Genomic DNA, 219,702 nt, shown 5'->3' with positions numbered 1-219,702 from the left:
GCGCGCGGAGCATCATCAATAGATGATTCCGAAAGTGAATTGTCTCATAATGGTGTAAAGCGCAGCGCGTGAGCACATTTCCTTGGTGATTTTGCGGTGTCCCTGAGGTCTTTTTGCTTGACATAGTTCCAAATATCATTCACACGGTGGTATCCTGTTAACAAGGTATCATGTTTTGATTCAGTTACCTGCAAGTCTCCACCTATTATTTCCTCGTTATATTCCTTGATTCGACCTGTCACATTTATATTTATCTCTGACTCGGTGTTAAACATATTTCTTAGTGACTGACATATCCATGTCAAACCGAGAAAATATTTCGACATGATGAGACTGCGGCCCAACAACAACATGCCATCAGTTATCGCATCGGTGTCAGCAATTCAGCGACTCTTGTAACAATGTAACAAACCTGTAGACAATGTATCCCCATCAGCACCCATCGACAAGCACCGAAGATCTCTAATCGCGATCTCCATGAGGACCAAGATGTTAATGTAAATCATCTTCGATCCGCCACCCTTCAACGTGTCCCATGATGAGCCACTTCCGCACGCACATCCACCAACACGAGGCGAACATTCAAGGTTTAAAACGTTTAAGTTGTGTCATTTGTAGATGTATTCATCTCCGCAGCGATCGCTCGCAGCACCTTATAATAAGGGCAAGATAGGGCAGGGTTGGAAATTTGGTGTCGGATATGAATGTGTATGATATGCGTAGTTCTCTTTTCTGTGAGTAGGAAGCTTCGGGAACGTTCAACGAATCACGAAGAAACATGGGTATCAAAGGCACTGCGATGTTTTGTTGTATTGATCATTATTCCTGTCGAGATGTTCCGAATCCGCAAACTCCGTCAAGGCACAGGAGGGAGATTGTCACCGGGGCGGTACTGGCAACATGTCATTTTAAGTGAAAACAATGAATTATTTTAAGATCGGCATTCTAGTTATATTACCGCTAGCGCTAGAAGGCGCCAGACCATTGAAATTGGTTTTGATGTCGGGCGTATAAAATCATTGAGCGCGTAAAGAAGCTTCAACCGGGTGTCGGGCAAGACTAGGGCGGAGGAACTGATGGAAAAAAGATTGGAATTGCAAAGTGGAGTATCACAGCCTGAGGAAGGAAGCGTGAAATTGTAAAGTGGGGCACCACAGCCCGAAGACAAGAGCGTGCCTCTCCAAGGTCCCAGGTCCATGCCGATGAATCAGCATGGAACACTTTGGGTTCAAGGAATAAATCATTTGAAGGATGTCAAATATTGTTGCTGCAGGGGCGAGGTATTACGGCGGGATAACACCTACAAACTGTTAATCATAGACACTAGGAAGCACATGCATACATTTCAAAACAATCAACTGCGGCGCAAGCCGAGACCCAAGGAGTCGCTTTCAGGACAAAGAACCTAGGAAAGCGACGGCATGATAAATTAGTAAGAGTTGAAGAACAGGGGTGAATAATACTAGGAAGTCAATGAAATATGCCCGAATGTGGAGAGGCGAGCTATCAAAACCCACAGCTCTGGCGCACTACGAACTGGTGCGCTTTCCTATAACGTCAATGATGCGTTAAATGGGAAATAATGAAAAGATAAACAGAGAACGTGCCCAGGTGGAGATTGTTTTGTCCCGTAGAACTATTTTCCACGCCCCGTTGCAATGTGCTTGAAGCGCGTACGGTACCTTTCGGTGCGTAGCCGTCCCCGACTCATTAAGACTCAGGGTTCGTAGAATGGTTCCATTCGAAAATAGGCAGTGTGATAACAGTGAAAAAGCTTCTTGACTGACATAACATACGCAGTGCCACGTAGCCTGTGTCGTGGAGCCCGGACGAGGCCGTACGAGGCCGGTGCTTACAGAAGCGAACAGACTTACGTGATGTGGAGCGGGACAAGCGCTGTTCCCAAATTGACAAGTTTAATGCAGATAGAACCTCAATTGAGCCGACGGAGTATAGTTGTTTTCATGAGACAATCTGAAGTGAAAAGAGATGGGGCCCCACCAGTTCCGATGGGAACAGGTATTCTCCTCGGGCAAGGGGGTTATGCCACCGTTATGGTGAAAGTGGAAGACCCCGCATGCATTTTTAGCACTTACCATTACATTCCCCCGACCGACGGGCAGTGGGACGCCGATGATATGTCCTTATCAGTGATTTGCTAGTAAATTTTTTGGCTCATGATCAGATCAATTACGGAATTTTCCTAGTGAGGCGCCTACGATGTTGAGCGCTATACTGCGGATGAAGAGGCGGAGCACAATAGTGCCACGTCGACTGGTTGCCGTCTTGAATGCTGTGGAACAAAAGTAAGCTGAGTACCATTGAATTTATTTTGGTCGATGGTGATTGAGATTCCCCAAGTGCCTTGGACTGCCTCATCGCGGGGGATCTGCTTGGAACGATTGGCAACGCTGGCGAAAGCTGTGCGATTATATCCTGACGTCAATCGTGATGAGTGTATACAACAATTGACTCGACTCAAGGACACTTACCGCGGTGGCCAAGAGAAGGTTACGGTCACGGTTGCAAAAGGCAATGACTCGGGCTACGACGGAATAGGAAAGTTAACCTTGTCACAGGATTATTCATGCGTGAGTTAACTATCGATGGGAGTTTACTGATCTAAAACATGACTTGTTGTAGATAACCTCAATCATTCAGCCGATGCGGTCGGGACGAAAGCAATAGATTCAGAGCAGACAAGCGCTCCAAATAGATTGGGAAAGGACTTCGGCTGCCGTAAGAACGCGAACCGTAGGCTGTAAGCGGGCAACGAGCACATGACCCGCTTGGAAACGGCTGTGTTGTTTGAACCAGTCCATTTCCCAAGTGCTTAGTGCCTGGTTCGTTGTCTTTTTTCCCTCGAAATTCAAGTAACGCTTCAAGTCATCATTTCTGTCTCCTGTTGGTAGCGGGCTATGCGTTAACCCTTTCCGAACTGCGCCAAGGAACTATAACTATAAAAGTCGCGACATGAATATGGATGCATTCGTTTTATCACCCATCTACAGTCCTACAGTCCTCTTCACGGGCAACTACAGTCCGCATCCAGCTATAATAGAACTGACAAGCGTCAGACCTCAATCACCTACCCCCACTACCACAGAAATCATCACTATGCCGGGCAGACACGTCCACTTCAACGAGGAGAACATCTTCTACTCTCCTGCTCCTTCAGAATCGAGCACCTCGCCGACTCTCTCAGAGTCGTCACTACCATCCTCAACTGGGCCAACTACGCCCCCTCAGCTGAGGGAGTTCATCCCCTTGGGCCCCGTTACTATTAACCCAATTCTTGCCTACCACCCCTTCGTTTTCCCCATCAACTATGATGTCTCATATCCACCCAATACCGCCTCCGCTAACATTCGCGCCTCACCTTTCAACCTTGATTCCTACCGCCTCGCAGAGGCTGCCACCAGCCCACCCATTCCCGTTCTCTCGCTCCAAAACGACCTCCTCCCATGGCGCTGCGAAATCCGCGCGTCGACATGCTTCTATGTCACCGTCGGGGACGTTCTCACTCAACTCTACAGCTTCCTCCGTACTCCGGGGACGCGTGAGGAGTTCAAAGCGACTCCCAGTCAGAGCATCCGGGACACCATATCAGCAGTATACCGCAAACGGTGTTCGCGTGCCTCCTCGGCTGAGGCGTACGCCGAAGAGCAGCGGAAGGGCTTGAAGCGGGTAGACTTCTTAATGGGGCGCACTACGTTCATGGGGCTATCCAGCACAAAATTGGGTCCAGAAGCGTGGGTGCTAAACCTACAATGAGCAATCGCCGCTATACTAGCAGGGAAGCGAGAACGGGAGGAGTCAGCAGCAGAATCATTCATTATCCACATCCACATCCACATCCACATCCAACCACCACGCATATGACACGGACACATTCCAAAAACAGATATCGACGACGATTGGAGCTCAACTATAACTTTATCATATATAACAAACTCTACTCGTCACCGTTTTTCTTATTCTTACACTTATATCCCATATACATTACGCACACACTTCGTCTTCGCAGTTTTTTTTCCAGCTGGTTTTTATTGTTGTTGTAGAATTAGTGTACCCCGGCTTGGAGGCTCAATTTCTTGGTCGTCGCTCGTCGATATCCCTACGTTTGTTGTAATGTAGAGCCTCATCCATACTTGTCATAATATTGACGTATCAGGATTTTTTCACAAGATATCCTTGGATACCTTTTCTTGTTAAGTCTCGGTGAATGCCTTGATTCGGACAAGACCTTCGCTTAATCAAACGGACCTCATGGAGCAAGACATTGTGAGAGAGAAAACAATCAAAATCGTGGGAGTTCCTAGGGTCGGCACCGTCACCTCCATGACAATCACCCCACTGGATTGTTACGTCCGGATTCACTTGGCACTGACGTCGCAGCAATTGATCATGACATCTGCTGCGGTATTACAACATAAATTTGCATAGTATCCAAACAGCGATCTCCAAGAAGATAGTCTCTATGCTCTGCCCATCAGCGCGCATCCCTCTCGAGCTTGGATCTGATGCCCAGGAGACGACCTAACAGAGCCTAACAGTAACTTTCCCATCGCACATATGATCGGCACGTGCCACTCGATCATACATTAGAACCTAAATCGGGATTCATCTCTTCATTATGTCCGATCCTTTGCGTCCTCCGCGATATAGCTGTGGTGACCGCATACTTGCGTCATAGATTCTGGGAGACAATATAAGAAGGGTTGGAGATGTGTTTCTTTTCTTTTATGAACTATGACCACGGACAACACAAACACTACTACTAGTACTACGAAGAGTGAAAGTGGGAGTGGAGGGGGGTTTGGGAGTAAGCTCAAGTACGTTCCGTGTCTTGATTTCATTGTTCGAGTCGGGTCGTTGAATAAATCCGCAGAGGAGCCGCTCAAGTCATCCACGGTCATTCATACTCGCTTCAGAACCAATAACGATTATAACCCTCTGATTTATTTAGGATTTGGCGATAATATTCGAGGCTCAGCACTTGGAGCTGCCGATCGTGCTACGAGCTCTACAGCTGGCGTGCAGAAGAACGTGGACCTTGCTACGAAGGGCCGGGCTGAGATTGCCGAGGGTATGGCAATGATGAAAGGTCATGCGCCCGCGGCTCAAGGTGCCTCTACCGAAACGACACCGGCTGGAACGGCACCCCCTGCAACGGCGCCTGCTGGTCAAGGTACGACTGCGGAATCTGGGACTGGAGCAGGTACTGGCACCACAACTGGGACTGGCGCAGGTACTGGCGCCGCAGTCGGCGGTGCTGCTGCAGGGGTGACGGATCAAGATCGACAACGGGGAACAGGTGACGAAAAATCAAGTGCAGTTGGGAGAAAGACTGGCCCTGAGCCAACAGGTTAGTGCTTTTCCACTTTACTTCCACGATTGACAGGATAATTATTTTTAATCAAGGTTCGGGTGCTGCTCAGACTGGTCGTGAGGCTGCTGTAGGCGCAGGGGCAGTACAGGGCCAAGCTGGGACTGGAGCAGGTACTGGGGCCACAACGGGGACTGGCGCAGGTACTGGGGCCGTAACTGGGGCCGCAACTGGGGGTGCTGCTGCAGGGGTGACGGATCAAGGTCGGCAACAGGGAACGGGTGATGAAAAATCAAGTGCAACGGTTGCCGGAAAGACTGTACCTGAGTCAACAGGTTAGTGTTCTTCACCTTTACTTACCCGGTCAACGGGATAATTATTTCCATCAAGGTCCGGGTGCTACTCAGACTGGTCGTGAGGCTGCTGTAGGCGCAGGGGCATTGCAGGGCCCTGGTGAGGCTGCTGCAGGTACAGGCGCAGCGCCCGAGCAGAAACAGCAATACCCGAGTGCTGTAAGTCAAGAAGAAGAGAAACACGACGAGCGGAATGTCCCAGAGCGTTCACAGAGCGGCGATACCGGCCAGACTCCTGCACAAGGGACCACAGAGGACCGCCCTCAGCAGAAGGCAGAAGTTTCACAGAAGGGTGTCCAGCAGGAAGGTGAACCGTCCAGATGGGTGGACCACGGAAAAGAGAAGATTCATTTCCTGGGCATCTCGACGGACGACGAAGGAGGTGAACAACCGTCTCAACAAACGACAGAAAAAACGCGTGAGGTCTCCCACGAAGGTACACAACAGGAAGACGGACAACAGTGAGCGCACGTGCCGCTCAAGAGGGAGGAAAGATACGTTTTTAGGATCTGCAGGGTTGCGGTATCTAATTGACAGTGAAATAAATCTGCGGCTTCCAAGCTTGGTTCCGGCTCAGTGACCCTGACGGTAGGAGTCATGAGAGTCTAGGTACCGCGATGTAAAAATGTAGTCTGTTAGGCTGTTCTTTAAACCATAATGCACTCGGGAATTCGGAACGTTGCTTATTCCGATTTCAAAATTAGAAACTCATTTGGATCAGTCTGATAGCCTACTTGCCTTTTGTACTTGTGCGCTCACCACGCATCACGGTATTCCCAACATGTGGACATATTGCGCCATTATCAGGCGCCCTTCTTATATGATTTCCTGTTCCCTTCATTCCAGTAGCGGCATTACGCCATTATCAGGCGCCCACCATATACCCTGATATCCTGTGTCCACATCTCCCACCTCATCTACAGGAATGTCTACTCGTTGGTGGTCGCGATCGAGCAAGAAGCAGGAAGAGGACCATACTTCTGAGCTCAGCGAAAATGATCAGAGAATTCAGAAGAAACCAAACGATGATACTGACCTCAATCCTGGAGAACTGACTTTTGAAGAAGGTGTGGTTGCTCACTTCCTTCAACTTGCTCGTCTGACGCCATCCAGATACCGCTGGAGGCCTCGGTCGTCACCTTGGTGTAACATCTTGCACTCTCCTTATCGTTGGACGGATCATCGGCACCGGTATATTCTCAACGCCATCCTCCATCCTCTCCAGCGTGGGGTCAGTTGGCGCCTCTCTCATGCTCTGGGTCCTTGGTTTCTTGCTTAGCTTCTGTGGCCTCTTCATATGGCTCGAGTTCGGCACTATGTTCCCTCGTAGTGGTGGAGAAAAAGTATACCTTGAAGCTGTCTACAGAAAGCCCAAATACCTCGCCACCGTAGTCTTCGCTGCCAACGCTATATTGCTTGGATTCACTGCGAGTGGCTGTATCGTGAGTCATCTCTTGTTTTGGATGGATATTCGGTGTTGAAACTTAACTGCTTCATCAAGGTCTTTGCCAGCAAGTGCGTGCTTCGGATCTCAATGAAACGACTCGGCTGATATGATGTAGCATTTTGGTTGCTGCTAACCAAATCGCAGGTCAATGGAATGAGCGTGGAATTGCACTTGGAGGTATGGTCTCCTACCTAACTGATATGTTACGGTCGTTTCATGGACTTTAGTCATCTTCTTCGTAACCCTTCTACACGGATTGACCCCAAAGACCGGCGTATTTATCATGAACGTATGCAAGCTTCCATCTTTACACCATCATCATATTCAACATCTTCCTTCCAGTTGCTCTCGATATTCAAGATTGTGATTCTGGTGTTCGTCGTGGTTACAGGCTGGGTAGTCCTCTCGGGCAAGACCCGCGTCACGGATCCGCACTATAATTTTAGAAACGCGTTCGCGGGGAGCTCCACGAGCAGTTACGAGGTGCGTTTAGTGATATCCCAAGATGTCCATATGTTGAGTGTAGTCTTCACAGTATGCTACCGCCACCTTCAAAGTCCTGAACGCATATGCGGGATGGTCTAACGTGAATTACGTGATGAACAACGTCCGTAATCCAGTGAGGACGCTCAAGATCGCAGGCCCGCTCGGTCTTGGTATATGCGCCGTTTTGTATTTGCTTGCAAATGTGGCTTATTTCGCGGCTGCAACCAAGGTAAGAACTTGTTTTGTGTGTGTACCACGAATGAAATACTGAATGGTATCGACAGACGGAGATCGACAAGTCTGGCGTTACTGTCGCTGCTTTGTTTTTCGGGAATGTCTTTGGTTCCACTGCGGAGCGTGCGCTATCGGTTTTCATTGCTCTCAGGTGAGTTCGACATCCTGGGTTTGAGGGTTTCCTGACTTATTGTCTTCGTATCAGTGCTCTCGGAGTGAGTCCTATATATTTTATATCATGATCTCTGTCTGATGATGGCCCATAGAACGTTATTACTGTGGTAAGTTGAGGGATACTATTGAAATGTATTGGCACAAGAACTTTTCATCTAGACTTTTGCTGCGTCGCGAGTAAATCAAGGTCCGTCATACCGAACATCGTAGTCCTACATAACTTATGCTTCAATCACAGAGCTCGCAAAGGAAGGGATACCCTTACCATTCGGGAACAAATTCTGGGCTTCAAATTGGCCCACAGGAAAGTCCCCACTTCCGGGATTGATTATCCACTTGATACCATCGGTAAGTACTACAGTAGAGTCTACATGATATCAATCTGAGATTGGTTTTCTAGGTCATCATCATCGTCGCTCCTCCCCCAAACATTGTTTACCCTTTCATTTTGGACGTCGAAGGATACCCACAGCAGATTATTAATCTCTTTATTGTCATTGTACGTCTTTCGACTCTTTCTCGAGCAATTCTTACCTCTTGATGCTGCCAGGGTCTGTTCTATCTGAGATGGAAGAAGCCAGATGCTGTTCGGCCATTCAAAGGTGAGCAAATATGTCACTCTTCCTGTGTGGTACCTTCATGCGTATGATGTAGTATGGTGGCCTCTCGCTGTATTCTTTTTGGCTGCTGCCGTCTTCCGTGAGTCACCCATCTACAGCTTCGACGTTTCTTTCCCTAACCAAACCTCTACACAGTCCTCGTCGCTCCGTTCCTGAGACCACCGGGCGGCGTTGGCGACACCCCACCATTACCATATTACCTGTACGCCTCTTCCACTAATGCATCTATTATCCTCATTCATCGCTTGTTCTATAGGTACTGCCTCGTTGGAATCGCGATCATGCTCGCAGGCGTGCTGTACTGGGCCGTATGGCGAATCCTCCTGCCCAAGGTATTTGGGTATAAGCTTGTACCGAGGAAGGAGAAGTTAGACGATGGGACTATCGTCGCCGTAGTGAGTGTTTGCGTTTTGATTCTATGTTTGGTAGTTTTGCTCACGGAACCTATTTTCAAGCTTTCGAATCAGAAGATCCAGCGATCTGAGGACTAATTGGAAGTGCTGATAAGTCGGTCTGTTGTTGTTGTAGTGCTCGTTTGATACACAATTTATTTATGCGGTATCATACTACGGTGTACTAGTCGAAGTCTAGATCGGATCCTCGGACAGCTGTGCTTTCTACCCAGTGCCGTGACTTTTCCTAAGCTTCTGCCGACAGCACAGTCACCAATCCCGTTGAAAGTCTTGTTCCTCATGATATCTTCTGCCTGAATTGATGAATGCGATATATAATGCTGGTGGTACTGACATGTCATGTGTAAGTTTGACGGTCTTGAGATGCCGGCTTGCTGCACACCCGAACCTCTGCTAAATGCAGCCCATAATGCTATATTAATACATCTGAGATGGACAGTCATCCATAAACACCGATACATGGGAGACTCGGATGCATTGACATACACCGACACCATCAAGTTCTAAAACAGTTTCTGCATCTGGAGTGACAGTAATCACACGAGCATTGATGAAATCCTCAGGGTAGTATGTTTTTGCCGCCCAAGATGAAGATGCGAGACAGGAGGATCTCCGGCGCTGTCTTCTGGATCAAGATGTACTAGCACAAACCCTCAGGCAGAGCGATATAGCTGTCGTTTTTCCAGTAGCTTTTATTACTGTATTAATACTATCCAGATGCATTTTAAATACCAACCAATCTATGAAGGAACAGGTTGTCGCCATATAATAGTGCTAGAAGTCCAGCTTCATCTGGTTCTAGAGTCAATGCTACAATCTGTGAGGTTGGGCTGGACCGAGCGTTAGTTCGGGGTGGGACGCAAGCAGGTGGGAGGGCGGGAACGAGTTTAATCGTGTGCTGACTTATGAACACTCATATGCGACAATTGAATATATTCTAGTTGGCAAATAACCAATGACGCTCGAGATAATCCGCGAAAGAAACGAATTACGACTAGTACTAAGGGAGTGGTGGGTGGGGTCAAAGAACGAAAGTAACGACCAGTGAGTGTGCGAGAGCTATACCGAGCTCGTTGTTGACGATGGGTGGAAGAAAAACGAATGTGGGAGACTGCGCTGCCGGGAAGTCATGATACCCGGCACCTGGAATGAAAGGATGAAAAGCAAGAATGAGAGGTAGCGCTCGGATCAGAACGTGTGTCAGTGCTAGACGGCATGACGGGTTCACGGTGGCACCGAGCAGCTTGGTTATATATATCAGGAGTGTGCATTCTCTTGAGCCTGCAAAGAACATCAGCTTCAATATCGCTACAAGAAATAAGCACTGCATAGCAGGTGCAGGCCTTACCAACATGAGAAGAAATCAACGACAGATTTGGCCATTTAAACCTGTCTACTCGACTCTAGTATATCTTTCAAGGAGATGTTGCTCCTCTCGCACATTTGGCGGAAAAGTCCACCCTCTGTTTTGAAAAGATTGGATGGAGTATCAAATTCCTTTGATAGAGTGTGAGTTTCGACCGACAAAAGGTGTTCAAATCATCCTACAGCAACAAGGCCGGCATCAAGGACCAGAATCCGGTCATATGAAATGATAGTACGAAGTCGGTCTGAAGTATCATTGCGTCTCAGCATTTGACTGAGAGGACAACAGATAAAACGCACGGGCAATACAAAGTAGCGTCCGATCCTGGAATTCCGTTTGGATAGTGTGCTGGATCTTACTGTCAGTATCAAGATCGACAGAGGCTCTGGAAAAAATTCAACATCAGGCATCCAGGAGAAGAACACATGACTAACGTGGCCTCATCAAGCACAACAACTTTGCAGTCTTTCACAAGCGCACGAGCTAGACTGAGCAGAGATCTCTCCCCAACACTGAGGTTCGCTCCCTCGCTCTCAATGGTACTGTCAAGGTGGTGGCGGCTGGTGGGAGCTTGCTCGATTCCGGCGCCATCACTGGAAAATGACTGTTTCGAAGTGGTGCTGGAATCAAGCAGACAAGATCGACGCAGTGCATCCCATAGCTCCGTGTCACTGTATTGCGAGAATGGATCTAGGTTGGAGCGTATGGTCCCTGGTAATGATTCAGCGCTTCACACAAGAGCACGTAGAACGATGCTCACCGCTAAATAGAATGGGCTATCGGGTTCATACATCAGTCCTGTGTTACATGGTATATGGAGACTTTACAGACGTCTTGTGGGATAATAGAAATCTTGGAGCGGAGATCTTGAAGACCAATTGTAGATATATCGATACTAGAAGGGGTGAACCAACCAATATTAGTCACGAGCGATGATCCACGCACCCATCAATAGTGATTGAACCACCAGACATCTCAACAATCCGAAACAGTGCAAGCATCAATGAAGATTTTCCAGCACCAGTCCTGAGAAGACACCGCATTAGCATACGGGTGTAGATCCAACAAAGCGGCTGACCTTCCAACAACGCCTATCTTTTCGCCTCCCCTAACCTTGATGGAGATACCTCTCAATACGTTGGGAAGGCCCGGCCTATATGCCATTTTAACGTGGCTGAATTCGATGGTGCCATGTTCAGGCCATTGGGCCGGGGGCTTTTGTTCTTGAAGTTCATACGGAGCCTCTTGAGGTATCGTGTCGCCTGCGACGTACTGTGCCACTGCGAGATGTAAGCGAGAGTTAAGGTAAGATAGATTTGGTAGCTCACCTCGCTCCACTGCATTCATGTGATTCTGAGACAAATAAACGATTCAATAGCCTGTAATGTGGGATACTAAGGGAAGCCTTACCTCGACATCTGCTGTTTGTCTGGTTAACAGACCACACATTTGTGACAGCGAGGCTGTGACACAGAGGTTAGTCGCATGTACTTCGGTAGCGGCATTGGGAAACTTACTGGTATACGACAGTACCAACCCTATCTGGGCGGCGTTTATCCCGGAGACGTCGATCACCACGAGAAGAGTGACCTATTGAGATCGTAGCATTGCGTAAGTATGAGGTGTCAGTCGTTAAGTAGACGCCTACAATGAAGACTAATATGGCTCCTATGAAGTCCAACCTTATTGCAAGCCATCTGAGGGAAGATAATAAACCAATAACTGCCAAGACATGTAAAAGGTTACTTGCCTCTGGTTCGCAACCACGAGGAATAGTGCTCTATCTTCCAGATCAACGTAGTATCTATTGGCAGCAATAAATCGCTTCGTTTCTCCGTAGCTTCGGATTGTGGGAAGTCCTGTCAAGGTCTCCGAAAAGTGGGCATACAGAAGAGAGCGAAGCATTGAGTCTGATGACCAATTTCAACGGAGGCTTTCCAAGTCAAAAATACAAGAACAAACCCAGACGTTTGACTTCGCGAGCACCAGCTCGATACAAGGCAGTAAAGTAGCTGTAACTGAGAACGATGAAAAACATAGCAATAACTAGACAAGCATGAGCCGTATGACGGTAGATGATATCTATATACTGACCAAAGTACGGTTCAAGGACAGAAATGATGATAATAGAGCCCATCACGCTGGACAGCGTAATGATAACTGGATTTCCAGTCAGTTTCCGTAAAACGAAGCATGCGGCTAACGTACCCAATGTCAACGATTCTTGACGATGGATCAGCAACGTTTCATCATGCAGTGACAGATGACTCACGTGGTAGTTGATTGTCAATACCTGAGTGAGAGGTTTCAGCAAGCATAGCATAGCATACATCATCGAGATACTGACTGTCGATATCTTTCCCAAAAATACTCAGGATTCGGCCCATAGGCTACAGGTACACAATAAGCATCAGTTTTAATGCTTTCATACACGATCACTTACTGTAGTGTCGAAAAAGGACATGGATGCATGAACGACGTTGCGTACGGACTTGTGGTGCAGGCTTTGAGACACATAATAGGACATGAAATCCATTCCAGCACCACTGCAGCAAGTTATGTTGAGTGAGCGTGCCGCCATCTGCGAAAGGAACTGACTTACAGCAAGAATGTGAAAATTGCTTGACCAGCCCCTAGGCAGCCGTACAGTGTCTGATAGAACGAGTTTGGTCGGTTGAATTTGCTGCGCCAAAATTTAGAAGAGAAATAAAAAAAGTCAATAAAAAGATACTGACTTGGTCTCCCACCAAACTAGCGTGTACGAGTTGAAGATCAGGCACCCCTGCATCGCAAGCATGATGAGAAGAAGTAAGGGACCTGTTATTGAACCGCGGCCCGCAACAAGGTAGGTCCAGTACACTTCAATACTGTTTCAATCAAGGGAAACATCTCAGACGAACATGATCGCACCTTTCCAGGACACGGAGCCTGTCGACCGCTTCTCTTTGACGATCAAGCGACCTTCAAGTTTACCACTGCCAGTAGCCTGCTTTTGGGCTCTTTTTGACTTCAACTTCACATCCTCGATGGTAATGCATGTCTGCGGAGTGACTTCCTCTTCCTGGTTTTCATCTCCCCCCTCCGGCGCATGGCCACCGAACTCTAGGTCGAAACGTGCAAAATCACCACCGCGAGAGACCAGATCCTCATAGGTCCCACTCTCCGTGATGATGCCGTTGTTCATGGTATAGATGTAATCTACTTGAGAGAGGAAATGGATCGCATGCGTGACCAGAATGACAGTAACGCCACGATTTCGCAGCGCACCCACGATGGCATCTTGGAATAAGGACTTTCCAACATTAGCATCCACTGAAGGCATTCTTCAGTATGATAGACATAATATAAATGACATAGCTCACCTGCCGAGAGCGGGTCATCAAATATAACAATTTCAGGTTCGAAGTACAGAGCACGAGCAATGTTGACCTGGGTGGAAGATAAACATCGATCCTTAACAGATACAAGCCACGAACTCACTCTCTGCTTTTGGCCTCCGCTGAGGTTGATTCCCTTTTCTCCAATCTGAAATATAATATAAGCGGCGATATCAAGTTGGCTTCACCCACGTACCTCAGTTAAATCCCCATCTGGGAGCAGTTGGAGGTCTGGAAGTAGACAAGCGGTTTCGATAATGCGCCAATACCTATCCTCCTCGAATGGTTGGCCAAAAGTGATATTATCACGCTATGGTAAGATGTTAGATGTACTTGCCCTTGAAGTTAGGGCAGAAACCATGCTGACCAACGTAGCATTCTGAATCCACGCGGTCTGTGGACAATAACCAACGCGACCGCCAAATGAGACATGCCCGGAGACCTTCCTCATCTCACCTAACAGTCCTTGCAATAAACTGGACTGTTCATGGGTCAGTGGTCGCTTCGAGAATTTCATTCGACAAAATTACCTTGCCGCTCCCGACGGGCCCAACTACAGCGACAAGTTGACCTCGTGGAATGGTCATGGTCACATTCTTTACCTGAAAGATAGGTGTATCCTTTCCAGGAACGGGCTTTTCCTTTTCCTTTGCCATGTCTTCCTTCACATCTCTGTTCTTGCCCCTCGGTGGACCGCCGCCGCGTGCACCCTTCGAGCTGAAAGCCTCACCAGAATCTTTTGCATACGACTCCCACTCAAATGTCGCGTCCTTGGTCAGAAGCGCGGGTTCTTGGTCCTTATCAATCACGAGTGTATCTTCAGAAATAAGTTCCGCGCGGAACACGTGCGTAAGCCGCTGAATTGCGTTGGATGCATCGGGGATAGCCGATAGAGCGCGAGGCATGAACGTCATTGGTTGCCGGAGAAGCTAAAATTTATCTCTCGGGTAAGTGCGTGTCTATGTCCGCCGTAATAAACAATTTCACTTGGAATAAACTGAACGAACTGAATATGACAGCAACGTTGAAGTTGTGTGCTGTCAGGGTGTATGTGACGAAAGCTAGTGTGGCAGCGAGGACTGGCATCGAAGCCGCGAGGGCCAAGCTGTGTGAATTGAATTAGGAGGCGTTGCTATGCTATACACATTTGGACTTACTTCCCCGAAGTTACATGAAGAATCCTTCGAATACCATGCAGTTCCTTCTTTCGAAGGTCGAAGATTCCTAAGTAACATTCGTGAGTGTGTTGTTGATATTCCTCGATATCGTGCTTACTTTGAAGGAAAGGAACTTCGTATGTGAAGTATTTGACAACTCGTATAGCTCCTGCGTACTCTTTAGTATCATTGCATGTCCAAGCAGCTCCAAGGTTACGTACCGAGTACCTCTAGCAGAATTTTAGCTCTTTGATCAGTCCATTTCATCGATACTGAGCGAATACGGCGCTGCACTGCCATTAACCGCTGTTGAATCGGAATCATGAGGACAAATAGCGAGAAACCAGCGAGTGCAGACGGCCCGAGCTAGTTTCCAAGTTAGAGCAAATCGAACTCTTTACAGTGTACGACCAACCTCAGTTAAAAGAATGATTAAACAAACTGTGACCTGAATAGGCGCGGTCCAGGCTTGAGGACAGTAAGTCATCTCTAAATCTGAATGTCAGAGATCCCATATACTGACCTGCATGCTAGTAGCGAGGGACAGGCAACAAGTCAGTCGACAGGATGAGTGCAACGCTTAAGTTTGCAACTCACAAACCACTGCGCACACGCGTCAATCCTGCTCACGTCGGTAGAAATATGGTTAACAAGTGTGGCATTGTTAAGTTTAATGCGCGCTTTGCCCGTGAGATTCACTCCACGCTCGTAGATGCATGTTATCAGCGCGGCTCTAGCCAGTACGCCTGTAGCCATTGAATGCCAAAAGAACTTGAAAACATTAGGTGAGCCGAGTGTAATTCATAAGGTCTTACAAACCTGGTGGGAGCAGACTCTGCACACCATAGTTATCGCAAAGAGCCCAAGAGCCATGGCAATACCGCGGCCGACATTAGGGGCAGGTGTTCCTGCAATGGTCGCAGCGGAACGCTCCTGCGCAAAGATAATGATGTGCTGCGGGGGACATCAGAGGTTACTACAACCCAACACAAGTTGTTATTTACCCGAAGGACGATAGGAACCATGAGCTGTGCCATGTCAGCGACGACCTGCCAAGTGATGTTGTACATTGAATATGAAAGCGACAATCTATGAAGAAAACCCATGCCTTGAATACACCTCCAATCCAGAACATACCACAAAAGACATCGTTCAAAGCCCAAGCAAGGCTGGCCTCTTTCCGCCCTCCGCATTCTCGCCAATGGTTGTGAAACGCTGCATATCGCTCAGACAAAGTCGCGCCTTGTTTTTGATTAATCCTTGAAATTGCACGCATGGTCCAGCCGATACGTTTGAAGAGAGACGGCCTGAGCTCTCCACTCTCAAGTCGTGCATTCCAGTCGGCTGCTGCCTTGATACGTTGTTGCCATGCAGCTTCAAGTTTAGCGGCAAGGACGGTCGACTCTCGGGATGGGTCCATTTTGTATAGATCAGATGCTTGTAATGTGCGTTGATATCCGAGAATCTGGGTGTATGCGTTATAACAGTATACGCTTGATCAGGATTCAATGACTGACTATTATATCAGTGACCCAGGAGTAGGTGAGCCGAGAGAAAATAGAAGCATTGACCAAAGGCGTCAACTGTAGGATACCATGTTATTAGAAGGGCTCTTCAGAAAAGGAGCGTAGGTGGTTTACGCACCACTGCATCCTCCAGAGACGAGGGCGCTGGAGGTGGTGGGTCCCTAGGTAACCTGCTCGCAGCTCGATGAACTTCGAAGGACATTGTTTATAAAATAGCTTCACTTACCACAACTGCCAGCATTTATGACGAAAGTTGGTATACTCATTACCGGTATCGAGCTGAAGGTTTAAAGGTTGAAGGTTAGTTGCGCTGACCTCCTCGACCTTTTCCTTGTCCCCCTTCACAGATTCTTCTGACCGTTGGGAGTTCATAGTACGAAAGAAAGCGGGGACAGAAAATGCTGCGCCAGGTGGATAGCAGCTCTGAGGAAGAATTGGAGCGCGACATCGGCCTTCAAGTTATTATATTATAAATACACAATAAGTATGAAGATAAGCGTGAGTCAATTGCTTCAAGAAGCAACGTTTAGATGAGTGTGTAGTGAAGTGACCTGTTACAATTTCAAAATAGATCGCTTTCAGAATGACGTGACAGTGGGACCCGGTGAACTCCTTCACAAGCTGAGAATTTGTTCCTTCTCTACGCAGAACTTTGGGTCTGACTTGGGTAGAAGAAAAGATATCCGAGTCCGCAACCTGGGTGAAAAACGTGAGCTGTGAAGCATGTGAAGGGTGGGTGGGCCCGAACGGGTTACGTATCACGAGTGTACAGTATACGAGTATGAGCTTCCTTTGACTACCTGAGAGAGGGAGTGGTGGTGGGTGGTGGTGCTCGTCTACGAAGTTCGAGCAGCATACGTAAATTAGCGCCCATATAAAAAGTCAACGGATACATACAGACTAGAAGTTCCAAATTCCGTTCTCACGGTGCGGCACCCTCAATAAGTATTTCCAATTTGCAAGTGTTACCAATCTAAATCAAATGTTGTGTCTGTCGTCGAGACAGGAATCTCAACGTTGCAACTATCTGAGCAGGTTGGGATGCAAGCCAGCAGTGCGCTCGCTGCGAAATGCAGCGAACGTCTGCCAGCAGGCTGGCAGCATCTTAGCTAGACTCTTCAGTAAGCTATCATATTCACGCTATTTCAAACTTTTTCAACAGATTGCGGCGCCACCACGTCAGAGTCTCGAAATTCAATATTCAGCTGCAGATTTTCCCATGATTCAGACGTCCGTAGGACCGTACTTGATGATCGTGACAATGGCAACCACTACTTAACGACTACCCATCTATCGACGGCTTTCCACTTTGACTGAACACACAGTGTACCCAGTGACAAAGCTGGGTGGATACAATTGTACATTGCTCGATCTCTGCGCTGGATGGACTGCGTAGCGAAGGAGCATGCAAACGCAGATGTTAATTATGAGCAGGTGCGTTCGTTCGTTTCATACTTTGTCCAAGTATGTTTAATCCGATGAACTCATCATACTCGTGAGTCCTGCACCCATACATCTAGACATCTCATTTAACGCCCACAGCGGCCGATCAAGCATCCGCAACCGCCTCTCCAGCATGCTCCAACCAGGCAACCCCATCTAGGTTCATGACTACCATCTCCTCTTACTAGTCCCGTGCATGGTCAGAAGTGCAATGTATGCCAGTACTGTGAGTAGCGTAGGTTGGGAGAGTAGTGAGGATGTGCAAATGCTTTTTGAACAATGACGGCAAGAGTACTGGTACGAACGACACTTGGTCAAGTGCTCCGTCACCCGGAGTACGCAAGACCCGGTGTGAATATTTTGAATTGTGGTTGAACCTGGTTTGAACGCGAACTAGACTTCGGCCGCACTACTCATTTTCATCGACATTCTCAGTAGTACTGCTATAACTGTCCTCACTCCTGTTGCTGTCACTTTCGTCATCTGGACGATCAGAGTCGAGAATGAAACACCACCCTCAAGCCCGCACCTCAGTGATGCAATTTGCATGGACCCACCCACGTAATGAGATCTGATTTGGCATCAACTCGACACCCCCCTCTGTTCGTAGACTTACTCGGTTCCCACCCGCTCCATTCCTCCATCGGATCTCAAAGCAAATGAGGTATAACTCCCTCGGCAGAGGTCAAGACCTCAGTCACTGCTCGTCAAGCACATCTTCTAGTCATTGATAAGTAAGGATCCGATTTTGAATTTATTTATAACCCACTGTCACTCATTAACGCTACTTCGTTCAGGTTTTTCAACAAGTCGCCGTACGGAAAGTCACGCTGTACCATATGGTTCGGCAACAAGATATACCTCGTTGTGGTCTAGTTTATGTCTAAGTCTTTGACAAACTGGTTTTTGGCAATATGGGTGAACTCGGTCTAGGCTAGACCGCCAAACTCGGTCTTATACCGCCGAGCTCGATCAAATACCGCTGCAATCCATGATGCGGAGCGCAAATCTCTGCATATGGAAATCTAGTGCCAAGCCACTGCTACACCTTGCTCTCGTTGGCAAGCTCACACTGGCAGTATCCGTCATGGCCACCATCTGTTATTATTCTTGCAGACGGTGTTGACAATGGGATTGGGGTAGAGAATTCAATTGTATCGTACCGAGCGTTTCTGCATAACTACCCAATGTGATTTCCTGGCCAATCAGGTATGTCGCATGATGTCGATGAAGCAATTGTCTGTATGATGGACGCGAGAATTTGTATTTCTTTTGGGGAGAGCCTCTGCGCTACTAATCACACGAGTCATTTTATAAGGTAACTTGTATAAGGACACGCCTTCGGTCTTCTCTTCGACGACAAAATGTGTTTACAGTAGCAAGTGAAGAAACACGATATAGGTCAAATGCTGTGCACGCCAGCGTGAGTTCTTGGCAACCATTGAATGTGGTTGCATACGCAGCGCGCAGCGGAAATTGCCTTCGGTTTACTGTCCACAATGAACGGTGTGAGAAGTTGATGCGTAGGGTGTGGCAGCTTCGCGTGTATAGAGAAGTCCGATATGTTCCGTTAAATGGCGCAAACGCAATTTGGTTTCAGATCTAGGCGATTCGGAGGAGGTACTCCAGGGTGAGTCGACATCGCGAGCATCACTTACTAGCCTTCTCACCCAAAGTCTAGTCTGCAAGTCTTCCACATTCCTTTCATCATCCTGCAAGCGTGCTCGTCACGTCATCCTCTTCTCTGACTAAGTTCACTTGGTTCGGCAAATTTGAAACATCTACAAAGCCATCATTTATGTAAAGCAGCTTTTTAGGAAACCATGTCCTTAGTGCGCCGATTCAAAAGTTACAAACTCAATTAGAAATCATTACAACAGCCTAATCCATTCGACTTGTCTTCTGTACGGTATAGTGCCTCAAGGCCTCACCACTGGTCCACGGTGTCATAGTGTTCACCACATGTGAACCTATTGCGCAATTTTCGAGCACCTTAACTCAGGATGGTGATAGTATCTACTCAAATTTCGTGGAGACGCCGATGGCGAGGATTTAGCCAGCAAAAAAGGACCCTGTTGCGAGAACACATTATCACATTAGGACGCGTTATGTGCTGCTATGTACGTAGTAAGATTTATTTATTTCCTATTCTTTCTCTTCCTCCCGATTTTGAAATTAGGAATTCAATTGGAGATCACCACTGGTCCACATCATGGTGTTTACAACATGTGCACTTATTGCGCACATATCGAGCACCCTTAAAGTATCTGCCTTCAAGGTGCTGATATCTCGTGTTCACTATTTCCCTCCTTCATCTACAGGAATGTCTACTACCTGGTGGTCGCGGTTAAGCAAGAAACAGGAACAGGACTGTGCTTTTGAGTCACAGTCCAGCGAAAAGGATCAGAGGATTCAAAAGGAACCAGACGACGATCCTGAGCTTAGTCCTGGAGAACTGACCTTTGAAGAATGTGAGGTTGCTAGCTATCTTTTCAACTTGCTCATCTGACGTCATTCAGATACCGCTGGAGGCCTCGGTCGTCACCTTGGTGTAACATCTTGCACTCTCCTTATCGTTGGACGGATCATCGGCACCGGTATATTCTCAACACCATCCTCTATCCTCTCCAGCGTGGGGTCAGTTGGCGCCTCCCTCGTGCTCTGGGTCCTTGGGTTCTTGCTTAGCTTCTGTGGCCTCTTCATATGGCTCGAGTTCGGCACCATGTTCCCTCGCAGTGGTGGAGAGAAAGTATACCTTGAGGCCGTCTACAAAAAGCCCAAGTACCTCGCCACCGCAGTATTTGCTGTCAACTCTATATTACTTGGATTCACTCCAAGCAGTTGTATTGTCAGTGATTTCTTGTTTCGCATAGATATTCGGTGTTAAAACTTAACTGCTTATTTAAGGTTTTTGCCAGCCAGTGCGCATTTTGGATCTTAATGAAAAGGCTCGGCTGATATGATGTAGCATCTTGGTTGCCGCTGATCAAACCGTGGATCGCTGGAATGAACGTGCTATTGCACTTGGGGGTATGATCTCCTACACAACCGGCATGTTGCGGTCATTTACATGGCCTTTAGTCATATTCTTCGTAATTCTTATACACGGATTGGCTCCAAAGACCGGCGTGCTGATAATGGACGTATGAAACTTTCATTTTTACACCATCATATTCAACTTGATCTTCATTTTAGCTGCTTTCGATATTCAAGATCGCAATTCTGATGTTCGTCGTGATCACAGGCTGGGTAGTCTTCTCTGGAAAAACCAGCGTCGCGGACCCGCACTATAATTTCAGAAACGCGTTCGTGGGGAGCTCCACGAGCAGCAACAACGTGCATTTAACGATATTCCTAGATGTCCATCTACTGACTATGGTCTTCACAGTATGCTACCGCCACCTTCAAAGTCCTGATCGCATACGGGGGATGGTCTAGCGTGAACTACGTGATGAACAACGTCCGTGATCCGGTGAGGACGCTCAAGATCGCAGGCCCACTCGGTCTTGGTATATGCGCCGTTTTGTACTTGCTTGCAAATGTAGCTTACTTCGCGGCTGCAACCAAGGTAAGAACTTGTTTTGTGTGCGCATCACGAATGACATACTGAATGGTATCAATAGACGGAGATCGACGAGTCTGGTGTTGCTGTTACCTCTTTGTTTTTCGGAAATGTCTTTGGTCCTGCTGCGGAGCGTGCGCTGGCAGTTTTCATTGCTCTCAGGTGAGTTCGACATCCTGGCTTCGAGGGTTTCCTGATTTATTGTTATTATGACAGTGCTCTTGGAGTGAGTCTTATTTATTTTATATCATGATCTCTGTCTGATGGTGGGCCATAGAACGTTGTTACTGTGGTAAGTTGAGGGATGCTATTGAAATGTATTGGCACAAGAACTTTTCATTTAGACTTTTGCTGCGGCACGAGTAAACCAGGGTCCGTCATACCAAATATCGTAGTCCTACATAGCTTATACTTCGATCACAGAGCTTGCAAAGGAAGGGATACCCATACCATTCGGAAATAAATTCTGGGCTTCAAATTGGCCCACGGGGAAGTCCCCGCTTCCGGGATTGATCATCCACTTGATACCTTCTGTAAGTGCTACCATGGAACTGCACGGTATCCATGATATTGATTTGAGAATGATTTTCTAGGCAATTACTATCATCGCGCCTCCCCCAAACATTGCTTTCCCCTTCATTTTGGATATCGAAGGATACCCACAGCAGATTATCAATTTATTTATTGTCATCGTAAGTCTTTCGACTCTTGATTGCTTCTTACTTCTTGATGTCGCCAGGGTCTGTTCTATCTGAGATGGAAGAAGCCAGATGCTGTTCGGCCATTCAAAGGTGAGCAAATATGTCACTCTTTCTGTTTGGTACATTAATGCATATGATGCAGTATGGTGGCCTCTCGCCGTATTCTTCTTGGCTGCTTCTGCCTTCCGTGAGTCGCCCATCTGCGGCTTCAACACTTTCTTTCTCTAACCAAACCTGTGCATAGTCCTCATCGCTCCCTTCCTGAGACCAGCCAACGGCGTTGGCGACACCCCACCATTACCATATTACCTGTACGCTTCCTTCAGCAGCGCTTCCCTTATTCTTATTCCTCACTTATTCTCTAGGTACTGCCTGGTCGGGATCTCCATCATATTAGCAGGCGGGCTGTACTGGGTTGTATGGCGAATCGTTCTGCCCAAGGTATTTGGGTATGCTCTCGTACCGCGGAAGGAGACGTTGGACGATGGGACTGTTGTCACTGTGGTGAGTGTTTGTGTTTTTGATTCTATGTTTGGTGGTTTTGCTCACGGAACTTACTTCAAAGTTTTCGAATAAAAAAATCGACTGATTTGAGGATTGATTGAAAGTGCTGATAAGTTGAAGTCGGTCTGTTGTTGGTGTGGTGTTCATGTAATGCACGGTTTAAGTATGCGGTATCATACTACCGTATACTAGTACAAGACGCAGATAGGTCGCTCAAATGTCGAAGCACGTATGATTCCAGGAGCCATTGCGGCCTACCAGCTCAACAATCACAAGCGGCAAGAGAGGGCTTGATGCCATCATGATGACCATGCCTTGCATCACCATAGTTGGGACGCGCCCCACCTTCTACTTGGTGCCCGTCACCAAAGCGTTGAGCGATGCAGTCATTTCCTGTCAATATCCGTCAATTAGGACTGAGGTGTTGAAATGCGAGGTCGCCAGTGACTACAAAGGTGGCATGGAGGCACCGAAATACAGGGTCGTCGCCTTGCAGTGTTATGTGGCATTCAAATCCCTTGCGAGAAGCCACTGGGAGAAGTGTATTCGTTAACAGAGCCTTTGGAAAAACTGCTTTTTAGTAATTATGGTGGTTTCAAATTTGGGCATGATAAAATTCAAGTTTGCAGTTTATTCAAAAGTCTATCATGATCGTGCAGTTGCACGTGCGCACTGCGCACAGCTTGATCGACGCAACAAACATTACTATATCGCATAAAGACCGAGTCCAACTTAGCCACGATCCATCACCATCATGTTAGTAAGTAAGGGAGACTAGTCGCGACTGGTAGCGCTCACAAGCACTCTCGGCGTCAACGCTCGTGGCAAGCACGTGTTCATCATGGTCGTAGCCGCCCAACCGACTTGCGCGGCTGTGCACCACACTGCTCTGTCTGTGCACTTCAGACCCTTCCCAATTCCGCTAGCTTTACTTGGGATCTAATATAGGTATAACTTCATGTCACAAGCATCAGGCATCGACGACACCGAGGATCAGCTCACTCACAACGATGAGCAGCCTCCCCCGCAAATTGACGCTGTAGGACCCATCGAAGAGTAAGTTGCAGCTTCATGGACATTGTCTTGATCTTCGTAAGTTTAGCGTTCTTATCTTCGGCGCATTGAGACTGATGTTTGATCAGTCTGGTCTTTTCTCGGCTGTCAGCACGGGTTTCATCGTCGCGATGGAGTCCAATCTCAGTCCCGACCCCAGCGACACTACGAATTATCTTTTGAAGCAACTCGTGCAGATCGGACTCGGCAACCTCGCTGAGGCAGGCACCGCTCCCGCAGACCCAGCATCTACGTGGTCGCCATCTGCGTCTGCTGTGAGGATCCAGTTGGTCGCATACGCAAGCTTGTCCATGAGCTTGCTCGCTGCATTCGGGGCCGTACTAGGCAAGCAGTGGCTCGTGTACTATAAGTCGAACAGGTATGGCCGCGGCTCGGAGGAGGAACGAGGCAAGCGCAGGCAAGAGAAGTTCGACGGTCTCGTCACATGGTATTTTGATGCTGTCGTGCAATCCTTTCCGGTCTTGCTTCAGATCTCCCTTCTTTTATTTGGAATTGCCCTTGGTGCCAATATGTGGCACAACCAGCTGAGCATCGCTTGGGTCATCATCGCAACGACAGTCTTTGGATTTCTGTTCTATTCCCTGACGGTGATGGCATGTTTGATATCTCCTGCTTGTCCCGTTTCAGACACCAACATCGACGATGTTGCGCATGTTGCGCATTGACAGTAAGATCAATTTTACTAAATTCTAGTGGTCGTTCCCCGTCTGAATCAACATGGTAGGGGTTCTATGCCTGGTATTCAAACGAACCTCCAGTTATTTCCAGCAGCTCACAAAGTCGCTGCACGGTGAGTTGAGTGTTCTTCCATGTGGACAGGTTTTGACCGTTCCATATTAGGCGTGCTGGAACGATTGCTTGACATTTTCAGGCCAGGATGGACCCGATTGTCTGCGGTATTTAGAGGTGACGATCCATCTACTATCACAAAGATACCCAATGCTCATTTCACTCCTCAGGCCCTGTATGTGTGATCGGCGCATTCGCACAGCGATCTCTCCAGCAGTTAATCACTAGTCTTCATAGCTGGCTGCATTTTGTCCTGCGCTTTTCCACAAAGGTCGTGGACTCAGAAGCACAATTGCTTGGAGCGACATTAGATGTTTCGTCGGGCAAAGACCACACCTTCGCCGTTCCTGACATACCTACCAGCAATCTGGAAGCACCTAGCGTCAAGTGGCTGCTCGAGACATCTACGGATCCTGAAGTATTTCTTGCCGCCGCCAGCCTTGTTCCGCAGGTCGAATGGCCCCTAGATCTCGACGTCTCAGGCATACTGCATCAGCTGTATGATATTTATATGAGCTGCGTCGGCTTCCATGGACAAATTATGCCGTCGTTGGAGGAAAAGGCCTCAGCTTGTTTAATGGCTATGAGTCATTTATACTGTGGCCGCGTTCTTCAGTCACATCCTGCCCGTGGCGAACTTCTTGGTTTCAGGGAAAGAGATTATGACACGTTTGACCGGATGACTCTGAGGGACATGGATCGAACCGACATGATGGTGCTTAACACGACTAAGAATCTTTGTCCTCTGCAAGATGAAGATAGCATATTTCTGTGGTTTCCGTTGTATGATTGTCCTGACTCTGTGGCGGAGTGGCTGTCACATGCTCTTCCTTACCACTTTGTCACTGGGCGAGCGAATGAAGAAGTGGAAATATTCGCCATAGAGGTGATATCAAAACTGCTATCATCTCCATCCTCTCCATCGAATCAAATCATAGCCAATTGCGCTCTTCTTGCTTGCGTCATGGCTGGGGTTCAGTTTGACAAGAAGGACTTAATTCGGATTGATAAAAGGTGCCATCGACTCATTTGGTGCTTCTGCTATGGCTAACGAAGATATTGTGTAGTTCTGCCCTGCCTCGATTTGCGAATACCCTTTTGGAGCAGTTCCAAATTACTCTCTGGACACGTTATGGAGGTGATCTCAGTGACGATAGCACAGGTACAACATATAGGGAATTCAACCTCATTAAAGCCATTTGTCTTGTGCTCGAGTCTGCCAAACATTACTATAATTCTTCATTCCTCGCCATGCGGAACCTGGACATGTGCAGGAAGATTTACTCACGAGTGAGATCATTCGAAAAAAATCCTCCCTGGGAACTGTTGGGCGTCCTGAAAAATGTACTGCGCTTCACGCTCACTGCTGCCAGAGTATCTCGAGACCCTGCCAACTTGTGGAATCCCAGTATGTTTGGACAGGGGATTCCCATTCGCCAGAAGACTTCGACTGGCTGGTCAACTACCTCGAGTACTTGGATCTCGACGACCAGGAAGCAGTATTCGACATCCTTTTACTCCTGGTTGTCATAAAAGTACGCTGCAGCCCTGCTAAACGGCATCAGTTCTTCAAGAGCCTCATCGCCTGCATGGGTAGTCACATGCCTGCACACTTACGTCATGCTGCTCTTCGCCTTGCCCACCATGCCCGAGAAGAAATGGTCTCGATCGATGCCATTGATAATGCAGGACTGCGGGACATGATCTTGACAGAGTTCTCCCCCGCTATCCTGACTGCAGTTTGTCCACAACCAGGCGTAACACTCTCCGATGATGATCCTGACCGCTTCTTCCATGATAAGCGCGACTTGTGCTATCTCAAACTGCTCTTTGCCCTCGCGAGGAATTCTACTGGCACCCCCATTTGGTTGAGGATCACCATATAGATCGATGCATTAGCATTGCTGCACAGCGCTACAGTCTCAGTCTACATGCATTTTACCTCGCTGGCATCCTCCTCCGGATCGCACCTGAACAGTCGTCGGTTGAAATCCTCAATTCTATTACAGGGCAGCAGTGGTGGGACACGATCAGCAATGCATGGTTCTATGCCCCCCATATCGTCGACGACATACACTGTTTCGAGTTCCTTCCCGTCCTTGTGGAAGGCACGAAGAGGTACATGCACACTGCTAAGGAATTGGATCTCAGGCCCTTCATCGTATATGTGGATCATGTTCTTAATGCACTAGAGATGCGAGATTCACAGCAGGGAGAGGGTGAGAGTGTCGCCGTTGTTGTGAAAGAGCTGAGGACTGCTGCCAGCGATATGCTTGAGAAGTTGGTTAGCAGTCAAGGAGTTGTCGGTCCTTGATTATCACAGTATTTGCGTGTTGTGCTAGCGTCCTGGGACCAGAGGAAGGGATGGAGCAATACAACTGGAAGGGAATAAGTATCGCAACTGAAACAATATTGATATCCAATACAAGGCCTCAAGGACTCGCCTTCTATCGTTGATCATATTCCTCTCACGATCGAACATGCTGCTCTAGCGGGACAACTTTCGCAGATCTGAGCCTTCTCACGAGCTTATTGAGTGACCTTGCGTCTGGGCCTGACTTTTCTGAGCGTACTATGAACGAGTTGGTCAGCGAAGATTCGTCTATCACTCAGAAACGCATATGGACATTCGCCGGAGACCCGTGACCTTCAGCAAAAGTACTTGATCCCAGGATCTGGAGGAAGTCACGATGTTATATTTGTTTGCTGGACTTTCCAAATTTCTACAGCCACATGACGTTCTATTCAATGACCTCTTTTGTCGTATAAAGTGCTATTTTTGTTTGTGCAATTGTTGATGCAGATGTACTGTTCAGTTACGTGCTCGCCTATTCCGCGAATGCAGGAATCTGATTGTTTATTCGTATTGGTACATTGCTGCCTAAACATCGTGATGACAAGGAGGCATCTCTAAGATGGTTTGTCCACTGCCACATCAACTGGATTCCAGGTGACTGTGTCCTCCTTCCCATGGTTTAGCGCATCGAGCTTCAGTACAGTGCCATGCCCGTAGGTTCGATATTCCGACCAAATGGTAGGTTGTTGAATATGATGCGGCGGGGCTACGAGAATTTGGGTCAAGGAACAAACCTGAGCGGAGTCATGTAAGAACATAAGTGAAGGTAGGCCACGTCTGTCGCGTCACCTTCATCCTTACCGCACTGAAAGACCACTTGATATGAATTGGAGCAGGATATTGGAAGTCCTGTGATATATTAGCGTTATGACGCAAGTATATACAACATACAGTCACCTTTGCAACTAGCTCCTGCATGGCTGGGTCGTCAAAAGCACCGCGCACAAGACTGATACGTACAGATGCGATGTGCTCACCTTGAACCATTAGGGGATGAACGGAAGGTCGTCAAATGCGCCACCGTGCGTGCGCGTTGATAAGGCCAAGCGATTCGATCCAGAAGAGATGTCGTTCATTGTCAAAAAACAATTTTACTTCCTTCTGCGAGCTTCGCGTCAAAAATTATTGTTCGTATGTGCGCAGGCCAAAATCGACAGGAGCAGGATGAATTCTGTCAGAATGAGGTTATACATATCGCATAGCAGCATGCTGCGATCGACAGGATCGCGGGGCACTACAAGGTCAAAGTAATACACCAGGAAGCGATCTATGACGAATTCACAAGCAAGATGGGCTCATTGGAACAGGCCATCAGCTTCATTAGCTAGGGCTGCAAATTCCCTGTCCCCCAAATGCGATAGCCCCTCCAGTCCCCTCAATATGTAATCTCCCCAACTTCTGATGAAATGTCTTCCATAGACATCCGTCGATATGCCGAGTTCGTCATTGATGTTGCGAAGCGGGCAAGAAGTAACAATGGTACAATTGTTTTTGGAAGGTCCGTAATTTGAGAAACAGCCAGGTTACCAGCAAGAATACGGAGAAGGTGTCTGGTCCAATGCATCTATCACGACCATGACGGACCCTGAATTTGACGCTGAAAGCTTCCCTCCGTCAGAAGGCTCCGCCACTGCCGGGTAACATCCACTGTGCTCTTAAGTATACGGTCGTTCTGAACTGCACCCGCCAATGCTCTCCTCATCTCCGGAGGATGGAAATCAGCCAGGTCGTGCGCGATGGTGGAAAAAACCTTTTCATGACAGCAGTGGGCTTCTCGATGAGGGTCGAAACAATAAATGAACCAACCCTCTCTCTCACGTCGTGGAACCATTTAGCAATAGTGTAAGTGATGCTGATATCCCTTGCCTGCAGGGCCACTGGGCCAGATAGCTACGAGCCTTGACTAGCAATTGCTTCTTGGGATGTGCGAATTGCTGCAAGAGGAAATGGCCTCGAATATGTCAATGAATTGTGAGTGCTTATGGAGGGGAGTCTCGGTGAGAAGTGGGTGGACCCCATGTCGTTTAAATAACAGGCCACCCACCCTTGACCCAAGCCTCGAGGCAATATTTGCTTCAACGCACGCAGCCTGAGTACTAGTGCCAGTGAGCGCCCTGGAAACCCTGCTGATCGTAGCATGCGAGATATTAAATCATATAGGTGGAATTTGGCCCTGGAACGTTGGGCCCTTGGACACGAACAGATGTGAGGCGGATATAGTGCTTTGTGAGGCTTTGTGTCAATCGGACGGTTTGAGCTGAATGTACGAACTGTCTTCACGTGACCACGCCTGTGCACGCAGTGGCTGTGTCTTTGCGCGCATAACTTAGTTTCTTTGCAGTCTCAGCGTTTGCTCTAGTATCTCTGTACATGGCTGGTAAGTCCATATTTCCCCCCGAAAATGTGTATCCATGCCAACTGAGGACATATGTAGATCAAGTGGAACTCTCATCACCTCCGTTCGACAGCGTATCCCAGGTACGCTTCTCCCCGACAAACCCTGATCATCTCCTGGTATCTGCTTGGGACACTGTGAGCTTTCATCTGTCTTTTTCGTCTGCCAAGATTTAACCACACATTATCAGACTGTACGGTTTTATGATGTAGCCACGAACGAACAAAAAGCCAAATTTGACCATCGCGCAGCCGTCCTTTCCTGCCTGTTCGGCGACTCGACCCATGCCTACAGCGGATGCTTGGATACTGGAGTGCGGGAGTGTGTATCCCCATCTTATTTCCTTGAGAAAGATGTTGACGTTTCTTACAGGCTTGATCTCACAACAGAAAGGGTGACTTCTCTGGGTCAACATTCCAACTCGGTCTCTGCGCTCTCCTACGCACGTGAAATCAGTGCGTCTATCCCTATATTTCTCTGATTCTTTTCTAACTATTACCTAAAAGATACGCTCATCTCGGGCTCATGGGACCAATCCCTTCGTTTCTGGGATCCCCGCGCACCAAAAGCAGAAGTATCGAATCATACGCTTCCCGAACGCGTTTACCACATGGACGTAGTGAACAATACGCTCGTCGTCTCCATGGCCTCGCGCTTGTTCCACATATATGACGTACGGCGAATGTCCGAGCCCGCGCAGACAAGAGAGAGCAGTTTGAAATTCATGACGAGAAGTTTAGCATGCATGGCTGATGGACAGGGTGAGTCTATATTTATTGCTTTCGTGTTCAGGGGTAACGTGCTTTATGTTAGGTTATGCGATCGGCTCCGTGGAAGGCCGTATCGGCGTGGAGTACTTTGACCCAAGTCCAGAAATCCAGGATAAGAAATATGCGTTCAAGTGTCACAGACAAAATATCGAAGATGTGGATCACGTCTGGCCGGTCAATGCACTCGCATTTCATCCAGTGTATGTGTCTTCTCGTTCATTTGCCGTAATTAATCAACTTACCCTGATGACTCATACCATGCGATCAGACATAATACATTCGCATCTGCAGGGTCAGACGGCACCGTCTCCATCTGGGACCATAAGGTCAAAAAACGCCTTAGACAGTACCCGAAATATGCCTCTGCGATCCCCAGCATCGCGTTCAACTGCGACGGCACACGTCTAGCAGTGGGTGTCAGTTATACATGGGATGAGGGGGAGGAAGGTTTGAAAAAAGAAGGCGGTACGGTCAGAGCAGTCTGGGTGCGCAAGGTTGGCGATGAGGTCAAGGTGCGTGATTTCTTTCTTGCTTGATTTTTTCGTCCGTATACGAATTGATGATCTCTTTTCTTGTACAGCCTAGGGCAGCTGGCTAATGGAGAGAACACTATTGAACGCCATGATGTATTACATTTTTGTGCTAATGAAATTTGCCCCACACAACTTCAGCCCGCCAGCATGGTTCAACCACGTGAACGTAAGTTAGCAAGCCTGATACCTGCAATGTACACAGCGCAGTGCAAAGCAGGCCATCGACGAGCTGGATGCTTATTTGATCAGATTTCCTTCTCGAGCTTAGTTGTAAGTGGTTAGACTGCCACCTGCGCATAACTTTACACCAAAAGGTAGAGCTTAGCGGTGTCAGCGACAGTATATGTACTGATTATGGGAAACTCGGGTAAGCTGGCGTTCTTACATTAGTGCTACCTGATGCCTTCTAGTTCGAGGAAACCTCAACTTGCCAGAATGCACTGTTCAGTTTGTTCTAGGCCCTCGGCTGTCAACCATCTAATGTGTTGCTCAGACCGAGAACAGCTGACTATTACAGGAGACATACTCGCATCATGATACTGCAGATCCGTCATCTTAGAATGCAAGGATCATGATATACCCTAGCAACCAAACACCGAGCACCGCCGTCTCTCTCGAAGATCATAACAAACTGACAATACGGCTTGGCTGGTCTTGGGCGCTAATCATGTGCCCCTCGGTCTCCGTTTCAAGTTATTGTGACCCGACATTGTGGTACCCATCAATGAAGGATCGGACTCTCAAAATCAAACCTTATCGATCTCTTCCCTTCCCTTCTTCCAGGTGGTTCCGTTGATCTAGATTTCTCCACCCCTGGCGGGTTGTCGTGATACTTGGACATATGGAACGACTCGTGAAATAACTAGCCATTTGTGAACTGCGTCCAAGAATTCGATATCTGCCTTGTGATTCAGGCAAAAATCCAAATAGCAGACGGAAATTTACGTTGGTCAAATATCTCGTTTGCAAACCACTATCAGCCCGATTCTTGAAACATTGTCAGCCACCTGAATACAATTAAAACAGATGAGCAAGTAATCCGCGGCAACCATCGTTTGTCTATTTTAATATTTATGACACCATATGAGAGTTGCGGACTGTCGCGGCCAATAGTATTCCAGCTTGCGGGTGATCACATTTCGCCTGGTGAAAGCGACTATCATCAGTAAGAAGTCGATACGAGCCGTCCGAATTCCCCTGGATCGCGTCAGAAAGATAGCGCGCATGCCACTGCATGTGTCATATTCGACCTGTAGACGCCTACAAAGCCATTCGGAACCGTAAACGACAGCCCGGGAAACACCTAGTCACCGCGATCCTCGGTGAGGGATAGTGAGAAGAGGCCGCCATCCTCATAACATAAAGAAGGCGGCGATGTTACACGTGTTTTCGCGACCGGCTAGAACTTCGCCGCGCTAACTCGTTATGGTGCTCCCTTTGAATGTCCATTAATGGACGTTTATGAAAACGAAATAGGCCTCGGCTGCTCCATCAACCAACTTGCTGGGCTCTGTCTGGTTTCGAGATGGTCGCTCTTGGTGATAACAGTTATCATTTGCTTCAGTACCGATGAAAGCCGGACGCATCGCAGGTTGCGTTGGGAATATGTAGATCGGACAGCAGTAAAGTTGAGCCCGATGTCGTGTTTTGATGTTCTGATGAGGTGTTCGTCGTGGAAAAAAACGCGTAGCCCACCACGGTTGTCAATCTCGTATATGTGCACTGCCGATGCCGATTGAATCAAGTACAGAATATCGAGACGCGTAAGAGGGTGAGTCGTACGCTATACATAGAACTGTTCGCATCCTATGACCGGCGAGTTACGTTATGCTTCGAGAAGTGGTCGGCCAGGCTCCAAAGCGTCCATAGTGTTTTCTCGACCAATGAGCGATCGCTGGAATTGTTCGGCCAATAGAAAATGCAGTGATTGATTTCAGAACAAGTTCTGGTCTGAAGAAGCCTCCGTGGACACCGTAATCATTGGGTAGCTTTGAGTCTGGACGCATGATCGTAGTAATCAGGCCTGTCTTGGAAGATATATAGGAACATTTCACAGGTCTAGTGGCGAGAATGCAAGAAATAGGTTCATGAATGGTTAGGCTAGCAGACAAACAGCAAATATTTAATCTCAGCATACGTGTGCCAGTCGGCTTAGTCATCTAATGGAGTTCCGTTCAGCTCGTAATCCCAAGCTAATAACCCTCAGAATGCCATCATTCTCATTCACAGCGCTGATTGGAACAGATCGGGCACTGATGAGCGCTTGAGCCTTTGAAGCAGCCGCTTTTGCGAGTATTACACCTCCGCAGACGTCTTCCATTGGTCGGCAATGTATTGGGTGCAACTTTACGGAGTCACGGATCGGATCACGTCGGCCTTACCTGACCTTGTGATGATTCCGAGCCGAGTCCACCTGGCCGCCTTGTTAGGATGTGGCGTCATGATCTGTTAACGTTCTGTCCCCCTTTGATTATGTGGCGAATTTTCAAAATGCGTAGCACTAGCGAGCATGTTCCAGCCGGTCACAACGTAGGTCTTCTGACTCATACCACTTTCATATTCATTATCCTCTGTCAGACAAGCCTCCTTCTAGCTTGTCTAAATTTGACCGCCTCTGATCCCTGTGGACGCGGTACGTTGTGCCATATCACTCTGAGTTGTATCTTCAATTGAAACACTGACACGTCGTACCATGTTGCACCCAATCGATCTTTGAAAGATCTGACATTATTCACTGCAATTGGCATATCTGCCTCGAGTGCGACACTGCCTGCTCCGTCACACATCAATACTCGGTGATGGTTGCCCACATATGTCCGCCATTCGGTGATTAATCCTCATTCTTTACCGGCGGCATGAATGATTGAGGAGTTTATGCCCCTAGACTGACCACTTTCTGTGATGTCATAACAGGTGACTCGGACTAGCTTCCTATTGCGCCCCTCTCTGGATACGAACGTGTGCTGGATCCATTGTCATATCCAAAGGGGGAGTATGCTCACCCCGGCAATAATCTACCCAGTCTCCGTGGAATAGCGAAACGGGAACAAAGGAAAACCCCTCTTTGATATCGAGTCACAATACGCGCCCCCGAAAGAGAAGGTGCTAATCCTCATTAATCTCATCTCACTCCTCAGAGTCAAAATTCGATGTTGCCATCAGCAGCCACTGCCATCTCTCCTAGCTATCGCCGACTCATGGCCCTTCTAAGCCCCGGATGCACGTATTTCCAACTTCCAGCATTGAATCGCTCATTGTCCTGCGCTTCTCTCTCACTTTGCTCAGAATGTGTGATGAAGAGATAATGTGCCATTGTTCGCTGGATATGACTCGTGAGTCTTGCGGTTATCTTGGTAAAGATAACAAATCAGAATTAATTGAGGACATTTGTAGCAGGATTAGGTTGTGGAGTGCTGTGGCGTGATCATGATCAAATGTTGAAATGGCTCATTGACTGAGGTATTGTTCACGGTCATACGCTAATTATTCACACGGTGTCTGCGCTTTGACTCGACGTCCTCGACTGCACAAACATTTGTCCTGGCCTTCTCAGGTACCTCCAGGGGTTACCACGATCAGCCGGGGAGATTCCATTGCACGTACCAATATTTCCCCGATATGCCCGTCACCGGGCACGAGGCGGGCGAAGGCACGCATGGTCCCTTTATATCCGCATACATGCATGCATGATCTACGCCCGTGATTAGCTTGCTTCGTTGGCACCAGTCGTCAGATCAATCGATTGCGTGCGTCTTTGCCATTGTCCCCTTTTTTTGGTCTGCAAAGAGAGCTGGCAATGAGAGGGGGCTCCACTGAAGAACAGGAAATGGATGCTGGATGCACACGCTATTGGTATCTTCTGATCAGACTTTGCCTCATGGCTGCCTCGTGTTGGTATCTACGTCGGCTACAAGCGTAGCTGCTAGCGCGGGTGGCCTTCGCTGCTACGTCGAGGATTAGTATGTAATCAGATACGCCACAAACTTTTGCAGTTCGAATGCTGTCGATATCGGGCTAGGGCCTCAGACCTTTTCGTCGCCCGCGGGTCATCTCTTCGCCTTGTCCTTGACCGTGATTTAGATTGCTTGATATGACCGCTTTGTCGTCGTCCCATCCCCGACTGAATAATAAATCCCATCTTGGTGTATTGGATGAAAAGTCTAGATAATCATTCCTTATCGAAAAAGGCGTGAAAGTTCATCCTCAGCCTCACGGCTGGCACATGCTTCGTTCATTGTTTATACGAAGAGTAATTTAGACTTGACTCCGCTGCGCAAGACATTTGATTCCGCGACCGTCACGTCAGTGCCAACATTTGTATTTTCTCCGGGTTTCGTCCCGACACTGAATTGAAGCGGGAGGATGACATGAGGGTTTTCTGATATGATATATGTTCTCAGACCGCCCTAACCGATATTCCGAAAGACTGGCATAACCGGTAATGGGATGAGCCGCACTTTTGCCGACGATGGTTCAGCGACCCTCCAAGTCCGAGGATGGTTAACAAGGATTTGGAGGGTGGATATGCTCCGAAGAGGTACGTCAACTGTACATTTCCAAGTTGTGATCCGTGTTACAAGTCTCCGACCCCACTGAGCACAGCAAGTGCCTGCAGTGGGCGGTGTAACCCTAGGAACAGTACGTACGGCATTCTAAACCGATCGAGTAATATGACGCACTTGAGATTGCGGGGAAACTGGGATCTTCTGCCTGGTGCGCGGTGCAGGGTCCAACTCGCAACTTGGTAGAACAACACGTTTTCACTATGGGATGACTTTGTCCCGCCGAGTACTGACTCACTGACAATATGTGTGATTATATCCGCGGTGAAGAGTGCACAAAGAAGCATTGGTGTATACACGTGGTCGGTCTTAAGGGGCCAAAAGCGGAATTGGGCTGCGTTGGGCGGGAGGGGTTCCCTCGCACATCCACCTACAAGTTGAAAATATTCCCAGAATATTCGATACATTGTAACCGAGTCATTGGCGAAGCGGACTACACGTGTTACGGGAGGGTACATGTATTCCCTTTCTGAAGGCCGTCATAAATGATAGTTGTACGACCGCGCGGGGCTCTAAAGCGAGTAGTACTGGGATACCGTAACGTACATCAACATGGGGTAAATGACATGATCCTTACTGTTCGGCGGTGAACAAGTTGGAGGTTAAAGCCCTTGCTGTGCAAACTCAGGTGAGCGGGAGGACGTGGTGCGGTATGTTCGGTGGAGCGGAAATAACGAATAGGATCTAATGTTCGCTCTAGTATAGCGCCTACGCCAAAGCGAGATGTGACGAATGTATCGCCACCACGCAGGTCTCCGTAGAATCCAGCTGCACCTTCCTTTCCCTCGAAATATGAAGTCGAGTCAATCTTCATAACTTGCCCAATCGAGCATGGCACGGGTCACATATACTTAAAATGGAATCTTTAACGTCGAGGAAGACGACGGTCCGAGAATAGCTCTGGAACATGTGAAAATGACAAGGGTCATACTCGCGATCAGTCAGACGTAGCCTCAGAACACCTTTGAGTGGTCTGTGCATAGTGCGACGAGATCCAATGGGACGGAACCGTCGGCGGAGGGTGAGGTGATTGGAAGGAATTCTTCGTGGGTATACGACCGAGTCAGTACGATAAGGGGGAGGGAAAAAAAACGGGGTCAATAATCTGTGATTAGATAACCTGTGGGGGGATATCGCCGGCCGAGGAAGCCAGCACATTCGGCGAAAAGACAATAAGAAATCTGTTTATGCGGTGTTTGGCTATGAAATGGATGTGATTCTGTCTCAGCCTGAGGGTCGATTGCATAAGCGGAGAGATGCTTCCCTCTCATTGTTTCCCCCAAATTCGGAGTACCGCGAAATGAAAGTATCCCAATCCAGTCAAAGCGTCCTCCTTCAAACGGATGGACGATTTAAGTTCATACGGAACTTTTCGATGGATGATTTGATCATGGTATATAACGGGCGGTCCGTATTGTATTCGCTTTGTGTGCCCCACTCGCCCAATTGTTTGCTCGATAGCGCGCTGTGTGACAAAGAAATCAGTTCAGTAGCCGCGTGCCCCGCCTCAGCGAAACCTATTATTCAAGCATCAATAACCCATCCTCCTTCTTCCTTCCCATTATTTCCCCCCATCCACTCACCGTGGCAGCCATTGTTCGACACAGAACAATCATGCCTGCCTTCCGCACACACGATACCCCTTCTCAATGTAAGCCCTTCTATCCAACATTTCAATCCTAACCACTCACCTCTATCAGCACTTGAGGTGATTACAGACGCCATTCAACCGCCTACCCTGGCTATTATTTCTCCGACGCCGCGCGCCTTCACTTTCCCTATTGATAAAAGCGAAACCTGTCCTTACTCGTCGCCTGCTAATTCTCCATTTGAGCCAGATCTCCGGAAGCTCACGCTCACCCCTTCACACCCCACGCTCGTTCGCACTCTTTCTCCTCTTTCCCCTTCATCGTCCACTTCACAAGGATCGACGTCGGTCTTCTCCTCGACATCATCATTCACCTTATCTTCTGGCCCTGGATCTCCATCATCGCACAAACGCCGCAAGTCGTCGATATGCAGCGACATCGAGCGTAGACCAAGAAAGGGTGATGAGGACTACATCAAGCGCCCTGAAAATGCTTTCATCCTCTTCCGCAGGAAGTGCTGTGAGGAGCGACAACAAGCTCAAGAAGAGGCAGTATCAGCAGCATACGCTGATGCCCCAACCAAGAAGCAGAGACAGGCGGATCTGTCAAAAACAATCAGCCAGCAGTGGAAAGCGCTTTCTGCAGAGGAGCGTCTCTACTGGGAGGAGCAGGCGAAGGAAAAGAAGAAGGAGCACGAGCAGATGTACCCAAATTACGTATATCGCCCCCAGCGGTCGAAGGATAAGAAGGGGAAGAAGAGCAAGCGAGGCGAGTTTGAACACGAGACGGATTGTGAGAGCAGCATCTCGTTTGTGCTTCCATTGTCACCCCCGACGGTGATGAAGCATGGCCGTTCTGCGTCCGCTCCTACTCCCCCACCTGCTCGGCAGACAATCCAAGTCCCGACGGTCTACATGCCTTCGTGTCCGACATCGCCGTCACTGTTGCCAATGATCAGCCGCCGCGCGTCGCATCCAGACCATGGAATGAACTCATCAGCGTCGCAGTTTGATTTCTTACCCCAACAGCAATTTTCGCACCCTAACGCCTATATGTCGGGCGTTGATGTGAGTACCCGATTAACGTCCGAGTTCGAGTTCGGGCTGACAACCGCTCCCAAGGCCAATGGATTCTACCATGGGATGTTCGAGAACCCCTCTGCGCCTCATCCTCTGTCGATTTCCACCGACATGTCCATGCTGCAAGCCAGTCAACAAATGGTTTCTCCAGTATCGTCAATAGCGTCCGCTTCATCCGGCCCGCATTCCGGCCCATATACGCCCATAAACTGCATGCCTCCCTCATTCTCGTACCATGAGGATCTAGCGTCCTGCATGAATGATGGAGAACTAGACTCGCCCATGTCTGGATCCCCTCTGGATAACGTGCACTTCGGGTATCCCGAGTATTCTTGGGAAGGACAGGGCGCATGGGAAAGTCACAGTGACCTTCTTGCTGGAGACGAGTTTGACTTGAGTGCTATTCCTCCAATTCAGCTCGGTATGCCAGGATGCGGAGGAGAGTTGGCGTCCATGAGCCAGCACCCGTCGGCATTCAACATTGACTTTGCGCCTGGCTCCTTTGACGCATCGTCGATGGAGGTGCACCAATATCCACTCGAGGCGCAAGGGCACGACACGTTTGAGCAGCTGTTCAACTTTGAAAACATGCTTGTGGCACCTGCCGGATTCTGATCTCTTAACCGATGTATGCGGGCGTCATCGGTCTTGGACTTTTATTTCATAGGACACCTGTAAAATCATCCCTTCATCACATCCACATCCACCGCGCTCACCTTTTCCTCCGTGCTAGATCTTGGTTTTTGTGGATACAATGTTGTTGAATTAGCTGTAATTATACATAGGTTTTATGTGCATACTCACATCGTTCCACGCACAATACCCTTCGTGCGCTACCACATCCCCCTCACTCAGTATGCCCCACTTTTGACGATTTACGTACCCCCATTCACACTGCCTCGCACTTCACGAAGATACCCCGTTGTTGTAACTTTAAAGATTATTACGGTTGTACCTACCGAGTTGCACAGCAGATTTCATGCAGTCTTTGGAGACCAGTACCGTTGACGTGTGGTGAATGAAAGCTTTTAGAATGCGATGTCGTTACTGTGGTAGGAAGGAAGAGTAGACGAGTGAATCTCATGAACGTTTCACTCTGGAGCTTTTGCGGAGAGGTCAAGGTAGTGCATGGTGCATACATGAGGTGTCCACGGAGACGGTTTCCTCCGAGTCAGAAACGTTTTGACCCTAACCCTAAAATATACAAAGGGTCGGTGAAATACCAAACACTAAGATCTACATGGCAGACTCCATTCACTGTCCACTTAGTTGAGGAGCGTCGATACGGCGCTGCTATAGCAAGAACATTTGAATAAGAATCGAATATATGATGCGCGTTTCCAACACTGATCGAATATGTGTGTCCTACAAGTGATTTCCCACGCATCCGATGACCGCCTGTGACCAGCAGGCAGCGCAACAGCAAACTTGTCCCCATCACCCCATGATGTCTCTCCCTCGCTCAGACTATGACCCCCGCAGGGTGTGTCTAAACCCATTTCCAGACCTCAACTTGAACTTGGGAAAGCATCGCCGGACTATTGGCATTTACCTCGCGGGCGCTTTGGTCCGTGCGCTTCTTGTATCTCCCTTGCTGACGCTAACTGCATGTCCTTTCCGCAGTTCGCGCTTGCAAACTGGACTTTCCTCGATGCTGCCATCTTGTCTGCGCATGCTCACCCGCCTTATGATGAACCCCAAATCCCGCCTCCCGTGCATGTGCAGTTCGCTGATTGGGTGCCGGGTATCTGCTCGCTCCTTGGCATGGTCATCATCAACTTGATCGACAAGGATAGGATTAGAGGGGATGATTATGGAGACTCTAACGCTGTATGGAGGGCACGCCTTTTCCTTTTCATCGGATTTGCTTTCATGGCTGGCGGACTGGCGGGGAGCGTGGTAAGCCTCGATGTCTTTTTTTTTGTTATCCGATGTTCAATATCCCTTCTAGTCTCTTCTCGTGCTGAAATACATCATGATGGACTACCCAGAGCAGTATACTTACTACGGCTATGCGAACGTTTCGCAGAACGTGGCGTTGATGCTGTCGGCGGTTGTGCTTTGGATTGCACAGAGTGCGCAGACCGAATATGACTATAGCCTTACGCTTTAGTGACAGATACAGTTTCGTTGATGTCATTGGATTTCTTCAGCCTAGCTGTGAATATGTATCTTTTTTTTGCGACTTTCTCGCGGGGGGTGCACGGATGGACTACAAGTCAAAGCTGCCATCCAGGATGGACGAAGCAACCGACTTCAACGGGTGCGCATGTTTGTACGGACATTGCCTTGTAAGTCTCCTATACGCTGTGCTCTGTTGCTGCCCGATCAGCAGCAGCTCTGTCGGTAACGGTTGCAGAACTCTAGGCGGCATTAGAAACTCACCCAAATAATTGTCCGCCAGTTTCGGATTGGCTGACTCGAAGTCTTCGACTAGAGTCTTGAGCCGAGAGGCTAGCGACCACTGCCCTGTTCTATGAACTCGACTGCCTGTCGTAGATTTCCATGACATGTGGCACATGACGCTACATCTACTGGCGGTGAGCATGCACCGCCAAAAACAGTCGCAGCCTCGCGCCGTGAAATGATTGACGATCGCGTCACCACATGGTCGTCGAAAAGTTCCGAGCATACTCAAGGGCAGAGTCATGTTGATGACTCTCAGCTTCAGCAACCCAGTTCAAAGTGATTTCCATGCGATATGGAAAGCCTTGAGTGGGATGCCACGATGCCAGCCTAAAATTCTCTACAGCAAGAGGGTCGAGCTACACTCGGTAACGAGACAAATTTATAGGCCTCCTGCAGACACATGTAACTGCATTCGCACAGAGTAATGGTCTCGTCGACACCTTCATCGCAACTCAACTATCACCAATGAAATCAGTGGACACAGGAAGGGGGATTTCAGCTAATTCGGTGTAGAATGTCGACAAACCAGTATATTGCAGTGACATGGGTTGGGTACTGAGTACTGAGTCATGGCCATATGGTGTAGTTATTCGCTTCTATTTCCATAGTAGAGGCCTGTATACTTGTTAGGTTTCTCAAGATGATATGGACTTCATGATACGGCACGGCTTGGCTAGATTAAATTTGTTCTTGAGTATACTATAACAAGCTACTAAATTCAATATGAGTTGCACGCCCGATCTTGTTAGTGGGTAGCTCAGTTCTGAATAGGATGTAAGGGGAAGCCTCCCTGGGGCCTGTGGAGGCGAGCTTTCAGGCAGGTTACTACCTACAACGAAACCTGCTCTGAAAGGCCTTTGGTACTTCTTCCAAGTGGTGCCAAGGATGGACAAAACAGTATTGCGTTTAAAAATATTAGCGCAAGTCGAGATAGGCTGTGGAGCAGAATGGTACATAGAACGTACCCGAACCCGATGTATTTGGATCGGACCAAAAAGACTCTGGAGATACATCAAACCCAGTAAATCTCACCACCATCTCAGCTGAGGGTGACCCACATGCTTCAAACACGCACACCATGCCGTAAAAAGCACCATATTGTCTGATCATACAAGCATTTCATACAGTTCCACCTCCTGAAACTACCTCAATGGACCACTCAAGAAACGTACATCGACTGCTAGACACGTCACTGAGCTCCACTTCGGAGCACCATCCACATCGCGTGGCATTGCCTAGCGTCAAGGTCTTGCTGAAGACGAGCAGATCAGCGGGATCACTGCCACAACATGACGGTGAAACATACACAGGCGATGATCTAAAGCAATTTTAAGAACGTCCTCGATCAACTCCACTTCTGCATTCTCCTTCAGAGCAGTAGCCACAGCCTTTTTATAAGCCTGGACAGCATCGCTCGCACATTTCCTGACAGCAGCTGCATGCAGAGATAGTATGTACTGCTCCAGAGCGACATGAAAAGAGGGACCAGACTGCCGCTTGTCCTGAAGATTGCGCCGCTCGTCGTATATGTAGAAAGAGCGTTCGAAAATAATGACAACAGCTAAGTGGTCAATCATAAGCAGGTTAACCCCGGCGTAGCCTCAAAGTTCACCTGAAATGAGCTGAACAAAGTTGTCCAGGGATGATAAGCCAGGGGCCTGGCAAATTCGCCACATGAAAATATGTGCAATCTGTGAGCAACTGGACATACCACAGGGAGTAACTTGGACTGTATCTCTACACAGTCATGGTCGTTAAATGTTTCCTATTGATGTATCAGCGCGGCTGCTGCTCGAACGAGGATCGACACACTCACCAACTGCGAACGGCGGGCAACGACTTGGATCAGCACGGCTGTTGCTCGAACGAGGATCGACACACTCACTTCCTGCGAACGGCGGGCAACGACTTGGATCAGCACGGCTGTTGCTCGAACGAGGATCGACACACTCACGAACTGCGAACGGCGGGCAACGACTTGGATCAGCACGGCTGTTGCTCGAACGAGGATCGACACACTCACTCTCTGCGAACGGCGGGCAACGACTTGGATCAGCACGGCTGTTGCTCGAACGAGGATCGACACACTCACTTCCTGCGAACGGCGGGCAACGACTTGGATCAGCACGGCTGTTGCTCGAACGAGGATCGACACACTCACTTCCTGCGAACGGCGGGCAACGACTTGGATCAGCACGGCTGTTGCTCGAACGAGGATCGACACACTCACTCTCTGCGAACGGCGGGCAACGACTTGGATCAGCACGGCTGTTGCTCGAACGAGGATCGACACACTCACGTACTGCGAACGGCGGGCAACGACTTGGATCAGCACGGCTGTTGCTCGAACGAGGATCGACACACTCACTTCCTGCGAACGGCGGGCAACGACTTGGATCAGCACGGCTGTTGCTCGAACGAGGATCGACACACTCACTTCCTGCGAACGGCGGGCAACGACTTGGATCAGCACGGCTTTTGAATAAGGATTGACAGACGTACTGGCTGTAAGTCAACGCCCAATGTAAATTAGAGCAACTTTTGAATTTTCCAATAATCTTACCCAAATATGCGGAAACCAGCAGCTTAACATCATTATCATCTTCTGATGACTCTCGGATGTTGTTGTTTCTGTGGACTTGAGATGTTTTGGGAGTGTTCTGGACAATATCAGTCGCTATCGCTTGTGACATGTAAATGAAACCATGGATAGTTACCTCTGAATCGCATATTTCATGCAGATCTCTAGATTGGTCTGCTGGGTGGAGACGAATAATTGCTCGAGTGCTTCGTCATCCAAAGCTGCAGCCGTCTGTTTGATCAGTGCGCTGCAATCTGCATCATCTTTGTTCATATCTGATGGAACAATGATCATCGTGTATCGCAACTAGGCCATAAACCGGCTTACTTGGAAGGCATACGTGGCATTTTGGAGGCCACCGGACACCCTGGAGAAACCTCAACTGTGGACCAAGTGCGAATGTTTCCTCGGCGCATTTCGGGGCCTGTTGTTTAGCGTCTTTCCGCGAAGTTCCTGTATTCATCAGCTTTCGAAATTCGACGCCATATAGCGCATCAAACTTTGTAAATAATACGATCACTGGTACTGAGGATTGTGATTCTGCGCATCAGTCGAACGTCGATGAGGGTGGGATGCAAAGCTTACTGCTTGCAGTGTCGCATTCGGTGAAAAACTTTTCTTCGCCTGCAGTGAACGACCTGCAAGCCTCGTCCATTGGGATACAAAACCTAAGTTGAAACCGTGAGATAGCGCTTGTCTTGATTGATCAGTTGCAATTACCAGATAACATGGAGTCGTTTTGCGATTTTGGCTTGTGTCAAACGGTCAGTGATGAAAGCTTTGACCTTGTCGAATTCGTCTTTGCCGCCGGCCTCGAAACCGCGTGAATCGTGAAACACAAAGCCCGGGTTACTTTCAAACACCATTTCGTTTTCAATTTCGTGCTCTCCACGCTGAGAACACATCAGTTCATGTCATCAAGTAAGAGGACACCTTAATACCTCTTTGGATGCCGTTAGAACTGTGAGATCGATCTGATGTCGATGGGTCACTGCCATCCTCCCACTAACAATGTGATGGGCCTACCTCTTCCCCAGCGCTGTCGTATATTTTTGGTTTGTCTTGTGTGTTGCAAATTCTCTGCAGGATGGTGGTTTTTCCTGCGTTCGCTCTTCCTATGACGAGGATTCGAAAGCGACCGATTTTCTCTCTTATCTTTGAAGAATCCATTGGGGAAGGTAAATGTGACTGAAGGAGAAGCGTTTGTGTAGCCTTATAATCATTGCAGTGTGTGAACCCGGCAAATGCGCAACCCGAAGCCTATCTAGAATAGTAGAATCAGTGGGGCAATGGGCAATGGGCTTGCTGTGTACCATGAGGCATCCCTATTTGAAATTAGTCACATCTCGTACACTCACTAGGCCAAAATCGTACCCTTCCGAAGTACTTTGGCTCCCTCAAGCTCCTGAAAACAGCAAACGGGCGTCACCTCACTTACAGCAGAGGTCAAGACCTCTAGCACCATAAGGTCAAGTAGTGGCACCCATCGCGCGTCTATTACTGCCCACCACGCCCAGCCTGCAGTCTCCCGCTACCCTACCAGGTTACCACAACTAAGTTGAACTAACCCCCGACCCAATTTCATGAAGCCTTGAAACGTCGCGCTGTTTTCGACCCCCACGCCAAAGCCGAGGCCCTCCTGCCACTTCCTGCTTTTGCCCAGTCGCACCAGGAAAATGACGGAAAGTTTATTCAAAGCAGAATGTGATTTAGCAATACAAAGAAATTCGTCACTCTAACCACTTAAGAAGGATTGCCGCAAAAAGATGGGAAATGAAGAACGTTGAGTTTAGGTGACGCCTTTCGTGTAGACGAATGATCGTTGGCGTTATTGAGCAGCAGAAACAAGTTGCTGGCACATCGGGGTGAACGATATTTAAAAGAGGTTTATATGTTGTACAAAATGTGAAGACAATATTTAATATTTAAACTGACATAAAGATGGGTGCACGACTTCAAATTTTGGTGGTGTTTTGTGTGTCATCCAAAATATCAAATATTCACAAGCATATTCCCACAGACAATATGTCAACAAATATAATAAATATAATCAGATTTTCCATGTCTGCTTCAATTTAAAGTTTGATTCTTACATAAAACTTTGGAGAAAACTTGAAGTTTTGCCAAAGCTTGACATTTAAATCGAGTTTTAATGTCATGTCATCTGTAAAACTTCAAGTTTTCTCCAAAGTTTTACATGGAAATTGAACTTTAAGTTGAAGCAGACATGAAAAATCTGACTATATTTCTTATGTTTGTTGACATATTGTCTGTGGGAATATGGTTGTGAATATTTGATATTTTGGATTACACACAAAACACCACCAAAATTTGAAGTCGTGCACCCATCTTTATGTTAGTTTAAATATTAAATATTGTCTTCACATTTTGTACAACATATAAACCTCTTTTAAATATCGTTCACCCCGATGTGTGGTGCGACCAAGTTTAAGTTTTCGAGGTCTCGTCATTATGTTATGCTCCACATGGGCATTGGGAACCGAAGGCCCCAGGACAGCTCGTAACTTGCGGTATTCTCTTATCGCTTATCGCAAGGTTATACCGTGTTTTCTATCTTATAATCAACGAGGTGCTCAGAGCCGAACTCTTCCCGGTAGATCACATCAGCATGGCTAATGCTACAACTTCCCTTTCGTGCCGCATTTTTGGTCACTCAATTCTTGTCATCATGTAGCCCCGCTGAATATATCCAACAGGTATCAACATCGATTTCAGCGAGTCGAGAACGGATATAGAATTTGCTGAAATATGCATTGGCAATGATTTCCGTTCACCAATTAGACGCCGAGCAGGAAGGAGTTGGCGAGAGACATTTTCTGAGACCATGTAACTTTCAAGTACTCGACCCTAACACATGTTCAACTCACTTGAGTTGCTTCTGTGTCTTTTTCCCTCAGAATGCTTTCTTATCCGGATGCGTTTCTCTTACGCATATGGTACAAGGAACATTTTAAAACCGAACTCAAGCCTGAAGTCATTCGTATCGACCTAGATGACATATTCCGTGCGTATAGCGCAAGCGAAGGACAAGGTGAAACAATAATTGCACTCTCGCCTAAATCACTCACTCACACAACCTCACATCTGTAGCATACGTAAAGTGGCACGGAAAAATTAGAATCATCGTCGACCTTTCCGAGAATACTTCAACTGAAGTAAGGATCCACGTTTGGCACCGAAACTGTCTAACTCGTAGATGAAGCTCCTCCCCCTCCCTACCACTTCCGGAATGTTTGAGCGCTGTCCTCGGTGAGTCAGGATGATCATAACGTGCCATTCTTGAGGTTGACGCTCCCAAGATTCCGGATTCTGGTGATAGGAAAGGTATCTGGTTTATCCGATCTCAGGCCAGTGCTGACGACGTGACTTTAATAGGGTGGCGTTGGAAAGTCATCACTGATTGACCACGTTTTTGGAGTAGGCACAGACACGGTGGGTTGAATGTAACGCTTCAACGAGCACAGGTACTCATATTGTCAATAGACCGTTGCGCACGATCAGCGAGGCAAGGCCAACATCGACACACAGTTTACCTCACCGCACAACGACAGGTTCGTTCTCCACGACAGCAAAGGTTTCGAACCAGGGGAAGAAGACAACCTCGAACTTGTCCTAGATTTTATTCGCCGTCGGAAAGCAATGCCTGATAAAGATCAGCTGCACGCTATTTGGTGGGGATTCTATCTCGACCATTCCGTTATGGTGGACTGACAAAATACACGCAAGGCTTTGTTTTCAGACACCTTTTGCAGGCGGACGTTTCCTAGAGACGGGGGCCGAGAAATTCTTGACATGTAAACGTGATGGAAGACTGGGAGACAGTAAGTGAATCGATGAATATACCTTTGCTACATTGGATCTCACACTTTGTCGAAGTTCCCGTTATCGTGGTTCTTACTAAATACGATATGCTCGTCGATGACATAGAGCTAAATCTAGATGACTCTACCGATGGATTGAGCGACGAAGCCATCAAGGAACTTGTCAAGGACAAAGCAGATGTCGAGATTCGCGATAATTGCATTATACCTCTAGAGCGATTTGCAGGGTCTGATATTCCCCATGCTACGATATCCAGTGTGTACCAATACCCCGACAGGCTCATACGTGCCTCTGAAGTCTAATATTGCACCCAAAGTTGACTACAAGGAGACGCTCGCCGGCCTAATCCAACTAACTGAAAAGCGCGTCAGCAAGCATTCTACGCCTGAGGCTGGGGTGATGACCTCCATTGCTCAGCGGGTGGATTCTGGACTCAAAATAAAGGCGTTGATTGAGTGAGTCTTGCTTGCTTTATTCTTATCTGGCGATTTACGCAGCGTCAGGGTTGGCAAAAGAAGTTTGTTTCAGTTTCGCGTTGATGATTAGTGAGTACGATCTAATTTTTTATGTCTTGCAGGATATTGGAAGGCGCTTCGATCATGCCCATCATTCAAGGACCGCAAGATGTGGGATTGTCTGGATGTGCTTCATACTGACATAGTCGAGGTGTGGAACTTCCGTGACCCTCAAATGGTAATAAGTATCTTATTTGTCGTCGTCGCATCCGCCCTAACGTGATTTATGCGTAGTACTTGCGCAGTCAAGAGTTCAAGAAATTGATAATAGACATGGTCGACGGGACACAAGTTGGACCGACAGCTGATCCCGACAAGACCGTGTAGGCTGGTTTTTCACGTCACAGATGATTTTTTATCTCACTGGATGTTCACAGAGCTACTGGATTCTCCATGGTTGGCACTGTCGCAAGCATCGCGTCCGCCCTGGTGGTACCTGCGGCTCCCGTCATGGTACCACTCGCAGCAAGTGCCGTCCTTGGTGTATTGGGTTATGATATGTACCAAACATCGTGCGCACCACTATTTTTTCATGTGCGGAAGGATATTGACACTTCTTTGTCAGCGACGTGGTGCTTCAGCGCTTCATGACCTACATCGCCCACCTAACGCTTGTATTGCGGACACTTTTTATCGTGTCAGAAAGCCGAGAACTCACTCGTAGGGCCATCAAACTTGCAGCCAGCTTCTACCGCGCCTCTCCAATGAGCGGAGAAGTTGTTATTCGGATTCAGGATCATATTCGGCAATTGACCTTCCTGGACCACGCGGATAGCGATACCTTGAACAAGATTGAAGAGGTGATACAATTTTATAAGATCGATGCGGCAGATATGTCCAAACTTCGAGAAAAGCACCCTGTAGATGTGGCGGATGAACCATGGTAAATCGAGAAGTGGTAGCACCCAATTGTTTCTTTCGCGAATGATCTTGCGCATGGGCAGTGTCAGCGCTGACACGATTACAGACAGTGCTCGCTTGTACTATACAACTGGATTTATGGCCGATCATAACAATGTAATCTATGTCATACTGTGTTTTATTAATGTTGTATACTTACTGCTAGACTCGGGCCCTCCAACGTGCCAAGGTAAATATTGTAACAGTTCATAAAAACTTGACAACCATGTGCAGACAATCGTTTCCGACCAGGCCTTGGTGGACTGGATTTGGATAGATGATCATCATATGATTCTTCCCCGACTCGCCGAGGTTCTAGATGAGTCTGGTGCAAGGAGTACGTGCTTGCAAGTTGTGCTTGAGCTTTGAACTTAAGTTGCGCCCACGTTCGTGTATATTTGGCGAGCGTGATGAGAATTTTATACGGAACTTTTTTTTATTCTGGCCCAACGATGCAGTGTGCTAACAATTTGTGTATCGGCAGTTTGTTCAAGGCTTTGAGTAAGTTGCAATTGCAAACTGGAGCCAAATCGCCTGCTTACGTAGTCAAGTACTCACTGATCCAATTGGCACATTAATCACCTTTTGTACGACAGCTTCCACTCCAGCCCTAGTATCGGTCTCCAGTGCCCTAACGTGCAGGCTTTCAGCTCAAAGGACTGTATGGGCGCCGCACAGATAAATTTGCGGAAGAAACGTGGTGAGGGGTGGAGAAGACAATGCTACAGTTGCTAATTGCTGCTTCATGTTCAGTGCTCTTCGTATTGGCACAAGATTGATCAGGCCCGCCTATCCCTTATATAGATATCTTTCAAGCTTTATCGCTGGTCTCGCAAAAAATCCATGTACACACCTCGCATCATGCTGCCGAGCTGCCGTCGTCCTCGGGCTGTCGTCGGTCGGTCGATCCCGTCCTCGAACGCCGGACCCTCGAAAAACCAGACTTTTTGGTCGTAGCTGGGATAGTCTGATGCTACTATTTGATTTCAATATGGTTTTGAATCCGAAATCTCACGATCTCTCAACTCACGAAGTTGTACACATGCGATGGACTGCGAGCATGGAAAAAAAATTGTCGATGGGCATGCCCAACGCACCATGAATGTGCCAGTAACTAAACTAACACCTCCCGTGAGTCAAAGTTTCGGGGATAGGTTATTCTACAGATCTGACTTTTGATAGTATTATATCGATACACATACGGCATGGTGACTTCAGCCAGCAATGCGAGGAGTTTCCAGTGGACCAGTGCTTCGCCCCGTTGTCTGTCATTGCGCGCAGGGTGTCTGAGGTGCGAGAAGAGCTTCACACACGAAAATGCATTGATGCCACGCATGTTATCATGACAAACGGCGAAAGGAACCCGGAATGGTGGTCAGATTTTAGGGCGTTGGGGTTGACGCGGGTCGTTCATGCAGCGGAGCGGACAGAGGAGATCTATGGACAATGGTGAGCCGACCAGGTATCAAATTTTCATTCTGACGTTGTGGCTGTTCCCAGGCATCCAGCGTTCCTCGACGCTATCATTCAGTCGAATGGAGCTGGCTTCGTTAGTACTCGTGGTTCTACGATATCCACACTAGCTAGTCGCAGAGTACAGTCGTGGCATGACGGAGCGACTCGGCTCGTTAGATGGGGGTGGCGGAGCGCGGACGACCACTGATGCTGATTGAAATGGTAGAATCGAGACTACTTTGCGGTTTACTACATTTTTTTTTTCATTCATGATGCGCGTAATGGTTGCTCTCAGGCTTGAATTAACTGCAGGCGAAAGTAACAAAAGCTTGCTCTTCTTGGTGCACAGTATTGGACACGTTGCCTTCCTGACGGTATCAACAATCAAGACGCACCATGAACATGCAGATACTTTATACTAGTCTACAGTGAGCTGTAAGGTGAGCGGTCATGAGATCTTGAGACATAAGACTTGAGCTTGAAAGTTTGTTGCAGAGGTGTGATGCTAGCTTGATGTCTCGGCAGGGCTTGAAACTGTGAAGACAAATGTCGGACGCATGTAGCCAGTGCAGTCCGTTATGACTGATAGTGAAACAACTCGTTAATCACAAAGGTGTCTTCAGGTTTGGTGTCTACAATATTGTGAAGTACTTGATCTATGTAAGTTAGCGAACTCGAGGGACAAACCCCTGTAGCGGAGTTTGATTCAGAATTCGGATTCAACCGTCATGCGTTGAAGAAACACTATAGGCTGCCGCCGATTGTACAGTTTTGTTTGACTGGGTGTGTAACGTCCCATAATCTCCTATGCAGGAACACGATCGATTGATTGTTCGAAAGTTGAAAGTTCCTGCTTGGTTGGTTCCGGTTGACGTTGACGTTGACGTTGATCGATCGATCATCTTGCCTTGACTTACGTATACCTAGTGTTCTGCAGACTTGACCTAGGCTAGTAACCCAAAGGGTTGGTAAATACCAAACGCTAAAATCTACACGGTAGGCCCCTATATGATGCGTTGTTCATCACCAGCACAGCAGAAGAGCAGCGCAACTGCCAGCTTGTCCCCATCACCCATGTCACTCCCTCGCTCAGACTATGACCCCCGCATGGTGTATTTACAGATCTCAACTTGAACTTCGGAAAGCCCTATTGCCATTTACCACGCAGGCGCTTTGGTCCGTACGCTTCTTCTACCAAGCGCGCTGACCCTAACTGCATGTCCTTTCCGTAGTTCGCACTTGCAAACTCGACTTTCCTCGATGCTGCCATCTTGTCTGCGCATGCTCGCCCGCCTTATGAGGATCCCCAAAGCCCGCCTCCCGTCCATGTGCTGTTCGTTGATTGGGTGCCGGGTATCTGTTCGCTCCCTGGCATGCTCATTACAAACTTGATCGACAAGGATAGGATTAGAGGGGATGATTGTGGAGATTCTAATGCTGTGTGGAGGGCACGCCTTTTCCTGTTCATTGGATTTGCTTTCATGGCTGGCGGCCTGGCGGGGAGCGTGGTAAGCCTAGATGTTTTTCTAACGCTACCCGATATTCAATATATCTTCTAGTCTCTTCTCATGGTGATATACATCATGATGGACTACCCCGAGCAGTGTACTTACTACGGCTATGCGAATGTATCGCAGAACGTAGCCTTGATGCTGTCGGCGGTTGTGCTTTGGATTGCACAAAGTGCGCAGACCGAATATGACTATAGCCTTGCGCTTTAGTAACAGATGCAGTTTCGTTGATATCATTAGATTTCTTCAGCGTAGCTGTGAATATGTATCTTTCTTTTGCGACTTTCTCGCGGGGGCGGCAACTTGAGAATCAACATTTCGACAGACCACAAATATCCAACCGTGTTTGAGGTACCTCCGAAGGTAAGCGGTTTTGGAACAATTTACTTGAGGTGGATTTTTTATGCTCAGCTGGCGCCTGAGCGCTAGCGTCAAACCGAACCAAGCTCGAATGTTCTGTTCAAAGTATAGGAGATCAAACGGACGACCGACGGGAACGTCCAAGTGTCCTAGTACTTACAATTAGAACCTCTCATTGGCAGAAGGTTGGCACTAATGCAAGCAGACGTAAGCAATGCACAAAGGATGGACAAAACAACCCACTTCGACGGGTGCGCATGTTTGTACGGATGTTGCTTTGTATGTCTCCTATACTCTGCCCGATCAGAGATCAAATGAAATGGCTGGAGGAGCGGGAAAATTCTGCTCCTCTTAGCTATTTACATAAAACATGAGAGAAGCAACGGAAACGCACCTGAATAATGATTTAACAAATAAAAACAGGAGGAGCGGAATCAAGATATGTACCTGAATCGCCGATGAAATGAACCCCTCGCTCCTCCTCGCCGGAGACTCTATGAAACACAGTCCTGAACAGGATGTGAGGGGAGGCTTCCCTGTGGAGGTGAGCTTTCAGGCAGGTTACTACCTACAACGAAACCTGCTCTGAGAGGCCTTCGCTACCTTTTCAAAGTGGTGCCAAGGGTGGACAAAACTATACTGCGTTTAAAATAATCAGCGCAAGCCGAGATAGGCTGTGGGTACATAGAACATGACTGACCCCAATGCACTGGAATCAGAAGAATACTTTGGGGATACATCAAGCCCAGTAGTAGATTTCACCACCATCTCATCTGACCCACATGCTTCAAACGTCCGCACACCATGCCGAGAAAAGTGCCATATCGTGTGATCATACAACCATTTCACACAGTTCCACCTCCTAAATCTATCTCAATGGACCATTCAAGAAATGTACATTGACTGCTAAGACACATCACTGAGCTCCACTTCGGGACACCATCTACGGCGTGTTGCATTGGCTAGCATTAAGGTCTTGCTGAAGACAAGTAGGTCAGCGGGATCACTGCCACAACATGACGGTGAAACATACGCAGGCGATGATTTAAAGCAATTTGAAGAACGGCCTCGACTAATTCCACCTTTGCAATACTCTTCGGAACGGTAGCCACAGCTTTTCGATAAGCGCGGACAGCATTGCGCGCATCTTTCCTAACAGCAGCTGCATGCGGAGATAGTATGTACTGCTCCAGAGCGACATAAAAAGAGGGACGAGACCGCTGCTTGTCCTGAAGATTGCGCCGCTCGTCGTAGATGTAGAAAGAGCGTTCGAAGATAATGACAACAGCTAAATGGTCAATTATAAGCAGGTCAATTACAGGGTAGCCTCATAATTCACCAGAAATGAGCTGAACAACGTCGACCAAGGGCGATAAGCTAGGGGCCTGGCAAATTCGCAACATGAGAATGTGTGCAATCTGCGAGCAACTGGACGTACCACAGGAAGCAACTTGGACTGTATCTCTATACAGTGAGTATCGCAAAGCTGGTCCTATTGATGCATCAACATGGCTCTAGCTCGAACGAGGATCGACAGACTCACTCTCTGCGAACGGCGGGCAGCGACTTGGATCAGGATAGCTCTTGCTCGAACGAGGACAGACACACTCACGAACTGCGAACAGTGGGCAACGACGTGGATCAGCATGGCTCTCGCTCGAACGAGGATCGACACACTCACGAACTGCGAACGGTGGGTAACGGCTTGGATCAGCATGGCTCTTGCTCGAACAAGGATCGACACACTCACTCTCTGCAAACGGTGTGCAACGACTTGAATCAGCATGCTCGAGCGCGAACGAGAATCGACACACTCACTGTCTGCGAACGGCGGGTAACGACTTGGATCAGCATGGCTCTTGCTCGAACGAGTATCGGCACTCACGAACTGCGCACAGTGGGTAACGCCCTGGATCAGCATGGCTGTTGCTCGAACGAGGATCGACACACTCACTCTCTACGAACGGCAGGAAACGACTTGGATCAGGATAGCTCTTGCTCGAACGAGGATAGACACACTCACGAACTGCGAACGGTAGGCAACGACTTGGATCAACATGGCTCTTGCTCGAACGAGGATCGACACACTCACTTCCTGCGAACGGGGGCAACGACTTGGATCAGCATGACTCGCGCGCATATGAGAATCGACACACTCACTTCCTGCGAACGGGGGGCAACAGCTTGGATCAGTATGGCTCTTGCTCGAACGAGGATCGACACACTCACTTCCTGCGAACGGTGGGCAACGACTTGGATCAGCATGGCTCTTGCTCAAACGAGGATCGACACTCACATACTGCGAACGACGGGCAACGACTTGGATCAGCATGGCTGTTGCTCGAACGAGGATAGACACACTCACTTCCTGCGGACGGGGAGCAACGACTTGGATCAGCATGGCCCTTTCTCGGACGAGGATCGACACACTCACTTCCTGCGAACGGGAAGCAACGGCTTGGATCAGCATGGCTCTTGCTCGAACGAGGATCGACACACTCACTTCCTGTGAATGGGGGGCAACGACTTGGATCAGGATAGCTCTTGCTCGAACGAGGATAGACACACTCACTTTCTGCGAACGGTGGGCAACGACTTGGATCAGCATGACTCTTGCACGAACGAGAATCAACACACTCACATCCTGCGAATGGTGGGCAACGACTTGGATCAGCATGACTCTTGCTCGAACGAGGATCGACACACTCACTTCCTGCGAATGGGGGGCAACGACTTGGATCAGCATGGCTCTTGCACGAACGAGAATCGACACACTCACCAACTGCGAACGGTGGACAACGACTTGGATCAGCATGGCTCATGCTAGAACGAGGATCGACACACTCACTTCCTGTGAACGGGGGGCAACGACTGGGATCAGCATGGCTCTTGCTCGAACCAGGATCGACACACTCACGTCCTGCGAACGGGGGGTAACGACTTGGATCAGCATGGCTGTTCGAACGAGGATCGACACACTCACCAACTGCGAACGGGGGCAACGAGTTGGATCAGGATGGCTCTTGCTCGAACGAGGATCGACAGACTCACTCTCTGCGAACGGTGGGCAACGACTTGGATCAGTATGGCTCGAGCGCGAACGAGGATCGATACACTCACGTCCTGCGAACGGTGGGTAACGAGTTGGATCAGGATGGCTCTTGCTCGAACGAGGATCGACAGACTCACTCTCTGCGAACGGTGGGCAACGGCTTGGATCAGCATGACTCTTGCTCGAACGAGGATCAACACACTTTCTGCGAACGGTGGGCAACGACTTGGATCAGCATGGCTCTTGCTCGAACGAGGATCGACACACTCACTTCCTGCGAACGGGGGGTAACGACTTGGATCAGGATAGCTCTTGCTCGAACGAGGATCGACACACTCACGTCCTGCGAACGGCGGGCAAAGAGTTGGATCAGCATGGCTCTTGCTCGAACGAGGATAGACACACTCACAGACTGCGGACGGGGAGTAACGACTTGGATCAGCATGGCTCTTGCTCGAACGAGGATCGACACACTCACATACTGCGAACGGCGGGAAACGACTTGGATCAGCATGGCTCTTGCTCGAATGAGGATAGACACACTCACCCACTGCGAACGGGGGGCAAAGACTTGGATCAGCATGGCTCTTGCTCGAACGAGGATCGACACACTCACGTCCTGCGAACGGTGGGCAACGACTTGGATCAGCATGGCTCTTGCACGAACGAGGGTCGACACTCACATACTGCGAACGACGGGCAACGACTTGGATCAGCATGGCTGTTGCTCGAACGAGGATCGACACACTCACGTCCTGCGAACGGTGGGCAACGACTTGGATCAGCATGGCTCAAGTTTCAATGAGGATTGACAGACGTACTGCCTGCAAGTCAACGCCCATGTAAATCAGAACAACCTTGAACTTGCCAATAATCTTACCCAAATATGCGGAAACCAGCAGCTTGAGATTATCATCATCTTCTCATGACTCTCAGATGCTGTTGGTTTTGTAGAGTCAAGATGTTTTGGGAGTGTTCTGAACAATATCAGTCGCTATCGCTTGTGAACAGGTAAATGAAACCATAGATAGTTACCTCTGAATCGCATATTTCATGCAGATCTCCAAATTGGTCTGCTGGGTGGAGACGAATAATTTCTTGAGTACTTCGTCATCCAAAGCTCCAGCCGTCTGTTCGATCAATGCGCCGCAATCTGCATCATCCTTGTTCATATCTAATAGAACAACGGTCATCGTGTATCGCAACTCGACTACAAATCGGCTTACTGGCAAGGCATACGTGGCAATTTGGAGGCCGCCGGACATCCTCAAAAAACTTCAATTGTGGACCATGTGCAAATGTTTTCTTGGCGCATTCCGGAGCCTGTCGTTTAGCGTCTTTCAGGGAAGTTCCTGCCTCTTTCAGCTTTCCATATTCGATGACATATAGCGCATCAAACTTTGTGAACAATACGATCACTGGAACTGAGGATTGTGATTCTGCATATCAGTCGAACATCGATGAGGGTGGGATGCAAAAGCTTACTGCTTCCTGTGTCGCACTCAGAGAAAAACCTTTTCTCGCCTGCAGTGAACGACCTGCTCGCCTCGTCCATTGGGATACAAAACCTATGTTGAAACCGTGAGATAGCGCATGTCTTGATTGATCGGTTGTAATTACCAGATAACATGAAGTCGTTTTGCGATTCTGCCACGTTTAGAATGGTCAGTGATGAACGCCTTGACCTCCTCAAACTCGGATTCGCCGCCTGCCTCAAAACCGCGTGAATCGTGAAACACGAAGCCCGGGTTACTTTGAAACACCATTTCGTTCTCAATGTCATGCTCTCCGCGCTGACAACACATTAGTTCATGCCCTCAAGTCAGAGCACACCTTGATACCTCTTTGGATGCCGTTAAAACTGTCAGATCGATCTGATGTCGATAGGTCACCACCATCCTCCTACTAGCAATGTGATGGGCCCACCTCTTTCCCGGCGCTGTTGTATATTTTTGGCTTGTCTTGTGTGTTGCAAATTCTCTGCAGGATGGTGGTTTTTCCTGCGTTCGCTCTTCCTATGACGAGGATTCGAAACCGATCGATTCTCTTTCTTATCTTTGAAGGATTCATTGGGGAAGGTAAATGTGACTCGAGGAGAAGCGTTTGTGTATCCTTATAATCATTGCAGTGTGTGAACCCGGCAAATACTACCCAACCCGAAGCCAGCCTATCTAGAATCAGTAGCAATGGGCCTGATCATTTATAGCTGTGTCACATACCATGAGGCAACCAACCATGTGTGTGAACCCGGCCAATACTACCCCACCCGAAGCCAGCCTATCTAGAATCAGTGGGCAATGGGCCTGATCATTTATAGCTGTGTACCATGAGGCAACCATGTACGACCATCCCTGTTTGCTGATCTCGTACACTCACTAGGCCAAAATCGTAACAAACACACCCTTCCGAAGTACTTTGGCTCCCTAAAGCTCTTGAAAACAGTGAACGGGCGTTACCTCACTTACAGCAGAGGTCACTATTGCACCCATCGCGCGTCTATTACTACCCACCAGGGCCGCCGAACCGTGACCTGTCAGCCCCAGGACAGCTCGTAACATGCGGTATTTCTCTTATCGCTTATCGCAAGGTTATAACGTGTTTTCTATGATCTTATAATCAACGAGGTGCTTTTGATGCTCAGAGCAGAACTCTTCCCTAGATCAAACCAGCATGGCTAGTAATGCTACAACCGTTTGGTGCCCCATCTCTGGTCACTCAATTCTTGTCATCAAGTAGTAGCTCCGCTGAATATATCTAATAGGTATCACCGTCGATTTCAGCGAGTCGAGAACGGATATAGAGTTTGCTGAAGTATTGATTGGCAATGATTTCCGTTTGCCGATTAGACGCCGAGCAGGAAGGAGTTGGCGAGAGACATTTTCTGAGACCATGTAACTTTCAAGTACTCGACCCTAACACATGTTCAACTCACTTAAGTTGCTTCTGTATCTTTTCCCCTCAGAGTGCTTTCTCGTTCGGATGCGTTTTTCTTACGCATATCGTACAAGGAACATTTTAAAACCGAATTGAAGCATGAAGACATTCATTTCGACCTGGATGACACGTTCCGCGCGTATAGCGCAGGCGAAGGACAAGGTGAAACAATAATTGCACCCTCACCTCAATCACTCACGAACCCAACCTCACCTCTGTAGCATACATAAAGTGGCACGGAAAAATTAGGATCGTCGTCGACCTTTCCGAGAATACTTCAACTGAAGTGAGGATCCACGTTTGGCATCGAAACCGTCTAACTCGTAGATTAAGCTCCTGCCTACCACTTCCCGAATGTTTGAGCGCTGTCCTCGGTGAGTCAGGATGATCATAACGTGCCGTTCTTGAGGTTGACGCTCCCAAGATTCCGAATTCTGGTGATAGGAAAGGTATTTGGTTTATCCGATCTCAGGCCAGTGTTGACGACGTGATTTTAATAGACTGGCGTTGGCAAGTCGTCACTGATCGAGCACGTTTTTGGAGTAGGTGCAAAAACGGTGGGTTTAATGTAACGCTTCAACGAGCACAGGTATTCATATTGTCAATAGACCGTTGCGCACGATGAGCCAGGCGAGGCGATCATCGACCATGAGTTTATCTCACCGCAGAACGACAAGTTTATTGTCCATGATAGCAAAGGTTTCGAACCAGGGAAAGAAGACAACCTCAATCTTGTCCGAGATTTTATTCAACGTCGGAGAGCAATGCCTGATTTGAAAGATCAGTTGCACGCTGTTTGGTAGGATTCTATCTTGACCATTCCGTCATGGTGGACTGACAAAATACACGCAAGGCTTTGTTTTCAGATACCTTTTGCAGGCGGACGTTTCCTAGAGACGGGGACCGAGAAATTCCTGACATGGAAACGTGATGGAACCCTGGGAGACAGTAAGTGAATCGATGAATATACCTTTGCTACGTTGGAGCTCACACTTTGTCAAAGTTCCCGTTATCGTGGTTCTTACTAAATATGATGTGCTCGTTAATCAGATGGAGCTAGAACTAGATGAAACCTCCATCGATGGATTGAGCGACGAAGAGATAAAGGAACTCGCCAAGACAGAAGCAGATATCGAGATTCGCGTTAATTGCATTAAACCTCTGAAGCGATTTGCGGGGTCTGATATTCCCCATGCTATAATCTCTAGTGTGTACCATTACCCTGACAGGTTCATACGTGCCTCTGAAGTCTAGCTAATATTGTAGCCAAAGCTGACTACAAGGAGACCCTCGCCAGCCTGATCCAAACAACTGAAAAATATGTCGGCCAGCATTCTACGCCCGAGGCTGCGGTGATGACCTCCATTGCTCAGCGGGTCCATTCTGGACTCAAAATAGAGGCATTGATTAAGTGAGTCTTGCTTGCTTTATTCTTATCTGGCGATTTACGCAGCGTCAGGGTTGGAAAAAAAAGTTTGTTCCAGTTTCGCGTTGATGATTAGTGAGTACGACCTAGATTTTTATGTCTTACAGGATATTGGAAGGTGCTTGGATCATGCCCATTATTCAAGAACCGCAAGATGCGGGATTGTCTGGATGTGCTTCACACTGACATAGTCGATGTCTGGAACTTCCGTGACCCTCAAAAGGTGATGGGTATCTTATTTATCGTCGTCATATCCGCCCTAACGTGATTTATGCGTAGTACTTGCGCAGTCCAGACTTCAAGGCAATGATAATAAACATGGTCGATGGGATACAAGTTGAACTGACAGCTGATCCCACCAAGACCATGTAGGCTGGTTTTTTACGTCACAGATGAATTTTTATCTCACTGAATGTTTACAGAGTTACTGGGCTCACCGTGCTTGGCACTCTCACAACCATCGTGTCCGCCCTGGCGGCACATGCGGTTCCCATCGTGGTACCAATCGTAGCAAGTGGCGTACTTGCTGCATGGGCTCAAGATGTATACCAAACATCGTGCGCACCACTATTTTTTCATGTGCGAAAGGATATCAACACTTCTTTGTCAGCGACGTGGTGCTTCGGCGCTTCATGACCTACATCATCCATCTAACGCTTGTGTTGCAGACACTGTTTATCGTGTCAGAAAGCCAAGGACTTACTCGTAGGGCCATCAAACTCGCAGTCAAATCCTACTCCGACTCTGGAATGGGCGAAGAAGTTGTTATTCGGATTCAGGATCATATTCGGCAATTGACTTTTCTGGACCACGCGGATAGGGATACCGTGAACAAGATCGAAGAGGTGATACAGTTTTATAAGATCGATGAGGCAGAAATGTCCAAGCTTCGGGTAAAGCGCCCTGTAGGTTCGGTGCACGAACCATGGTGAATCGAGAAGTAGTAGCACCCCATTGTTTCTTTCGTGGATGATTTTGCGCGTGGGTAGTGTCACGATTGCAGACAGTGCTCGCTTGTACTATACAACTGGATTTATGGCCAATCATAACAATGTAACCTACGACATACTGTGTTCTATTAACGTCGTATGCTTACTGCTAGACTGGAGCCCTCCAACGTGCCAAGGTAAATATTGTACACAACAGTTCTCAGAAACTTGGCACCATGCACAGACAATCGTTTGACAACTTCTGACCAGGCCTTGGTGGACTGGATTTAGATTGGAAGCATTGCTGGATGTCCACGGGTATTTCAGTTTTATCGTTCATCTTGTCATGATATCCACTCAAGCACGAATACATTGCCATCCGATTTGTCCCTCAAGCGGCATATGAGCGCGCCACTTCTTTGAACATTTCTCCGCAGTCTGATGTCGTGACTCGCGTATGCATGTTGTTCGAAAGTATCTGTCAGGAGCACCTAGCAAATTGACCTAATGCACAAATGCAAGCAGAGAACGACGTTGCTTGGTGGGCGGATGTAGTCGGAGTTGATCCTACAAGAGCTGGTGATGTGACTTTGTTCAGGGTGTACATTGGAATCCGGGGGCGGGGTGGAGGTTCTCATTTGATATTCTACCGGACAAATTTGTGTAAGCGTCACCGCGTTTTATCTTGATCAGTTTTTGCATCCCACGAGAACAATTGAATGGTTAGGTGCAAATTTAGTGTCGCGTGTTGTTTTAAATATTCGATCGACCTGTAGTGGGAATAAGTTATGCAAGGTCCCCCCATTGACTGACTGCAACTGTGTATTACGATGTGCGGGAAGTCTCCAAACACAAGCTGCTACTAAACCTATGCATGAAAATGACTACAGTAGTAAGCTGGTTATAGCCACAAATCAAAATTGCACCCCAACCATAAACGATCACGTCTGTCCGTGCCGCCCAACCCCTTCTCGACATACTCGGTCAAAAACTGCACCTGTTCCAACGTCTCAATGGCCTTGACGCTTCGCCGTCTCCGCACAACAGTGATCGCGCGCTCGACGAGTTGTAAAGTATCCCTCCTCGCATAGTTCTCCAGGCCATTGGCGTCTTCTGCTGGGTTCGGTGATAAGTCCACATTGATCCATCCACACAAGCCGATTTTTAGTACCCAACAGCAGGCTACGAGGCCTGCACTACCCAAGCCCACGACAGTGCACCACGCATGGTGTAATTGTCGATGAGTTTTGTCAGGGACTCGTCTAATGACTGGGGCGATAGTGGAGCAAGGCCTTCAGGTAGTGGTATTCTGCAAGCATAATGAAAGTGAGCAGCGGAATCACTCAACAGACGCAGTACTTACCGAAGGATGTCGTTCCTGCCCGGTGCGCAGAGCTCATGTAGTCTGACCAGCATATTCCAAGAAAATCGAGCTCTTCGTCATCGAGTCAACTACAAAACAGTCAACTAAGCACATGACACGCCAATACATGAACTAACCAGACAATACAGCGTGCCCCGACTTGACTTATGCGCCGTAGATCAGTGTCGAGATCTCGACAAACGGCGCTACACCCTCTGACCGGACCTGCGAAGCGCACTAGTAACCGTTTTGACGCTAGTCAGCGAATGCACTCGAGCCTTGAGTAAAATGTACCCTTCTTTCCTGGACACGAGGACAGCATCAAGTTACCCGGCTTGAAACAGCGCTTGGTGCCATGAATATTTGATGTTAGATGGAGCAACGTGCTGGACGCTCTCGTCTTGGCATTCTGCGATGCAGCCGAAAATGCTAGTCTACATCATCAGCCTTACACACAAGGAACAATGGCAACACAGACTCACTGTTCACGTTCGCTGGAATTAAGGAAATCAAGCATAGAAGGAAAGGCAACCTTGCGCAGAGCAGAAGACCCTCTTTGCGCAGATGAAGACTGGTTGCTCGCCAAATCATCAGATACTACGCGAACTTTGGTACTATGTTTGAGAGTAGGAGAAAGCTCGGAAGCGAAAGGGTCGTTAAGCGCGTGTCAATGGCAACCTGAAGAGCCTCAATTATGGACTGCGGTGGCTGGTTCATGAGCGCCGGAGGTATTGGGAGGGGAGGAGTATGAAGAATAGGTTCTGATGAGGAAGAATGGGCGGGTATTCAGGGTAGTAATGGAATTCGACTTGACCGACGCGAGTGAGCCTTGCGTGAGATCGCTAGAGAGGTAGGGCTAGTTGTTGATGGGATGTGTTGGGCATAGTGTGTGATGCGATGCAGGGTATAGAAGTCAGGTATATGAGAAGTGAAGGCTCAGGGTTGGTTATGAGATGCGATGGCATTGCGGGTAATAATTCCGAAGGCACGATAGTAGATATACTGCATTTGGAACAAAATTATGAATTACAGTTCTTCAAAGGTGTATTAAAACGAACTTTAACGGATGCGTTGTAGACGTCTTGACGGGGATGCTGGGATGCGAGGAGGCAAGGACAAGCGTTCCCGCTAGGGAGTGCATTGCGTTGTTCGGAAGCGGGTATGACCTGTGCAGGGGGGCAGGACGCCTCTGGACATGGCCACCACAGTACACCATTCATATTTGCTGCCTGCCGTGCGCGAAGGTCACGACAGGTGTCTGGTGCGTTCAGTAATAGTGGCACACATGGTATGGGACAGCCTGCAGCAGCAGTTAGTGAAAATGGTTTGAATGATGGCAACAAATGATGCATTGATGCACCTCGGTGGCCATGCGTTATACGGTTGTACTCGCTCAGGTGGTACTGTGAGGCAAGGTGTGTAAGCTGGCGTGTGCGAAAGTGAGCTACATGTTGGTGGAATAGTACATATGGCCGACTCACCATACGGTTGACCATCAGACAAATCCAAAGCTGGACTATCATACTTTTGTCTTCACGGTATGTGTAGCGCAGTTGAGTGCCCAGGCCGCCTTCGTACAGTCCATGACAACGCCCTCCTTTGGATTGAATATCATGTATTTGTAGAAAGCTTCGACGATGTGTTCTGCGACAGCATCGTTGACCTTCCACAGTGTGCCAGTCACGCTTTTCAATTTTGAACCCCGAAAACTGGAGATCAGCTGCGAGGTGAATGACTTCATCGGGTGTCTTCTCATCGCCAACAGCAGTATGACACGCTGATAAGAACGCGAATCTCTCCAGTGCGGATCCATGGCCGTGCTGCTCTGAAAATCACGTGATTATGTAATAGTTTAATTTCTTTCTCTGCGAGTCATCTAATCGATCAAAACTTTTAAGCAGCCGTGGCGTTCCTAACTAGATTCATCCCTACCACCACCAACATCCTCCCCAGGATCGTAAAGTACTCCTACGTGAGAACTCTTGCAACCATGGTTTCCTCGCTCCCATCTTTACCTTCTGTTCTAGGCACGGACCCATCGTCCTGCATTCTAGACGCGTTCCGCACTGCTATTGCAAAACGTGTATCGGACGCGCTCCCTCCCCTTACCATCGACCAGGCCTACACCGGTGTCGACTATGGAAAGAAGGGCGTCGATTTCACAGTCGCCCTTCCGCGATTCCGCCTGCCGGGCAAGCCTGACGAATTAGCAAAAAAAGTCATATCAGATGTGAGTTGGTTCCTTCTTTTACTCCTCCCCGTCAGTTCTCATGCTTTTTGCTACTAGTTCCAACCTGACGACTTCGTCTCGTCAATTACCCACGATAAACAATTCCTCCATTTCCAACTCAACACCACCTCCCTCATTCGCGAAGTCCTCAACCAAATACACACTCTCACATACGACAGCCCCACAGGGAAGCCGTCGTACGGTACCAACACCTCTGGCGCAGGCAAAAAACTCGTGATCGAGTACTCTTCGCCCAACATCGCCAAGTCATTTCACGTCGGACATCTTCGGAGCACTATCATAGGCGCATTTCTCGACAATTTATATAAGGCATGCGGATGGGAGGTAGTATCTCTAAATTATCTAGGTGATTGGGGCACTCAAGTAAGCAATTTCCTTTTCTCCTTTCTGAATATTGATTTTGGTTCGTCAGTTCGGCATGATCGCCACTGGATTCGAAAAGTACGGCTCACAAGAGGACCTCGAAACCGACGCCATCAAACATCTATATGACGTTTACGTCAAAGTGTCCAAGGATGCCGACTCGGATCCAAACGTTAAAGTCGAGGCCGCCAAGTGGTTCAAGCGGATGGAGGACGGCGACGAATCGGCGCTTGCGAACTGGCGAGTGTGGCGGGAAATGAGCGTCAAGAAGTATATCGAGGAATATGAACGACTTAACGTGTCGTTCAAAGTCTACACGGGGGAGAGCGAGGTTGGTAAGGAGTGGCAGGATCGGGCTCTCGAGCGCCTTCAAGAGATGGGTCTCATCAGTGATGTCGAGGGTGCCAAACTCGTCGATCTTGAAAAATGGAAACTCGGGAAGGCGGTACTCCGCAAAGCTAGTATGTCTCAAACCAATCACTTCATACGTGTTACTGATCTCCATCCGTAGATGGTACTTCCATTTACCTCACTCGCGACCTCGGCGGTGCGATAGAGCGATGGGAGAGGTATAAATTTGACAAAATGATATATGTCGTCGCGTCGCAGCAAGACCTGCACCTGTCGCAGTTCTTCAAGATGCTGTCCTTGATGGAATTCCCCTGGGCAGACCGCCTTGAACATGTCAACTACGGCTTAGTGCTCGGCATGAGCACTCGCAAGGGAACCGCAGTCTTCTTGGATCAGATCATCCGCGAAGCTTCGTCTGTCATGCACGAGCAGATGAAGCGGAACGAGGTGAAGTACAGCAACATTGAAGACCCTGAGATGGTCGCTCGAGAAGTGGGAATCACGGGAATCAAGATCCAGGACATGGCTGCAAAGCGGTGAGTGTCATCATTTCATTCGGCTACTGCAGCTCATCCAACGCCAGGATCAATAACTACACCTTCAACTGGGATCGCATGCTTTCCTTCGAAGGCGATACCGGACCATATTTGCAATACGCACATGTCCGACTCACCTCTATGGAACGGAAAAATCCAGAGCTCATCCCCCTGCCGCCTCCATCTCAGATCGACACTTCTTCTCTTACTTCCTCCCAACATGCACGCGACATCGCGATCCTTTTAGGCTCTTACCCCGATGTCGTGAAGACTGCATTGAAGACGCACGAACCGAGTGGTGTAGTGACTTTCGCATTCCGCCTTGCTCACGCGATTTCAAGTGCCTGGGAGACGCTCATTGTCAAAGGGGAAGAAGATGCAGCTAAAGCTCGCGCGAGACTGTGGCTCTACCTTTGCGCGAGGGATGTGTTGGGTGCTGCGATGCGGCTTTTGAGTATCAGGCCTCTGGAGAGGATGTAGCGGGTGTTTCTCGTCCGCAGTCAAATTGATTGATATAGAATACTTATACATGGAAGGTTGGGCATACTGGCTTCGACAATTCTTTTTTGTACTTGTATATGTAACGCCCTGCACATAACTAACGTTCCAAGTGAAACAACTCATTAATCACAAAGGTGTCTGAAGTACTTGATCTTTGTAAGTTAGCGAACTCGAGGAACGAACCCCTGTAGCGGAGTTTGATTCAGAATTCTGATTCAATCATCGCCGCCGCGCTTTGAAGAAACACTATAGGCTGCCGCCGTGAAATCAAGATACTGGGTATGTAACGTCCCGTAAGTTACGTCCTATGCGGGAACGCGATCGATTGATTGTTCGGAAGTTGAAAGTTCCCAGGACCTGGTCAAACTTCTTGCCTGTGTTCTCTTTTTACATCAGCAAAAGTGGCGCAAGCTGACAAGGCCTCGGCAAATGCCGTAAGCCTTGCGTAGAGTTCCAAACATGGCTACAGGCCTTACGGGCGTCGTGCCAGGCATTGTAAGGCTCCCAGGTGTCACAAAGTAATGTTATAACCACGTCACTCGCACATGTATGTATGCAAGAATTATCAATACAATAGTAATGTAATATGATATTTCTTCCCTCACACGGCTGAAAGACAAGTCCTTCCAATGCATTCTAATACTCGGCATAGTCACCATAATCCTCTTCGGTATCCGCGGCACCCTCTCCGTCCTCAGCACCAAGAACGGCATCATCTAGTTCATCCTGCGAGCCTTCCTCTTCTGAGCTGTCATCTGATAACAACTGCTCCTCTAGGTTACCATAACCAAACTCACTGCGCTCGTCATCCAACACTGAACCATCCTTGTCATCATCAGCCTCTTCATCCGATTCCTCGTCTCCATCAATCAAATCTGTGTCGAACTCGTAAGTAGCACTCTGTAAGTTCTCTGCTTCTTCAAGCTCATCTTCCGACTCAGACCGGCTTCCTGTACAATCCATATGCTCCTCACTGGAACTGCTGATGCTGCGCATGTCTGCATCTGCCGGTGTGTCTCCACGATCATTGCTGGACTCTGAGTCGATGTCCTCATTCATCGGCGAACCTGGTATGTAAAACATACCAGTGCGCTCGCTTTCCTTCGTAAACGGCACTGAGTCAAGTGCATCTCGGTCCTTGTAGAAGCTTTCTGTCGCCTCTCGTGTGGTCTTATGTCCGACACCACCACCACGGAACCGCATGAACATGTCGCGGTCTACAAATCTAAAAAAAATGTAAGTCAGCCATTTGTTTTGCAAGTAAAAAAAACCACCGACTGGTTGACGTAGTACCAGCTATAATCTGTGTCACCTTCACAAGCCTGTCGAGCGATTGATGGAGGAAGAAGGTTTGCGGTGGACCCATGTGCGAATCCTGGGATCACATGGACACCACGAATCACTTGTGCAGGGTTGACAAATCCAAAAGCATCTGCTCCGACCTCGTTGGCATCATAAAACCCAATCCGGTGCAGCCGACGTGCAGCCCAGCCTGATTTATGATTAGAGTCTCGACAGAACCAGCGCACCCATAGGAAATCGACACGTCGTGAAGCCCGGTCATCAGAATCTGGACCAAGATACCTGGCATATACGTGAAAAATGCCGATAATGCGCGCATACCAATATGGGTGAGGAGTGAGTTCACCAGGTTCACTTTCCTCATTGCCTAGGAGCATGATGTCTGCATGTGTACGTGGATTGAGCGAATCTTGAGCTCTTCGAAGATCGTATGTCGTGTAGTTGACACGGAGTACTTTGTGTTTATAGATCTTATTGTCGAGGATGATGAGTGAGTTCCGCTGCGCAACAGTAAATGTGCGTTCCTCAGAATCATCATTACCAAGAAAACGAGTAAGAATATGGTCCTTGAGCCGCGGTAAAAAATCCTATGCAAAATCAGATAGACCAAAACCCACAGTGACTGATAGTTACCTTCACTGCAAGGTCCTCGTGGTTCCTGTGCAGCCATGAAGTGATGTCCCAGTGTTGGCGGCGTGAGTTGGAGATCTGATACTGGGTCTCCGGAGAACACTGCGGCAATGACTCTGTTTCGGCAAAGCCAACTGAGGGAGAAGAATCTTCTGCATGGTTCAAGCGACCTTCAGCTCGTTGTGCGGCAGCCTTCTGTCGAATCTTGTGAAGGAGTCGTTCCCGGCGCTGCTGTTTTGCGATACCCCGTGCAATTTTGATCTTGTTAGTGCGTGCATAAAAGCGTTTCACACGGCGATGCTCCAGTTCACCCTGCAATCAAAACTAGAACCATGAATCAAGAGCGGAGATGTGTGTATTAGCGCACCACTTGTGTCGAAAAATTGTCAGTTGTCCCAAACAACCAGATTGACTTCACATAGTCACCAAGCGCATGCAACTTGTAGGTAGACATGTTGAAATATCGTTGTCGAGTGCCCTCAGTGGTTCTCTTGTTACCTTTGTTTGTCGGCATGGCTTTTGACTTCCCCTTGGCCGAATATGCAGGTTTTCGGCGCCCCCGAGCAGCAGCTTCTTTGGGTAGCTCTTGTGTTATGAACGAATCGCATGTAGACTGCTTGAAGCGGCGGAGAGCTCGTCCTAGCCTGGTAGTCGAATTGTCGAGGAAATTGAGTGTTGTTTCAGTGTGCATCCGAAGCTTTCCAAGTGCATGCCAGGTCGCAAGCTCAAAAAGTAAGTCGAGAATGACGTCGTCATGATCAGGTAGCAAGCCCTCCATTACTGGAATACAACACTATATATGAATCGAGTCATTAGACAGCTAACAGTATACTAAAGGGTGGACAGACCTGCAACAAGTCTTCATAATCTCTCGCAGCGAGTTTGGCGAGATTTGATACATTCCGACTGAACTTTCGAATAGTGTCCCTCCCGAACGTTGGCACACAGCGAAATCTTCAAAATATTAGTCTTTGGATGCATTAGATCACAGAACTCACCTAGCATCGAACCGTGTAATAGTATCTCCACCAAACGCATGCAGAATCCGTAGTAGATGGGTGAGAGTCCCTTTCCAAACACCGAGTTCAAATTCGTGCATAAAGTCGGGCACGAACATCGAATGAAAGTCAAATCCAAACCTAGATAGTCGTTCAGAAAATGCATTCTTTGATTCTATCAGTCAAAGTTATCTTAATGAAGTTTGAAACTTACACGTGTCGGTACCAGTGACATTGGCCCAAGCAACTTGTCGATCACAGTGCTGCCAATGTTGCGTCCTTTTGTAAAGATCCAATCACGCACTCTCTCGATGGTACTCCTGCGTGCGTGATTATCCAATCGCACGTCCCTTTTACGCCACAGTCTATCCAGCTTCGTCCCAAGGTCAGCAATCTTCTCCTTAGGAATGAGGCAGCGCGGACAGGGAAATTTTCCCAGAAATTTGATGCATGCGAGAAGAATCCTGTCAGCGTTTGATTAGTTTCATGGCATAGTAGTGCAGGCAGAGTACTTACTTTTCAGGATAGTCAGCGGCATATGTAAAAAATCGAGGAAATACTCTGCGCTTCACATTATCAGCAAACCGCACCACAATACCATGTTCATATGCGTGCATGAATTCTTCGTCAAGGAGAAACAGCCAAATGGCTTGCATAAGTTCTCGCTTGAGATGTGTGAGCACTGCGCTCGTCGCTGCTTGCCCATACAATTTATGGTAATATTCATGGACGATGTCTGGTAACTTGAAGGCAAGTCAGCAAACTTTGCAAACTCGATCAAGAAACAAATGCAAACCTTTGGGATATACGCCAGATGATGAGCAGCGAATGCAGAGGGACAATTCCTGATATACTTTGACTGATTTCCGATGAACATGTAGATTGGCCATAGCGCAGCATGTCCAAATGAAGCAAGGTGCGTCGAGTCTGACCAAAGCATGATGGAAGTGACGACAGTCTCCAGCTGACAACCAGGCTCACGGGGCTGCGCCTTTATCTTCTCATGCTCATCAAGCATAGCATTGGCTGTGTAGACCTCTGTAATGATACGTTCTGGAAATTCACCCTCGTCAGGCTGCCAGAAGAGTTTGTACGGGACATTGTGAAATGATTTCGAAGCGACTTCCTCGTAGGCTGACCTGATAACCTCTAGAGGCTTGCGGTAATAGAGTCCATCCACGGCACAGTCAGGTGCATCAGCTTCAGATGTGTACCTGTGTTTCTCAGCAGGCAGCTTGATATTGACAGACGCCTCGTGCCACTTGTCAGAGGTGCTAAACAGCTTTGAATCAGGGTCCTCGTCGGCCTGGTCCATTCTTTTTGCCTCCCGAAACGCAGAGAAATCCCTGAGGTCCTCACGCTCAAAGTCATCCGCCAATATGACTCCCTGCACAAGGCGGTCAACATTAGCCAGAGAGTTACCACTGGATGACTCGTAAAACCAGTTCATGAGACGAAACGTGGTAGCATTGAGAAAAGGTGCAAAAAATGTGCAATTGACTGCTTCAATAGCAGTACCAAAGCCTGCATACCAAGGCCGCTTGTTTGAACTGTCGGCCTGTTGGAAAGTACGAGAGTCACATACATCATCAAACGATGAAGTGTTCTCGGGGTCGTAGGAAGGGAAAGTTCCTCGGTATGAACGGAAGGTGCCAAAAGCATCCTGTTCGGTGTGTACCCACACTTCTCCTTCTGATTCGGTAATACCTGAGTCAGAATGAACAGGAGATTGTGGAACGGCGTGGGCTACATCATCTACTGGAGGTGGAATCGGAACGGGGATGGGAAGGGCAGGAAGTTCATCTCGGTAACGTGAAGGTAGTTGTCGCCTGCGATTCGGAAGACCTGATGCTCGTGCCAGTGGTGGGGGCGAGGGCGAATGATGTACTGGCAATTCCTAGACAGCAGCATGAATACCCTGTATCAGTCTGACAAAAGAAACATTCACTTACATATGGCTCAGGATTCTCAAACTCTGGCTGGTTCGTCTCGTTGAGTGAGGGCTCATCGACTAAGGGAGCTTCTGACTGAGCATGTGGAGCAGGAGGGGGCTGTGGGGCTTGGCGCTCGCGACGGGCATTCATGACATTGTTTGAGGCGTCTCTAAGGCCTTTGCACCATTGGTTCTGGTGTGTTGACAGACCGCGTGCTGGTTTGGCAGTATAATTGCAAGCAGGGCATACGAACGACATGACGAGGATGAAAGTGAGTAACGCAAGGATGGTACACTTTGCAGGCATCGCCTGCGTGTATCTGCCTGAGTCACTGCAGGCATGCACTGCGATGGGGAGGCAAGGAGTCAGAACAAAGGACACATTTTATATGAAATCGGACCTGCCACCTGATGAAAACCTGCCTGCAAAACTCTACGCTCCCAAAGAGCATCCTGGCAGTGCTGCGCACCATATGGTGATGTATCCTTCTCTCCTGCTATAGGTCCAACATTGCCATTCTCTCCCTCTGGCTGACGTGCTCGACCAAGCCTCTGCGGATCATGACTGAAGCCGATAGACTATGTTTGAAGAAAGTAACTGCCCTTGTGAGCTGAAGGAGGATCGTGAAATGTGTTGTAGAGCGCAATTGTAGAGCAACTCACTTGAACGGGAGGGCAATGCTCGACGTATATACTCAATATCTCTGGTCGTTCGTCGATAACTGGATGTGAAGAGGTCTTCATGTATTTACCTATAGTCAGTATCTTTGGTAGTTCATTGATAACCAGATTTGAACAGTCTTGGATGTAGAATCATCACTGCGCCGCCATAGATAAATAGGTGGATTTGGCAATCGAACTCTTGAAAGACGAGTACAGAGTGAGAGCTGAACCTCATTATGGAGATGATATTTGCAATAAAGGTCAAGTTACATGGGTGTCGGCTCAACACAAGAAACAACGATATTCATGCGACATCAAATAAGGATCAAAAGCAGGTCCAATAGCAAGCACGATTCGTGCAGAGGGTCTTCTTGCTTGTAGCGTACGAGCTTGAGAGATGCGAGGGCGGGTAGGTGCGAGGTTGGGTGAAGATGCGAGGGCAGGCGAGGGCGAGAATGTGCAGAGTCGACCGGTTCAGATTTAGGTTGATTAATGGATGGCAGGGTGTAAGACGCGTAAGTAGTAGAGGGAGGGTGTTGTGATACTGGAGGTGGGAATGCAGATTGCGTAGCTTGGCGAGGGTATGCATGCTGAGCTTGGTATTGATATGATGTTGTAGTTGTCGGAGGAGTGGTTCAGGGTGAGAAAAGGGCGGGTGATAATGGGAGGCGGGTGATAATGGGAGGCGGGTGAGAATCCAAGGGCGGGTGAGCATGCGAGGGTGGGGTAGCTCCACTACTCAGTCTCGGGGCGGGGACGGGCCATACCGGACTTCATAGGGAGGGGAGTTGAAGCAAACTAAAAAGAAACGTGGTTGATTGGCGTGGTTCGGGCCACCGGGGCATTGAAGCTATACACCCTCTGGATCGGTGACCATGTCGCATGTTTTCGGATGGGCGTAATTGAGAGTGTCGTGGTTGATTGGCATGGTTCGGGCCACCCACCAGCCATCAACTTCTTACCCTCCAGTACAGAACCAGAGTCACTTTATAAATAAGAGGTTTCAAATGTGATAACTTGAGAACTGAATCAACGAGGAAGAAGCAAATTTTTAGATATCCGTCATGAGATCATAACTTTGGGACCCATCGAAAAATTCCAGAATCCCGCATAAACGATCTCCATCGCTCATCCATACCTGATGGATCTGCAGCCGACAGGGGAACAGACGATGGTACTTTCTTGCGGTTCTGCTGCGAAAGGATCTTGGTGACGAGGACACGAGTCTGCCCACCAAACATGGTAAGTTCGTCAACACCCCCCACCTCCGGAAGGAGGGAGGATAGACTGCCTTGGTTGTTAAATGTCGCTCCACTGCGATATTTTTCAAGCGCTTGATAGGCTTTCAGTTTGAGTTTGTTTAGGATAGCCTGAGAAATCGCATGAATAAGATCCATTAGTGCAGTAAATTTTGAATGATACGCACCAAACCATGACGAGCGCGACTTGATGTCTTTGATCCCCGTGAAAATATTTCTACTGCAAGGTTCAATTCCTGCCATGCAGCAGGAGCCATAGTCGTCGATGGTGCTCGAGTAACAATGGATCCCACAATTACCTGTGCCTACTTGAGTATCACGCCATATACTAAGTCAACTACGTACCGCTGCAGACAACAGATGGCTCCAGATAGTCCACCAACGCATAAAGAGGTCCGGCAACATTTGGAAGTTAAGGACAGTAGTTTTGATCGTTGCAGAGGCACAACGGTATGCAGCAAGGAATGATGGAGCATAGGGACTGCGGAGAGGATTTGTGGGAAAGTCAAGCAAGGCTTGTGCAAAAAAACTGCGATGAATGAACAACATCGCTGTAAAGACGTCAGATAGGACCGAAGGTCGTTGCGTCTAGGGGGCTCACTCGTCGTTCTAAACTGGAAAAGGATGCGGCCACGAATATACGCTGATGGAGTAGTGTAGTTGTCTTGAACGCTAGAAAGATAAAGGTTTAAAGGGGGAGGTAAGACTTTCTCGCGAACTTTACTGGCGTGAGATGGAAAGTGCTAGACATGGCGAGGAAGTAGGGAAGTCCTGGAGCGAACATAATCCGTCGAATCGTTCTGCGCGAGCCAGTCCGGTCAGATGACGAGAAGGATGATAAGAGCGAGTTACCATCACCGGTAGATGTCTCATGGCTACCATGGCATCGAATACGGTAATTTTGCCCTCACCGGCAGAATTTGAGTAAGGATGAGATTGAAGTGAAAGGGTTGAATATATTCCCTAGTTGAGGGATGCGGATAATACTAGGACTTCCCAACCAGGTTGAACCGTTCTACACCGAGTTGAAAAAAAGGGAGACGAAAGAAGTTACAAGTTCGAACTGTCTGTTTCGAAAGTCACGTGACTTTTCAAAGTCAGTCGGCACTTTCCGGATATACACAATGTCTCAATAACGCGTCGATCTTTGCTTATCTGTTATATACCAACACCATTAATTGTACTCTTACGCTACTATTTATTATCCTCAATGCCTTCAACGTCTACCATCAACATGTTCGAGGACAACATACTCATTGAGATCGATGGTGTTGCCTCTACGTGGGATACCTATTGTCTTGGCCTAAATATAGTCACTCCTGGCTCCAAGGTATGCAATAACCGTTTTATTTACAAGTACTACTAAACCCATCGTGATTTTGTCTATTTAGCGAGTGATTTTCCGGTTCAAAGATATCGGAAAGGCCATTCGAGAGGGCTCATCTGACTCCGGCCATATGTGAGTTGATTTGTTCAATACAGTGCGCCAATTATTCACTTTGAAGCCAGCACTAATGAGGTGTCGAGCACACTCAAGGCTGACAACGTCAAGACAGAACCTGACTTAGTCGAGACTTGTGTAAAGTTCGAGGAGGACGACAAGGATTCTATAAATTCTGTGTATGCAACCTTCCGTCTAATTACCATGCTTGGATTCTGACTAACAGATTTTCAAAGGAACGTGTCTCCATGCAACCTACTCTCTCGACGCTGTGGTAATCCAAATGCAAGACCAACCGACCCATTTGCACCATGGCGCTACTCAGTACGGCCATTTGATCGGTCAAACATTCCATCGGAGGCTGCTAAAAGGAAGGCACTGCATCAAGACATCAAGGACTATGCATGCAAGCGTCGTAAATTATGATCTGTCCACTATCACTTCAAATTGTTCGCTCATTTTCCCGTAGTCACTCATTCCTTTTGCAGTCATTTGTATCAACCACCGTTTGCTATCACCTGCTCTCGTACTACAGATACCTTTCATGTTGCTCACAGTACCTCTTTCTTCTTGCACTGTACCACTATTTTACAATGCTCTTTTGCTAATTATCATATGTCATGTACTGCTCAATTCAAAGTGTATCTGCTTGTCACAGTTGTCTGATGATCTTAAAACTCCGGCCATCAATATTTTTAAATTCCGATATCTGTGAACAACTGCCTGATTTTCCCCTGAGCCCTTTACCTCACCCTACCATGTCTTCATCAGACTCTGACGCATCGTCGTCAGCCTACAACTCCAATAAATGCGCGTCTTCATCAAACTCTGACACGACATTGCCAACTTCCAACTCTGAGAAGCGTACATCTTCATCAAGCTCTAACGCGTCGAAAAAACGCGTCTCAACTGATGATATCCTCAATAATCTTACTACCACTGGCAGGCAGAAGAAAATAAAGTGAGTTTTACATTCATGGGCTGACCCCTATCAGGCAACTCACATAACTTAAGGTTGAGCGACGCGTTATCGGAATATCGCACGGCCGGGCGCAAAGCGGTCCTTACATTAAATCCATTTGCCAGCGTGTCACTTGCATTTCATTATGGGATGATGCTTGACAAGGGGGGCGTCTCCAATTCAAACATGTAAGTTGGTAATCACATCTTGTAGTATCAACCTAATCTGCTCGCAAGATCTGATGAGCAACAAACTCGTTACCTTGTTGTATGACGAACTTAAACCATATATCACAGCGGTACGTTTCTGCATATATGCGCATATATTCATTGATTGGCACCAAACTAATGATTACAAATAACCAGATTAACAGTGCCATGAGCTCACAACGATCCGACGACTTCGCATCCCTCAAACATCCAATGCTCGAGTATATTTTGACGAACCGTAACAGCGATACCCTGCAGCCTCCCATACCAAAGTCATCCTGTAAGTCCAACCGAGGCACCAATCATCCACGATTGGCGCGTGAGCTCTGCCCTCGGAAGTGGCTGGACAAATTTGATATTGATGTCGACTTGTAAGTTTTTGTTTTTATTTCAAGTTCTGGTCACTGACTGTGATATACTCAGAGGAATTCAGCGTCTTCAAGATGGGACTTGGCCTTTACTCTCAACTAATTGGCCGTCATTCCTATATGCAGCTGATGCCATCTACGACAGCGAGGACCCGAACATTGGCCTCTTTCGCGGGCATGCCGGTATCAGGGTATGTAGTGTATTGTCACCTTTCATGTGCTCACAATTATCCTAGGCATTCCAGCACTTGTACCTAGGTCCTGCTGCTGCAGGATCAGAGGAACATAACGACGACGACAGCAAGCACGGTAGAAGCAAGTCCAAGGCTACCATGTATGGGCTTACAAAGGTGACGCCACAAGCATGGGCTTGGGCCATGTGTGCAGTGCGTGTCTGCTTTTATGTTTGACTAGTGTACTGATTTTCGTACAGGCGTGGTTTTCGCTCTCGGCCTGCAACTCGTACAAAGTGTGCATCGGGTCATTCAACCTAGAAGATTTCTTTTTCGCTATCCTCGAAACTCTCGATGATCCCGAGGACCCATGGGCAGTAGAGACAATGGCATGGATTAATGAGTATGTGTCTAGGCTAATATCAACGTCTACTAACACAGATTACAGACAGGTTTTCGGGAAACATGCAGCCAAGGCCATGACGGCTGCCGCAGATGACACTGATTCTGACCTTGCGAAAATGCGAGCAAAGCGTGCTGCTCGTAAACAAGGTAACACTACTTCGACATCAGCAACAAACAACGTTGTGCGCAGTACCACTACTTCTCCACCCTCAGTATCAGCAGCAGAACGCCCATCATCACCTGCACCACCACTATCTCCACCCAGACTCCCTCCACAGGTTACACCTTCCACATCATCACCACCACGCGCCTTGACACCACTATCTGACTCAGAATCATTCCCACCCTCCCCGGCAAAACAGCCACCTGCTATACCCACAGCCATTCTTCCCAAGCCAGTGCCTGTTGCACACAAAAAGGCCAAGCCTGTGCCCAGACCAAAGGCCAAACCAGCACCCAAGCCACGATCCAACACTCGCGGTTCTGCGCGTCTCTCTGCTGGTGCTATTCAGGTTGAAGAACCCACTAACGAGGCGGGTGATACTGGTATTCCGGATGTGAATGCTCCCGCGCCTCCAAAGAAAAAGCCTGTGCCCCGTCGTGGTAAAAAGGCTGCCTAGGTATTTTGAATCCTGGCTGGTTTGCATATTCTGACTCTTGCTTTAATCACACAGGTTTGAACGCGGTCGCTTGTTGCATTCCACTTGGTCATCTCGCGCCCATCATGCTGTACATCATACTCGCACTCACAATTGCTCCCACACTTACAATATTTCGTTTCTCGCACCATCATTTTGCTCTCGTCGGACCCTTGCTCCTGCTTTCGGACGGCGTCGGACTCGCATAGACACCTGTGTAGTTTTACTACTTGCACTGCTTTGTATTGTATGATCATGAAATTCACTGGATTCCGTTTATTGCATTGCAGTGTGCTATCTGTCTGGTACGAGTCATGTAAGCTATGAACAGCCTGCTTGGAACTGGCAAGGCTGGATCAACATTGCAAGGCATCTCAAGACTTTTTAAAATACACGATTCTGATGGCTTTTGACCAGCCTGGTGCCCATCTGGCACGACGGAGAGGTTGTCTGCAAGCCGTGTTCAGTCTTGGCGAAGTTCGTCAGACTGGGGGTATCTTGCCATGCCTGGGAAGGTCTTACCGGGCTGCGCCACTTTTGCTGATGTAGGACTTGCCTAGTGTTCTACAGAGTTCAAACGGCTGGAACTTGGGCGTCAACTTTCGACATGGGCAGAAAATAGACGGGTAAGTACAATGAACATTCGACAACTTAGATTACTGATCTATCATATAGCCATGTGTTGTCCCATCATTCATGATTTCTGTTCAAACACATCACGATGGCCGTCGGACTAGAACTCGCGTGTGGCCAGATGATCGAGTCCGTTCCTCCTTTGCTCATTGATGCTGAACTACCTTACTTGACCGTGGTGCGTAAAATTAACGACAGTCGTGTCTAGGCGTACGTTACGGTCGTTAGGATCATCAGCAATAATGGCCGACTCACAATCATGTTGGCGCTGCCGGAACGTGTGGTAGTCGCCGTGGTTACATTCGCGGTGCGAAAGCTGTCTGATCTTACTCTGGTACAAAAGGGTCGGTCTCGTTGATATGGTCTTCCAACCCCCACTGGATTTCTTGGCCAAAGGGAGAAGAATGACTCCCCCTCACACTCGCTTTAAACTCTTATCTCACAATCATTTATCACACCGTTCGTTCAACCGTGCTGAGCCTCAGCACTCCTCTATACAGACTGTAATTCCCGTACAGGAGGATGGTCTCGACTCATTAGATCAAACACGGGATACCAGCGTGGATGGGCGTAAATCCCAAATTTCTTCTTGGAATTTCTTCTTGAGTATCTGTTTTCCATTAGTCAACCAAGGTCTTAAGCCTTCTGAAGAGCCCGAGATCGAACCAGTGGACTGCACTCCGTCTGGCTGTGAACATCTCTCCGATGAGCAGGCTACTTCAACGATGCCATCTTTTGAAGCTGGTGATCTTTCGATTGGATCGCCACGACACGTCAAGGAAGGTTACATTATACGACGGAGTGTGACCTCTTCCACAAGCGTCAGTAAGGAGCCAGCCATGACTGTTAACCAGGCAGTCACCGTTCTACCACTATCTACCCTTGCATCTTCTATTCTTACATCTCCTACACTCACATCTCCTACACTCGCATCTTCTACCCTTACATATTCTCACTCTACTACGCCATCTGCCAACAGTGTTTATCAATGCGATGGGGTCCTTTGTTCCCTGTCCACGACCACTCTTCAGACATCTGGTCAGCAGTCCCCTTCTATGCCAAACTCCAACACTATATACCCTGCATCCTCGACCCCCAATGACGCTACAGTCTCCCCGAATTCTGATACATCCGCAACAACAGCAGCAATAACAACGATGTCGCTCCAGCCTGTCCTTGCATCTGGCACAGCTTCATTGAGCAGCACTGTTGTGGCTTCGAGCGCATCAGCCCAATCAACATCAGTGTCTGACACCAATTCAGACCCTCAATCACCTCCGCACACAGCTGCCATCGTAGGAGGGGCTATTGGAGCGGTCGCGCTTCTAGTTCTTCTAATTTTTATTGCGATATGGTATCGCAGAAGAAGGCAACTTTCTGTGACACCTTTCATCCTGCCCTCAACTGCAACAGCAGCGCAGACCGTGTCACCGGTCTCGCTCAGAGCCCAGAGTATAGGCGATGCCGTCCGTCCAGATAACAGAAGCCTATCGTCTGTTTATTCAGACCCATACCGTATGGAGTATCCCGGCAACAAACACTCGTCCTTTCTCATAGATTCCGTATCAAATCACTTGCCCGACAACGATGACGATTTTCCATCCGTCATTGTCCTGCATAAACAATCCAACGGGCTAGAAAGACTGGACCTATCTCCATCTCGCACCTGCACCTCCGATCATTATCGTCATTCCAGTGTAGAAAACTGGGTCCAGCAAGTTGTTATGGAGGATTGTTCGCGAGAATCAAGCGAAGTGTTGCCGGCATATTGGTCAACGAAATCTTTGAAGAATGGGAAAACAAAATCTTGGAAGAACGAGAAAATAGGTCATGATGATTATGATGTCCCATCCAGTCCTTCCCCTCTCCTCCCATGATCATCGATCGCCAGGACCATGCGCGATACGGCGTACTTTTAACGCTTTACGCACTACTCCCTCCGCTTCTCGAACATCTGTACATACGTGTGGCATGTAATGGGCGTATTGGCTGCCAATGCAAGCGAACATATTACGTCCGCTGCCTCACCGTCGGGCCTTCCTCATGCATGATAGGCGCCTCTATCGGCGCTTTTAGAAGTACGCATGGACCTAGCTGTCAATGAGTTCGGGTCTGGAAACACTTGACGGCATGATAGTGCCTCAAACGCAGGAAACATGACGTCGAATAAGCAACTGCGATCTACGCTGTCACAGTATTGTCCGCGTTGAGTAAGCAACCCGTTGAATGTTAACGTTCAGCGCACGAACGTTCAAACGTTCAAGCCGTATCAGACACATGATTATATTTGTCTTTTATGAAATTCATCAAGGGCTATCAGATTTAGAAGCACGATCTTCATTTTCCTCGACCTTGTTTGTGTTCTTGCTCTTAACCAGTGTCAACCTATTCAAAACTTTCCTAGCTTCTTTCTGCCAGTCAGCTGTGACACATAGGTAGATACTCCAAAGAGAGCAATCAATGGGCAAGTGTGGGTCCTAGCCTTTACGTTCACAGTACGTGCCAGTGAAAACAGGTCGGTTTCAATATCACTGATCTAACTTTTTGCAGTTGTTTTCGTGCTGCAATAGCCTGAGAGCCTGTAGCAAACCAATGTGACTACAACGCATTCTTTATTATTTACCCTGCATATCTCACCCTTTCGACTAGAATTCAATCGGAAAATAAACGGACCATCGTACCACGGGTGATTAGCGGTAGCTAGTCCTGGGTGATATCTCCGCCACATGGATACACGATGATCACTCAATTTAACTGTTATAGGACAACTTGAACGTGTACACGTGCGACTCACTTGAGAACGTCGTAACAGTGGTATAATTATGACGTTCGGAACCTTAGACCACCATCTGATCATCTGTCAACGTTGCATGCAGTGTTTAGTCGCATCATTCACGATTTCTCTGTGAGGCACATCATAATGGCTGTTGTACTAGAACCATGGCCAAATGACTAACTAGTAAGCACCGAACTTTCATCGGTTATAGACACGCTGAACTACAATGCTCGAATCAAAGGACCAATGCTTAGTACTTCAGCGGTTGTCTATCACGGCCACGGAGTTACTATCAATTATCATGTCTCACGATCGATTCATGATCACTTTGGCACTGCTGAAACGTCTGGTCGTCACTCAGGGTGTGAAATCAGGTTGATCTCACTCTTATGGTACAAAAAAAGTCGATCTCATTGTTATGGTTCTCCCAACCCCCCACTGGGTCTCTTGGCTGAAATGACTCCCCTTCACACTCGCTTCAATGTTTTAGTTCGCAATCATCTTGTATATCATTCACGTTCGTTAAATGGCGACGAGCCTCATCACCCTTCGTTGAAAACTATATCTGAGGATGGTCCTGTCTCGTTGGACCGGCCACGAGATACCAATGTGGACGGGCGTAGGCATCAATTTTCTTCATATTTTTTCTTTCTTTCTGATAGTCAACTAAGGTGGTCTACAGCTATTAGACGAGCCCGAGGCAAACTGCATAGGCTGCACTTTGTCCGACAGCGATCATTTGTCAAATGAGCAGGCTAGCCCAATCACAGCCGCATCCTTTATTGAACGCAGAATGTCGGAACCAAGTGAAGCTGGGAACTTGGCGGTTGGAGCACCGCGACTTTCGGCGGAAGCTCACATTTCCCAACGTCAGGCGGACACCTCGTACACCCAGTCTTGCATTATGTTCGATTCTTTCTGTGAGCCAGACGTTCCCGAATATTCTACTACCGGTGTTTTATCTCCCCTCAATACCATTTCTTCCACACATCCCCAATCGATTCCCGCTATAACTACTTCTACATCATCAGCCTACAGTACCCACCTGTCGTCAAAGCCATATGGCACCTCAGTAGATAATACCTCTAGCGGTTCAGCAATTTCCCACACACCCTCAGGCTCTTCTAGTATTTACAGCCCATCGCAGTCGACAAATCGATACGCTGGAAGCCCGTCATTATCATCGCCGAGTGGGGACCCTTCTAGTGGTGGCAATACCGCTGTCGGTACTACTTACACCACAGTCGCCTCAACTTACCAAACAATCGGAGCCACCATCACATTGCTTCAGCCTTTCTCATCCACAGTTACATCGACCAGAATTGAGATGGTCTCGAGCTCGCTGCCCCAAACATCATCAGTGCCTCACACCACTTCAAACACTCAATTATCTCCGACCATAGGTGCCATCATAGGAGGCACTGTGGGAGCGGTCGTACTTTTATCCCTCCTAACTTTTATCTTGCTGCGCCGTCGCAGGATAAAACAACTTTCTATAACACCTTTCCCTCTCCTCTCAACTGCAGGGCCAACGCAGGTTGAGTCACGGGCGTGGCTCAAGTTCCAGAGTGCCAGCGGTGCTATCCGTCCAAACAGCGGAGGCTCATCGTTCATTCAATACTCCGATCCTGTGAATAGATCATCATCATGTGCTTCAGATCACATATCATCTCACTTGGCCGATGAGAAGATCTTTGCGTCTAGTGTTGCTAGGCGCTATAGGTCCCATGGGCTAGAGAAGCTGTACCCATATCAGTCTCATGTCCCCACCTCGGATCATCACGATCCAGAAAGCTGGGTTGAACACATTGTTACGGATGGTTATTCGCAACGACCGAGTGAAGAGCCGCCGGCTTATCCTCGTTCGGTGGATTCTTTGAGTAGAAAAGTAGACCTTGATGATCCTCATGTTCTTACCGGCTCTCTTGAACTTCCCTCCGATAGATAATCTCCTGATAACCAGGACCATGAATGATGTAAAGTACTATGTATTTTTGTGGAGGTTTAACTAGCGATGCGCACCTACCCCGACATTTTCTGTTGCCACGCAATTGGCATTGCCTTTGAGCTATGTCGTTTGGCCAATGAGGCCGTTGCGTGAGAAAGTTGCACTCACTTGAATTAATCTAAAGCACAGGGAAGTTGAAGAGCCGGGTCATCGAGACCTGAATTTTGGAGCCTCAGGCTACTAGTGCATCCACAAAATGGCAGGTCTCGACTTTCCTGGCAGGGGGTTGCTATTGAAGGAGATTAAGCAGTAGTATTTCGAGTGGAGTCCTCTAACACGTTTGGATCAATCTGTATGGAAACCGCGAACTTGTTTCAAGTGCGAGAAGCACTGGTGCAAACGTGAGACCCCTATGATAAAGATATCGGAAAATGCGTCACCGCAACAGGCGAAGTGTTCATACATGAGACTTCCACACGCCCCTGCCCGGAGAGTACTAGTCTGCGAAAGACAAGCAAGCTAGCGACCGTTTCGACCAAGTTCAGCGGGTGATGGGCCGGAGGATTGCGGCTGCCAGGCATTCAAATATTCGCAGTGGGAGACGGGATGGTGATGAGCGCTTCATGGTCTGATCACAAACGTAATCATGGACATAGCGTCGATGCACAACATCCTAAGAAAAACTCCGCTCAAGCCAGCTGCCGACTCGAACTGGCCCTAGAATTTGTCGTAGAAGTCAGCTAGATCTACGTAAAATATTGATATTGACCTTTCACAATATCCAGATCTCTGTGCTTCACTACATGCATTGTAGATCAGCCTAGATCAATCATATAAATCAACAGATGCTGAGTTGCTGTACAAGTCGACTTTCGCTTACTACCTTCCGGGTCAAACGTAGTTACCATATCAGGAAACTCCGTCTCGATATGCTTTTGTTTTCGCCAGTCTCGACTGGACTGAAATTCAAAATTCTTGCCTGTCTAGACTCTAGACACCTATTGTCTTTCGCGCCTATACTGTACATTAAACACCAGCGGAGCTCATGATCGACCCATGATTACTTTGGCACTGCCCAAAGTTCTGAAACGTTTGGCCGTCTCTGGTGCGATAGTTGTTTGAACTCTAGCACAAAAAGGTCGGCCAAAGGATGGTCTTCCCGTGTCTCATCGACTACACAATCCCAGCATGGACGTAGATCGTCCCTCAGGAGAACCTCAAACGCCTACGCCAAATATCTCATTGTCATGGCAGACACTCGCGCCAACATCCTACTCGCTCACACCCGCGATGAGCACCTCAGTTCTCATAGTGCCAGTCACATTGACAAAAATTGACGTGTTCCCGAGTCCGTCGGTTGAACCAATCTTTGTTGAAATTGAGCATGCATCCCCAATAACCATGGCCGCCGTCATTGGAGGAACGGTCGTAGGAGTCGCGCTTCTAGCTCTCCTATTAGCTTGTATCGTAGTGCGATCACGTCGCACAGGACAAATATTATCCATGACCCCTTTCAACCTTTCCTCAACTGCACAGCGCAACATTGCCGTTCCGAGTCTTCTGAGCGGTAGAGGCACATTCATCATCCAACGTCCCGCACAGGATTCTAGGGATGGATCTCCATCTACCCCGTCCCGTGTCGATCCCATATCATATCAGTTACCCAACAATTGTGACACCTCTCCGTCCACTGTTGCAAGGCGCCGACGGTTCTACGAGCTAGAAAAGCTGTATCCGTCATGTGCCCATTCCCCAGATGATTATCGCCATGATAATGTAGATAACCGGGCTGAACATATAGTTGCAAGTGACTATTCCCGAGAGCCAAGCGAAGAGCTACCAGCTTACCCTCGTTCGATGGAATCTTCGAGAAGCAGAGAAGCAGATCATGATGATCATGATGTCCTTCCTTCCTTATAAACATTAGACACTCATGGACACTTCCCCAATACATTGGTAGCCAGGATCATGAACGATGTCATCTTGTACCCTTCTTGCCGTCGGATTAGTCTTCCCCCTCGTAGTAAATCACTGGTGTGTGTTTATTAGCATGTCTATTTATACGCCCATCGGTATCCCCTCCCGATCCCAAGGAATTTACTGACGTATGTATGTGCGTCATGCACGGATATCGACTAGTGGTCATGTTCGCATTGCCTTGGCTAGACTGCGCCTAGTAGATGATGCGTGGCGCCCGCACATATCTTTGCGAGATGATCATGCGCTACCTATCAAAAACCTGTGCTGAAAATCTCCCAGATCGCTGAAACGTTAAGTTAAGCACCGCCCAGCCTTCCTCACCACGTGTAGCCAATTGTCATGCTCCGAAGAACCACTGAAATGACATGCGAAGGTACAACCCTGCGGCACAGCAAGACTGATATAGACCGGCGCCATAGATAAAACTTGCTAGTCGGCTCAGTTCAGATCACGTTTTGACGTTTTCCGCCCCAGAACGAGGCGGAACAGGGTATCATAATATTGCTCGTTTACAAGCATACAAGACAATAGAGACGATATGGATACAAGGGTGGATGCGCAATCCAATCTGACACAGCAAGTGATAAAGCTACAAGTCAACGATACCGTGCAAACCAAGGATATATATAGAAACAGGGAAGGAAGGAGAGGAAACTCCGAGGCTAATAAAAGAAATAGCTATACATACAATGATAGATCGTGTAGGTGGAGACGAGGATAGAGATACGCGCCGAGCTAAGACAAGCAGTACGAGTTATAGTCGAAACCCATCATGTGAGGTCCATGGGTATCAACGACGCCGAGCGGTGGGAACAAACCCTCGATGCCAGTTGAGTAACCGGAGAACTGTGGCTCCATGATCTGCTGCTCACCGGACCCCTGCAAGCAGTCCAGACCCTTGACAGGAATAGTGTACTGCTGCGACATGTCTGGCCAGTGATCGAATTGGGCGACTGCATGCTGTGGCTGGGGTGCAGCAACGGGCAGCGACATGTCAGAATGTGCAGGGGAGCCGGAGTATGGGGATGAAGTCTGAGAGTTGCTGTACTCTGCCGACATCCAGGCGGAGGGGTCATTCGGGTTGAAATTCAAGGCATTGATATCTAATGACAGATCATGAAGCGGGTCCAAGGGAGCAATGCCGAAGTCCTGAGGAGCATGAGGAGGGAAAGTGGAGATCATCTCATTAAAGCTCTGAATTATCATGTCAGCATCGATCTGCAAGATAAAAAATGGCAATACGCACGAATGCACAGTCTGACTGCGTGGTTTGGCTGGAAAAGTTCGAGTTGAAGAACGATGGCTCAAACAAGCTCGTGTTTGCCTCCGGAAGGGGAGACTCGTCGCGCTGCCAAGAGGCAGGTGGGGCGACGCCCCAATGACGGGGAATAGTCGGTTGGGCACTCGAAGCTCTGCGCTGACCCAGGATATAGCGAGCAGAGCGAGAGATTTTTCCAACAGGAGACCCGGGACGCGAGCCTGCAAAGAAAGGTAGCGTTGGGATGGTAATGCCTGCAGCACCAAACCGCGAATCCGGAAGGGGCACGGAAGAGGGTCGCCTCAGAAGATAGGCAGGCGTAGGCACATGTACCTTATTTTCATCGAGCTTGCGGATAGCAGCAGCGAGCTGGTCGCCCTTCATTCCGTCAAGGAGGAGCTGAGCAACCTCTTCGCAGCGGCGTTCATCTTCAGCTGTGGGTGTGGCCTTTTCTTTTTTCTTTTCCTTATTCTTGTTGTGGACTGGGCGGAAACGGTATTCAGGATACCGCGCCTTGTGTTCAGCTTTGGCGTGCTTGGCCTTGATCTCCCATACACGCTTCTCCTCGAGAGGAAGCGCTCTCCAGCAATTGCCTAGGTACAGCATGAGAATTACATGAAACTATCTGGGTAATTAAAACCTACCGATAATCTTGGACAGCGAACCGTGATTAGTCTCGATGGACCCTGGAACGTGCTTCTGACGGACAAAGTCCGCACGGAACAACATAAACGCGTTCGGGGGACGTGGTATGTAACCTAGCGACCGGCGCTTGCCAGGAGGTACACGTCTCCTGGTGGTCGTTGGGGGAAGCTCTGAAGGAGGGAAGAGCTGCGTCGTGGGCGACGAAGATTCTGGTGTTGGTGAGGACAAGCACTCGTCAGTCTCGTTAAACGTGACTGGAGTGACATTAGGCGCAAATGTAACTGATCGTGGCGAAGGAGTCGTGTTGATACCATAGATGCCTGCCTTTATTGGGTGGAGAGCCGCTATTCATCGTTATCATGAGCATAGAACCAAACCGAAAGCGATCAAGAAACGTACCAATGGCCAAGGATGAACGTCGACGGTGTGAAAGACGGACGGCTGGCATGTCTATAGTGATATGGATACAGTAGCACGGTAGTAGTTGGGAAGCTCCCTAAAGCAGGATACAAAAGAGAGACGGAGGGGGGAACAAAAAGCGCTATTGTGTTGGGCGTTCCTTATAGCTTTTCAGGTAGGGAGTCCGCCCGAAGATTGGTTCTTGTCAAGCGAGCCCAGAGTGTGGGTGCAAAGATTTAATTATATGCACAGGACCAAGAACACCGCCTCTTGTTATTTTAGATTCTAGTGGATGATAATCACGAAATGGGCTGAGAACAGAGAGCTACTGTCAGCGCCTTTCAATGAATAAACATGCGTACCACGGTTCTTCGAGTGTTCAAGGTCCTCGTCCTAGAAGCATCCCTGGATTTAGCTTGTCACTTCCTTTTTGGGTTTCTGTGGTCCGACTCGGTTCCTATAGCGTTCTTCGTTCGTCCTCTCACTTTCAGAATCTCGGATCCGACTGACTCATGGGCGACCTCACTGTCTGCAATTTTATCAACAGAGGACGAGGGAGTGCTTGGCTCGAACCGTGTCTGCTCAGCCCATCACGTCTTGGAACACGTCATTTCATCACTGTAACGTGAATGCTGAAACTTTGCATCTAACGCCCGAGGCATGAGATGCGGCTCTGGCCCGCTCGAGAACCTTGGCGCTTCTCCATCGCCGTTCTGGCGTGCCTCGAGGCCGCACGTTCGCCGAAAATTCCCATTGACCAAGTTCTCGGTGACAAGAAAATTAACAACTCCCACGAAACGATTACGTTCCGACATCCCAAACCTTTGTACTGCATTTGGACGAAAGTTCCTCCCACATCGGGGTGAACGATATTTAAAAGAGGTTTATATGTTGTACAAAATGTGAAGACAATATTTAATATTTAAACTAACATAAAGATGGGTGCACGACTTCAAATTTTGGTGGTGTTTTGTGTGTAATCCAAAATATCAAATATTCACAACCATATTCCCACAGACAATATGTCAACAAACATAAGAAATATAGTCAGATTTTTCATGTCTGCTTCAACTTAAAGTTCAATTTCCATGTAAAACTTTGGAGAAAACTTGAAGTTTTACAGATGACATGACATTAAAACTCGATTTAAATGTCAAGCTTTGGCAAAACTTCAAGTTTTCTCCAAAGTTTTATGTAAGAATCAAACTTTAAATTGAAGCAGACATGGAAAATCTGATTATATTTATTATATTTGTTGACATATTGTCTGTGGGAATATGGTTGTGAATATTTGATATTTTGGATGACACACAAAACACCACCAAAATTTGAAGTCGTGCACCCATCTTTATGTCAGTTTAAATATTAAATATTGTCTTCACATTTTGTACAACATATAAACCTCTTTTAAATATCGTTCACCCCGGTGTGTCCCTGCCAGCGACATGGCGAGTTTATTACCCCCATTTCGCACCGAGTACACAAAGCCTAGCCTTTGCCTCTGAAAAAACAACCGATACAGTTGACATAAAGAAGAATGGTAGGCTACGATTATAGTACCGTACGATAAACTAGAGATGCGCCTATGCATCACGATTTAACTTACAAAGATAAGTCATCAATAAACAATGTGGAACAAACAGGATCATCCGAAGGCGTGATCCGGATCTGAACATGATGGAGAAACCCAAAAAAAGCGAGGGGATGAAACATGATGCATGATGATCTAGAAGAATCAAACATAGTACCCCAGGAACCACAAGAACCAAACAAGGGTGGCAAAGCCAATGCATGGTGGCGAGATGTACCGCGAGCTGGCACTATCGATTAACGGAGCGGCCTGTCCAATGGTGTAATTCAAGCAGTTTAAAAGAGTCGTGTCGACCCCAGAAGGCAACGGCGAGTCCGTGACATTCGGATTACTGTTGAATGTAGCGGAGTTATTGTAGCCATCCAAAGCCAGCACGATGCTGGAAGAGCGGTAGTACTGTATAGCTTCTTCTGGCTGAGGGCCTCCTAGAACGGATGAATTATACGGCGATGGAGATTTCGAACTCGAGGATGACAGATGCGACGAGCAATTGGTGTTGATAGAGTTGATCAAGGAACCAATCGTGCTGTTGTCGGAAAGTAGATGGAAAGTAGAACCGGTGCTATTTGAAATAAAGTCGGCCTGTGCCATCGGTCCGCCGAACCTACTGGTATTGGAAGAATTGCCATACTTTAAAAGGGGAACATCAGTTGACTTCTGGTGCGAGGAGTAAAAATGTTACTTCAGAATCATGGAAATACTGATTTGAAGATCCTCCCCAAACAACCGGCCAGTACCAAAACGGAAATCCTCGGCCTGCGACACCATAGCTAGAGTATCCGGGATATCCGCTACCATACCCTCTGAATAACACCTCAGTGACTTTCGTTCGCAATCAAAAAATCTGTTGACGAACCTTGTACCATATATCTGTGGTCTTATCGCCCCTCCAGCAGTGCGTCCACCAAATAACTGCCCAGCGGGAATTGTTTTAGGTTTCCCACCTCCATATCCGTACGCCGTTGCAGTGCTTTTGCCGCTGGCAGAGCCACCCGTGATTGGTACCTTCAATGTTTTGCCTGAAAAGTCTAATCAGATTTACCACGGGTTTAGCAGTTAGATTAGACGTACCCCCACTCCCTGTACTGCCGCCCTTTCCGCTGCTGCCGCTGCCCTTTCCGCCGCCACCACCTTTTCCGCCGCCACCACCACCTTTTCGGCGACCAACATCTTGGTATCGATGACTCGCGATAAGTGGAATGCGCATTTTGTATGGAAGGAAGAAAATGGAGTGAGGAGAAAGATGAGAAATAGGAGACGCTTTTTATACAACTCTACTGGCCCACGGCGTTTTGGCTGTGGCAAGTATTCTCTAAGAACAATGTAGGCTTATTGGCAGGTTATGGTTGGTTTAGGCCAGCTGGCCATGGTCAAAGTCGGAACTGTGTATTGGAGAAGTAGATGTCAAGATGTCACGCGTCCGTCAGCTGTCACGCTCGCGGACCGCCGCACAGTGGAAGAACAAGACGCGGTCCGACCGCGTCTTGCTCTTCCACCGTGCACCTTCGTGATGGTAGCAGCACTTGAAAGACAAACTATGCTCCGGAGAAACATATGAGAAAACATATGAGAAAACACAGGCGATTCTCCGACTTGCAAAAGCCAAGACAGGACCTGACTCTGCGTTTCTCGTCGCTCATCCAAGTGCACTTCCAGGCATCCGAGTCTGCGCGTACCTCGCGTCAGACTCGGAAGGGTGCACTGTTTTCCGATTACCATTGTTTGGCATCTGATAATTGTTCATAGACCGAATAATAACGAAGTGTCACAAAGCCGTTGTCGCAAGCCCTTGCATCAGTCAAAATGATTTTACAAAGGCTTCGAATGTTATGCGGAAAGCACTCGGCCCTACAGGGAAACAGCACACGAGGGGTACTAATGACAAGTCGCTTATTGGAACCTACCATGCTGCGCCAGCCGAAGAGACCTCGGAATGAATGTGCGAAGCAGAAGGCAGTATCCCCGGGGTTGGTATGTTTCGTGCCCGTCATCAAGCTAGTACGGTTACTTGTGCCGTATTTTACTGGATATGTCAGATCATGGAGGTCTGCATGATATATCTTTCTAATATCCCCTTGCTCGCGTCACTTTGTCAAAACTATGGCGTCCTGCGTTCAAATCTGTCGTAAAGGCCCTCGACAAGGAATGTGATATAGTCGCCGGCCGCATCAAATCTCAGCTACAAGAAATGAATTCTCCTGGGACGCCTTCGAAACACCGTACTCACCCTTCTACCCCGCCACAGAAGTCTCCATCTAAGTCCGCCATGAAAGCCAAAACACAGGATGTTACGCCAGCAAAGCCAACCTTTTAGATTGGTTGAAGATAGTCAGCCGCAGTGGCAGTCGACGGACAGCCATTGGAGCCTCCTAGGCCTCCTGTACGCAAACTTGTCCGAACAATGTTCCTGGATCAGCAGCAGTGGTGCAGCCGAGACCCAAAACTTGCCAAGATCTGCGACGCTACCATAGACCATAGGACGCTGATGATGGGATTGTATCTGCATCCGCTTGAGCAGTATCGCCCTGTTGTTACCCCCTGAGTCGTGTGTGAGCCAAAGTCAGGCTCGTTGCTGATATCATCACAGTTCTAGATCATAATTGCTGTATTCCACTATCCGTTTTCGAGCAACTGGCTCGGGCGTCCATGACATTATGGCGCTGATTGATCGGTCCGAGCTCGAATATATCAGGTGGTGCTGGTATGTCCTCGGTGTTCTTATCAAACCCGACAGCCACATTTGTTATCCAATCTCCCGTAGTGCCACATGGCACGTACGAGCAAAGCTAGAGGTGGCAGGACTGCCGTCATGCAAATGATGTGTTACCTGATCGCCTGCTAAATGTGCCACTAAAGGAATAGATCTTGCCAATACTATTGCAAACAAGATCCATATGATCACGCTTGACAATGCCTTGCAGTGTCTTTGATGTATCCTTGGGTTTGCACCTGCGGGTGATACCGGTACGAGACATGTCTGAATGGCCTGCAATAATAGTTTTGAGCTTTGAGTCTAGCAAAGGAAGGAACGAAAGCGTAAGCGCAAGCGTGATCCTTGATTGGTGGAGCAGGCCGGTCACACGAGGGTGATTCCATGTGGAGCCTTATGTTAGCGTCGAAAAACTCCGCACTTCTGTTACACAGTAAAGGAAATCATTCAAGCTCAGTTGACGGAGAAGAAACCTAATGGGAGCAGGAAGTGACTGGGCCTGCAAACAGGCTTGTCAAGTGCATGAGAGACGCAGGAAGTATCTGGTCAGAGTCATCAAGCAACTAGTCTCCGAAATATGTTCGACGCGGCGGCAGCGCTGGTATTTGTATGTCTGTTGGCGGGACTTTTTCCTCCCGTGAAATTGACGACCCCGATCAAGTTGGGGGGCTATCCGGGACACCAGATTCAAAGAAGTGCGGCACTGCTGGCGAGGTGGTGGTGGCTGTTTGAATACCTTGTCTTGCTGGTGGCATTCGCACGATGACGCTACGGAGCAACATTAAACAAAGAATGAATATTGAACCTGGAAAAGCATGCATATCCTCATGTTTTGCAGGCGTCTATAATGAGCTCCAGGAATGGGGTGCGTGGCCTTGGGGAGAGAAGATCCTGTTACGGGAGCTTTCCTCGCCACACGGTGAGGTGGTACGAGCGAGTTACTGGAATAGTTAGGTCTCCACATCCGAATATTCGCGCTGGACGAGAAATCGCCTAGGAGACGCTACCGGGAATGACCGCAACGTTGGTCCACATTGATGCTGCTTTGTTCATGACCATTGAGCGTCCCTGCGGCGCAATGACGCTTTGGCGCTATCAATGTGGCGGAACAAGATAAACTTACCTGAGAACCATTGAATCGACAATGCCTGTATTTCGAACACGCATACTTGGGTACTACCATCAAGGTGTGCTGTCAGGGTGATATTCAATATCACCATCACATCTGCCAGTGGAGCTTCTCACCCGTAGTGGTAGCGCGTGGCTTAGTCAACAACTGAGTTTCCTGAACAATCCACAATGTAGCAATTTAATTGCCTTTTACGACAATATGTAATTTTGTGGATATTTTTATGCTCAGACATAAATGCAAAACCCGACTGACTTGCCAGTTGTGGCTCCTCGCACTTAAAGTCCAACCGCCATGGAGGTCATTGACATCCCTTCTTCCCCTGAACTACTTCCTACGACATCCAGAGTAACTCGTGTTCAAAGTCAGCAGCCTCGGTCGCAAAAGCGAAGGACACTACCGCCACCAGCACCAAGTCTATGGGCAGAAGAAATCATCGAAATAACAGACTCTGATAGTGAACCCGAGCATAAACCGATGTCCCTGGAAAAGAGGCGCTCAGTCGAAACACATGCAGTAGCAGGTCCTTCGAACTTGCCGGTTATCGGGGCGCCTCTTGATGGCTTGCTTGAGGGTGCGGCTATGCCGGCTGCCGGATCATCTCAGAAACATCTTCGCAAAGACAGAGTCGCTTCCGCTCCGCTGTTTTATTCAGATGATGAGGATGCAGAGTTACAACAGATACCGATGCTGATGCAACAACTAGATATCCCTCCAGTACCAGTGCTTCCACTCGCGCCACTTCCTCAACCCTCCCAACCCTCTGAAACACCGGTGGAGGCCCAGGTTTCAACTGACACGTGTGTTGCTCGTGTCGTTGAGATTGTCCCAGATGTAGAACCCGCACATGTTCTCGGGCTTGCGGAGCAATTCATCCATAACCCAGTCAATGCCGGACAGAACGTCCTAGAGCTTGTTCTCCATTCTCTTTTCGAGGACCCAAATTACCCTAAAGTCGATAGGAAGGGGAAACGGAAAAAGCTCGAAGATGACGAGGAAGGCGCTGCTCGTGGGCAACCTGTTCCTAAGATTGATTTTGGCATGACAGACAGAGAATTTAAGGGGGGCATACATTACTTCGAGCTGGCTTTGGTATGTAACTTTTCTCTTTGTATGATACATTATCCTGATCCCTTAGTAGGAACAGCTTATGGTCGACTTTCCATACGCGCCGAAGCCGTATCTCCGAACGCTCCTACTAAAACGTCGATTTTATGCTCCAACTCATTTGTTTTTGGCTGAGAAGCGGGATCCTCCACCTTATGTTCCGAAATCTATTCCGTCAAGAGTTAGTGGAAAGGGGAGAGAGAAGCACGACCCCGAATTCGAGGCAGAGCGACGATGGCTTCTGCAGCGACAGGATGCACCTGTGTCAGCTGATGTACAGCCGCTTCCTGATCAAACAAATGACAATGATGCATGTGAAGAATGTGAAGACGGTATTGAATGCGGTTGCTGCTTCTCCTCGTACCCATTTGTTTGTTGCTTTCCTCGTTCTCCTCGCAACCATCATCTAACTTCGTGAGTAGGACAAAATGGTCCAGTGTCCGGAAGCACATCTATTCTGCAAAGGTTGCATGTCTTCCTACGCATCCAACCTTTTGGGCGAGCACAATCCCAATATCGTTTGTATGGATCAGTCCGGATGCAAACTTCTCTTTCCGCAGTCCGAGCTGGAACGTTTCCTCACACCGAAGCTGCTTGAGCTGTATCATCGCGTAAGGCAGCGCAAGGACATTGAGGCCGCCGGCCTTGAGAACTTGGAAGAATGCCCTTTTTGCGATTATAAATGCGTGATCGAGAACGAGATGGAGAAGCTTTTTCGGTGTGAGAATGCGGACTGCGGTGCGGTGAGCTGTCGAGAATGTAAGAAGCCTGTACGTATCCAAACCTTCATGCAGAAGAGGGTCTAATTTTCATCATTTGAATAGGACCATTTACCGAAGAGCTGCAAGGGTAACTTCGATTCTGTATCCATTGACTGTTTCACTTATAATGTCCTCCAGAAGTAGAATCAGACAAACACCTTGACGTGCAGCACGTTATTGAGGAAGCAATGAGTACGTTCGCATGATGATCATTAGTGACTTGTTTTGACAATATTTTTCAGCTCGTGCACTGATGCGAAACTGTCCGAAGTGCCAGAAAGGTACGTTCTTACAAACTATTTCAATCGGTAGCTCTAATCACAGTTACACACAGCATTCATAAAAGAACATGGTGTAAGCCTTTTTTTCCCCTTCGACGTGAGACCACATGCTCACCGTGCACCTCAGTGTAACAAAATGACCTGTCCAAATTGTCGAACTGTATCATGCTATATATGCCGGGAGATCATTAATGGATACGAACATTTTAATAAGAACAAATGCCTGCTATGGGATCCGGTAGAACAGCGGCATGCGACTGAGGTATCAGGTTCGGCTGATTATCATGGAACAATTTTGTTGACGGCACCCTATCTGTCCAGGTTCAAGAAGCAGCTAAGAAGGCGATGGAAGAGGTCAAGCGCGATCACCCTGACGTTGATGAGAGTAACATCAAGATAGATTTACCAATTGCCGGTCCGGCTCAGCCAGTGCCCGATATGCATCCACTTCAGCCCATGAACGCTGCATGGGCCTTGCCGCCATTACCGGCCTTACCGAATGCGCATGGTCCAGTACCGAACGCGTATGCGGTACCCGCTTATGGCTTACACTATGCAGGCTACCCAGGAAATATGTTAAATGCCCAAGCTCAGCAACAGATGTTAGAGGCCCAAGCCCGCCAGCGAGTGGCGCTCGCTCAACGTGCCCAGGCTCAAGCACAGTTTCAGGAGCGAATGCTGCGGGCACGACTCGCCCACGCTGAGTTGAGGCGTCAAGCAGACATCAGGGAGGCGCAACGCATTCAGGCCGTTCAAGCCAGACATCACGCGGCGGCGATGGAGGAACTTCGTTTGATGGCTGACGCCGAGAGGGGCAGACACGCTATGTACATACCCCCCCAATTCCCACCAGCTCCTCAACCCGTTGCCGCGCCCAGAAGGTCTCAGAGACACTAAGGAGGGAAACAGTGATTTCTTGTACATTATCTCATGTTATGATAATGTTGCTGCTACCATACATTATACTTAGTCGTATATACCTATAAATTCCTACGTACGCTTTACCAGCGTTCAGCTACGTAGTATACTACTACACGGTGTTCAAGATCAGATTATGTATTTGTATCATCATGGAACTCGTGCGTCCAAAGTTTTTTGCAGTTTGTACAATCTCAGCAAATTTTCCCGCACGATATTACTACTAGTACACTTGAGATCAAATAAGTCCACAGTGGGGACTCCTGATTGTCTGCGGAAAGAATTCATGATGAAAAGAACTCATCATTCGTGCCAATGTAGATCATACAGGTCTGGACTGCTGCGCGTGGTAAGGATGGTAAATTAAAGTCTCGAAACGTGGCGGCGACGTTGATGAGACGCTGAATTTGATCCTTAGATCTTACATCCACTAGTATTTGATCATAGTGTCATAAGTATTCAGAAGCGGCGAATTTTCTGGCCTAACTGTTCGTGTAGAAAAGGGATTGCGCGGAACAGTCGAATTTTCTGGCCTAACTGTTCGTGTAGAAAAGGGATTGCGCGGAACAGTCGAATTGGAGGAATATGTACTTCTCGCGGACATCTGTGAAGCACCTGACAGTCAGGCAAAAGTGGGAGCACTGTCAAGGTTCAAACGTTCAAGAATCAAGATGCTTCAAGTGCCCGGGCTGGTCAATGTAGCATCCGAGTCGTTCATGATTTTCTTAGTGGCTCAAACACATCATAATTATTAATCATGACAGCTATTTTACTACTGCCCTCGAACTTTCTTGAAGCGATACTATTAGTAAGTAGCATATAGTACTTAGTACAAACAGTTTGAAAGCTACAGCCCAAATTTCTTATAGCATATTACATAGTTATGTTCGCTGATGCGGCTACACGCGGGTGTGTGAATAAACATATCTACCTTTGACGTTTGCACGAGGAAGGCGCCGATTTCTAATCAAACAGGAATAAAGCCAACGCTGCGCCAGTACCCGATCCATTTAGCTACATCCTTAGTTCCCAGTGGGTTTGAGGCCATGGATCGTAGTGTCGGAGACTCCTGCAATGCCTTGGCGCACGAGAGCTGCGGCTCTAAGAAGTTCTCGGTGTTCGTATTCCTTCTCCGCATGGTATACTTGAAAAAGTCAAGCAACCTCAGCGCAGGATTTTTTTGCAAATATTCGCCTGTTTGTGATGACGCCTGTTTCTCCAAAGAAGCGAGCCATTGCGTATAGGGGACCAATGGAACGTTCATGATGCGAGCAGCTTCCTGCATCGGAATAGTCCATGAAACAGGACTTGGATGTGCCAAGTGATACACGCCAGGGGGTGAATCAAGCATTTCCACCATAGATGTTGCCGCCACATCAACTGGAAGCCAAATTACAGGCTACATAGGTCACCAATCAGTGATAGTCGGATGATAATGCAGAAAACTAAACTCACATTGGCACGGTTAGGTAAGACACCGAGAGAGAGGCCTGATTTGATCATGGATGGTATCCATTCCGTTACTTTCCAGTAACCCTTGCGCCCCCCAGTTAGTTGCCCCAGGCGAACAATCGTTGGCTTCAGTCGTGTAGCATCAGCTGCCGCCGCCAATACGTGCTCTGCGACCCATTTGCTTTCGATGTATCCCGCGCCCACAGATATACTAGGGTCATTTATAAGAGCCTCTTCTACAGTGCTCGACGATGTGAGACCTGCCAAAACGTCAGGGATATGGTACATGTTAAATTACGTAAAGTACTTCACCAGTTAATACACCGACTGTGCTTGTGAAAAGCAATTGAGGCGGAACTTGCCAGGGCGAGGAAATGGCGAAGTCCACCAAGTTCCGCAGACCGTGAATAGCGTGATCAAATGCAGCGAGGGGAATGATGAAGTCCATTGGCCATGCTACAAGTTTCTCAGTACGAAAGCAACAGGAAGTAAGGAGTTCCTTACCAACGTGAACAATGTGGGTGACGCTTCGAGCCATCTAGAACAAGATGAATCTCACTAATTCGTCTTAAAAAGCCAGTGCTTACTTCATTGAACATGTCAGTTGACAGCCCAAAGTAATCGTTGTCTAGAGTGCCCTCCAAATATACGACCTTTTCTGTTTCCAGTCCCGTCAAGTCCAGGGACTGTGCCTGGAAAATATCTTGGTGACGTTCCAACATAGTCGGAGCTCCGGGCTTGGTACGATTGAGAAGAAATATGCGAGTGATTTGTGGTGCATGGAGTAAGCATTCAAGAAGGTGTGCGCCCACAACTCCTGTGGTACCGGTTATGAGAACAACGCAGTCCCGTGAACTGAGAGAGGAAGGTAGCAGTGTCTTGGGGCTTTTGAATCCAGACGTGTACTTTGCAACCAATGACCTCATCTCAGATACCTGGTAAAGCTCAGATGCGCTCCTCTGCTCCACTTCGGTGAGTGCAGACAGCCGCTGGTCATCTAATCGCGCTTCTAGGCTCCGAAGGGTCACGTTCGCAAGGAGCTGGGTTTGGCTGATAGAAAAAAAGGGATTCAAGGCGAATGATAGCCTTGCAGCAGATAAGGAATCCAGACCATACACCGTTAAAGGGACATCGGGAGATAAATCTTCGCGCGCAATGTCCAGGGTGGCGCACAATATGTCGCCTATCGAAACACTGTCTTTTGAAGTTGATGCTCCGTCTTCCATAATCGTTCGCTCGGGTAACAAGTGACTATACATAGGAGAGTTTCCAAGGTTCACGCAGACCGCTTCCCAGTCGAAATCCGGAATGTAAAATGAGGAAGGACCATCAGCAAGTTTTTGAATGCCTTCCTCGATGAATTGGAAGATCCCTAATAGAATATGATGTCATTTTTCGCGGTCTGGACAGAGGGCAACTCACTCTGAGATGACATCCCCCAATCCGTCAAGTGTTTGAACTTTGTCGTGCCCGATGTAGCGACGAATGAGTCTGTGACTGCAGGAGTTACGATAGAGAATGCGTGTGACATTGTGCGCAGTCTGCCGTCCAACATAGTGTTTGCCCTGAGGAACGTGAGCAGTCAATTTACGCGCACAGCTCAAGAGACGTACGCAGCATAATTAGTTTGACCTGCATTCCCGAATAGTGCCGACACTGAGGAGAATGAAATCAAGAAATCCAGCTTGTTCATGTTAATTGTGTGACATAGCACCTCCAAGGCTCTAATCTTAGGATCGAAGGGCGCATCGAAGTTCTCAGCGGATAGCCCAGAAAAGAGACCATCCGCCAAGACCACGGAGAGTAACATGCATCCCCCGAGTGGACTCTGAAGTTGTTCCACCAACGCTTTCATGCCAGGCTCGCAGAGGGCATTGATTGCCTCGATGCGCAGATTTAAATCAGGCAGGCTCTCGAGATATGCGATGATGCGCAGAGATGCAATGTCACCCCTGCGCTGAATTCCGGCGCGCCCGGATCGCGAGGTTAGAACGATTTGCCGAGCCCCATTCTAATTGGTCGAGTTAGCACGATCAAGGTGAAAAGGAATATCCTAACCTTGTACATCCACTGTGCAATCTGAAGTCCAAGGCTGCCGAGACCTCCCACCAGTAGATATGTCTTCTTGTCGCTGAAGATATCTTTCTTCACATGGACAGAATCACCAGGCGTAACAGTTATGATCTCGCTGAGGTTGCACATAGGAATCTTGAGTTCGTTGCCGGCTATATTTGATCCAAGACGAATAGCGTGGCCAATCAACCATGGGTCGCAGGCGAGCAGAGACTGCAAGCCTTTTTTAGGATGCTTCCATGGAAACATCCTCCCGTTAGCCGTCAAGAGGTGTGATAAGAGGTGAAGTGTTGCCGTGTCTTTGTATTCAGAGACGATGATACTGAAATGACCATCAGGAAGGCAGCTAATTTCGGAGTCCGTTGCATGTTGCGTTAGAGTAGTGACGCGAAAGCCTTGGAGAACGTAGAGTTGAACAACCAGCATGCTAGTCTGAGTATCTGCATGTGTCACAAGGATCTCTCCACGGAATCTTCCCGGGTTCTCAAAATATGCAGAACCAACGGCAAGGACTGATACGGCAAAGGCGAGAACAGGAGGTCCCATAGATGCGTCAGCATCCAGCGCCACAGGAGCATCCACCATGCTATCCAGTGGTGATACGATGACATTTCCAACAGGTGAAGCCGATATCCCCATGACACCTTTGTGCGAGCTGCCCAAGGAGCCAACGAAAGTCCATATCTGATCGTCTGATCGGTCAACACTTTGCACATGCACGACGGCCGAATGACAATCCGAAGGGGGAGGGGATACATGAACAACTGCAGAATTATCGAGCTGCCATGGTTGGTGGAAGTTGAAAGGAGAGACCTTTGTCGGACCCTCGCAAGGTGTTATTCTTGGGACATGTACCAATCCGGATGCGTCCACCACAAGCTCGGTCTCCACCTGAGACATCTTAGATATAAACTGAACTGCCCGCCTTATGCTTTCATCGTCCCAAACCGAGTCGAACACTACAACCCAAATTGTCCACAAAAGATATTCCTTCCGTAAGGATCGCACGAATCCGACAGCCCCATCCCCGTCACGACCAGCGTGTGCCGTAAAATAGATGGAGTACGGAACGGTGGCGTCCCGTGCAGATAATAACGGCTGAAGTTCCATCTCTTTTCCATGCTCGTAAGTAATAACGTTAAGCAATGACAACGAGGAGGAAGTTCCAGCATCTGTGGCCACTAGGTCCATTGAGCTATTTCTGGTTTGGTCATCTGCTGTAAGTTCTTCCGGGGTCGGGTAACGGCATGAAGACAGGTCGAGTGTGATGGGCTCATGCACTAAATCGAATCGACATCTCGGCTCGTATAGAGAGGACTCCCCATGGAGGGTGACTTCGAATGATTGCATCGTGCACAGATGATTTCCGTCTTCATTCAGAAGGGCGACATCATATACCAGGGACTCTGCTTTACAATAAGTCACCGATAGAAATTTCGATGATAAACAGACTCACGAGGTGTCCACTGGCGAAAAACAACATGAGCATAGAGAGACCGCGGGAATGGGGACGTAGTAAGTGTTTCGTAGATTATCAGTTTTTGCAGACGAGAAGGAAGATAATACAAGGTTTTGTCGGTGAGATGGGTAAAAATCGGATGGACCAGGATATGTATCGCGGAGTCGAAGATGACGGGATGGATCTTGAACATCTCCAGCCTATTATTTTTGTCGCATAAACATCTCGCCAAAACAAAAGGAATCATCATACCTGGGGAGGTCCCCGACGTCACCACGAATTTGTACTAAAGCTTCGTCGTGCCCTTTGTTAGTCCCCCGGTAGCAATCCAATACCCTTTGGTAATCTGGTCCATATTGAGCGAAGTGCTCGAGCCCATCATAGAAGCCTGTGATAGTGCGGTGAGTGACAAAGCCCACAGCAATTTTTATAACGGACCTTCTACGCTAACTTGCGTGCAGCGTTCCTTTACTGCCTGAATGTCCACGGCGGGTAAGGCTGGAGTTGGAGAATCAAGAGATAGGTAGCCCTCAGCATGCAAACGATCATACTAATCGTTCGTGAGTTATAGGGCGAAGAATGGGAAAGTTTCACGTACTTGGAGCGGTGGACCGGACGATTGTGATGGATTTACTAGAGCAGAACGTACTGACCAACGAGGACCTTCAGTGCATATATCAACTGGCACAGGTTGATCTCCAGATAAAGATAGCATGAATAAGAATTTGACATCCCACAATTGGCTTGCGCCAAATTCCAATGCCTGGAAAACATAGGCTGAGTACATTATCCTCAGAATTCGCAAGTGAGCACTTACCATTTCAAGAAAACCTGCAGCGGGCATGATGGGCTCGCGTTGAATCACATGTTGAGCCAGGTAAGGGTGTGTCTGGGCGTTAATACGAAGCTGGGAATAATTTAACGGTCCGTTACGAGGCTGACAAATTCTCTTGATGGAAGGAGAAATTGGGTACAAGGGGAGCTTCTTGCGGGAAAAGGGGTAGGCAGGCAGTTTTGGGGCATCTGCTACGACGCATCCATTGAGAATGTCGAAGTCGATACAGCAATGTCCAGCAACTGTAAGCTTGCCCAAAGCCTCAAGAAAAGCGATCACGTCTCCTTGATTGGCCTTGGGCCTGCGCAAAGGACAGACGACAGTCGTTGTCTCGCCGCCGAGAGCTACGAGATAATTAGCGAGAGCTGGGTGAGGTCCTATTTCTAAGAAGTCCGGAGAACCTATTTCGCGAATTATATGATGGATTGCTCCCGTAAATTGCACTGGGCCACGTGTACCAGACCAATAGTATTCCGCACTGAACCGGTCGTGCTTCAGCATACCGCATTCAGTGGAATATGTTGGGATTTGAGGTGGCTGCGAAGGATAGCGATCGAAGATTTCTGTTACCAACCGCATAAATTCGTCACGACAGGCGTCCATCAGTCTGGAATGCACGGGAACAGCGGTATTTAATCGCTTTGCGAGAAATCCTGCAGCCTTTGCGTGTTTGACTGCGAGGTCGATATCAGTAGATGATCCCGATAGGGTGATGGCGTCAGGAGTGTTGTAGCAGCCAACATCTAAATCAGCCTTGCCCTGTTCTGTGTATATCTGAGATATAATTTTCTGAGCCTGTTCAGGGGAGCATGAAACTGCCGACATTGCGCCTTGAGAGCCTTCGACGATTGTCATGGCCCGTGCACGTGCAATTGCAAGCTCCACAGCCATGGCTTTAGAACCTGCACCAGATGCATATAATAGGGCAGTCTCTCCTGCAGAGTGGCCCACGATCACGGTAGGTTTCATCCCAAGACTCACAAGAGAGTCGAAAGTAGCAATTTGAAGCATGGTTAGAGCAGGAAGAGTCACAGAAATAGGCCAGATATTGCCGAGGACTTCTGTGGAACCAGTTTGTTGAGCGAAAAGACCAGTCTGTGCGATGAGTGAAAATCCAGTTGCAAGCTCGTGTATCTTGTCCATGTCAAGTATACTCCTCTGGAAGACAGTGCAGGAGCTAAATAATTCTCTCCCCACTGACGAAAATCAACATTAAATTATGGAATACTTGGAAAGTCTCACTTTCAAAGTGTTGGGGACCCTGTCCCGAAAATACAAAGACGAGTGGAGGAGGAGTGCGGGGAGCGAGGACCGGCTCAGTGAACCGAGGGGAATTCGATGAAGTAACCGCATTTTTTTTTTTTTTTTTTGGTTCATCGTTTATTGTCCGTTGGGGCATAGCCCTATGGTAGACAAAACTTGTGAGTATTTACTGTAATATACTATTTGTATGCGGTTTTGGTGGTGTACAATCATTGGACCAGGTGAAACACGAGGTCGGATAAGGCCAGCTAAAGGCGATATATGGGGGGAAGGATTGTTCAGTCTTCTTCGTCATCTTCGTCTACGGGTGGGGTGACATCGCCGAATATCTGTTCCATCCTGCGCGTGCTCGCTATGAAGCGGAATAGTGGTTTAATGCACTTTGGGTTGTTCAGCAGGTTCTTAAGATGGTTGGTCTGCGGGCCGAGTTCGATCTGAAGGGTGTGTCGTTGTCTTGTGTACTGTGGGCAGGTGATGATGAAGTGATGGACCGTTTCCTCACGTTGTCGGCACTGTTGACAGATCGGACTGGGTGCTTTGGCAATGCGGTGAAGGTGTTTGTTCAGGGGGGCGTGTCCTGTTCGGAGCTGAAAGAGAAGGGAGGAGTGTCGTCGCGGGAGTTTTGCAATCAGTTGCGAGAAGTGTTTCGAGGGAGCTGTTGCATCGATTTCATGGAGGCGCTTGTATCGCGGTGAGTCCTTCATGATCTGTGACGATTCTTCTTTGATGATGGTTCCGAATTGCTGTTTCAGTGCCGATTTGCTGATTGGGAGGGGCATCAGGGTGTTCGTTCTCGGGGTGAGGAGAGATTTTGGGAGTTCGTTCGGTGCGCTGTTATCTCCTCGTGCTGCCATCTTGGCGTGTTCATCTGCCGCTTCGTTGCCCGGTATACCATGATGTCCTGGGGTCCACCGCACTATTAGCTTGCGTTCGTCGTGCGCGGGTATGAGTTTGCGCAGGTCATCGTGAAATTTGTCCATGAGGTAGTGGCCAGGTTTCGAGACGAAGGCTTTGGTGGCCCATATGGCCGCTTGGTTGTCTACTCCGAGGGCCATGGATCCCGATCCTCCTTCCTCTTTCAACAGCTCTATGGCCAGTATCATCCCCACCATCTCTCCCTCGTAGACCGTGTGTTCCTGGTCGCTTCCCAGGTACACTCTCTTCGTCCTTTCTACCTCGCCGTTCCTTAGCAGTACTGCTGCTCCTCCTACTCCTCCGTCCACTGCTGAGCCATCCGAGTATACTCGGAGATCTTCTTCTGCGTATTCGTCGTCTTTGACTGCCGTGGCTATATCCTCTGCGATTTCCTGTGTGACGTCCGGGGCCCACTTGGGGTAGTGTCGTATCGGCTCGATGGTTTCCACCGTGTGCGGGTTGAGGCGGAATTCGTTGAGTAGGCGGTGTAGAGGTGATGGGTGCCTTTTGCAGCTTGCGAAGTCTCTTCTGGTACACGAATTGTACGCTGTGCGGATACCCTTATGAAGGGGGTGCGACTTGGGCATGGTGATCATGCACAGGGTGGCTCTGTGGCACACTTTGCGGAGTAGCTGTTGAAAGGGGAGTATGTTAGCATGTGCGTCTAAGAGGTCAGTGGCGGTGGTTCTCATTCCCCCTGTTATCATGGTGGTGGCCATTCGTTGAACTCTGGCCATTTTCGAGGCGAAGCCTCTCGCTCCCCTTCCTGCATTCTTCTTTCCTCTGCCTTTCGAGACGAGTCCGGAGCACCAGATATCTGCGGCGTAGAGCATCTTGGGGATGACAACTCCTTCGTATAGCTTTTTAAGTAGTCGGCCGTGGATTCCTTTCGTTGCGCGTGTCATGCGTTGACACGCCATTGTGTACTGAGTCCCTTTCGCTAAGGCATAGGTAGCGTGTTCCTTGAATGTTAGCTCGTCGTCAACGATGATACCTAAGAATTTGTGTGATCTTGAGGGCTGAATGGTGTGATTGCGAATGGTGATGGGTGGCTTAGGGATTGGGATGGTCTTTCCGCGTCGGGTGGGGTCTGCTATGCGTCGTCTCGATAAGCACAGTAGGGCCGTTTTATCTAGTTCGAAGTCAGCATTGTGGTCTCTACTCCAGTCTAAAGCACCCCCTGGTTTCTCCATCATGTTCTTGAGTTTGCAGTTGGCATCTTCGTAGCTTGCTCCTCGTGCTGCTAAGGCAATATCATCTATGAAACCTAGACTAAGTTCTCCTCGTCGCGGGTTAGGGTCAGCTACTCGAAGGACAGGCGAGTTGTAGAAAAGAAATCCTATCACAGATAGTGGGCAACCTTGGTCAACTCCGTTTGATACATTGAATAGATCAGAGCGATAGTCATCGAAATGGAGGGTTGTTGATCTGTTGTTGAGTCGTTTGCGGTACCAGTCAATGTATTCTAGCGGGATTCCGGCGTGTCGCATATTGTGAAGCATACGGTTGACAACCACACTCGGAAAGGCCGCCTTAACGTCTAGGAAGAGTATCGAAACGAAAGGATCTGATGAGGCCCATGCGTCCGTCGTGAATTTGGTGAGTAAGTGTAGCGAGTCAGTGGTGGATTTGCCTGGCCGTCCTCCGAAGTGGGTTGGGGGGAGGAGGTTATGGTGTTCTGCAATATAAACCAGGTCGTCAGCTACGCAGGATGAGAGGATCTTACCCATGGTGTCGAGTAGCGTGATAGGACGGTATGCCTTTGGCAGGCTGTAGTCTGGTCTGCCGGGTTTTCGGAGTACCACTGTCGAAGATAGTTTCCAGTCTTCTGGGTAGTGTCCGAGTTCAAACGTTGCGCGGAATATGGGGCCCATGTATGGTACAAGTAGGTCAGCACAGTTCTTATAAACACAGTTACATACGCCATTTGGTCCTGGCGCCTTATAGGGGGAGAGTTTGGCTATGGCTCGGTGAATTTGTTCGTTAGTTATGGGTGCGAACTCGCAGATGGGGGGGTTGTAGATAAAGTCGGGCTCAACGTGCTCGTCCTCGGGAGGTTGCCTGAAGAAGACATCATACAGTAGCTTGCTCTTCTTATCGTTGTCTTGAGTTGCGTTGGTGCCTCTTGGGTCGGTAGGGTCCTTCAGTGTCTTGATCCGCGTGTGCATTTGATCCTGTGGGTTACTAGCCGTGTAGCGGTGAAAGTCCCAGATGTTTGCTGGCGTGATGGCTTCGAGCCACTCTTCCCAGTGTTCCTTCTTGGCTTTCTTGATATTTTCGGAGAAGCGGTTGCGGGCTGTACGAAACTCCTCATGGATAGGGTCCTGGCGCTGGGCTAGCTGGTCTCTGGCCTTCTTGCCGAGCTTGTGTACCTGTTTGCGTTCCGTGCTTAGTTCGTTCGTCCACCACCTCTTCACGTAGGGTGATGGTTTGGACTTAGGGACGTGTTCTTCGATAGATCTTGCAATGGATTGGGTTAAGTGGCTGAAGAGAGTTTGGAAATCATCTATTGACTGAATGTTAGTGGGAGCGGGAATCATTTCTAGTTCGGATGCGAGAGCTTCTCTGAATTTGTCCCACTCTACATCTCTGAAGTTCGGTCGTTGTTCGATATTGATGCGTTCTGGTTTGAGATCTAAGGTGCTGATAATTGGGAAATGGTCGGTTTTTACAGGGCGAAGTTGGTATTCTACGGCGCATTTGGTAAACATATGTTCAATGCCTGCGGAACAGAAGACGTTGTCCGGGCGTGTGTGATTTTTCGTGTTTGAGGCTTCGAGGGTGGCGATACCGTGAGGGAGGGTCTGTATGAGTGCATATTCGGCTAGGAGATTAATAAGTATGTCCGCAGCGTCTAGATTCGCTGCGGTAAATAGGTGGGAGTTGCATGTTGGTTCCCACATGGGATGGTGACGGTTAAAGTCTCCCATCCAGACCATGTGGGTGTTGTCCGTTCTGATGTCGCCGTGAGCGACGTTTTCGGCTATCATGTGCCGTTCGAGGAATTGGAGGGTGCGGGAATGGTCACAAGCGTTGTAGATATTGTAAATGCGTACCTTTCCAAAATTCCCGTTCAATTCAATTGCGGTGATGTTGGACGAGTCGAGCGGGATGATGTGCCAATTGTTTTTGGACAGTTTCTTGTTGACGAGTAAGATAGATTGCGATCGTTCGGGGTTCGAGTGATGATTGGTGGGGTATATGACGTCCCAGTAGCGTCTGAGATTGGAGGCGTTAGCGAGGCCTACCTGGTTGAGAAAAGGTTCCTGGATGCACGCGAGGTCGTAGGTGTTGGGGTTGAGGTTTTGTAGCATATGTTCCCATGCGGATGAGGATTTGCGTAGATTTTGTTGCCAGATTTTGAAGTCGGTGTGGGGTTGTGGTTCGGTGTGGTTGTCCTGCATTATTCAAAGCCGGTGAAGGGGGGGCTTTCGAAGTTGGTGTCTGGGGTTGATGGCGGGAACCAGAGGGGTGTTGTGGCGGTAGATCCTAGCGGCGTTTGGATTGGAGGATGGGGAGGTTCATTTGGCGTGTTCTGGGTCTGTGGTTGAGAGTTCAGCCAGTTGCTCATCAGTCGCGCTTGGGAGCCCATTCCCACTGGGATGCGGTTGGGGTTTTCTCGAGGAGGGCGTCTTTGGGCTGGTCGTTGTTGTTGTTGTTGTTGTTGCTGTTGCTGTTGTCGCTGAGGCTGTGGTATCTTCGTTAGTAGTCGTCCGTAGTTCCCGTGGGTGTTGAGGTCTGTGGCGGGTTGCGTCCATGGCGTCTGCTTCGGGGGTTCGTTCCATTGTTCAGTGTTGCTACCTGTTGAGTCCTCCCAGGTGAGTGGGTCGTCAGTTGGGAAGTATCGATATTTGGCGTCGTCGGAGTGGTTCTTGAAGTTTTCCCATTTGCTGATGAAGGTGGGGCATTCTCGACTCCAGGATGCGTGGCCCTGGCAGTCACAGTTAGCACATTGATAGTAGTTGGGGTCATCTACTTTGCAAACGGCCGTGCGGTGTTGTGCTCCGCATGTTCCGCATGTGTCGTGTTCCTGGGTACATTCTGCTGCAACGTGGGGTGCGTCGTAGGACTGGCATTTGAGGCAGCGGGTTGGTTCTGGTAGTAGCTTGCGTCCATAGACTTTCTTGCCTTCAATCGAGATACCGAAGCGGAGGATTTGGTTGGCGTTTTCTTTGGATTTGAGGGTGATGATGGCGTGTGCTGTCCGTTGATCTGGTTTCCGGCGAGTGATTGGCTTGATCCATCTCGCTTTGGTGATTGACCCTTGCGTGAGGCCTCCTTTTGTTTCTACTTCTGTGTTGGCGTGTATCGAGCTGGGGTTGTAGGAGATGGGTATGTTTTCGACCAGTATGTTGAAGGATCGGTCTTTGACTGTTGCGTTGGATCCGAAGTTGGTCGCGAATTTTCCTCTGTGAGCAGGGGTATTGAACCATAGGACGGATTCGGCTGAGTCGAGTTCATATAGGATTCCTCCATGTGGGAGGCGTCGCGCTGATCGGAAGGTTAGTTCTGGGGGGATGACGACTCCGTCTTTTTCTACTAGTTTGAGTGTTAGTTTAGCTTTTGCCACAAGCTCAGCTTCAGTGAGGCCTCTTAGCGTGTCTATCTCGCCGAATGAGCGTCTGTCTATAAGGATTTGTCTTGCTTGTGCGTCGCTACGAGCTAATATTTTGGTTAGTGCGGGGGGAGCGTTAGTTCTGACTGCGGATGCATAAGTTCTTGTCCCTTCAGGACGTGTGGCAGTCGGATGGTCTTGTGACGCGGTAGCAGCGTTCAAGACAGCCTTTTCAATGCATTCAGACGAGTTGGAGAGATTGCCACGTAGCTCTGTGGCTGCACTTTCTAGAGCCGTTTTGTGGGCCTCAGTGAGTTCAGCTATTTTCGCGGCTTTTTCTTCTAGCTGTGCAATGGGACCCTGTATGAGGGTTGTGACTTTTTCAATGAGTTTCGCTGCGTCAAGGTTTTGTTCCGCTTCGATAAGCAGGATTGCGATGGCTCGAAGAATGTCGACATGTGTTGCGCCTAGGGCCGCAGTGACGCTAAATTCTAGTAGGGCGTGGGCCGTTTGTTTGATAACATTGCAAGCGACGGGGAGATTGAGTCCATGCGTCAAGAGTAACTTTCTGGCTGCAGTTTGGTCTCTGACTTCGGATCTGACATCGGAGCCAGTTAGATGATCTATTATTTCTTTACTTATTGATAAGAGGGGTTTGTTTGCAGTAGTCTTTCGGCCTCTAGTGGTCGCAGTTACTGGTACGTTTTGGTTAGCATGGTTGAGTGGCGTTAATGCCATGTTTTGTAGTTTTTGTTTGGGATTTATTTTATATGTTTAGAAGCTAGTAGTGAAAAGAAAAAGAGAAAGGAAAGAGGAAATGGAGAATGTGAAGGGGCGAGGGGGACGCCGAGGACGTCGAGGACGTCTTTGTCGCCGTTGGGCGCAAAGGCTTGGTTGAAATTTTTCGGGGTCCTTGAGGGGTGCCACTTGGTGCGGGTCCAAGAAGCGTTTTAAGTAACCGCATAAGAACGCCAAGGCATGGACCTGGATCGACGTCCGAATGCCGCTGCTACAGAGGGTAATTTTTCACTATCTATGGCTCGTATAGACTCGCCTACGGCTGTTGTGGAACGTGGAGAAAGGCCACCCGCCACCAAAAGACAAGAAGCTTGAATGGCATCCAACCGCCAGAACGGCGCTACAGGATCAGCTGTGGGAGGACCTTCAACAACACAATGACCATTGGCACCGCCAATTCCGGAACTCGCCAACGAGATCAGCGAGCGTCCAGTAGTGGATTGGCAAGGTAACGAGGTTGGCGATAAGGTGACACGAAGGTGGCAGTCCTCCCAGTGAATAGCCGGATTAGGTTTGAGGAGATTGACATTGGGAGGGATAATTCCTGACTGAAACATGGAACAAACCTTGCACAGTGAGGCAAGAAACGCTGTAATCTCAAGGTGACTAGGCAGAAGGAAAATGAGAAAAGTGGATTATTGTGATACCGTCAACATACCCTATGTTTCCTTTCACACTGCCTATATAGAGCTCTTTGTTATCATTCTTCAAGAAGCTCTCTCCAACCCAGTTGGCTTCCGTTGGATCGCCAATTGCAGTTCCTAGGGTCATACACCATCAGTAAAAGTGGGGACCTTAGATTCTTGAACTAGCCTGTGGCATGAAGCTCGATGAAATCGACTTCGTGCGGCTGACGGCTAGCTTGTCTAAAGGCTCTCCGCATTGCATCTCTCTGAGCATAGGCTACAGGGGAGTTTGCAGGAGCGAGTGAACCGGACGAATTGATGCCAGTACCTAGAATCTGTGAAAAATGAGAACGATAATCTATGTATCATCAAGAGATAGCGCACAGTAGCATAGATGTGATCATGATCGAGGAGAGCCTTGTCAAGCGGTTTTATGACCACCACAACGGCACCCTCTCCTCGAGAAAATCTTAAAATGATTATTAATCAATGAGTCGGACAGATCTGCAAGTCACCTCACCCATTAGCAGAGGCATCAAAAGGCTTGCATTTGCCATCTGGAGCGAGAATCCCACCTTGACTGTATGCCAGCCAATCTATAAACCTAGCAAGTTGCAGCGTTTCAACCTTCAATTTTGAGAAATGCTGCTAAAATAAATCTTGCCTATGATTCAACTGACAACCACCCACAAGCGCCGCGTCGCACTCTCCATTGCGTACAGCCTGAACAGCAAGGTGGAAGGCCGAAAGACTGGAGCTACATGCAGTATCGGTTGGAATGGAAGGTCCACGTAGGTCCAGGTGGTATGACACACGATTGGCAATCATTGAAGGGAAATATGCCAATGAACCACGGGCTTAGGTTTCATCCTGGGATACTAGGGGTGAGCTGGTGAGACATAACACAGGTATAACCAACCTCGCCGGAAATCATCCAAACGTCATGGGCGACACTTGCCATGTAAGCGCCAATGTTCTTTCCTCGATAATCAATTCCAGAGTCCAATAAGGCCAGGAACGACAGCTCAATGAGCTTTCGCGTTCCAATCGTCATCGTCCTAGCGTCCTTACTGCTGATTCCGAATTCAATATGATCGAATAAATCTAAATCTTTCAAGAATGTGCCATGTGTGGCAGCCACTTCATCGATATTGACTCCCTTAAGAGTAGCTGTTGGGGCAGATTATATCTCTATTCTTGTCGTACAATCCCCCCACTGATATCATGCAAAAAATAGGCTTATGCAGAACTATGTGCAAATATCCGTTCTCGTGATCATCCCTATCACTCACCAGCTGTTACATCAGTGAATTCATGAGTCCTTGATTTTGTAGCCGTGGGAAGTATAAGATGATATCATTTTGCTACGGCTGAATATACCTATGTATACAGCAATAAATATTAGTTATCGGTACATAGCCATGAATCTCTGAAAATTCATTTTACCATGAGGAGTTCGCAACAAGATTACAACATTGCGCCGTTGCAGCAATCAATATGCAATAGCATGGTTAAGTTATATTTGTTGACTCATGCCATGTTCCCTCATTTATGTTTTAAACTACCAAGTGATATAAGACTTTATCGTGGAAAGAACCGTTAGCACTTGTAACCTAATTTATATTCTTATGAGAGCTTCAACCAGCGAGGTATGATAGTGTAATTAGGTACCGTTTGTTGAGCAACATCATATTACCTCATTTATTTTTGACTTACAAAACTATATAGATCGGTTCAAATATTGCGTGAATTACAATGTCATCCAAAATCATGCACGTGACTATCACCTCAGCCTCAAATTTTACCTTAGAATTTTCGGACAACCTCAAATCATGTGACCAGCGCAAGTGGTTGAAATTGATTTGTCATTGTTTGCGCAGGACGGAAATTTACACGCAAGTTCCTTTCAATCCTTCTTTCACCGCTACTACCACCACCTCTCGACTCAGCATCTTCATTCCTCCCATTTGTGGTGGTCCCTCCCTGGCCTTTTCCTTGTGGTACCTCCTTGGCCGTTCGTGGTGGTTCCTGCCTGGCTGTTCGTGGTGGTTCCTCCCTGGCCTTTCCTCATGGTTCCTTCCTGGCCGTTCGTGGTGGCCCTTCCTTTCCTCATGGCCCTTCCTTTCCTCGTGGTTCCTTCCTGGCCGTTCGTGGTGGTCTGTCCTTCCCTCATGGTTCCTTCCTCTGGCCGTTCATGGTGGTCCTTTCCTTTCCTTTCCTCGTGGCTCCTTGCTGGCCTTTTTTCGTGGTTCCTTGCTGACCTTGGTCCCTCCTTTCATTCATCTCTCCGCTATCTTTTCCTGTTTTCTTTTTGTCCTGTAACTACATATGTAGTATTTAAATATAAATAAAATTAATTTGCTTCACAAAACGAGTGCTGAGGATGAGAATAATTTGGTACTGGTGACAAAATGACAGGTTGTTGTAGGCAATCTGTCATGCTGGCGCTTTTGGTAGTTCTGTCTAACTTACTCCAGGTAGTATCATTCTCGCAGATATCATGTAAATTTTGCAATTAGATAAAGCATTGTAAAGCTTTATATTTTCACGTCAATTATTTGATGCTTCGGAGTTGTGAACCTCCCTTTCGTTATGGCATTTCATAACATTTTATACGATAATCAGGGACGCGTCTTTCCTCTATAAGGTCAAACATAACAATGTGATTGTCGATAGCAAAATTATGCTAGTTCTTGCGATTATGTACTATATATTGTTATTTATTGCTATCTACTTTCCTCACGGGTTCACTGATGCTAGGGATCAAGTCAATGGTTGAACGGTGGCAAGTTAGTGAGACAGACGCACGCATCTATGTTGAATCTATCGCCCGGGATTTTCTCGTAGGCTTCGCACTCGTTCATGAGGAAGTCAAAGAATGATGGGTAGTCAAGGTTGCTTGTTCCACGAGGACCGCTTGGTAGCTCTGCAGAAATGCCGACCTGCCAATTGATGAACGAAAATGTTAGGCAACACCGAATTGATCGGGTACAAGCCTACCAGTGCGACAGGGGGGTGCTCTTGTGAAAAAACCATGATGCTATCTCATATGAGGAAGAGTTATGATGAACTTCAGCAAGTGGAGAGCTTCCTTTTGAACCTCTGTCCATCAGGAAAGTTCGCAGGATAAACCAGACGAATTTCTGATCATTGCCAGTGTAGTTTAACCAGCAAGCCAACGACATTGGTTTCATCATCATCGATTCTGATCGAACTCATCATTGATGGAGCCACAAGCTGCCAGGTGGCCACCGGTTATTATATCGACCCTGGCGGCGGTATTAACGTATCTGAGCTGTTAGAACAAGTGTCAAAGAAATCACGTGGCAGGTTGTTGAACACATGCCACCAGTCGGAAGTTTGTGTAGCGATCATCGATGTCATCACCAAAATTACCGAATCCAGACATCACCTGATATGTTGAATTTTCTGACGCCAACGACACCTGTTATAATAATATCTGACATTTGACCCAGCTTTTTATAATGTAGACCTTGAAGCTTGGGGAACTGGCGCGTCCGCGGCCTTACTACGATAGTATTAGTCCTACCATCTCACAGACCTGTAATACTACCGAAAAGTACTGCCTGTCATCACATACACTTAGTGGTGCCGAAGTCCGGTTCGGTTCGGTTCTTAGGCCTCTAAATGCGAACGCCGAACTGGACCATCGGTCGCGTTCAGGCAAGGAGGGCGAACGCTGGACCGGACCCTTATGAACGCGTTCACAAGCGTTTGGTTCAAGTTCAGAACGCGTTCGAACGCTCGAACGCTACATATAATTTGACAAAAATTGCAAGAAATACATGAACCGTAAATGAGTAGCTAAATTTCGTCCATGGCATAGTGTTCGTGAGCAGCAGCAAACTCAGCTTGAACCGTTGCAGAAATGTGGCCTTGACGGTACCCACTCTTCAATAACTGAAGGGCCTCGAATGTTGTTGGCAACAAACGATTACGGCGCGCAGTCCCAGTGATGCCGCCACTCGAAAAGGCTCGTTCAGATGCAACGGCAGAGCCTTGAATAGCGAGGTAATCCTTTGCAATGCGTGAGATGGTGGGATATTGAACGGAATGGTGCTAAAGGCATAATGAGTCAACTTGCAAGGAAATGCGATGCGAAAAAACTCACACCCCACCACGCCACTATATTCTCAACATCCTCTAATGGGGCAGCAAGGTAGTCGTCAAGCTCCTGGCGAGGTCTTCGATTTGCGGTGTCATTTGCGACACGAGTTTTGACAGCATCGCGCATCCAGCTATGGCCGTATGACCCATGGCGAGCAAGCGAGGCAGGAGCTGCAATAGACGGCTCTGCAGCAGCGGGCGAGGAGTTGTGATGATAATATTTGTCAAAAACCTTCCGCAAGCTTCTCATGCCCTCGTCGAAGTCGTGAGGCTCCCATTTACCCTTCGCATATGCCACCTTATAGTTAGGATCAAGCGCTACATTGTGCATTAGATAGGGCATCATAGTAAATAAAACACATACCGAGGCAAACAAAATAAACATCAGTTTCGTCAATCTTGTGGTACCATTTGCGAATATTGTCGAGGCCAGAGTTGATTGCGGATGAAAAGTCGTCAAACTTCGAAGAACTAGCCATGTTTTGCCAAGTTTGTTGGAGATACTCGAGGACTGGAATTGCGCGCCATACAGTAGGTTCACGAGTCGCCGAAAACGATTGTTGTGCATTGGCAGGTTCCTGGTTATACAGTAGGTTAATACAACATTTGAGACTCGACTGGACACTCGCACATACCTGAAGCACGTCGTGCATCAATTCCAACTTCTTCCATTCTTCGGCTGAAAGCTTGAATGCTCCATATGACTTGCCCTGCAAGTTTGGGACTTCGTCACTGTCATCCGCCAGTTGTATGAATCTATTCACCCCCTGCGGCAGATCAAATTGAGTTAGTATTGGGCATAGGGATAGAAACCAACTTACTTTGCGTAGCTTAAGGGTGCGCTCCAACATACCAAAGAGTGAGGCCCATCGCGTGCGAATCCATTTCAAAAGCTCAAGCTTCGGCTCATTGACCTCGACACAACACTGTTGAAAAAAAGTGCGTGCTTGGGGAGATTTCCGAATCTGCGTAACAAGTGCGAGGGCTTTTCCTGCGGTGTCGGCAACCTCGAAATCAGTCGTTTCATCATCGTCATCTTCATCGGCCATGTTCTTGAGGAGCACGCTTGCTGGTGTGGGTGCGACCTCCTCGACAAAGTGTTTCGCAGCTAAGTGCAAGGCGTGCTCCATACAGCTGAATAGTAGACATCAATATATATAAATCACGATATTAAATAGTTCACTTACCGCACACGGTGTTCCCCAGCAATCCATTTCTTGCCGGAAGGGTCGATAGCAAGCGCGACGGTCTGAATTGCTGTGTCGTTGTTGGTAGCATTGTCAGCTGTAAACCATCCAACCTTAGTGCGGATGCCATAGTTATTGATAGTTTCAATCAGGATTCGTCCAATGTTGCTCCCACTGTGATTGCCGTTGATGATGGTGAATGCAAGCTGCTCTGTCTTCAACTCCCACTCATGAGGTTTCCCAGCTGGGGAGTCAATATAATGCGCGGTGACGGAGAGAAAAGGTACCCCAGGTTCAGAGGTCCATGAGTCGAACGTGATCGAAATCTTGCTATCAACTTGCTTAAGTTTTTCCTTGACACGTTGAACGGCAAGCTGCGCCCGTTCAAGAATTTCATCTCGAGTTTTGGTGTGGTGAGGAATATCCCTGTCTGAAAGGGAAGGCCGGAGGTATTGAAGGAGCCGGCGAAAGGGTCCCTTGTCAACGAGTTGGAATGCCTATCTATGGCATGAACATCCTAAGTCACGATTACAAAAAAAAACACTCACCTCGTCCTCAGACACGATAAGCTCAACAATGTAATCCATTAGACCGGTCTTGGTGAATTCAGGAATTTTAGGCGTGAGGGAGGCATCTAACGTTTTCTGCAAGTCGTCGGTTGCTTTGCAGTTAGGAGGTATCGCCCGATCATGCATCTTGATACCTCGTTCTTTGCAGCGGTCGCGGTATATTGGAAAGTGACACTTCGCATTTCGAGCGATATGGGTGCGGCGAGTCGAAACACTGCCTTTGAAAAAGCACTGATTGGTGGGTACATCATTGGCTCTTGAATTGACAAAGTTAGTTATGTGTGTGACGTTCAAAGTAAAAGTAAAAACATACCTGCATATCTCGCACCACCAGCCATCTTCGGGTTCTTGGGTGTGCGGATTGATGCGTCCCTTCTCCTGAGTAAATACTACCTTCAAATCCCCACTGCGCTCCTCTTTCTTCTTATGCTTGCGATCCTCACGGTCCTTGTCTCCAAATACCTTGGTCCGCTCGTAAGCTTCCTCCCCGTCATTGTCTTCGGCCTCTTCTTCATCATCTGAACAATCCTCTAGTGCAGGAGGTTCGTCGTCATCGTCATCATGGTGACGGACCAGACGGGACCCACGTTGCACTCGCTTGGGTGCAGGCTGTCCTTGGGGAGGCGCTGGAGCCACTCGTTTGGCTGGAGTCGTGTTGCCAGCATCGCGGATTTTTTCTGTCGGTTTAACAGCTCGGCCTGAGCGAGACACAAAGGCAGTTAGCTTGCCATTGGATGCAGGAGGTGGAGGTGGAGGAAGCATGGGCGTGTCATCGTCAGGATCATTGTACCAATCGATGGCACTAGCATCCTTGAGTTGGCCATCAGATCCAAGTGCGCACGACATTTGTGCAGCAAGGAGGGTGAAGATTGAACCTGTAGTAAGTAGCTCATTTATTCCAAATTTTATGATAAGAGATCAAAAAAATGACGCACCTTGAACATCCTGTTGCCATGCAATTACTTGGTGTTGAAGCTTGAAGTACCAGAACGAGAAACCTGAGAATATGTTCTGAAAATAAAGACCATTGAAGTCTGAATAAAGATTAACATTTGTTTAACATTAGGCTTACCAGAACATCGAGTAGATTACCAGGGAAGTCAGATCTCGCCAATGGAAATGTGTTGGGTGTTTTGGCTGCGAAGTCCGATCCGCTATTGATTGTCCCGAGATCGATCGACATGCCGGTTGCCAGAAGATCAGAGCAGATATATTGGTGGATCATGCAAAGAATATGAGAACACGTTCAGACGGGTTCGAACGGGTTCGAACGGGTTCACAGTATTCAGGCAGCAGCCGAACGCTGAACTTAATAATCAGTTCGGTCCTTATACTATTTCGAACCCAGGACCGAACCCACGGTCCGGTCCGGGAGGGTTCAGGTCAGAACCGAAGTTCAGAACCGGACTGCGGCATCACTACATACACTGCAGATGGCCTGAGCAAACTGTAGTCGGCAACTCTGCCCAGTTGCGCATCAGTGAACGGAGACCTGAGAAAGGCGTAACTCTGCTATGGGCTATCACACTGTCGTCCTTGGCTTTGTAGAGGAAAGACGAATTCCTAATCGCCGTGACTCGAAGTGCGCAGGTTTGCAAGCTACGAAAAGCTCAGACTAGTTCCACTCCAAATCAAGTGGTAAACAAAGCTAATGGTTTGCCTCAAACAAATCAATTCGATGTTATCGTGCTACAATGGCCTGCAAATCATGTTGGACTCAACCATACATGATGACTGCATCAGCAAACTATTGATTTCGTGACAATTCCCACACTTCATCAGTAAAATAACACGTTACTTAAGCTGCCTTAAATGGACTTGACTTCTACTTAACATCCTTTATGCGTACAGCAACACTCTTATCTTGAATTCCTTACCATTTCATGGCGTCTCGCACAAATTAACTGAGTCTTTGGGGAGTCGTATCCGTTCCTTCTACAAAGGAGATGGGCTTCCCAGACTCTCCAAAACCCTGTTGCAAAGTGGTCAAGCATACTACCTGTGCATACAAAACTACGAATTGTATTGATGACACTCACCAATACGTCTTGTGCAGACTGTTTGGGTTGAATGTGACTATGATCGACCATTTGACCAGCTAAGACTGACGTCACGATGATGGATGTCGTCCAGAGAGCAGCGTAGTCAGGGCTAATTACGAGCTGATCAAGAGCACAAATTGCCATCGTTGTTAATACTCCTGGAAATAGCCTGGAAATTCCTGCAATCGCCCCTCTCGCCAACGCTGTCCTCCTATCAGAACCGCCACTAAACCACTGACGTATGTGTACTTAGTATTATTAACATTGCAATACTGGCCGCTTTGTCTTGAAGCCGCGTGGTCAGGATGATGAGTCTGCCGCATCACTACAAGACGGCTCCATCAAGACTGTATAGGCTGCCAACATTCAATTGAAGAACCGCGTTTGAAAACACTCAGGGATGAATACCGCCAAGCGTTCGTCGACTAGCTGGTCGGAAATGTAACAGCTGGTGAGTGATAGGGATGATCACGAGAACGGATATTTGCACATAGTTCTGCATAAGCCTATTTTTTGCATGATATCAGTGGGGGGATTGTACGACAAGAATAGAGATATAATCTGCCCCAACAGCTACTATCCGCCAAAGCCTACTACCGTTCACGCAATCAAAGTAGAAGCAGTAGCCGAGTCATACTTGAATGTAGGAGGGAGCTGCTGCTTTGTCTTGTAGTAGCGAGCAAGACGGTGAATACGAGACTCGATCAAGATAAGACGGAACTTGGAGTCCTTGTCTTTGCGGTTGACTTCAAGGTGCTTGCGCACGGCCACCGCCTTTTTGACGAGGTGCCAAAGGTCCTCTGGGATGGATGGTGCCACTCCTATCCCCAAACAAAAGGCATGTACAAAACAAGATGCAGTAGCAGAAATGCACGGCAACGAGGCAGATGACAGTTCAGTGTGTGAGTGTTTGGCGAAGTGATTGGTTGATGAAGCACGCACCGTTGGATTTGAGGATACGGAGGATTTTGTTACCAGTGACGAAGCGCACTTGAGGGATACCATGCGAGTCACGGAGGGTAACACCGATTTGAGAGGGAGTGAGACCCTTGCGAGCCAATTTCATGATGTGCTCGACAACTTCATCTGGAGTAGTCTTGAGCCACGAAGGAGGGGAACGTTTGTAAGGAAGGGCAGAGGACGCTGATAAATATGATCAGGATAGATCCCATATATCAATAGAAGACATTTTTGCTACGCACAAATGCCCTTGCCAGGAGCGTGCATACGACCCATGATGAATCTGTACCATCTTGTCAGTTTTAAACAATACTACCTCGCATAACGCTCACAATTTTTGTTGACGGAGAGGATGTCTTGAGGAGTGTCGTTGGACGCGTTCACGGAAGGGCGATGTGACGCGTGACGAGTTGGTATGTGGCTTAGCAGCTGTATAGTAGCAAACCTTATTTTCCACTTCAGCCACAAGCCGGAATCTGCCACTGTTGAATACTAGGCCCAGGCTAACCAGCAAAATCAAGACTCCTCCTCGTCGCTGCAGCCCACGGTGACAAGGCCTATTTCCCTTTCGTAAGGTGAATTATCAATGTTGATATCACTTTTGAGCTCGTATTGACAGTTCTCCGTGGGCAGTATGAAGATCAACATTGCCAGTACGTTTGATGTCCAATATGCTCAAACCACTCTGAACTGACATTCTATCCAGACCCGGCCACTGGGGCTCAAAAGACTATCAACATCGACGATGAGAGAAGATTGTACGATTGGCACAACTCTTCCTTTGAAAACTAACCAATGTACTTGAAACTAGCCGCATCTTCTTCGACAAGAAGATCTCGCAAGAGGTAGAGGCAGACATCCTTGGAGACGAATGGAAGGGTTACATTTTCCGTATCACTGGTGGTAACGACAAGCAAGGTTTCCCCATGATGCAGGGCGTCCTACTCCCTTCCCGTGTCAGACTTCTCTTGACCGACAACCACTCTTGCTATCGTGCAAGCCGCTCAGGCGAGAGGAAGCGCAAATCTGTCCGTGGTTGCATCGTTGGCCCGGACATTGCTGTTCTCTCCGTCGTCATCGTTAAACAGGGCGACAATGATATTCCTGGGCTCACCGACACTGTTCTGCCCAAGCGACTTGGTCCTAAAAGGGCAACGAAGATCAGAAGGTTCTTCAACTTGTCGAAGGAGGACGATGTCAGGAAGTACGTTGTGAGGCGTGAGGTGAAGAGTTCGAAGAAGGAGAACGCCAAACCTTACACCAAGGCGTCAGTATAGTCACCTTGCTTGTTTTCTGGGCTGAAGTTTTCTCCCTGCCCAGACCCAAAATCCAAAGATTGGTCACTCCCATCCGTCTGCAACGCGCCCGTCACCTCCGTTCTCTCAACCGTCGCCGGATTGACCGCCAGAAGGAGCAGAAGGCAGAATACGAGTAAGTGATAATTGTCTGCACGAAACCCGGTCCGCCGTAGTAATATCTCCTTTAGTGCCCTTATCCAAAAGCGTGTTGCTGAGAAGAAGGCCAAGGTCGCAGCCATCAAAGCCTCGCACCACAAGTATGTCTTGGACTATCATCCTCCATGGCTCTGTGCTCATATAGTTCATTCAGGACTGCCTAAAATAATCCCCGTACATCATCCCACACTTCATGTCATGCTTCTTATGGTACCTCATGTCACACCATGCTTTGACGCTATACTATCTGCATTAAAGCCAGTCACTGATATGTCATTATCAAGTGAATATCGACGTACTCCAAGGTTTGGGTTACTCTCGAAGCCCTGTGTTTTCTGAAGCTGGATCGCTGAGCTTGCCATCGCATGTTTGATTGTTGTGTCATTTTAAATTTACAGACTAGGTTACATTACTCAATCGACTCTTGCCAATAAGATGGGTCTGATGTCTGATTTGATGGACGCTCGCCCTGCTTCTTCTGCCGCAGGTCACATGATACCTTAACAACTGGAATAATATCGATGAAGAGAATCAAACCATAACTTTATGAATGCGCCCAGTATATAACTAAACTTACAAAGGCCCTTGAGCGGCTTGACTCTTTTTCGAAATGCTGTCTGGAAGGAAAGTCATAGCCGTTTGGCTTTTTCTTGTCTTTGAACGGGTGCTGGCTGCACAGGCACCTCTGTTGAGTCATACGTCTTCATCCTTTCGCCCGGCGGGGGTCGAAGATGATCTTGGACAATGGGATCTTCATAAAGCGCCTGTGATGAACGCGACAGGACATCTGGTGTTCGAAACGGCCAATTCCCTGCTTCAACACTGGGCGAACACGCGGTATCGTATTGGTATCTAAAAATACCGAACGCCACGCAGACGTCACAACTGATCATTTACGTTCTGCAGGTCATACAATAGTCCCAGGGACTGTTCCCGTGGGCACTCTCCTCTACCATGGAGCCCCCAGTCCCCGTATACCGACCGCTTTGGATTGGGTGGCTGTGGAGCCAGATCACTCCATAATGTTCTCCAAAGGGCCAATTGAAACAGGATGCTGGCACCTCACCCTTGCAGTCACTCGGTCGATGAAAGTGCTCTATTTTGACGGAAGCAGCGCTGCGAACCTCCTTGAGGGCACTATGGACACTCAAGATCTCGTGGCATGGTCAAAAATGAAACCCGAGTGGGTGTGGAATGAAAAGCAGCGCATTAAGGATCTGTGTAAATGGGGTCAAAAGTATGGTTTGAATGGCTTTGTGAGGTTCGTTGGATTTTGAGATGCGTCAATGCCCTATGCTGATTTGTGAGTTATAGGATGGAAATGAATTTGTGCGAACCTATATGTAGTTCCTTGGCAATATGTTATTGACGACGATCATAGTGAGATCATGATCTGTGACTTTACCTCTCACATGGAGGTCGTTTCGTTCCTAAATCTCGAGAGCACCCACATCGGCAGCGGCCCCCCTACGAATATGCCAGAGGACCCCACTACCGGTGAGCGACCATATCCATGTTTTGGAATAGGTCTGATTGATTATCGGACATTAGTGTATCAAGCTTTTGAATTAATGCATGCCACTTCATGGCGCGAAAATTATCCAGGAGAGACCCGAATTATCCTTGATTTTTCAGGGCTCGTCTCTTTTTACGACACCTCTCTCGTTCCTTCCTTGGTGCCGCGCCGTGTAGGCTTGGAGCGGTGGGATCATCGGGTGGGAGGAATATCATCGGAGGATATAGAACACGTCCGAGACAGGCTAGATCAAGTATTAACACGATCACCCGTGACAACCAGCGGTATTGACTGGAAAACGGTCTTGCGGGTGGTGGTTGATCGATATGCCAGCCGCCTGGATTTTATGCAGCACCTTTTGAACATGACGCTGGACGACAGGTCGATCTTTGACCATGCACAACAAATTCAGAGACGGCTGCGCACCGTGCTTTTGCCTTACACTGTGTTTTCAGCTCTACCTCCCAATACATCTGTCACTGCCAACACGACAAATGTGTGGGCTGCGCCAGTTTTTCGGGAATGTGCTACATCGCACACGGCCTCCATAGTAGCTCGGGGAACGACATTGATGCCCTCTGAGCGTTTGCTCCTGCAGGCGGTGCAGGAAACTACGCATGAAATATGCCGCATCGCCACGAAGATGTGGGCTTCTGGAATAATTATTGGAGTTGACCCCCTTCATCCTCCGGAACAACGCCCTGAAGCCGATCACATACATACCCTCATGGGCGAATGGAAGGAGGATTTGAGACGGTTAATATCCTGGTTAGACTGGAGCGTGTGGGCGAAGTGCCGACCGGCCTGTGGTTTTGAGGTAGTAATCCAGTCAAGCTGTTTACAAAATGACTGACATCGTTGTGTAGGAGATGTGCTACTTGCTCACTTGGCCCTTTGGGTTTTTCCCGGCTCCCGGTGAACCGTATCGAACCCAATGGGACAGTGCTTCCTTATGGCCAGACCCAAACAAAGGGGAATGGAAGAGACCGCAACCAAAGTGCATCAGACGGCGGGAGCCATATAATTTTTAGGATATACAATTCAAATGCATTATTACTGACATATACACGTCTTTTGTACACAGTCCTTGTAACCACAGCAATAATTTTACGAGTTAAGCGCGCCGCGCGTGTCAGGTATGGACCACACAACAAACTATGCATTGGGCAGACAGCCAATGAAAATAACATGCTCCTCGATGAACGCTGAATCAAAACATATTTTCGAGCTTTGATACGGGGAATACCTACATCAGGGAAATCCTCATTCTTAAATTGGATCCAATGTGATCCAATTTGCGTCAATCTGCGAGCATTCGACAAATTCATCAATTCGACAAATTATTTTAGTCCCTTGAAGATTTTTGCCAATTGGATCTCAATTCGTGTTACAGTTAACAATGAATCCCCCTAGACTACGAGCAGTAGATTTACAAGAGTAGATTGCTAAGGTCAAGAAAGAGAAACATACAGTGTAACTACTAACTATATAAGTAAGAGTTAAAGCAGAGCTCCAATATAGAATAGGAGCCTGAATGGTAATTGTCCAATGGGAATAATCATAGTAAGAGTTGTATGATGTGATGTCGATGGAATTAGGTAGAATGTTCTGTGAAGTTCTGTGAATAAGTGAAATGTGCAAAGGTGACGAAGTGAAGGGTAAGCTGATGAACCATAACAATTCGCGACAATAAGAACAGTATTTTCAGGCCGTTGTCCAATTGATCCCATACCATCAAATAAATAGCATTGAATATCAAATCTAGAAAATACAAACGAATGACCCATATTCATCATTCCTCCACCATACCCTCTATATCGAGGAACATGAGACTATCTGCTGCATCAGGTTCCTCAGTCTTGCGCTTCGACCCACTACAATATGCAATCAGATGATAGCCAGCAGTGTCAACAACTTTAGAACTCACTAGACTGTCTTATACAATGAGTGCATGAATACATGATATTTGCATTTGCTCGCTTTGAAGATGCCATTCAACACGCTGACCAACGTTCAATAGATCCCGCCATACATTTCTGAGTTGAAATCTGTGGAGTACTGCATGATGATAGAGCATACCTTGAATTATGTGATTCATCAATGTATAACATACCCACAGCAAACAAAACATACCACAGTGCTAGCAAGCACCACCATTGCGACAGGCAGCTCAGCCTTGTCGGGATGATCTTCAAATGTGGATGTGAGATGACCATGCCACTTTACTCCCACTGCAAGCTTGTCGTTGAAGAAAGCATCCTTGATTGTGTTCAAAATTGCCGGCAATTGAAACAGTTTGGTTCAGATAGGGTCCCCCTGTAATGTATGAGACAATCAGCTCCAAGATAGAATACATGGCAAATGAACCTTCGTGTTTGCAGGATATATATAAGCATTATTCTTGAGAAGGTCTGTGACTCTCTCATCAGCACCTTTCATAAGACCATAGTGGCTTGCAACATGTGCTTGCACAGCCTTCCTGATGTTCTCGTGGATGCCACCAATATGACCTTCAGGCTGCAAATGAATTGAGATGACTGTCATCAACTGAAGCAAACATGATACACATACCACCAAAGATAATGCATGTACATACTTCAGATCCTTCATAAGCTGTTTCTCACATCTACAAATCCCTCCCCATCTGTTGTACACAACATCAGTATAGCAGATCATTGGGACACCAAGATCAGATGGTGCAAGGAGGCAAGAAAGGCTCATCTGTTGGAAGTCCAATGTGCGGCTCACAGCATATGTAAATTAGTATAATCATATACTATAACATTATTGGTCGAAAATGACTACTAGAACTGCCAATGTACGAAACAATTTTCTCTCATTTTTGTGAATTTGGTGGGCCATTTATCACATTGGTCAAATTTGTTGAATATTGGATCTTATGTTTGCGCATTTGAGAAAATGGTACTTGATTTTCTGCCTTTGGTAAAATCTGATTGAATTTTCGCTGATATCACAAGGGGGTTTTTCCTGATGTAACATAGTTGAAGCTGAGTGATACTTTCGAAGAGGCTCAAGAGTGCACTGAAATTGATCATAAGACCACGAAAACCAAATACTAGCTATAGCTAGTTCTCAACCAAGTAAATCAGAAGGTCACTGAAACCACCCTTCCAGCGCAAAACAGTGTGGTGAGTAGTACGGCACTATGGTGGATATATCCACAGTCTGGTGGCAAAAATATGGCCAAGTGGCGTATTTTGGCTGACTTTTAAATCACCTAGGTACATGCTACCATGACACTGCTAACCTTATCAATGCATACAGTGCACCCCCATCTGGCATGGACCCAGCATCGCACCTACCACCTTCTAAAAGTCACTGTCTGAAGCCTGTGTGTGGAAAACTTCTTTGGAAGGATGTCCAAGTTCCTGCCCAGTGAGTAGTGCACTGGTGAGCAGTAGTCATTGGTAGCAGCTGTAGTATGGTGTGCACCACTCAGCCACCACTACTTTTGTGCAAGCTTCCCACCCCCTTTGAAAAAAATCAGATTTTCATTTTGTCTTGTAGAAATGATCCTTTTGATAAGTACAATAATCCTACAAGAGGAATTTTTGATTGAGTTAAATCTGAGTGAGATATATTTCTCACAAGGCAGCAATTTGGCCACATATAGAATTATGATGTCTCTATCAGTCAAAAGTGTGTGCCAACATCTCTGGGGCACATCTGTGTGACTTATACTTCCCCCAGAAATATTCGATGAAGTTGAGTTCACCTCAGGCATTACTTCTCGGCATCAATAGAGACCTTTGAGGTAGGGTTTCTATGTTGTGGGAAACTTACCTCTGAGGTGCGCCCTCCCACCATTCTATTAATAACATGCCTCTTACATTACATCCAGCACCTCCTGGCGTGGCTTGCGAGGTGCTCGCAGCACCTGAACCTACCCTCCTTTCGTTATTGCACACCTCCAGCATTCCTCGCACGCCTCGAGCAGGGTGATCTATATGCTCTGGGGGCTCTTGGGCCACAGGAATCCATGTCTATATTGCCCGCTAAGTTTGAGGTGTTAGTGAGTCATAGTTTTCCCTCACACTCTCCCTTTCACCATGGTCTCAACCAGTGCTTTTGCTCCTACTTGTGGAGCTCAATGTGTATCTTCTGGACTAGGCCACCATTTCGTCAGCCCAAAGAAACCCAGAGATAAGAAAAAAACTCAGAAACATGTTGAGTTACCTGGCGCGCAAGCCAAACACCGTCAACTGCTAGCTCGTATGCAGCAACTGATCAACCCCGAGCCCAAACAGAGTAAAGTTCATGCTGTAGATGCGGTTGAAACTGTCTCTGACACCAGTCAAACTGACGCTTTGGCCGAAATTCCTGATCCAGACTTCGAAATCCCATCAGAACCTCCTTCCGACATACTTGTAGAAAAATCTCCAGTCAAATGTCGCATTTTGCCTGACAAGGCTACGGATTTGTCGTATAGCAGCTGGAAAACACTGATACCCTTCCTTGTCGAACCTCATCTCAAATATTTGGCACAAACACTAGCGACAGCACTGGAGATCACTCCCAAGGTTATCTCTGCATGTGCAACACTTTCGTGCCCTCAAAAGCGAACATCAATCGCGTGTTTATTTTTTGACAGTAGGTTTCTTATCTACGACTTTACACCATGTTGACAAATGAACACCATTCAGGATTTATGTCTATCGATGTCCTCAGTTGTAGATGCTCCATGCTTCCCCAAGTGCTGCTTCACCATGGTCTATTTCCAACCGCTCCCTCACAACCTCGTATGGCTGTCTCCATCGAACTGCTATCATTCTATCGGGCACTTTTCAAACGGTCCTGTGATGCCATCAATGCCTTAGTGTCGGCTCTAAAAACGCACTACTGTCGCAGAGGTTTTGTCATGACAGACACCCGAGTAAGTAATTCATTATGGCATATGTTTAAACTGATTTGTTGCACTAGGGGGAAATTATTCAGGATCCTTTTTGTCGAGGCCTGGGCTATGCCGTACAATGGTACGACATTCTTCAAGTCCAAATAGAACGTCAAGTCAAAGAAGCCCTGCAGAATAGCCGTGACCAGGTGGCGACCCTTCGTCCTCAAACAGAGGATCACGTCTCCACCTCATCACCTTTGTCTACCCTACGTAGAGGCCGCTGCGCACCCATACTTATCCAATGGTGTCCAGCATGTTTTGGAGGGACGATGTTTGGGAAACCTACTGCTGACGGAGGAGACATTCACACTGCCACAGATGGCAACTTCCACCACCGCCATCGGTGTGCGGCAGGGGATTGCCCCCACTTTTATGACCCCACTTATTTCCTTCCAAAACAGTATGTTGATGATGTTGGCCGCCACATAGAGGCCCAACGTAAGAGGCCTGCCAAGTCAGCTGTACCCCTCGTTCCTGATGAGGCTATCGATCAATGTGAAACAGCATACGAAGCAGCTGATGGGAAAAAACAGAAGGCAGCAATGGATAGCTTTGATGATACTGGCGTCATGGCACTCATATGTCGTCATGATATCCCTCTTTTTTTTGCTAATATCGACTCTCCGGGAGAACAGCAAAAATATTTGGTGGCCCTCCTGGAACATTTGTTCTCATTGATCCCACCTTATGCTACGGTTGTAGCTTTGTATGACATCGGGTGTGTCCTTGCCCGATCCCTTAGCAAGGTAAGTCCATCTGGTCTCCATTTAGGTTCATCCACTCATCATCTTTAGTATGACATTCTCCCTGGCAGTATCATCTCACGTTTGTGCTTGGCAACCACTGCCATGCATGCCTATGGGCATGAGTGGGCATGCCAGCTAGTGTACAACCCACGCATGTGTATTGGGCTGGGTCTTTCAGATGGAGAAGGAACCGAGAGGCTCTGGTCTCGCTTGGTGCGCCTAATTGGTGTTGAGAGGTCATCATCGGTACGCCTTCTTCATTCTTGTCATTGATTCAAGTCTTATTGCATAACGTCAGAGTCAGCACCATCTCTGGCTGATCGACCGTCAGGCTGCAGCTATAGGATCTGAAATGCAAAGTGACTTAGGTGATTGGATTTGATGACACCTCAAGTGTGGTGTTAATGACCAGGCAACTGCTGTCCAAGAGGCCCTGGATCAATGCGAGCTTGCTATTGATGATCTCGAGTCAGAATGGTCTCAGCAACAAAGCTCGCAGCTGTCAGTCCGTGCACGTAAGTGTTTTTAGTTGATATTGAATACGATACAAGTTACGTTTGTTCATAGACGCCCCTGCTCGCCTTAAAAAGGAGTTAGACACTGTATTGACCCTACAGGCTGACCTTGATACCTCTGATACAGCACTACAATCCACCAGGCTCATGCTTGAGAAAGGAACTGCCTCGCAAGACACTCTCGAGGCTCTTGAGAGAGGTCACGATCGTCTTATGGCCAAAGTCGAAGTTTTATATGCATCCCTCAATATTCACGACCAATTCCCTGAACTAGAAGGCATCAATTTAGACTTTGTTCGGCTTCTTCTGATGGCGTGTGACTTGAAAATGAACATCCACAAACGGGCAATCACAAGCTTTTTTGAGTGGGATAAACTTGACTGTGCAGTTGGCGGTGCTCAGCAGGTGTTAGGTAAATCATTCATACCTGTGATTTGCTATCAACTGATAGTCGTTTAGGCACAAAACTACATCAACAAACCTGAAAAGCTATTGTGAAACGCCAACCCACTCTGTTGACTGCACTCAGGAAGTTTAATGCTTACTGTGAGCGCTTAGAAGTGTTATATGACCCTTCTTGGGGGATTCCTTTACCTAATCCTCTCCCGACCAAGCTTGCAGAGCTACGTAGTGATCCCAATCTAATGGAAGATGTGTGGATTATGCCATCGACAGGACAAGTTCCTCAGTGGTTGGAAGATGCTGATGTCAGAGACGGAATCCGTGCACTTCTGAAACGTGAGCGCTGCCGAGAAGAACAGAAGCGACTCGGTATCGAGGCAGACAATCTTTGTCGTTTCTTTGGGGAGGAACTTGCTGCACTCAAGCTTGCACTCCGCACACCAGGATGTAGGTTTCTTATTGTTGTAGGAATTTTTTTTAATGCATAGACAGGTGAACTTATATCTGTCTTGCTGAGGCAGCGCCACAATCAGTTACTCAGACTTCAAACCCGCTGGGCGAACCCATTAGCCTCTTCGCTTCGCTTCACGTCCCGTGCCAAGGATGCGCTGGAGATTGCCATCACCCTTTCAGGTGGTGTCCAATCGCCAAACGTGCACTGGCTCAGCACTACATTACTGGAAGTACCTGATCCTGAGGGAGAACTCAGTGATGTCGAGTTTGCTGAGCCTCTTGACCTGCCAGTAGTTGAATTTGAACATGCTGCTCTCGCTGATGTTCTAGAGGATGATTTGGGTCGAGAGGAGGTTTGAGACTTCGATTCAATGGATCATGTCAATGACGCCCATGCTGTCATCTTGTGGGAGGCTCCCGAGGTGCGCCAGTCCTTTAGGAATCATTTGAATGTTAACTAGGTTTTAGTCCATGCTGATAGATGACTCCTACGTCCCACATAAGGAGGAGCATGTCATCGGTTCAGGAACAGTTACCCGAAGAGAACATCCTTCACGAGATGGATACCCTCATCAAATTTTTGAGCCGAAGGACATCGCCTTGCTTACCTCACGCACAGCATTCCTTAATGACACTTGTATCAATGGGTGCGCTGTTTTGCTATTTTCTGAACTCAAAAGTGTCGCCACTAGTCATTGTGCTTTGTTAACAACCCACAACCTCCCTCGCATTCGATATAATGCATCAGATGACATTCTGTGGCGTAATGTATCATACACGCGTTACTGGGAGAAAGATGTCTGGATTCTTCCTATCCATCGTCCCTCCAATATTGGCCATTGGGTGCTGTGCATTATTCGCTTCTCCAGCAAAGAATTGCACCTCTTTGATAGTCTGGCTGAGAAAAAACCTTGGAAAACTGATGTTAAGGTAAGTTTACTTGTGTCAAGGATTTCACGCGAGGCTTATGTACTCCAAGGATGTCATGAAGCTGATTGCTCGTCTCCTTGCTATTGCACGCCAATGGCATCATCACATCACAACTGAACTTGACGGATGGACAGCATGACCATTGAAAGTTAGTAACACTTTGAGTCTTTGGGTACATACATCTAAACTTTCTTCCGAGATCACGCCTGTCCAGACCAATGGTTATGACTGTGGAGTATGGGTATTGGCAGCAATTGCTGCTGTCTTACGAGGAGGTCATGTAACAGGACTCTGTGAGGATGATATGCACCACCTGCGGCATTATCTACGAGCTCTCATTCTTTCTGTACCGTGCTTCTAGATCATCAATATCACATATATATCTACTTGTATGGATTCAGTCCATGAATTATTAAGTCTGCCTCCCGACAATAGTTGAAGATTTTCCTTGCCTGCCACTGCACATAACACTCCGCCATCACCCTATGTCTTTCACAACTCTGCATGTGTGATACATACTCATTAAGCTCATTCCATTTACCCATCAGTGTCCTTTCTGCCGCCTGAATGTCCTGCAGGATGACTTCCGCATTTGCTGTTGCAAATATTTGAGCATAATGTGCGCGGGTCTCTTTCTCCAAACGATACTGTCTGCCATGCATGACATCCACAAGATTGCAAGTGAAGCGATCTTCATCTGGTGAGTTTGAAGGAGGAGGAGGGGAATCATATGGTGGTGGTTTCTCCCACTGGAGTACATTGGACTCATCGATCAACTCCGATCCGGAGCATGCTTGATGGAACAGAGATGAGTTGGGGAGGGGAAGCACTGCCAATGTGACGAGAGACTGAGGGAGTGGTTTAGCATTGCTGAGGGATCCAGTAGTAGGCCTCTTCCGTCCACGGAGTTTGGCCTTAGCACGAGCATTTTGAATCTGTCGAGCAGCCTTTCCCCTGCAATTTGTTAAACAATCAGCACAGAAAGATAAGTAGAGGGAGTCACCATTCTGTCCTTGAGTATGAAGCTTTCTGTTTGCATAAGGCAGTGTTCTTCTCCTCCAGCGTAAAATATTTAGCTCTGCGACCCATTGATGTTCAGTGTAATAAAGCAATGTGAAGTACTTACAGCATTGCACATTAAACGCTACTGGTGGTAGTGCAGCATCTTCCACCGCCCATACTCTTGGTTTGCTTATACCAGAGTGACGGGGCACTCCATGGGAGTCGTCTGAGCTCATTTCAAACGACGTTGGAGCACTACAAGGTGTTGTATTTGTCTTGCAATCGTAGCACGAACTGTTTCCGCAATGTGATTGGTTCTAAATACTTTTGGAGGCTCTGGAGGTTCAATCTTGTAGCCTCAACACTTCACCTGTTACGCACTCAAATAGATCTGTTATGCGGAGCCCTAAGAGGGGCGTCGTCCGCTAACGTTCGTGACGTAACCGGAAGGGTCCGGTGTAGCGACTGAGACTGGCGACGATGAGTCGGCAGATATCAGAGACGCGCGTGTCACGTGACTTCTAAGACGGATGTCTTCAAAGTCACTGATGTTCTCAAAGTAAGGACAGTCTTGTCCGAACGATGAGTAGTCGATTGAGGTAGACTTAGGCGCAATGAGCACCTAAGAAAAGATACTAGAGACTGAAGCTGAGGGGGCTTCAGAGGGAAGTATGTTCGAGGGAAGATTGAGTAGATTCAAGTTAGGGAATCTAGTACAAAGTGACCGACTACTTATACTAAGTGGAAAGGGTTAAGGGCAAGGCTACCGTACTGTAGGTAAGGGCAAAGGGGAAACGAAAAGGGTATAGGTACACTGGTAGCAGAGCCTGATTAGTGATGTGAGGTCGAATGCAGAATGAGACCGAGAAAAGTTGGAACGAGCCAACGGTAAATGATACAATGCGCAGCACGCATGAGTCAGAGGAAAGATAAGACAAGATAAGGAAAGCCACATTGGTGGCACGAGTCAGAACGAGTCATAGCCCGAAGGCACATGCGCACATTGGTGCGATAGGAGGGGGATGAGGGACGGGAACGGTCCCGAGGATCCGGTCAACGGATAGTCGGTAGAGAAGTACGAGCTGGAGGCATACGAGGGCGAGGACGAAGGGGAAAAATGATAGGGGGGCCATGTAGCCGATGTTACTTGTAACATCACCCTTAACATCACCCTCATGAGCCTCTAAGCGTCAGGATTGCCTTCATTACAGCATGTGCCACTGTGTTGGTCAATTGTTCCGATGTAATCGCTTCTTTCGTATGCTAAACCAAAGTAAGTAGTATGATACGTTTAAGGATTGTGATTGGTTGTAAATTTCCTACTCGCCTCGCTGCAGACCATCCAGACCCTCTACACCGAACCTCATGGTGGCACCTCACCCTCTCAAGCCATCATCTGCGAGCCTCTGTTACAGTATAGCAAGTGCGACCCTCTGTTACAGCATAACTTAGTGCGTTCCGATTTCAAATGTCCGCTGGTAATATTCTGACTTTAGTATAGCATGTATCTCAATGGAATCATTCCATGCATGCAGGAATTTAAACTCCTTGCGATGAACTCAAAATGTGCGCTCTTAAGATCGAGGTAAGTACTGTTTCCCCCCCTTCACCTTCTTCAAAATTTGACCATCTCTGAAGGCTAGATTGTACACATCTGCTCTGACGACATCACTCACCTCTGAAAAAACCCTCCAATCATCAGTAGCTTCACAAATACAGTTCCTTCAGACCAATGTAAGTGTTTACAGTGTTTATCTTTGACACCATACTGAAATGCGTCCAGTGTCTACTGTTTTTGTTTTTTATCTGCATTGATTCTTCTATGTACTATCTGCTCTCGATTAATTTTTTTTTGTGGTACGTTGCTCTCTTGGTTGTTCAGTTTTTTTGGCTAACACACACTCGCTCAGCATTCTTTCCCTTGTCTGCTCTCGATTTTCGCTGTCAAATATTAACAATACTCATCTTTGTACGTTCACAACCTCGCAGTGCAACTGACAATCTCTGACCATCCCACAGTTATGACTCATACATTTGGTGAATACCCATAACCCCTCGAACCAGGAGCCCCACCCCCTCAAAGTTACAGCACCTCATCTCAGTCTATGCATCTTCCTCCTGGCGGAGATTATGTTCAGGAGCAGTATGGTGGCGGGCGTCGTCCCAAAACACCTCCGGTGGAGTTAACTCCTACCAGACTAAGGAGTAGAATCAAGGCTACACAGTGCGATGTCGGCATAGTCAAAGAGGCTGCCATCTGGCGTCAGGAAAACTCATTCCCACCCGATGCTCTAACCGTTCCCGCAGCACCAGCACCTGCACATCCTACATATGATAATAGTATCATGGGAGGTGACGTGTCATCCACTCAGGCTCTTCCTCAGGGAAATCGTCACGCATCACCATGTCTCCATGATCCCGACCCTCCCCATCCTGCACCTCTACAGGATATGTTTTACAATCCCATGGAGGCACAACCCAGCGGATGGTTGCCGCAGCACTCAAATTCCTTTGGACAGATGGATGATGCATCGTTCATGGCACTGCTCATGGAGACACAGGGACATTTTATGTCTTCCGATGCCGGCCCGAGTTTCACTAACCAGCCTTCCTCCTCGCATGCACCCTCTCATGAGCCTCCAGTGCCTCAGAGTGCTGAAGGAAGTTCTCGTCAGATCGCACCTATGACTACAAATGTCATCCCACCAACACCACTGAAGGATGTTGGCAGCAGTTACAGCCTTTCTGACCCTCCTCGTTATCCCTCCCCACATGAACGTGGTGCTTCCATCGATGCCGGAAACGTCAACGACCTTTTCTCTGATCCTCAGGGCAGCAAAGACGCACCTTCCTCAATGTCAGACCAGTCATTTGTCCCTGGACAGAAGTCTGCCAACACCAATGCGATCCTCGAAGCTGCTTTCGTCGAAATTGAGCAATCGTTCCTTGAGCTCTCAGGGTCGACATCAATTCCAGTGCAGCAAGTCATCAACTGGTTCTTGAAAAGTCGAGGTCAGACGACAGTCAGCACTAACTTCTGGAACATATATGCTCGCAGTTACTTCAAGGATCACACAGAGCAAGAACTTGCACGGGTTGGGCATAAGGTTCCTGCAGACAGAGGCTCTCTGGGTAAGTTCTGATCATATTTGTTGATGTCGTACTTACAGTTCCATTGTGGATGTTAGGTATGTCGATTCGGACAAAATGTTACGACCTCTTCAAAGAGGCCTTTCCAGACACATACAAAGACATTCTCTCTGTCCACAATGAAGTGAAAATGCTATCCGCTTCCCCTCAAACTGTCTCTCAGCGCGCACAAGAGTTTCAAAAATACTACCGAAGGATGTTTAGTATTGTAAGTATACTTCCTTGATGCCTCACTGCTTGCTGTGCCCTGACCGTCTTTGTTATAGGCTGATAGCGCTGCTGCTAAATTCAGTTTTGAGACCGCAATGGTCATCTGTGGTAAAATTGTCAATCAAGACGCCTCCCTTGGTCAAGTTCATACTACACCAGGCGCTGCAGAGGTAAGTATCTTGAGAGTGGTATTCAATACTGAGATCACTCATTCTGGTCTGCTAGTTCTGGAGTACACGATGCTGAGCTGATGATGACACTATCATTGGTCACCTCAAAGCTCATGTCTAGTAAGTCTCGATCTGCGTCTTACAATCTCTTTCTGATTCATCTTCAAAACAGCAATAAAACCTCAATGGCAGTAGTTGAAAATGCCTTCGACGACTTGCCTGAAGATGACGAAGAAGCCTCTTCTCGGGATGCTGACTCAATTCCTTCCACCGAAGTCGAGGGTCGCAATGAATCTCTCCGGTGGCCCAAGAAAGAAATCGCAAAACAAATCAGTAAGTAGCTATTTGAATTGTTCTTCAGTTCAGCCTGACATGCTCATATAGCTAAACTTGGTGGGAAGTTTGCATCCGACAAGAATTTCCCCTGGAAAACGATGCCCAGCACCTTAGCCTCTGGCGGCCTGAACATAGAAGGGTATCCCGCCCACATGTGTCTCATGCTGGGTGAATCCCATGATCCGACATCGAAGAATAACAAGGGGATAGGTGTATTGACGTTCAAAGAGGTTGCAGCGCTTGTTGATGCTTACAAGGCTGGCACCATGCGTGTGGTCAAGTCTTCCAATACGCACAGTAAGTTTTGTCTCTATTGAATAGTCTAATTTTAACCAATTTCCGTAGCATCGTTGATTGAATCAATGGAGCCGGTCATCATCGGAGAGGCTCCTCCATCCACCTGGGAGCACGCATCTGCTCGTCGCATGTTTGCTGATCGCCACACAGATTATGGTGGCCCAGGACATGTGGGGACAAGTGTCGCACAGACCAAAGTCAAGAAGGGCAAGAATGTATCAAGAGCTCATGATCCTGAGCATGGAGAGGCAGTCATGTCTCGCCCCCCTGCTTGTCCCTTTAAGGTTGTCACCAAGCCCATTTCTAAGCCCCAAACTCCTCCTCCCGCTCGTCCCTTCCGGGTTGTCGCTAGGCCAGCTGCACCAATGGCTCCCAAGGCTGCTGCGCAGGAGGTCATTGAACTCACTTCAACCTCGGAGGGCTCAAGGGATGTGACAGCAGAGGTGGACACTGAATATGAAGATGATTCACGCGGGAAGAAACGGAAACTAAAGTCAGGAAGTTCTTCTCGGATGTCCAAGAAGCGTGTATCTGCAGAGGTTGTCATTGAACCGACGAAGGAAGGTGTGCGTTCCAAGGCAAAACCATCAGCATCCGATGCCCCTGTATTGAAAGGGGGTCCGCTGTCACCATTAACTGTGGGGTTGTCTTCTGTTGATGAGCACTCGTCTGGCGATGAAGGTTTGTGCTACATACGTCATTTGTCTTTACTCGCTAACCATCTTATTCAGCTGCCCAGCCAGTTCAACCTGCAGCTCGCATCCGGGATGGTCCTTCCAACGTACAGCCAAAATCCAAGGGTACATATATACATTTTGGGATCTACGTATTGTTGACTTGTTTGCTCCAGCACTCCCAAAACCAAAACGCATAACAAAGGCATCTTGGGCAGCCATGCGCCACACACACAAAATGATGTATGTCGATTCGGAAGAGGAGGACACTCCAGGTCAAAAGGATCCAGAGGCAACAGCAGATGCTGGAAAAGGTGCTGTCATGCTTGCAGACCCTCAGCCTGATGCCGCAGCTCAGCCAGCAAACACCACCCCAATTGAACCGCCAGCTACTATGGTCACCACACTTTCGCCACTGGAAGTCACGCCCAGCGTGGCTTCACAACATGAGGGCTCTGAGCAACCCCAACCCTCGAACAGTACACTCCAAACCATGTCTTCCCCTTCAACACCTGGCAATGACGAGAATGGAATCCCCAAAGCTCAATCCATTGAGCGTCCATCTTCGCATCCTGCTGGGGAGAGGCCCCTTCCACAACCTGAGCCACTTCACACTGATCCTCATATTGAGGTGGCCAACCACTATGCACATTCTCCATTGCTTCAACGCGATGCTCCCATCACACATGAGGCTCCTTTACACATGCACGAGCTCCCCAGACATCCTCGTGAGCCTTCTGTGCCTTTGCGAGAGCCTCTGCTTCATCCTCGTGCACCTTCTGTGCCATTGTGAGAGCTATGCTTTATCCTCGAGATCGAGAGCCTTCTGTGCCATTGCGAGAGCCTATGCTTCATCATCAAGAGCCCTCTGTGCCATTACGTGGGCCTCTGCTTCACCCTCGCGAGGCTTCTGTGCCATTGCGAGACCATCTGCATCATCCTCGGGAGGGACCCTCCTACCCACATGATGCTGCTCACTATCGTGAGGCGCACGACTCACTCTATGATCGGAACAGTACCACTCGCACACACCCCCATCCTACCAGTGGCCTCAATCCTCACGGCCTTCCACGCACCCATAATCTTGAAGAAGCTCAGTATGCTCGTGTACCTATGGGATACAACCATCCAAGTTATCCTTCTCGTTACAACTCACCTGCTGAAGGTTATGACGACCGCTATGATGACTGCAGGCATCCATCAGACCTCTACTATCAAGACATGCGTGGTCATGATGAAAGGTACTATGGAGATACCAATAGATGGGCAGACCGCTGCTGATACCTTTTTCCTTGTATTTGCTAACATTTTTCTCGTGCCCTTTAGTGTAGGCAGACTGCCGCTGATACCTTTCTCTCTCACCTTTTTAGTGTAGTGACTGTCATTTTGTTACCCCATGCTTCGCTGTCTCAAGTTGAATGTAGTGCCTCCTTCTGAATAAACTGGTTTGCTTTTGTTGGCACTTGCAAAACCTAATGGTCGACACCGACAATGCAAAGTCCAAACACGAATTCAAGAAGTTGTCAAAGAACATGGGTGACAAACTCAACAAAGAGAAGAGCCGGTATGTTTCCTTTCATTCCTCCTACAGCCTCTTAAACTAATCCCTCTCTATAGTACTATTGAATCTCTCGAGGGACCCGACTTCAAAAGAAACGCTTCAACTGACCTCATCCGTCAACCACTACCCATACCCCGCTAAGGAGAAGAGGCTTAAACGATGAATTGAATTTCAATGCTTGCGGTCCTTATTGTAAATTGGTTAATTTTGCCATACCATCGAAGGTGGGGTGTGAGTCAGAATACTTGAGTGCGGATGCCATAGTAAATTTTTTTTTTTTTAAAAATTAACAGATGAAAGAATGCATAATCAAAGGATCGAACTTAAGAGTCTGCCAAAATCACAACACCACTACCGCTTCACCACCATGCCTCTGACTATGCAGCGTGGCCATAATATATGAAGGTATTTGGCATTCCAATACTTCATCCAATGTCTTCTGTTGATTGTCAACGAGGCCATCAATCATCAATGCAATCGATTATCGATGGGGGGCCAGGGCACACATCTTCTCAATGTGTTATTGACGTCATTCCTCTACACTCCTCCCTCTTTCTATACATTCATTGAATTCATGGATTTCAGCCAGCTCGACTACATTCTCGAACACATGGCATCACGCTACAAGGTGGATGCGCAGGAGGTGTTGGACAAATGGTTGGAGAAGTGAGAGGTCCGTGATCCTGAGGCATGGAGGCTCCTCGAAGGTATACCTTGCATCGTTGGAGGGTTGACAGCGCTTCTCGGTAAGTGTCACAGTCAGATCGTATGTAGAACAGCTAAATATGTTACAGGGACCCTCGAAGGACGAGGGGGAAACTTCCCATGGAAGACCCTACCTACCGTTCTAGCCTGTCGTGGCTGTATCCTCGAAAAATACCCAGAAGACATCCTTATGCCCGGCGAGAGACGTTCAACCCTTGCAAAAAGCAAGGGTATACACGACCTTACTATCCATGAGCGCTTCAAACTTGCGGATGCCCTCAAGAATGATGCCCTCACCTGTAAATCTGTCGCAACAGACGCCCTCAAAAGTCTTACGGCCTCACGTGTCCCTGTCATTGTTGGAGAAGCGCCCATCGCAAAGTCTCTTCACACTCGTGGGCGACGAGGGTTTGCCAATGGATGGATTGATAGGTTTGGCCTGACCCATCTGGGCAACACTTCTCCTTCAAAATCTGGTGCCACGTCATCTAATCGGCGCAGACTCCATGTATTCGTAGAAGTCCCACTTGCACCACCCTCCTGGAGGTTGAAGGCAATTCAGCAATGTTCACCGGTCACTGAACCCAATCACAGCGACCTTGTCCCAGAGATCACCACCATCAAGGACGGCACTATTAATGATGACGATGCAGTCAGCAATGCCACTAGCAAGGACGAAGGAGACATCAATGAGCTTTTCAGTTCGCAGCTGCAGGAACAAACATGATCTGTGAGCCTCTCGAGCCTCCCTCTGATGTTCGCAAAATTAATGTGACCCTCAGGAGCCTCTATTCGACCCTCGCAAACCTCCATTGCATCCTCACGAGCCTCCCGTCACAGCATGTACTAATCCATTGATATGGCACAGTGTTTGTGCACGTGATCTTGTTGATTCAAGTGTGGCATCACATATTGCCTTCTATCTTACTTTGTCCCTTCACCATTGTCTGAAATGTCACGATCTTCCATCCTCCCACACGCTCGAGCACAATACAAGCCTGTCCGTGACTCGCGAATATCAGGACCGGCATAATCGGGGGATGACGAGTAGAGATGGCCTGATAGAGAGGGATAACGAGCATATTTTCTTCGTGGTTTGGATGTCTTATCGTGTCCCTTTCATGTTCATGTCTTCTTTGAGTTGTTAGTGTCTCTGTCCCTTTCACACCAAATATATTGTCTGTCGCACCATCATGATAGTATTGAGATTCACTGTGTTCGAAACATGTATTCTAAAACATATGAACTAACTATTTTAAACAGCGAGGGTGCCGCATGGCCTCGCGTGGTTTATACCTACCCTCGCGAACCTCTGGGAGTACGGAGGCAGTATACTAAGGAAAGGGCATGGACCTCTTGCGGCAATTACAGGGAGCCTCTATGGAGAGGCATACCTCACAGGTGGGTTTGCTGCAACATAGAAACCCCACCTGATAGATTGTGAGACGGGCGCTTAAGTGCTGCCAAGGGTGGTTGAGTTCACAATGGAATTTTGGGAGGAAGATGCAGAGATGACCTGCATTTTCAATGACTTCCTGAATGCATGACTTTTGTTGCTGAAAATCGGGCTGAAGCTTGAGAATGTGTTTGTTGCAACATCTTGTTGAATCGGGATTGCATTTCATACACTTCCCATGAAGCCCAGATTGATAGAGACCTCGTTTGACGAGGACGGTCTTGATACCTTTTGGCTGGTTTGGGAAGTGTGGATGATTTGCAGCAAATACCATCTCCTGATCAACCTGGACCCCCTGGTGTGTGAACCACCCATTCCACATGTAAGCCTGTTTCCCTCCTGGATTGACATTCATGCAAGACACAACCAATGCATCTTCAGCATATGCTGAATGTCCTTGTGAGTTATTGATCAGGAACAGTGCTTGATATCCAGGACCGTGCAGACATTCAAAAGTTAGAATGATTTTTTCTCGAAGCTGAATTATATTTTTAATCACACTGTACAGGAATATGAACAAATTACTTGTACCTGCTTCACAAACATCTCGCCATTCCAATATCCATCATGATTCTTGCCATACTCCAATGATTCACCTGCATCCACCATGTGTCCCACTGTAGAGCGGATCACATCACTTTGATAAATACCATGCCAACACCTTTCTTTCATAGCTTGTACTGGTCTTCAAAGACCCAATATTTATCTGTTGCACCATTTGACTGCACTGTCATCTCGTCATATGCACAGAGAACAAGACGATGTTCAACAAAATTGCAGCCTGGATTGTTGAGCTCCATTTCAACATCACCAACAACATAGCAGACAAGTTGATGTGTGTATTCCTTCATCTTTGGCAAGAAGTGTTCTTGACAATAACAAACAACATCAGGCCTGTTGTGACCATCAAAATAAAGTCCTTTTCAATGTGACATGTACCGAAAGCCTTCCCGATACAACCAACAGTGAGCAGTAGATAGTGAAATTCTGCAGCCAACTTTGAGGTGAATGTGTGGGAACATCTCTAACTCCATATACTGCTTCAAGCCAGAGGGCATCTCAACATTGACAATATTGCGAAGGTATTTTTCTGCTTCTGCAGGTATCCATGTGTTCTTTGAAAACTGCACAAGTTTTCCAGGATCGGCAGCCCACTTGTTTGAATGAATATATATACAAAGCTTGGCAGCTATGGTTGGATCTTCAAGCAATGAATACACCTTGGCATGTCAACCAGCCAATGATTGAGGAAGTTCCTGTTTTGACACCCAATCATGGGCCCAGCTGCACAGTTGACGTCCACCCCACACTGGTGCAAATCCATGACTTTCAGCTGCATGTTCTGATGCAACAATGGATGAGTGGCCTCTCTTTATAATGAGGACAAGATAGCTTTGGATAGTGCATGTCTGTTTTGCCTGTAAGCCACTTGGGCCACTAATGAATGTCGTCTTCTTCAACTTTAGCAGCTTTTCAATTGCCTCCAAGGCTGTGCATCTTTCATCTTCACGTCTTTCTTTATTGAGTTTGCGCTGCATGTGAAATGGGATATCCAGCTTTCAGTGTTTGAGTGGTGGAACAGCGGGCAAACATTTGTGTGTGCTTTGGCTACTTTTCGCAACCACACATTGATACCCCGAGTCAGGTGGCCAAGCATCTTCACCCAACTCGGAGTCAGAGTCATCTTTGCTGTTCAGGTCTGATTCATCTGAAAGGTAGCCAGCGAAATCAATGGCTATGGTGCCTGGTTGCAGCTGGAAGTTCTGAGTTGTGGTGTTGGAAGAACCTTCTGACTGAGCACCATCACTCATTCCACTCTGAGTCATGGCACTAGCTTTTGGTGCACACCACTGTCACATATGTAAATGTGACCTGTGGGTTATCTCTAATCAGGTATGTGTCAGATCATTGCTGTGGGCCAGTCGAAACTGATACATACGATGTCTTCATCTCTTTTCAGTGTTCAGCTCAATCTCAAGCCATCTTGTCCCTCCGGTGCTGTGTTTGACTGGAGAGGCCATTGTATCTGAGAGACTGGTTCTGCTCTGCTTTCATCCATACCATACTGGTCTTTGGCCATGACAACTTGTCAAAAAATGTCTCTGCTTGAAGTCCTTTCAAATTTTCTTCAAGATCATTCCCCTCCAGCTCACAGAGACTTTCATCATCAGACCATTCATTTCCTGAAGGTGAGTCAGATTCATGCTCATCATTCAGCTGATGGAAATCAATACCCCCAGTGTAACCACAGTCAGAGAGATTGTCAAAATCCAAGTCTATTGGACTGAATTCTGTGCTGAGCGCTTTGGGTATGCCTGCAGACTGCGCTGATGGTGGTGAAAGAGCTTGTACAGAGGAACATGCAGAAACCAGCGGCTTATTTTTCCATCGCGCTGCACATGCAGCTGCGAGCCATTTGTGATTTTTCACCATTATGAATAAGAAACAACTGACTTGGATTACTGTACCGAAAATCCATTTACAATTTTAAAACAAAGTACTAAAACAAATTAAGGACTCCCAGGAGTGGCATGGTAGTGGCATATCTGGATGTCAGCATCATCAGCACCCAATTTGGCCACTGCACCACAGTAGTGGTGGCTAAGTGGTGCACACCATAGAACGGGCCTCCAAGTGTATTTCAATGTCCAATGTGCCATCTGTTAGCCACTAGCTTTGCTGCCGTTCTTGCCGTAGTGCATGCCAGACTTTCTGCGCCAGAGGGGCAGTTTTAGCCTAGGATGTTCTCAAAGTAAATCATCCAAAATGGAAGACAAATTTGTTTATGTAAACATCCAATATACCGAATAAAGCCCACGTGACACGGGCATACCTCGCTCCCGGTCGTCTTGCCCCTTGGAGTCCGGGATGCGCCCAAGCAAAAGGACATATTGTGGCCCCACAGAATATTAATGGTAATTTTCCTCCCACACAAGAAGTGGCGGTGCATTTCAATCAGACGTCGCTGTGGATAAACTTACAAAGGCCCTTGACCCTTTGTCGAAATGCTGGCTGCAAGGAAAGCCGTAACTGTTTGGCTTTTTCTTGCCTTTGAACGAGTTTTGACTGCACAGACACCTCTGTTGAGCCATACATCTCCATCCTTTTACCCGGTCGAAAATGATCTTGGACAATGGGACCTTGATAAAGCGCCTGCAGTGAACGCGACAGGACATCTGGTGTTCGACACAGCCAATTCTCTGCTTCAACACTGGGCAAACACGCGTTATCGTATTGGTATCTGAAATTACTGAATGCCACGCAAATGTCACGACTCATCATTTACGTTCTGCAGGTCATACAATAGTCCCAGGGACTGTTCCCGTGGGCACTCTCCTCTACCATGGAGCCAGCGGTCCCCATATACCAACCGCTTTAGATTGGGTAGCTGTAGAACCAGATCACTCCCTAGTGTTCTGCAAAGGGTCAATAGAAACAGGGTGCTGGCACCTGACCCTTGCAGTCACTCAGCCGATGAAAGTGCTCTATTTTGACGGAAGCAGCGCTGCGAAGCTCCTCGAGGGCACCATGGACACTCAAGATCTCGTGGCATGGTCGAAAATGAAACCCGAGTGGGTGTGGAATGAAAAGCAGCGCATTAAGGATCTGTGTAAATGGGGTCAAAAGTATGGCCTGAACGGCTTTGTGAGGTTCGTTGGATTTTGAGATGTGTCAATGCCCTACGCTGATTTGCGAGTTATAGGATGGAAGTGAATTTGTGCGGACCCATACACAATTCCTTGAGGATATATTTTTAACGATGGTCATAGTGAGATCATGATCTGTGACTTTACCTCTCACATGGAGGTCGTTTCGTTCCTGAATATGGAGAGCATTCGCTACCGCAAGCGCTCGCCTACGGCTATGCCAGAGGACCCCACTACCAGTGAGCGACCATGACCATGTCCTGACGTAGGTCTGATTTGTTCTCGGACATTAGTGCATCATGTTTTTGCTATAATGCATTCTGCTTCATGGCGCGCAAATTATCCAGGAGAGACCCGAATTATCCTTGATTTTTCTGGGCTTGTCTCTTTCTACGACACCGCTCTTGTTCCCTCCTTAGTGCCGCGCCGTGTAGGCTTGGAGCGGTGGGATCATCGGGTGGAAGGAATATCATCGGAGGATATAGAACGCGTTCAAGACAGGCTAGCTCAAGCGTTAGTACGACCCCCCGTGACAACCAGCGGCATTGACTGGAAAACGGTCTTGCGGGTGGTAGTTGATCGATATGCCAGCCGCCTGGACTTTATGCAGTACCTTTTGAACATGACGCTGGACGACAAGTCGATCTTCGACCATGCACAACAAATTCAGAGACGATTGCGCACCGTGCTTTTGCCCTACACTTTGTTTTCAGCTCTACCTCCCAATACCTCCGTCACTGCTAACACGACAAATTTGTGGGCTGCGCCAATTTTTCGGGAGTGTGCTACATCGCACACGGCCTCCATAGTAGCTCGGGGGACGACATTGATGCCCTCTGAACGTTTGCTCATGCAGGCGGTGCAGGAAACTACGCATGAAATATGCCGCGTCGCCACGAAGATGTGGGCTTCTGGAATGATTATTGGGGTCGACCCCCTTTATCCTCCGGAACAACGCCCTGAAGCCGATCACATACATGCCCTCATGGGTGAATGGAAGGAGGATTTGACACGGTTAATCTCCTGCTTAGACTGGAGCGCGTGGGTGACGTGCCGACCGGCCTGTGATTTTGAGGTAATCAAGTCAAATTGTTTACGAAATGACTGACCTCGTCGTGTAGGAGATGTGCTACTTGCCTACTTGGCCCTATGGGTTTTTCCCGACTCCTGGCGAACCACATCAAGTCCCGAGGAACAGTGCTTCCTTATGGCCAGACCCAAACAAAGGGGAATGGAAGAGACCGCAACCAAAGTGCATCAGACGGCGGGAGCCATATAATTTTTAGGATATACAATTCACATGCATTATTACTGACATATACACGTCTTTTGTCATAGTCCTTGTAAAATCGTTGCAGTAGAGTTCAAGAGTGCTGCGCGCGACACATGTATTCTAACGAAGGATATGGTATTATCTAGCGCTGCATCCTCTCAGCCAAATACGTGACTCCTTGCGACCGGTGTTAGTTATTGATACGCACTGGAAGCTTGCGTATTTGAAGCAAACACGGATGAATTCAGAGTAGCGGATCGATTATATGGCTCGGGAACTACGATTCCTGGTTGCGAGCTTGACATTTTTACCTTGGCTCAGCTGTCAGGTCACCCGCCCACGTCGTCCCCCGACCTGCACCCTCGTGGTGTCATACTCCTCGCATCGGCCGGTAAATTCTGAGCACATTTGCAGAATCCTATTGTGCGAACAGCTCATATATCTGGAGCCTCAGATTCTACAATCGTACCTGCAATTTACCTACTTTGATGTACACCAAATGAATCTGAGCTCACCCCTTACGTCGCCGAAGTGGGCCAATTATCGAAACCAATGTCAATACCTAAATAGTATATGTCAGTGGAATCACCTTCGCAGCTATTACTAACACTCACCCCAGGGAGGCGTGATAAAACGGTTCTGCTTGCCACCCGCAGCAACACCGTCAAGAATTTTGATATCCTCTAGCGTCAACAAATCGTATGCCTCTAGTGCACCAGTCAAGTTAGATTCGATACGGGATGGCGACATTGATTTGGGAAGGACAACTATGTCCTTTTTCACTGCATCCAGATCCGTCAGCCACCACTCTCGCGCAGGGTGAATGTCAGGCATGAACGCACGCAAGTAGCCGAGAAGGACATCGGACGTGCTCTTGAGGTTACGCTTCTTTGCGATCTCTGTGGCAGACTCATCGGTCAACAGTGGAGCGCCGGTCGAACCAAGGGGAGAGTATGCTTGTGGAATAATTTTCTTCGACTTCAAGTAGTCCAACAGCTTCAGCTGCGGATTGTACAGATGAAGCTCAAGCTATAAAATTCAATGGTCAGTTTGGAACGGGCGTCGTTGCGTCGAACATGCCTGATTAACAGCCGGTATGATCTCTGCTGTCGGCAAAATCTTCTCAAGCATCATCTCGGAGAAGTTTGATGTGCCGATTGCCTTAACTTTACCTTTCTTTACCATGGCCTCCATAGCCTTCCATGTGTCCCTGATGTCCTGTGATTCATCGAGGTCAAAGTTTCCGTTGGGGAGTATCGGTACGAGTGGGTCACTCCCGTTCGGGTTCAGCGGAATAGGCCAGTGGATAAGGTAAACTAATAAATGAGACGGTTCATGTCAGTCAAAAAAGTCGAACTCGTACTTGGATAAATGCAGATCCTACGGTCAAGATACGTTGTTCCCAAGTTTGCGAGTGTCAGGTCGAGGCATTCCTCAACACGCCTATGGTATGTACCCCAAAGCTTACTGGTGATCTATAAATACCCAGGTGAACAGGCCAACGAATCCATGAAATATGTTATACGCACGAACACTTCCTCTCGCGGGACGCCCGATACACGCAGACCGTCACCGATTTCCTTCTCATTCCCATAATACCTTCCATGCAATGTGGTTATCAAATTTATTTTGCAATCAAAAAAATGCTTCCTACAAAGCGCAATCAATGTGCCTATAGCCCACCTTGAGCCCATGTTCCACAGCGCAAGTAATTTCACTGGTATTGGGTTCCGATTGCCATGTGCCTGGTTATTCAGTCCGACATCTCATCTTCAACCATGTTAAAGAGCTCACCGAGTCCGATAGCAGGGACAGTCTGCCCATTGTGGAGGGCGATGAGATGAGACAACATGGGTAACTAGAGACCTTGAGCTAACAACGGTACAAAATGGGATAGAAATGAGACGTGTTAGTAGGTGACACGAAGAGGGATAGGACTAGGACTAGAGACGAGGACTTTTGGAGGAGCTTTCTTGGAGCGGGGATCTCGCTGTAAGATTCGCTGTAGGTCACATGATATATATACGTTTTCAAATACTTGACTAGGCCGGAACGAGCGTGGTGAGCATATGGCAAGGTGAAATACTTCGGCGAGGTAAGCGTATCGTGAAGTTCGAGCACAAGGTGAGATAACGAAAAAGAGAGAAAGGATGTAAGGCTATGTTACCAACAGTATTTGATATTCAGCATTCGCTGTCATGTCACGTGATGCCAAAACTGTGGGATGTGTAACTATTTTAGTTTCAATGGTGGCCAGAGTTAGGGTGCGGTGAAAATTTATCCAGCCAGTTATTAACTCGAGTTTTAATAGGTTTAAACAAGTTGAATCAACGATCGCACTTGGCCCAGGCCGAGTCCACTGGTCTGTGCGTGCATTCGTCACATCTGACGTATACCTGTGACCAGGTCTCCTAAACATTGGTAGCACAGACTTCAAGATGCTAATCTTTCGTCTTCGCGGTCATCCAACGTTGAGCACCATCTGCTTGCGCACACTCTGCGCCATAATTTAAGCTAAATATTGAATCTCATTTACTTCAATTCCGTCGTAACCTCCATGTCAACCTCTCAGAATGTCTCATCTAACACTCTCACTGGACCCGGACAAGAAGGGTCTTCGGCTCAAACCAACCCTGCAAGATCATCTATATCCGAACAAGAGTTGGTGGAGAGGTGCCTCAACGTTGTCGAAAACTACAAGCATGCCCTCATTTCTAAACAAGAAGCTTTCGTCACAATCACCAAGGCTATTGCATCAGCATCAGACGAAGCCACGGACCAAGCGGAGTCTTTCATCGCGACTCCGTACTTCGAGATGCTCAAAGAATGGTCCAGAGATCTCAACTTGGCCAGAGGACAACGGGGACCAGATGTCATGCGACGGTCTGAAGACAGGGAGTCCTTCCCTCCTAGAGAGAATGAGTTTCAGCGAGAGCAAAGCTTTGAGCGAGGAGAACCTGCTCGAAAGCGATCCAAACTTGACCTCACCTGTCTCGGACGCGCTGAACAGTCATTTAGTGGAGGTCAACTCTCCACAAATCTTACGCGCACCAACGAAATCCTCCTCAACTGGTCTCAAGATCCCAAAGAAGTACGACATCGACTCATGTATCACCGCTGCTGCCCCGAATTCCATGAAGCTGGATGGGCAGAGATCGTTGCTGGAAAGAGTATCAACCTCGACGCAGTACACTCCATTATATCCTCCTTGCGTACCATTGACAAATGCACCGAAACTCTTGGAGACATTGAGATCAAATTCTCCGGAACTTCGGAAGTAACTTCAAAGAAGATCACGTCTGCTATGCAGTGGTCCGCAGCATGGAACAGAGCTGCTAGAGCCATCAAATTCGTGTTCCCTCATCGAGAGGATGAGCTTGCCGCCTACAGAGAATATATCAATGATAAGTTTGACCGCAGACTCCAGCGAACCCATGAGAGGATTATCAGATATGACAAAGCTGTCCGGAATAGAGCCGCAAATTCACGAAGAGTTGAACTTTCGGACTTCACAGCCTTTACCGACCTCTATGAATCCCACTTCCAGTCCGATGGTGTCCACTTTGACGAAGAAAAGCAGTCCTCTAAGCTCGGTGCACCTGCACGAGAGAAGTCTGCATTCAGCCGACGTGAGCCCTGCCGCAAGTGGAATTCAGGAGAATGTTCCCGCAGTGCTCAGTCGTGTCGGTACGCACATGTCTGTTCACATGAACAAGATGGGAGACTGTGTGCACGCCGGCACACAGAAACGAAGCATCACGACGAGTCTAAGTCTAAATCCACTTGAACCACCACTTAAACGTCCTCGTCATAGGTGGGGTTTGATCTGGTCGCCGACAGACATATCTTTCAGTCCCACTGCACGCTCAATGGAGTACGCAGAACCCATACCTATGCCACCATTGAATGAAGTTGAAGGAAGTGACGCCGCTCAGACTATTGCTACGAATCCTCATTTATTTCGCATTGTGACTCCCATAAACGTTGACCACTTTGAAACGCTCCTTTCAGATCATACAAACCAACCCTTCATCGAGTCTGTATGTCGCGCGTTACGTCTAGGGTTCTGGCCGTGGGCCAATACCTCAGATGATTCGTACCCTTCGATTAATGATAACTCCTCACATACATGCTCTAAAACCGACGATCAAAAACAATTCATCAAAGATCAAATTCGTGAAGAGATATGATTGGGCCGTGTTTCAGAAAGCTTTGGTACCAAACTTTACCCGGGGATGTATAGCGTCCCGATGCACACTGTGCCCAAGCCTCACTCGGATAAGCTTCGTCTGGTTGTTGATCACACAGTGGGTGATTATTCGCTGAACTCCATGATTGACCATGATGCAATTAAAGGTACCAAACTCGACGGATTGCACTCACTTGGAGCATCTTTACTTTGCTTTCGCGAACAACACCCTAACGTCGAGCTGGTGATGTTCAAATCTGACGTATCGCAAGCCTTTCATCGATTGCCTATGCATCCGCTATGGTAAGTCAAGCAGATCCTGACTGTGCACGGTCAGTGTCACATCGATCGTAACAATAACTTCGGGGGAAGAGGGTCTCCGAAGGTTTGGATTTCTTTCATGTCCCTGGTTGCTGTTACGCACTCAAATAGATCTGTTATGCGGAGCCCTAAGAGGGGCGTCGTCCGCTAACATTCGTGACGTAACCGGAAGGGTCCGGTGTAGCGACTGAGACTGGTGACGACGAGTCGGCAGATATCAGAGACGCGCGTGTCACGTGACTTCTAAGACGGATGTCTTCAAAGTCACTGACGTTCTCAAAGTAAGGACAGTCTTGTCCGAACGATGAGTTGTCGATCGAGGTAGACTTAGGCGCGATGAGCACCTAAGAAAAGATACTAGAGACTGAAGCTGAGGGGGCTTCAGAGGGAAGTATGTTTGAGGGAAGATTGAGTAGATTCAAGTTAGGGAATCTAGTACAGAGTGACCGACTACTTATACTAAGTGGAAAGGGTTAAGGGCAAGGCTACCGTACTGTAGGTAAGGGCAAAGGGGAAACGGAAAGGGTATAGGTACGCTGGTAGCAGAGCCTGATTAGTGATGTAAGGTCGAATGCGGAATGAGACCGAGAAATGTTGGAACGAGCCAACGGTAAATGATACAATGTGCAGCATGCACGAGTCAAAGGAAAGATAAGACAAGATAAGGAAAGCCACATTGGTGGCACGAGTCAGAACGAGTCATAGCCCGAAGGCACGTGCGCACGTTGGTGCGATAGGAGGGGGACGAGGGATGGAAACGGTCCCGAGGATCCGGTCAACGGATAGTCGGTAGAGAAGTACGAGCCGGAGGCATACGAGGGCGAGGACGAAGGGGAAAAATGATAGGGGGGCCATGTAGCCGATGTTACTTGTAACAGTTGCCTGGATCGCCATTCATTGCACTCTCATCGACGCCCTTAAAATGTATATGGACGACTCTTTCTCCTTTGAGATCGCCGGACGAACACTATACTATGCGCCATATGACTGCCACTTCCCCACAAAGCAAACTCACCTGTTGCAGCTCTGGGACGAACTCAATCTACCACATGAAAGGCCGAAACAACTGTTTGGATCTACTCTAACAGTGATAGGGTTTGACGTTGACCCAAATGCCATGTCGGTCACCCTACCAGCTGAGAAAAAGGCTGCGCTAGTCACAGAGTTGCGATGCTTCGCTCGCAAGAATCACTGTTGGTCGTTACGCGATTATCAACGCCTCGCAGGATGGTGTGAGTGGAGTTTCAATGTATTCCCTCTGCTGAAACCGGGCTTGTCGGTGCTCTACGACAAAATCCGAGGGAAGTCAAATGCACTTGCTATGATACACGTCAACAACGCACTACTACACGAGCTGCATTGGCTCGCAGACCATATTGAACGTGCAGATGGCCTACACCTGTTCAAAAGCTTGGACTTTAACCCTGGGAGTGATAATGTCGCAGTAATTTATACTGATGCATCAGGGGAGGGTTTAGGGCTGTGGTTTCCAGATGACCAGTTCGCGTGTCAATGCCCCCTACCAGCCGATGCTCCCTGCGATACCATATTCTTCTTCGAAGGACTCACTGTATGTTTGGCTATCCATTCAGTGGAGAACATGACAGAAGTTCTGGAGAAACTCCTAATCTACACTGACAACTCTAATACTGTGGCCATGTTTGACTCGCTACGGGCAAAACCTGGCTACAATTCATTGTTGCGCTCAGCGGTGGATGTCTTAATAACATATAGAGTGGACCTTCGTGTACAACACATTCCGGGACAACAAAACATCATTGCAGATGCCCTGTCCCGTTTTCATAACGAGCTAGTAATGGATCTCGTGCCGACAGCTTACATCTGCGATTTTGAACCCCCTCGGGATGCGCTGGGGGCGCCGAAAAAATGATGTCTAGAGAGACACAGTCCAAGCAGCCCGTACGGGAAGCTTGGACACTGGAGCAGTTGGAGCTGGAACGTTCACTGGCTCTCGGATTCGCAATTGAGTCCACAACCGCATCGGCATACGATTCACATCTGAATTCCTACCTTAACTTCTGTCAGCTTCATAATCGTGCAGTGGAACCTACCGAAGACACTCTCTCCTTCTTTGTCGTCTGGCTATCACATCACATTGAACCCCGCTCAGTAGATTCTTATCTATCAGGCATCGTTAATCGCCTAGAGACACACTTCCCACATGTGCGGGAAACACGCAAGTCTATTTTGGTGACATGGACGCTGAAAGGATGCAAACAACGTCTCTCAAAACCAATCCAACGCAAACAGCCACTTACTGTTGAAGACCTCGCACGTGTCATGGATGCTTTCAGCGCATCAGACGCATACAATGATGGCTTGTTCTTGGCCTTACTTGTCACCGGTTTCAAGACTCTGCAACATTTAGCAGAATTATGCTGGCCCAACACTAAGAAACATCAATCATATCGAAAGGTTCCTCTCCAGCACACTCTCATACTCACAGACACGTCCGCATCATACACTCTCCCTCGTCACAAAAGCAGCACATCAGGTGAAGGTTGCGAGATTTTGTTGTTGGAGGAACCACAGGAGCGCGTAGATGCTTTGAAGATATTTCGCCGGTATGTCTCTGCTTGCGATAAACTATTTATACACCACCCCCAGCTGTGGCTCACGGCCGCAGGAACCATTCCCACTCGGGCGTGGTTCATGCGCTACTTAAGGCGTTTTTTCCCATCTACAATCTCGGGGCACTCAATGTGTGCGGGTGGAGCCACAGCTCTTGCAGGGACTGGTGTTGCGCCTGCGCTGATTCAGGCAGCGGGATGCTGGTCCTCGGATGAATTCCAAAAATATATTCGGAAGCACCCATTCTTGCTTGACCTTCTCGTTCATAGTTCGCAACGTTCTTGACTCACCGAGATGGACAGCTCTTCTCTTTATCTTCTCTTTATCTTTTCATCTGACTCATGTCTGGTTTTCAAGTATGTGTTTCTGTGCGTTCGGATTGTTTCATTTCTATTAACCAAAAAAAAAAAAAAAAGAAATAGCCCTATAGTGCTTGGTCAGTCAAAACTTGACCTTCTTTCAGTCAAAGTCACTCCAGTGGCTTGTATATTAGCCTTTCCCTCGAGTGATAGCTACAAATTTGTACAATACATTGTACTTTCTCCTTCTTACAAGCTGTCACATCTCGGTGCTTAAATTGATCGTGGACCCTCCGAGCATTGAGCTGGAGGGCCCCGCTTGCCCTAAACTCATTCGAGCGCCCGTCACCAGTGCAAGTTGATTCCCAGTGAAAACCGGACAGTGCGGGAACATGTGAGAGCGTGCGAGAGTGTTACACATAGTGCCATATCATGTAGATCTGGTTGATAGCAAATGATGAGTATTTTCTTGTGAGCGCAGCGCATGCAAACACATGAACTTTGCACAAACCTTGCGTGAATTCTGCTTCCCTCGCACTTATTTTGCATTTGCATGAGTTCCGTAATATTTACATTTGCTATCTATATGCATGTCACTGCAGTGCGCGAAGTAACAAAACCTTTTCAAATCTAAAGTCCGTCTTCATGTCATCAACACCCCCGAGTCTCTTGTTCCCTTACCGTCGTGTTTCCCCATACAACAACACCGCAGGCAGCTAGTAATCCGCTCGAGTCCTAAACGTAAACACTTAAGTTTCTTCAATGGCAGCACCCTGACTCAGAGCATTTGCCTTAGTAAGTTCTGTCAACAATATTCAAGCCAATATATTATTGAATACTATGGGACTGGGTGCATATATGCGCAATTGCTGCTGTCTTTCTAGTACTCCTACGGGTCAGGCAACAATACAGGTGAGTCATTGTGATATCTGCAGCATCAGCTTGCTATTCTTGATACTGCCATTGATATATGTTCCCTCAGACCTCTTCGCAATCTTCTATTCTCCAGGCGAAGGTCCAGTGCCATTCATGTACTCCACAGAGGCATTCCCTCTCTATCCGTGATAACGGCATGTCCTTTGCTACTGCGACCACCTGGTTCTGGAACTTCATTCTCTCAATCACTTGGCCTTCGCTCGTCTTGGCCTTCAAACAACAAGGTGCCTTCAGCTGGTACGCAGCATGGTGCTGTCTTCTCTGGGCACTCATCTTGTTATTCGTGCACGAGACAAAAGGCAAGACCCTGGAGGAGCTCGACCAAGTTTTCACTGTCCCCCTTGGCATGCACGCTGCATATGGTCTGCGCCAGATACCCTACGGTATCAAGATATTCGTGTTGAGCACCGGGGGCGGCAAGAATGCGAAGAGTGTTTCATACCATTCCAATGCATTGTATTTGTATTTTGTACTATTAATAGTAGTGATAGCAACTTGAAGCAATATGATATGAACCGTTCTCGCATGATATAAACCATTTGTAAGGAATGCGAGGGAGTGCCACATCGTGCAGAAAGAACTTGAACGACTCTCGCACAACGACGCACGATATGGACTCCTTTTACATCGTGTATTCGTCCGAATTTCTTGTCGAGATTGTGCGAGGGCGGTTTCAGCTGGCGGTGCACGATGTGGCACGCTCTCGCATGTTCCCGCACTGTCCGGTTTTCACTGGGGTTGATTCATGGGTTATTAACCCAGGAGATGGCAGTTAATTATTAACTGACATTTTTTAACACATATTGACAGTTGGCATGTGATTTTTTCGTCCAAGCTAACTGGTTGAAAATGGGTGTTATTAACTATTCTTGATGAAAAAAATTCTGTGCACTGGGCAATTTCACTTCCAGACCCATTCGCCATCAGCATTGTCGGCGTCATCAATGCAAGCCACCATTTGCTCTCTCTTCTTACCTTTCAACACACTCCCTTGGGGTGGATCATCAGGGAGAATTTTTGCTGCTGCAGAACTCGGAATAAGGCCATCATGAACTGTTTCGGATGGAACTGAGGTGTCGAGAACTGAACCACTCATAGCTGTCAAATCTGTAAGGAGGTCTGCGATACAAGCAAAAAGTTAGATCAGTAGAATTGTGATTGACATTAGTGATGTTCAAGGCCCGGCTTCGGGCCGTGAGCCGGGCCTAGCTGGGCCCACTTAGGCCAAGCCCAGCTGGGCTTTGTAGACGGCCTATGAAGGCTTAGGGCCTGGCTCAAGTTGTGTCCAGGCCAGAGCCAGGCTTTCAGGCCACGGCTTTCAGGTACGTTTTCGTTCAGTTGGCTATGACCGTGAAACTGCAATAGTTTCAAAGCCTCAGCTGTCTAGGATAAACTAATTTGAGTTTTTGAATTTTCAACAGGTCACATCTGCATATGGTGCTGCGCGTCTATTCCAATGGCGAGGAACCACCTACTAGTACGGCACGCCCTAAACGTGTTGCTGTGCCATCAGCGAAGGTAATTTGTGCGGATAACGCTGCTGATCAAGAATTAGCTTCACACAGGCGAGCTCACAATGATGCAAGTCGTGCTGCCAATGCTCCCTCTGTCATTTCTGTGGCAATACCTCTGAATCCCCCAAGTACCGCATCTCCTACGAGTTCTCGTAGCCACAAAGTCACTGTCGTTGAGGTTGACGATAATGACAATGATATCGAGCTGACAGGCAGCACACACAAAAAGCGACTGACGAAAGGTGTGTTTATACTATTTTGTTGGATAAGTACTGACTAATGCCTACATCACTACAGGCAAAAAACGAGCTTATAGCCCTGATCCTCCCGAACACGCAAATGAGACTGAACACGATACAAGTCCATCAACTGGTGAGTTTTCCTACCGAACGAAACAGATACATAATACTGATATCTATTTGACATATGTAGTCAACGCACCGCATGCAACTAGTTCAGCAAACCACTCTGACGAAGTTGATGCTGACGGCTTCCTCAAGGATGTTCAAGTCATGAGCATTGACGAGGCCTCTGAAAACCCACGTCAAGAGCAGCGAAGTCGCGACATCACCAAGTTTTTTTCCGAGCCTTACACTGACAAAGGCAAGAAGCACCGGAATTGTCGACTGTGCAGGTAAATTTACATTTCTGTCTCATGCACATTGTACTGACTACGCTATAGCAAGAAAATGAAAAAACCCGTTGCTTTTGTCAATGAGGTGACGACTATGCGACGCCATATGGACGCTTCGCACAGGGTAAGTATTGCCAACCCGAGAAAACATGCCACTAACTGTTCATTATAGAATGAATATCTTACATGGGCCAAAGCTGAGAAATTTGTCTCGATGTTACCAAAGGACACCAAGCGCCGCAAGCTAGACGCTGCTGCTGACTCTCAAGCACGACTCGATGCCCACCTCCGTGAGCCGCAACCAAAGGAACAGATCATCCCATACTCAGATGCAATCTTCCGCGAGGCCGCCATTGAATGGCTGATTGAAACTGACCAGGTATGTTTTTTTAATTTAATTCTGGCAATTGGACACTTATCAGTTCACTGCAGCCTATTGATGCACTCAACCACAAGTCCTTCAAATATATGATTGATGTAGCAGCACGAGCTACCAACGGTGTCAAGCTACCTAGTCGATCAAAGACACGCCGAGCCATTATCGACCTCTTCAAGCGTAATCTCACCAACCTTCGCCGACGGTTACTTGTAAGTCATTTGTTGATTTTTTTGTCGTTATTTCTAACACGAACCACAACAAGAGCGACGCTGTCAAAGGATGGATCAATTTGACATGCGACGCCTGGCAAGCGTCGAATGTCGATGGCTATTTTGCCCTCACTGGTCACTGGATCGAAGAAAGAACTGTCGGTGTTTGGAGCGTTCAAAGTGCCCTTCTTGGCTTTACTCGACTGAACAACGCTCACAACGGTGTCCGTCTTGGTCAAGCGCTGTTCAAATTAGTTAAACGTGTTGGGATTGAACATAAGGTAAGTAAAATTCTAGCTTCATAACAGTGTGGCACTGATGAAGTTTCAGATTGGCTACATTACGTGCGACAACGCAGCCAACAACGATACCATGATGGAACATTTCGCCGTCCACATCGAGGCACACACCAAGAAGACATTCGATCATAAAAAACGGCGCCTTCGGTAAGAGTTTCTATGTCTTGTTTATTACTACCAATTCTCACATATATTCAGGTGCTTGGCCCACATTATCAACCTCGCAACTCAGGCGCTGTTGTCCACACACAGCAAGTCGAGGCACTACGATGCCACCCAACCTAACGACGATTTGCTTGCCCCCGCAACTCACTCCACACTTGAACGAGACGAGGTTGGATTAGTCCGGTCAATCTGTGTCAAGGTTTGCCGTCCGTCAAATGCACATATGTTTTGTTGACATTGTTCATTGTAGGAGCGCTCCTCAGCTCAACGAAAGGAACTTTTTCAGAGTGTCCAGCGTCGAGACGAAGATGGCCACACGCCAATCAAACATCCACGACAGCTGCTTCTTGACATGAAAGTAAGGTGGTCCTCAACATACACCATGCTTCAACGTGCATTCGAGCTGCGAGATGTAAGTTCAATTTAGGATGTCAATGTTGTTCCCGCTGATGTATATTATTAGGAAGTTGACTATTTTGTGGGCCGGCTCGGTTTGCAAGAGAAGGACTCAGCTAAACGGAAAAAGATTACGGACCTTGAGCTATCATCTGAAGAGTGGACCTGTGTTCAACGTCTGCTCTCAATCCTTGGTGTATGTATTTTTATCTTACAACTCGAGTCGCGGCTCACGTTGAAACTACAGTTTGCCGAGTTGTCGCAGCAGTCCTTCTCATCTGAACAAGGACCAATGCTTCACTTAGCATTGCCTGCATTGGAGTCGTTGCATAGCGCATGGTCTTCACGTTCTGGACGTATCAAGTATCTCGATTTTGCGGAGGGCCTCGATGCTGGTATTGAGAAGATTACGAAGTATTACGAGAAGTCGAGTAGTTCTGACGCCCATATTATGGCGATGCGTGCGTCGTTCTTTCATGTACATAGTATTACTCCCACTGACTTTCCAACGACAGTTCTCGATCCGTCACAAAAGGAGACCCATCTTCGCAAGTATTGGGGCGAGGAATTGCTTGTCGAAGCACACAGACATGCAGAGGAGATGGTAAGTAAAGCTCTCGTCACAACACACTCACTAATGGTACATCTAGTACAAAGAACGGTATCTCGAAATGTACAGCAACGATCCCAACTCTAGGAATGGTGTCGAAGTCAAGGTCAGGAAGACAGGGAATCGCAAACTCGATGCTCTGCTGCAAGAGCTCTCTGACGGCGAGGATGACAGTGACTCGATGCTGCAGCCCACCCTAATCTCTTGCGCGAGTTCCACAAATTCTGTCACTCCCTCCGAAGCTGCGAATGAGCCGTGGCGGCACGACTTTCACGCTTACCTCAACTCCAAGGACCACCTTGGAGATATGACTATTGTGCAGTGGTGGGGCATCAACGCACCTCGATACCCAGTCTGGGCGTCACTCGCGCGTGACTTCCTTTCCATTATGGCCACGTCCATGTCCAGTGAACGTGCATTCTCATCTGCTGGTATTACTATCTCCAAGCGCCGAAATCGTCTCAAACACGACATCGTCGAAGCACTGCAGTGCTTGAAATGCATGATCAAACATGATCTCCTGTTTCGCAAGGACCCATCTGTTGCAACCGAGTTCGTAGATGATGCATTGTCCGAAGATAAGACTCCTGCTGCTCTCAACGAAGATGATGGGTGGGATGATGTTGCTGAGGATTTATGTGAGAATGAGGAGCTGTTAGAATCAGATGACGAAGATGTTTCTATTCAAATGTTAGATGAAATTTGATTTACTTGCTACGTTTTTTGTATCACAAGGCCCTAGGCCCAAGCCGAGCCAAGCCCCAGCCGAGCCTGAGCCCTACCATAGGGCCTGGCCTTGGTTTGAAGCAAGCCCCAGCCCTCCAAGGCCGAGCCGTGGCCCCGGCTTTTGAGCCGAGCCGGGCCTTGAACATCACTAATTGACATATCTATTATCCCAATCACTCTCTTGTCCGACACTCTGAAAAAAGTTCCTGACATATTAGTATGATTCAGGTGCAACCCAATGGCTGGAATGACAGCGGACACAAATATGTCAGTATGAGATTCTACGAGCCTTTATCCACCCAACACGAGGCAAATCAGGACGAATTTGATATAACGGCATGGCTAGGATGCCATGGTAGGACATGGTACATTATTTACAGTTCTTGACCGGTGTCCCTCCAGCATTGAATTATTTACAGTTAATAACCCGGTTAATAACTCGGTTAATTAACCGCTGTTAAAAATTATTGAATTTTTCACCGCACCCTAGCCAGAGTCGTCTCTGTAATTTCTTGAAGGCGTTTGTTATCTTCATGCTGCCCTGTATTGCACAAAAACGGGTTTGTCCGCGCTGGTGGGCTCCTGGTTGTGTGGCATACAACATTACCTCCAAATTCAACTTCACGAATGATCACACTGACCCAAACTCCCATCCTTCTAATACCTGGTCGATTAAACCATCGACTAGTGCTGCCCTTCCTCTGCTCATAGATGCAAAATCTCTGTCCTGGAGATGCCGACTCTCCGAGGTGGCATGCAGCTGCTGCATGATATTTTGCCAAGCTCGAATTCGGGGGGCGTGAGTATGCCGGGCGTACCGAATTTTGGAGATGCAACTTCTCTGGGGGGAAGATTTTTAATCGGTCTCGCAACTCAAGAAGAAACCATTGTTAGGTTCATCTACACTCTACCCCTCTTTCATGACAGACGCTGCTCAGTAGTTCTAGAATCTCCACCGCCGCGACGAGAAAGGCGGCTTCCATCACCATGCATTCATCTACACCCCTTCGGCTGTGGTGATGCGAAATGATGCAAAGGATTGGGTATCGCCGTATGACTCACGAGTGCAGCAGTGAATGTTGCCTCCACAGACAAATTATCCTTTTCCTATTCGAGCAGCAGGAGAGTAAAAATATCGTCTTGGGAAGCCTTGGGATGGGAGTATTCAGAGATAATGTCGAAGGTGGTAGCGAGGCTATGGAGAGAACATTGGTTTGGAGATGCTGCTCGATTCAACGCGTCCTTTCATCAAGTGTTGTTCGGTATCGTTGGAGAGAAATACTGTACGTAGTGTCCACCATAGCGCCCGCCCCACAGGACAATAAACAAGGATCAAATAAAAATAACATCAAAACGTTCGAGAGGAAATCTTCATGGCGTTCAAGGGTGTGTTTAATTCAAGTATCTCAGTAGCGGTTCAACGAGTATTCGATAACTATAGTATGTGTACATTTATTTGCGAAGGAACGCTGAGGCATAGGTGTACGCTAACAGCGGCAGCAGAACGGTCGATTTATGCACAAGTTCGAGCAATGAAGTATGAGCTTGCACACATTTAGGCCCACATAGCCTTGAACTTTTCATGGAACTCTTCGAGCGCACCGTTGACCACTTCGAAAACTCTCCAGTCCGCACCCGACACTCCTGGCGGTCGCTGCGAATCATGAGTGAATTCCCACCCTCCTTGCCCCTGCTTCCCAGACGCCTCCTCTTCTTCATCCTCCCACTGGACTGGATCAAGGGATGCATATCCACTGTCCGCCTCCTCATCAAGGTCTGCATTCCCTGGTGTCGCACCTTTTCCGCCAATGGACCCCTTTTGAAGGAGTTGCTCAAGTACCCCACGCACAGTCATTAGCGTGAGATCAAATTCCTCCAATACATACCAAACGTCACCCCGCCTGATTGCGTTCGCAGCGGCAAGAGCCGCCACCTGTCCGTGCATGTAGAAGTCAAGGAGGTATGCGTTCAGCGCGTGCTGTCTATTATCTTGGTTGGTTCTCCCGGTGATACCTTCGAACGATGGGATGGTGTGTTCGTTCAAATTGAGTCCACGTCGAGCCGTTTGAGCGAGGTCGTGAACACTGCTGAAGTGATCATCGTGGCCCGAGTTAGCCACAAAGAGCGACCGTGCGACAACGCGGATCGCGGTATGATGAAGATGATGGCGAATGAGCGATGGTTCATCTTCCGCAATACCCGATATATCCCTTTTACTAAGAGGCAGAATATGATCAGGCCCAAGGTCCTTTTGGTGCTGAGTTCCGTAGGTAAGGGCATATCCGGTGAAAATCTGGAGGATTTCGCGCTCTTGGTATATGAGCTCGTCACGAGCTATCTTAGACAGTGGTGGCAGTACGACCATTGATGGCGACTTCTTCACCACGTTCGTGATGTACTCCTCTTTCATGCAAGCAGGAGGCAGGTACCGCCGTCCAAAGAGGTGAGCCATCAACAGGATGAAGTCGCGCTTCGCAAGCTTCACGTCAGACTGCGCACAAATCTTATGGATCACGCCGCTGCGAAACAAAGCAACTAGGGCGAAGTTGCTAGGCTCCGTGTAATACAGGCGTGCGGCTATTCCAAAAAGATTGAGCGGCTTCCCTTGCTCGTCGAGTAGACGAGCACGACGCAAGTAGTCAATCGAGAAACGTAGATGGTGCAAAAGCTGGTATCTTCCTTCTTCAGAGTCAAAACTGATTTGTGGGAGGCGGAAAAGCCGCTGCACAGCAGCGACAGCAATTGTGGAGTAATTGGAACCCTCCAACAGATTGAACAGGCGCACGACGAGAGTTGATGTTACAGGGAAACTGGCAGAGAGGGACGGCAGTTTTGAAAGTACTAGTCTCTGTACCTTGCTCATTGGAAGAGCATAGAAAACGACTTTACCGAGGGTATCATATCCTCGCCGTCCAGCGCGTCCCGCACATTGTCGATACTAAGGTCATCAATTAATGACGAATGTGTGAGATGATGGGAAACGAACCATGAGTGCAGTGAGGAAGGGTGAGTCGCCGCAGAAAATCGAAGTTTTGGTCGGAGCGTTGATACCTAAGGCAAGAGTACCTGTAAATGGAGCCTGAGGTTAGCAGCCCTACGGAAAAAATGGAACGCTTACTCGTTGCGAAAATCACGCGCACGAAGCCACGGCGAAAGAGACTTGATCTGCTGTCAGACGGCGGTGCTACGTTGGAAAAGAAAACTTACCTCTCAACGATAGCACGATACCCTTTGTTCATACCAGCATGGTGAACAGCGATCCCACGTCTCAAGCATTTCAATGCCCATTCAGGTATAGGGGGAGTCCGCCACCCAAGATGAACGATATCTTCGTCAAGTTCCGATGCAGTGTACGAAGTATTTTGACCAGCGAACGAGAAGTCTGGCAGGGGATCATCAGGTCTAAAGGATGCTTGCCATTCACTCGTGTCAGCACGCTTATCCTCTTCATCGGCCTTATGTTTCGATGCTCGTGCAGCTTGGCGTTCCCGCTCTTTTGCGTTCTGAAGGTACGCATTATATTGTGCCATTTTGCGTTTCCATTCCGGACTAGTTTGGCGCCATTTGTCTTCCTTGATCTCGAGCACCCTGTTCAAAATTTTGGCCATATATTCGCAATCGGTTCGATCGAATGAGAAGAATATACCGGGCTAAATAAATAAGGATCTCATGAACATAGAGAAAGAAAGTGCGTCGGGTACTCACGAGGTCCCCCTGTGTGTGAAGATCGGCGACTAGATGAATGATATTGTCGCTAGATACAACACGGCTAGGTGCAGAGTTCAACACTCTGTCTGGGATACGAGATAAATCATCATCTTGGAGCTGGACAATGACGCGCGACAACGGGGTCCCGGAGTCTTGCGAATCGAAGGAGGACAACAACGGGACGAGGTGCTGTTTTAGAGCCTCTTCGTATTGGATTACGTCCTTCTGCTGAAGCGGTTTGCTAGACGAAAAAAATACCGCAGGATCGAGGGCAGCGAGAATGGAGGGCTGGAGGGCATTGCACATACTTAGGGCATGATATAAATGCAATGTATCCACCGCTTCCAATGCAAGATCAGAGGGGAGAGAACGTGCACTGGACGAAAGAATTGACAGCGGATGCAGAAATCGCATCCTTTCTGTAGTCTTGTACGTTGAAAGGCCTTGGAAGGTATCTCTCGGCTTCTCATGGATGTTGTAGTAGAACTTTCTCAAGTGCGAGTATCGATAGGGATAATGCACAAACTTGTGCTGGAACCCACCCGCTTTCTGAACGCTCTCGAGCCATTCGTTGAACTTTTCTGGTGCTCCAACTGTGGCAGACAGACCTCTATTCATGCGGGAATTAGTACATCAACAGTTAAATACAAAAGTGACGTACATGATAGGACAAGGGCACAGAAGCAGAATCTGTTCCCAAACAGCTCCGCCCTCCTGCTGGCCGATTGTGTGAATCTCGTCAAGGACGACACTGCGGTAAGATGTGAGAGGGAAATACATATGCATCAAACTGACATTCATACTATTTGAGTCGGGGGGTCCATATCTTGGCGAGTGGAGGAGTTAAGAGCATGATCGCCAACATTTCAGGGACGGTGACAAGGATTTGGCAGTTCTGCGGATCGTGGACCCGGTAATCACGGGAATGAATGGCCCAGCAGCTCCCTGTAATTGAATCAGCGATGATCACTTGTTGAATATGAGCACATGAGCACTCACGACCATTAAGATCCTTGCTAAACCTAGCATAAATCTCGGCTGCAACCTGAGCGACGAGGGCTTTTGTCGGTGCAATATAAACGAGTATCCCGTCATCAGACCCTCGGAGAATCTTCTCCATAGCGTAATATGAGATGAAGGTCTTCCCCGCACTGGTAGGAGCTATAAATAACTGAGTGGTTGTTCTACCTCCGAAACAAAGCATCACTAACCTACGACGAGAAGAGACATATTTTGGTCGACAGCGTCAAGCACCTCGCGTTGCCACGCATCTGGCTTGAAGGTCACTCTTGCGTCAGCCTGACTGTCCATACTTCTATCCATGAATTCCCCGAATAGCCGGAGTTGCCAAATAATAGGGTGCTCTTGAATTCGCATAAAGTCATAGACCGCGGTCTTAGTTTTGGACTTGACCAGCTTGACGAAGCGAAAAGTTAGCGGCCTGTCATCAGCTGAACCTGAGACCACGAGACTATCGATGTAGTCGCTGAAGCCGAGGGTAATTAACACGCTTGTGATTGCATTAACCATCTCTCTTGTGCTAAAGCCGATCTCCCAAACTGCCTTGACGAGACGCATGAGCAACAGGGAATATTTGTCACGAGTCGCCGAGGAGTCTGGATTAGCGGACTGGATCCACTCTCGGAGCAGACGGTGCATACGATAGACCCGAAGTTCCGCGCCTACGGATGCCTCCCTAGTTCGCGGATTGCGGGCAAGAACTTCCAGACACTTTTCGAGACCAGCGCCATCTAGGGTTTCCATCTCTTGAATGCGGGACGCGATCCATGCTGCAGACTCAGATACTTGTTTAGATTCCTTTTTAGCAATATTCTGTTCGCGGATGGCATCGGCTTTTGATAGCTTGCTGGTACTTTTGCCTGACGAACGAACGTGAACAACTTTTGGCTGGGGGTCTATGATAAGCGACAGAAGTAAGAATTGCTATGCCTGAGCACCGACCTTCACGTTACGCTGATTCGCAAGGGACGCTACAGATGGTATTTTGACTTGTTCGAGGACAGCTCCTAACGCCCCTGTAAGGGTGCTAGCTTGGTCATGCAAGGTCTTCATAAAGCGCTGGTCCGAACGAAGCTTCCAAGTACGCTGCCGATTACGCTGCCATTCAGTCATCGGTGCTGTAGCCTCTCCTCCGAGGCGCTTGGGAGGAATGGCTTTTTTATTGTTGTGCCAATGCTGCGTGTCAGAAAAGTGTGTATCCTCTTTTGATGTTTTATTTTGAGAAGAACGAGCGGATGGGAGGACAACAGCGGACTCGTCACTAGTGCTGCTATCATCCCACTCGTCAGACTCTTCTCCACCAGAAGCAACAGGCTCTACGGGATGGGGGCGTGTGACGCCCTCCGTAACAATGCGGACGGCAGAAAGCTCCTCGTCAAAAACTGGGTTGGAAAACGGAAGGAGCTTGAGGGGAATTGGAATCTCATACAAGTCATCAGGAAGGAAAGATACGCTCAAATGCGAAAAGTCAAGGTGCGGGAGCTTCAACTCAGAAAAAATATCTTCTGCATCTTTGACCACAGTCGGTCCCAGGACCTCCGTCAGCGATTGAGCTGGATGCTCGGAAAGATAGCGCAAGATACAAAGGAATACACGAATATCAATGTCGAGGGATGCATCGTTTGCTACAACGACTGCTTCTGCTGCTCGAAGGATATGAGGTAGGAAGGATTTCGTCAATGAAGTGAAAAGGTCGGGTTTCATTGGTGGCAGGCGCCGCGCTCGATCCTGGACAGACATGTTCTTGAGAAGAAGAACGTGAATGATAAAAACAGCAAGTAGCAATGGCTGAGTGTTGCTCTTGAATGCTGAAAGATATGACAATCCAACATCCTTCAAGGTCGCGCAGAGGTCGAAGAAAGATGGGGATACTGATGCTTCACCAAGAACGCAGCTGCGGACTTGATCGAATGGCCCTTGTTCATGATTAGCAAGAATGTCCCTGGCAGCGATGCCCGCGGATAAAACAGCATTGGGGAAATGCCCTCCCTGGCTTGAGCGAAGCTTTGATTCAAAAACGAAAGTTAAGATCTATAGCATGACCAACAATCAGGTAAGAAAATAGAACAGGGAAGAAGACGCGGTGTGACCTTGGTGTCCTTGAAATCAGCACCCTGGAGCGGCGCCATTGCCAATCCACTAGCCAGTAAATCGAAGATAAATAATCGTTGAGTGAGTATTTGATGGGCAGCGAATTGTCCGACTCCTTCCTTCAGAGTACCGCCATCATTGACCATGACAAACATTGGCTATATGGGAGTGAGAAGAAATTATCATGTTTTGTGAGGCGATGTTCTACCTTCACTCGAATACGATAATCGAGCCAATTTTTGTCGGAGAGACTCGTAAAGGTGAAGGTATTCACCGAATCCAGCGACTGGAGGTGCTTATATAGGAGTCTTCTGGCTAGGGCTCGAGATGCAACAATAAATTCCGACTCGCCCGCTCGCAGTACTAGGTGTCGGTTGACTAAGACATATCAGTAAGATAGACTGAGATAGTAAGATGGAGAAGCGGCCTCACCATCAAAGAAAACGATATCGAAGTTCGCTGATCGATTTCGAAAGTTCTGCAGTATGTGTTCTAGTAAATAGATCGCATGAATGATTTGAAATGATGGATCTTCAACAGTGCCATCGCCCGAGTCATGTCAGATAAACAACATCTGCAGTAGACCACAATGACATACCGTCATCCTTCGCTAGTGAGAGCAGACGATCATCAAGCACAACTTGGAGTAAAGAATGACCTGAGACGTAGATCAGCATCAACCTGAAGGTTAGACGACTGACAAGTCAAACGAGTACCATCTATGACGAAAGGTTCTGCACCGGCATAGTCGCCGATTAGGTCCATCCAGCGAGCATTCCTACTTTCAGGCGCATACCACGTTGAATCGACCCAGTCCAAAGTTTCTGTAATAGTGCATGATTTTGATAGATCGGAGTTCTCGATGGCTCGCTCGATATCAACTTCAAACTCCTCGAAATCCATAGTGCGGATGGTAGCGTGAGTGGGATCCAAGTGATCTGCAGTTTTTTAATGGTCCGTCTAGGGCAGACAGGTCGGCTTCCGGAAGTGGAGATGGCCAGGATAATCACCTCGAGGCGCAACCACTGAGATCGATCATCAATGATACGGCAAGAGGCTGATATCTAAGACTAGTATAGGGCGGCGCTTGCTCGCCCAATACAGAAGGAAGCTTTGTGTAAATTAGGGTGACTCGGCCATTGAGAGCGTTCTCGGACCGCTGAATTCTCGGTGGAGTTCATAATGCTTATCGATGACAAGAGACTTTGCAAGTAGGGTATTAAGAAGTTGGGCAATATCAAATGATCATTCGTACTCAGCTAAATCTTCGCGAAGTTCAAGTTCGCACATGCATCTCCGATGATTATCCATCGATAACAAACTTGAGTTGGTCGCTAGGCAGGCATGTAGGGTCATTACTACTCACGAGACAAACGCTCAAGCTTCAAGCCAAGCCCGAAGCCTCGCCGAAAAGCTGGGGCAGTAATTGAAAATGATGACGCGAATGACTAACATATCGACGATATGTGGCACCATTGAATATTGATCTTCGGTCATGATCGTGGAGAAGGCTAAGTTTAGGCCTGGCCACTCGAGTCGACCGCATCGTCGTTGATTGCGGGTATCAGAAAATCGAGTTAGAAAGAGTGAAATGGAAGTACCCAGAAATGAAAAGACTAGACAAAGTTCCAGACCCTGGCACTAGTAGATGATTGAGTCATCAGGCTATGTAATAACGGCTAGAGGCAAAAGAGTCTGACTCGGAACTGTCACACGTCAACCTCTAATATTCAATAGTACATACGTGTACGTCTGGAGTCGCACCGGCCGGACCGTCCGCACTGCAGCTGGCAGCAGCCGGAACTAACGCTTGGATCATCGACCGCATCATGCACATTGCACAGTACTATATCACATTTACTCGTGGCGCCCGAGACCTGGCAGAACATTTTCCAAAACCACGTAGATCCGTTATCTCTGGGCACCGCGTGAACAAATACTGTCAGCTGCAGTGGTTGAGGCTGATTCCGATGAAATCTCACGATGTCAACGATGATCTCGTGCAGGTCATAGTCAGAGTCAGCTCAAGGAGATAACATCGTGTCGTTAACCTCAACCTGTCTTTGGTTACCTATGGCATCTCATTTCACCACCCTTAATAACGGCCAGATCATCCCTGCCATCGGGCTGGGTGAGCTCACGAACTCAGTTCAGGGTTAACGACTTACTGACAAACTGAACAGGAACATGGCAATCTAAACCCAATGAAGTTGCCCTCGCTGTCGAACATGCACTGAAGGCAGGTTATAGACACATCGACTGTGCTTGGTAGGAAAATGTTGGTTGACCGTGAAATAATCATAACGAACGCTTCACACCAAAGGGCGTACGGGAACGAGAAGGAAGTCGGAGAGGGCCTGCGTGCATCGGGCGTTCCGCGGGAGGAAGTGTTTGTGCGTATGACATATCTCACGGATTCGTTACCCTGTTCACCTGGGTATTGATAGATCACCAGCAAGCTTTGGGGCACATACCATAAACGTGTTGAGGAATGCCTTGACCAGACACTGGCAAACTTGGGAACAACATATCTTGATCGTGGGATCTGCATTTCTCTGGCCTTGTCTGATTGACACTGACAGTTCTTAATTATCAGTTTACCTCGTGCACTGGCCTATCGCGATGAACCCGAACGGCAATCACCCTGTCATGCCGATGCGCCCGAACGGAAACCGTGACATTGATGAATCCTGGGACATCAGGGATACATGGAAGGGTATGGAGGCCATGGTAAAGAAGGGTAAAGTCAAGTCAATTGGCGCATCAAACTTCTCCCAGACGGTACTCGATAAGATTTTGCCGACAGCTGAGATCATACCGGCTGTTAATCAGGTGTGTTGGACGTAATGTCACCATTGAAAACTGACCATTGAAACATGTAGCTTGAAATTCATCTGTACAATCCGCAGCTCGAACTTCTTGATTACTTGAAGTCGAAGAAGATCGTTCCACAGGCGTACTCGCCCCTTGGTTCGACCAATTCTCCACTGTTGACCGATGAGTCTGCCACAGAGATCGCAAAGAAGCATGGCCTCAAGAGCACGTCCGATGTCCTTCTCGGCTACCTGCGTGCGTTAATGCTTGTCATTCGCTCTGTGCAAAAGAATTGTAGTTGATGTGTCTCATCGCAGTGGCGAAGGATATCATTGTCCTTCCCAAATCAGTGACACCATCCCGTATCGAGTCTAACTTGACCGGTGCGCTCGAAGCATACAGTGTGCTGACACCAGAGGACATCAAAGTCCTTGACGGTGTAGCTGCGGGTGGCAAGCAGAAGCGTTTCATCATGCCACCCTGGGGTGAGTGTCAATAATAGCTGCGAAAGTGATGGTACTGAAATGTGCTATCCAGGTATTGACCTCGGCTTCGATAATTGGCCCACTGCAACAAAGTGAGCAATAGGCGCAGTCATTCATTGATGTATATGATTGATAGTGAGTAAATCGGAGTGCACGACTGTAACATCTAAGGCAGACATGAAACCATATGCATCAGTAGAGCTGCATGCTTTTCATGAATACGTTTTCACACCATTGATTGACCGACGGCCTGGTAAACACATGAAACATATGCAATGCGACCGTACAATGAGATGACACGAATCAGGAATAGCAAGTGCCTCCATTCGTATGAGGGTGTAGACCACACAGCTAGTCTGATGCGCGGTAGAATTTTCGGGTCGGAGCAAGGATTTTAGCGGTGGCTATTGTAAACAAGCGTGGACGCGTACTGCCACTCTGCAAGACAGAAAGTGCTCCTTGAGGCTATGGCCAATCGTCCGCGGGATAGAGATGACAGCTCATCACTTGTCTCAGGACGATGAGTGGCTTATATACTGTGATTGCGCAAGTGCCAACACAAAGAAAACGACCATCATTAAGTATGACCTGAAGGAGAGGTGCTCAGCTCGTAAACTTGACCCATCACCTATACTGGGATGATCATGCAGGCCTGAGTGACCATAAATATATCAGAGTCCATGGAGCAACGGTTGGCCTGACGAGCCACGGGTGACGGAAAGACCTATCACATGTACTTAGAGCAGATTTCTATGTCGACGCAAATAGGTTGAGAGATGTTGGAATTTTCTCAATTCGCCCCAGCCAGCAAAATAGAATCTCGAAGGATACCTAAGTAGTAGGATGACCAAGCTTAAGTGAGTGAGAGCTGATCAACAAATCATTGTCGGGAGCTATCTGATACGTGCACGGTGTACCGACGGCAACTTTACTTAGGTTCTGCCATAAGCCCATGGGTTTGTCCGACTTTTACCGTGCTTTGCGCAACGCCAAGTTGTTATGTTCCGATGGGCTCAGGAATTATGTGAACCTGAATAAGGGCTGCACCAAGAGAAAAAATTCAGCTGTCGGTGTCTTTGTTCTTGCGCGATGGCCCGGAATGTTTTGTCACACCAGCGGCGAGTGAGATGCAGGTTGCCGTTGTCAATATTGGATCACGGAAGCGAACGAGAGTTAGAACAAGTTACTAGACCAAGTAAATCCAGATCCTGTGCAAACCTTGACGGCGAGTCAGGACGTGTTACTAGATGTCGGCCGACGACGGCAGTATCTACACGGTACTGGTTAACGTTGAGCACGACATATGACCTGGTCACCAACTACGCAATACTTGTGGTCTGCTACAGACCAAGTTCCGCTAGCTCCGAGAAAGCATCGGAGCCACGCAAGAGACACGTGGTCGGCGTGGTTGCGAAAAGGCTCCGCGGCGCTAATTTGAAATAAGGGACCCACATACTAATAGGGAAGTTGTCAATCTTTCAAATTATCGTCATCAATTTTGCGGAAACACACGTAGGTGAATCGGTGCAGGGCAGTTTCAGGTTCTGTTGGTGTTCGCGATGGTCGGAATCGTATATAAGGTAGCCTGCCTTGACTCTCATTCCCAATAACCCTCCTGCTCCTCTCCCAAAATCCTCATTTCACTACTACCTCTAAACATGCCTGCTGTTGTTGTTAACACCCATGCCGGACATGAGCTTGATGCTGTTTCTGACGCAGTCGATGAAGGTGTGTACTTGCTGCTCCACCGCCCTCGTTATGTGACTTACCGTCTCTCTGCAGTCAATGCTTTAAAGGTCCAAATCTGGGACTCTCAGTCTGAGTTCGATTCTACCAAAGACAAGACAACCTTCCGGCAGTATGAGACGGCCTGCGATCGCGTCAAGAATTTTTACAAGGAGCAACATGGTTTGTTTATCCATTCAATTTACTAATTCGCAATGTGGTACTGACACTGTCACGTAGAAAAACAAACCGTAGCTTTTAACATCAAGGCCCGCACGGAATTCAAGAACCGGAAACGCGCTCGCATGGGTATCTGGCAAGCTATGGAAATGCTCAACACGCTTGTGGACGACTCGGATCCAGACGTCAGTAATTTGTTGGCTTGCGACTTTCCTTTGCTGACTTGTAATACATATTTAGACTGAGCTTTCGCAAATCGAGCATTTGCTCCAGACTGCCGAGGCCATCCGACACGATGGCAAGCCTGAATGGATGCAAGTTACCGGTTTGATCCACGACCTTGGTAAACTGTTGTACCTATTTGGCAGCGAAGGCCAGTGGGACGTTGTCGGTGTAAGTTCCTTTACCTGGTACTCGTAACGACCTGCATACTGATACGCTTCTTGACGCAAGGATACCTTCGTCGTCGGCTGTGCTTTCTCCGATAAAAACATATACCCCGGTACCTTCGCCGGCAACCCAGACTTCCACGACGCCGTTTATTCTACCAAGTATGGAATTTATGAGCCTAATTGCGGCCTTGATAATGTTATGGTGTCTTGGGGTCATGACGAGGTATATTTCTGTCTACGTATCGTATTCTTCTGTGCTTATCAAACTTCTCACAGTATCTCTACAATGTCGTTAAGGATCAGAGCTCCCTCCCTGCAGAAGGCCTTGCTATGATAAGATATCACAGCTTTTATCCGTAAGCCTCTCCCACTCGGCATCGCCCACCGAATTCTTACAATGTCTATCCAGATGGCACCGTGAAGGAGCTTACACCCACCTCATGAACGAGAAAGATCATGCAGCTCTTGAGGCCGCTCGCGCCTTCAACCCTTATGACCTCTACTCGAAGAGTGACGAGCCTTGCGATATTGAAAAACTTCGCCCATACTACCAAGACCTCATTGCTAAATTCTTCCCTTCTGAGATTGACTGGTAGATGCGATAAATGCGCGCACACCTTTATTCTAAAATCATAGTCCACCGCCTGGTATAGATCCAGCCTCCTGTGGAGGATGGAAACCGTGCAGCTTAATTGTGTATTTCTTTCAAAGTTTGTGTCCCTAGTTTTTCCATTTACTTTATTGCGACAGTATCCCTATGTCCGTATAGAAGCTTTATTAGTATTGAAGTAATTTACTGCATTATTAATATTGCCAACAAAATAGCGTGAACTTTGAAGTTTGCTTTGATCAAAGATGTGATAAGATTTGGAGCTCCAACGACCAACGTGCACAGTGCACACGTGCACGTGCAACCCTGGACCTGCGCCACCACTGAAACACTCCATATCTCAAGATCTCACGGATTCAGCTTCACTATCTTTGACTCATACCTTCTATATCCTGCTAGACAAGATATATCCAAACATACTAGACAACCCCTTGTACTTATTCTGCAATGTCACAGGAATCACCTCTTAGTGAACCAGTCATCCACCACGGCAAGAAATTTATCGTGCTCAGCGATTGGTGCGTAAACGCTAGATCTAGATCTAAGCGGCGATAACACTGACTGAGGCTCGCTGTGCTCAACCAGGGATGGCACGATCACCACGCAGGACTCCAATGATTGTTTGTCGCGTCGAGAACTTACTATGTGCCTTGCTCTAATCAAAGTACTACGATTCAGTTGTGACGGACACCTTTGGGATGGGGCGCTCAGATCGCGTTCTGCTCAATCAGCGTATACGTAAAGGCGAAGATAACTTCCGGTGCGAAACATTCTGCATAAACGAAGCTGCCGAATTGATTTCGCCATTTAGGGATGGTTTCCGGAAGATGATCGTGAGCGTCAACGAGAATGGCAAGGAAGAAGGAAAGGTGACGCATACATTTGAGTTTTGTAAAAATGCTGTCGCGGAAAGTAAGTTTTGTTTGCGCATTACACCAGGCGTTTGTGTGCAGCTACTGATGTGGTCTGTTTCAGATATCAAAGTCGATGATACTTTCAAGGGCTTCTACGAATTTTGCGAAATGAATGATATACCCGTGGTAATTGTGTCCAGGTACAAAAAATTGTGGTTTCACCGTGCTGTGCATTCATACCTCCGCAGTGGTATGGAACCTATTATCCGCGCAGTCCTGAATAAGTACCTGGCCAGCCTTGACGGCATTCAAATAATATCGAATGAGGTGAAAACCTACGATGATGGGAGCTGGGACATTCAATACCGTCATCCTGAGAGGTAACGTTGCACATCACTGTTTGCGTGTTTGACTGAGAATGATAAATTAGCGGTTTCGGACATGACAAGTCGAAGGCGATTGCGCCATACAGGAATATGGATCCTGCCCCCATCGTATTCTTCTTTGGTGATGGCGTCTCAGACTTATCCGCAGCGCGGGGGGCGACTTGTCTGTTCGTCAAGTTCAAGCCGAATGGAGAGAACGAATTGATGGAATACTGCATCATAAACAAGATCAAGCACCGGTTATTCCAGAGTTTCGAGGAGGCGCAAGGTGTGATAAAGCTGATCATCTTCGCAAAGACGGAAGAAGAGCGACAGAATATCATTGCACGGGAGTGGCCTGAAGTAGCTTAGAAGTTGTCTCACCTCGCCCCCAGTGATGGCGATCGCAAGGGAGAAGAAGTATCGAGTACTCTCGTGACACAATGCATTTAGATTTGGAGGCATCAAGATCGCGCCTTTAATTGATCAAGTTGAACCCAGCTTATTATTCTCGGTATCAGTGGTACCTTTGCTTGAAACTTCGTCAAGATATGTCAAGCACAACCAACGCACCAATTGACACATCAGTCATTAGGCGTATCATTGCCACGACAGGTGTTGGGCAAGAACCAAGTGACTCGATGACGGATCTCAGCATGACTAAACATGGTTTCAATCCGACTAAAACTATTGGAGATGCTGTAGTACAAGTCAAAGTAAATACGTGCTTGACAGAGAATTGCAATCATACTTACAATGAGATTGACGGGGGAGCGAAAGATTGATGGAAGTGACGAACGAGAGTTCGAGTGAATGTATGTTGTAACAAAAAACGGTCGAAAGAACGATGGCAAGTCTGTAAATTGAAAGAGACGGTTGCGCTGCAAATGATACTCCATGGCGAGGAGAAAAAAGTAAGACGAATCATCGCAAAGAAAATTGAGTACTCGTCTGCGAACGTTTCGAATTATTCTTCCCCAATGAGGCTGAAAAAGGCTGGTCGGACGAATTCATCTTCACTTCCGCGATCTTCCTCGAAATTTCCTTCATCCTCACCAATGCCGCTACCAGCTGCTTCCCCATTTCCGTTTTCCTGTAGCGGTTGCACAACTCCGTGGTGATCAAGTGGACGTCCAACATCTTCACTTCCAAATTTTTCCGTGGAGAAAGACACGATCAACCTGCTGAAGTATTGTGTATATGAAGCCTGGATCATTCTGTTAGAAAGAAATATGCATCAATTGCTACCAAATCAGGTGCGACGACCAAAATGAAACCAACGATCTTTGTAGGATGACCAACCCTTGAGCTGCTGAAGTGTGCCACACTCAGTGCATTGTGTGAAAATCCTTGGTGGAGACCGTCAGGGGATACTTATGTTCCATCACAGCAGACCCAATGTGCGGCAACGTGATATCAGACTAGACACGAGCAATGATGGAGTAAGGCAATTGAGGTGATGCATGTCTTGAACAATTAAAGATGAATAGCCAATAACCACGCCTTGACCGTATCTGCAAATGGGTGGTGTTGTCGGACTGCACACCACATTTTGGTACGATGACGAACTCCAGCTTGCGAAGATTATGGGAGGCAAAAAACAGATGAAAAGTTGTAGCAGCACCAATCGGAGTGTTGATCAGCCGACCGCTCAATGGTGCAGATCAGCACCCGCTCTGCCGTGCTATTCGCACAAGTGTTGGGCAGATGGGAAATCGAAATCGGCAGGGCCCGTGCGGAATCCATTCCACGAGACTAACGGAAAATAATAGTACTTCTGGAGTAATAAGAGAAGGTCTCAAAAAGAACTTAAGAGCATCAGAAAACACACACGAAATCATTGAGTGTCAACACTTCCGGGGTAGCAACCAGATATATTGAAATGTTTTATTGCTAGCCCCACACCAGGTAAGATACGTCGGTTTGGGAAAAGAGGGGAGAGGGAAGGGAAGCTAATGATATGCCAAAATTCGGTACCGACAGTCACATCGGAGGTCATGGCTCTTTGAAAGTCCTGTAACAGTAAATACGAACATAAGCCAGCGTGCAACTTACCTGTTTTTGGTTATCCTATTTCCACAAGCTTTATAGGAGACATCTGATTAACGGCGCAAGGCCTCACAGGTTTCACCACAACGGTCCAGCCTGAGGCTCCAGTACATGACCAGTAAATGTCTTGCGTGTCGATGCAAGAATCAGGAGTCTCGGGTTTCTCGAGAACTACTAGTCATGGGCAAACTGGAGGATGTTCCACCAAAACTCTGATATCAATTAATCATACGACTCAAGCGGTGCGGGAAACGGAGGATTGACGGTGCTATGCATATCGGATGATATCGCCGAACTGTCCGCCGTGAGCTCTTGACGTGAGTTTTTACAAGTACTCCTCCTCCATACTGGCATATAGGCAGCGCAACTTGGAGAGGATACCTCGGAAGCAACGTTGCTCCGAGTCGCGGTGTGAGTTCAAAATTTGAAGCTAAATTTATTGGCCGTGAGATCTTGGTAACTCGTGAGTACCACAAGGGTTTTGTTTGGTACAAGTTTGGCACTGGCATTCGCCTATCGCCGCTCAATCAAACCGAGCAGGAATTGTAGTCGTCACTTACTGTCGCATGTGCACAGGGCCACAGCGACCCAGAAATGTCTAGGAGGGCTCACTGCGGGAGACTTTTGTACGTCTACTACCGTGCTGCTAGACTTCCGTGGCTAAGCGGTCCTCATTGGTCTCCGATTCTCGGACTATTGCCACGCTATTCGTGTGCCTATTATTTAACCTGGAGCCATACGGCACCTGGTATTTCTTGCACAGGAGAACGAGTGTGATTTGATGGGTGGGAATGGCACCACAGGCCCGACTATGTTACTGCTCTACGGAGCTGAGCAATCTCGCATTATTACTGCTCATGAATTACTGATCGCGTGCTTACCTATGGTTGATTCGTTCAAATGTCAGCGCTTCACTGCTGCCAAATTTGAACATGCTGCAAAACTGTCACATGTCTTCCAATTTATTTGCATCGATTCATATGGACGCTTTTAACTTCCATGTGTTTCTCCAGGCGAGTCCTGTCAGTACTGTGGCCGCCCCGACCCATATAAGCCTCTTGGGGTCATTCATGATGCATTGATAAGGTTCCCGCTCTTTTGTTTAACATGCAGTCATTCTCAACCCTGCTTCGCGCAGTTCTCCTCGTCACCGTGACCTCTGTATCGGCTTCAAGTTTCCTTAGGATCCCCCTGACGAAGCTTGTGCCAACTAACTCATACCTTGCCGGACTGCCTGATGCAGATCGTGCACGTGCTGCATTTCTTAAGAGTTTCGCTTCTGGTGGTTCCACAACCGTCCCTGCATCTAACCTCGCATATGTCCAGTACACAACCAGTGTTGGCGTTGGCAGCCCTCCGACGTACTACAATCTAGTTGTCGACACTGGTAGCTCCAATACATTTGTCGGGTAAGACCTGACTGGTTATTCATTCAGGCTAAATCTCATTTTATCTCAAGAACTGGGATACCATATGTCCGGACCTCGACCAGTATATTCACCGGTGAAGACGTCAACGTCACTTACGGCAGTGGTTACTTTTCTGGCTTGGAGTGTAGGTCTTTGGGCTGCTTAGGAATAGTAACATCTAAAGATTTGTCCTTCAGATTTCGACCAGGTGACGCTTGCTCCAGGTTTTGCCATCACCAACCAGTCCATCGGTGATGCTCTTTCCTATGCCGACTTCGAGGGCGTCGACGGCATCGTCGGAGTGGGCCCCGTCATTCTGACTGAGGGCACACTCTCACCAAGTACCGACGAGCTGATTCCAACTGTGATGAACAACGCCCTGTCGCAGGGTTTGATCACAGAGGAAATATTAGGTGTCTCTTTCGCACCTGCAACGAGCTACAATGACACGAGTGAGAGAGCTTGTGTGGTATAATTGAAGGTGATCTAACTTGCGCACAGATGGAGCCCTCACTTATGGAGGCATCGATTCGTCTTTGGTGAGCCCAAAAAGTATGTCCCAAACAATGGTTCTGAGTTATCCAGTACACCGGCGAAATCACTTATACGCCGGTCACCGCAACTTATCCTGCTGGCTACTACTGGGGTGTCAATGTCACCGATGCGACGTACGGCTCCACAACGACCGTAATCCCAACGTCAACCGCCGGAATTGTCGATACTGGTACCACTCGTAAGGCTTTACCACCCATCCGCATGCATACTTTCTCACACATCTCTAGTGGTCCTCCTCGCTGATAACTTCTTCGAGTCCTACATGCGTGCCATCCCTGGTGCCAGGATTGACGAGAGCACGGGCCTCATGACCGTCCCTGAAAACTCTGTCTCGAAAATCCAACCATTGAACTTTACTATCGGCGGCACCGTCTTTAGTCTCGACGCTGCAGCACAACTCATTCCGATTGACCAGAACACCGCATGGGGCTTGTCAGCAAACACGCAGTACGGCATTGTCTCGTACTTAGGGACTAACAGCGGCGAAGGGCTAGACTTCATTATCGGACAAAAGTTCATGGAGAAGTACTATGCTGTGAGTTGTCGAATCACGAGGTGGCTATATAGTCTGGATATTGATGGAATTACAGGTTTTCGACACGGATAGCAATCGCGTTGGATTTGCTTATACGTGAGTTTTTCCCTCGTATCTAGTTTTCTTTTCCGACTGAGAATTTTTTGCAAGTGAACATACATTTACCACGTACACTCCTTGATATGGGAGTACCTTCTTAAATGGGATGGGCAGTAGTAATACCTTCTTCACACATACCTCATGCTCCGATTGGGTTATCCCATGCACCCGTTAATTCACTGCGCCGCTAGGGCCCGAACTTCATTTTAGGATGCATTCATGTGGTGCTTATCAGTGCTATGGCTGAGAGATATAGAAGCGTAGCCTCGTACCCATACATCTTCAAGGGACGATACCAAGAATCCTACATGGGATGTGAGAGCAAAAATATTGGTGACGCTTGAAGGCAATTGAGGAAATTGTGAGGAAGTGATGCGGGAGGATGCAGGTCGGACCCGGAGACTTGAGATGCCGAAAGCATAAGGGTTACTTTTTAGACCCTGCAGGCCGAGCACGCCGAGCACCTAGTCCTGACACCGACGTTCCCAGTGATTGTGCTATAGATAGAGGTCTGCGGAGAGCCACATTTAAGCCAATGTCGCTCATCCGACTCGATCTCTATTGCAAGTTTATGTCGCGGTGAAGTAGGGGACCCTTAGAAAGAAGACCAGGCCGGAGCCTATCGGTGTAGCCCACTCCCTAGTGGTTCGCGGTATTCCCTGGTAAGAAATGCTGTTCGATGATGATAACATGCCATTACGAATGCCTTGTAACATGTAAACGTTCGTGCACATGGTGACTGTCATTAGTATGACCGAGAGTGTCCACCGGGAAGTGATAGATACCGAAAAGGCTAACAGTTGGGATTTTGGTAGCTACTTAGGTAAGTGATGATTACACGTGGTTCCACAGTCACGCGGGTGTGATTTCAACACATTTACGACCTGTTGAAATTTAACTACTAGTGCGGCTGCCAAGCGCAGGCTCTGTGCGCACTGTAAGGGCACCGGCCTCATACGGGGACACTCTCATAACCCATTCATGACTGTTATTCCGTTCTTTATCTGTTCTTTATTTTTATCTTCATCATAGGTGAGGCACTGCTTGCATCCGTTGCTTGTCTGGAGCCGTGTTGATCGATGTCATCAAGTATCAAGCGGAGAGGCTTGGGCTATATCTTGCTCTGTTCTTGCCGCAAAAAAAATAGTGTGGGGTCATTTTTGAGCTGATTTCTTCAAGTACTAGTCACAACGTACGTGGTGTCTTTACGATTCACTCAATTTCCCAACCTTACATCATACAGTTTTGCAATCTACAGGATCGACACTTGAAGTTTTCGTTCTCACACGTTCCGAATCTGATGGGCACAAAGACTACCAGCAGCCTCCCGTTCTCCATGTTACCCCGGCTTGGTTTTGCTCCCAGTCACAGAGCGGGATCTTCATCTCGCTCTCCTTATGCTGAAAATCCTGAAGAGGACTGGTATATCCCCTACAATGGTCCATTAGAACCACCCAAGAGCGTCTCAATGGCCAAGCAAGATACCACGAGACACTTTTGTAGACAGGATGACATAAACGCATTTCTGGAAGACTCTCAATTACCAGACCGCTACCGGATACGTCTGTGAACGATGCCGAGCCATTGGGACCAGGTTTACCTGCACACTCAACCAGTTCCCACAGAACTCGTATTCGCTCTGATTTCATGAAGCATACTACGAGCTCATCAAGTGTCATCGACCCGATACGGCCACATCCTCGACGGCGGCAGGCGAGTGCACCGCGGTTGCAAATTCCCACTCACACCAGCATGGATGCTGGCGCTGACGTTGGTGAATCCCCGATGCCTATGCAGCGTATTGCAACATCGTCCCCCCAGAAAAAAATAGGTCGGTTCTTCGGCTTCGGGTCTAGCAAAAAGCCAAAAAGACAATCAACTAGTACACCAGTATCCCCTATTATTCGGACTAACACGCTGGGGACATGGCCTCCCAGTTCTGTTCAGCATAGTACACTCCAGGAAAATGTTAATTTTGCGAAACCTCCAGGTTCTAGTCCCAATACTAGCAATCACTTTGACTCACCTTATGCCGCATTGGCACAGCCATCCCGCAGAAGTCAGACCCTCCATTACCCGCCACGGGTTGACGTTATGAATCTCTCTCCCTCCAAGCAACGTTCCGCCCAGCACCTCAACTTACACGGAAAACCCGACCAAGACTCACTCCCTTCATTCCCGACCACAAACTATAATTCTCCAACTATCTGCATGGCTCACCCATATGCAAATACATCCTCCTCTGTCTCTGTGTCTGCTTTTCGACCCGGAACCTCTCAACAATCTCGTCAAGGACATCAACAACTGGATTCGGGCTCACAACATACTCATTTCTCGCAGGATAATCCCACTCGGCGTAATCGGGCACTCACCTATGCGATCGACCCTCGCAGTGACGGTGCCGCCGCATCGGTTAAAAATGCACGTCCCTTGACCTCACCACTGAAGCTCTCTGTCTCCACCCCGAATCTTTTTGCAACCTCACACGACAAGCAACCTTCGCAACAGAGCACACAGTCAACACCGCCGGTAGCAGGCGTCGAACGCTGGCTATCTCCCGAGACATGGTGCGACGCACTGTTCTTTCCACGTCCACGCCTCAAAGTCAAGCGCGCACATGGGTCGCATGGAGGAAGTAGTGGACGAATCTTAAGTCCGTCAATCACGTCTGTCGCTGAGGGTGCCACTCCGCACCTCAGCCCTGCTATGCTTGGCGGAAGACCACAAGTGTCGTTGGTTACAACTGATGCACCAAGGAAACACCATGTTTTGTTGAAATCCAGGTCGGCTATTGATGTCCTGTCTGGCCCCTCTATTTCTGGCAGACCTCGTACTGCGCCCATGAAACGACATCTAGACCCAGATCCAGATTTAATCGAGGACAAAAACCTCGAGGAGTCAGAATTTGTACCGGGCGCATCGACCGCGCAACATGAACTCCGTCCGTCAACCTCCGTACCATCATTAACCCAGTAAGCTCCAATTTTTGTAGGTAGCTAGCCAATAACCAAGTACCCCTGCAGAGTTCTTGAAGAAGGCGAGGCTCTAGAAGAACAACGAAGGCAGTGGCAACACCAGGCCTCACATTCGTTGGGGAACAGCCGAACCCGTTCCCTCTCCCGTGCTCGTGCCAGGTCATTGTCACGGAGTCATGGGCACAAGTCGGAGGGCAGTACGACCCTAGAATTTCTGGCTGCACGGACGCTCCTCGGAGGTCAGAGCATTACCCCCACCATTAACGTTGCAAGAACTTCGCACTCCCGATCTCATTCCCACTCACACACTCGTTCGAATTCTCGCGGGCGCTCTAGTTCATACTCATTCACGCACTCACAGTCACACTCCCTTGGTAAATCCAATTCGCAAAGGTCGCTCGCGGATCCTCAACCTCAAAGCGCTCGACATGCCCGCAATGACTCCTGGGGCAAAACTGCCCTGCTTAAAGCATGTGCACCTTGCGGAGATATTAGTGATTTACTGGGCACCCCTGTTGACAGCAAGAAAACAGCCCTGAAACCTATGACGGAGGAAACCAAAGTCATACATTTGACTGACCCTGCGGACCCTTCGCACAACGAAGCCGACGAGGGATCCGTCATCGTTATAGGGATTTCCCCAGCCCCGACTACATCAAGCGGGGAAGGAGTCGGTATCGCACTTTCATCTCCCCCTCCTTCTGACGACCGCTTCTGTCCTAATCCCGAACTCCCGAGCATGCCCAGCCATCCATATGCCAACGGTGCCATATATACACAGTATCTTAATTCATCTTCTGAGCATGGTCTACAACATCCCCTCAAAATGTCTGATTATGCTGGACCACATCCATCAGCCTACGACCCCCAACTCCCTTCTAATACTGCTACAAACGATGTCAGCATGCGTCATAGGCTGCCTCCGCGGGCAATGCAGCCGGGTGCAATTTCACATCCTTACGCCACTGCATTGAGCGAGCCGGCAAACTCACATGCACAGCAGCCTAGTAACTCTGTCCTTCCTACCCTTCCGGTCCCACCAACCGCTGTGCAGGAAGACAATGGTTTCACACCTGATAACCACATATCCATCAGTAGTCCTGACTTCGAGAAGTATGGCGTTGGTGAGGTTCTTGTATTTGCTGCGCCATCGCGAGACGAGCAGGAAAGTGACTCCGAGGATCAATCTTTGGGAACCATCATCCCGTGTCAGCAGGATACTCTGAGTCGAATCATAGACAAAGGGAAGGCCAAAGACCTGACATCTACACCCATAGCCTCCGGTCATAGTCAATCCCGGCTACCCATTTCTGATTCTGTGGTCGTTTCCACTCGTCCCCCGAGTCGGATATCTGTGACAGCAGTCGAAGGCAGGGACTCCGCCTACTCTCCTGGTACCCTCCGTACCACGACCAACATCACCTCCGCACATCTTGTTATTTCAGCTTTGGATAATGATGATTTGGACGAATTTCAAGATTTGTTCTACAGGCCTCCCCAGAACAGGTTGTCCAGTGGAAAATCTAGCGTAAAACATCAGGACACAAGCGAAACCAGCAGGGGTATACCGTCGGATATCCATAGCTCTTATTCTGGGAGCGCGCTCACCAACCTCATGCGAAGTATGAGCGAGATTGGAGAGCTGCATGTCGCGGCCTCGGATATCTCCTATGGGCAAAGATCGGGCGGACCAGGGGATCAACGATCGGATGAACTATCTCAAACGTATATCTTCATGGACATGTCGAGGACTTCTTCACCGGTGCAGGTCGATCCCTGTGCTGTTACCCAATCGCCAGCCCAGCTTTACGATGCACCTTTTGAAATGGGTGTTCCAGAAGATATCGAATCCTCTCGAGCGTCTTCTCTTTTGATCGTCTCACAAGAGAATGACACTTTTGGTACGCGACACTCTGTCGAATTTGATCAGTGGCTAACGAACGTCTCTCACAGGTCACCCCATCCGACAAGATGTCGTTGACGCTGCAGGAACATCCACCATTCACCAGGGCTCTTATAGATCCTCTACATACGCTTCGATCCATGATGCCGCCGAAGAAGCTGACCTGGTCAGCCCCATCACGCCAATGCAATCGCCGCCCGTCTCCGCCGATGCCATGCGGTCGAGCTACATGACCAGCGGGTCTGAGTACTCACGCATGTCCACCCTCTCCGATTTCCCCGACCCTCCCGCGCGAATAAATGTACCACCTAACCAACCCTCCATCCTTCAGGTTTATGTCGACGCTCCTACGCCACTTCAACAGTCGGAGAGCTTTCAGGGGACCGAATGTCCTCAATCTGGGTCCCGCGTCTTCAGCTTGGAGAGCCACCACACAACCTTCGGTGGTAGTGACGACATGGATATCATTACACAAGTTCACAGGTCTGAGCTTTGAATGTAACATCTATTGCATGCCCCCTTACTGGAATCACCATCTAAGTTGCCTGTTGTCGGATAGTGCACATATAGGGTCTGTCATTATTGTTGTATTGCAGTGTAGACTCTAGTATCATGCTTTGCTTACTTATTCTTGATTAGAATACACGCTAATTTTGCAAGGTTAATCGGCGCACCGTCCATAGAAGTCAGTTACGCTGAACCTTCAGGTTCTCCAGAACTGACAGAACAGAAATTACTCCTTGATCGTTGCTGCACTCATGCCTTCGCATATTCAACGGACAGACTCATTCAAACAAGAAATCACGTCCAGACTACATCCACCATCATTGAAGCTTCAAGACGTAACCAGCTTGAGCTATCTATATCAGCGCTCAGCTGAGGCTTCAGTGGGTTGTATCAGGCAGTAATAAATCCCTTTTAACTTGTGATGCACTGAACTTTTGCAAATACAATACTGAAGCTCTTTGACGTCGTAGCCACGTTCGAAATACAGACTAATCCATCTAGCGTATGTGTGTGTGACCTTGAAATGAAACAAGATAGATTGAATTCAAGATTGCCAATTTGATTGGTGCGACAACCGTCGCTGTCTTATTTAAATCCTGAATCACGATGGACTTTGGAAGAACTTTCATTCTTGCATTAGCATGGAGCAATCTGCCCTTACTCAGGAGCTTTTCATCTGCTCCTAAGCGTTTATTGCTGATGGAAATTTTGTGAGTCGATGACAAGTCATAGTCGTCGAGGGAGCCAACCACTCATTGGTCTACCACCGAAATGCCGACTGCTGATTTTACGGTGACGGATGTCGTTCCTCCGGAGAATACGATAGCTAATCAGCACAACAAAGAGTGCACCGAGAAGGGAAGAATATACACAGACCATGACTTGTCACCCTTCGCTGAGGCATCGAGGAACTCGTCCTTGCTCAGCCTCGTGATCTGGTAGACTCAGCTTCTCGTATACAATGATGCAGACAGCGGGCGGTTGCTCACTTTTAGCATCGTCAATTCGAATTTTGGATATCATCTGATTTGCGCCGTGATGTGTTCTCAGACTTATTATCATCTCCGGGACGCTGACTCGACGAAGCACGCACAATTGGATAGTCGTCAGATGTTCCTGACATTGGAGGGTCGGAGTGGACGGTCACAAATTTTGGTGTTCGGCCCTGAATTCGAATAAGCGATGCATGGGTAAGCGGCCCAGTGCCGCATGGTTACATTGATGAAGTACTCGCCCTTATTATCGTGCAATCGAGTGCCAAAGCCATGAAGTACAATTGTCAGTGAACACTTACTTCAACAAGGGGAAATACAGACCGATATGCATCACTCTTATACCCAATGCAGGGACTTCTCTGCATTTCCACTCGTTTATAGTCAATGAATGTAAAGACATGAATACTTGAATGGACGAGCAGCTGATTTATTATTGATGTTCGAGGGGACAGCAAAAGTATTTCGCTGCGGATCATATGTCAGAATGATGGTAGAGTCAATAATGATTGAGCCACATGCCTCAGTCGTGTCTCAAATTTGCGCTCTCCTATGGTTAACGAGATGGTGATTAGATGACGATCAATAACAATGGGACTATGAATTGATCGTGAATGTCATGGTCGTTGGTCTCCGGTAAATATAGCTGGCATTCGCTCAAGTTTAATATAATACTTCCACGACGAAAATGATTATCTACAAAGACTGAAATAGGACGCACGACCATCTACAACCTTTTCTTCTTGTGTGACTTCTTGGGTGCCGGCGCCGGAACAGGAGAAGGTGACCCCGACTCCTGTGGCGTTTCATCCTTTTGCACATCATCTATTCCACGCTTCTAATTGCCAATATTAGGGTGTACATTGCGAGACGCAGTGACGAACATACCTTGCCTCGCGATCCGCCCTTCGGCTTCACCTCCTCCGCCTGCCTTGCTTCCGCCTCCTTCTCGATCATGCCTAACAATGTATTACACCTGCGCTGCAATTCCTGTGGGGTTCGGCTCTTGAAAAACCAGTCAAAGCGGAACACAGGAAACTCCATGATATCCTTCTTGATACGTTCGTAGATGTCGTCCGCGCCCATCCCGTAGTGGTTCAGCCGGCACAAGAGGTATCTATCCGCTTCTTCGCTGTAGACCTTGCCTTTCGTAGTCGGATAGTTGAGTTCAAGCTCTTGCATGGGATAGCGCACTGAGGCAATCTTCTTCGCAAGTAGAAATTCGAGATTTGACCGCTTGTTACGCTTGGCTTCACCTTCAGCAATACGTGCAGCAATTCTTGGATGTTCTTTATTCAGATAAGTCAGTTAGGACTTGGAAGAATACAGCTGACCGATATGCTTACCAGATAGTTCCTTCCAGTGCTTCTTGAAGTACAGGTAGTACCTCTTGACCTGTCTCCAGTCCTTATCTTGTATCTCCGAAGCTAACAAATCGTAGTCATCTGTCCTAGACGTTCGTCAGCAACCTACCTCACAGAAAAGCAGAAAATAAAATACCATCCAAAATTTTCAAGCGCGCGGACAAACTGCTGGAAGTCTCGTCTACTCCAATCATGGAAGCCAGCCTCGGTGTACTTCTCTTTCAGTGCCTGCTCCTCTTCCGTCAGAGGCTCGGCGGTATCTATGAATTCTTGCGCAGCTGCGCGCTCGGCTTCGAGTTTTTCGGGTGTGTCGTCAGGTCCTGATTCACGAAGAGTAGCTGTAATCCCATTTTGCCTCTAGTTACAGAATGAATAACAAATAGAAACATGGTTAAAAAGTGCATACCTTATGCACGGCAAGTTCTCGTTCCTGGAGCTGGGCCAGAGCGGGGTCGAAAAACTGGAAATCTTGTCTGCAGGGAGAAGTTAATTGACATGAGAGGGTAAGAACAGAAGTTATACGTACATTGAGATCTGTTTGGGGGCACGAGGGAGTTTTGGAGCCTTCTCGGTCTTCGACGGACCAACCCGAAGCGTCTCCTTGTAATAATTATCGACGGAGTAATTAGCTTTCCGTTCACGCTTCGAGAGGGATAGCATATTGAAGTTGAGGCCTTTCCGCTGAATGATGATGTATGATTCAGAACACTCGAGACCACGTCAAAATTGAGATACAAACGTACACCTGGCCGGAAATCTTCGCCTTCCCACTGTTGCACAGTGGCATCGGACTTGAAATTATTTAGGTCCTCAAGATTGAGGCCCTCATACTTGCTGTTAAGCTCTGCCGTACGTTCCTCACCGCGTTGAACAATAGCTTCAATGTCGTCGTTGATGGAGAATCTGATTGGCAGTGATCAAGAAACATAAAATTTGTGTAATGTCAAGTAACTCACGCATCAGTCGAGTTAATGAGCTTGTCAGCACCTTGTGTAATCATTTCAAGCAGCTCGTCCTTGCTGGCAGCTGTGCTCGACCAGTGAGCGCCTTGCAAGAAAACTCCTGATGAAAATCTTACCTTTTGCTTGTTGTTGGCGACCTTGTTGAATGACTAGCTGGTCGAGCCGAAGTTTCTGCGCAGCACGTTCAAGCATGCGCTCCTCGACACTATCCTCAGTGATAAAGCGGAATACGTAAACTTGTTTAGTTTGCCCAATGCGATGCGCTCGATCCATAGCTTGCAAATCAGCCTGGGGATTCCTGAAGATGGATGAGTAAAATAGAGGGATACAAAGATAGATAACAAACCAATCGCTATCATATAAAATGACGATGTCAGCGGTGGTGAGGTTAATACCCAAACCGCCGGCGCGCGTGGTCAAAAGGAATATGAACCTGTCACTGCCGGGCTTGTTGTATTCGTCGATAGCTACGATTCGATCGTCATGCGCTGTGCTACCATCGATGCGACAGTATTCTGTTCAATGAGCCAAAAGTCAATTCAGAAGATGGTAAATTTGAGATGTTACATACTAAAACCCCTGAACAGGCAATAGTCTTCAAGGATATCCAGCACTCTGCTCATCTGACTGAAAATCAGTACACGAGAGCCCTTCTCGTTCATCGACTTCAGAAGTTTGTCAAGGATAATCATCTTGCCCGAGTTTTGGATGAGGTGCTCATCGGTCGTATACGGAGGACCAGGTTCCTAAGTTACTCGGTTCAGTTTCGAGTGAAAGAGATGACGATAGACGTACTGCGCCGTCGAACAAGTAAGGGTGACATGTCACCTTGCGCAACTGCATGACCATGTTCATTAGGCGGGTCTTGCCCTCTTTCTTTCCAGTCAAGCCTGGAAGTGGGTGAGATGAATGAAACGAGCAAAGCCGAGGAGTAGCGCACCATTGACAGCATCTATGTCCTTCTCAAGCACTGACCGGTACCACTTCCGCTGCATCTCCGTCAGGCCAACGTAAATGTTAATCTCCTTCTCTACGGGCAAGGCAGTGTTAGCGTAAGCATATGCATGTATCGTTTGAACGTACTAGGCAGAAGATTCTTCTCAACATCGGACTTGACACGCCGCAAGAGGAATGGACGAAGAATTTTGTGAAGAGCTTCCACGACTTTCTTACTCTTATCCTCCTCCCCCTCCGCATCATCGTCATCCTTGTGTAGGAAAGAATCCAAATCCGCATAATCTGAGAATATCTCAGGGCAGATGAAGTTCAGAAGCGCAAACAGCTCCTTGAGGTTGTTCTGCAGCGGCGTTCCCGTGATAAGCAGACGTCCACGTGACATAAAAGAGCGGACGATTTGAGCGAGGATGGAATCAACGTTTTTGATACGGTGCGCTTCGTCAATCACGATGTATTCGAAAGAGAATTTCTTGAGTGCCGACTTTTCGATGAGACATATTTCATATGAGGTAATGCAGACATCGAAATCCTGAGGGATGAGCCGATTGGCGATAATTTCTGCGCGTTCTTCCTTTGAGCCGGTCAGAACGACGACATTCACATCTGGTGTCCATTGTGCGAACTCGCGAGCCCAGTTTTGAAGGGTGGATTTGGGGACAACAATCAGATGGGGACCAAGAGTATCGCGATAATGTTTCAAGTAGGAAAGGAAAGAGATGGTCTGCAATGTTTTACCGAGACCCTGTATAATTTAGTGAGCATTAAAGTAAAACATTAGAAGTTAAGAGACCACATACCATCTCGTCGGCGAGGATACCGTTCAACCCATTGTGGTGCAATGAGACCATCCAATTCAGTCCTTGAAGTTGATATGTCCTCATCTGACCGTTAATGTCTGAAATTATGTTTTAGCGTGGCCAGTCGTGGAACTGGGCGACACGTACAGCTCGGTGACTCTTCAAAGACATAGGGTTGGTCGTCTCCATCTGCAGCGAATCCCCCATCTTTCAACAGCTCTTCATCTTCTTCCTTCTCAGACTTGCGATGGCGTGCGTTCTCGTCGCTTCTCAAAGAATTAGTCGGTGGTTACACAGAAGAAACGCGGATGACGCACGCTCCCTTCTTTCTACCCCTACCCTTTGGCTTCGGCTGTGAGTCCAATAAAGCAGCATATTGCGGATCACGAGTTTTCTACGAGACGGTGAGCAGAATATGATGGGACTGACATGATATAACGCGCCTTAATATCGACAAAGTGCTTGAAAAGATCCGTCTGACCGAGAAGGTACGAGTATCGTTTGACAGCATCGGTAATCTAAAGCGGGATAAAAAAAGCTGGCTCCTAGTGGTCACGCGCACTCACCTTCGCTTTGTCCATTTCCTGTCGTTTGACATGGAGTTGACTCTCTTCAGCCTTGCGCTTTCGCTTCTTTTGCTGCCTCTCCACGGTTTGCTGAATTTTTGCCAACTTTGATGGAGATGAACTACCAGCGACAGGTCCCTAATCGAACACATGATAGGTTAGAACCGAGGTTGAACGTGAGGAGGCAATGTCATGAACGCGCCTCCTGCTCATCATCGCTGACAAGCTCATCTTCCTGAGCACTCATTCCCTCGTCAATGTACTCGCTCTCGCCGTCATCGGCTCCCTCGCTTTGCTAAGAAGCAAACACAGTACTTCAATTTCAGTATGGTGTTACAATAAGGCATGCTGGCTGCTAACCTGACGCGACACGATGTTGCTGGGGACAAAGTCGCTTAAAACATCCTCATCTGGGGCAAAGAGGTCCTCGAGGGCGATCAGCTGGTGAAAAGATAATAGAAAACTCGACGTACGGCCATTTGTGTATTTGCTGTAGTGGTATGTGTAAAGACAAACTTGGAGCAGTTACTTAAGTAAGAACTTGAAGCTTGAAATGGCCAAGACGTGACACGATAACTCAATTTGTACTTCAGACCGTGTCTGCACTATAAATAAATATTTAATCCGAAAGTAAGGCAGTTTGCATCGTCTGAGCTACAGTACCACTACTAGTAAGATACTTGGAACTTGTGACCAAATTTTTACTACGAGATGACCCGAAGCAATTGATCCCACGATCATTTTCAGTTTCTCACACAGGATCATTTTGCATCATCTGTCTGAGCTCGGCCTCTGAAACCCTCGCCTTGAATTCAACAAAGGATGGCTGATCCTCTCCCCTCATGTACGTCATGTCATCGAGGGGCTTCGTAGGATCTAAAGTCAGACGGAAGGCCCAAAGAATAAGAAGCGAGTTAATGAACACCGACCTGCAGCAATCAGGGTGAGCTTAGAACATTTGTGTAGAAGGAAACGTATACCTGGTTGCGACGTGTTGACCGGGGCATACGCTAAATACGAGTCAGTAAAAGTCGAGTGTCCAGAAGAACAGTTGCTTACCGACGACCAAACCCAAAGACGAAGGATTTAAGGTCGTCCCTAAGGCAACCTTGATCACTAGTCCGGCGCTCAGGCTTAAAAGTATGAGGTTCTGGGAAGACGTCTGGGTCTCGAGAGATGGACCTGATGCATTATCTGTCAGTCCCCTGTTACTTTTTATGATGACCGATTACCGTAGTCCCAGCTGGAATACAATAGTTGTTCTGATGGGCCCAGTCATTATTTTCACAATCAGTAGGTCAGAAAGTACTTGCCCAAACCACATCGTTGGTCGTTCGGTGAGGCAATCCTGCCGTGCGAAACTTGTAAACTTAAGTTTGTGACCAACAATGATGATACCCACTGCTGGGAACTAGCGGCCTCCATCTCAAAGCCTCGGAGATGAAGGCATGCAGACGAGGGAGGGACTGTTCGTCAGCGAAGGTCGGTACTGAGGAGGAGACATCGTTGAATCGATACACTTGCAATAGGAATCGACCTACCTCGATCCCTTCCTACGACCGCGTCCAGCTCGGCCTGGACTTGAGCCTGCTCATCAGGGAAACATGCAGCTGCCATGAGCACCGTGCATATCGCCAAAGTAGTCTAAGGACTTCAATCCGTATATTCGAAAATGACAATACAAAACGCCTTACCGTATCAAATCCTGCTACATAGAAAGTGCCAGCAAGAAAAGCCATCTCCGTCTCTGTCAAGCCATGAACCTGAACATTTTCTAGCATATGTTTCACAAACGAAGGGCCGACATCCACATTGTTCTGCTGCGGAAGGATTTAGACACCGCGTGAAGATCGGCGAGACAATGCGTACAATTTGCCGTTCCACGCGGTTCAGCTGATCGGTGTTGAGCTGCTTGCCCCTTTTAAACCCCCTTTTTAACTCTTGGGCATACCAAGGAAGGTATTTGAGCCACGGGAACATGTCAACAATATAAGCGCCAGGGCGCAGGGTTGTACGAAGTAATCGAAGGTTCTCGCGGAAAAATATGGTTTCAGGATCAGTAGCAGATGTAGGCGTGGTCTGGCCGTAGGCAACTTTCGTAATCGTTGTTGCAGCATAACTTGAAAACACTCATGAGCATCACACTGATACAATAGGACAGCGCTTACGTTGCCGCATGGTTCTGGAAGTTAGCTGGATCTTCAAGAATGTCGATGACCATGTTCTTTGCGTGTGACATATGCAGGGGCTCATATTCCTCAGCTGATTTAGGCTGGAGATGCGTATGAAGTGCTCTGTATCACATCGATGAAGTTAGGGCATTGTTGCGGGAAACGAACGAACCTACGCATCCGACGCCACATGTTCCCAGAAGGTATAAAGATGACGGACAATCCACCATTGTAGATTTCTCCAGCAGCAACGAGGCGAGGACGGTCAGCTAGCAACCCGCCCTGCTTCTCCGTGATATCCACGACGGCCTGCAATATACTGAGCCTGACATTACAAGTCAGCTTGGAGGAACCTACGTCGTGGCGGCCGATAATAACGATTTTCTCAGTTCTTGAACGAATGGTAATCACAGGTCCGTGCTCGTCAATCCATTCCGCTACAGTGAGAAATGGGCTGAATGGTGATGGCACACAATGAACATCAAAGCAATGAGTGAAATGCGAAACTTTACTTGCGAGGGGGTATGAAGTGCCCCCGAAGTCTCCGAGTGAGAGGGGAGGGTGGAAGAGGGAGGCCGCTCTCTGATTTTGAGAGGTAAGCTCGAGAAATCACTCCTACTAGTATCTCAAGACAAGTCGCAGTAGCGAGGACGAGTTGCCATGTGCTATTAAAAACGCGTAGGTCAGGCAGTTGTAGCATGATTGAAACGCAAGGACGGGAGAGAAGTGGTGGCAATTTGAGTCATGAACTTCAGGAGTACTTCAGGCTTGTAAATACCCAATCGTGCAATTACTGATACCTGACGTCTTCCAAATGTCAAATTCAGCAGGAGACTGCCGATGAGAATAGAAGAGTGCCTCTCACGTTGATAACCTGGGTTGATAAGGCAATGCCAGCATCCGCGCCGTGCGGTGATAACATTTGGACTGTACATAATGGCCGCATAGTGAAAAACCTTGCTGACAACGCCGGACGGTCATTGCGGTAGCAGGTGCCAAATGTCGCAGACACCACAGAAAATACTGGGTATGCGACAGCAACATTCAAATATGGATGTGTTGAGAGCAGTTCATTGTCTGGCGTGGCAGGGCGACATGGTATCTCTTTCAACTTAGTGTATGGTCATGCCACGCAAATGTTTTTGAAGTATATGAGATAGTAGGGGGAGGCGAAAGAAGACTGAGTTGAAGAAATGTTCGGCGAAACATCAAGGAAGTAAGGAAGCTGGGAGAGGAACGCCAGAAGTATGCAGCATACTATGTACGACTCTGCGCTAGCTATTTGTTGCCGGCCGGACCTAGGCCTGAGGCCTGATGGACGGACGGAACGGACTTTCGAAAAACCAAGTGCCTTCCGAATTCCAGAGTCCGACGCCCCAGTCAACACTGCTAAACGGAATTGAAAACGGTGTCGAAAACACCGCGAAACTCAACTTTGAATGTCCCATTAAATAGTACGTGTTCACCAAGTCTTACACGGCCATGCCTAATATTGCGTCTTGTTTGTCTTTATTCAATGCTTGGCGCTACCTATACTAACGGGCCCCAATGGTAGTAGTGCCCACGGGCAGCCTTAGGTTCAGCTCACCCCAATCCATAGGCTGCAGCACCTCCCTCAGCGAATTTACGACGATGGTCGCCATAGATACCAGTACGTGCTGCATTGTTGAACCAACTATATGATGCTGACCTTGCAAAGATAATTAATACCACTACCAAAACGACACCCTAAGGAGCATAGACGCAGAATAGGTGCCCTGACATCTCAAGTTTCGGCGCAGGGGGCCTCATCATGTGCCAGAATAGATGCCCTAGTATCTGGAGTCTCCGACCTTTCAGCGAAAGTCTTGGCACAAGCTTCATTAGATCGGAAGACGGAGGATTGAAGCTGGCATCATGATAACGGGGCGCTGGCAGTTATATGAGGACGGCTACTCATCGAAACGATCCGGTCAGTTGATCATCACAAGACTTGATCGAAAATACAAGACATACCCGTCGATGCGCTGTTCATCAGCAGAACTATGACCTTTTCAAAAGTTGAACAACGAGGGATGTAAGTATTCTCAAACTCATGTGGACTCACGGATAACTTACTCAGGCTGGAAATGGAGATGGCACTTGCGTGAAGTTTGGGCACAAGCTGAGCAACGTGACAACGTCCATTCTTTAACACGATGTGACTGCTGGCAGAGGGCAAGCATCGGACCAGCTGGTCAGGGCGGGAAGAAACACGTTGGATGTACAACCGAGTGGGTTTGCACTGTAAAGATGTGCTCATGGTTCAGTTGATTCGAGCGTCGATGACGGAAATAAGTCCTAAATAAGTGTTGCCCAGATGATACTGAGTTGCATATGTTAGAAGAACCTACGTTCGAGATTCATAAGCACCGCCGCTTCAAAGCTTTATAAATGGCCCCCAGCGAGCATCCATGTGTTGTTCCGTATATTCAAACCTCTTTGTTAACCTTGCGTGGTCCCAACGTATTACGAGCGTGCTTGGTAAAGAATGACCTATTATGGTAGAATATGTGAGGCTCGTCAATTACGTCCAAGGCCCAACTTCACGCGCACGTGTTGGCCTCATGTTACTACTAGTCAAGTCCAAGCGATTTTACTCAACGAAAAATCCTCACATAAGCATGAGCTCTATATACATGTTTCATGTTGTGGGTAATCTCACCCAGACCTACTAGTACGACCATAGTGTGCTAAATGTGTCCTGCTGTTGATCCTCGATTCAGATCTTCCATTGGAGGTGTCAGCTACAATCAACCCCCTGTTGACACAGCTGCCAATTGCTCTCCAGTGACTGGCAGTGGTCCGTGCCAATGCATGAAGCGCGCTCTCAGACGCTTAGGGAAAGAAGATTTGGTGACCCACATTCCAAGTTCGGATCTAGCAAGCCTTTTTGCATTAGGCGTCGAAAATTTGGAGGTCCCGCCGCGGTCTACTCGCCACAGGAAGTCGTCATCTTCATCGATTGATGACACGCTCTATGCTCTCCGATCTGTTCGTCGACTTTTAGACACGTCCGAGACAGTGTGTCTTGTTCCTGGCAAGACCATTCCTGCTCAGCACGCAGCCAACAACCCCACAGCATCTCCAACCAAGACATCTTCAAGGAAATCATCTGTCCGTAGACTGCAGCGCTCACTGTCTTCTACAGTGGATAGCGCTGCAGAAACAGCCATATTTCAAGCATTTCTTTTCGCATTATCCAATCGCGATTCCGACAATATTGGAAACCTAGAGCCTCACTTACAGACTACGGTCAACGATACACCCAGAAAGTATCCCTTACCATTGGAAAACATTTCCATGAACGTCAGCTGCGACGAGCGCCATGTCACGACATGGGATGAGCCTGACCAGTGAGTTCATTCTAGATGCTAGTTGTACCCGTGTTCAGTACCTTCTACATGTGTAGCGCGTTCCACATCTTCCCGGCGCAACTCCTGATTGCATGTACTTCCACGCATGATTTTGACCCCCTACTTGTTCCGGCCGTCACTCTCATTCATCTCAAGTGCAGTACAGTGGCGAAGAATGGTCCCTACAAGTCCCATAGCCAAATCTCGTTCAAGACATTTTATGATGGCGCTACGATACGCTACGTAAATGATAAGCCCACACCCGATTTGTCTCGAGGAATTCATATTGGGGAGGTCCCATGGTGTTCTACCAAGGACGGGGATGGTAATGTCGGGTGGTGTATGCGCTTTTGGATTCCAATCCCATTCGCACTTTTCCAGCGAACGGAGACCAGGACTTTCAAGATAAATGCCAAGGTACAGGTGGATGGAGGTGAAGGTAAAGAAGGGTATCTAAGCGCTTCAAGTGATTTCACGTTGTCCAGGTTGCTGAAAGATTTGGCTATGTAGGGGACCGCTTGGGTACCTACTGATGTAATGATCGATCACCATGTGTTAGCATTGTATCAAACATTCATGTGTCTCCTTCATCCTATGTGTACAGTTCAGTAATCTGGTCCATGTCTACACGCTGTATATCGATGACTTGCTATCCTTTTGAGCTACAGATATACAACCATCAATCGTCATGATATATCCTTCAAGGACATACACTCACACATCGTAATACGGTCGCCCAGCGATAAAGCGATGCCCTGCGTTTTGCTCCGAATACGAACGTGTCCTACAATCCCAGCTTCCGTCTTCTCGATGCTCAGATTGGCTAAAGCATCCTCGCCTGTGTCATCACGAAATTAGACCGATGCTGACACAAAACCTGTGGAAAGAACCGCACCGAACAAACTTCGAGCATACATGTTGGCAGATAGGAAATCGCAATCACCCGACATGGCTCCTTCTGGCGTCAGACAAGACATGTTCGTAGACTTCATAACGTGCTTCAGGTAGTCACGAGGGTCACTATGTGGGTGCGTTAGCTAGGGACCGGATAAGAGAACCCCGAGAGAAATACGTCATGTTCGTCGACACATTGACTCTGTTCTCCCACTCAAACTCTGTCCACATGCTTCGGAACTTGGGGGTAGTGAGTATTTAGACAGCCATGATAGATATTAAAGACATACCTGCGTCTCGCTACAGTACGCGGGCTTGATATAGTCCATAATATCGATGTGGATGTCGTTCAAAATAACACAGCATTCAGCGAGGGCAGGGCCATCCCATAGGATGCTGCCAAATATGACGCCAGTCTCTGTTGACGAAACCTACGATGCACAATTAACATGGTTAAGTGACAGAGTATCTTTGCTTGTTACCTTGATTGTGGCCTTAATACTCTGGAAACCGTGAGGTGCTATGGTATATACAGCAGGTCGTTCGACCAGTTTGAGGTCACCAAGCGTTGCGAAGTCAAGACAGAGATTTTGCAGCGTATTAGATGTCTGGTTGACCAGAAGGACATCTGAGTGCCGTTAATGAGTGTCGTCATAAAATAGTTCATCAAGGGAAGCATACACACCAAGCATAATATCGAATCCGTGCATCTTGACGTATGCTTCCGCATATATAGGGTCCGAAAAACCTAGAAGTGATGAGCACTGAGACTTAACATGACCGCAGCACTACAAGATCTACCTGTGAGCTGGGATATGCGACTGAGGTTGGATATGAAGTCTTCCCGAACTTCCGCAGCTCCTGTGGCCTTGCCTAAGTCCTCCACGTACTGGGGAAAAAATGAATGGAGTATCATCAGTCGATGACAAAGGCCTACATCGATGGGATCATCCGCTGATTTTTTCGAAAACTGCCTGAAAGTAAGCAAGTCATCGACTTGCACAACATTCTCCTTCGTGCTTTCCGCCTCTTTCTTCTCCGCTGCCTTTTTCTGTCTGCTTATCAGCAACACAACTTGAAGTAGACTATACACGCACCTCCTGAGCGACGAGCATCTTGGAGTATGCAGCTTTCGTGTCCTTCAAGAAAATATCGTGGACGACGGACTTTTCCTGGAGCTCGCTTAAAGTTTGTATGCAATTAAGAATGCGCTCGTTGGAATCCTCATCGATCGGTACTGTGACAAACTTCGACTGGCCAACACGGATAATAGACGTCATGATCAACATGGACTGGGTAGGCGTCAGTGAATGCTATGAAAATGTTAACAGTAGTACGTACCTCAGCACGCAGAGCGTTGGCCTTTGGCCGGTCGTTTGTGAGGTCATCGAACCGCAACACAAGCTTCGTCAGCGCCGAGGCGAGTACCGAACCCGTAAAAAAGTCGCCTCCCAGTATGAGGGCTAATATCACATCCTTAAAAGTTCCGAACGAAATAAATGAGCACACCACGCACCTCTCAATGGAGGCTTGGACGCAGCCTTGACGGCTTCTAACCTCGCTGAGTTGGTGCTGGTGTACGCCGTCTCCGTCGCATATGTCCCGTCAGCAAGTACCTTTGGCCGCCCGCTTCCCTCGGCCTTCTTGTCCTCCTTCTTGTCCTCCTCTCCGTCAACCTCGTCCAGTAAGCGCTGCTCACTTGCAAGAATAGGGATCTCGCCAAGCACTTTGCGGATGTCCTGGAATGTGGCCTGAATGTCTGACAGGTCTTCGACGTACTCGCCCAGAATCCAGAGGACGCCACGGAAGGCTTTACCGGATTTGATCTCTGTCAAAGTTTGAGTAAGCTTGTCGCATATAGACTGCCGGAGGTGTGGGAATTTCTCGACTACTTCACTGCGGGAGTGTTAGTGAAATAAGATGTGGGGACTAGGAGGAAAAACAAACCGGACGAAGGCCACGACGTCCAGCGCAGAGGGGTTATTCGAGTCCCCAAGGAATTCCATGAGTGCATGAACAACACTTGCAGCTACCTCAGAAAACTTGACTGCTAACACATGGATCGATTGGATTAGAAGTTGCCTGTATTCCGGGGCCTATCCCAAGATTAGTTCACGGCAACGTGCAGGACTGCGAGACTGACTTTTTCGAACTCGCGCTCCTGTGTCTGCTGCAGCTGCTTCTTGAGGAAGAGAACAACTTCCTCGACGTTTCGATTCGAGGTCATGCTGAGAACGATGCTCATGGCTTTCCTTCGGACCTCCATATCGGCGCTGATACGATAGGATTCAGTACTATTTTCAGCTAGTGATTGACCCATGTTTGTACCTCGACAAGACCTGCAAGATATCCATCGTCAGTCCATCCAGAATATGACCATGCTTGGAGCGTAGGGTATCCAGGCGATCCAGGACGATTAGTTTAACGTTGTTGTCAGATTCTTTAACGACCAGATTAACAAAGCACGAGGCAGCCGCTAATTATGAGAGTGAGCATATATGCGTACAGGACCTGATCATAAACATACCTTTCACAGCAGCAGGGTTCTGCGTGAGTGTCGTGAGCGTCGTAGCAGCTTCATACTTTACTGCATGTGACGATGAATTCAACAATTCAAACATGCATCTGATGTATCGGGGCTGCAAAACGACAAAAATGAGGATAAACGGGATGGCCTAAATGAAAGGACTTACTCGATGCGTCGTGTCGTTCTTACAATCCAACCTGATGACTTCTATGATGCTCATTTGTAAAAGCTCATCTAGACTCGTCAGCTGATCATACACGCTAATCAACCACTCCACAGCTTTGGGCATCGCGCAATGCGCGAGGAACACAAATGCGTTACGCTTGCACGTCGCGTCTGACTCTGCAGCAATGAAAGTCTGCATGAGCTCGGGGGCATCTGGGATGAGGTGTTCATATTCGCGGTAGATGGTGTACACGGCGAATACGGCGTTCTTGCGGACGTAGGAATGACGATGCTCGAGACAGCTGCGGCAGGTGGGAATCAGGGGTTCGAGGAGTTCAGCATCTTTGGATATTTTTTGGAGGAAACGTAAGGTAGCGCCACGGATATATTCGTTGGGGTGTTGCTGTAGGGATATGAAGAACAGAACATCCAGAGGGCGGGAATCAGTCTTACCAAGTCGTTTCGGATGGCATTGCTAGGCAAGGTGAGTATATGTACGGTAGGAGGATAATAGATACACGTACACGACTAGAATCATCTCCTGCTTAAGCTTCCCGTTCTCGTCATACTTGGGACATACCTCCCAGTAGAAGTGAAGCAGCTTTTTGAGCTGCTTGTTTTTGGAGGGCATGATATATTGTATGATGGGCATCAAGAGCGTTGGCTGGGCCACCACCGTTGCATCAGCTCTATGCGGTCTACAGGAAAGATTGGAACATACCTGAGGGTTCCCATTAATGGTCGACACAATGATCCTGCGCAACGTGTCCAGTCTGTCTTCATCAGTACCTTTCTCGAGAGATGCCCTAAGCTCCTGCGTAGATGGGCTCTCTGTGGTATCTTCAAATACGACTGTGTAGCATGGTGCCTCTGCTGCCATTATGACCTAGACAACGCGACTGACAGTGAGCTCGAGCGTTACTTTGGACGTGTATTGATAATAGACGTGGTAAATGTTGTATAAAGGCGTGAGAAGCACCTTCCGAATATGCGTTGTATGTCTGTTCCCGGTTTCGCCCTATTCAGCACATCATTCGTTCCGCTCTTCCAGTTCACTCCAGCCTTATAACCAGTGAGTTTCGACTAATTCATGTTCTACTTCAAATAACTCTGTACTAGATCACACTCATGGCATTTCTCGGTCTTCGCAAATGGTCCACTCCTGTATGTTCCATTTCTCGTGCCACAAGTGATTTTCGGATGACCAGTCATGTTACAGGTGTTGAGGCCCATGGCGCCCTTCTTAGCAGCGAGCGCAGTAACCTTTTACCTTGTCTCGAAGATGCAGGAGATGGGTGTTCGTTGTACGTTATGTGCTTTTTCCACTTTGACCTCGCATGAATGGGTGTTACAGCGGAGACGTACGCTAAGGATCCTAAAAACCCATACGGTGCTCAGATTGCAAAGGAGGCGCATCATTAGAAGCCAGTTTGACTTGCTTCAGGTTTATAGGCGCGTTCAATTACACCCTTTTTCGATGAGCTGACAGCTCATTTAACCCTTCCTTGCAGACCCTTTAGGCACACTTAGAACCAGATATCCTTGAAATTGGAGAATCCATGGTGCAAAACACGATGTTCATTGCAGGCATTTCCCCCGTGAAAATCACGCGTGATCTACAATACTCAGTGAGAGAGGCTATTGGTGTTTATCCTCGGACGACGCGCATTGTTCTGTTTACGTTTTTTGATGTTGTTTGCTGACTGATTTCTGCCAGCATGACTCAGAGAGTTTAAGTGTACTAAGTTGCACACTCAGTACTTGTGAACTGGCTAATGGAACAATTACCTCGATACCATGTTCTGAGGCAGTCAATGCACGAATACTAGCCGATAATCACGGGATGCATAACACAGTGATGGCAGTTCAGTTGCGGTTTCTATTGTGTGGCAAGCGCCCGCCCCGTCACGTCAATACCATCATCATAATCCAGGTAGAAATATTGATCAAAGCGGCCGAAAGGGCATTCGGATGGCTGCGTATGGGCCTGGGCTGGTCTCTCTATTGACGCGGCTTGAGTGACGGAGTTGTTCCTTGCATCACTAGCACCGACCCCTCGTCCGTCACGAAATCATAGACTTGTGAGACCTTTGACAGCAGACGGTATACTATAATATCGCGGTCTAAAATGAACGTGGGTATAGGAGCGCTCATTGTCATGATGAGTTAGACTACATCGATGTATCAAGTGTTGACTCTTACTGATCAAAGACTTGCAATTGTGGAGATGGGCGCCAATGGGCTACGAGACATCGAGGTCATCAGTAATGTGAAGTTTGTACGGAAAAACAGAGACAGGCTTAGGACACCTACGGAATGGAATTATGCCACTGTCAGGTATGTATTGCAGAAGCTTCAGAATTGAACATAATCTAAGGATACCGGACTCACCTACACTAGCCAATTCTCAAATTTCATCACCAAGCTTAAGAAGCTGAATGACGGCGCCAGCTGTAATGCAACGAGTACTCGAGTCGTTTCGTTCATGGCTTCACGGTTCACATGTGCCAGTATCCTGAAGTTCGTCCATTGAAGATCTGGAAATTATTATTAGATAGATGCCACAAGAACGTGCATGCACTATTGCAGCTGCCTACTTAGTAGTTGTTTGGATCAGAGGCTGTTGCCAAACACCCACCTGAACCCAAATTCGGGTCGAACGTTGAGCCCTAGCTAACTAGCACATGTAGAAGGTGTCGCTTGCTTCCCAGTACAGTTCTTCGTTGACTCCTTTAACGTCCCTGCTCGTGACTCATGTCAGGTCCTTCCGCAGCGACTTCGACAAAGCCACATAATCGAAACCCAACTGGGAGGAATCAATACAAGGACTGTCGTACGTGTCGGCCCTTTCCGCTCCTTATATTGTTTTAACCGTCTGCAGCCCCGAAGGATGACAATCAGGTTACGGAGCTTCTGTATGACTACCAACGGAGAGAGATATTTGATAAAAAGAAGATAAGTCAACTCTTGTATGACGAGCATGGGATTAAGTTGAGGTACGCGTGTTATGCGCTCTTCTGTACCTTTACAAGCAATGATGTACTTCAGCGAAAGCTCTGTAGCTCGCAGACGAAGAGCTTTGGGTCTCTATGCAAGTGGTGTAACCACCCGACAGCTGCCAGAGACGGTCAAACGACAGCTCGTGCTCACTCAGATCTTGAAAGATCCGGAAAAGAAGCTCGGCCCTCGGATGATCAAACAGCTCATTGCCCGTGACACCGGTATTCATCTGACAAGGTACATAAACACCAAATTACTCCTTTAATGCCGTTCTCATGAAGATAATGTAGGGATTACATCAGGGCTGAGATGATGAGACAAGACCCCGAGGGATTCGCATCTAGAGATACTTCCGTAAAGAAGACGCATACCTTGGAAATAAGTGATGGAGAGTCTATAATCCATACCATGACCATGTTGCCGACATGTTGACGCGCGCAGGCGTTCTCGAGACCAACTTGTTTAAGTATCTCGTTCAAACCTTGTTTAATGAATGTAACCCTCGCGATCCGATCTGGTCAAGGTATTAACAGTACGGCTCAAACTTTCCGGGTGTGATTTGCACTACCGCAGTCGCAATAAGGAGCGTCTCTTAGCTATATCATCGTTGGTGTCCGAAATGCTGCCTGCATCACCTCACAATGATGGAGTCGAATAAGTCGTACAGTGACTGCAAAAAAAAAACGAAAATCCGATAGGGCGCGAGAACCAAGGATGTTCATGCATCACTACACCGGATCTCATGATAATCCGGTCCAATGGTAGAGCACTGTGCCCTGCTCGGAAATCAGGAGAATGCGTGTTGTTCGAATGGTTGTGACCTACAGTACTGTTTTCCTTTCGGACAATCTTCCGGTTCACTAAAGCAATTAAACATTTGTTGACACGTGCCTGATTGAGATCGGGAGGTTTGACGAGTTCGACGACTGCGTGCCAGGACTTGTGAGCCAATGTATACTGCAACAAAGAAGGATTGCTCACGTCTGATACCCCGTCCATCGCTGTCCATCATGAATTCTATCACAGATTCCATGTTACGTCGGAGACCCTGGAGCGTTTATCCTTTAATAAACAGTCTCATATCATCATCGAGTATATACGTGCCGGATCACTACCCCGAAACTCAAGAGGAAGAGACATTACTATCTTCTCAAGTGAAAGCTGTGGGGATAATCAAAAATGAATAAAAGAATGCCTCATGTATCAATGCTCACCGATCGGTCCTTTTTCTCCTTCGCAGTGAGCTTTGGTTTAACCTTCCTCTTAGGAATACCTGTCGATGCGGTCTTTGTAATGCTAGTAGAAGCATTCCTTGTCGTAGCATTCGTCGTGTACGTCGTTTCAAACTCTTGGTTTTCGGTGAACGTCGTCTTGTCTGCCTCTGAGTCTGGCGGTGGCGGAATGGCTAATGCTGTTTTCAGAGCAGCTTCCTCAGCCAAACGAGCGTTTTCCTCTAATGGACATGTCGCATCATCTCGAACGCACAAGACATTCATTACACAACGCACCTGCTCGTCGCTTAGCCAGCCGGAACGATGCCTCCGTTGGAGCCTAGCAGATTAACAACAAGAGATCAGCCGACGTACTCGATCATCGTGAAAGTACCAGGGCTCACCTGCGGCCAGTCCACCGTAAGCGCGTTCATGTCCATGACATATAGCCAGCTTGCGAAGCTTTCATTGAATGTCTTCAAAGAGTTACTGAGGTTCCTTAGGCCCTCTACGTTCGTTTGCAGCGCCTCGACTTCGTCGACTAGCTCTGCCATTACAGGCTCGATGAAGCCAAGGCCATGGGGCGCATCAGGATTGTTACCTGATCGCGAGAGAGCGAAGAGAGACCCTTGGGAGACACGTTTGAGAGGTGTTCTATGCGGGGTATGTCCGGGCATCGCGAGGTTAAGTTAGAGATTAGAGTCCTGTGACACGTGCTCTAATCACGTTATTTTTATACTTCAAACAAACAGGGGATACGCATAGCTGAGGATGCAGATCATTTTGTACACAAGATGGAGTCTGATCAATCTGAAAGTTTGGCTGGACAAGATAACAGACCTCAAATACAGTTCCGCATTGAAGATTGAAACGAAATCAGAAAAATGGACATTTTACGATACACTTTCAACAATACTATAATCGAAAGGCTAACTCTCGAACGCAAAAAATAAACAGCGTCCAGTGCACAAAGCAGCAATCAGTTTGTTTGTGCGCCCACAGCCTGGCGAAAAAGCCCCTCGTAAGCGCGTATCGTGATACCAGCAACGTAGAAACCCTTACTAGACGTTTCAGGTGCTCCATGAAGACCTGCAAGCTGACGTCGTCGGTGAAGATTGCCTGGCCAGCGCCCGCGGCTTGTGGAGTGCCATACATCGACGTCGACATGTGCGTTGTCGACGGATTGAGCTTCGATAGCAGGAATCGAGCTTGACTGCCACCCTGGTCGCAGACGATGTAACGTGGTATAGGGAAGCGATCGACCAGTAAGTCCTGTGTGGATGGCCGTCAAAGTGAGTTAGAAGTACCAAAACTGAATTATCGCACCTGAGCATCTGTAACAGGGTTCTCCAACAGTTCTTTGAAGTTCTCGTATCCATCCTGATCTTGGTAACCAGCCTTCCTCCACTGGGCCACTGTTTCACCGTGGAAAATGAGAATATGGAAGAAGGTGTCGAGGAGGAGGATAGCATCAGCTTTGATAGAAACGCTGTCGAGCAAGACAGGCTGTGGCTCAACATCGAATGTATATGACATCAGAGTAGGTTGAATCATGATCAACGAGTTATTGACGTCTTCTTCGTTGAGAATATGTCTGTCATGTGACCTTCAGTATCCAAATATTGTACCGCACAGCAGAGGTACAGACCTGTAGAATGCAGTCTCATCGGGACTATTGTTAAACACCTGTAAGAACTGACTTCTCCGGAGATGGAACATGAACTGTGGATAAATGCTGAAATTATCCGTTAGTCTAAAGCTGACAGGGTCTTCCTTCCTGTAATCTGCGAACTTCTGGCAAAGACGGATGAGCATGCGGTCGAGCCAACGTAAAACGTCTGGTGAGTCGTCTATTTCGGCCTTAAAGACTGCTATTCTCGCCATAAGTACGGCAGAGGCTTCTTGATCGAAGGAAGAAGCAATGCTGGGAGAGTTGGCTTCTGCAAAATTTCGAGCGATTGTGGTGACACGCAAACGCATCTGCCCAGACGAGTGCTGATAATGAGTGACGAATTGAATGAGACCCCTTGATCCGGGAGACAATGCCTGGCCCGCAGGAGTAACGACCTCGAAGTAAATAGCAGCAGATGTCCTAGGCGTAATGGAGTTGATTCGCCAGGCTGACGTCTGACCAATACCAATCTCTGTCTCGCCAACGCACGCAGATTTCTTTCCGGCGGAGATTGCATGTCCGATGAGGCCAGAAACTTTCAGTTCTTTGGTTGTCTAAATATATTGAAATCAAAAGGTCATGTAGAGGAGTATGCAAGATGACTTGCCTGTACGTCGAACGTCGCGTTAAAACCCATCTGCAAGAAATCCTGATCGTCCTTATTGAACATGCGCAAGAAGCTTTGCTTGAAGATCGACGTAGCAAACGAATCAGATAGGACAATGACACCGTTTGTTGAGTTGGGCAATGATTTCATCTCTAGCAAGCCCACTTGATCCAAGCAACCAGCAAACAAATCGACAGCGTGGCCATTGTTGGATACCCTCTTCGCCAGAGCCTCATAGAACTAAAACAAAGCAAACTATGATGCCATGGTACATTGTGTCACTGATCCAGGACAAACCTTTACCGCACGTTTGTAGTGCTTGACGCTGTCCCGTTCGATGTCGTGATGAGAGCGAATAGGCTCCTTGAGTTCGTTGCTGACAACCATCCCTGGACCCTCCGTTGCCGGTCCACCCGCGAAAACCATTATACGCGCGCCCGTGTTAGGGAAAGTCGTCTGAGTTATGTTGTCACCCGTACGCTCTCCTCACCACAATTGATAAACTCACCTCCAGGAGTCCAACGGCTACACTGACGGCCACACCAGTGCAACGTAAAGCGCGCTTGTCATTGGCAACTGGCCAAGGGTCACGAGCGAGTGCCTCCAAAATGCCAGTGAGTTGAAATTCGCATTGCTGGACAGGAAGCAGGAAACGCGCAGCACCAAAAGCTTGTTGGGGCATGGGTTGGCCGGCACGGGGTGCGGCGCGAGTTGTCGTACTGAGTCCAAGCATGTCCTGAATCTGTTTCTGTGTGTACTCCTTGCCGCCACGGAAGACGTATGATTTGCTGCACTCTGCATAGCCCAACTCGTGAACTTGTGTCTAGTAGTTAAAGCAATGAGCTTGAGTAATGAGGGAACAAATGTATGTACGCACCATTGTGCCGAACGTAATGAGACCAACTAATGCATATGGTGGGATCAAGCTGAGACTGACGACAAGAGCGTCACGAAGTGCTTTGAGGTCATCGGCATCTAGACAGGTATCGACGACAAACAGGAAGACAGGTGGAGCCTGAGCGGGACGAGATAGCGTGTACTCAATCGTCGTGTACTTGGGAAGTAGTTCAGCGGGTAGATTGGTGTTAGAGATATCTTTATAATGTGGCGGGAAAGGATTGCGGGTCAAGCAAAACGGACAAATCCACAGTTTGCCTCTGATATCGATTTGACTGCATGGCGCATCATTAGTAGAATTTCAGGAAGGAAGAGAAGAGACATACCAATATGGATTGAGAATAGCGCGACAAGGGGGTTTACACGTCACGGGTTCGTATAATACTGGGGGAAGATCCTCTCGCTGCTTCAATGGAGTATAGAGTGCTGATATCGGAACCACAGTCCGCGTCGCCTCTATCCGAGAAGAGGGCCATACATTCCACGAGAGACGAACACCTGAAATCAAACATAAGCTAATCGATCAATTTAAACAAGATATCGATGAAACAAACCATCTCGCTCTTCGACATCTTCAAAATTGAGCATCTCAGCGCCTCCGCACGGGTTCGAATAAAAGTTACAATGACGCGACTGTTTTCCTGGTGAGTTGACCTGAACACGAGTACTTGCAACGTCACTCCAAAGTATGATCTATCTGTATACCAATTGGGATGTCTTTCAGGCGGAGCTTAAAGTCATCGACATCTTCGATATGAAAACTTGAAAAAGTCTAAGATGATCTCGAAAGCTTTGTGTGGGGAATCTAGCTATATGTATGCAGCGTCTTTACTGAGATTTCTTCTCTGCGGCTGCCTCATCCGCTAGTCTCGCCTCCTCCCTCCGTCTCGCCTCTCTCCGTTCCCTACCCCGAGTGACTAATGGTTTTGGCTCGAGATCTGCAAACAGGCGTTTGCAAAGCTTCTCAATCACCCAACAACCAACAAAATCGACGATCATGACGCTGGTTAACTTCACCTTGAACTGGACGGATGAAGAATCAATGATAAGATTTTCATACTAAAAATTGGGAAAATGACGTACCGATCCCTCCATCTCGACGATCTGTAACCATCGGTTCAACTCAGGCATGAAGTCCGTAGCTCCAGAGAATGCCACAGCACTAGCTCCGACAAGCCCCCAGTACAAGCTCGAGTTCTCGCGGATTCCCTCGCGGAAAGGGCGACCCTATGAGAGATACCGTCAATGGATCAAACCTCGGCATCTTCTGCGAAATGAATTACCTGGAAGTTGATAGTGAATGTCGAAACCTGTTGAGAGAGACCCAGAAGGTAGATGGCAGTGTTTAAGAGACTGGGCTCGAACTTCGCCTCGAGGTCAATAACACCAGCTCTGTACAGGACTCAGAATATTGTGAGGATGAATGAGATCGAGACTTACGGCTCATGGAAATGCGACAAGTTCGTAATGTAAATGAGCGATATAATGTGGAGGGCAAACTGGAGCAGCACGGATAATAGCACATAGAGATTGAAGATGTTGCCCAGCGGCCTCTCTCGGGAAAGTTTTTCAACCGGCTGTTGTCAAACACTCAGTATAACTACCAAAAATCAAGCAAGAACCCACCTTGGCCCGAGAGATGCAGAGAAAACAGACGGACATCAACATTCCGCTAACGGTTACCTGATAATCACCAAATTTGATGCCATCAAGATACTGAACCGACAAGCTGTACGCAGTGATCAGGCAGTTCAGCGCCAAAATCTTGTACATCTGGATGGTGGCGACTAAAGTACAGCGACCTTGCCTGATAATGTGGGTAACTGTTCAAAGTTCAGCAGGAACCTTGCACGGTAAATGTACACAAACTCACTGGCAGCGACATGGGACAACTTCGACGTGAATGGGGCGGCACATGAAGCGTCTCCAAGTTTGATCTGAGGAACATCCTCATCGCCTTCCATGTTGGCCATAGCATCAGTGATTGAGGCAAGGTCGAACTAGAATACGGTGAGCCAAGCGAAGCCTCACAGGGATGATAACGCCACCTTCTCCATCGGATTCTTCTTACGTGCGACTTGTAAATTCTCTGCGGCTTTTTTCTGTGCCTCAACAACATCTGGGAAGAGATGCGCAATAGCAGGAGGCACAGGTGGTGGCACCTGTCCAAACCTTGCCGACATCTTCAGCTGACTCTCGTAGACCTTCTTGACCCGCTCAACCTTCTGGTGTTCCGCTATTTTCTGGAGATCTTCGGGTGTGCCATCAAGAAGAGCTACACCGATATGAGCCTGTTTGAGTGCACCGACGTCATTGGTGCCGTCTCCAGCCATGAGCGTGGTGTAACCAAGCGTCTTAAGACTGGTAAGGATGAATTCCTTCTGCGTGGGCGAGACACGAGCATAAACCCAGGTATTCTGTACCAAGTCATTCCATGAAGGACGAGATTCGAATTGCTTCATGGCGGCACCGGTAATGCAGATATCGTACTCGTCGAAAAGGCGTTGGTCCAAAGGTTGAGACGGATCCACCGAAATAATCTTAGTTTCATCCACAGTGCGCCAGACCAAATCTGTGACAAACGTTACTGGGTGTAGGGGCTGCAATGATAACGAACCCACCTGCTTCATGTGCGGGGTTCTCTCGCAAATCCAGAATCAGCGCATCGCGATCGACGATTTCGACGTCACGTGCGACATGGACCGCCGTTAATGGGTTGTCGCCAGTGATCATAATGCACTACTCTGCAATGAGTAAAGTCCCATATCGAACGAATGACTTACCCTGTGTGATGAGTCGGCAAGCATCTTGAGTGTTTCAACAGCATCTGGCTTGAGAGGACAATGAAAGACTAAAAATCCTGCAAACATAAGGCTGCTCTCAGCATTCTCGCGAGATAGTTTATTGATCTAAGTAACTGTGAACAACGCAGATGCAGTTATCAGACTATGACTAACCTTGTCGGTCGACATGACATCCATCTCCTTCGTTCCTAAAGCCAAAACACGACTGCCACGCCTAGTATACCACTTGTATGTCACATCATACCATTCGGGGACTTCCGCGAGCATGCCTTTGATCGTTTCCGGTGCACCTTTAACAGCGACAAGAACCTTGCCGCTGGGCAAGCTCGACACCGTGGACATGCGCTTAAGAGCCGACGAAAACTGAAACCGGCGCCGAATGAAAATCCTCGACGCATTGGGCGACTTGGCGGAAGATGGCGCTACTTGGTCACCGTTCGTAAGGTGCCAATCAAGAGCTTCTAAGGTCGTTTTCTCCATTGGGTCTCCAACAACTGTGCCATCATCGAGGCGAACGAGTGCATGTGCCGCAGCCAAACAGAGGGTGGTATACTTGGCAGTGTCCTTCACGTCCACAAGCTTGAGTTTGTCTGATCCGCTAGAATTGTGTGAATATTAGCGGGGAGATGTTGATTAAATATGGGATACCAACTCTATACCAGCAACACCCTCTAAGACCAAGTTCTCTGCGGTGATGGTTCCCGTTTTGTCGAAGCAACAAATATCGACGCGACCAGCATACGGGATACGGAATGGCTCGGTGCAGAATATGGCTGGTAAACATAGTGAGATAAATCATTAGAAAACGAAACTTGATATACCAAATTTTGACAGAGCAACCAAGGACGCATTCACGGCCAAAGAAAGCTCCATAGGCAATTCTGGGGGGACGACACTCGTAATGATAAGCACGCAATCAAGCAAGAGCTTGGACTTTTTGAGATCACGCTCGATGCCTATGTATACTCGTGATTAGTGCCCAATACACAAGAGATAACACGTACCCTTCACCCAAACATACCAGCTAGCGGCAATCGCGAAAATGAGCAAGAATCCGATAAAGAGGAATGATTCGAAATTATTTGCAGATACGCGTTCAGTTGAGAATATCATCGTCCTCACAAGTTGCCCCTGGGCTGTGCCAAAACCAGTTCTCAAAACAAGTCCTAGACATCCACCATCCGGAGTCGCTGCGGTGACTTGTCCTTGACCTGAGAGCCGAATAACAACATTAACAAAGAAAGAAACTGCAAGTATTCGACGTACCCGTTGAGCTTGCTTGGAGCACCTTTGTTCCACTGAACAGGACCGTGTTCTTGTGCGCACCGTCGACGTCAAGTTTGTCTCCGCTATCGAGAAGCTGGATAGATTCCTTGAGTAGCGGTGTAGATTCTCCCGACAACATGGCTTCGTTGACGATGCATGTGCCTTGAATGAGAAGGATATCAGCAGGAACTACCGTTTCAGACTGCTGTCGTGCTGTGATGATACGTTAGTGAATTAATATCGACAATGGACAGACGACACTAACCAACAGAAACAAGGTCTCCGGGGAGAAGCTCGTCAGACTGGACGGTGATCCATTGTGAATGCCGGTAGCATTGAATGGGATACGGAGCGACAGCCATCGTACGGAATTCCGTCAGAGTTTTCACGCGCTACAAGGGAAGTTAACTTGGGAGTTGCTAACGGGAAGAAAGAAAAAACGCGCCTGCCAGACAACGGTGCACTCAAACATGACAAGCATGAATAGCGTGAACAAGCTGTAGTACCAATACTCATCCAGGCACCAGAGCGCAACACAAAATATTTGGAAAACGAAGAAGGGAGCCGTCGCATGTTCAGCGAAAAGCTCCGAGAAAGAGGGGATCGGAATGTTGAATTCATTTTTGCCATATAGTGACTTCAGAGGTGGAATTGCATCCAGATTGAGGCCGGTGGGTTGTAAAAAGGAAGACAATGATGGACGCTGGGTAGATGGGTACGGGAGGCGGGTGAACACGATGGGATTCTTGCCGGCTACAACGTAAGTATCTCGCTGGTAGTTGAACGTGTAGGACATTGGCTCCGATGGAACACTCTTGAGCAATGGAACAATCTCGCCTTGACCACGATGGACGTGAGGAACCAAGCGTATACAGTCTGCATCCTCGATAGACCGCGCCTTTAGGGTATATGAGGATGGTATCTACATTTTTAAACATAAATGCACACCTTTCGTGTTGTTATCCATGCTTTCGCGCCGGCACTCCATCGAGTGACCAGGAAACTTAAAGCATGACCTGCGCCCAGAGATACACAAGCCAAAAAAGTCCACTCCTCGCTTTGCAACCAGTCATCGTACTTGATATAATACGCGTACGCGAGAAGCGGATAGAGCGAGAGGAATGGAATGGTGTACAAATGGGTGTACCATGGAAGGGCGACATGTAAGCTGGCTTTAGCAATCTCATTAGACTGCACGGTAACAGAGGCCCTGCAGTTCAGCAAGTTAGTCACAATCCAAAAAACCAAACAAGATACCACTTGCATGTTCGCGGCGCCGGGTACCCAGATACTGTGAGTCTTCTGTCTAGATTGTCGTGCTATACTCAGTCGTGGCGAAATTTCTAAGTAAGCTCCTGCAGCTTACGCAATCCATTATTGATTCCGAGGCAATTCTTACACAAACGTTAACAACGCTTGAGTCTACCTTACTGCTTCAAGCTTCAGTGTTTATCTAGTCATCTGTGCGTCGACGTCCGCCTTGCATGATATCATTTGTAGGTATATGCAATCGATCTGAGTCACCACTTCTTTGTAGTGCATTGTACTATGCTGCATGCTCCTGGCGTTCCTCTCCTCGAAATGTAACTCCACCAGCTTCCTTACTTCCCCGACGTTTCGCTGAACATTCTTCAACTCGGTCTTCTTTTCGCCCCCCCTCTCACAGATTTCGTGGTCCATATAATTCTCGCATTCAACAAGTACTCGTTTGTCGTCATATGCTCTGTATTGTGGGTGCCTCAACCGCGTAGCTGCTGCTACTACGTAGTCGGCGCTCATGTACTTCAAACGCCTGCGTGGCATGACCATATACTAAGTTGTAAGAGATACTACGTCGCTCCGCCATGCAAGACAATGAACTGCTCCCAACACATACAAATTTAAAGCCGACAACAGTCATCAGAGAACCTGTGAACAAATGAGAATGATATTTAAAGTAATATATTGTTAAGCATCGCAACAATCAGCGTAAATTTGCCACCCACTTTCACATGGGAATGTTTGGCATTGTCGAGGAAAGACTAATTTGCAAGTACATGGGCCTGGCAGCCCTATTTGCCTATCGATATGAAGGTAGCTGTAAGCTGCAAAAGGAATCGGAGGTTTGACTGATGCTGGGCTTCCCTAGCAGACATACAGTAAGGCTCACAGGCAATCTTTTATGTGAGTTCATCGTAGTACTGCATTGTTTACATTCTCACAACTTCATATCCCTTGTCCCATCCTATAACACAGATATCGATTCAACGGAGTCCGAATTAGACGCTGCAGAAACTAAGCCACACTCCCTTTGGAACGTTAATCCACACCCAGGACTTGATCACCTCGACCGCCGTCCCAGTCTTCTTCAATGTTCAGCCTGTAGTGAGCTTTTGTCTCACCCCGACGCAGGCGCCACAAATCCACCTCCGTCGGTTATGGAACACGTTTTGCAACAGGTCTGCCTTGCAATACCTTGTCATGTCCAGCTAACGCTCATTGAGCAGGTTCTATTCGCGAGGAATCCACAAATCGCTGCTTTAGCGTCTCTTCCAGCGAGGCGGGAGATCTAGATGCAAGTGTCTTGTCCGTTGCCCCGCGCCCATGGTCGGCCTCACGGGCTGTATCTGGTTCGCGTGATGCAAACAGTAGCATGTCGCCGACGGGGAGAGCTCGCAGCCTGGGTAGCCGGCTGAGGACTGTGAAGGATAACACAACATCTACTGGAGATACCATCTGGACCGCAAAGGGCAGCTATGCCTTGGATGCCCGGCTACTTCTTCAAGCGAAAAATTACCAACCTTTACATCACTTTATCCTCGCTGAAATCTTATGTGGAGGTCAATTACTCTGGCTTCAGCAAGATTTTGAAAAAGTGAGTTGGTTCTATCTGGTTCGCGCAATATTTGTTGAAAGGGTTTCTCCAGGTATGACAAAGTCGTGTATGGCGAAGTATCTAGCATTTTATCGTACCTCGTTCATTTGTAGCTCATTATTTTCTTCAGCTCAAAGACCGTTACATGCACGAAGTTGTAGAAACCTCTGCACCCTTCACGGAAGAGTCGAAAGCCAGAATGTCAGATGCCATCTCCCGACTCACGAGCTCTATACCAAATGCGTGACAAATGGAGACAAGTTAGTTAGGGTTAGTTAGGGTTAGTTAGGGTTAGTTAGGGTTAGTTAGGGTTAGTTAGGTTAGTTAGGGTTAGTTAGGGTTAGTTAGGGTTAGTTAGGGTTAGTTAGGGTTAGTTAGGGTTAGTTAGGGTTAGTTAGGGGGTAAAAACGCTGGTGGGCGCACAAGTAACTGAAGAGATAAACTAGAAAAAATACCCCCGGCTACTAGGTAGTCTGAGGTGGTATTTCGAGTATGGTACTCTCATCAGTTTTCTAGCTGGTTAAATAGGAGGGGACACACATATTCGAGAGGAGTATGTGTCTGAGTACGAAGGTTTATCGAAGATAAGAAGTATCGTATCATGTCTAATAATGTTATCAACGTTAATAAGCCTAAAAGTATTTTTAGTGCCGCAGCAGGTGGCCGAAGGCCGCCATTAAAAATCTCTCACAGATGTCAAACTCTATAAAAAGGTAAACAGGCGTACACAATCTACAATGAGTAAGAGGCAAAAATAGTTTGATCCGAGTCTGGACCGAAGGTCTAGACCTATTACGTAATAGAAGTTCCATAAACAAATATCGGAACGACAACCGGTCACGTGACATCTGTCACAAGGACCTGATTACGAATAGAAGAACTATTAATAACGTTACGTATTTTTAAACAACGGTTAGTTAGACCGTAAGGCGGTTAGGCTAGTTAGGGTTAGGGCTTAGGAAGTTAGGTTAAGTTAGTTAGGCTTAGGGGGGCTTCCTTGAAAAAGCCATGTACGGGAACCGATCAGTTCCGTACAGCCATCTCTGGCTCCTAGCGTCATATCGTAAAAATGACCGCATACGTATAAAGACAATATTAAAAGTGTCCGAAGCATTAAAATTAGATAAAGAATATATATAGATTTCTACCCGCGCCGCTTTTCCGGCGCTAAGCTTTATAGGAAGTCACCACACATCGGGAGCCGTTACCTCCACTATGCACAGTGCCCGCCAGCACAAGTTGCGTAAACATACGCGCATGACTGAACCCAGTAGGAGTAGCTCCCTTCTGGTCGATGTCAATTCACCACTTAGCCCGCCATCCTTTGCATTAAAGCAAGGCAAATCTCCCGGAGGAAACCCGCCGGACGGAGAGGACTTTCGAACTTAGCTTCACCCTCGTTCGTATGGTTGCGTTACCTGCACTTAGGGACCCTCCGTAGGGCTTCGCTGTGGCGCGCACGCTAAGTGTATATCTATATTTCAACAGGAGGAATAAAATCGTCCTGTTCTAATGCTATTTTGAGGAGGGAATTTCTCCAGAGTGATGCTAGATCGGCAAAATTTTGTGTTCTTTTGCGCGATACAAGCCACCTTGCATTTCCCATTACATAATTGCCAAGATCTAATATCGCGTTAGGGGGTAAAAACGCTGGTGGGCGCACAAGTAACTGAAGAGATAAACTAGAAAAAATACCCCCGGCTACTAGGTAGTCTGAGGTGGTATTTCGAGTATGGTACTCTCATCAGTTTTCTAGCTGGTTAAATAGGAGGGGACACACATATTCGAGAGGAGTATGTGTCTGAGTACGAAGGTTTATCGAAGATAAGAAGTATCGTATCATGTCTAATAATGTTATCAACGTTAATAAGCCTAAAAGTATTTTTAGTGCCGCAGCAGGTGGCCGAAGGCCGCCATTAAAAATCTCTCACAGATGTCAAACTCTATAAAAAGGTAAACAGGCGTACACAATCTACAATGAGTAAGAGGCAAAAATAGTTTGATCCGAGTCTGGACCGAAGGTCTAGACCTATTACGTAATAGAAGTTCCATAAACAAATATCGGAACGACAACCGGTCACGTGACATCTGTCACAAGGACCTGATTACGAATAGAAGAACTATTAATAACGTTACGTATTTTTAAACAACGGTTAGTTAGACCGTAAGGCGGTTAGGCTAGTTAGGGTTAGGGCTTAGGAAGTTAGGTTAAGTTAGTTAGGCTTAGGGGGGCTTCCTTGAAAAAGCCATGTACGGGAACCGATCAGTTCCGTACAGCCATCTCTGGCTCCTAGCGTCATATCGTAAAAATGACCGCATACGTATAAAGACAACATTAAAAGTGTCCGAAGCATTAAAATTAGATAAAGAATATATATAGATTTCTACCCGCGCCGCTTTTCCGGCGCTAAGCTTTATAGGAAGTCACCACACATCGGGAGCCGTTACCTCCACTATGCACAGTGCCCGCCAGCACAAGTTGCGTAAACATACGCGCATGACTGAACCCAGTAGGAGTAGCTCCCTTCTGGTCGATGTCAATTCACCACTTAGCCCGCCATCCTTTGCATTAAAGCAAGGCAAATCTCCCGGAGGAAACCCGCCGGACGGAGAGGACTTTCGAACTTAGCTTCACCCTCGTTCGTATGGTTGCGTTACCTGCACTTAGGGACCCTCCGTAGGGCTTCGCTGTGGCGCGCACGCTAAGTGTATATCTATATTTCAACAGGAGGAATAAAATCGTCCTGTTCTAATGCTATTTTGAGGAGGGAATTTCTCCAGAGTGATGCTAGATCGGCAAAATTTTGTGTTCTTTTGCGCGATACAAGCCACCTTGCATTTCCCATTACATAATTGCCAAGATCTAATATCGCGGCCGACTCGGCTTTAACGCCGCCTACTACACTAACGTCCCTAATCAAAAGTGCTTCCCGTGGGAGGCCCAGATGTTCGAGTACGTCAGGAGCCGGAGCGTGAGCGGGCACGAGCCATTCGGTCAATCTATCTTGGTACACCGGTGTGTTTTGCGTCCCATACACACCGGACACGAAATCGTTCCTATAACGATTTAGCTTATGCATAATGGTATCCTCTAAGCTTTTAATGCTGAACCAATCCCATGCGGTATTAAATTCGGTTTTGACTACAAGAATGGGATCCTCTGATACCGCTCTTGTCAATAGACGTGCTTCCCATTTTTTGGTAGCGTACTGTCTAGACCAGTTATTAATAACCGATGCCGGATAGCCTCGCGATATGTAAACACAGCATAGATCTGAGATCGCGGTCCGGTAGTATTCTATTTTACTGGACAAAGTGGCTAGGCGGCTTAGCTCACCTATGAACGTGCCTTTCTTCACGTCATATGGGTGTGCTGAGTCCCAGGGGATTCGTTCGAAATGGTTTAGTCTCTTACGATAAGGCATGTGTTCTACGTTGTTAGTGAATGGATCACGATACACAAACATGTCTAAAAATACAGCGTGATGCTGAGAGACTTCCCAACCGATTTGGCAGCCTTCTAAAACAAGATTATCGCGCATATAATTATACGCTTCTATTTCTGAATTAGCTTCGACTAATGCGAACACGTCATCTATATACCGTCTATAGAACAGTAATTTGTTAAGATTAGGTACAATGAGCGCTTCATGGAAATGCCCGAATAAGTTTGCAACATCGGGGGAGCACGCTACGCCCATGGCTAAGCCACGGGTTTGTTTGTACGTTTGTTCGCCAAATTGGACGATAAGGTTATTTAAGGCAACTTCTAATGCGAGTTCGAGCATATGGCGTGGAATAGGTTCGGGATCAATAGCGTAATGCTCGTCCCATAGGTCTAAGACCGCCTCGATACCTTTGTCGACAGGAACGTTGGGGTAGAAAGCTACCACATCGCCGGTGACAATATAGAATTTACGTTTGCCTGATATCTCGTTAAATTGATTAAGAAGCTGAGCTAACTGCTTCGACCCGCCAAGAATATATGGAGATGATTCTATTATGGGTTTGAGATATTTTGAGACGAATTTAGCAGCGGGGTTCTGCATTGCAGAATGGCAAGGTACGATCGGCCTAAATTTGGTCGGTACCTTATGTATTTTTGGAATACCGTAAAACTTTGGGAGTTTAACACGCATATGAGCGTCATCCTCAGTTTCGCCTTCCTCCACCCCAACAATAAATTGTTGTAAGAACGCACTTAGCTGCTGGTGCCCTAAAGCATTTGCCGCCAAGTCGCTTAACGCGAGTATGGAAATTCGTTGTCTCGATAGTATGGCTAGACGAGTTGCATCGTCAATTATTTCATAGTCTAGTCTATTACTTAATAGTTGCATACATTGATCCTTGTACCAGTTAACCGTTACGACGCAAGCGCCTAGATTTTTATCCGTTGGAAGAACCAAGCAATTGTGTTCTATCAACCAGCGGTAGATTCGGCCTCGTGGAACTGTGGTTTCAAGTTCGTTGATTTTAGGCGGTATAGCGCTCAGGGTACAATTCCTGACATAGTCGCGACCGGCACTAATGGCGGATTCTATTCCTTGGTAAGGGATCGGATCACAGGGCACACGCTCTTTAATAATCCGATAGTCTGGGTCAAAGGGTCTGTCTTCGTAGTTCCCATGGAAAGCTTTATAAATAAAGCGGAGTTTCCATCTTAGCCTGTCGGCGAAGTCTTCATACGCATCTAACAATAACTTAGAGTTTTGAAGCGTGGGGAACATATATTTATACGATAGACTTAATTCACGAAGAATCGAAGAAGAAGTTTCATCTATTTGGACACCAGGTCCTACATGTACATACGATCGATATCTACTCGCCTCTAGTACGTTAAGAGGCACGAAAGTGTGCAGTATCCGAACAGCGCTATCAGGGTTTAATTCTAAGATAAGATCGGGCCAAGATGATGGGTGATCGTACCTGATAGGTTGCGTGAGGAGCCAGTCTTCTACTTCTCGTTGCCATGCTTCTTTCCCTTTCCGGACGGCTTCCCCTTGGTCTTCTTCTTGCCGGCGTTCTGGGCAGCGGCTTCGGCCTTGGGTTTGTCCTTCTTCTCCTTTCCTTTGCCGCCCTTGGACTTGGCGGCGTTCTAGATGGAGTTGGGTCAGTTGAGTCGATAGAGGGACCGAGGTCCGTACCTTCTTGACCGGCCCCTTGGAAGCGGGGCCAGAAGCATTTTTTAAGGCAGCAGCGACAGCCTTGTCGACAAGAGCCTTAACGCTCTTGTTGGAGGAGGATGGTCCCGCGTTTACAGCGGTTGCGTCACCCATCTCCACGTCTGCCTTGGCTTTCAAGACTTTTTTAGCCGCTTGAGTTGCGGCGTTCCTATCTTCGGCGGCTTGTGCTAACATAACGATGCGCATTCCGATAGATGGCAAGTCTAAAATAAGTCGTCTAACGACTTCTTTCGTCCGGGGGCTTAGGGGGTAAAAACGCTGGTGGGCGCACAAGTAACTGAAGAGATAAACTAGAAAAAATACCCCCGGCTACTAGGTAGTCTGAGGTGGTATTTCGAGTATGGTACTCTCATCAGTTTTCTAGCTGGTTAAATAGGAGGGGACACACATATTCGAGAGGAGTATGTGTCTGAGTACGAAGGTTTATCGAAGATAAGAAGTATCGTATCATGTCTAATAATGTTATCAACGTTAATAAGCCTAAAAGTATTTTTAGTGCCGCAGCAGGTGGCCGAAGGCCGCCATTAAAAATCTCTCACAGATGTCAAACTCTATAAAAAGGTAAACAGGCGTACACAATCTACAATGAGTAAGAGGCAAAAATAGTTTGATCCGAGTCTGGACCGAAGGTCTAGACCTATTACGTAATAGAAGTTCCATAAACAAATATCGGAACGACAACCGGTCACGTGACATCTGTCACAAGGACCTGATTACGAATAGAAGAACTATTAATAACGTTACGTATTTTTAAACAACGGTTAGTTAGACCGTAAGGCGGTTAGGCTAGTTAGGGTTAGGGCTTAGGAAGTTAGGTTAAGTTAGTTAGGCTTAGGGGGGCTTCCTTGAAAAAGCCATGTACGGGAACCGATCAGTTCCGTACAGCCATCTCTGGCTCCTAGCGTCATATCGTAAAAATGACCGCATACGTATAAAGACAACATTAAAAGTGTCCGAAGCATTAAAATTAGATAAAGAATATATATAGATTTCTACCCGCGCCGCTTTTCCGGCGCTAAGCTTTATAGGAAGTCACCACACATCGGGAGCCGTTACCTCCACTATGCACAGTGCCCGCCAGCACAAGTTGCGTAAACATACGCGCATGACTGAACCCAGTAGGAGTAGCTCCCTTCTGGTCGATGTCAATTCACCACTTAGCCCGCCATCCTTTGCATTAAAGCAAGGCAAATCTCCCGGAGGAAACCCGCCGGACGGAGAGGACTTTCGAACTTAGCTTCACCCTCGTTCGTATGGTTGCGTTACCTGCACTTAGGGACCCTCCGTAGGGCTTCGCTGTGGCGCGCACGCTAAGTGTATATCTATATTTCAACAGGAGGAATAAAATCGTCCTGTTCTAATGCTATTTTGAGGAGGGAATTTCTCCAGAGTGATGCTAGATCGGCAAAATTTTGTGTTCTTTTGCGCGATACAAGCCACCTTGCATTTCCCATTACATAATTGCCAAGATCTAATATCGCGGCCGACTCGGCTTTAACGCCGCCTACTACACTAACGTCCCTAATCAAAAGTGCTTCCCGTGGGAGGCCCAGATGTTCGAGTACGTCAGGAGCCGGAGCGTGAGCGGGCACGAGCCATTCGGTCAATCTATCTTGGTACACCGGTGTGTTTTGCGTCCCATACACACCGGACACGAAATCGTTCCTATAACGATTTAGCTTATGCATAATGGTATCCTCTAAGCTTTTAATGCTGAACCAATCCCATGCGGTATTAAATTCGGTTTTGACTACAAGAATGGGATCCTCTGATACCGCTCTTGTCAATAGACGTGCTTCCCATTTTTTGGTAGCGTACTGTCTAGACCAGTTATTAATAACCGATGCCGGATAGCCTCGCGATATGTAAACACAGCATAGATCTGAGATCGCGGTCCGGTAGTATTCTATTTTACTGGACAAAGTGGCTAGGCGGCTTAGCTCACCTATGAACGTGCCTTTCTTCACGTCATATGGGTGTGCTGAGTCCCAGGGGATTCGTTCGAAATGGTTTAGTCTCTTACGATAAGGCATGTGTTCTACGTTGTTAGTGAATGGATCACGATACACAAACATGTCTAAAAATACAGCGTGATGCTGAGAGACTTCCCAACCGATTTGGCAGCCTTCTAAAACAAGATTATCGCGCATATAATTATACGCTTCTATTTCTGAATTAGCTTCGACTAATGCGAACACGTCATCTATATACCGTCTATAGAACAGTAATTTGTTAAGATTAGGTACAATGAGCGCTTCATGGAAATGCCCGAATAAGTTTGCAACATCGGGGGAGCACGCTACGCCCATGGCTAAGCCACGGGTTTGTTTGTACGTTTGTTCGCCAAATTGGACGATAAGGTTATTTAAGGCAACTTCTAATGCGAGTTCGAGCATATGGCGTGGAATAGGTTCGGGATCAATAGCGTAATGCTCGTCCCATAGGTCTAAGACCGCCTCGATACCTTTGTCGACAGGAACGTTGGGGTAGAAAGCTACCACATCGCCGGTGACAATATAGAATTTACGTTTGCCTGATATCTCGTTAAATTGATTAAGAAGCTGAGCTAACTGCTTCGACCCGCCAAGAATATATGGAGATGATTCTATTATGGGTTTGAGATATTTTGAGACGAATTTAGCAGCGGGGTTCTGCATTGCAGAATGGCAAGGTACGATCGGCCTAAATTTGGTCGGTACCTTATGTATTTTTGGAATACCGTAAAACTTTGGGAGTTTAACACGCATATGAGCGTCATCCTCAGTTTCGCCTTCCTCCACCCCAACAATAAATTGTTGTAAGAACGCACTTAGCTGCTGGTGCCCTAAAGCATTTGCCGCCAAGTCGCTTAACGCGAGTATGGAAATTCGTTGTCTCGATAGTATGGCTAGACGAGTTGCATCGTCAATTATTTCATAGTCTAGTCTATTACTTAATAGTTGCATACATTGATCCTTGTACCAGTTAACCGTTACGACGCAAGCGCCTAGATTTTTATCCGTTGGAAGAACCAAGCAATTGTGTTCTATCAACCAGCGGTAGATTCGGCCTCGTGGAACTGTGGTTTCAAGTTCGTTGATTTTAGGCGGTATAGCGCTCAGGGTACAATTCCTGACATAGTCGCGACCGGCACTAATGGCGGATTCTATTCCTTGGTAAGGGATCGGATCACAGGGCACACGCTCTTTAATAATCCGATAGTCTGGGTCAAAGGGTCTGTCTTCGTAGTTCCCATGGAAAGCTTTATAAATAAAGCGGAGTTTCCATCTTAGCCTGTCGGCGAAGTCTTCATACGCATCTAACAATAACTTAGAGTTTTGAAGCGTGGGGAACATATATTTATACGATAGACTTAATTCACGAAGAATCGAAGAAGAAGTTTCATCTATTTGGACACCAGGTCCTACATGTACATACGATCGATATCTACTCGCCTCTAGTACGTTAAGAGGCACGAAAGTGTGCAGTATCCGAACAGCGCTATCAGGGTTTAATTCTAAGATAAGATCGGGCCAAGATGATGGGTGATCGTACCTGATAGGTTGCGTGAGGAGCCAGTCTTCTACTTCTCGTTGCCATGCTTCTTTCCCTTTCCGGACGGCTTCCCCTTGGTCTTCTTCTTGCCGGCGTTCTGGGCAGCGGCTTCGGCCTTGGGTTTGTCCTTCTTCTCCTTTCCTTTGCCGCCCTTGGACTTGGCGGCGTTCTAGATGGAGTTGGGTCAGTTGAGTCGATAGAGGGACCGAGGTCCGTACCTTCTTGACCGGCCCCTTGGAAGCGGGGCCAGAAGCATTTTTTAAGGCAGCAGCGACAGCCTTGTCGACAAGAGCCTTAACGCTCTTGTTGGAGGAGGATGGTCCCGCGTTTACAGCGGTTGCGTCACCCATCTCCACGTCTGCCTTGGCTTTCAAGACTTTTTTAGCCGCTTGAGTTGCGGCGTTCCTATCTTCGGCGGCTTGTGCTAACATAACGATGCGCATTCCGATAGATGGCAAGTCTAAAATAAGTCGTCTAACGACTTCTTTCGTCCGGGGGCTTTCACGCCAGGCTACTATTTTAAGTTGCCCGGGTTCGGTGTCCATGTCGACGTCGCCGTCGACCGGGTTTTCACCTTCCCCCGCCTCTGCCCACACCGGTTCGCGTACGTGATCCTTGATCTGAGCGTACCGGGCTTTGACAATGTCCACCAAAGGTGGGACGAAGACCTCGGGTGCCAGCCGAGAGCGCACGGACTGCACCTCATTGTTCTTCAGCGTGATAGCTGTCGTGAGGGCGCCCTTTTTGAAGTCCTTTAGGCCGGTTTTAATGGCCGCCAGTTGTTCGCCTTGCGCAGCAAGGAACTCTTTGCTCGCCTGGAGCTTAGGTTCCTTGGTCCCTTCGATGAAGGGTGGGAAGGTCCCCTTTGCCTCGTGCTCTTGCAACTTCCTCAGAGAGGAGTCAAGAGTGACGGCGCGGCGAGCGTCATCGGCAAGGGTGTTGAGCTTCGTCCGAAGCAACTCCCGATATTCCTGCTCTATGGTCAAGATGACCTCGGAGACAGAATCGACGAAGGACAGGGCCGAAGCCCTTTCCTTGCCGGGATCCGCACTGTTCGTGGCAGCGAACGCGGCGGCGGCAACACCAGGTGAAGTCATTCTGGTGGCCGGGTAACGAGGAATGGGATGGTTCATAGCGTGCGGTAAGAATGGATTGGTTAGGGGGTAAAAACGCTGGTGGGCGCACAAGTAACTGAAGAGATAAACTAGAAAAAATACCCCCGGCTACTAGGTAGTCTGAGGTGGTATTTCGAGTATGGTACTCTCATCAGTTTTCTAGCTGGTTAAATAGGAGGGGACACACATATTCGAGAGGAGTATGTGTCTGAGTACGAAGGTTTATCGAAGATAAGAAGTATCGTATCATGTCTAATAATGTTATCAACGTTAATAAGCCTAAAAGTATTTTTAGTGCCGCAGCAGGTGGCCGAAGGCCGCCATTAAAAATCTCTCACAGATGTCAAACTCTATAAAAAGGTAAACAGGCGTACACAATCTACAATGAGTAAGAGGCAAAAATAGTTTGATCCGAGTCTGGACCGAAGGTCTAGACCTATTACGTAATAGAAGTTCCATAAACAAATATCGGAACGACAACCGGTCACGTGACATCTGTCACAAGGACCTGATTACGAATAGAAGAACTATTAATAACGTTACGTATTTTAAACAACGGTTAGTTAGACCGTAAGGCGGTTAGGCTAGTTAGGGTTAGGGCTTAGGAAGTTAGGTTAAGTTAGTTAGGGTTAGTTAGGGTTAGTTAGGTTAGTTAGGGTTAGTTAGGGTTAGTTAGTAGGTTAGTTAGGGTTAGTTAGTTAGGGTTAGTTAGGGTTAGGGGTTAGTTAGTTAGGGT

At 47.9% G+C, this 219,702-nt stretch overlaps 61 protein-coding genes across 61 annotated transcripts; 38 read left to right on the top strand and 23 right to left on the bottom strand.

Annotated features, from left to right (window-relative positions):
• Positions 1–1,480: 1,480 nt before the first annotated feature.
• F5891DRAFT_978093 (uncharacterized protein) lies at positions 1,481–2,688 on the top strand (the record flags this gene model as incomplete). Its single annotated transcript, XM_041376758.1, has 7 exons — positions 1,481–1,539; positions 1,671–1,688; positions 1,811–2,019; positions 2,186–2,306; positions 2,352–2,457; positions 2,484–2,591; positions 2,644–2,688. 7 exons carry the CDS (start codon positions 1,481–1,483, stop codon positions 2,686–2,688), a joined length of 666 nt encoding a protein of 221 aa, XP_041228622.1.
• On the top strand, positions 2,536–4,215 carry F5891DRAFT_113694 (uncharacterized protein). The gene is made up of 3 exons (XM_041364822.1): positions 2,536–2,591; positions 2,644–2,843; positions 2,913–4,215. Exon 3 carries the CDS (start codon positions 2,974–2,976, stop codon positions 3,772–3,774), a length of 801 nt encoding a protein of 266 aa, XP_041228621.1. The 5' UTR covers positions 2,536–2,591; positions 2,644–2,843; positions 2,913–2,973; the 3' UTR covers positions 3,775–4,215.
• A 501-nt stretch (positions 4,216–4,716) lies between these two features.
• Positions 4,717–6,393, top strand: F5891DRAFT_1020189 (uncharacterized protein). Its single transcript, XM_041361116.1, has 3 exons — positions 4,717–5,368; positions 5,425–5,664; positions 5,720–6,393. Exons 1-3 carry the CDS (start codon positions 4,753–4,755, stop codon positions 6,145–6,147), a joined length of 1,284 nt encoding a protein of 427 aa, XP_041228620.1. The 5' UTR covers positions 4,717–4,752; the 3' UTR covers positions 6,148–6,393.
• Positions 6,394–6,424: 31 nt separating this feature from the next.
• Positions 6,425–9,368, top strand: F5891DRAFT_1020177 (amino acid transporter). The gene is made up of 18 exons (XM_041361115.1): positions 6,425–6,749; positions 6,796–7,124; positions 7,184–7,197; positions 7,245–7,306; positions 7,357–7,418; positions 7,472–7,612; positions 7,665–7,844; positions 7,900–8,000; positions 8,055–8,064; positions 8,116–8,130; positions 8,183–8,210; positions 8,262–8,371; positions 8,424–8,522; positions 8,574–8,625; positions 8,678–8,722; positions 8,779–8,845; positions 8,900–9,038; positions 9,099–9,368. The coding sequence occupies exons 1-18, from the start codon at positions 6,608–6,610 to the stop codon at positions 9,132–9,134; spliced, it is 1,632 nt and encodes a 543-aa protein (XP_041228619.1). The 5' UTR covers positions 6,425–6,607; the 3' UTR covers positions 9,135–9,368.
• Positions 9,369–10,427: 1,059 nt separating this feature from the next.
• Positions 10,428–16,684, bottom strand: F5891DRAFT_1020151 (ABC protein; the record flags this gene model as incomplete). Its single annotated transcript, XM_041361114.1, has 37 exons — positions 10,428–10,553; positions 10,605–10,666; positions 10,722–10,807; positions 10,857–11,133; positions 11,183–11,198; positions 11,254–11,317; positions 11,368–11,448; positions 11,501–11,702; positions 11,751–11,775; positions 11,833–11,885; positions 11,940–12,012; positions 12,071–12,119; positions 12,173–12,332; positions 12,385–12,468; positions 12,517–12,582; positions 12,695–12,812; positions 12,866–12,968; positions 13,025–13,105; positions 13,158–13,289; positions 13,359–13,734; positions 13,785–13,851; positions 13,903–13,947; positions 13,996–14,109; positions 14,167–14,280; positions 14,330–14,728; positions 14,787–14,904; positions 14,957–15,023; positions 15,075–15,125; positions 15,178–15,322; positions 15,372–15,424; positions 15,480–15,486; positions 15,554–15,727; positions 15,776–15,910; positions 15,961–16,005; positions 16,065–16,421; positions 16,474–16,539; positions 16,601–16,684. The coding sequence occupies 37 exons, from the start codon at positions 16,682–16,684 to the stop codon at positions 10,440–10,442; spliced, it is 4,263 nt and encodes a 1,420-aa protein (XP_041228618.1). The 3' UTR covers positions 10,428–10,439.
• A 780-nt stretch (positions 16,685–17,464) lies between these two features.
• On the top strand, positions 17,465–19,211 carry F5891DRAFT_1213024 (uncharacterized protein; the record flags this gene model as incomplete). Its single annotated transcript, XM_041369241.1, has 8 exons — positions 17,465–17,603; positions 17,645–17,660; positions 17,808–17,916; positions 18,025–18,085; positions 18,114–18,151; positions 18,323–18,486; positions 18,536–18,589; positions 18,723–19,211. The coding sequence occupies 8 exons, from the start codon at positions 17,465–17,467 to the stop codon at positions 18,799–18,801; spliced, it is 660 nt and encodes a 219-aa protein (XP_041228617.1). The 3' UTR covers positions 18,802–19,211.
• Positions 19,212–20,248: 1,037 nt separating this feature from the next.
• Positions 20,249–23,090, top strand: F5891DRAFT_1142446 (amino acid transporter; the record flags this gene model as incomplete). The annotated part of the gene is made up of 17 exons (XM_041364927.1): positions 20,249–20,396; positions 20,445–20,787; positions 20,894–20,955; positions 21,007–21,068; positions 21,121–21,261; positions 21,314–21,493; positions 21,549–21,649; positions 21,704–21,713; positions 21,765–21,779; positions 21,832–21,859; positions 21,911–22,020; positions 22,081–22,179; positions 22,227–22,278; positions 22,331–22,375; positions 22,433–22,499; positions 22,554–22,692; positions 22,754–23,090. 17 exons carry the CDS (start codon positions 20,249–20,251, stop codon positions 22,775–22,777), a joined length of 1,626 nt encoding a protein of 541 aa, XP_041228616.1. The 3' UTR covers positions 22,778–23,090.
• A 673-nt stretch (positions 23,091–23,763) lies between these two features.
• On the top strand, positions 23,764–24,101 carry F5891DRAFT_910962 (uncharacterized protein; the record flags this gene model as incomplete). Its single annotated transcript, XM_041373621.1, has 2 exons — positions 23,764–23,784; positions 23,835–24,101. Coding segments are annotated over 2 exons (288 nt in total), but the record flags the coding sequence as incomplete, so codon positions are not given.
• Positions 24,102–27,465: 3,364 nt separating this feature from the next.
• F5891DRAFT_1185689 (uncharacterized protein) lies at positions 27,466–27,898 on the bottom strand (the record flags this gene model as incomplete). Its single annotated transcript, XM_041366581.1, has 3 exons — positions 27,466–27,645; positions 27,701–27,760; positions 27,809–27,898. The coding sequence occupies 3 exons, from the start codon at positions 27,896–27,898 to the stop codon at positions 27,466–27,468; spliced, it is 330 nt and encodes a 109-aa protein (XP_041228614.1).
• A 1,316-nt stretch (positions 27,899–29,214) lies between these two features.
• F5891DRAFT_1020100 (WD40 repeat-like protein) lies at positions 29,215–30,741 on the top strand. Its single transcript, XM_041361113.1, has 8 exons — positions 29,215–29,288; positions 29,346–29,443; positions 29,497–29,627; positions 29,679–29,761; positions 29,813–30,067; positions 30,120–30,276; positions 30,345–30,588; positions 30,657–30,741. Exons 1-8 carry the CDS (start codon positions 29,282–29,284, stop codon positions 30,672–30,674), a joined length of 993 nt encoding a protein of 330 aa, XP_041228613.1. The 5' UTR covers positions 29,215–29,281; the 3' UTR covers positions 30,675–30,741.
• A 5,816-nt stretch (positions 30,742–36,557) lies between these two features.
• Positions 36,558–38,654, top strand: F5891DRAFT_113136 (uncharacterized protein). The gene is made up of 4 exons (XM_041364657.1): positions 36,558–36,822; positions 36,872–37,827; positions 37,882–38,513; positions 38,573–38,654. Exons 1-3 carry the CDS (start codon positions 36,786–36,788, stop codon positions 38,452–38,454), a joined length of 1,566 nt encoding a protein of 521 aa, XP_041228612.1. The 5' UTR covers positions 36,558–36,785; the 3' UTR covers positions 38,455–38,513; positions 38,573–38,654.
• A 414-nt stretch (positions 38,655–39,068) lies between these two features.
• Positions 39,069–40,243, top strand: F5891DRAFT_1020075 (uncharacterized protein). Its single transcript, XM_041361112.1, has 4 exons — positions 39,069–39,132; positions 39,178–39,406; positions 39,463–39,738; positions 39,791–40,243. Exons 2-4 carry the CDS (start codon positions 39,230–39,232, stop codon positions 39,950–39,952), a joined length of 615 nt encoding a protein of 204 aa, XP_041228611.1. The 5' UTR covers positions 39,069–39,132; positions 39,178–39,229; the 3' UTR covers positions 39,953–40,243.
• A 2,718-nt stretch (positions 40,244–42,961) lies between these two features.
• F5891DRAFT_947872 (GTP-binding protein) lies at positions 42,962–43,999 on the bottom strand (the record flags this gene model as incomplete). Its single annotated transcript, XM_041374769.1, has 6 exons — positions 42,962–43,104; positions 43,157–43,354; positions 43,415–43,497; positions 43,550–43,722; positions 43,771–43,803; positions 43,856–43,999. The coding sequence occupies 6 exons, from the start codon at positions 43,997–43,999 to the stop codon at positions 42,962–42,964; spliced, it is 774 nt and encodes a 257-aa protein (XP_041228610.1).
• Positions 44,000–45,955: 1,956 nt separating this feature from the next.
• F5891DRAFT_112946 (uncharacterized protein) lies at positions 45,956–48,152 on the top strand. Its single transcript, XM_041364399.1, has 12 exons — positions 45,956–46,099; positions 46,150–46,174; positions 46,241–46,282; positions 46,334–46,521; positions 46,577–46,671; positions 46,727–46,927; positions 46,989–47,127; positions 47,176–47,189; positions 47,250–47,365; positions 47,422–47,510; positions 47,565–47,699; positions 47,753–48,152. Exons 1-12 carry the CDS (start codon positions 46,047–46,049, stop codon positions 48,072–48,074), a joined length of 1,419 nt encoding a protein of 472 aa, XP_041228609.1. The 5' UTR covers positions 45,956–46,046; the 3' UTR covers positions 48,075–48,152.
• A 1,106-nt stretch (positions 48,153–49,258) lies between these two features.
• Positions 49,259–49,750, top strand: F5891DRAFT_947755 (uncharacterized protein; the record flags this gene model as incomplete). The annotated part of the gene is made up of 2 exons (XM_041374757.1): positions 49,259–49,536; positions 49,588–49,750. Coding segments are annotated over 2 exons (441 nt in total), but the record flags the coding sequence as incomplete, so codon positions are not given.
• A 1,024-nt stretch (positions 49,751–50,774) lies between these two features.
• On the top strand, positions 50,775–51,390 carry F5891DRAFT_1020025 (UPF0220-domain-containing protein; the record flags this gene model as incomplete). Its single annotated transcript, XM_041361111.1, is given in 3 exon segments — positions 50,775–51,050; positions 51,102–51,282; positions 51,293–51,390. Coding segments are annotated over 2 exon segments (438 nt in total), but the record flags the coding sequence as incomplete, so codon positions are not given.
• An 818-nt stretch (positions 51,391–52,208) lies between these two features.
• F5891DRAFT_1020024 (uncharacterized protein) lies at positions 52,209–53,493 on the bottom strand. Its single transcript, XM_041361110.1, has 6 exons — positions 53,437–53,493; positions 53,026–53,097; positions 52,852–52,905; positions 52,753–52,798; positions 52,447–52,701; positions 52,209–52,392 (listed from the first exon to the last, which is right to left on the bottom strand). The coding sequence occupies exons 1-6, from the start codon at positions 53,470–53,472 to the stop codon at positions 52,382–52,384; spliced, it is 474 nt and encodes a 157-aa protein (XP_041228606.1). The 5' UTR covers positions 53,473–53,493; the 3' UTR covers positions 52,209–52,381.
• A 1,917-nt stretch (positions 53,494–55,410) lies between these two features.
• Positions 55,411–56,535, bottom strand: F5891DRAFT_1142423 (uncharacterized protein; the record flags this gene model as incomplete). The annotated part of the gene is made up of 7 exons (XM_041364926.1): positions 55,411–55,442; positions 55,501–55,639; positions 55,692–55,889; positions 55,951–56,033; positions 56,086–56,258; positions 56,307–56,339; positions 56,392–56,535. Coding segments are annotated over 7 exons (801 nt in total), but the record flags the coding sequence as incomplete, so codon positions are not given.
• A 600-nt stretch (positions 56,536–57,135) lies between these two features.
• Positions 57,136–60,473, top strand: F5891DRAFT_978078 (uncharacterized protein; the record flags this gene model as incomplete). Its single annotated transcript, XM_041376757.1, has 20 exons — positions 57,136–57,175; positions 57,227–57,356; positions 57,428–57,561; positions 57,621–57,685; positions 57,727–57,773; positions 57,809–57,848; positions 57,900–57,956; positions 58,008–58,198; positions 58,253–58,347; positions 58,403–58,606; positions 58,666–58,810; positions 58,884–58,900; positions 58,933–59,048; positions 59,105–59,193; positions 59,248–59,382; positions 59,436–59,730; positions 59,928–59,951; positions 60,117–60,228; positions 60,280–60,417; positions 60,448–60,473. The coding sequence occupies 20 exons, from the start codon at positions 57,136–57,138 to the stop codon at positions 60,471–60,473; spliced, it is 2,100 nt and encodes a 699-aa protein (XP_041228604.1).
• Positions 60,474–60,655: 182 nt separating this feature from the next.
• F5891DRAFT_978077 (uncharacterized protein) lies at positions 60,656–62,258 on the bottom strand (the record flags this gene model as incomplete). Its single annotated transcript, XM_041376756.1, has 7 exons — positions 60,656–60,945; positions 60,975–61,063; positions 61,118–61,159; positions 61,343–61,420; positions 61,448–61,546; positions 61,600–61,731; positions 62,176–62,258. 7 exons carry the CDS (start codon positions 62,256–62,258, stop codon positions 60,656–60,658), a joined length of 813 nt encoding a protein of 270 aa, XP_041228603.1.
• A 715-nt stretch (positions 62,259–62,973) lies between these two features.
• F5891DRAFT_1019980 (uncharacterized protein) lies at positions 62,974–65,252 on the top strand. Its single transcript, XM_041361108.1, has 5 exons — positions 62,974–63,347; positions 63,405–63,731; positions 63,781–64,192; positions 64,243–64,618; positions 64,666–65,252. Exons 1-5 carry the CDS (start codon positions 63,108–63,110, stop codon positions 65,096–65,098), a joined length of 1,788 nt encoding a protein of 595 aa, XP_041228602.1. The 5' UTR covers positions 62,974–63,107; the 3' UTR covers positions 65,099–65,252.
• A 6,789-nt stretch (positions 65,253–72,041) lies between these two features.
• On the bottom strand, positions 72,042–72,453 carry F5891DRAFT_947804 (uncharacterized protein; the record flags this gene model as incomplete). The annotated part of the gene is made up of 2 exons (XM_041374762.1): positions 72,042–72,203; positions 72,250–72,453. The coding sequence occupies 2 exons, from the start codon at positions 72,451–72,453 to the stop codon at positions 72,042–72,044; spliced, it is 366 nt and encodes a 121-aa protein (XP_041228601.1).
• A 661-nt stretch (positions 72,454–73,114) lies between these two features.
• Positions 73,115–73,937, top strand: F5891DRAFT_1212991 (uncharacterized protein; the record flags this gene model as incomplete). Its single annotated transcript, XM_041369240.1, has 4 exons — positions 73,115–73,234; positions 73,296–73,363; positions 73,414–73,524; positions 73,582–73,937. 4 exons carry the CDS (start codon positions 73,115–73,117, stop codon positions 73,769–73,771), a joined length of 489 nt encoding a protein of 162 aa, XP_041228600.1. The 3' UTR covers positions 73,772–73,937.
• A 149-nt stretch (positions 73,938–74,086) lies between these two features.
• F5891DRAFT_1019975 (uncharacterized protein) lies at positions 74,087–76,378 on the top strand. Its single transcript, XM_041361107.1, has 9 exons — positions 74,087–74,306; positions 74,360–74,494; positions 74,543–74,604; positions 74,672–74,886; positions 74,939–75,074; positions 75,120–75,269; positions 75,317–75,459; positions 75,505–76,081; positions 76,136–76,378. The coding sequence occupies exons 3-8, from the start codon at positions 74,548–74,550 to the stop codon at positions 76,079–76,081; spliced, it is 1,278 nt and encodes a 425-aa protein (XP_041228599.1). The 5' UTR covers positions 74,087–74,306; positions 74,360–74,494; positions 74,543–74,547; the 3' UTR covers positions 76,136–76,378.
• A 516-nt stretch (positions 76,379–76,894) lies between these two features.
• Positions 76,895–79,054, top strand: F5891DRAFT_112295 (uncharacterized protein). Its single transcript, XM_041363848.1, has 3 exons — positions 76,895–77,302; positions 77,357–78,973; positions 78,997–79,054. Exons 1-2 carry the CDS (start codon positions 77,092–77,094, stop codon positions 78,607–78,609), a joined length of 1,464 nt encoding a protein of 487 aa, XP_041228598.1. The 5' UTR covers positions 76,895–77,091; the 3' UTR covers positions 78,610–78,973; positions 78,997–79,054.
• Positions 79,055–79,964: 910 nt separating this feature from the next.
• F5891DRAFT_1185674 (uncharacterized protein) lies at positions 79,965–81,456 on the top strand (the record flags this gene model as incomplete). The annotated part of the gene is made up of 2 exons (XM_041366580.1): positions 79,965–80,127; positions 80,180–81,456. 2 exons carry the CDS (start codon positions 79,965–79,967, stop codon positions 81,454–81,456), a joined length of 1,440 nt encoding a protein of 479 aa, XP_041228597.1.
• An 834-nt stretch (positions 81,457–82,290) lies between these two features.
• F5891DRAFT_1019941 (uncharacterized protein) lies at positions 82,291–83,537 on the top strand. Its single transcript, XM_041361106.1, has one exon. It carries the CDS (start codon positions 82,645–82,647, stop codon positions 83,374–83,376), a length of 732 nt encoding a protein of 243 aa, XP_041228596.1. The 5' UTR covers positions 82,291–82,644; the 3' UTR covers positions 83,377–83,537.
• Positions 83,538–84,164: 627 nt separating this feature from the next.
• F5891DRAFT_112246 (uncharacterized protein) lies at positions 84,165–85,939 on the bottom strand. Its single transcript, XM_041363847.1, has 4 exons — positions 85,739–85,939; positions 85,339–85,683; positions 84,683–85,287; positions 84,165–84,630 (listed from the first exon to the last, which is right to left on the bottom strand). Exons 1-4 carry the CDS (start codon positions 85,785–85,787, stop codon positions 84,172–84,174), a joined length of 1,458 nt encoding a protein of 485 aa, XP_041228595.1. The 5' UTR covers positions 85,788–85,939; the 3' UTR covers positions 84,165–84,171.
• Positions 85,940–87,120: 1,181 nt separating this feature from the next.
• On the bottom strand, positions 87,121–88,536 carry F5891DRAFT_1212976 (uncharacterized protein; the record flags this gene model as incomplete). The annotated part of the gene is made up of 4 exons (XM_041369239.1): positions 87,121–87,959; positions 88,012–88,132; positions 88,186–88,357; positions 88,407–88,536. 4 exons carry the CDS (start codon positions 88,534–88,536, stop codon positions 87,474–87,476), a joined length of 909 nt encoding a protein of 302 aa, XP_041228594.1. The 3' UTR covers positions 87,121–87,473.
• Positions 88,537–91,328: 2,792 nt separating this feature from the next.
• Positions 91,329–94,443, top strand: F5891DRAFT_1019925 (uncharacterized protein). Its single transcript, XM_041361105.1, has 9 exons — positions 91,329–92,260; positions 92,310–92,645; positions 92,698–93,045; positions 93,100–93,124; positions 93,175–93,228; positions 93,279–93,317; positions 93,371–93,390; positions 93,445–93,579; positions 93,639–94,443. Exons 1-9 carry the CDS (start codon positions 91,463–91,465, stop codon positions 94,212–94,214), a joined length of 2,331 nt encoding a protein of 776 aa, XP_041228593.1. The 5' UTR covers positions 91,329–91,462; the 3' UTR covers positions 94,215–94,443.
• A 759-nt stretch (positions 94,444–95,202) lies between these two features.
• On the bottom strand, positions 95,203–101,453 carry F5891DRAFT_947929 (acyl transferase domain-containing protein; the record flags this gene model as incomplete). The annotated part of the gene is made up of 15 exons (XM_041374772.1): positions 95,203–95,634; positions 95,691–95,947; positions 96,000–96,143; positions 96,192–96,225; positions 96,275–97,059; positions 97,110–97,252; positions 97,301–97,698; positions 97,746–98,932; positions 99,005–99,164; positions 99,242–99,419; positions 99,472–99,607; positions 99,658–99,769; positions 99,818–99,982; positions 100,037–101,250; positions 101,297–101,453. The coding sequence occupies 15 exons, from the start codon at positions 101,451–101,453 to the stop codon at positions 95,203–95,205; spliced, it is 5,502 nt and encodes a 1,833-aa protein (XP_041228592.1).
• A 6,284-nt stretch (positions 101,454–107,737) lies between these two features.
• Positions 107,738–108,356, bottom strand: F5891DRAFT_948006 (thiolase-like protein; the record flags this gene model as incomplete). The annotated part of the gene is made up of 2 exons (XM_041374779.1): positions 107,738–108,191; positions 108,244–108,356. 2 exons carry the CDS (start codon positions 108,354–108,356, stop codon positions 107,738–107,740), a joined length of 567 nt encoding a protein of 188 aa, XP_041228591.1.
• Positions 108,357–108,451: 95 nt separating this feature from the next.
• F5891DRAFT_947795 (thiolase-like protein) lies at positions 108,452–111,153 on the bottom strand (the record flags this gene model as incomplete). Its single annotated transcript, XM_041374760.1, has 5 exons — positions 108,452–108,680; positions 108,732–108,815; positions 108,888–109,068; positions 109,118–109,370; positions 111,016–111,153. Coding segments are annotated over 5 exons (885 nt in total), but the record flags the coding sequence as incomplete, so codon positions are not given.
• Positions 111,154–116,509: 5,356 nt separating this feature from the next.
• Positions 116,510–117,459, bottom strand: F5891DRAFT_112070 (ribosomal S13/S15 N-terminal domain-containing protein). Its single transcript, XM_041363840.1, has 4 exons — positions 117,433–117,459; positions 117,340–117,382; positions 117,080–117,280; positions 116,510–116,958 (listed from the first exon to the last, which is right to left on the bottom strand). Exons 2-4 carry the CDS (start codon positions 117,371–117,373, stop codon positions 116,738–116,740), a joined length of 456 nt encoding a protein of 151 aa, XP_041228589.1. The 5' UTR covers positions 117,374–117,382; positions 117,433–117,459; the 3' UTR covers positions 116,510–116,737.
• Positions 117,460–117,546: 87 nt separating this feature from the next.
• F5891DRAFT_1019905 (40S ribosomal protein S6) lies at positions 117,547–119,162 on the top strand. The gene is made up of 7 exons (XM_041361104.1): positions 117,547–117,672; positions 117,731–117,750; positions 117,804–117,855; positions 117,909–118,364; positions 118,418–118,528; positions 118,584–118,652; positions 118,706–119,162. The coding sequence occupies exons 2-7, from the start codon at positions 117,732–117,734 to the stop codon at positions 118,713–118,715; spliced, it is 717 nt and encodes a 238-aa protein (XP_041228588.1). The 5' UTR covers positions 117,547–117,672; position 117,731; the 3' UTR covers positions 118,716–119,162.
• F5891DRAFT_1185661 (uncharacterized protein) lies at positions 119,162–121,098 on the top strand (the record flags this gene model as incomplete). Its single annotated transcript, XM_041366579.1, has 6 exons — positions 119,162–119,399; positions 119,458–119,812; positions 119,866–119,880; positions 119,933–120,048; positions 120,103–120,884; positions 120,934–121,098. 6 exons carry the CDS (start codon positions 119,162–119,164, stop codon positions 121,096–121,098), a joined length of 1,671 nt encoding a protein of 556 aa, XP_041228587.1.
• Positions 121,099–121,859: 761 nt separating this feature from the next.
• On the bottom strand, positions 121,860–122,788 carry F5891DRAFT_1185660 (uncharacterized protein; the record flags this gene model as incomplete). Its single annotated transcript, XM_041366578.1, has 6 exons — positions 121,860–121,941; positions 121,995–122,069; positions 122,100–122,146; positions 122,201–122,326; positions 122,435–122,584; positions 122,639–122,788. The coding sequence occupies 6 exons, from the start codon at positions 122,786–122,788 to the stop codon at positions 121,860–121,862; spliced, it is 630 nt and encodes a 209-aa protein (XP_041228586.1).
• A 1,697-nt stretch (positions 122,789–124,485) lies between these two features.
• On the top strand, positions 124,486–124,695 carry F5891DRAFT_915420 (uncharacterized protein; the record flags this gene model as incomplete). Its single annotated transcript, XM_041373696.1, has 1 exon — positions 124,486–124,695. A coding segment is annotated over one exon (210 nt), but the record flags the coding sequence as incomplete, so codon positions are not given.
• A 77-nt stretch (positions 124,696–124,772) lies between these two features.
• On the top strand, positions 124,773–124,964 carry F5891DRAFT_915893 (uncharacterized protein; the record flags this gene model as incomplete). The annotated part of the gene is made up of 1 exon (XM_041373704.1): positions 124,773–124,964. A coding segment is annotated over one exon (192 nt), but the record flags the coding sequence as incomplete, so codon positions are not given.
• Positions 124,965–134,713: 9,749 nt separating this feature from the next.
• On the top strand, positions 134,714–135,148 carry F5891DRAFT_1185656 (uncharacterized protein; the record flags this gene model as incomplete). The annotated part of the gene is made up of 1 exon (XM_041366577.1): positions 134,714–135,148. The coding sequence occupies one exon, from the start codon at positions 134,714–134,716 to the stop codon at positions 135,146–135,148; it is 435 nt and encodes a 144-aa protein (XP_041228583.1).
• Positions 135,149–135,915: 767 nt separating this feature from the next.
• On the top strand, positions 135,916–136,860 carry F5891DRAFT_1185655 (uncharacterized protein; the record flags this gene model as incomplete). Its single annotated transcript, XM_041366576.1, has 3 exons — positions 135,916–136,094; positions 136,125–136,174; positions 136,223–136,860. The coding sequence occupies 3 exons, from the start codon at positions 135,916–135,918 to the stop codon at positions 136,858–136,860; spliced, it is 867 nt and encodes a 288-aa protein (XP_041228582.1).
• A 2,288-nt stretch (positions 136,861–139,148) lies between these two features.
• F5891DRAFT_1185654 (uncharacterized protein) lies at positions 139,149–140,022 on the bottom strand (the record flags this gene model as incomplete). Its single annotated transcript, XM_041366575.1, has 2 exons — positions 139,149–139,439; positions 139,651–140,022. The coding sequence occupies 2 exons, from the start codon at positions 140,020–140,022 to the stop codon at positions 139,149–139,151; spliced, it is 663 nt and encodes a 220-aa protein (XP_041228581.1).
• Positions 140,023–140,437: 415 nt separating this feature from the next.
• F5891DRAFT_111912 (uncharacterized protein) lies at positions 140,438–142,648 on the top strand. Its single transcript, XM_041363834.1, has 6 exons — positions 140,438–140,826; positions 140,885–141,239; positions 141,293–141,307; positions 141,360–141,475; positions 141,530–142,311; positions 142,358–142,648. The coding sequence occupies exons 1-6, from the start codon at positions 140,595–140,597 to the stop codon at positions 142,520–142,522; spliced, it is 1,665 nt and encodes a 554-aa protein (XP_041228580.1). The 5' UTR covers positions 140,438–140,594; the 3' UTR covers positions 142,523–142,648.
• A 37-nt stretch (positions 142,649–142,685) lies between these two features.
• F5891DRAFT_111947 (NADP-dependent oxidoreductase domain-containing protein) lies at positions 142,686–144,456 on the bottom strand. The gene is made up of 8 exons (XM_041363835.1): positions 144,304–144,456; positions 144,164–144,254; positions 144,039–144,108; positions 143,873–143,984; positions 143,590–143,825; positions 143,352–143,538; positions 143,124–143,291; positions 142,686–143,071 (listed from the first exon to the last, which is right to left on the bottom strand). The coding sequence occupies exons 1-8, from the start codon at positions 144,359–144,361 to the stop codon at positions 143,028–143,030; spliced, it is 966 nt and encodes a 321-aa protein (XP_041228579.1). The 5' UTR covers positions 144,362–144,456; the 3' UTR covers positions 142,686–143,027.
• Positions 144,457–150,860: 6,404 nt separating this feature from the next.
• On the top strand, positions 150,861–151,622 carry F5891DRAFT_1171636 (uncharacterized protein; the record flags this gene model as incomplete). Its single annotated transcript, XM_041365551.1, has 2 exons — positions 150,861–151,277; positions 151,393–151,622. Exons 1-2 carry the CDS (start codon positions 150,881–150,883, stop codon positions 151,620–151,622), a joined length of 627 nt encoding a protein of 208 aa, XP_041228578.1. The 5' UTR covers positions 150,861–150,880.
• A 5,640-nt stretch (positions 151,623–157,262) lies between these two features.
• On the bottom strand, positions 157,263–163,583 carry F5891DRAFT_111844 (uncharacterized protein). The gene is made up of 15 exons (XM_041363829.1): positions 163,314–163,583; positions 163,196–163,255; positions 163,030–163,128; positions 162,806–162,975; positions 162,597–162,755; positions 161,449–162,537; positions 160,698–161,394; positions 160,486–160,647; positions 160,290–160,431; positions 160,148–160,237; positions 159,484–160,096; positions 158,986–159,428; positions 158,897–158,937; positions 158,765–158,844; positions 157,263–158,716 (listed from the first exon to the last, which is right to left on the bottom strand). Exons 1-15 carry the CDS (start codon positions 163,498–163,500, stop codon positions 157,334–157,336), a joined length of 5,415 nt encoding a protein of 1,804 aa, XP_041228577.1. The 5' UTR covers positions 163,501–163,583; the 3' UTR covers positions 157,263–157,333.
• Positions 163,584–164,434: 851 nt separating this feature from the next.
• Positions 164,435–166,185, top strand: F5891DRAFT_1019839 (NADP-dependent oxidoreductase domain-containing protein). Its single transcript, XM_041361103.1, has 9 exons — positions 164,435–164,538; positions 164,604–164,728; positions 164,781–164,865; positions 164,921–164,990; positions 165,045–165,135; positions 165,194–165,429; positions 165,480–165,666; positions 165,729–165,896; positions 165,949–166,185. Exons 2-9 carry the CDS (start codon positions 164,671–164,673, stop codon positions 165,990–165,992), a joined length of 939 nt encoding a protein of 312 aa, XP_041228576.1. The 5' UTR covers positions 164,435–164,538; positions 164,604–164,670; the 3' UTR covers positions 165,993–166,185.
• Positions 166,186–167,374: 1,189 nt separating this feature from the next.
• On the top strand, positions 167,375–168,997 carry F5891DRAFT_1019838 (DUF706-domain-containing protein). Its single transcript, XM_041361102.1, has 7 exons — positions 167,375–167,624; positions 167,679–167,804; positions 167,862–167,986; positions 168,042–168,194; positions 168,255–168,416; positions 168,470–168,549; positions 168,603–168,997. Exons 1-7 carry the CDS (start codon positions 167,555–167,557, stop codon positions 168,787–168,789), a joined length of 903 nt encoding a protein of 300 aa, XP_041228575.1. The 5' UTR covers positions 167,375–167,554; the 3' UTR covers positions 168,790–168,997.
• Positions 168,998–169,092: 95 nt separating this feature from the next.
• Positions 169,093–170,527, top strand: F5891DRAFT_1142371 (HAD-like domain-containing protein). The gene is made up of 6 exons (XM_041364925.1): positions 169,093–169,321; positions 169,389–169,423; positions 169,482–169,563; positions 169,615–169,715; positions 169,779–170,037; positions 170,088–170,527. The coding sequence occupies exons 1-6, from the start codon at positions 169,251–169,253 to the stop codon at positions 170,392–170,394; spliced, it is 855 nt and encodes a 284-aa protein (XP_041228574.1). The 5' UTR covers positions 169,093–169,250; the 3' UTR covers positions 170,395–170,527.
• Positions 170,528–173,161: 2,634 nt separating this feature from the next.
• F5891DRAFT_111694 (acid protease) lies at positions 173,162–174,813 on the top strand. The gene is made up of 8 exons (XM_041363808.1): positions 173,162–173,480; positions 173,531–173,625; positions 173,678–173,932; positions 173,982–174,019; positions 174,066–174,213; positions 174,263–174,570; positions 174,626–174,666; positions 174,721–174,813. The coding sequence occupies exons 1-8, from the start codon at positions 173,179–173,181 to the stop codon at positions 174,749–174,751; spliced, it is 1,218 nt and encodes a 405-aa protein (XP_041228573.1). The 5' UTR covers positions 173,162–173,178; the 3' UTR covers positions 174,752–174,813.
• Positions 174,814–178,383: 3,570 nt separating this feature from the next.
• F5891DRAFT_947803 (uncharacterized protein) lies at positions 178,384–180,043 on the top strand (the record flags this gene model as incomplete). Its single annotated transcript, XM_041374761.1, has 2 exons — positions 178,384–179,545; positions 179,598–180,043. The coding sequence occupies 2 exons, from the start codon at positions 178,384–178,386 to the stop codon at positions 180,041–180,043; spliced, it is 1,608 nt and encodes a 535-aa protein (XP_041228572.1).
• Positions 180,044–181,655: 1,612 nt separating this feature from the next.
• On the bottom strand, positions 181,656–186,628 carry F5891DRAFT_111434 (SNF2 family N-terminal domain-containing protein). Its single transcript, XM_041363763.1, has 22 exons — positions 186,166–186,628; positions 186,053–186,118; positions 185,895–185,987; positions 185,693–185,830; positions 185,570–185,644; positions 185,444–185,520; positions 185,274–185,392; positions 185,127–185,224; positions 184,456–185,071; positions 184,313–184,402; positions 184,168–184,262; positions 183,944–184,118; positions 183,719–183,887; positions 183,489–183,670; positions 183,367–183,436; positions 183,154–183,313; positions 182,937–183,091; positions 182,817–182,883; positions 182,547–182,767; positions 182,393–182,496; positions 181,935–182,335; positions 181,656–181,884 (listed from the first exon to the last, which is right to left on the bottom strand). The coding sequence occupies exons 1-22, from the start codon at positions 186,169–186,171 to the stop codon at positions 181,774–181,776; spliced, it is 3,288 nt and encodes a 1,095-aa protein (XP_041228571.1). The 5' UTR covers positions 186,172–186,628; the 3' UTR covers positions 181,656–181,773.
• Positions 186,444–188,563, bottom strand: F5891DRAFT_1127307 (cytochrome P450; the record flags this gene model as incomplete). The annotated part of the gene is made up of 13 exons (XM_041364169.1): positions 186,444–186,621; positions 186,673–186,702; positions 186,752–186,874; positions 186,905–186,954; positions 187,006–187,040; positions 187,095–187,181; positions 187,234–187,336; positions 187,387–187,512; positions 187,562–187,811; positions 187,861–187,986; positions 188,036–188,172; positions 188,221–188,317; positions 188,376–188,563. 13 exons carry the CDS (start codon positions 188,561–188,563, stop codon positions 186,444–186,446), a joined length of 1,530 nt encoding a protein of 509 aa, XP_041228570.1.
• A 2,015-nt stretch (positions 188,564–190,578) lies between these two features.
• Positions 190,579–191,747, top strand: F5891DRAFT_1185641 (uncharacterized protein; the record flags this gene model as incomplete). The annotated part of the gene is made up of 2 exons (XM_041366574.1): positions 190,579–191,237; positions 191,294–191,747. 2 exons carry the CDS (start codon positions 190,579–190,581, stop codon positions 191,745–191,747), a joined length of 1,113 nt encoding a protein of 370 aa, XP_041228569.1.
• Positions 191,748–191,861: 114 nt separating this feature from the next.
• F5891DRAFT_1185640 (adaptin N terminal region-domain-containing protein) lies at positions 191,862–195,703 on the bottom strand (the record flags this gene model as incomplete). The annotated part of the gene is made up of 20 exons (XM_041366573.1): positions 191,862–191,899; positions 191,956–192,075; positions 192,133–192,257; positions 192,310–192,371; positions 192,422–192,562; positions 192,614–192,759; positions 192,817–192,879; positions 192,933–193,020; positions 193,069–193,182; positions 193,229–193,423; positions 193,473–193,594; positions 193,648–194,027; positions 194,079–194,227; positions 194,275–194,404; positions 194,460–194,607; positions 194,659–194,770; positions 194,825–195,226; positions 195,277–195,298; positions 195,348–195,487; positions 195,545–195,703. 20 exons carry the CDS (start codon positions 195,701–195,703, stop codon positions 191,862–191,864), a joined length of 2,856 nt encoding a protein of 951 aa, XP_041228568.1.
• Positions 195,704–195,951: 248 nt separating this feature from the next.
• Positions 195,952–196,245, top strand: F5891DRAFT_947761 (ATPase, F0 complex, subunit J; the record flags this gene model as incomplete). Its single annotated transcript, XM_041374758.1, has 3 exons — positions 195,952–195,987; positions 196,043–196,127; positions 196,178–196,245. The coding sequence occupies 3 exons, from the start codon at positions 195,952–195,954 to the stop codon at positions 196,243–196,245; spliced, it is 189 nt and encodes a 62-aa protein (XP_041228567.1).
• Positions 196,246–197,421: 1,176 nt separating this feature from the next.
• Positions 197,422–198,433, top strand: F5891DRAFT_111173 (uncharacterized protein). Its single transcript, XM_041363729.1, has 4 exons — positions 197,422–197,656; positions 197,705–197,819; positions 197,872–198,060; positions 198,114–198,433. Exons 1-4 carry the CDS (start codon positions 197,578–197,580, stop codon positions 198,253–198,255), a joined length of 525 nt encoding a protein of 174 aa, XP_041228566.1. The 5' UTR covers positions 197,422–197,577; the 3' UTR covers positions 198,256–198,433.
• Positions 198,326–199,734, bottom strand: F5891DRAFT_111132 (DASH complex subunit Dam1-domain-containing protein). The gene is made up of 7 exons (XM_041363720.1): positions 199,439–199,734; positions 199,332–199,374; positions 199,038–199,276; positions 198,928–198,984; positions 198,805–198,871; positions 198,649–198,749; positions 198,326–198,599 (listed from the first exon to the last, which is right to left on the bottom strand). Exons 1-7 carry the CDS (start codon positions 199,709–199,711, stop codon positions 198,564–198,566), a joined length of 816 nt encoding a protein of 271 aa, XP_041228565.1. The 5' UTR covers positions 199,712–199,734; the 3' UTR covers positions 198,326–198,563.
• A 50-nt stretch (positions 199,735–199,784) lies between these two features.
• Positions 199,785–202,875, bottom strand: F5891DRAFT_1019747 (uncharacterized protein). Its single transcript, XM_041361101.1, has 10 exons — positions 202,765–202,875; positions 202,537–202,708; positions 202,191–202,485; positions 201,822–202,136; positions 201,611–201,769; positions 201,314–201,553; positions 200,683–201,260; positions 200,361–200,628; positions 200,097–200,306; positions 199,785–200,037 (listed from the first exon to the last, which is right to left on the bottom strand). The coding sequence occupies exons 1-10, from the start codon at positions 202,796–202,798 to the stop codon at positions 200,014–200,016; spliced, it is 2,295 nt and encodes a 764-aa protein (XP_041228564.1). The 5' UTR covers positions 202,799–202,875; the 3' UTR covers positions 199,785–200,013.
• Positions 202,876–202,924: 49 nt separating this feature from the next.
• Positions 202,925–207,623, bottom strand: F5891DRAFT_111003 (uncharacterized protein). The gene is made up of 18 exons (XM_041363704.1): positions 207,545–207,623; positions 207,229–207,490; positions 206,726–207,178; positions 206,546–206,672; positions 206,281–206,493; positions 206,019–206,225; positions 205,836–205,970; positions 205,667–205,787; positions 205,168–205,612; positions 204,994–205,119; positions 204,832–204,949; positions 204,259–204,782; positions 204,084–204,210; positions 203,837–204,033; positions 203,651–203,787; positions 203,494–203,602; positions 203,294–203,437; positions 202,925–203,233 (listed from the first exon to the last, which is right to left on the bottom strand). Coding segments are annotated over exons 1-18 (3,642 nt in total). The 5' UTR covers positions 207,547–207,623; the 3' UTR covers positions 202,925–203,038.
• A 1,392-nt stretch (positions 207,624–209,015) lies between these two features.
• F5891DRAFT_1185634 (SPX domain-containing protein) lies at positions 209,016–209,381 on the top strand (the record flags this gene model as incomplete). Its single annotated transcript, XM_041366571.1, has 3 exons — positions 209,016–209,134; positions 209,187–209,211; positions 209,265–209,381. 3 exons carry the CDS (start codon positions 209,016–209,018, stop codon positions 209,379–209,381), a joined length of 261 nt encoding a protein of 86 aa, XP_041228562.1.
• Positions 209,382–219,702: the final 10,321 nt, after the last annotated feature.

The sequence above is a fragment of the Suillus fuscotomentosus genome (assembly GCF_016647785.1).
Source record: "Suillus fuscotomentosus strain FC203 chromosome Unknown F5891scaffold_14, whole genome shotgun sequence".
NCBI classification, from domain to species: Eukaryota; Fungi; Basidiomycota; class Agaricomycetes; order Boletales; family Suillaceae; genus Suillus; species Suillus fuscotomentosus.
Note: the sequence above shows the minus strand (reverse complement) of the source record. Positions and strands in the feature narration are given on the sequence as shown.

Bases quoted from the DNA above. Each gene is read 5' to 3' on its own strand.
- F5891DRAFT_113694 (XM_041364822.1), top strand. From the start codon at position 2,974: ATGAATATGGATGCATTCGTTTTATCACCCATCTACAGTCCTACAGTC.
- F5891DRAFT_1020189 (XM_041361116.1), top strand. From the start codon at position 4,753: ATGACCACGGACAACACAAACACTACTACTAGTACTACGAAGAGTGAA. The intron at 5,369-5,424 runs GTTAGTGCTTTT...TTTTTAATCAAG, and splicing joins GACTGGCCCTGAGCCAACAG to GTTCGGGTGCTGCTCAGACT. The intron at 5,665-5,719 runs GTTAGTGTTCTT...ATTTCCATCAAG, and splicing joins GACTGTACCTGAGTCAACAG to GTCCGGGTGCTACTCAGACT.
- F5891DRAFT_1020177 (XM_041361115.1), top strand. From the start codon at position 6,608: ATGTCTACTCGTTGGTGGTCGCGATCGAGCAAGAAGCAGGAAGAGGAC. The intron at 6,750-6,795 runs GTGTGGTTGCTC...GACGCCATCCAG, and splicing joins AGAACTGACTTTTGAAGAAG to ATACCGCTGGAGGCCTCGGT. The intron at 7,419-7,471 runs GTATGCAAGCTT...TCTTCCTTCCAG, and splicing joins CCGGCGTATTTATCATGAAC to TTGCTCTCGATATTCAAGAT.
- F5891DRAFT_1020100 (XM_041361113.1), top strand. The intron at 29,628-29,678 runs GTGTGTATCCCC...CGTTTCTTACAG, and splicing joins TTGGATACTGGAGTGCGGGA to GCTTGATCTCACAACAGAAA. The intron at 30,277-30,344 runs GTATGTGTCTTC...CCATGCGATCAG, and splicing joins GCACTCGCATTTCATCCAGT to ACATAATACATTCGCATCTG.
- F5891DRAFT_113136 (XM_041364657.1), top strand. From the start codon at position 36,786: ATGCCTGCCTTCCGCACACACGATACCCCTTCTCAAT. The intron at 36,823-36,871 runs GTAAGCCCTTCT...CACCTCTATCAG, and splicing joins ACACGATACCCCTTCTCAAT to CACTTGAGGTGATTACAGAC. The intron at 37,828-37,881 runs GTGAGTACCCGA...ACCGCTCCCAAG, and splicing joins CCTATATGTCGGGCGTTGAT to GCCAATGGATTCTACCATGG.
- F5891DRAFT_1020075 (XM_041361112.1), top strand. From the start codon at position 39,230: ATGACCGCCTGTGACCAGCAGGCAGCGCAACAGCAAACTTGTCCCCAT. The intron at 39,407-39,462 runs GTCCGTGCGCTT...TCCTTTCCGCAG, and splicing joins TTTACCTCGCGGGCGCTTTG to TTCGCGCTTGCAAACTGGAC. The intron at 39,739-39,790 runs GTAAGCCTCGAT...TATCCCTTCTAG, and splicing joins GCGGACTGGCGGGGAGCGTG to TCTCTTCTCGTGCTGAAATA.
- F5891DRAFT_112946 (XM_041364399.1), top strand. From the start codon at position 46,047: ATGAAGCTCCTCCCCCTCCCTACCACTTCCGGAATGTTTGAGCGCTGT. The intron at 46,100-46,149 runs GTGAGTCAGGAT...GACGCTCCCAAG, and splicing joins ATGTTTGAGCGCTGTCCTCG to ATTCCGGATTCTGGTGATAG. The intron at 47,366-47,421 runs GTAATAAGTATC...ATTTATGCGTAG, and splicing joins ACTTCCGTGACCCTCAAATG to TACTTGCGCAGTCAAGAGTT.
- F5891DRAFT_1020024 (XM_041361110.1), bottom strand. From the start codon at position 53,472: ATGTTGATCCAAGTCGTTGCCTACCGTTCGCAGTTC. The intron at 52,906-53,025 runs GTGAGTGTGTCT...ATGCATCAATAG, and splicing joins TTGCCCACTGTTCGCAGTTC to GACCAGCTTTGCGATACTCA. The intron at 52,702-52,752 runs GTGAATTATGAG...TTGACCATTTAG, and splicing joins CGTTGTTCAGCTCATTTCTG to CTGTTGTCATTATCTTCGAA.
- F5891DRAFT_1019980 (XM_041361108.1), top strand. From the start codon at position 63,108: ATGGTTTCCTCGCTCCCATCTTTACCTTCTGTTCTAGGCACGGACCCA. The intron at 64,193-64,242 runs GTATGTCTCAAA...CTCCATCCGTAG, and splicing joins GGCGGTACTCCGCAAAGCTA to ATGGTACTTCCATTTACCTC. The intron at 64,619-64,665 runs GTGAGTGTCATC...ATCCAACGCCAG, and splicing joins CAGGACATGGCTGCAAAGCG to GATCAATAACTACACCTTCA.
- F5891DRAFT_1019975 (XM_041361107.1), top strand. From the start codon at position 74,548: ATGAGCAACAAACTCGTTACCTTGTTGTATGACGAACTTAAACCATAT. The intron at 75,075-75,119 runs GTATGTAGTGTA...CAATTATCCTAG, and splicing joins GCGGGCATGCCGGTATCAGG to GCATTCCAGCACTTGTACCT. The intron at 75,270-75,316 runs GTGCGTGTCTGC...ATTTTCGTACAG, and splicing joins GGGCTTGGGCCATGTGTGCA to GCGTGGTTTTCGCTCTCGGC.
- F5891DRAFT_112295 (XM_041363848.1), top strand. From the start codon at position 77,092: ATGGTCTTCCAACCCCCACTGGATTTCTTGGCCAAAGGGAGAAGAATG. The intron at 77,303-77,356 runs GTAAATCCCAAA...GTTTTCCATTAG, and splicing joins GGATACCAGCGTGGATGGGC to TCAACCAAGGTCTTAAGCCT.
- F5891DRAFT_1019941 (XM_041361106.1), top strand. From the start codon at position 82,645: ATGGACGTAGATCGTCCCTCAGGAGAACCTCAAACGCCTACGCCAAAT.
- F5891DRAFT_112246 (XM_041363847.1), bottom strand. From the start codon at position 85,787: ATGCCAGCCGTCCGTCTTTCACACCGTCGACGTTCATCCTTGGCCATT. The intron at 85,684-85,738 runs GTACGTTTCTTG...AACGATGAATAG, and splicing joins ACGTTCATCCTTGGCCATTG to CGGCTCTCCACCCAATAAAG. The intron at 85,288-85,338 runs GTAGGTTTTAAT...TGCTGTACCTAG, and splicing joins TTCGCTGTCCAAGATTATCG to GCAATTGCTGGAGAGCGCTT.
- F5891DRAFT_1019925 (XM_041361105.1), top strand. From the start codon at position 91,463: ATGGAGGTCATTGACATCCCTTCTTCCCCTGAACTACTTCCTACGACA. The intron at 93,046-93,099 runs GTACGTATCCAA...TCATTTGAATAG, and splicing joins GTCGAGAATGTAAGAAGCCT to GACCATTTACCGAAGAGCTG. The intron at 93,580-93,638 runs GTATCAGGTTCG...CTATCTGTCCAG, and splicing joins AACAGCGGCATGCGACTGAG to GTTCAAGAAGCAGCTAAGAA.
- F5891DRAFT_112070 (XM_041363840.1), bottom strand. From the start codon at position 117,373: ATGGGTCGTATGCACGCTCCTGGCAAGGGCATTT. The intron at 117,281-117,339 runs GTGCGTAGCAAA...CATATTTATCAG, and splicing joins CGCTCCTGGCAAGGGCATTT to CGTCCTCTGCCCTTCCTTAC. The intron at 116,959-117,079 runs GTGCGTGCTTCA...GTTTGGGGATAG, and splicing joins CCGTATCCTCAAATCCAACG to GAGTGGCACCATCCATCCCA.
- F5891DRAFT_1019905 (XM_041361104.1), top strand. The intron at 118,365-118,417 runs GTCAGTATAGTC...CTCCCTGCCCAG, and splicing joins GCCAAACCTTACACCAAGGC to ACCCAAAATCCAAAGATTGG. The intron at 118,529-118,583 runs GTAAGTGATAAT...TATCTCCTTTAG, and splicing joins GAGCAGAAGGCAGAATACGA to TGCCCTTATCCAAAAGCGTG.
- F5891DRAFT_111912 (XM_041363834.1), top strand. From the start codon at position 140,595: ATGCTGGCTGCAAGGAAAGCCGTAACTGTTTGGCTTTTTCTTGCCTTT. The intron at 140,827-140,884 runs GTATCTGAAATT...TACGTTCTGCAG, and splicing joins AAACACGCGTTATCGTATTG to GTCATACAATAGTCCCAGGG. The intron at 141,476-141,529 runs GTGAGCGACCAT...CTCGGACATTAG, and splicing joins GCCAGAGGACCCCACTACCA to TGCATCATGTTTTTGCTATA.
- F5891DRAFT_111947 (XM_041363835.1), bottom strand. From the start codon at position 144,361: ATGTTGTCTCATCTCATCGCCCTCCACAATGGGCAGACTGTCCCTGCT. The intron at 143,985-144,038 runs GTGCGTATAACA...GGGTATTTATAG, and splicing joins TCCCGCGAGAGGAAGTGTTC to ATCACCAGTAAGCTTTGGGG. The intron at 143,072-143,123 runs GTGAGTGTTAGT...TATACTATTTAG, and splicing joins TTTTATCACGCCTCCCTGGG to GTATTGACATTGGTTTCGAT.
- F5891DRAFT_111844 (XM_041363829.1), bottom strand. From the start codon at position 163,500: ATGGATTTCGAGGAGTTTGAAGTTGATATCGAGCGAGCCATCGAGAAC. The intron at 163,256-163,313 runs GTACTCGTTTGA...TCTACGTCTCAG, and splicing joins AGAACCTTTCGTCATAGATG to GTCATTCTTTACTCCAAGTT. The intron at 158,717-158,764 runs GTTCGTTTCCCA...TGATGACCTTAG, and splicing joins CCTTCCTCACTGCACTCATG to TATCGACAATGTGCGGGACG.
- F5891DRAFT_1019839 (XM_041361103.1), top strand. From the start codon at position 164,671: ATGGCATCTCATTTCACCACCCTTAATAACGGCCAGATCATCCCTGCC. The intron at 164,866-164,920 runs GTAGGAAAATGT...TTCACACCAAAG, and splicing joins AGACACATCGACTGTGCTTG to GGCGTACGGGAACGAGAAGG. The intron at 165,136-165,193 runs GTGGGATCTGCA...CTTAATTATCAG, and splicing joins GGGAACAACATATCTTGATC to TTTACCTCGTGCACTGGCCT.
- F5891DRAFT_1019838 (XM_041361102.1), top strand. From the start codon at position 167,555: ATGCCTGCTGTTGTTGTTAACACCCATGCCGGACATGAGCTTGATGCT. The intron at 168,417-168,469 runs GTATATTTCTGT...AACTTCTCACAG, and splicing joins TGTCTTGGGGTCATGACGAG to TATCTCTACAATGTCGTTAA. The intron at 168,550-168,602 runs GTAAGCCTCTCC...ATGTCTATCCAG, and splicing joins AGATATCACAGCTTTTATCC to ATGGCACCGTGAAGGAGCTT.
- F5891DRAFT_1142371 (XM_041364925.1), top strand. From the start codon at position 169,251: ATGTCACAGGAATCACCTCTTAGTGAACCAGTCATCCACCACGGCAAG. The intron at 169,716-169,778 runs GTAAGTTTTGTT...GGTCTGTTTCAG, and splicing joins TAAAAATGCTGTCGCGGAAA to ATATCAAAGTCGATGATACT. The intron at 170,038-170,087 runs GTAACGTTGCAC...ATGATAAATTAG, and splicing joins CAATACCGTCATCCTGAGAG to CGGTTTCGGACATGACAAGT.
- F5891DRAFT_111694 (XM_041363808.1), top strand. From the start codon at position 173,179: ATGCAGTCATTCTCAACCCTGCTTCGCGCAGTTCTCCTCGTCACCGTG. The intron at 174,020-174,065 runs GTGAGCCCAAAA...TGAGTTATCCAG, and splicing joins GAGGCATCGATTCGTCTTTG to TACACCGGCGAAATCACTTA. The intron at 174,571-174,625 runs GTGAGTTGTCGA...ATGGAATTACAG, and splicing joins TCATGGAGAAGTACTATGCT to GTTTTCGACACGGATAGCAA.
- F5891DRAFT_111434 (XM_041363763.1), bottom strand. The intron at 184,119-184,167 runs GTACGTCTATCG...CGAGTAACTTAG, and splicing joins CTTACTTGTTCGACGGCGCA to GAACCTGGTCCTCCGTATAC. The intron at 183,314-183,366 runs GTGAGTTACTTG...ACTGCCAATCAG, and splicing joins CTCATTAACTCGACTGATGC to ATTCTCCATCAACGACGACA.
- F5891DRAFT_111173 (XM_041363729.1), top strand. From the start codon at position 197,578: ATGTCAGGTCCTTCCGCAGCGACTTCGACAAAGCCACATAATCGAAAC. The intron at 197,820-197,871 runs GTACGCGTGTTA...GATGTACTTCAG, and splicing joins GAGCATGGGATTAAGTTGAG to CGAAAGCTCTGTAGCTCGCA. The intron at 198,061-198,113 runs GTACATAAACAC...AAGATAATGTAG, and splicing joins ACCGGTATTCATCTGACAAG to GGATTACATCAGGGCTGAGA.
- F5891DRAFT_111132 (XM_041363720.1), bottom strand. From the start codon at position 199,711: ATGCCCGGACATACCCCGCATAGAACACCTCTCAAACGTGTCTCCCAA. The intron at 199,375-199,438 runs GTGAGCCCTGGT...TTAATCTGCTAG, and splicing joins TTACGGTGGACTGGCCGCAG to GCTCCAACGGAGGCATCGTT. The intron at 198,872-198,927 runs GCACGTATATAC...TAAACGCTCCAG, and splicing joins AGTTTCGGGGTAGTGATCCG to GGTCTCCGACGTAACATGGA.
- F5891DRAFT_1019747 (XM_041361101.1), bottom strand. From the start codon at position 202,798: ATGCTCAATTTTGAAGATGTCGAAGAGCGAGATG. The intron at 202,486-202,536 runs GTATGTCTCTTC...TGCGCCATGCAG, and splicing joins GCTATTCTCAATCCATATTG to TCAAATCGATATCAGAGGCA. The intron at 200,307-200,360 runs GTGCGATAATTC...CCATCCACACAG, and splicing joins ACCCTGTTACAGATGCTCAG to GACTTACTGGTCGATCGCTT.
- F5891DRAFT_111003 (XM_041363704.1), bottom strand. The intron at 207,179-207,228 runs GTGTGCATTTAT...TATACCCTAAAG, and splicing joins CATGGATAACAACACGAAAG to GCGCGGTCTATCGAGGATGC. The intron at 204,034-204,083 runs GTGAGTTTGTGT...AACTTTGAACAG, and splicing joins GTTGTCCCATGTCGCTGCCA to TTACCCACATTATCAGGCAA.